The 288,358-nt window shown below is 48.4% G+C and overlaps 3 protein-coding genes across 9 annotated transcripts in view; 2 read left to right on the forward strand and 1 right to left on the reverse strand.

The window, feature by feature from the left end:
• Window positions 1-276: 276 nt before the first annotated feature.
• On the forward strand, window positions 277-184,320 carry rilpl1 (Rab interacting lysosomal protein-like 1). Of its 4 annotated transcripts, none has more exons than XM_072513565.1 (9): window positions 277-725; window positions 71,867-72,017; window positions 92,279-92,400; window positions 157,652-157,873; window positions 161,401-161,457; window positions 170,804-170,973; window positions 171,262-171,360; window positions 177,958-178,045; window positions 182,385-184,320. In XM_072513565.1, exons 1-9 carry the CDS (start codon window positions 438-440, stop codon window positions 182,388-182,390), a joined length of 1,203 nt encoding a protein of 400 aa, XP_072369666.1. In that variant the 5' UTR covers window positions 277-437; the 3' UTR covers window positions 182,391-184,320. The 4 variants fall into 4 exon arrangements, with proteins under 4 accessions (XP_072369666.1, XP_072369574.1, XP_072369839.1 ...); XM_072513473.1 differs by lacking the exon at window positions 177,958-178,045 and having other exon boundaries at window positions 280-725; window positions 182,385-182,494; window positions 182,766-184,320; XM_072513738.1 differs by lacking the exon at window positions 161,401-161,457 and having other exon boundaries at window positions 287-725.
• A 57,417-nt stretch (window positions 184,321-241,737) lies between these two features.
• kmt5aa (lysine methyltransferase 5Aa) lies at window positions 241,738-263,514 on the reverse strand. 3 transcript variants are annotated; one of them, XM_072513948.1, is made up of 8 exons: window positions 263,364-263,514; window positions 263,054-263,145; window positions 258,095-258,254; window positions 255,737-255,977; window positions 254,931-255,018; window positions 254,697-254,756; window positions 244,745-244,935; window positions 241,738-242,537 (listed from the first exon to the last, which is right to left on the reverse strand). In XM_072513948.1, exons 1-8 carry the CDS (start codon window positions 263,365-263,367, stop codon window positions 242,327-242,329), a joined length of 1,047 nt encoding a protein of 348 aa, XP_072370049.1. In that variant the 5' UTR covers window positions 263,368-263,514; the 3' UTR covers window positions 241,738-242,326. The 3 variants fall into 3 exon arrangements, with proteins under 3 accessions (XP_072370049.1, XP_072370220.1, XP_072370136.1); XM_072514119.1 differs by lacking the exon at window positions 263,054-263,145 and having other exon boundaries at window positions 263,364-263,477; XM_072514035.1 differs by lacking the exons at window positions 258,095-258,254; window positions 263,054-263,145; window positions 263,364-263,514 and adding an exon at window positions 257,930-258,065 and having other exon boundaries at window positions 255,737-255,994.
• Window positions 263,515-264,030: 516 nt separating this feature from the next.
• The window catches only part of sbno1 (strawberry notch homolog 1 (Drosophila)), a 274,172-nt gene continuing 249,844 nt past the window's right edge, over window positions 264,031-288,358 (forward strand). The window contains exons 1-2 of one of the 2 annotated variants that reach the window (XM_072514240.1): window positions 264,031-264,213; window positions 284,267-284,398. In XM_072514240.1, the coding sequence (XP_072370341.1) occupies window positions 284,267-284,398 (132 nt within the window). In that variant the 5' untranslated portion in view covers window positions 264,031-264,213. Of the gene's footprint in view, window positions 264,214-284,266; window positions 284,399-288,358 lie in introns of those variants that run through there. The other variant, XM_072514325.1, reaches the window with a different exon arrangement.

Below are 288,358 nucleotides of genomic sequence, written 5' to 3' on the forward strand. Positions count from 1 at the left end.
CAGGCAGACAGAGGGAGGGAGGGACAGGCAGACAGAGGGAGGGAGGGACAGGCAGACAGAGGGAGGGAGGGACAGGCGGAGGGAGTGAGGGACAGGCGGAGGGAGTGAGGGACAGGCAGACAGGGAGGGAGGGACAGGCAGAGGGAGGGACAGGCGGAGGGAGTGAGCGACAGGCAGAGGGAGGGAGTGAGGGACAGGCAGAGGGAGGGAGGGACAGACAGAGGGAGGGACAGGCAGACAGAGGGAGGGAGTGAGGGACAGGCAGACAGAGGGAGGGAGTGAGGGACAGGCCGAGTTAGGGAAGGAGTGAGGGACAGGCAGAGGGAGGGAGTGAGGGACAGGCAGTCAGAGGGAGGGACAGGCAGACGGAGTGAGAGGCAGGCAGAGGGAGGGAAGGACAGGCAGAGGGAGTGAGTGAGGGACAGGCAGGCAGAGGGATGGAGGTCGCCATGCCAGCCCTGGACAAGGCAGCCTCCGAGCTCTCGGTGACCGATGTTTATGACATTGCGGCGGTTGTGGGTCAGGAATTTGAGAGAATCATCGACGTTTTCGGCTGCGACGCCATCGCCAAGTTGATGCCCAAAGTGGTGCGGCTGCTGGAGCTGCTGGAGGTGCTGGTCAGCCGCAACCAGCTGGACCCCGAGATGGAGGAACTCCGCCTGGAGCTGGACCGACTGCGGCTGGAGAGGATAGACCGCATCGACAGGGAGAGGAAACACCAGCAGGTCAGCTGGACGGGGAAACACCAGCAGGTCAGCTGGAGGGGGAGAAAACACCAGCAGGTCAGCTGGAGGGGGAGAAAACACCAGCAGGTCAGCTGGAGGGGGAGAGGAAACACCAGCAGGTCAGCTGGAGGGGGAAACACCAGCAGGTCAGCTGGAGGGGGAAACACCAGCAGGTCAGCTGGAGGGAGAGGAAACACCAGGTCAGCTGGAGGGGGAGAGGGGGACTCCAGGTCAGCTGGAGTGGGGGAGGAAACACCAGCAGCTCAGCTGGGGGGGGACACCAGCAGGTCAGCTGGAGTCAGGGAGAAAACACCAGCAGGTCAGCTGGAGTGGGGGAGAAAACACCAGCAGGTCAGCTGGAGTGGGGGAGAAAACACCAGCATGTCAGCTGGAGTGGAGGGGGAAACACCAGGTCAGCTGGAGGGGAGGGTTGACTCCAGCAGGTCAGCTGGAGGAGGAGAGGGGGACTCCAGCAGGTCTGCTGGAGGGGGAGAAAACACCAGGTCAGCTGGAGGGGGAGAGGAAACACCAGCAGGTCAGCTGGAGGGGAGGGGGAAACACCAGCAGGTCAGCTGGAGGGGGAAACACCAGCAGGTCAGCGGGAGGGGGGGGGCGGGGGGGGGAGACACCAGCAGGTCAGCAGGAGGGGGGGGGGGGCGGTGAGGAAGCACCAGCAGGTCAGCGGGGGGGGTAGGGGCTGCGAGTCGAGTCAGCAACTATAGCTTTGCTAAAACTCTTCTGTGAATATTTCCGACTAACAGTCTGGTGGAAATGTTCATTGAAAACATTCTGTTGTGTAAATTAAAACAATAACAGGAATTGTGGCCATTAAGTCAGTGTTACACAGTCTAACCGAACTTCTGATATCCTTTATCGTCCCACCCAACCTAATCCCACTCACCAGGTCCTTTAATAAACATAGAAAGTAGGAGCAGGAGGCCATTGACCTTCATGACTGCTCCGCCATTCAGTATGATTGTGGCTAATCCTCAAATTCCACACTGTGGGAAGGATGTGATTGCACTGGAGAGGCTGCGGAGGAGATTCACCAGGATGTTGCCTGGGATGGAGCGTTTTAGCAATGAAGAGAGGCTGGGGTTGTTTTCCTTGGAGCAGAGAAGGCTGAGGGGGGACCTGATAGAGGTGTATAAAATTATAAAGGACATAGAGTAGATGGGAAGAAAGTTTACCCCTTCGTACAGGGGGCATAGATTTAAGGTAAGGGGCAGGAGGTTTGGAGGGGATGCGAGGAAAAACCTTTTCACCCAGAGGGGGGTGGAAGTCTGGCACTCGCTGCCTGAAAGGGAGGTCGAGGCAGGAACCCTCACAACATTTAGGAAGCTCTTGAAAATGCCATAGTACAAGGCTATGGGCAAGTGCTGAGAAATGAGAGTACTATAGATCGGTGCTTGATGGCTGGCACACGCACGGTGGGTCAAAGGGCCTCTTTCGGTGCTTTAAAACTCTATATCCCATCTAATCCCATTCACAGATCCTTGAATATCCCAACCTTCTGTTCACTCCTTATAACCTTTAATATTCCACTTCCTCAGAACGGGCAGCACGGTAGCATTGTGGTTAGCACAATTGCTTCACAGCTCCAGGGTCCCAGGTTCGATTCCGGCTTGGGTCACTGTCTGTGCGGAGTCTGCACATCCTCCCCGTGTGTGCGTGGGTTTCCTCCGGGTGCTCCGGTTTCCTCCCACAGTCCAAAGATGTGCGGGTTAGGTGGATTGGCCAATGATAAATTGTCCTTAGTGTCCAAAATTGTCCTTAGTGTTGGGTGGGGTCTTTGGGTTATGGGGATAGGGTGTGGGCTTGGGTAGGGTGCTCTTTCCAAGGACCGGTGCAGACTAAATGGGCCGAATGGCCTCCTTCTGCACTGTAAATTCTATGATAACTGCCCTTTAAAAGAATTTGTGAACTCTTCTTTGGCAACAGTTTGTGGCTGAGATTTGCACATTCTACCCACCCGGCCACATTACTGTGCATCTGGAGACAGACCAGGTAAAGATTTCTGTCCTCAAAAAGACATGAGTGAACCAATTGGGTTTTTACAACAATCGCTGATAGTTTCATGGTCACCATTACTGAGACTAACTTTCAATTCAAGATGTATGAACGGAATTTAAATACTGTGATAGTATTTTATCCCATGTCTGCAATGCCTGGGCCTCTGGGTGCCTAACCCAGTGATATCACCACTATAAACCGCCCCCCCCCCTCCCCCTCCTCCAATTCACAGGAGCAATATGATACCACGTCACATAATCTTTATTATTGTCACAAGTAGGTTTACATTAACACTGCAATGAAGTTAATGTGAGAATCCCCTAGTCGCCACATTCCGGCGCCTGTTCGGGTACACAGAGGGAGAATTCAGAATGTCCAAATCACCCAACGGCACGTCTTTCGGGACTTGTGGGAGGAAACCGGAGCACCCGGAGGAAACCCACGCAGGCACGGGAAGAGGTGTGGGCGGGAATTCCAAAGCTTTAGGGCCTTGGAAACTGGATATGCAGCCACCAATGGTGTAGCGATAAAGGTTGAAAATTCTGTCAGAGGTCAGAATTAGAGGAGTGCATAGATCTCGGGAGGTGTGTGTGGCTGGAGGAGATTACAGAGATGGGGACGAACGAGGCATAGGAGTATTTTGAAGGATGAGAATTCTAAAATTGAGATGTTTCTTGTCTGGGACCCAATGTAGGTTAGTGAGCGTGGGTGACAGCTGACTGGGCCTTTGTGCAAGTCAAGACATGGGCAGCAGAATTCTGGATTACCTCAAACATACAAGGGTGGAATGTGGTCGGTCAGTCAGGAGTGTATTGTAATAGGTCCTCCGGGAGAAAGGATTTGGTAACCGCTGCTGCAGTTTGTATGAACGTTGTGTTTAAAACTCAGTTGTTGAATTGAAATATTCTTGGGCAAAGCAAAATACTCAAGGCCAGTCGTGGTGAAAACAAAATTCTTCTGTTGCATTTGGTATTTCCGGGAACATTAGTTTTGCAGCATTAACAGGAGGATAAATGTGGGTGTTAGCAGCTAATTCCACTGATTGTGATGTTTGCTGGATTATTTAAAAAAACAGTTGTAAAGTTTTGCTGATACAGATTTTGTCCTTTTGAACTTGTCTGGTTGAGACTCAATTTGAGTTCTAATGCTGGTCACTCAGTATTGACAGGAAAAGTTTGGCCTGATGGATAACCACGCGTGACGGGACTCGCGCGGCGCCCCGGCGATTCTCCCACCCGGCGTGGGGGGGGGGTGGGAGAATTCCGCCCGTGCTGTTAAGTGAATTGGACATTCTGAATTCTCCCTCCGTGTACCCGAACAGGTGCCGGAATGTGGCGACTCGGGGCTTTTCACAGTAACTTCATTGCAGCGTAATGTAAGCCTACTTGTGACAATAATAAAGATTATTATTATTTACCCTGTCTGCTGTTGTGGCTATGGTTACCTAGGAAACCATGTCAGAGTTGAAGATGAGTGGGAATATGCTCTTGAAATCTGTTCAACCATTGCAAAAAGACGTTCCCAAGAGAAAAATGAGGAGGTCAGAGATCTGCAGGGTCTGTAGAGATTGTCCAGGACAAATGCAAACTAATGTAAAGTTGTTCATTGGGCAGCAGGGCTGGTCTTGTAGGTGGGTCATTGCAAAAGGAACCATGGTCAAGAAAGCAGGGGAGGGGAGAGGTCTGGAATGAGGAGAAATTACTTCACTCAAAGAGTTGTGAATCGTTGGAGTTTCTACCCCAGAGGGTTGTTGTGGATGCTCCATCGTTGGATATATTTAAGGTTGGGATGGACAGATTTTTGTCCTCTCGAGATTTAGGGAGCGAGGGAAAGTGGGGTTGAAGAGCAGGATCAGCTCTGATTGTATTGAATGGTGGAGCAGGTTCGATGGTCCGCATGGTCTACTCTTTCTATTTCTTGTGTCGAAAGCTCCAATTGAGTCCCAACCTCAACAGTCTTTTAGAGTTGAGAATTGCAGATATCCACTGCTCTTTGTGCCCTGTCAGCACCACCTGAATGCCCTGGCCCGAATTTTAAGGTTCTATCCCTTTGTTCTGGTTTCCTCCCAAAGAGGAAATAGGGCAGAGAGAGAGAAATTATCAAATAAATCATTTATAACGCCTCGATCAGATTACTTCCAATCTTGTAACTCTTGCCGTTTTTATGCAGTCTAAGGCTCTGTACAACAATATCGTGACTATAACACTGATTGTAACTATAATATCACTTCCTTGTTTTTCTATTGTAGTCCCCTTGAGATAATGGTAAAGATTCCATTAGCCTTTTAAATTTGTGTTTGATGTGTCTGCTGGCTTTAAATGATTTCTATAAATTATTTTTGGGGCGGTACGGTGGCACAGTGGCTAGCACTGCTGCCTCACAGCTCTAGGGACCCGGATTAAATTCTGACCTCGGGTGACTGTCCATGTGGAGTTTGCACGTTCTCCCAATGTCTGTGTGGGTTTCCTCCCGGGTGCTCCGGTTTCCTCCCACAGTTCAAAGATGTGCAGGTTAGGTGGATTGACCGTGATAAATTGCCCCTTAGTGTCCAAAAGGTTAGGTTGGGTTACGGGGATAGGGTGGAGGTGTGGGGTTGGGCAAGGTGCTCTTTCCAAGGGCCAGTACAGACTCAATGGGCCGAAAGACCTCCTTCTGCACTGTAAAATCTTTGATTCTGTACTTGGATCACTAAATCTCTCTGCACCTGTACTGTCCCTGGATAATCATCATTTCAAAATACCTTGATTTATTGTTCTAAAGGCCAAAGAGAATGACCTCACAGTTTCACACACTGGCTTCCACCTGTCACGATATTGCCCACTCGGTGAAACTATCAATTTCCCTTTACCCATCTGCACAACTTACTGTGCCACCTAACTTGGTGTCATTGACAAAATTAGATAAACAAATTCCCATTCCTTCATCCACATTGTTATGGGCGAGGCGTTTTCAGAACCCCAAAATGTATCATGGAATTCAACCAACCTCTCCCTTTAATGGATTTGTTGCTTTTCCGAGCACACGGCTTGTTCCCTAGATGTGGGATTACAATTATGGACACGTGGGTTTTTAAACACTAAACACTGTTTATTCCATGAACTCAACTTAACATCTTAAATAAACATTGGATCTCTTAACACCCCTTACTTCAAAGATAACTCAGAAAATATTGCAACAGTAAATAATTCCTTAAAATGTTACTTCAAACTTCCAAGAGACTTAACACCTTTAAACAAAATCACATCAGGTTAAAGGCTTTACTATTATGAGTTTAAATCACCCAAATGATCCAGAGATAGTCTTTCATGGCAGAGATCCAGCTCACTGCAAACACAGACACTCCCAAGCTCTTTTCAAACTGCAAAACTAAACTGTAAAATGGCTGACCTGACCTCAGCTCCACCCACTCTCTGACATCACTGTTTTCTTAAAGGTACATTGCTTAAACATCCATGTCTTAAAGGTACTCTCATATGACAACATCATTCATAAGCATGCTAAAACGTTGAAGCCCCAGATCGCTGGCTGACCACTTGTCTTAACCCCACCGGAATATGTATCTTTATCCTCACTGTCTCTTATTTGGGAGGTGCAACTGCAGTCTGTTTTAGCAAACTTAGCGTAACCAATTCACCTACCCTGCACATCCTTTTGGGTTGTGGGGGTGAGACCCATGCAAATTCTTGATTTAAACTTGATATTTGATATCGAGAGCGAATCAGACAACTCTACCAGCAACAGAACCCAGTGAACAAATGGTAATTATTCACAGAACCGTCTTCACAGGGAGAGCGATTGAGCCTGAAATTGAACTTGGATCAGGCAGTACCTAGACTATTCCACATGTAATTAGCACCTTAAGAGAGAACACAAGTTATTTTCATAGATTATCATAGAATTTACAGTGCAGAAGGAGGCCATTCGGCCCATCGAGTCTGCACCGGCTCTTGGAAAGAGCACCCTACCTAAGTCCACACCTCCACCCTATCCCCATAACCCAGTAACCCCACCCAACACTAAGGACAATTTTGGACACTAGGGGCAATTTATCATGGCCAATCCACCTAACCTGCACATCTTTGGACTGTGGGAGGAAACCGGAGCCCCCGGAGGAAACCCACGCACACACACGGAGAATGTGCAGACTCCACACAGACTGTGACCCAAGCCGGGAATCGAACCTGGGACCCTGGAGCTGTGAAGCAATTGTGCTAACCACCATGCTACCGTGAGCTTTATCACAGTCTCAGAAGCATCTCATAGTGACTCTCAATGAATTGCTTTGAGCTGCTGTGATCATCACCAAGGCAGCTTCCAAGGTGACACAATGTACAAAAACTCAGGAGGTTTGGCAGCATCTGTGGAGAGAGAAAAGCTGAGTTTTTCTCTTTTCATTCATGGGGTGTGGGGGTTACTGGCTCGGCCAACATTTATTGCCCATCCCTAATTGTCCACGAGAAGATGGTGGTGAGCTGCCTTCCCGAACCGCTGCAGTCCATGCGGTGCAGTTAACCGAGTGTGCTATTAGAGAGGGAGTTCCTGGGAATTAACCTAACAACAGTGAAGGAAGGACGATATACTCCCAAGTTGGGATGGTGAGTGGCTTGGAGGAGAACTTCCTGGCGGTGGTGTTCCTAAGTATCTGCTGCTCTTGTAGAGGCCGTGGGTTTGGAAGATGCCTCCTAAGGAGCGTTGGTGAGTTCCTTGTAGACAGTACGCACGGCTGCCACTGTTCGTCGGTGGTGGAGGGATTGAATGTTTGTGGATAGGGTGCCAATCAAGCAGGCTTTGCCCTGCATGGGGTCGAGCATATCATAGAATTTGCAGTGCAGAAGGAGGCCATTCGGCCCATCGAGTCTGCACCGACTCTTGGAAAGAGCACCCTACCCAAGGTCCACACCTCCACCCTATCCCCACAACCCAGTAACCCCACCCAACACTAAGGGCAATTTTGGACACTAAGGGCAATTTATCATGGCCAATCCACCTAACCTGCACATATTGCATTCTGAGATATTGCAACCTGAGATATTGCATTCTGGCCTTTGCGTCCCTAGTAGCCCGGCGAAGGATCTTGCTAATGTGGAATGAGGCGAAGCCCCCCAGCCTGGAGGCCTGGATGAATGATATGGCTGGGTTCATAAAGTTGGAGAGGATTAAGTTCACCTTGAGAGGGTCTGCGCAGGGGTTCTACAGGTGGTGGCAACCGTTCCTAGACTATCTCGCGGAGCGTTAGAGGATGGTCGGTCAGCAGCAGCAGCAACCTTGGGGGGGGGAGGGGGAAGGGGGGACTGCCTGGGAGGGTGGATGAGCAAGAGATAACATGAAGGGTTGGGGAAGCTGGCACGTACGGGTGAGAGCCAGTGTACAAAGCTGTGTAAATATATCATTTTGCCATGTATATATCTTGCTCTGCGCGATTTCTCGGGTTTTTTTGTTACGAGGGGGGGGGGGGGTTATTGTTTGTAAGGGAGAAAAATTGTGTTAAAAAACTTTAATAAATATATATTTTTTAAAAGAAGTGAGAATGTTCACTGATGTTCAGCACCATTCGCAATTCCTCAGATACTGAAGCAGTCCGTGTCCAAATGCAGCAAAACCTGGACAATATCCAGGTTTGGGCTGACAAGTGGCAAGTTACATTCACACCACACAAGTGCCAGGCAATAACCATCTCCTACAAGAGAGAATTTAACCCTCATCCCTTGACATTCAATGGCATAACCATCGCTGAATCCCCCACAATTAACATCCTGGGGGTTACCATTGATCAGAAACTGAACTGGACCCAGCCACATTAATACTGTGGCTACCAGAGCCCCAAAGCCTGTCCACCATCTACAAGTCAGGAGTGTAATGGAATACTCTCCACTTGCCTGGATGAGTGCAGCTCCAACAACTTGCCTGGATGAGGGCAGCAAGGTAGCATTGTGGTTAGCACAATAGCTTCACAGCTCCAGGGTCCCAGGTTTAATTTCCGGCTTGGGTCACTGTCTTTGCGGAGTCTGCACGTTCTCCCTGTGTGCGCGTGGGTTTCCTCCGGGTGCTCCGGTTTCCTCCCACAGTCCAAAGATGTGCAGGTTAGGTGGATTGGCCATGATAAATTGCCCTTAGTGTCCAAAATTGCCCTTAGTGTTGGGTGGGGTTACTGGGTTGTGGGGATAGGGTGGAGGTGTGGACCTTGGGTAGGGTGCTCTTTCCAAGAGTCGGTGCAGACTCGATGGGCCGAATGGCCTCCTTCTGCACTGCAAATTCTATGATATGCTCGACCCCATGCAGGGCAAAGCCTGCTTGATTGGCACCCTATCCACAAACATTCAATCCCTCCACCACCGACGAACAGTGGCAGCCGTGCGTACTGTCTACAAGGAACTCACCAACGCTCCTTAGGAGGCATCTTCCAAACCCACGGCCTCTACAAGAGCAGCAGATACTTAGGAACACCACCGCCAGGAAGTTCTTCTCCAAGCCACACACCATCCCAACTTGGGAGTATATCTCTTTCGCCTCCTGTAATCCCGGTTCGTCCACTACTCCAAATATTGCTAGCCCCCAGCTTGGCTTGACCCAGACTTTCACCACCTGAGATATTGCTCCCGCCACTCCTCTCCAGAACCCTTCCAGTGCCGGGCATGACCAAAACATATGGACATGGTTTGCCGGGCTCCCTGAGCACCTTCCACATCTGTCCTCCACCCCAAAGAACCTACTCAACCTCGCCCCCGTCAAGTGCGCTCTATGGACCACCTTAAATTGTATCAGGCTGAGCCTGGCACACGAGGAGGAGGAATTAACCCTACCTAGGGCAACAGCCCACAGACCTTCCTTGATCTCCTCTCCCAGCTCCTCCTCCCATTTACCCTTCAACTCTTCTACCAGCGCTTCCCCCTCTTCTTTCAACTCCTGGTGTATTTCCGACACCTTGCCCTCCCCGACCCATACACCCGAGATCACCCTATCTTGAACTTCTTGTGCCGGGAGCAATGGGAATTCCCTCACCTGTCGCCTCACAAAAGCCCTCACCTGCATATATCTAAAGGCATTTCCCGGGGGTAACTCGAACATCTCCTCCAGTGCCCCTAGGCTCGCAAACGTCCCGTCGATGAACAGGTCCCCCATTCTTCCAATCCCCGCCCGATGCCAGCTCTGGAACCCCGTGTCCATCTTCCCCGGGACAAACCGGTGGTTACCCCTGATCGGGGACCACACTGATGCTCCCATTGCACCTCGGTGCCGTCTCCACTGGCCCCAGATCCTTAGCGTTGCCGCCACCACCGGGCTCGTGGTATACTTTGTCGGCGAGAGCGGCAGCGGTACCCGTCACCAACGCCCCCAGGCTCGTTCCTTTACAGGACGCCATCTCCATCCTCTTCCATGCCGCCCCCTCTCCCTCCATAACCCACTTGCGGATCATCGCCACATTTGCTACCCAGTAGTAGCTCCCCAGGTTTGGCAGCGCCAACCCTCCTCAGTCCCTACTGCGTTCCAGGAACCCTCTCCTTACTCTCGGGGTCTTATTCGCCCACACAAACCCCATAATACTCCTGCCTACTCTCTTAAAAAAGGCCTTAGTGATCACGATGGGGAGGCACTGAAACACAAACAGAAACCTCGGAAGGACCACCATTTTGACTGACTGCACTCTACCCGCCAGCGAGAGCGGTAACATGTCCCATCTTTTGAAATCCTCCTCCATTTGCTCCACCAACCTCGTCAGATTCAGTTTATGTAGGGTCCCCCAACTCCTGGCTATCTGGATCCCCAGATACCGAAAGCTCCCCTCCGCCCTCCCCAGTGGTAGGTCCCCTATCCCTCTTTCTTGGTCCCCCGCCTGTAATACAAAGAGCTCACTCTTCCCTACATTGAGCTTGTAGCCCGAAAACTCCCCAAACTCCCTTAGAGTCTGCATGACCTCCACCATCCCCTCCATTGGATCCGCCACGTATAGCAACAGGTCATCCGCGTAGAGCGATACCCAATGCTCTTCTCCCCCTCGGACCACCCCCTTCCATTTATTAGACTCCCTCAATGACATGGCCAATGGTTCGATCGCCAATGCGAACAACAGGGGGGAGACAGCACCCCTGCCTCGTCCCTCGGTACAGTCGAAAGTACTCCGACCTCCGCCGGTTCGTCACTACACTCGCCATCGGGGCTCTGTAAAGGAGCTTAACCCAATTGATAAACCCTACCCTGAACCCAAACCTACGCAGCACCTCCCAGAGGTACTCCCACTCTACTCGGTCAAAGGCCTTCTCCACGTCCATAGCTGCCACTATCTCCGCCTCTCCCTCCTCCGATGGCATCATTATCACGTTTAAGAGCCGCCGCACATTGGTGTTTAGTTGCCTGCCCTTTACAAATCCCGTCTGGTCCTCGTGGATTACCCCTGGGACACAGTCCTCGATCCTCGTGGCCAGCACTTCTGCCAGCAACTTTGCATCCACATTGAGGAGCGAGATCGGCCTGTACGATCCACATTGCAGTGGGTCCTTGTCCCGCTTTAGGATCAAAGAAATTGTCGCTTCCAACATTGTTGGGGGCAGGGTCCCCTCCTCTCTTGCCTCATTAAAGGTCCTCACCAGTAGCGGGGCCAACAGGTCTGCGTACTTCCTGTAGAACTCCACCGGGAATCTGTCCGGTCCCGGGGCCTTCCCCGCCTGCATGCTCCCCAAACCCTTGCTCAGCTCCTCCAACCCAATTGGTGCCCCCAAACCAGCTACCTCTTGCTCCTCCACCCTCGGGAATCTCAGCTGATCTAGGAATCGTCTCATCCCCTCTTCCCCCGCTGGGTGCTGGGATCTGTACAGCTCTTCATAAAAGCCTTAAATACCTTGTTTATTTTTGTCGCACTCCGAACCGTGGCTCCCCTTCCATCTTTGACTCCCCCTATTTCCCTCGCTGCCATCCTCTTACGGAGCTGGTGTGCCAGCATCCGACTAGCCTTTTCCCCATACTCGTAGGTCGCCCCCTGCGCTTTCCTCCACTGTGCCTCCGCCTTCCCTGTGGTCAACAGGTCAAACTCCGTCTGGAGCCGTCGTCTTTCCCCAAGTAATCTTTCCTCCGGGGCCTCTGCGTATCTCCTGTCCACTCTCAAAATCTCCCCCACTAACCCTTTCCATACCCTCTGTCTTCTCCCTATGAGCCCTAATGGAAATTAGCTCTCCCCTGATCACCGCCTTCAACGCCTCCCCTCCCATACCACCCCCACCCGCACCTCCCCGTTGTCGTTGGCCTCCAAGTACCTTTCGATACACCCCCTCACCTTCCCACACACCACCTCGTCCGCCAGCAGTCCCACATCCAGCCACCACAACGGGCGTTGGTCCCTCTCCTCTCCCAGCTTCAGTTCCACCCAGTGCGGGGCATGGTCCAAAACGGCTATAGCCGAATACTCCGTCCCCTTCACCCTCGGGATGAGCGCCCTACCCAGAACAAAGAAATCTATCCGGGAGTAGGCTTTGTGTACATGGGAGAAGAAAGAAAATTCCCTGGCCTGCGGCCTTGCAAACCGCCATGGGTCCACTCCCCCCATCTGATCCATAAACCCCCCCCAAGTACCTTGGCCGCCGCCGGCCTCTTTCCAGTCCTTGATTTGGAGCGGTCCAGTGCTGGATCCAACACTGTATTGAAGTCTCCTCCCATTATCAGGCCTCCTATCTCCAGGTCCGGAATGCGCCCCAACATGCGCTTCATGAATCCTGCATCATCCCAGTTCGGGGCGTATACGTTTACCAACACCACCCACGTCCCTTGCAGCCTACCGCTCACCATTACATATCGCCCTCCATTGTCCGCTACAATAGTCTTGGCCTCAAATGACACCCGCTTTCCCAACAATATTGCCACCCCTCTATTCTTCGCGTCCAGTCCCGAGTGGAATACCTGTCCTACCCATCCCTTTCTTAGCCTGACCTGGTCCGCCACCTTCAGGTGTGTCTCTTGGAGCATGGCCACGTCCGCCTTCAGTCCCTTTAAGTGCGTGAACACTCGAGCCCTCTTCACCGGCCCATTCAGGCGCCTTTACCCTCCAGTCCCCCAGAGGGGGGACCCCCGTCCCGACCACCTCTTCTGTGTCCCATTCCCTTTCGGCCAGTGCAGCAGCAACCCTTTTTACATTCTCACTTCTGACCTTTTGATGGACAGAAGGTTATTAATGAAGCAGCTGAAGGTGGTTGGGCCTAGGACACTACCTTGAAGAACTCCTGCAGTGATGTCCTGGAGCTGAGAAGACTTGACTTGTAACAGCCAGAAGCATCTTCCTTTGTGCCGCGTATGACTCTAACCAGTGGAGAGTTTCCCCTGATTCCCATTGACTCCAGTTTAGCTCGGGCTCCTTGATGCCACACTCGGTCAAATGCTGCCTTGATGTCGAGGGCAGTCACTCTCACCTCACCTCTGGCATTCAGCTCTTTTGTCCATATTTGACCCAAGGCTGTAGTGAGGTCAGGAGCTGATGACCCTTGCGGAACCCAAACTGAGCGTCCGTGAGCAGGATATTGCTCAGCAAGTGAGCCGTTTTGCAATGTTAATGGACCCTTCATTTTTTTGCTGATGATGGAGAGTAGGCTAATGGGGCTGTAATTGACCGGGTTAGATGTCTTGCTTTTTGTGTGCAGGACACACCTGGGTAATTTTCCACATTGCCGGGGAGATGCCAGTGTTGTAGCTGACCTGGAACAGCTTGGCGGGGGGTGCAGGAAGTTCTGGAGCACAAGTCTTCAGTACTGTTGTCAGGGTCCACCGCCTTTGCCGTATCCAATGCCGTCAACCGTTTCCTGATACCACATGGAGTGAACCGAATTGGCTGACGACTGGCATCTGTGATGCTGGGACCTCCGGAGGAGACCGAGATGGATCATCCACTCGGCTCTTCTGGCTGAAGATTGTTGCAAATGCTCCAGCTTTATCGGCACGGTGGCACTGTGGTTAGCACGGCCTCCTCACAGAGCTGGGGACCCAGGTTCAATTCCGACCTCAGCTGACTGTGTGGAGTTAGCTCATTCTCCCCGTGTGTGTGTGGGATTCCTCCGGGTGCTCCGGTTTCCTCCCACAGTCCAAAGATGTACAGGTTAGGTGGATTGGCCATGCTAAATTGCCCCTTGGTGGGGTTACGGGGTAGGGTGGGGGATTGGGCCTCAGTAGGGTGCTCTTTCAGAGGGCTGGTGCAAGCCCAATGGGCTGAATGGCCTCCTGCACTGTAGGGATTCTGTGATATCTTTTTGCACCAATGTACTGGGTCCCTTCATCATTGAGGATGGGATATTTGTGGAGCCTCCTCCTCCAGTGAGTTTAATTGTCCACCACCATTCACGGCTGGGTGTGACAGGACTACAGAGCTTAGATCTGATCTGTTGGTTGTGGGACTGCTTAACTTTGTTTATCGCCTGCTGTTTACACAGTTTGACATGCAAGTAACCCTTTGTTATAGAGTAAACGCTCCAGGTTAACTGCTTTGGAAACCAGACTTCAGATTTCCAGCATTTGCAATATTTTGCTTTTATGAGATGATGCTGTACAATGAGGAAATTGGTCCTCCCAAAGAGTACACCTCCAGCATTGCACTGGCCCCTCAGTTACCCCTCAGACCAGGCATGCTGTCTCTTGCTATTGCTTCTCTGACAGAGTGGCACCCCTTAAGTACTGGACCGAGAGAGTCAACCTAGTTTTTATCTTCAATTCTCTGTGGAGTGGGGCTTGAATCGGCAATTTCTGACTCACAGGTAAGAATGCTACGCATTGAGCCATGGGTGACACGAAGCCATCTTGCGCTGAAAGTTACCTGATGAGAAAACGGCCTAAGTTCTGGAACGGTAGACTGAAAAGCAGACCGAGTTCATTTGAAAGACTGGAGCTTCTGCTGTAATTTTAGCAGAACAGTCATAGACCCATCTTAACATGATTGCATGTTTAGTCTTGAGCTGTTATTATGGGATGATGTTTGCAGCAATAGCTCCTGCACATGCCAGCTCCCAAAATAAACTCTGGCTGTGAGGAACATACTTGCCATGGTTGCTAATAAATAACCGAATAAGCATTCGAATACACCCAGACACTTGCATCGCAGGTGATATTTTTTTTGTAGCACAGCTGAGTTGGACATTAGAAACACCAAAGTTTGACACTTGTGATGCAAACATAAAATACCCTCTCTGAACTTTCCTGACTGAGAAACTTCCTGAAGGGTCTGATTGGATAACTGACTGTCGTCTTGGGTGAGGTCAGTCTCGAGAATCTGATGATCACTCGCAGCAGCTCCTGTTGATTACTCTCCTGTTTGGACTCTATTGACATCAACTCAGTGACAAATACAACTTTACCAGGCGGCTGTTTTCAGTGTGTTGACCAGGAGTGGCAGTCAGTCAAATTGCTGATTAATTGACAATTGATGGGGAGCTTGAGGATTTTGGAAAATATCTTGTATTTGTGGGCATTAATCTCATTTGTGGAACTGGAGAATTGGTGGTGGTAGACATTGGAATCAGAAATTGCAACTCCTGCCGTATAATAATAAGAATAATCTTTATTGTCACAAGTAGGCGAACATTAACACTGCAATGAAGTTACTGTGATGGTGCCTGTTCGGGTACACAGCGGGAGAATTCAGAATATCCAAATTACCTAACAGGACGTCATTCGGGACATGTGGGAGGAAACCAGAGCGCCCGGAGGAAACCCACACAGACACTGAGAACGTGCAGACTCCGCACAGACAGTGACCCAAGTCGGGAATCGAACCTGGGACCCTGGAGCTGTGAAGCCACAGTGCTAACCACTGTGCTACCATGCCACCCATACTTTCTTGCCTTCTTTGAACATCGACGTTCTCTGCATTATTGTTGCCATTTTATTCAATTTTTTCACTCTTTTATTCCTGCACCTGTCTAAAGTTGCTGATTTGTGAGTGGAGCGATCTCTTGGACTGTCACCCTTTTGCTCGACCCCCTCCCCGCCCGTTTGCCAGCTCTCATTCAGGTTTTCACTATTCGGCAGACCCTCCATTCCATCCAGTCTGTCCTCAACAGCTGAGATCCCTTGTGAATCACAATTTACACCCCAGCCAAAATCACGTCCCAAATGTAGGGAGCAAAGGCATGGTCGCTAAATTTGCAGACGACACAGAGATATGTTGTGAAGAAGGCATAAGGAATTTGCAGGTGGATATAAATAGGTTGGGTGATTGGGCAGTAATCTGGCGGATGGAGTATAACATGGCGGAATGTAAAGTTTGTTTGCTTTGGCAGGAAGAGTAAAAAGAGCAGAGGATTATGTAAATGGGGAACATTGCATAATTCTGGGGTGCAGAGTGTTACGACACCCTGGACTAGTACACGGTGAATTCCCACAACACTTTTTTTGACTTCTTTATTGATTTGCATTTTATGATTATGTTGCAGAGGACATTTAAGCAGTAACATAGAAATCATTACAAATTGTAAGTACAAGTCCAGGAGGGGAACAAAACAATGGGTGTAAAGGTATTATGAGGGCTGGTTTAGCTCAGTGGGCTAGACAGCTGGTTTGTGATGCAGAACAAGGCCAGCAATGTGGGTTCAAGACCCGTACCAGCCTCCCCACCAGGTGCCGGAATGTGGCGACTAGGGGCTTTTCACAGTAACTTCATACTTGTGACAATAAAAGATTATTATTGTTGTTGGGGCACTGGTTGGGGACCCCGACCTTGGTCACTCCCTCTGTGCCGTTCCTGTGCTGTGTGCGTCGCCGCCTGGTATCAGAACATACCAAGGATGCTTTGGTGCTTGTGGCGAGGTCATCCCTGCCTACTTCACTGCTGTTTGTTGTCTCTGGTTGCATTGCATTCTGGTTGATATTCCCCCCCCCCCCTTTCTTTTTGATCCGTTGACCGTACTGGCTCTAGTTTCCTCCCCCTGCCCCCAGATTTTGGAACATGCCGGTGAATTGCTTCCACGTTTTGGGGCAGCCTTCCTCCCATCCTCGTATTGTGAATTTAAATTTTTCCAATTCAAGGAATTCTGCTAAGTCGGACAGCCAGCCTGCGGCCTGGGGTGGCGTTGTTGATCTCCAGCCGAGCAGGAGTCTCCGGCGTGCGATCAGGGTGACAAAGGCTAGGATGTCTGCCCCTCACTGTGAACATTCCTGGCTGTTCCAAGACTCCGAAGACCACCACTGGTGGGCATGGCTCCACAACCAGTGGGGATGGCCTCAAAGAAAGCGGTCCAGTACCCGGTCAGTCTGGGGCAGGCCAAGAACCTGTGGGTATGGTTGGCCGGGCCTCCTTGGCACCGTTCACATTTATCCTCCACCTCCGTAAAGAACCCAATCCTGCGTGTTGTCGTCAAGTGCGCCTTGTGAGATTCTTAATGAGTACTTTGCATCGGTATTCTCCAAGGAGAATGTTGAGGCTAAGGATGGATGTTTAAATAAAATAGGTCAAGTCTGCATAAGGAAGGGTATTTCTAAATTCTAAAAGGCATTAAGGTGGACAAGTCCCCAGGTCCGGATGGAATCTATCCCAGGTTACTGAGGGAAGCGAGGGAAGAAATAGCTGGGGCCTTAACAGATACCTTTGCAGCATCCTTGAGCACGTGTGAGGTCCTGGAGGACTGGAGAATTGCTAATGTTGTCCCTTTGTTTAAGAAGGGTAGCAGGGATAATCCAGAGAATTATAGACCTGTGAGCTTGACGTCAGTGGTAGGCAAACTGTTGGAGAAGATACTGAGAGATAGGATCTAGTCACATTTGGAAGAAAATAGACTTATCAGTGATAGCATGGTTTTGTGCAGGGAAGGTCATGTCTTACAAACCGAATAGAATTCTTTGAGGAAGTGACAAAGTTAATTGATGAGGGAAGGGCTGTAGATGTCATATACGTGGACTTCAGTAAGGCGTTTGATAAAATTTCCCATGGCAGGTTGATGGAAAAAGTGAAGTCGTATGGGGTTCAGGGTGTACTAGCTAGATGGATAAAGAACTGGCTGGGCAACAGGAGACCGAGAGTAGTGGTGGAAGGGAGTGTCTCAAAATGGAGAAAGGTGACTAGTGGTGTTCCACAGGGATCCGTGCTCGGACCACTGTTGTTTGTGATATACATAAATGATCTGGACGAAGGTATAGGTGGTTTGATTAGCAAGTTTGCAGATGATACTAAGATTGGTGAAGTTGCAGATAGCGAGGAGGACTGTCAGAGAATACAGCAAAATATAGATAGATTGGAGAGTTGGGCAGAGAAATGGCAGATGGAGTTTAATCCAGGCAAATGCGAGGTGATGCATTTTGGAAGATCTAATTCAAGAGCGGACTATATGGTCAATGGAAGAGTCCTGGGGAAAATTGATGTACAGAGCGATCTGGGAGTTCAGGTCCATTGTACCCTGAAGGTGGCAACGCAGGTCGATAGAGTGGTCAAGAAGGCATACAACATGCTTGCCTTCATCGGACGGGGTATTGAATACTAGAGTCGGCAGGTCATGTTACAGTTGTATAGGACTTTGGTTAGGCCACATTTGGAATACTGCGTGCAGTTCTGGTCGCCACATTACCAGAAGGATGTGGATGCTTTAGAGAGGGTGCAGAGGAGGTTCACCAGGATGTTGCCTGGTATGGAGGGTGCTAGCTGTGAAGAAAGGTTGAGTAGATTAGGATTGTTTTCGTTGGAAAGACGGAGGTTGAAGGGGGACCTGATTGAGGTCTACAAAATTATGAGAGGTATGGACAGGGTGGATAGCAACAAGCTTTTTCCAAGAGTGGGGGTGTCAATTACAAGGGGTCACGATTTCAAGGTGAGAGGGGGAAAGTTTAAGGGAGATGTGCGTGGAAACTTTTTTACGCAGAGGGTGGTGGGTGCCTGGAACGCTTTGCCAGCGGAGGTGGTAGAGGCGGGCACAATAGCATCATTTAAGATGCATCTAGACAGATATATGAACGGGCGGGGAACAGTGGGAAGTAGATCCTTGGAAAATAGAAGACAGGTTGAGATAAAGGATCTGGATCGGCGCAGGCTGGGAGGGCCGAAGGGCCTGTTCCTGTGCTGTAATTTTCTTTGTTCTTTGTTTGTGCACTACTTTCAGCTGCATTGGGCTCAGCCCTGTGCATGAGGAAGTGGAGTTCGCCTTGTGCAGTGCTTCGCTCCAGTCTTCCACGAGAAGCATGGAAGCGGCATGGTGGCACAGTGGTTAGCACTGTTGCTTCACTGCTCCAGGGTCCCAGGTTCGATTCCCGGCTTGGGGCACTGTCTGTGCGGAGTCTGCACGTTCTCCCCGTGTCTGCGTGGGTTTCCTCCGGGTGCTCCGGATTCCTCCCACAGTCCAAAGATGTGCAGGTTAGTTGGATTGGCCATGCTAAATTGTCCTTGGTGTCCTAAAAGGTTGGGTGGGGTTACTGGGTTATGAGGATAGGGTGGAGATATGGACTTAACTAGGGTGCTCTTTCTAAGGGATGGTGCAGACTCGATGGGCCGAACGACCTCCTTCTGTACTGTAAATTCCATTCAATGATTCTCTGATTTCACCTGTGTCTCATCCAGTGGTGGCTGTTCTTCTTGCAGTAGTGTCCCCCCCTTCCCCCACCTCACCACCGCCACTTTGCCTAGTTTAGTGAAGAAGGCCTTGAGGATGAAGATCCAGAGGGATCTGAATAGGAAGAGGAATCTGGGCAGCATGTTCATCTTGATCGTCTGCACCCTCCCCACCACGCAGAGTGGGAGAGAGTAAGTCTCTTGTTACCACCTCCTTCAGACTTAATGGGTTCCATTTGTGGATCCGAGTCCAGTAGTGGGCTATTTGGATGCGCACGTATAGGAATTTGGTTTGGGCCAGTTTGAACGGCATCTCAGCTCTGATTTCCCCCCTTGTGGGTTCACGGAGAATATCTCGCTCTTCCTCAGGCTAAGTTTGTAACTCCCCCTAGGAGTCCCACTATTTCTCCCATGCCAGCTAGGGGTTCGAGGAGCAGGTCATCCACGTAATGTGAGACTGTGCTCCCTGTCTCCTCTCTGGATGCTTCTTCACCCCTTTGCTGATCTGACCGCAATGGACAGTGGCTCAATTGCCAGAGCAAATAGAAGCAGGGACAACGGGCATCCCTGCCTCGTGCCTCTGTGCAGCCGGATATAACCAGATGGTGTATGTCCGTAAGCTCGCTGTGGGAACGCTGTACCGTAGTTTCACCCACGAGGTGAACCCTGGCCCAAACCCAAACCGTTTTGGTACCTGAGGTACCTCCAATCCAGTCTGTCAAAGGCCTTTTTTGTGTCCAGGGAGATAATCACTTCTGGTGTCTTCACCATGGGTGGGGTTTCGATCACGTTCAGCAGGCGTCTGATGTTCGCCGTTAATTGTCTGCCCTTGACAAAGCCCGTCTGATCTTCCGTGACTACCTCCGGCCCACAACTCTCCAGTCACCTCGCCAGGGCTATGCCAGGACTTTGGCATCTGTATTCAGGAGTGGGATGCATCTATATGACCCACGCTCCGCGGGTCTTTGTCTTTCTTCGGGATCAGTGATATGGATGACCTTGCCAGTGTGGGCGGCAGAGTCCGCCCCCTGTGTAGGAGGGAGGGCTTTAGATATATCGATCACTGGGATGTCTTCTGGGGAAGGTGAGTCCTGTGCAAGAAGGACGGGTTGCACCTGAACTGGAGGGGCACCAATTTTCTGGGCGGGAGGTTTGCGAGTGCTGTTCAGGAGGGTTTTAACTAGTGTGTCGGTGGGGTGGGAGCTGCACCTGCAGCCTGTGGGTGTAGAGACTGGGGGAAAAGTGAGACTGAGATAAACATGGCGCAGAGTAAGAGCAGGCGGAGGGAGGCCACAGAGCTCAGCGAGACTGCAGGTCTGGAGTGCCTTTGCTTCAATGCAAGAAGTATAGCAGGTCAGACAGATGACCTGTGAGCCTGGATTACTACATGGAACTGTGATGTAATTGCACTTACGGAGACATGGTTAAAGGGCAGACAGGACTGGCAGCTTAACGGGCTGGGATATCGTTGTTTTAGACGGGACAGAAGGGGAAACAAAAGAGGTGGGGGAGTGGCATTGCTGACCAGGGAGCAGATCACAGCTGTGTTGAGGGAGGACACATTGGAGGGATCTTGCAGTGAGGCATTATGGGTGGAGCTCAGGAATAAGAAGGGTGGGCTTCCGGGTGCGGCGATGACCAGCTGAGTTGCACGTTTCGGCAGCTCCCGTTGGAACGGACTTTTGGGCTCTTAATCGGAGCCCCAACTGCAATTTAAACGGCCAAAAACACTGTGCGGTAAACCAGAAGGGAATCCCCCCGGACACGCATGGAAAAGGGAGAGGATAGCGGCCGGATTGCGGAGGATCCTCTGGAGCAGCGGCAAGGAAGGCAAGCTCAAAGCAAGATGGCGTCGGAAGGTGGCCGTTTGTTATGGGGCCCGGACCAACAAGAGTTCCTGCGGCGCTGTGTGGAAAAGCTGAAAAAGGAGTTGAAGAAGGAGCTGTTGGCCCCGATATTACAGGCGATTGAAGGGCTAAAGGAGGAGCAGAGGACCCAAGAGCAGGAGCTTCGGGTTGTGAAGGCAAAGGCTGCTGAAAATGAAGACGAAATACAGGGCCTGGCGGTGAAGGCAGAGACGCACGAGACACAGCACAAAAGGTGTGTGGAAAGGCTGGAAGTACTGGAGAATAATTCGAGGAGGAAGAATTTAAGGGTTCTGGGTCTTCCCGAAGGCGCAGAAGGGGCGTAGGTCGGGACATATGTGAGCATGATGCTTCACTCGCTAATGGGATCGGAGGCCCCGACGGGCCCTTTGGAGGTGGAGGGAGCTTATCGAGTTATGACGTGAAGACCGAGGGCTGGAGAAATACCTCGAGCTATAGTGGTGAGGTTTCTCCGCTATAATGACAGAGAGACGGTCCTCAGATGGGCGAAGAAAACTTGGAGCTGTAGGTGGGAGAACGCGGTGATCCGCGTATACCAGGATTGGAGTGCGGAGGTGGCGAGAAGGAGGGCAAGTTTTAATCGGGCTAAGACGGTGCTTCACAAAAAGAAGGTCCAGTTTGGAATGTTACAACCGGCGAGATTGTGGGTCACATACCAAGGGAAGCACCACTACTTTGAGACGGCAGAAGAGGCGTGGACATTCATTGTGGACGAGAAGCTGGAATAGTCTGGCGAGAGAAAGAACTTTTGGGACAAAGTGGTGGGGTGATTATGTGGGGCGAGGGGGAAAAAGCGGGGTGGGGATGATTTTTCAATTTGTTAATCTTGCGATCCTGTAACGTTTCTCTCTTCCCCATGTTGGGGGGGGGGGGGGGGGGGGGCGGGGCGGCGGAGTATGAGGAACTGTGGGCGCTGGCCATTAGGGGCGGGGCCGAGTGGGAAACACGGGCTTTGATCCCGCGCTATGGTAATTGGCGGGAACAGGGACACAGGAAGGAGGGGGCCTCGCACAGTGGGGGCCGAGGACAAGGGGGGAAGCCGAGGTCAGCCAGAGTTCGCTGACTTCTGGGAGCAATATGGGGGGTGCAACTACGCTAGGAAGGGATCTAGCGGAGGGGGGGGGGGTTAACTGGGTTGCTGCTGCTAAGGAGAAGGGGGAGCTGTTATGGGATGGGGTGGTCGAGGCGGGAGGGCGCCGTCGGGGGGATACACGGGTACGTGGGAACCGGGTGAGGAGCTGGGTTAAAAAAGGGGATGGCTAGTCGACAAGGGAGGGGGGGGGTTAAAGAGCCCCCCAACCCGGCTGATCACGTGGAACGTGAGAGGGCTCAACGGGCCGATTAAAAGGGCACGGGTACTCGCACGCCTAAAGAAATTAAAGGCAGATGTGGTTATGTTGCAGGAGATGCATCTGAAACTGATAGACCAGGTCAGACTACGTAAAGGATGGGTGGGGCAGGTGTTTCATTCGGGTTTGTATGCGAAGAACAGGGGGGTGGCTATCTCAGTGGGGAAACGGGTACTGTTTGAGGCAAAAACCATAGTGGCGGATAGTGGGGGTAGATATGTGATGGTGAGTGGCAGATTGCAAGGGGAGGCGGTGGTTCTGGTGAACGTATATGCCCCGAACTGGGACGATGCAAATTTTATGAGGCGTATGTTGGGACGTATCCCGGACCTGGAGGCGGGAAAGTTGGTAATGGGGGGAGACTTCAATACGGTGCTTGATCCAGGGCTGGACCGATCGAGGTCCAGGACCGGGAGGAGGCCGGCAGCGGCCAGGGTGCTCAAGGACTTCATGGAGCAGATGGGAGTAGACCCCTGGAGATTTAGTAGGCCTAGGAGTAAGGAGTTCTCATTTTTCTCCCATGTCCATAAAGTATCCTCATGGATAGACTTTTTTGTCTTGGGAAGGGCACTGATTCCGAAGGTGACAGGGACTGAATATACGGCCATAGCTATTTCGGACCACGCTCCACATTGGGTAGACCTGGAGGTAGGAGAGGATAAAGAACAGCACCCACTCTGGAGAATGGATATGGGCTTATTGGCGGATGAGGGGGTATGTTTAAGGGTGAGGGGGTGCATCAAAAGGTACTTGGAGCTTAATGACAATGGAGAGGTTCAGATGGGAGTGGTCTGGGAGGCGTTGAAGGCGGTGGTTAGAGGGGAACTGATATCCATAAGGGCACATAAAGGGAAGCAAGAGGGTAAAGAAAGGGAGCGGTTGTTGAAAGAACTTCTGAGGGTGGACAGGCAATATGCAGAGGCACCGGAGGAGGGACTGTACAGGGAAAGACAAAGGCTCCATGTGGAATTTGACCTGCTGACCACGGGTAAGGCAGAGGCACAGTGGAGGAGGGCACAGGGTGTACAGTATGAGTATGGAGAGAAGGCGAGTCGGCTACTGGCCTACCAATTGAGGAAGAGGGGAGCAGCGAGGGAGATAGGTGGGGTGAGAGATGAGGAGGGAGAGATGGAACGGGGAGCGGAGAGAGTGAGCGGGGTGTTCAAGGCATTTTATGAGAGGTTATATAAGGCTCAGCCCCCGGAAGGGAAGGAGGGAATGATGTGTTTCTTGGATCAGCTGGAATTACCCAAGGTGGAGGAGCAGGAGAGGGCGGGACTGGGAGCACAGATTGAGATGGAGGAGGTGGTAAAACGGATTGGGAGCATGCAGGCGGGGAAGGCCCCGGGACCGGACGGATTCCCGGTGGAATTTTACAGCAAGTATATGGACTTACTGGCCCCGCTTTTGACAAGAACCTTTAATGAGGCTAGGGAAAGGGGACAGCTGCCCCCGACTATGTCAGAGGCAACGATATCGCTCCTTTTGAAGAAGGAAAAAGACCCACTGCAGTGTGGGTCCTACAGGCCCATTTCCCTTTTAAATGTAGATGCTAAGCTCCTGGCCAAGGTGATGGCGACGAGGATAGAGGACTGTGTCCCGGGGGTGGTCCACGAGGATCAAACTGGGTTCGTTAAGGGGAGACAGCTGAACACGAACATACGGAGGTTGCTAGGGGTAATGATGATGCCCCCACCAGAGGGGGAGGCGGAGATAGTGGTGGCGATGGACGCCAAGAAAGCATTTGACAGAGTGGAGTGGGATTATCTGTGGGAGGTGCTGAGGAGATTTGGTTTTGGAGAAGGGTATATTGGATGGGTACAGCTGCTGTATAGGGCCCCGGTGGCGAGCGTGGTCACGAACAGACAGAGGTCTGACTACTTCCGTCTTCATAGAGGGACGAGGCAGGGGTGTCCCCTGTCTCCGTTACTGTTTGCATTGGCGATTGAGCCCCTGGCCATAGCACTGAGGGGCTCCAGGAAGTGGAGGGGAGTGCTCAGGGGAGGAGAAGAACACCGGGTATCCTTGTATGCAGATGATTTATTGCTGTATGTTGCGGACCCAGTGGAGGGGATGCCTGAGATAATGCAGACACTCGGAGTTTGGGGAATTTTCAGGGTACAAATTGAATATGGGTAAGAGTGAGTTGTTTGTGGTGCATCCGGGGGAATAGAGCAGGGGAATAGATGACTTACCGCTGAGGAAGGTAACAAGAGATTTCCGGTACTTAGGGATTCAGATAGCCAGGAGTTGGGGAACCTTACACTGGCTTAATTTAACAAGATTGGTGGAACAGATGGAGGATGATTTTAAGAGATGGGACATGGTGCCCCTGTCACTGGTGGGTAGGGTGCAGGCGATCAAAATGGTAGTCCTCCCGAGATTCCTCTTTGTGTTTCAGTGCCTTCCGGTGATGGTCACGAAGGCTTTTTTCAAGAGAATTGAGAAAAGTGTCATGAGCTTTGTGTGGGCCGGAAAGACCCCGTGAGTGAGGAGGGGGTTCTTGCAGCGAAGCAGGGATAGGGGGGTGGCTGGCACTACCGAGCCTAAGTGAATACTACTGGGCCGCAAATATCTCAATGGTGTGTAAGTGGATGGGAGAAGGGGAGGGAGCGGCGTGGAAGAGATTGGAGACGGCGTCCTGCAAGGGTACCAGCCTACAAGCAATGGTGATGGCGCCGTTGCCGCTCTCCCCGTAGAAATACACCACAAGTCCAGTGGTGGTGGCAACACTAAAAATGTGGGGGCAGTGGAGACGACATAGGGGAAGGACGGGAGCCTCGGTGCGGTCCCCGATAAGAAATAACCATAGGTTTGTCCCGGGGAGAATTGATGGGGCATTTGGAGCATGGCAAAGAGAGCGGGGGTTGTGCAATTGAGAGATCTGTTCGTAGACGGGACGTTTGCGAGTCTGGGAGCGCTGACGGAAAAATATGGGTTGCCCCAAGGGAATGCATTTCGGTACATGCAACTGAGGGCTTTTGCGAGGCAACAGGTGAGGGAATTCCCGCAGCTCCCGACGCAGGAGGTTCAGGATAGAGTGATCTCAGGGACATGGGTGGGGGATGGTAGGGTGTCAGATATATACAGGGAAATGAGGGACGAGGGGGAGATCATGGTGGATGAGCTGAAGGGAAAATGGGAAGAAGAGCTGGGGGAAGAGATTGAAGAGGGGCTGTGGGCAGATGCCCTACGTAGGGTAAACTCTTCGTCCTCGTGTGCCAGGCTAAACCTGATACAATTCAAGGTTTTGCACAGGGCGCATATGACCGGAGCAAGGCTCAGTAAATTTTTCGGGGTAGAGGATAGGTGTGGGAGATGCTCGAGAAGCCCAACAAACCACACCCACATGTTTTGGTCGTGTCCGGCACTGCAGGGGTTCTGGGTGGGGGTGGCAAAGGTGCTTTCGAAGGTGGTGGGGGTCTGGGTCGAGCCAGGCTGGGGGTTGGCTATATTCGGGGTTGCAGAAGAGCCGGGAGTGCAGGAGGCGAAAGAGGCTGATGTCTTGGCCTTTGCGTCCCTAGTAGCCCGGCGAAGGATATTGCTTATGTGGAAGGAAGCCAAACCCTCGGGCGTGGAGACCTGGATAAACAACATGGCAGGGTTTATAAAACTAGAACGGATAAAGTTCTCACTAAGGGGTTCGGCTCAAGGGTTCACCAGGCGGTGGCAACCGTTCATTGACGACCTCGCAGAACGATAAAGGAACTGGGAAAGTAGCAGCAGCAACCCAGGGGGGAGGGGGGGGGGGGGGCCCAGGCGGGTCCTCAGGGATGTTTGTGTATAGATATTTGTATCCGGTTATGTATACTGCATTGCTCAATTTTATTTTTGGAGAGTTATTATTTTTGATATGGCAGTTGCCATTTAGTTTACATATTATTTATTTATTTGTTAAAATGGCCACTGTTATTTATACTGTTTCATTGTCAAAAAAGGAAAACCTTTGTATTGTTTTGTTTGGCCCAAAAATTTTGAATAAAATATATTTTTTTAAAAAAAGGAATCAGAAGGGTGAAATCACAATGTTGGGAGTATACTATAGATCTCCCAGCTGCCCGCAGGAGACAGAGGAGCTGTTGTGTAGTCAGATACTGACAAGGTGTGAAAAAAGCAGGGTAGCTGTGATGGGCGACTTTAACTCTCCCCATATTGACTGGGAATCCCTTACAGCCAGGGGCTCGGATGGAGAGCAATTTGTTAGATGTGTCCAGGAGGCCTTTTTGATCCAGTATGTCGACAATCCAACCAGGGAGGGGGCCAGACTTGGTATTGGGGAATGAGCCAGGGCAGGTGACTGATGTTTCAGTGGGGGAGCATTGTGGGCTTAACGACCATAATTTCATAAGATTTTGAGTAGTCATGGATAAGGACAAGAGTGGCCCGCGGGTGAGGGAGCTGAATTGGGCGAGGGCCAATTACATCCAAATTAGACAGGAACTGGGGAATGTGGATTGGGAGCGGCTATTTGAGGGCAAATCCACGACTGACATGTGGGAGGCTTTTAAAGGCCAGTTGATTGAAGTGCAGCACAGGCATGTCCCCACAGAAATGAAGGATAGAAATGGCAGGATTGGGGAACCGTGGATGACAAAGGAAATTGTAAACTTCGTCAAAAGGAAGCATACAATAGGTCCAGGCATTTAAAACCGGACAAAGCCCTTGAGGAGTGCAGTGAAAGTAGGAATTAAATTAAACGTGGAATTAGGAGGGCTAAAAGGGGCCATGAAATGTCTTTAGCAAACATGGTCAAGGAGAATCCCAATATATTAGGAGCAGAAGGGTAGCAAGGGAAAGAGTAGGCCCACTCAAAGATAATGGAGGGAAGTTATGTGTGGAACCACAGGAAGTGGGTGAAATCCTTAATGACTACTTTGTATTGGCATTCACCAGGGAGAAGGACGTGGCGGGTGTTGAGGTCAGGGATAGGTATGTGAACGCTCTTGAGAACGCCAATATATCAAAGAAGGAAGTGTTGAGTATCCCAAACTGCATTAAGGTAGACAAGTCCCCAGGGCCGGATGGCATCTATCCCAGGTCACTGCGGGAGTCGAGGGGAGAAATAGCTGGGGCCTTAACAGATATCTTCACATCCTCTTTCACCACAGGCGAGGTTCCAGAGGACTGGAGAACAGCCAATGTTATTCCCTTGTTTAAGAAAGGACGCAGGGATAATCCAGCAAATTATAGGCCGGTGAGCCTGACATCAGTGGTGGGGAAGCTTTTGGAAATGATACTGAGGGACGTGATATAGACACATTTGGAAGAAAATGGACTAGTTCGTGACGGACAGCATGGTTTTGTACAGGAAAGGTCATGTCTCACCAACTTGATTGAGTTTTTTGAAGAGATGACAAAGAAAATTGATGAGGGAAAGGCTGTGGATGTAGTTTATGTGGACTTTAGTTATAGAACAGTAAGAAGTCTTACAACACCAGGATTTCGCAAGCCAAAGGCCAGATGGTGGGGGTATGAATGTCGGACTACACCCTTCAACCAGACAAAATCAAAGTCCTTAGCAGAGGGCTCAATTTCTGCACCACCACCAAAATGGACCCCATCAGTCTTGCGGCAGACACGGAGGAATTCATCAGGCGAATGAGGCTCCAGGAGTTCTTCCACAGACCGCAAGAAGCCGACAGGGAACCCAATGAGTCAACCAATGAACCAGAACCGAGAGATCTGCGGTGCGGCAACTGAAGAGCAAAGAGTCGAATTGGACCTCTCCGGAAGGCCGCTACCCTAGACTCGACATGTATGCTCAAGCCGTCAGGAGTCGCGTCAATGCCAGATTCATCAGTCGCATTCACAAGACAGCCCCAAACGTCACCCAAGCACAACGCAACGCTATCTGCGCTCTCAAGACCAACCGCAACATCGTCATCAAACCAGCAGACAAAGGAAGGGCCACCGTCATACTGAACAGAACGGACTACTGCAAAGAAGTATACCGACAATCCAACAACCAGGAACACTACAGACAGTTACCCGCAGATCCGACCAAGGATCACATCCGCCAACTCAACAGACTCATCATGACTTTGGATCCAGACCTTCAGAGCAGCCTATGACCTCTCATCTCACGTACTCCCCGTGTTGGAGATCTCTACTGCCTCCCGAAAATACACAAGGCCAACACACCAGGCCGTCCTATCGTATCAAGCAATGAGACCCTGTGTGAGAACCTCTCTGGTTACATCTTGAAACCCATCGTACAAGGAACTGCCAGCTTCTGTCGCGACACGACGGACTTCTTACAGAAACTCAGCACCCATGGACCAGTTGAACCAGGAGCATTCCTCATCACAATGGATTCCCCAGCTCAACACCAGCATCCCCCATGACGACGGCATTGCTGCAACAGCCTCCGTACTCAACACCGACAACTGCCAATCTCCAGACGCAATTCTGCAACTCATCCGCTTCATTCTGGATCACAACGTCTTCACCTTCAACAACAAGTTCTTCATCCAGACGCACGGAACAGCCATGGGGACCAAATTCGCACCTCAATATGCCAACATCTTCATGCACAAGTTTGAACATGACCTTCTCACCGCACAGGACCTTCAACCGACGTTATACACCAGATACATCGATGACATTTTTTTCCTTTGGACCCACGGCGAAGAATCACTGAAACGACTACACGATGACATCAATAAGTTCCATCCTACCATCAGATTCACCATGGACTACTCTCCAAAATCAGTTGCATTCTTGGACACACTCATCTCCATCAAGGACGGTCACCTCAGCACTTCGCTTTACCGCAAGCCCACGGATAACCTCACGATGCTCCACTTCTCCAGCTTCCACCCTAGACACATTAAAGAAGCCACCCCCTATGGACAAGCCCTCTATATACACAGGATCTGCTCAGACGAGGAGGAGCGTAACAGACATCTACAGACGTTGAAAGATGCCCTTGTACAAACGGGATATGGCGCTCGACTCATCGATCGACAGTTCCAGCGCGCCACAGCAAAAAACCGCACTGACCTCCTCAGAAGACAAACATGGGCCACAACCGACAGAATACCCTTCGTCGTCCAGTACTTTCCCGGAGGGGAGAAACTACGACATCTTCTTCACAGCCTTCAACACGTCATCGATGAAGATGAACATCTTGCCAAGGTCATCCCCACACCCCCACTACTTGCCTTCAAACAACCGCGCAACCTCAAACAAACCATTGTTTGCAGCAAACTACCCAGAACAGCGACCATGACACCACACAACCCTGCCATGGCAATCTCTGCAAGACGTGCCAGATCATTGACATGAGTACCACCATTACACGTGAGAACACCACCCACCAGGTACGCGGTACATACTCGTGCAACTCGGCCAACGCTGTCTACCTCATACGCTGCAGGAAAGGATGTCCCGAAGCGTGGTACATTGGCGAGACCATGCAGACGCTGCGACAACGGATGAGTGGACATCGCGCGACAATCTCCAGGCAGGAATGTTCCCTTCCAATCGGCAGTCAAGGGCATTCAGCCTCTGATCTTCAGGGTAAACGTTCTCCAAGGCGACCTTCAGGACGCGCGACAACGCAAAATCGCCGAGCAGAAACTTATACCCACGTTTCGTACACATGAGTGCGGCCTCAACCGGGACCTTGGATTCATGTCGCATTACATTCATCCCCCACCATCTGGCCTGGGTTTGCGAAATCCTACCAACTGTCCTGGCTTGAGACAATTCACACCTCTTCAACCTGGGGTTACCCCTATCTCTGCATCTGTAAGGACTTAATTACCTGCAAATGCTCGCATTCAAAGTATCGTCTTGCATCTTTGACTTTGTTGATGTATATGTTTCTGGAACCAACCTCTTCATTCACCTGAGGAAGGAGCAGCGCTCTGACAGCTAGTGACATCGAAACAAACCTGTTGGGCTTTAACCTGGCGTTGTATGACTTCTTACTGTGCCCACCCCAATCCGCCAGCATCTCCACATCTTAGTTATAGAAGACAGAGAGTAGTGGTGGAAGGGTATTTTCTGAATGGAGATCTGTAGCTGGTGGTGTTCCGCAGGGATCGGTGCTGGGACCTCTTGTTTGTAGTAAATATAAATTATCTGGAGGAAAATGTTGATGGTCTGATTAGTAAATTTGCGGATGACACAAAGATTGGTGGAGTTGCTGATAGTGCCGAGGATTGTCCGAGGATATAGATAGATTGGAGATTTGGGCACAGGTGGAGTTTAATCTGGACAAGAGCGAGGTGATGCATTTTGGAAGATTAAATCTAGGTATGAATTATTCTGTAAATGGCAGAACCCTTCGGAACATTAACATACAGAGGGACCTGGGCGTGCAGGTCCACAGTTCCCCAAATGTGGCAATACAGATGGGCAAGATGATTAAGAAGTCACATGACATGTTTGCCTTCATCAGCCAGGAGTACAGGAGTTGGGAAATCATGTTGCAGCTGTATAAAACCTTGGTTAGGCCGCATTTGGTGTATTGTGTGCAGTTCTGGTCACCATATTATCAGAAGGATGTGGAAGCTTTGGAGAGAGTGCAAAGAAGGTTCACCAGGACGTTGCCTGGTCTCGATGGTGTTGGATATGAGGAGAGGTTGAATAAACTAGGATTGTGTTCACTGGAAAGATGGAGGCTGAGGGGATCCTGATAGAGGTCTCTCAACTGATGAGAGGCACAGACAGGGTGGATAGTCAGAGGCTTTTTCCAAGGGGTCGGGGTGGGGGGGGGTGGAGAGAGTGTCAATTACAAGGGGGCATAGGTTCAGTGAGAGGGAGATGTGCGGGGTAGATTTTCACACAGAGTGTGGTGGGTGCCTGGAACGCACTGCCAGAGGCATCTGGATAGATACATGAACAGGGAGGAAATAGAGGGATACGGACAGAGTAAGGACACAAGGTTTTGTTTTGTTGGGGCATCGTAGCACAGGTTTGGAGGGCCGAAGGACCTGTTCCTGTGCTATACGTGTCTTTGTTCTTTGATAGCGAGTCATTGAACATCTCCCACTGTGTGGGGCCAGTGCTGCCGCAAACCTTTTGTAGAAATCCGAACACGGAGCCTTCTCCGCCTCCATGGAGTTAATGCTCTCAGTGACTTTCCCCAGTTCTTTTTAAAAATATATATATATTATTCAAATTTTTTTTCGGTCAAACAAGAACAGTACAGGTTTTCCCCTTTTGACAACTTTAAAACAATATAAATAATAATGACCGTTTTTCTTTTAACAAATGAATAATATATTAACTAAACAGCAACTGCCAACAACAAAATAATAACAAAAAGTCCCACATGCCAGTATAAATAACTGATATACAAACAACTATAGGAAACCCCTGAGGGCCCCCCCCCCCCCCCCGGGTTGCTGCTGCTACCTTCTCCATTTCCCTTATCGTTCTGCGAGGTAGTCAAGGAACGGTTGCCACCGGCTGGTGAACCCCTGAGCCGAACCTCTTAGTGCGTACTTTATCCGCTCCAATTTCATGAACCCTGCCATGTCGTTTATCCAGGCCTCCACGCCCGGGGGTTTAGCTTCTTTCCACATAAGTAGAATCCTTCGCCGGGCTACTAGGGACGCAAAGGCCAAAACATCGGCCTTTCTCGCCTCCTGCACTCCCGGCTCATCTGCAACCCCAAATATAGCCAACCCCCAGCCTGGTTCGACCCGGACCCCCACCACCTTTGAAATCACTTTTGCCACACCCACCCAGAACCCATGCAATACCGGACATGACCAAAACATGTGGGTGTGGTTCGCCGGGCTTCCCGCGCATCTCCCGCACCTATCTTCCACTCCAAAAAATCTACTCAGCCTTGCTCCCGTCATATGCGCCCTGTGTAGAACCTTGAATTGTATCAGGCTGAGCCTGGCACACGAGGACGAAGAGTTTACCCTACTTAGGGCATCTGCCCACAGCCCCTCCTCAATCTCTTCCCCCAGCTCCTCCTCCCATTTTCCCTTCAGCTCATCTACCATCGTCTCCCCCTCCTCTCTCATTTCCCTATATATATCTGACACCCTACCATCACCCACCCATGCCCCCGAAATCACTCTGTCCTGGATCTCTTGCGCCGGGAGCTGCGGAAATTCCCTCACCTGTTGCCTCGCAAATGCCCTCACTTGCATATAGCGAAATGCATTCCCAGGTGGCAACCCATATTTTTCTGTCAGTGCTCCCAGACTCGCGAACGTCCCGTCTAAGAACAAGTCCTTCAATTTCGCAATTCCTGCTCGCTGCCAAGATTTAAATCCCCCATCTATCCTTCCCGGGACGAACCTATGGTTGTTCCTTATCGGGGACCACACTGAGGCACCCGTCACTCCCTTATGTCGTCTCCACTGCCCCCAAATTTTCAGTGTTGCCACCACCACTGGACTTGTGGTGTACTTTTTCGGGGAGAACGGTAAAGGCGCCATCGCTAATGCTTGCAGGCAGGTTCCCCTACAGGACGCCATCTCTAGTCTTTTCCACGCCGCTCCCTCCCCTTCCCCCATCCACTTGCATACCATTGATATATTGGCGGCCCAATAATAGTCACTTAAGCTCGGCAGTGCCAGTCCCCCCCTATCCCTGCTACGCTGCAGAAACCCCCTCTTCACTCTTGGGGTCTTCCCAGCCCACACAAAGCTCATAACGCTCTTGTCCACTTTTTTGAAAAAAGTCTTGGTAATCATCACAGGGAGGCACTGGAACACAAAAAGAAATCGCGGAAGGACCACCATTTTGACCGCCTGCACCCTGCCCGCCAGTGACGGGCACCATGTCCCATCTCCTAAAATCCTCTTCCATCTGCTCCACCAATCTTCCTAAATTAAGCTTATGCAAGGTTCCCCAGTTCCTGGCTATCTGGATCCCTAGGTACCGAAAATCCCTTGTTACTCTCCTCAGCGGCAAATCATCTATTCCCCTGCTCTGTTCCCCAGGGTGCATCACAAACAGCTCACTCTTCCCCATATTCAGTTTATATCCCGAAAATTCCCCAAACTCCCTGAGTGTCTGCATTATCTCGGGCATCCCCTCCACTGGGTCCACGACATACAACAACAAATCATCCGCGTATAGTGACACCCGGTGCTCTTCTCCTCCCCTAAGTACTCCCCTCCACTTCCTAGAGCCCCTCAGCGCTATGGCCAGTGGCTCAATTGCCAACGCAAACAGTATCGGGGACAGGGGACAACCCTGTCTTGTCCCGCTATATAGACGGAAGTAGTCAGATCTCTGCCTGTTTGTGATCACACTTGCCACCGGGACTCTCTATAAAAGCTGAACCCACCCAATAAACCCCTCTCCAAATCCAAATCTCCTCAACACTTCCCACAGGTAATCCCCACTCCACTCTATCAAATGCTTTCTCAGCGTCCATCGCCACCACTATCTCCGCCTCTCCCTCCGGCGGGGACATCATCATCACACCTAGCAGCCTCCGTATATTAGTGTTCAACTGTCTCCCCTTAACAAACCCAGTTTGATCCTCGTGAACCACCCCTGGAACATAATCCTCGATCCTCGTCGCCATCACCTTGGCCAAGAGCTTGGCATCTACATTCAGAAGGGAAATAGGCCTGTAAGACCCGCACTGCAGCGGGTCTTTGTCCCTCTTCAGGAGCAACGATATCGTCGCCTCCGACATCGTCGGGGGCAACGTCCCCCCTTCCCTGGCCTCGTTAAAGGTTCTCGTCAGAAGCGGGGCTAGTAGGTCCATGTATTTCCTATAAAATTCCACCGGGAACCCATCTGGTCCCAGGGCCTTCCCTGCCTGCTCCCAATCCCTTTTACCACCTCCTCCACCTCAATCTGTGCTCCCAATCCTGTCCTCCTGCTCCTCCACCTTCGGGAATTCCAGCTGATCCAGGAAGTGCATCATTCCCTCCTTCCCTTCCGGGGGTTGAGCCTTATACAGCCTCTCATAAAATGCCTTAAACACCCCGTTCACCCTCTCTGCTCCCTGTTCCATCTCACCCTCCTCGTCCCTCACCCAACCTATCTCCCTCGCCGCCCCTCTCTTCCTCAATTGTTGGGCCAGTAACCGACTCGCCTTCTCTCCGTACTCATACTGTACTCCCTGTGCCTTCCTCCATTGTGCCTCTGCCCTGCCCGTGGTCAGCAAGTCAAATTCCGAATGCAACCTTCGTCTTTCCCTGTACAGTCCCTCATCCGGAGCCTCTGCATATTGCCTGTCTACCCTCAAAATTTCTCTCAACAATCGCTCCCTCTCTTTACTCTCTTGTTTCCCCTTATGGGCCTTTATGGAAATCAGTTCCCCTCTGACCACTGCCTTCAGTGCCTCCCAGACCACTCCCACCTGAACCTCTCCATCATCGTTAATCTCCAGGTACCTTTCGATACATCCCCTCACCCTTACACACACACCCTCATCCGCCAACAGTCCCATATCTAATCTCCAGAGTGGGTTCCTCTCCTGCTACCAGATCTACCCAATGTGGGGCATGGTCCGAGATAGCTATGGCCGAATACTCCGTCCCTGGCACCTTCGGGATCAGTGCCCTTCCCAGGACAAAGAAGTCTATCTGAGAATACACCTTGTGGACATGGGAGAAGAAGGAAAACTCCCTACTCCTGGGCCTAGTGAATCTCCAGGGGTCTACTCCTCCCATCTGCTCCATGAAGTCCTTAAGCACCTTGGCCGCTGCCGGCCTCCTCCCGGTCCTAGACCTGGACCGGTCCAGCCCTGGATCCTGCACCGTGTTGAAATCTCCCCCATTACCAACTTTCCCGCCTCCAGGTCCGGGATACGCCCCAGCATACGCTTCATGAAGTTTGCATCATCCCGGTTCGGGGCATATACGTTCACCAGAACCACCGCTTCCCTTTGTAATCTGCCACTCACCATCACGTATCTACCCCCACTGTCCGCTACTATGGTCCTCGCCTCAAACACTACCCGTTTCCCCACTAATATAGCCACCCCTCTATTTTTCACATCCAAGCCCGAATGAAATACCTGTCCCACCCATCCTTTACGTAATCTGACCTGATCCGCCAGTTTCAGATGCGTCTCCTGTAGCATGACCACATCTGCCTTTAATTTCTTTAGGTGCGCGAGTACCCTTGCCCTCTTAATCGGCCCATTCAGCCCTCTCACATTCCATGTGATCGACCGGGTCGGGGGGCTCTTTCCCCCCCCCCCCCCCCCCCCCATGTCGACTAGCCAGCTCCTCACCCGGTTCCCACGCTCCCGTTTGTCCCCCCGACGGTGTCCTCCCGTCCCGACCACCCCGCCCCATAACAGCTCCCCCTTTCCCTTAGCAGCAGCAACCCAGTTAACCCCCCCCCCCCTGCTAGATCCCTTTCTAGCGTAATTGCTCCCCCCATGTTACTCCCAGAAGTCAGCAAACTCTGACTGACTTCGGCTTCCCCCGTTTATCCTTGATCCTTGGCCCCCCATTGTGTAAGGCCCCCTCCTTCCTGCGCTCCCTTTCCCGCCGCAATTACCATAGCGCGGGAGCAAAGCCCGCGTTTCCCACTCGGCCCCGCCCCTGATGGCGCAGCTCCCTCTCCTTCCCCCTCTCCTTCCCCACCGGCACCCACAGTTCACCATACCACCCCCCCCCCCCAACGAGGGGAATAGAGAAAATTCCCCCCCCTTCCCCGTCCCATACAGTCCCCCCACTACTTTATTACAGAAACTCTTTCTCTCTCCAGTCTAGTCCAACTTCTCCTCTACAATAAATGTCCACGCCTCTTCTGCCGTCTCGAAGTAGTGATGTTTCCCTTGGTGTGTAACCCACAGTCTCGCTGGCTGCAGCATTCCAAATTTAACTTTCTTTCTATGTAGCACCGCCTTGGCCCGATTGAAACTCGCCCTCCTTCTCGCCACCTCCGCACTCCAATCCTGGTACACGCGGATCACCACATTCTCCCACCTACAGCTCCGTGTCTTTTTCACCCATCTCAGGACCATCTCCCTGTCCTTATAGCGGTGAAACCTCACCACTATGGCTCGAGGTATTTCTCCTGCCTTTGGTCTTCGCGCAAGGACTCGATATGCTCCCTCCACTTCCAAGGGGCCCGTCGGAGCCTCCGGTCCCATTAACGAGTGAAGCAATGTGCTCACATATGCCCCGACGTCCGCCCCCTCTGCACCTTCGGGAAGACCCAAAACTCTTAAGTTCTTCCTCCTCGAGTTATTCTCCAGGGCTTCCAGCCTCTCTACACACCTTTTACGCTGTGCCTCGTGTGTCTCTGTCTTCACCACCAGGCCCTGTATTTCATCCTCATTCTCAGCAGCCTTTGCCTTCACATCACGAAGCTCCAACTCCTGGGTCTTCTGCGCCTCCTTTAGCCCTTCAATCGCCTGTAGCATCGTGGCCAACACCTCCTTCTTCAGCTCCTCCACACAGCGCCGCAGGAACTCTTGTTGCTCCGGGCCCCACACCGAACGGCCTCCTTCCGCCGCCATCTTGCTTCGTGCTTCCCTTCCTTGCCGCTGCTCCTGAGGATCCTCTGCAATCCAGCCACTACTCTCTTCTTTCTCCATATATATCCGGGGGGATTCCCTTCTATTTCACCGCACAATGGTTTTAGCCGTCAAAAATTGCCGTTGGGGCTCCTAATAAGAGTCCAAAAGTCCGTTCCAACGGGAGGTGCCGAAACGTGCGACTCAGCTGGTCATCGCCGCACCCGGAAGTCACTTTCCCCAGTTCTAATGGTGCTTCCAGGCCCTACCTCTTTTCCACCCCCACAACTGGCATGTCCAGTCCATCAAGAAACGGTCTCATCTTCGAGTCCCCCTCAGGGTCTCAGTGGTGTTCGGCTCCCGGTAGAAATAATCATCTTTTTAGAATCTTCATTATTGTCACAAGTAGGCTAACATTACTCACACTGCAATGAAGTTACTGTGTAAAGCCCCTAGTCGCCACATTCCAGCGCCTGTTCGGGTACACAGAGAGAGAATTCAGACTGTCCAATTCACCTAACAGCACGTCTTGTGGGAGGAAACCGGAGCACCCGGAGGAAACCCACGCAGACACGGGGAGAATATGCAGACTCTGCACAGACTCGCAAAGGCCTCACTGATCTTATCTGGAGAGCAGCATGGTGGCGCAGTGGTTAGCACTGCTGCCTACGGCGCTGAGGACCCGGGTTCGATCCCGGCTCAGGGTCACGGTCAATGTGGAGTTTGCACATTCTCCCCGTGTTTGCGTGGGTTTCATCCCCACAACCCAAAGATGTGCAGGGTAGGTGGTTTGGACACGTTAATTGCCCCTTAATTGGAAGAAAAAATTGGGTACTCAAAATTTATTTAAAAAAGAGGAAAAGAGAAATTTAGAAAAAATTGATCTCGTCCGGCTCCGTGACTAGTTTGCTGTTCCTATGTTTCACAGAGTCAAGGAGATTTACAGGACAGACAGAGGACCTTCAGCCCATCACCTCTGTGCCGATCATCAAGTAACTAACTATTCCCGTTTTCCAGCACTTGGTCTGTAGCCTTGTGTGCAATGGCATTTCAAATGCTGATCGAAATACTTCTTAAAAGTTGTGAGGATTAAAAAAAACAGTTGTGAGGGTTCCCGTCTCTGCCACCCTTTCAGGCAGTGAGTTCCAGATTCTAACCACCGTCTGGGTGAAAATGTTTTTCACATCTCCTCTAACCTCCTGCCCATTCCCTTAAATCTGTGCCCCCTGGTTATTTTATTTATTTATTATTGATTTACGGGATGTGGGCATTGCTGGCGAGGCCAGCATTTGTTGCCCATCCCTACTTGTCCCCCGGAAGGTGGTGGTGAGTTCCCTTCCTGATCCGCTGCAGTCCTTCCACTGTGCTGTTAGGGAGGGAGTTCCAGGATGTTGCCCCAGCGACAGTGAAGGAACGGCCGATATATTTCCCAGTCAGGGTGGTGAGTGACTTGGAGGGGACCCTCCAGGTGGTGGGGTTCCCAAGTATCTGCTGCTCTCGTCCATCTAGATAGTAGTGGCCGTGGGTTTGGAAGGTGCTGCCTAAGGAACCTTGGTGAGTTCCTGCAGTGCATCTTGTAGATGGTACACATGGCTGCCACTGTGCGTCGGTGGTGGAGGGTTTGAATATCTGTGGAAGGAGGAGCAATCAAGCGGGGCTGCTTTGTCCTGGATGGTGTCGAGCTTCTTGAGTGTTGTTGGAGCTGCACTCATCCAGGCAAGTGGAGTGTATTCCCTCACACTCCTGACTTGCGCCGTGTAGATGGTGGACAGGCTTTGGGAGGTCAGGTGGTGAGTTACTCCCTACAGGATTCCTAGCCCTGGTAGCCACAGTATTAATGTAGCTAGTCCAGTTCAGTTTCTGACCAATGGTAACCCCCAGGATGTTGATCCCTCTACTCAGGGGAAAAGTGCCTTCCTGTCCACCCTATCTATATCCCTCATTGTTTTATACACTCAGTCAGGTTCCCCCTCAGCCTTCTCTGCTCCAGTGAAAACAACCCCAGCCTACCCAGTCTCTCTTGATAGCTGAAACGCTCCAGCCCAGGCAGCATCCTGGTGAATCTCCTCTGCACCCTCTCCAGAGCAATCACTTCCTTTCTATAGTGTGGTGACCACAACTGTACGCAGTACTCCAGCTGGGGCCTGACAGCTCCAGCATACCCTCCCTGCTCTTATATTCAATGCCTCGGTTAATAAAAGGCAAAAATCCATTGACCTTTTTAAAAAAAGAAAAAAAAAATTTTTTTTTTAATTCTCCTTTTTCACATTTTCTCCCACATTTACACCCATCAACAATAAACAACAAGATATGTCAATCCCCATAATAACAACGATCCCATCTACCCACCAACCCCCAAACCTCAACACGCATGTTTACATAAACAAATGACAAAAAGGAATCAGGGATTACCCGTAGTCACCCTTAATGTACACGGCTCTCCGTGTACAGGCCGGTAGCTGAGACTAGCAGAGACCAGCAGAGTGTTCCCCCCTGTAGCTGACCCAAACCCCAGACCGGTAGCTGAGACTAGCAGAGACCAGCAGAGTGTTCCCCCTGCAGCTGACCCAAACCCCAGGCCAGTAGCTGAGACCAGCAGAGTGTTCCCTCCTGTAGCTGATCCAAACCCCAGGCCAGTAGCTGAGACCAGCAGAGTGTTCCCTCCTGTAGCTGACCCAAACCGTAGGCCAGTAGCTGAGACTAGCAGAGATCAGCAGAGTGTCCCCCCCTGTAGCTGACCCAAACCCCAGGCCAGTAGCTGAGACCAGCAGAGTGTTCCCTTCTGTAGCTGACCCAAACCCCAGGCCAGTAGCTGAGACCAGCAGTGTGTTCCCCCCTGTAGCTGACCCAAACCCCAGGCCAGTAGCTGAGACTAGCAGAGACCAGCAGAGTATTCCCTCCTGTAGCTGATCCAAACCCCAGGCCAGGAGCTGAGACCAGCAGAGTGTTCCCTCCTATAACTGACCCAAACCCCAGGCCAATAGCTGAGACCAGCAGAGTGTTCCCTCCTGTAGCTGACCCAAACCCCACGCCGGTAGCTGAGACGAGCAGAGTGTTCCCCCCTGTAGCTGACCCAAACCCCAGGCCAGTAGCTGACACTAGAAGAGACCAGCAGAGTATTCCCTCCTGTAGCTGACCCAAACCCCAGGCCAGGAGCTGAGACCAGCAGAGTGTTCCCTCCTATAACTGACCCAAACCCCAGGCCAGTAGCTGACACTAGAGGAGACCAGCAGAGTGTTCCCCCCTGTAGCTGACCCAAACCCCTGGCATGTCGCTGAGACTAGCAGACTGTTCCCCCCTGTAGCTGACCCAAACCCCAGGCCAGTTGCTGAGACTAGCAGAGACCAGGAGAGTGTTCCTTCCTGTAGCTGACCCAAACACCAGGCCAGTAGCTGAGACTAGCAGAGTGTTGCCCCCTGTCGCTGATCCAAACCCCAGGCCAGTAGCTGACACTAGAAGAGACCAGCAGAGTGTTCCCCCCTGTAGCTGACCCAAACCCCTGGCATGTCGCTGAGACTAGCAGACTGTTCCCCCCTGTAGCTGACCCAAACCCCTGGCATGTTGCTGAGACTAGCAGAGACCAGCAGAGTGTTCCCCCCTGTAGCTGACCCAAATCCCAGGCCGGTAGCTGAGACCAGCAGAGTGTTCCCCCCTGTAGCTGACCCAAACCCCAGGCCGGTAGCTGAGACTAGCAGAGTGTTCCAAGCAGCCCCAAGTCGTGGTCCACATTGGCACTAACGACATAGGTAGGAAAGCGGACAAGGATGTCAGGCAGGCTTTCAGGGAGCTAGGATGGAAGCTCAGAACTAGAACAAACAGAGTTGTTATCTCTGGGTTGTTGCCCGTGCCACGTGATAGTGAGATGAGGAATGGGGAGAGAGAGCAATTAAACACGTGGCTACAGGGATGGTGCAGGCGGGAGGGATTCAGATTTCTGGATAACTGGGGCTCTTTCTGGGGAAGGTGGGACCTCTACAGACAGGATGGTCTACATCTGAACCTGAGGAGCACAAATATCCTGGGGGGGAGATTTGTTAGTGCTCTTTGGGGGGGTTTAAACTAATGCAGCAGGGGCATGGGAACCTGGATTGTAGTTTTAGGGTAAGGGAGAATGAGAGTATAGAGGTCAGGAGCACAGATTTGACGTCGCAGGAAGGGGCCAGTGTTCAGGTAGGTGGTTTGAAGTGTGTCTACTTCAATGCCAGGAGTATACGAAATAAGGTAGGGGAACTGGCAGCATGGGTTGGTACCTGGGACTTCTATGTTGTGGCCATTTCGGAGACATGGATAGAGCAGGGACAGGAATGGATGTTGCAGGTTCCGGGGTTTAGGCGTTTTAGTAAGCTGAGAGAAGGAGGCAAAAGAGGGGGAGGTGTGGCGCTGCTAGTCAAGAGCAGTATTACGGTGGCGGAGAGGATGCTAGATGGGGACTCATCTTCCGAGGTAGTATGGGCTGAGGTTAGAAACAGGAAAGGAGAGGTCACCCTGTTGGGAGTTTTCTATAGGCCTCCAAATAGTTCTAGGGATGTAGAGGAAAGGATGGCGAGGATGATCCTGGATAAGAGCAAAAGTAACAGGGTAGTTATTATGGGAGACTTTAACTTTCCAAATATTGACTGGAAAAGATATAGTTCGAGTACATTAGATGGGTCGTTTTTTGTACAGTGTGTGCAGGAGGGTTTCCTGACACAATATGTTGACAGGCCAACAAGAGGCAAGGCCACGTTGGATTTGGTTTTGGGTAATGAACCAGGCCAGGTGTTGGATTTGGAGGTAGGAGAGCACTTTGGGGACAGTGACCACAATTCGGTGACGTTTACGTTAATGATGGAAAGGGATAAGTATACACCGCAGGGCAAGAGTTATAGCTGGGGGAAGGGCAATTATGATGCCATTAGACGTGACTTGGGGGGGATAAGGTGGAGAAGTAGGCTGCAAGTGTTGGGCACACTGGATAAGTGGAGCTTGTTCAAGGATCAGCTACTGCGTGTTCTTGATAAGTATGTACCGGTCAGGCAGGGAGGAAGGAGTCAAGCGAGGGAACCGTGGTTTACCAAAGAAGTGGAATCTCTTGTTAAGAGGAAGAAGGAGGCCTATGTGAAGATGAGGTGTGAAGTTTCAGTTGGGGCGATGGATAGTTACAAGGTAGCGAGGAAGGATCTAAAGAGAGCTAAGACGAGCAAGGAGGGGACATGAGAAGTATTTGGCAGGTAGGATCAAGGAAAACCCAAAAGCTTTCTATAGGTATGTCAGGAATAAGCGAATGACTAGGGAAAGAGTAGGACCAGTCAAGGACAGGGATGGGAAGTTGTGTGTGGAGTCTGAAGAGATAGGCGAGATACTAAATGAATATTTTTCGTCAGTATTCACTCAGGAAAAAGATAATGTTGTGGAGGAGAATGCTGAGACCCAGACTAATAGAATAGATGGCATTGAGGTACGTAGGGAAGAGGTGTTGGCAATTCTGGACAGGCTGAAAATAGATAAGTCCCCGGGTCCTGATGGGATTTAACCTAGGATTCTCTGGGAGGCCAGGGAAGAGATTGCTGGACCTTTGGCTTTGATTTTTATGTCATCATTGGCTACAGGAATAGTGCCAGAGGACTGGAGGATAGCAAATGTGGTCCCTTTGTTCAAAAAGGGGAGCAGAGACAACCCCGGCAACTATAGACCGGTGAGCCTCACGTCTGTAGTGGGTAAAGTCTTGGAGGGGATTATAAGAGACAAGATTTATAATCATCTAGATAGGAATAATATGATCAGGGATAGTCAGCATGGCTTTGTGAAGGGTAGGTCATGCCTCACAAACCTTATCGAGTTCTTTGAGAAGGTGACTGAACAGGTAGACGAGGGTAGAGCAGTTGATGTGTATATGGATTTCAGCAAAGCGTTTGATAAGGTTCCCCACGGTAGGCTATTGCAGAAAATACGGAGGCTGGGGATTGAGGGTGATTTAGAGATGTGGATCAGAAATTGGCTAGCTGAAAGAAGACAGAGGGTGGTGGTTGATGGGAAATGTTCAGAATGGAGTACAGTCACAAGTGGAGTACCACAAGGATCTGTTCTGGGGCCGTTGCTGTTTGTCATTTTTATCAATGACCTAGAGGAAGGCGCAGAAGGGTGGGTGAGTAAATTTGCAGACGATACTAAAGTCGGTGGTGTTGTCGATAGTGTGGAAGGATGTAGCAGGTTACAGAGGGATATAGATAAGCTGCAGAGCTGGGCTGAGAGGTGGCAAATGGAGTTTAATGTAGAGAAGTGTGAGGTGATTCACTTTGGAAGGAATAACAGGAATGCGGAATATTTGGCTAATGGTAAAGTTCTTGGAAGTGTGGATGAGCAGAGGGATCTAGGTGTCCATGTACATAGATCCCTGAAAGTTGCCACCCAGGTTGATAGGGTTGTGAAGAAGGCCTATGGAATGTTGGCCTTTATTGGTAGAGGGATTGAGTTCCGGAGTCAGGAGGTCATGTTGCAGCTGTACAGAACTCTGGTACGGCCGCATTTGGAGTATTGCGTACAGTTCTGGTCACCGCATTATAGGAAGGACGTGGAGGCTTTGGAGCGGGTGCAGAGGAGATTTACCAGGATGTTGCCTGGTATGGAGGGAAAATCTTATGAGGAAAGGCTGATGGACTTGAGGTTGTTTTCGTTGGAGAGAAGAAGGTTAAGAGGAGACTTAATAGAGGCATACAAAATGATCAGGGGGTTAGATAGGGTGGACAGTGAGAGCCTTCTCCCGCGAATGGAAATGGCTGGCACGGGGGGACATAGCTTTAAACTGAGGGGTAATAGATATAGGACAGAGGTCAGAGGTAGGTTCTTTATGCAAAGAGTAGTGAGGCCGTGGAATGCCCTACCTGCAACAGTAGTGAACTCGCCAACATTGAGGGCATTTAAAAGTTTATTGGATAAACATATGGATGATAATAGCACAGTGTAGGTTAGATGGCTTTTGTTTCGGTGCAACATCGTGGGCCGAAGGGCCTGTACTGCGCTGTATTGTTCTATGTTCTATGTCGCTGAGACTAGCAGACTGTTCCCCCCCTGTAGCTGACCCAAACCCCAGGCCAGTAGCTGAGACGAGCAGAGACCAGCAGAGTGTTCCCCCCTGCAGCTGACCCAAACCCCTGGCATGTCGCTGAGACCAGCAGACTGTTCCCCCCTGTAGCTGACACAAACCCCAGGCCGGTAGCTGAGACCAGCAGACTGTTCCCCCCTGTAGCTGACCCAAATCCCAGGCCGGTAGCTGAGACCAGCAGAGTGTTATCTCCTGTAGCTGACCCAAACCCCAGGCCAGTAGCTGAGACCAGCAGAGTGTTTCCCCCCTGTAGCTGACCCAAACCCCAGGCCTGTGGCTGAGACTAGCAGAGTGTTCCCTCCTGTAGCTGACCCAAATCCTAGGCCTGTGGCTGAGACTAGCAGAGTGTTCCCCCCTGTAGCTGACCCAAACCCGAGGCCAGTAGCTGAGACCAGCAGAGTGTTCCCCCCTGTAACTGACCCACACCCCAGGCCAGTAGCTGAGACTAGCAGAGACCAGGAGAGTGTTCCTTCCTGTAGCTGACCCAAACACCAGGCCAGTAGCTGAGACTAGCAGAGTGTTGCCCCCTGTCGCTGATCCAAACCCCAGGCCAGTAGCTGAGACTAGCAGAGTGTTCCCTCCTGTAGCTGACCCAAACCCCAGGCCAGTAGCTGAGACTAGCAGAGTGTTCCCCCCTGTAGCGGACCCAAACCCCAGGCCAGTAGCTGAGACCAGCAGAGTGTTCCCTCCTGTAGCTGACCCAAACCCCAGGCCAGTAGCTGAGACCAGCAGAGTGTTCCCCCCTGTAGCTGACCCAAACCCCAGGCCAGTAGCTGAGACCAGCAGAGTGTTCCCCCCTGCAACTGACCCAAACCCCAGGCTAGTGGCTGAGACCAGCAGAGTGTTCCCCCCTGTAGCTGACCCACACCCCAGGCCGGTAGCTGAGACTAGCAGAGTGTTCCCTCCTGTAGCTGACCCAAACCCCAGGCCAGTAGCTGAGACCAGCAGAGTGTTCCCCCCTGTAGCTGACCCAAACCCCAGGCCAGTGGCTGAGACTAGCAGCGTGTTCCCCCCTGTAGCTGACCCAAACCCCAGGCCGGTAGCTGAGACTAGAACAAAGAAATGTACAGCACAGGAACAGGCCCTTCGGCCCTCCAAGCCCGTGCCGACCATGCTGCCCGACTAAACTACAATCTTCTACACCTCCTGGGTCCGTATCCCTCTATTCCCATCCTATTCATGTATTTGTCAAGATGCCCCTTAAACATCACTATCGTCCGTGCTTCCACCACCTCCTCCGGTAGCGAGTTCTAGGCACTCACTACCCTCTGTGTAAAAAAAAAACTTGCCTCGTACATCTACTCTAAACCTTGCCCCTCTCACCTTAAACCGATGCCCCCTCGTAATTGACCCTTCTACCCCGGGGAAAAGCCTCTGACTATCCACTCTGTCTATGCCCCTCACAATTTTGTAGACCTCTATCAGGTCGCCCCTCAACCTCCTTCGTTCCAGTGAGAACAAACCGAGTTTATTCAACCGCTCCTCATAGCTAATGCCCTCCATACCAGGCAACATCCTGGTAAATCTCTTCTGTACCCTCTCTAAAGCCTGCACATCCTTCTGGCCGTGTGGCAACCAGAATTGAACACGATACTCCAAATGTGCCCGAACTAAGGTTCTATACAGCATGCAACATGACTTGCCAATTTTTATACTCAATGCCCCGGCCAATGAAGTACGGCATGCCGTATGCCTTCTTGACTATCTTCTCCACCTGTGTTATCCCTTTCAGTGACTTGTGGACCTGTACACCTAGATCTCTTTGACTTTCAATACTCTTGAGGGTTCTACCATTCACTGTATATTCCCTACCTGCATTAGACCTTCCAAAATGCATTACCTCACATTTGTCCGGATTAAACTCCATCTGCCATCTCTCCACCCAAGTCTCCAAACAATCTAAATCCTGCTGTATCCTCTGACAGTCCTCATCGCTATCCGCAATTCCACTAAGCTTTGTGTCATCTGCAAACTTACTGATCAGACCAGTTACATTTTCCTCCAAATCATTTATATATACTACAAAGAGCAAAGGTCCCAGCACTGATCCCTGCGGAACACCACTGGTCACAGCCCTCCAATTAGAAAAGCATCCTTCCATTGCTACTCTCTGCCTTCTATGACCTAGCCAGTTCTGTATCCACCTTGCCAGCTCACCACTGATCCCGTGTGACTTCACCTTTTGTACTAGTCTACCATGAGGGACCTTGTCAAAGGCCTTACTGAAGTCCATATAGACATCATCCACTGCCCTACCTGCATCAATCATCTTTGTGACCTCCTCGAAAAACTCTATCAAGTTAGTGAGACACGACCTCCCCTTCACAAAACCATGCTGCCTCTCACGAATACGTCCATTTGCTTCCAAATGGGAGTAGATCCTGTCTCGACGAATTCCCTCCAGTAATTTCCCTACCACTGAAGTAAGGCTCACCGGCCTGTAGTTCCCTGGATTATCCTTGCTACCCTTCTTAAACAGAGGAACAACATTGGCTATTCTCCAGTCCTCCGGGACATCACCTGAAGACAGTGAGGATCCAAAGATTTCTGTCAAGGCCTCAGCAATTTCCTCTCCAGCCTCCTTCAGTATTCTGGGGTAAATCCCATCAGGCCCTGGGGACTTATCTACCTTAATATCTTTTAAGCCGCCCAACACCTCGTCTTTTTGGATCTCAATGTGACCCAGGCTATCTACACACCCTTCTCCAGACTCAACATCTACCAATTCCTTCTCTTTGGTGAATACTGATGCAAAGTATTCATTTAGTACCTCGCCCATTTCCCCCCTGTAGCTGACCCAAACCCGAGGCCAGTAACTGAGACCAGCAGAGTGTTCCGCCTGTAGCTGACCCAAACCCCAGGCCAGTCGCTGAGACTAGCAGAGTGTTCCCCCCCCCCCTGTAGCTGACCCAAACCCCAGGCCGGTAGCAGAGACCAGCAGAGTGTTCCCCCATGTAATTCAGCCAAACCCCAGGCCAGTAGCTGAGACTAGCAGAGACCAGCAGAGTGTTCCCCCCTGTAGCTGACCTAAACCCCAGGCCGGTAGCAGAGACCAGCAGAGTGTTCCCCCCTGTAACTGACCCAAACCCCAGGCCAGTAGCTGAGACCAGCATAGTGTTCCCCCCTGTAGCTGACCCAAACCACAGGCCAGTAGCTGAGACCAGCAGAGTGTTCCCCCCTGTAGCTGACCCAAACCACAGGCCTGTCGCTGAGGCCAGCAGACTGTTCCCCCATGTAATTCAGCCAAACCCCAGGCCAGTAGCAGAGACCAGCAGAGTGTACCCTCCTGTAGCTGACCCAAATCCCAGGCAGGTAGTTGGAGACTAGCAGAGACCAGCAGAGTGTTCCCTCCTGTAGCTGACCCAAACCCCAGGCCGGTAGCTGAGTCCAGCAGAGTGTTGCCCCCTGTAGCTGACCCAAACCCAGGCTGGTAGCTGAGACCAGCAGTGTTTCCCCCTGTAGTTGACCCAAACCCCAGGCCAGTAGCTGAGACTAGCAGAGACCAGCAGAGTGTTCCCCCCTGTCGCTGACCCAAACCCCATGCCAGTCGCTGAGACTAGCAGAGACCAGCAGAGTGTTCCTCCCTGTAGCTGACCCAAACCCAGGCCAGTCGCTGAGACTAGTAGAGTGTTCCCCCCTGTAACTGACCCAAACCCCAGGCCGGTAGCAGAGACCAGCAGAGTGTTCCCTCCTGTAGCTGACCCAAACCACAGGCCTGTCGCTGAGACTAGTAGAGTGTTCCCCCCTGTAACTGACCCAAACCCCAGGCCGGTAGCAGAGACCAGCAGAGTGTTCCCCCCTGTAACTGACCCAAACCCCAGGCCGGTAGCAGAGTGTTCCCTCCTGTAACTGACCCAAACCCCAGGCCGGTAGCTGAGACCAGCAGAGTGTTCCCCCCTGTAGCTGACCCACACCCCAGGCCTGTGGCTGAGACCAGCAGAGTGTTCCCCCCTGTAGCTGACCCAAACCACAGGCCTGTGGCTGAGACCAGCAGAGTGTTCCCCCCTGTAGCTGACCCAAACCCCAGACCCGTAGCTGAGACAAGCAGAGTGTTCCCCCCTGTAGCTGACCCAAACCCCAGACCCGTAGCTGAGACTAGCAGGGTGTTCCCTCCTGTAGCTGACCCAAACCCCAGACCCGTAGCTGAGACCAGCAGAGTGTTCCCCCCTGTAGCTGACCCAAACCCCAGACCCGTAGCTGAGACCAGCAGAGTGTTCCCTCCTGTAACTGATCCAAACCCCAGGCCAGTAGCTGAGACTAGCAGAGTGTTCCCTCCTGTAGCTGACCCAAACCCCAGACCCGTAGCTGAGACCAGCAGAGTGTTCCCTCCTGTAACAGACCCAAACCCCAGACCCGTAACAGAGACCAGCAGAGTGTGCCAGCCCTGTAGCTGACCCAAAGCCCAGGCCGGTAGCTGAGACCAGCAGAGTGTTCCCCCCTGTAGCTGACCCAAACCCCAGGCCGGTAACTGAGACTAGCAGAGACCAGCAGAGTGTTCCCCCCTGTAGCTGACCCAAACCCCAGGCCGGTAGTTGGAGACTAGCAGAGACCAGCAGAGTGTTCCCCCCTGTAGCTGACCCAAACCCCAGGCCGGTAGCTGAGACCAGCAGAGTGTTCCCCCCTGTAGCTGACCCAAACCCCAGACCCGTAGCTGAGACAAGCAGAGTGTTCCCCCCTGTAGCTGACCCAAACCCCAGGCCAATAGCTGAGACTAGCAGAGTGTTCCCCCCTGTAGCTGACCCAAACCCCAGGCCAATAGCTGAGACTAGCAGAGTGTTCCCCCCTGTAGCTGACCCAAACCCCAGGCCTGTCACTGAGACTAGCAGAGTGTTCCCTCCTGTAGCTGACCCAAACCCCAGGCCTGTCGCTGAGACTAGCAGAGACCAGCAGAGTGTTCCCCCCTGTCGCTGACCCAAACCCCAGGCCTGTCACTGAGACTAGCAGAGTGTTCCCTCCTGTAGCTGACCCAAACCCCAGGCCTGTCGCTGAGACTAGCAGAGACCAGCAGAGTGTGCCAGCCCTGTAGCTGACCCAAACCCCAGGCCGGTAGCTGAGTCTAGCAGAGACCAGCAGAGTGTTCCCCCCTGTAGCTGACCCAAACCCCAGGCCGGTAGCTGAGTCTAGCAGAGACCAGCAGAGTGTTCCCCCCTGTAGCTGACCCAAACCCCAGGCCGGTAGCTGAGTCTAGCAGAGACCAGCAGAGTGTTCCCCCCTGTAGCTGACCCAAACCCCAGGCCAGGAGCTGAGACCAGCAGAGTGTTCCCTCCTGTAGCTGACCCAAACGCCAGGCCGGTAGTTGAGACTAGCAGAGTCGAGTAGAGTGTTCCCTCCTGTAACTTCTGAATTTCTCATTCTCTCTGCTGCTGGACTTAAAGACACATGTCCATTAATCAGCCATGGATCAAAAACGATAACAACAAAATAAAAGTAAGGGAGAACAAGGGAATAAAGTGGCGGGACCCTGACAAGATGGATCGAGGAGTTCTCATGAGTCACAAAAAGTTATTATGCATCTACAGCCAGTGATGAAGAAAGCTAACCTAATGCTGCCCTTTGACACGAGATAACTTAAAAAAATTAAAAAATTCCAATTAAGGGGCGATTTAGCGTGGCAACTTCACCTACCCTGCACATCTTTGTGTTGTGGGAGTGAGACCCACGCAGACATGGGAGAACGTGCAAACTCCACACAGACAGTGACCCGGGCCTGCGATCGAACCCGGGACCTGAGCACCATGAGGCAGCAGTGTTAACCACAGCGTCACCGTGAGGCAGCAGTGTTAACCACTGTCACCGTGAGGCAGCGGTGTTAACCACAGCATCACCGTGAGGCAGCAGTGTTAACCACTGCATCACCGTGAGGCAGCAGTGTTAACCACAGCGTCACCGTGAGGCAGCAGTGTTAACCACAGCATCACCGTGAGGCAGCAGTGTTAACCACAGTCACCGTGAAGCAGCAGTGTTAACCACAGCATCACCGTGAGGCAGCAGTGTTAACCACCGCATCACCGTCAGGCAGCAGTGTTAACCACAGCACCACCGTGAGGCAGCAGTGTTAACCACTGCATCACCGTGAGGCAGCAGTGTTAACCACTGTCACCGTGAGGCAGCGGTGTTAACCACAGCATCACCGTGAGGCAACAGTGTTAACCACTGCATCACCGTGAGGCAGCAGTGTTAACCACAGAGTCACCGTGAGGCAGCAGTGTTAACCACAGCGTCACCGTGAGGCAGCAGTGTTAACCACAGTCACCGTGAGGCAGCAGTGTTAACCACAGCATCACCGTGAGGCAGCAGTGTTAACCACAGCATCACCGTGAGGCAGCAGTGTTAACCACCACATCACCGTCAGGCAGCAGTGTTAACCACAGCATCACCGTGAGGCAGCAGTGTTAACCACTGTCACGGTGAGGCAGCAGCGTTAACCACAGCGTCACCGTGAGGCAGCAGTGTTAACCACAGCATCACCGTGAGGCTGCAGTGTTAACCACTGTCACGGTGAGGCAGCAGTGTTAACTACTGCGTCACCGTGAGGCAGCAGTGTTAACCACTGCGTCACCGTGAGGCAGCAGTGTTAACCACAGCGTCACCGTGAGGCAGCAGTGTTAACCACTGTCACCCTGAGGCAGCAGTGTTAACCACTGTCACCGTGAGGCAGCAGTGTTAACCACAGCGTCACCGTGAGTCAGCAGTGTTAACCACTGTCACCCTGAGGCAGCAGTGTTAACCACTGTCACCGTGAGGCAGCAGTGTTAACCACTGTCACCCTGAGGCAGCAGTGTTAACCACTGTCACCGTGAGGCAGCAGTGTTAACCACAGCGTCACCGTGAGGCAGCAGTGTTAACCACTGTCACCCTGAGGCAGCAGTGTTAACCACTGTCACCGTGAGGCAGCAGTGTTAACCACTGTCACTGTGAGGCAGCAGTGTTAACCACTGCGTCACCGTGAGGCAGCAGTGTTAACCACAGCGTCACCGTGAGGCAGCAGAGTTGACCACAGCGTCACCGTGAGGCAGCAGTGTTAACCACTGTCACCGTGAGGCAGCAGTGTTAACCACTGTCACCGTGAGGCAGCAGTGTTAACCACTGTCACCGTGAGGCAGCAGTGTTAACCACTGTCATGGTGAGGCAGCAGTGTTAACCACAGCGTCACCGTGAGGCAGCAGAGTTGACCACAGCGTCACCGTGAGGCAGCAGTGTTAACCACTGTCACCGTGAGGCAGCAGTGTTAACCACTGCGTCACCGTGAGGCAGCAGTGTTAACCACTACGTCACCGTGAGGCAGCAGTGTTAACCACTGTCACTGTGAGGCAGCAGTGTTAACCACTGTCACCGTGAGGCAGCAGTGTTAACCACTGTCACCGTGAGGCAGCAGTGTTAACCACAGCGTCACCGTGAGGCAGCAGTGTTAACCACAGCGTCACCGTGAGGCAGCAGTGTTAACCACAGCGTCACCGTGAGGCAGCAGTGTTAACCACAGCGTCACCGTGAGGCAGCAGTGTTAACCACTGTCACCGTGAGGCAGCAGTGTTAACCACTGTCATGGTGAGGCAGCAGTGTTAACCACAGCGTCACCGTGAGGCAGCAGAGTTGACCACAGCGTCACCGTGAGGCAGCAGTGTTAACCACTGTCACCGTGAGGCAGCAGTGTTAACCACTGTCACCGTGAGGCAGCAGTGTTAACCACTGTCATGGTGAGGCAGCAGTGTTAACCACAGTGTCACCGTGAGGCAGCAGAGTTGACCACAGCGTCACCGTGAGGCAGCAGTGTTACCACTGTCACCGTGAGGCAGCAGTGTTAACCACTGCGTCACCGTGAGGCAGCAGTGTTAACCACTACGTCACCGTGAGGCAGCAGTGTTAACCACTGTCACTGTGAGGCAGCAGTGTTAACCACTGTCACCGTGAGGCAGCAGTGTTAACCACTGTCACCGTGAGGCAGCAGTGTTAACCACAGCGTCACCGTGAGGCAGCAGTGTTAACCACTGCGTCACCGTGAGGCAGCAGTGTTAACCACTGCATCACCGTGAGGCAGCAGTGTTAACCACAGCGTCACCGTGAGGCAGCAGTGTTAACCACAGCGTCACCGTGAGGCAGCAGTGTTAACCACAGCGTCACCGTGAGGCAGCAGTGTTAACCACTGTCACCGCGAGGCAACAATGTTAACCACTGTCACCGTGAGGCAGCAGTGTTAACCACTGCGTCACCCTGAGGCAGCAGTGTTAACCACTGTCACCGTGAGGCAGCAGTGTTAACCACTGTCACCGTGAGGCAGCAGAGTTGACCACTGCATCACCGTGAGGCAGCCGTGTTAACCACTGCGTCACCGTGAGGCAGCAGAGTTGACCACTGCATCACCGTGAGTCAGCAGTGTTAACCACAGCGTCACCGTGAGGCAGCAGTGTTAACCACTGTCACGGTGAGGCAGCAGTGTTAACCACAGCGTCACCGTGAGGCAGCAGTGTTAACCACAGCATCACCGTGAGGCAGCAGTGTTAACCACAGCGTCACCGTGAGGCAGCAGTGTTAACCACTCACCGTGAGGCAGCAGTGTTAACCACTGTCACCGTGAGGCAGCAGTGTTAACCACTGTGTCACCGTGAGGCAGCAGTGTTAACCACAGCGTCACCGTGAGGCAGCAGTGTTAACCACAGCGTCACCGTGAGACAGCAGTGTTAACCACTGTCACCGTGAGGCAGCAGTGTTAACCACTGTCACCGTGAGGCAGCAGTGTTAACCACTGCGTCACCGTGAGGCAGCAGTGTTAACCACTGTCACGGTGAGGCAGCAGTGTTAACCACAGCGTCACCGTGAGGCAGCAGTGTTAACCACAGCACCACCGTGAGGCAGCAGTGTTAACCACAGCATCACCGTGAGGCAGCAGTGTTAACCACTGTCACCGTGAGGCAGCAGTGTTGACCACAGCGTCACCGTGAGGCAGCAGAGTTGACCACAGCGTCACCGTGAGGCAGCAGTGTGAACCACTGTCACGGTGAGGCAGCAGTGTTAACCACAGCGTCACCGTGAGGCAGCAGTGTTAACCACTGTCACCGTGAGGCAGCAGTGTTAACCACAGCGTCACCGTGAGGCAGCAGTGTTAACCACAGCGTCACCGTGAGGCAGCAGTGTTAACCACAGCATCACCGTGAGGCAGCAGTGTTAACCACTGCATCACCGTGAGGCAGCAGAGTTAACCACTGCGTCACCGTGAGGCAGCAGTGTTAACCACTGTCACCATGAGGCAGCAGTGTTAACCACTGTCACCATGAGGCAGCAGTGTTAACCACTGTCACCATGAGGCAACAGTGTTAACCACTGCGTCACCGTGAGGCAACAGTGTTAACCACAGCGTCACCGTGAGGCAGCAGTGTTAACCACAGCATCACCGTGAGGCAGCAGTGTTAACCACTGCATCACCGTGAGGCAGCAGAGTTAACCACTGCGTCACCGTGAGGCAGCAGTGTTAACCACTGTCACCATGAGGCAGCAGTGTTAACCACTGTCACCGTGAGGCAGCAGTGTTAACCACTGCATCACCGTGAGGCAGCAATGTTAACCACTGCATCACCGTGAGGCAGCAGTGTTAACCACTGCATCACCGTGAGGCAGCAGTGTTAACCACAGCGTCACCGTGAGGCAGCAGTGTTAACCACAGCGTCACCGTGAGGCAGCAGTGTTAACCACTGCGTCACCGTGAGGCAGCAGTGTTAAGCACAGCATCACCGTGAGGCAGCAGTGTTAACCACTGTGTCACCGTGAGGCAGCAGTGTTAACCACTGTCACCGTGAGGCAGCAGTGTTAACCACTGTCACCGTGAGGCAGCAGTGTTAACCACAGCGTCACCGTGAGGCAGCAGTGTTAACCACTGTCACCCTGAGGCAGCAGTGTTAACCACTGTCACCGTGAGGCAGCAGTGTTAACCACTGTCACTGTGAGGCAGCAGTGTTAACCACTGCGTCACCGTGAGGCAGCAATGTTAACCACAGCGTCACCGTGAGGCAGCAGTGTTAACCACTGTCATGGTGAGGCAGCAGTGTTAACCACAGCATCACCGTGAGGCAGCAGAGTTGACCACAGCGTCACCGTGAGGCAGCAGTGTTAACCACTGTCACCGTGAGGCAGCAGTGTTAACCACTGTCACCGTGAGGCAGCAGTGTTAACCACTGTCATGGTGAGGCAGCAGTGTTAACCACAGCGTCACCGTGAGGCAGCAGAGTTGACCACAGCGTCACCGTGAGGCAGCAGTGTTAACCACTGTCACCGTGAGGCAGCAGTGTTAACCACTGCGTCACCGTGAGGCAGCAGTGTTAACCACAGCGTCACCGTGAGGCAGCAGTGTTAACCACTGTCACTGTGAGGCAGCAGTGTTAACCACTGTCACCGTGAGGCAGCAGTGTTAACCACTGTCACCGTGAGGCAGCAGTGTTAACCACAGCGTCACCGTGAGGCAGCAGTGTTAACCACAGCGTCACCGTGAGGCAGCAGTGTTAACCACTGCGTCACCGTGAGGCAGCAGTGTTAACCACAGCATCACCGTGAGGCAGCAGTGTTAACCACAGCGTCACCGTGAGGCAGCAGTGTTAACCACAGCGTCACCGTGAGGCAGCAGTGTTAACCACAGCGTCACCGTGAGGCAGCAGTGTTAACCACTGTCACCGCGAGGCAGCAATGTTAACCACTGTCACCGTGAGGCAGCAGTGTTAACCACTGCGTCACCCTGAGGCAGCAGTGTTAACCACTGTCACCGTGAGGCAGCAGTGTTAACCACTGTCACCGTGAGGCAGCAGAGTTGACCACTGCATCACCGTGAGGCAGCCGTGTTAACCACTGCGTCACCGTGAGGCAGCAGAGTTGACTACTGCATCACCGTGAGTCAGCAGTGTTAACCACAGCGTCACCGTGAGGCAGCAGTGTTAACCACTGTCACAGTGAGGCAGCAGTGTTAACCACAGCGTCACCGTGAGGCAGCAGTGTTAACCACAGCATCACCGTGAGGCAGCAGTGTTAACCACAGCGTCACCTAGAGGCAGCAGTGTTAACCACTCACCGTGAGGCAGCAGTGTTCACCACTGTCACCGTGAGGCAGCAGTGTTAACCACTGTGTCACCGTGAGGCAGCAGTGTTAACCACAGCGTCACCGTGAGGCAGCAGTGTTAACCACAGCGTCACCGTGAGACAGCAGTGTTAACCACTGTCACCGTGAGGCAGCAGTGTTAACCACTGTCACCGTGAGGCAGCAGTGTTAACCACTGCGTCACCGTGAGGCAGCAGTGTTAACCACTGTCACGGTGAGGCAGCAGTGTTAACCACAGCGTCACCGTGAGGCAGCAGTGTTAACCACAGCACCACCGTGAGGCAGCAGTGTTAACCACAGCATCACCGTGAGGCAGCAGTGTTAACCACTGTCACCGTGAGGCAGCAGTGTTGACCACAGCGTCACCGTGAGGCAGCAGAGTTGACCACAGCGTCACCGTGAGGCAGCAGTGTGAACCACTGTCACGGTGAGGCAGCAGTGTTAACCACAGCGTCACCGTGAGGCAGCAGTGTTAACCACTGTCACCGTGAGGCAGCAGTGTTAACCACAGCGTCACCGTGAGGCAGCAGTGTTAACCACAGCATCACCGTGAGGCAGCAGTGTTAACCACAGCATCACCGTGAGGCAGCAGTGTTAACCACTGCATCACCGTGAGGCAGCAGAGTTAACCACTGCGTCACCGTGAGGCAGCAGTGTTAACCACTGTCACCATGAGGCAGCAGTGTTAACCACTGTCACCATGAGGCAACAGTGTTAACCACTGCGTCACCGTGAGGCAACAGTGTTAACCACAGCGTCACCGTGAGGCAGCAGTGTTAACCACAGCATCACCGTGAGGCAGCAGTGTTAACCACTGCATCACCGTGAGGCAGCAGAGTTAACCACTGCGTCACCGTGAGGCAGCAGTGTTAACCACTGTCACCATGAGGCAGCAGTGTTAACCACTGTCACCGTGAGGCAGCAGTGTTAACCACTGCATCACCGTGAGGCAGCAGTGTTAACCACAGCATCACCGTGAGGCAGCAGTGTTAACCACAGCGTCACCGTGAGGCAGCAGTGTTAACCACTGCGTCACCGTGAGGCAGCAGTGTTAAGCACAGCATCACCGTGAGGCAGCAGTGTTAACCACTGCGTGACCGTGAGGCAGCAGTGTTAACCACTGTCATGGTGAGGCAGCAGTGTTAACCACAGCGTCACCGTGAGGCAGCAGTGTTAACCACTGTCACCGTGAGGCAGCAGTGTTAACCACTGCGTCACCGTGAGGCAGCAGTGTTAACCACTGTCACCGTGAGGCATCAGTGTTAACCACAGCGTCACCGTGCGGCAGCAGTGTTAACCACAGCGTCACCATGAGGCAGCAGTGTTAACCACTGTCATGGTGAGGCAGCAGTGTTAACCACAGCGTCACCGTGAGGCAGCAGTGTTAACCACTGTCACCCTGAGGCAGCAGTGTTAACCACTGCGTCACCGTGAGGCAGCAGTGTTAACCACTGTCACCGTGAGGCATCAGTGTTAACCACAGCGTCACCGTGAGGCAGCAGTGTTAACCACAGCGTCACCGTGAGGCAGCAGTGTTAACCACTGTCACCGTGAGGCAGCAGTGTTAACCACTGTCACCGTGAGGCAGCAGTGTTAACCACAGCGTCACCGTGAGGCAGCAGTGTTAACCACTGTCACCGTGAGGCAGCAGAGTTAACCACAGCGTCACCGTGAGGCAGCAGTGTTAACCACAGCATCACCGTGAGGCAGCAGTGTTAACCACTGCGTCACCGTGAGGCAGCAGTGTTAACCACTGTCACCGTGAGGCATCAGTGTTAACCACAGCGTCACCGTGAGGCAGCAGTGTTAACCACAGCGTCACCGTGAGGCAGCAGTGTTAACCACTGTCACCGTGAGGCATCAGTGTTAACCACTGCGTCACCGTGAGGCAGCAGTGTTAACCACTGTCACCATGAAGCAGCAGTGTTAACCACAGCGTCACCGTGAGGCAGCAGTGTTAACCACTGTCACCGTGAGGCAGCAGAGTTAACCACAGCGTCACCGTGAGGCAGCAGTGTTAACCACTGTCACCGTGAGGCAGCAGTGTTAACCACTGTCACGGTGAGGCAGCAGTGTTAACCACTGTCACCATGAGGCAGCAGTGTTAACCACTGCGTCACCGTGAGGCAGCAGTGTTAACCACTGTCACCATGAAGCAGCAGTGTTAACCACAGCGTCACCGTGAGGCAGCAGTGTTAACCACTGTCACCGTGAGGCAGCAGAGTTAACCACAGCGTCACCGTGAGGCAGCAGTGTTAACCACAGCGTCACCGTGAGGCAGCAGTGTTAACCACTGTCATGGTGAGGCAGCAGTGTTAACCACAGCGTCACGGTGAGGCAGCAGAGTTAACCACAGCGTCACCGTGAGGCAGCAGTGTTAACCACTGTCACCATGAGGCAGCAGTGTTAACCACAGCGTCACCGTGAGGCAGCAGTGTTAACCACTGTCAGCGTGAGGCAGCAGAGTTAACCACTGTCACCGTGAGGCAGCAGAGTTAACCACAGCGTCACCGTGAGGCAGCAGTGTTAACCACTGTCACCGTGAGGCAGCAGTGTTAACCACTGTCACCGTGAGGCAGCAGTGTTAACCACAGCGTCACCGTGAGGCAGCAGTGTTAACCACTGTCATGGTGAGGCAGCAGTGTTAACCACTGTCATGGTGAGGCAGCAGTGTTAACCACTGTCACCCTGAGGCAGCAGAGTTGACCACTGTCACCCTGAGGCAGCAGTGTTAACCACTATCACCGTGAGGCAGCAGTGTTAACCACTGTCACCCTGAGGCAGCAGAGTTGACCACTGCATCACCATGAGTCAGCAGTGTTAACCACTGTCACGGCGAGGCAGCAGTGTTAACCACAGCGTCACCGTGAGGCAGCAGTGTTAACCACAGCGTCACCGTGAGGCAGCAGTGTTAACCACAGCGTCACCGTGAGGCAGCAGTGTTAACCACTGTCACCGTGAGGCAGCAGTGTTAACCACTGTCACCGTGAGGCAGCAGGGTTAACCACTGTCACGGTGAGGCAGCAGTGTTAACCACTGTGTCACCGTGAGGCAGCAGTGTTAACCACTGTCACCGTGAGGCAGCAGTGTTAACCACAGCGTCACCGTGAGGCAGCAGTGTTAACCACTGGCACCGTGAGGCAGCAGTGTTAACCACTGCGTCACCGTGAGGCAGCAGTGTTAACCACTGTCACGGTGAGGCAGCATTGTTAACCACAGCATCACCGTGAGGCAGCAGTGTTAACCACAGCATCACCGTGAGGCAGCAGTGTTTTTAAAAAAATATATATTTTATTGAAATTTTTTTCAAACAACAATTTATTCCCTCTTACAAAGCAAACGTAACAGTGAAAAATTTTCCACAATACACAAATAACTAAACCCCATAATCGTTTGACATAAACTAAACTAAACCCCCCCCCCCCGCCCCTCCCCCTCCCCCCCCCCCCTTCCCCCTGGGTTGCTGCTGTTGGTCATCTGTCTTCCCTCAAACGTTCCCCTAGGTAGTCGAGAAATGGCTGCCACCGCCTGGTGAACCCTTGAGCCGATCCTCTCAGGGCAAACTTTATCTGCTCCAGTTTAATGAACCCCGCCATATCGTTTACCCAGGCCTCCAGTCCGGGGGGTTTCGCCTCCTTCCACATGAGTAGGATCCTGCGCCGGGCTACTAGGGACGCAAAGGCCACAACGTCGGCCTCTTTCGCCTCCTGCACTCCCGGCTCATCCGCAACTCCAAATAGAGCTAGCCCCCAGCCTGGTTTGACCCGGGCCTTCACCACCTTCAAAATCACTCCCGTCACTCCCTTCCAATACCCCTCCAGTGCCGGGCACGCCCAAAACATATGTGCGTGGTTTGCCGGGCTCCCGCCACACCTCCCACATTTGTCCTCCACTCCAAAGAACCTGCTCAATCTTGCTCCCGTTATGTGTGCTCTATGTAGCACCTTAAATTGAATCAGGCTAAGCCTGGCGCATGAGGAAGAGGAGTTTACCCTGCTTAGGGCATCAGCCCACGTACTTTCCTCAATCTCCTCCCCTAGCTCCTCTTCCCACTTTCATCGTTTCATAGAATTTACAGTGCAGAAGGAGGCCATTCGGCCCATCGAGTCTGCACCGGCTCTTGGAAAGAGCACCCTACCGAGGCCCACACCACCCTATCCCCATAACCCAGTAACCCCACTCAACCAAGGCCAATTTTGGACACTAAGGGCAATTTAGCATGGCCAATCCACCGAACCTGCACGTCTTTGGACTGTGGGAGGAAACCGGAGCACCTGGAGGAAACCCACGCACACACTGGGAGAACGTGCAGACTCCGCACAGACAGTGACCCAAGCCGGGAATCGAACCTGGGACCCTGGAGCTGTGAAGCAATTATGCTAACCACTATGCTACCGTGCTGCCCTTTCCTTTTAGTTCGCCCACCGACTCCTCCCCCTCTTCCCTCATCTCTCGGTATATCTCTTGACACCTTGCCCTCTCCGACCCACACTCCTGAAAGCACTCTGTCCTGAGTCCCCTGTGTCGGGAGCAGCGGAAATTCCCTCACCTGTTGTCTGGTAAACGCCCTCACCTGCATATATCTCAGGAAGTTTCCCCGGGGCAACTTATACTTTTCCTCCAATGCTCCCAAGCTCGCAAAAGTCCCATCTATAAATTAATCTCCCACCCTCCTAATTCCCAACTGGTGCCAGCTCTCAAATCCTCCATCCATTCTTCCTGGGGCGAACCTATGGTTGTTCCTGATTGGGGACCCCACCAGGGCTCCCCGCACCCCTCTCTGTCGCCTCCACTGTCCCCAGATATTCAATGTTGCCGCCACCACCGGGTTCGTGGTAAACTTTTTTGGTGAGAACGGTAGCGGCGCCGTCACCAGCGCCTCTAAACTCGGCCCTTCACAGGACTTTCTCTCCAGTCTTTTCCACGCCTCTCCCTCACCCTCCATCATCCATTTACGTATCATTTCCACATTGGCGGCCCAATAGTAATAGCCCAAGTTCGGTAGTGCCAATCCTCCTCTGTCCCTGCTACGCTGAAGGAACCCCCTCCTTACTCTCGGAACTTTCCCTGTCCACACGAAGTTCATGATGCTCCTGTCTATTTTATTGAAAAAGATCTTAGTGATTAGTATGGGGAGACATTGAAATACAAATAAGAACCTCGGGAGGACCATCATCTTAATTGCTTGCACCCTGCCCACCAGCGACAGAGGCTGCATGTCCCACCTCTTGAAGTCCTCCTCCATTTGTTCTACCAGCCGTGTCAGATTAAGTCTGTGCAAGGTTCCCCAGCTCCTGGCGATCTGAATCCCCAGGTATCGGAAGTTTCTTTCCACTTTCCTTAGAGGCAGGCCTTCTATCTCTCTACTCTGGTCCCCTGGATGTATCACAAATAATTCACTCTTCCCCATGTTTAGCCTATACCCCGAAAAATCCCCGAACTCCCTCAACATTCGCATAACCTCTATCATCCCCCCCACTGGGTCCGACACGTATAACAATAGGTCATCTGCGTATAGCGAGACTCGGTGTTCCTCTCCCCCTCTAATCACCCCTCTCCATTTCCTGGAGTCTCTCAACGCCATGGCCAGAGGTTCAATTGCCAACGCTAACAACAATGGAGACAGCGGGCATCCCTGTCTTGTTCCCCTATATAGTCGGAAATACTCCGATCTTTGTCGACCCGTAACTACGCTTGCCGTTGGGGCCCATAAAGAAGTTTGACCCAGCTAATAAACCCGTTCCTGAACCCAAACCTCCTTAACACTTCCCATAAATACTCCCACTCCACCCTATCAAATGCCTTCTCTGCATCCATTGCCGCCACTATCTCTGCCTCCCCCCTCCACTGGGGGCATCATCATCACCCCTAATAGTCGTCGCACGTTCACATTCAGTTGTCTCCCTTTTACGAACCCTGTCTGGTCTTCGTGCACCACCCCCGGGACACAGTCCTCTATCCTCGATGCCAGTACCTTTGCCAGCAATTTGGCGTCCACGTTCAATAATGAAATAGGTCTATGGGACCCGCACTGCAACGGATCTTTATCCCTCTTCAAAATTAGCGATATCGTCGCCTCCGACATTGTCGGGGGTAAAGTCCCTCCTTCCCTGGCCTCATTGAACGTCCTCACCATCAACGGGGCCAACAAGTCCACATATTTTCTGTAAAATTCCACCGGGAACCCGTCTGGTCCCGGAGCCTTCCCTGCTTGCATGCTCCCCAGTCCCTTAATAACCTCGTCCACCCCAATCGGTGCCCCCAGGCCTGCCACCTCCTGCTCCTCCACCCTCGGGAACCTCAATTGATCCAGGAACTGCCGCATCCCCTCCTCTCCCTCTGGGGGTTGAGACCTATACAGTCCCTCATAAAAGGTCTTGAACACCTCATTTATCTTTCCTGCTCTTCGCACCGTGTCTCCCTTTTCGTCTCTAATTCCTCCTATCTCCCTCGCTGCTGTCCTCTTTCGCAATTGATGAGCCAGCAGGCGACTAGCCTTTTCCCCATATTCATACCTCCTCCCCTGTGCCTTCCTCCACAGTGCCTCCGCCTTTCTGGTGGTCAGAAGGTCAAACTCCGTCTGGAGTCGTCTCCTCTCCCTGTACAGTCCCTCCTCCGGGGTCTCTGCAAATTCCCTATCCACCCTTAAAATCTCCCCCAGTAATCTTTCCCTTTCCTTGGCCTCTGTTTTCCTTTTGTGGGCCCCAATGGAGATCAGCTCTCCTCTGACCACCGCTTTTAGTGCTTCCCATACCACTCCCACAGGGACCTCACCGTCGTCATTGACCTCCAGGTATCTCTCAATACATCCCCGCACTCTTCCACATACTCCCTCATCCGCCATCAATCCCACATCTAATCGCCAGAGTGCTCTCTGCTCCCTTTCCTCTCCTAATTCCAGGTCCACCCAATGTGGGGCATGATCCGAAACCGCTATTGCTGAGTACTCAGCTTCTTCCACCCTAGAGATCAACGACCTTCCCAAAACAAAAAAATCTTTATGGACATGGGAGAAGAAGGAATACTCCCTAGCCCTAGGTCTAAGAAATCACCATGGATCCACTCCCCCCATTTGGTCCATAAACCCCTTAAGCACCTTGGCCGCTGCCGGCCTTCTTCCGGTCTTTGAGCTGGATCTATCTAGCCCCGGGTCCAGCACAGTATTAAAGTCCCCTCCTAAAATCAAGTTTCCTACCTCCAGGTCCGGTATACGCCCCAGCATCCATCTCATAAATCCCGCATCGTCCCAGTTCGGGGTATATACATTAACCAACACGACCTCCATTCCCTCCAGCCTGCCACTCACCATTACATATCTACCTCCGCTATCTGCTACAATGTTCTTTGCTTCAAATGCTACCCGTTTCCCCACCAATATGGCCATCCCTCTGTTCTTTGCGTCTAGTCCAGAGTGGAACACCTGTCCCACCCATCCTTTCCTTAACCTAACTTGGTCCGCCACCTTTAGGTGCGTCTCTTGGAGCATAACCACGTCTGCCCTTAGTCCTTTCAAATGCGCGAGCAGTCGGGCCCTTTTTATCGGTCCGTTCAGGCCTCTCTCGTTCCACGTGATCAGCCTCACTAGGGGGCTACCTGCCCCCCTCCCGTGTCGACTAGCCATTACCTTCTCTAGGCCAGTCCCATATCCTGCCTCCGCGCTCCCACTCGCTCCCCCAGCGTCGCATACCATCCCCGTCCACCCACTCTTTATCCATTTCCTTTTGGATTTCCGCAGCAGCAACCCAGTTGTGCCCCCCCCCCCCCCGCTAGATCTCTTTCTAGCGTGATTGCTCCCCCCCATATTACTTCCGTAAGTCAGCTGACTTCAACTGACCCCGGCTACTCCTGCTCACTCCTCGACCCCCCCGTGTGGGGAACTCCCATCCGCCTTGCGCCTGTCTTCCCGCCATATTCTTTCTGGCGCGGGAACATCCCTTTACCTGACCCGCCTCTTGTGGCGCAGCTCCCTTTCCCCTCCCCCTCCCCTTCCTCATTCTCCATCTATGTCCCGTCTTTCCCCCCTCACCGGCGCCCACATTTCCCAATGTCTCCCCCTTCCCAATTTACTTCTCTATTAACATCAACCATAACATTAACAATAACATTTCCTGCAGTATCAGTCCCTCAGTTCCGATCCAATTTCTCCTCTTTAATAAAGGTCCATGCTTCCTCCGCCGTCTCGAAATAATGGTGTCTCTCCTGATACCTGACCCATAGTCTTGCCGGCTGCAGCATCCTGAACTTCACCTTTTTATGCAACACCTCCTTGGCTTGGTTAAAACTCGCCCTCCTTCTCGCCACCTCCGCACTCCAATCCTGGTACACCCGTACCACTGCATTCTCCCATCTGCTACTCCGCACCTTTTTAGCCCATCTCAGGACCTCTTCTCTATCCTTCAGGCGGTGAAATCGCACGATTATCGCCCTGGGTGGTTCTCCCGCTTTTGGTCTTCTCGCCGGGATCCGATGTGCCCACTCCACCTCCAGGGGGCCCATAGGGGCCTCAGCACCCATCAGTGAGCTCAGCATCGTACTTGCATAAGCTCCACAGTCCACTCCTTCCACACCCTCAGGGAGACCCAGTATCCAAAGGGTCTTCCTTCGTGCTCCGTTTTCTAGGGCCTCGATCCTTTCAGTACACTTTTTATGAAGTGCCTCGTGAGTCTGAGTTTTGACCGCCAGACCCAGGATCTCGTCCTCATTATCCGTCACCTTCTGCTCCATCACGCGGAGCTCTGTCTCCTGGGTCTTTTGTGTCTCCTTGAGCCCCTCAATTGCCTGTAGCATCGGGGTCAGCACCTCCCTCTTTAGTAGCTCCACGCACCGTCTCAAAAATTCGTCCTGCTCGGGCCCCCATGTCGCCTGCGCTTTCTCCGCCGCCACCTTGTGCTTCTCCCTTTCTGTTTCTTTGGTCGACGATTCCTCGCGCTGCAGCCGCCGCCGCCGGTATTTTCCTCCTTCGTTGGGGGGGGGACTCCCTTCTCACTCACCCCACACCGGGTTGCGTCGCCCATAAATTTCCCGTTGGGGCTCTTAAAAGAGCCCGAAGGTCCGTCGGAGCTGGAGCCGCCGAAACGTGCGGCTAGCTAGGCATCACCGCAACCGGAAGTCTGAGGCTGCAGTGTTAACCACAGCATCACCGTGAGGCAGCAGTGTTAACCACAGCGTCACCGTGAGGCAGCAGTGTTAACCACAGCATCACCGTGAGGCAGCAGTGTTAACCACAGCGTCACCGTGAGGCAGCAGTGTTAACCACAGCGTCACCGTGAGGCAGCAGTGTTAACCACTGCATCACCGTGAGGCAGCAGTGTTAACACTGCATCACCGTGAGGCAGCAGTGTTAACCACTGCATCACCGTGAGGCAGCAGTGTTAACCACTGCATCACCGTGAGGCAGCAGTGTTAACCACTGCATCACCGTGAGGCAGCAGTGTTAACCACTCACCGTGAGGCAGCAGTGTTAACCACTGCGTCACCATGAGGCAGCAGTGTTAACCACTGCATCACCGTGAGGCAGCAGTGTTAACCACAGCGTCACCGTGAGGCAGCAGTGTTAACCACTGCATCACCGTGAGGCAGCAGTGTTAACCACTGTCACCGTGAGGCAGCAGTGTTAACCACTGCGTCACCATGAGGCAGCAGTGTTAACCACTGCATCACCGTGAGGCAGCAGTGTTAACCACTGCGTCACCATGAGGCAGCAGAGTTGACCACTGCATCACCGTGAGTCAGCAGTGTTAACCACTGCGTCACCGTGAGGCAGCGGTGTTAACCACTGCGTCAACGTGAGGCAGCAGTGTTAACCACTGCGTCACCGTGAGGCAGCAGTGTTAACCACAGCGTCACCGTGAGGCAGCAGTGTTAACCACAGCATCACCGTGAGGCAGCAGTGTTAACCACAGCGTCACCGTGAGGCAGCAGTGTTAACCACAGCGTCACCGTGAGGCAGCAGTGTTAAATACAGCGTCACCGTGAGGCAGCAGTGTTAACCACTGCGTCACCGTGAGGCAGCAGTGTTAACCACAGAGTCACCGTGAGGCAGCAGTGTTAACCACAGCGTCACCGTGAGGCAGCAGTGTTAACCACAGCGTCACCGTGAGGCAGCAGTGTTAACCACAGCATCAACGTGAGGCAGCAGTGTTAACCACTGCGTCACCCTGAGGCAGCAGTGTTAACCACTGCGTCACCGTGAGGCAGCAGTGTTAACCACTGTCACCGTGAGGCAGCAGTGTTAACCACTGTCACGGTGAGGCAGCAGTGTTAACCACTGTCACCGTGAGGCAGCAGTGTTAACCACAGCGTCACGGTGAGGCAGCAGTGTTAACCACTGCGTCAACGTGAGGCAGCAGTGTTAACCACTACGTCACCGTGAGGCAGCAGTGTTAACCACTGTCACCGTGAGGCAGCAGTGTTAACCACTGTCACCGTGAGGCAGCAGTGTTAACCACAGCGTCACGGTGAGGCAGCAGTGTTAACCACTGCGTCACCGTGAGGCAGCAGTGTTAACCACTACGTCACCGTGAGGCAGCAGTGTTAACCACTACGTCACCGTGAGGCAGCAGTGTTAACCACTGTCACCGTGAGGCACCAATGTTAACCACTGCGTCACCGTGAAGCAGCAGTGTTAACCACTGCATCACCGTGAGGCAGCAGTGTTAACCACAGCGTCACCGTGAGGCAGCAGTGTTAACCGCTGTCACCGTGAGGCAGCAGTGTTAACCACTGCGTCACCGTGAGGCAGCAGTGTTAAACACTGCGTCACCGTGAGGCAGCAGTGTTAACCACTGCGTCACCGTGCCGCCCTGTAAATGCCTCAGTTATACACGACATGGGTGAGACCACATCTCGAATCTCTGCAGTTTGCGTCTCTTTATTTATGGAAGGAGAGGGTTCAGAGCAGGTTTACTGGATTGATGCCTCGAATGAATGGGTTGTCTTATGAGGAAAGGTTGGACAGTCTGGGCCTGTCTCCATTGGAGCTTAGGTGTGGCTTGATTGAAGTATGCTAGATCCTGAGTGCTCTTGGCAAGCTGGACGTGGAAAGGAAGTTTCCTCTTGTCAGGGAGACCAGAATGAGGGGGCGCTCGTTTAAAATTAGGGACCGGCCTTTTTGGAGAGAGACAAGGAGAGTTGTTCCAGAGGGCTGAGTGTCTTTGGAACACGGCCTCTGAAGGCAGTGGAATCTGGGTCAGTGAATATTTGTAAGCCAAAGGCAGACAGATTCTTGTTAGGCAAGTGAATCAACAGTAGATGGACACATGGAATTCAACACAAACCGGTCAGCCAGGATCTTATTGAATGGGACCTGCGTAATAATTTTTTGTGACTCATGAGAACTCCTAGACACTGACTGTCTTTAAGACAGAGATAGATAGGTTCTTGATTAATAAGGGATCAGGGGTTATGGGGAGAAGGCAGGAGAATGGGGATGAGAAAATATCAGCCATGATTGAATGGTGGAGCAGACCCGATGGGCCGAGTGGCCTAATTCTGCTCCTATGTCTTATGGCCTTATGACAGAGCAAGCGCGAGAGGCCAAATGGCCTACCCCTGCTCCTTTGTCATATATGCTCGATCGATGAAAATCCTGATTAAAACCCAGGGCAATCACTGGCAAATAAAATCTGGGAAGATCCTCTCACCCCTGTCGGCGGTCAAAACTAGTTCAGATGCAACAGGTGATTAAGAAGGCAAATGGAGTTCTGTCCTTCATTTTAGAGGGATGGAGTTTAAGACTAGGGAGGTTATGCTGCAATTGTATAAGGTGTAAGTGAGGCCACACCTGGAATATTGTGTTCAATTTTGGTCTCCTTACCTGAGAAATGACGTACTGGCGCTGGAGGGGGTGCAGAGGAGATTCACTAGGTTACAACTAGGGGTTGGATTACGAGGAGAGGTTGAGTAGACTGGACTGTACTCATTGGAGTTTAGAAGGATGAGGGGGAATCTTATAGAAGCATATAAGATTATGAAGGGAATAGATAGGAAAGATGCGGGCAGGTTGTTTCCACTGGTGGGTGAAAGCAGAACTAGGGGGCATAGCCTCAAAATAAGGGGAAGTACATTTAGGATTGAGTTTAGGAGGAATTTCTTCACCCAAAGGGTTGTGAATCTATGGAATTTCCTGCCCAGTGAAGCAGTTGAGGCTCCTTCATTAAATGTTTTTAAGATAAAGATAGATAGTTTTTTGAAGAATAAAGGGATTAAGGGTTATGGTGTTCGGGCCGGAAAGTGGACCTGAGTCCACAACAGATCAGCCATGATCTCATTGAATGGTGGAGCAGGCTCGAGGGGCCAGATGGCCTACTCCTGCCCCTAGTTCTTATGTTCTTATGTAACCTACTCCCTAATGGCGGAGGATATGCGCTCGCAAAATCCTTTGTCTGCCACCACCACTGTATCCCGTAACAGCCTCCACAAAGAGGCGCCAGAATGTGGCGACTAGGGGCCTTTCACAGTAACTTCATTTGAAGCCTACTTGTGACAATGAGCGATTTTCATTTCATTTCCAATCTCCACGCCTAGTGTTGAGAAGGACCCGGTTCTAACACCAAATGCACAAAATGTAGGGGATGATGTGAGATAATTGCTGAGTGCCCTCTTCACCCCAGGAAGGAGAGACCTACTCACCACAAAAAAGTCAATCCGGAAGTAAACCTGATGAACATGGGAGAAAAAAGAAAAGCCCCTATCAGTCAGCGCAAAAACTGCCACGGATCTGCCTCCGCATCTGCTCCATAAAAACCAACTATGCTTTTGCCACCCCTGATGGAATCAGAGACTTGTATCTAGATCGGTCCAATCGAGAGTCTAAAACACAATTTAACTTGGACCTGGACCTTCTGGGCATTTCTCTTATGTGGGAACCATATCCCATCAAATTCGTTAAGTTTGAACCCAAATACCCTCCAAAAAATGGGTGAAAATGGCCAAAAACAAAGTACCACCTCGTGTGAGACTCCTCCCTACAAACCATCACCAGAGTCCCGCTAATTTGTTCAATTATATCACAGTCCATTTCCCTGATTTATATACTTATCCTTCTCCATAATAAACGCAGAGGCAAAAAACCTATTTAAAACCTTACCTACGTCTCCCAGCTCCACACACACATTTCACTTTGGTCTCTAATGGGCCCTACTCTTTTCCTGGTTACCCTCTTGCCCTTAATATATTTACAAAACACTTTGGGATTTTCCTTGTATTGCCCACCAGTGTTTTTTCATGCCCCCTCTTTGCTCTCCTAATTTCTTTATTAAGTCACCCCCACCCTTGCACTTTGCTCTGCCTCGGGGCTTCCACTGTTTTGAGCCCCTTGTATCTGCCATAAACCTCCCTTTTTTTCTTTATCCAACCCTGTATATGCTTTGACATCCAGGTTTCTCTGGAATTGTTGTCCCGCCCGTTACCTTTTATGGAAATATGTGCTCTCTATTTCCTCTTCTGATGTGGTTTCATGGGACAAGTAGTCATGCCTGGAAAAGATTGACAGACTGAGGCGCGACCTTATTGAGGTCGATGGAAGAGCAACACTGGAGGCCATCGATACAAGATAGTTACCAAGAAATCCAATGGGAAATTGAAAAAATGTGGTGAGAATGTGGAACTCGCTCCCACAAGGAGTGTTTGAAGCAAATAGTTTGTGCACATTTAAGAGGAGCTAGACGTGAATATAGGGAGAAGGGAATAGCGGATTCTAATGATTGGTTTGGATGAAGAATTATGGGCAGAACCTTGAGTAGAGCTTTAGGGCCAGGATGGACTGGTTGGACCAAATGGCCTGTTTGTGTGCTGTACATTCTACATTTGTCTATGTATTATGTTCAGTTACTGTGGCCAGGGTGTGCTTATTTTGTAATAATGAGTCTTGTTCTATTAAAAATGACCAAATTGTCTTGGGAAATGCTGGGCATGTTGTTAGACTGATCTCTGGTATTCAGTTAGTTTTTGGTTTTTTTTTACTCTTGGGATATAAGTGTCACTGGCTAGGCCACCATTTATTGCCCTCAAGTCGGTGGCGGCAAGCAGCCTTCTTGAACTGCTGCGTTGTCCATGTGGTGTAGGTACACCCACTGTGCTGTCAGGGAGGGAGTTCTGCGATTTTGACCCGGTGACAGTGGAGGAACGGCGATATATTTCCAAGTCAGGATCGTGTATGGTTCGGAGGGGAACTCCCTGGTGATGGTGTTCCCGGGTATCTGCCGCCTCTAGCTGGTAGAGGACCGGGTTTGGGAAGTGTTTTCAAAGAAGCTACTGTACTCCTTGTGAAGGAAGATTTCAAAAAATGTTTTGCCTGGATGGATGTCACCCTGATGAAGAGAAATGAAAAGTCGGCTGTGGGATTATCAGCATAGGTCAAAGGGCAGGGTTTGGAGGAGGTTTTTGAATGCTAGGAGCGGGTATGTAGCAAGGCAGAGGGACATGGGCAGGAATGGTGTGGCTGTATGAGTGACCAATACGAAAGGACAATGTGGGAAGAGTCTCCTATCAGCAAGGTGAAGAATGGTTACAATTACCTGGAATTACCCATTTGAGTAATTTTCCTGTAAAGATATTCGGGCAATATCCTGAAACCTCATCACTGTTAGTAAAATTCAGAAAGACAGGCTTGTGGGTGTGATGAAGTTTGATGGGAAGAGGCTTGTGGAGGATAAATGGTGGATTAGACTAGTTAGATGAATGGCCTTGTTTCTGAGCTGTAATTTTGACGTAATTCGCTACATTCGTGACCCTGTGCTATGACATCTGCCAATTAATGATGAAGTGTCCTATGTTGATAAAATTGTTGATCTGGTCCCAATTTAAACAAAGCTTTGAATTCTCTACTTTCTCCACAATGCAACTTGTCAGTCATTTTTCTGCTGCATAGTTGATGTTCTGTATAGAACCTTAGTTAGGCCACACTTGGAGTATGGTGTTCAATTCTGTTCACCACACTACCAGAAGGATGTGGAGGCTTTAGAGAGGGTGCAGAAGAGATTTACCAGGATGTTGCCTGGTATGGAGAGCATTAGCTATGAGGAGCGGTTGAATAAACTCGGTTTGTTCTGACTGGAACGAAGGAGGTTGAGGGGAGACCTGATAGAGGTCTACAAAATTATGAGGGGCATAGACAGAGTGGATAGTCAGAGGCTTTTTCCCAGGGTAGAAGGGTCAATTACTAGGGGGCATAGGTTTAAGGTGCGAGGGGCAAGGTTTAGAGGAGATGTACATAGAACAGTACAGCACAGAACAGGCCCTTCGGCCCTCGATGTTGTGCCGAGCATTGTCCGAAACCAAGATCAAGCTATCCCACTCCCTGTCATTCTGGTGTGCTCCATGTGCCTATCCAATAACCGCTTGAAAGTTCCTAAAGTGTCCGACTCCACTATCACAGCAGGCAGTCCATTCCACACCCTAACCACTCTCTAAGTAAAGAACCTACCTCGGACATCCCTCCTATAACTCCCACCCTGAATCTTATAGTTATGCCCCCTTGTAACAGCTACATCCACCCGAGGAAATAGTCTCTGAACGTCCACTCTATCTATCCCCCTCATTATCTTATAAACCTCTATTAAGTCGCCTCTCATCCTCTTAAACTCAAGACCCCTGTTAATAAACGCTAACACACTATAAGCCTTCTTCACGCCTCTATCCACTTGAGTGGCAACCTTCAGAGATCTGTGGACATGAACCCCAAGATCTCTCTGTTCCTCCACATTCCTCAGAACCCTGCCGTTGACCCTGTAATCCGCATTCAAATTTGTCCTACCAAAATGAATCACCTCGCACTTATCAGGGTTAAACTCCATCTGCCATTTTTCGGCCCAGCTCTGCATCCTTTCAATGTCTCTTACAACAGCCCTCCACCTCATCCACTACTCCACCAATCTTGGTGTCATCAGCAAATATACTGACCCACCCATTAGCTCCCTCCTCCAAGTCATTGATAAAAATCACAAATAGCAGAGGACCCAGCACTGATCCCTGTGGTACACCGCTGGTAACTGGTCTCCAGTCTGAACATTTTCCATTCACCACCACCCTCTGTCTTCTATATGATAGCCAATTACTTATCCAATTGGCCAAATTTCCCTCTATCCCACACCTCCTTACTTTCTTCATGAGCCGACCATGGGGAACCTTATCAAACGCCTTACTAAAAACCATGTGTACGACATCAACTGCTCTACCTTCATCTACACACTTAGTTACCTCCTCAAAGAGTTCAATCAAATTTGTGAGGCAAGACCTACCCTTCACGAATCCGTGTTGACTATCCCGGATTAAGCTGCATCTTTCCAAATGGTCATAAATCCTATCCTTCAGGACCTTTTCCATTGTCTTCCCGACAACCGAAGTAAGACTAACTGGCCTATAATTACCAGGGTCATTCCTATTCCCTTTCTTGAACAGAGGAACAACATTCGCCACTCTCCAGTCCTCTGGCACTATCCCTGTGGACAGCGAGGACCATTGTACGAGGCAAGTTTTTTTACACAGAGGGTAGTGGGTGCCTGGAACTCGCTGCCGGAGGAGGTGGTGGAAGCAGGGACGATAGTGATGTTTAAGGGGCATCTTGACAAATATATGAATAGGATGGGAATAGAGGGATACGGACCCCGAAAGTGCAGAAGATTTTAGTTTAGACGGGCAGCATGGTCGGCACAGGCTTGGAGGGCCGAAGGGCCTGTTCCTGTGCTGTACTTTTCTTTGTTCTTTGTTCCCTCAAGTGTTATGGAGCAATTAATAGTGCTGCCTGTTGTGACAGGCGGCGCGCAGGAGGCGAGTGGCAGAGTAGGGTTACATGAACAGTCTGGTGAACTTTCTAACTCTGCTGTCTTTGATCAGGAGCTCGTGTTGGTCGAGGATGTGTGGAGAGGGGAGGCTCAGGATTTACTCACTCAGATCGCTACACTTCAGGAAGAAAACAAACAGCTGGCGATGAACGTTTCCCACAAGGATGGAAACCTGACTGAGGAAGAAATCCTGAAACAGGAAGGTAAAAGCAAGAAAATTCCTCAACTCACCATTCATTGTCAGCAGCCAATTCGTGGAGAGACCAGCTTGTGGTTGGCTGAGCAGACTCCGAGCATTTTCTGAAATTCTTTCCAGGAAAGTTTGAGGTTGAACCTTTACCTGCAATGCAGGGGATGTGGCGAGCCACCTGAAATGCCATCTGCAGCCCACGGCCTGTCCTTGGACAAGCCTGGTCTAGACTGACCCTCCCCTTACAGGCAGCATGGTGGCACAGTGGTTAGCACTGCTGCCTGACAGCACCAGCGACCCGGGTTCAATTCCGGCCTTGGGCAACTGTGCGGAGTCTGCACTTCCTCCCCGTGTGTGCGTGGGTTTCCTCCGGGTGCTCCGGCTTCCTCCCACAGTCCAAAGATGTGCAGGTTAAGTGGGGTTACGGGGATAGGGCGGGGAAGTGGGCAGAGGTAGGGGGCTCTTTCAGGTGGTTGGTGTAGATTCGATGGGCCGAATGGCCTCCTTCTGCACTGGAGGAATTTTATGTTCTCTGTACTGAGAGAAGCCCGATCTACCCCCTCAGCTGGATGTCAAAATTCCCATAGTGCTCAGCAGGAGAGTTCTCCCCGGTGTCCTGGGCAAGATTTATCCGTCAATCAACATCACGGTCATAACCTAACATCCAACTTTGGGAAAAGCTTAACATCTGTCATTGGGGAGAATGTTGGAATTCTATTTATTAAGCAATTAGTAGCAAGACATTTCAAGAATAGGCAGCACGGTGGCACAGGGGTTAGCACTGCTGCCTCACAGCACCAGGGACCCAGGTTCAATTCCAGCCTCGGGTGACTGTCTGAGCAGAGTCTGCACGTTCTCCCCGTGTGTGCGTGGGTTTCCTCCGGGTGCTCCGGTTTCCTCCCAATGTCCAAAGATGTGCAGGTTAGGGAGATTGGCCGTGATACAGTGCAGGCTTGATGGGCTGAATGACCTGCACTGCAGGGATTCTATGATTCTAAGAATCACTAAATAATCAAGCAGAGTCAACATGGTTTTGTGAAAGGGAAATTATGTTGTCCAAATTCATCTGAGTTCTTTGAGGATGTGACCAGCAGGGTTGGATATAAGGAAACCAGTAGATGTAGTGTATTTAGATTTCCAGAAAGTATTTAATAACATGCCACATAAAAGGTTACTACACAAGTCAAGAGCTCATGGTGTTTGGTGTAATATAATTGCATGGATAGATGATTGGCTGACTAACAGAAACCAGAGAGTTGGGATAAATGGGACATTTTCAGATGGACAAACTGTGACTAGTGGACTGACACCGGGATCAATGCTGCGGCATCAACTGTTTACAGTTTATACTGATGACTTGGATGAGGGGCCGAATGTCTTCTAGCCAAATCTGCTGACAATACAAAGAAGTTTTACAACACCAGGTTAAAGTCCAACAGGTTTGTTTCGAGGAGCAGCGCTCCGAAAGCTAGTGACATCGAAACAAACCTGTTGGACTTTAAACTGATGTTGAAAAACTTCTTATTGTGCTCACCCCAGTCCAACGCCGGCATCTCCACATCAATACAAAGATAGGTAGGAAAGCAATTGAGTAAACGTTGTGTTATCCAGCACTCTCCTAGCCGCAGTGATTTACTGTCTGGAATTTCTGCTGTTCACCTAATACAAATCGTCACTTTACCAACCAAAGTTATCCATAACTGTAGACTGTAAGATTTTATACTTTAATTTATGTCTTAATGTACTGTTGGAAATCAGAACTACTGTGAGTATTTGCATATTAGTAGATGTCACAAGTATTGAACTGTATTCTATTGGTGAAAGGCACTCTCCATGATCCGGCATTTTAACCAGCACCTCCCATTCTCCTTGCATGCCGGATGATAAAGATTTTGCTGTATTATTTCAATGCAGAGAGGCTGCGGAATGCTATGCTACAGAGGGATCTGGGTGCCTTGGTACACAACTCACTAAAAGTTAGCATACAGGAACTTAACGTAATTAAGACAAATAGACTGTTTATTGCAAGGGGGCAGACTATAAAGTGAGAAAGTCTTGCTACAACTGTACAGGGCATTGATGAGACCACATCTAGAGAGCTACATAGAGTTTTGCTCCCTTGTGGGGTGGCACGGCAGCACAATGGTTAGCACTACTGCCTCTCAGCTCCAGGGTCCCGGGTTGAATTCCAGCCTTGTGTGACTGTCTCGAGTGGTGTTTGCACTTTCTTCCTGTGTCTGCGTGGGTTTCCTCCGAAGATGGTTCGGTGGATTGGCTGTGCTAAATCGCCTCTTCGTGTCCAAAAAAAAGGTTAGTGTGGTTACTGGGTTACGGGAGTAGGGTGGAGGTGTGGGCTCAAGTGGGCGGCACGGTAGCACAGTGGTTAGCATTGTTGTTTCACAGCGTCAGGGACCCAGGTTCGATTCCCGGCTTGGGTCTCTGTGTGGAGGCTGCACGTTCTCCCCGTGTCTGCGTGGGTTTCCTCCGGGTGCTCCGGTTCCCTCCCACTGTTAGGTGAATTGGACATTCTGAATTCTCCGTGTACCCGAACAGGCACCGGAATGTGGCGACTAGGGGATTTTCACAGTAACTTCATTGCAGTGTTAATGTAAGCCTACTTGCGACAATAAAGATTATTAAAAAGTAAGGTGCTCTTTCCAAGGGCCAGTGCAGACTCGTTGGGCCAAATGGCCGCCTTATGCACCGTAGGGATGTATGATTCTATTCTATTCCACTGAAAGCAATTCATAGAAGGTTCACTAGGTTAACTCCTGGGACGAAGGTGCTATGAGAAAAGGATGAATGTGTTGGGCCTATTCTTACTGGAGTCTGGAAAGAATGAGAGGTAATCTTATTGAAACATAAGATTCCAAGGGGGCTTGACAGGGTGGATGCTGGGAGGTTGTTTCTCCTTGTGGCTCTCCCGATTAAGGTAGAGGTGAGGAGAAATGTCTTTCTATGAGTAGTTAATCTTTGGAATTCTCTGCCTCAAAGAGCAATGGAGGCCGGCTTCATTCAATCTATTCAGGACAGGTTTTTGATCTTCATGGAAGTCGAGAGTTATCGGGAGGGTGGGGGGATTGGTGGGGGCAGGCAGGGAAGTGGAGTCACAGCCACAATCAGATCGGCCACAATCTCTGAACCGGGCTTGAGGGGCCGAATGGCCTGCTCCTGTTTTCTCTGTTTTCTGTTGTTTGTCGGAGCTCGATGTGTGAGAATTTGCTGCTGTGTTACCTACAGTAATGTCTACGCTTCAGAGATACTCTAGTGACTGTGAAGCCTGAGGTTAAGAGGAGCTTTCGAATCTGATTGTTTGCAGTACGATTGTGCGTTTGATATATCCAGACACACTTTTCTTGCGCACACAAGTCGGGCTGTTGATATGTGGACATAAAAATTTGACCCTTCTAATAATACCCCCACTTACACAGTGTGCTTTATCCTAAAGTGCCTCAAACAATGAGTGAGATTTTGAAGTGCATCTCAACCACAGGCGATATTTTTAGTACCTGGGATGTGATGTGAGTACTAAAATAGAAACAGAATTCAAAACTGCCATCAAAATATCTGAGAGACCTCTGACATTAAATTGTCAAGTTATTTTTGTTGCCTGGCTGTTTTAAGCTGAGACTCAATCTTGTGGCCCTCCCCTGCACCCTTTCCAAGGCCTGAGTAGATTAGCAGGTGTTTGGTTCTAACAGCACGGTGCATGTACCTACACCACATGGGCTGCAGTGGGTCAAGGAGGCAGCTCGCCATCTCCTCTCGAGGGCAATTAGGGAAGGGCAATAAATATCGGCCAAGCCAGCAACACCCACATGCCATGCATGAATTTAAAAAGGCCGAGAGATGAATGAGAACGTGCTGAGGAGACTCCCATGACCACCATACACCTCGTAAATCTGACAGTGTGACACCCAAAGCGTCTGCATCGAATCACAGAATCCCCATCGTGCAGAAAGAGGCCCTTCCGCCCACCTGGTCTGCACCGACCCACCGAAAGAGCACCCTACCGAGGCCCACTCCCCCTATCCCCATAACCCACCCAACCTGCTCACCTTTGGACTGCGCTGGAGGGTGAGGGCTGCGCTGGAGGGTGAGGGCTGCGCTGGAGGGTGAGGGCTGCGCTGGAGGGTGAGGGCTGCGCTGGAGGGTGAGGGCTGCGCTGGAGGGTGAGGGCTGCGCTGGAGGGTGAGGGCTGCGCTGGAGGGGAACAGCAGTGCTGGAGGGTAAGGACTGCGCTGTTCCCTGGAACCCACTGACTCCCGTTGAATGTCACACCAGATTTGCCGTATCGTAAATCACAAGCTGGTTATGTCCAGAATTAGACCATAAGACCATAAGGCATAGGAGCGGACGTAAGGCCATTCGGCCCATCGAGTCCACTCCACCATTCAATCATGGCTGATTTCAACTCCATTTACCCGCTCTCTCTCCATAGCCCTTAGTTCCTCGAGAAATCAAGAATTTATCAACTTCTAGATGCCCCCGCAATGCTCAAACGCCTCTATGTACGGCCCGTGAACGAGGTCTATGCGCGACACATCCTCACCACTCGCTGCCAGCATCCCGGGGAGTCGCTAGATGACTACCTACGTGACCTCAAAGCCCTCGCACGCAGCTGCAATTACCAGGCCGTTACGGCCACTCAGCATATGGAACTCGCCATCCGAGACGTCTACGTGGCGGGAGTCCAGTCTAATTACGTGAGACAGCGCCTACTCGAAAAGGGGGCCCTGGACCTGGATGAGACGGTAAAGTTAGCCTCCTCTCCGGAAGTGGCGTTCCAGAGCCTTACTGCGTTCCCGGCTGACCACGCGACCCCCTCGTAGACCCCCGACCACAGACTACCCCAGGCCTGTGCCGCACGGCCGCCCGCCATCATGGGGGGCTACCCTGCTATTTCTGCGGCCAGTCCCAACACTCTCGGCAGCGCTGCCCGGCCGTAACGTGAACTGCAGCAGCTGCGGGAGAAAAGGACATTTCGTCAAAGTCTGCCTGGCCAGGTCTAAAAACTAACTCACAGGCCGATCCTCAGACTCACAGGCCCGCAGACCCCGCAGCGTGGCAGCGTGTCTGCCGACTCCGCCCCCCTCATCAGACTCGTGCTATCCGTGGGAGCAGCCATCTTCCAGTCCTCACAGCACGTGCGACTCACGGGGTCGCCATCTTGGCCATCCTCCACCACGCGGCCGGCCACGTGCGATCCATGGGGGCCGCCATCTTGGACGCCATCTTCCTCCCCGCCTGCCAGGCTCGACCAACGGGGACCGCCATCTGCTACGCCGCTCGATGCATACGATCAACATGGGCAGCCATCGCGGAGCCGCCCCAGCACCTCCGACCACGCCGCCAGCTACCCGCAACTCAGCGCAGTCACCCTGGACCAGTCGTGACCCAAGCACCTCCGGAGCTCCATGATGACCGTCCGGGTTAACGGGTACGAGACACCTTGCCTCTTCGACTCCGGGAGCACAGAGAGCTTCATTCACCCGGACATGGTAAGATGCTGCTCGCTCCCTATTTTCCCAGCGCACCAAACCATCTCCCTCGCCTCTGGGTCGCACTCGGTGCAAATCCGAGGGTGACCTACTGCAACCCTAGCAATACAGGGCGCCAAGTACGCAACTTTAAATTATATGTGCTCCCAGACCTCTGGGCTCCTCTCCTATTGGGACTCGATTTCCAATGCAACCTCAGGGGCCTAACCCTGAAGTTCGGGGGGCCCCTGCCCCCACTCACCATATGCAGCCTCGCGACCCTAAAAGTCGATCCTCCCTCACTCTTCGCAAACCTCACCACCGACTGCAAACCAGTCGCCACCAGAAGCAGGCGGTATAGCGTACAGGACAGGACTTTTATTAGGTCCGAGGTCCAGCGACTCTTGCGGCAGGGAGTCATCGAGGCCAGCAATAGCCCCTGGAGAGCTCAGGTGGTGGTCGTCAAGACCGGGGAAAAGAGCCAAACCATAAACCGGTTTACGCAACTTGATGCGTACCCCCTTCCCCGGATTGCAAACATGGTAAACCGGATCGCACACTACCGGGTATTCTACATGGTGGATCTGAAGTCTGCATACCACCAGCTCCCAATCCGCACGGAGGACCGCCACTACACGGCTTTTGAGGCAGACGGCCGCCTTTTCCAATTCCTCCGGGTCCCCTTTGGCGTCACGAACGGGGCTTCGGTGTTCCAAAGAACAATGGACCGAATGGTGGGCCGGTACGGGCTGCGGGCCACATTTCCGTACTTGGACAATGTCACCATCTGCGGCCATGATCAGCAGGACCACGACGCCAACCTCCACAGATTTCTCCAAACCGCCCAAACCCTCAATCTCACCTACAACAAGGAGAAATGTGTTTTCCGCACGACCAGACTAGCCACCCTCGGCTACGTCGTGGAGAACGGGGTCCTAGGACCCGACCCTGACAATATGCGTCCCCTCCTGCAACTCCCCCTCCCCCACTGCTCCTAGGCCCTGAAGATGTGCCTAGGGTTCTTTTCATATTATGCCCAGTGGGTCCCCAACTGTGCGGACAAAGCCCGCCCACTAAGCAAGGCCACCATCTTTTCACTGGCGTTCACGCCAGGCCTTCAGCTGCATCAAGGAGGACATCGCCAAAACCGCGATGCACGCGGTGGACGAGTCCATCCCCTTTCAGGTGGAGAGCGGCGCATCAGAGGTTGCTCTCGCCGCTACCCTCAATGAAGCAGGCAGGCCGGTAGCGTTTTTTTCGCGCACCCTGACCACCTCTGAAATTCGACAATCCACGGTCGAAAAAGAAGCCCAATGGGGGCTAGCAATATTTGGAGTAGTGGACGAACCGGGAGTGCAGGAGGCGAAAGAGGCCGGCATTCTGGCCTTTGCGTCCCTAGTAGCCCGGCGAAGGATCTTGCTAATGTGGAAGGAGGCGAAGCCCCCCAGCCTGGAGGCCTGGATGAATGATATGGCTGGGTTCATAAAGTTGGAGAGGATTAAGTTCACCTTGAGAGGGTCTGCGCAGGGGTTCTACAGGCGGTGGCAACTGTTCCTAGACTATCTCGCGGAGCGTTAGAGGAAGGTCGGTCAGCGGCAGCAACCTTGAGGGGGGGGGGGGGGACGTCCTGGGAGGGGAGGGAGGGTGGAAGAGACGTCCTGGGAGGGGGGCAAGGGGGGGCTGCCTGTGGATGAGCAAGAGATAACATGAAGGGTTGGGAAAACTGGCCCGTACGGGTGAGGGCCAGTGTACAAAGCTGTGTAAATATATCATTTTGCCATGTACATATCTTGCTCTGCGCGATTTCTCGTTTTTTTTTTGTTACGAGGGGGGGAGGTTATTGTTTGTAAGGGAGAAAAATTGTGTTAAAAAACTTTAATAAATATATTTTTTTTAAAAAGAAAAAGAAGCCCAAGCCATCGTGGAAGCCGTGCAGCACTGGAGGCACTACCTCGCTGGTAGGAGGTTTACCCTCATCACTGACCAATCGGTAGCCTTCATGTTCGACAATATGCAGCGGGGCAAAATCAAGAATGATAAGATCTTGAGTTGGAGGATCGAACTCTCCACCTACAACTATGATATAGTATATCGTCCTGGGAAGCTCAACGAGCCCCTAGATGCCCTGTCCCACGGCACATGCGCCAGTGCGCAAGATGACCGACTACGGGCTATCCACGATGACCTCTGCCACCCGGGGGTCACCCGGCTTATCCACTATATCAAGGACCGCAACCTGCACTACACCACCGAGGAGGTCAGAGCCATGACTTGTGCGGAGTGTAAACCGCACTTCTATCGACCAGATAAGGCCCACTTGGTAAAGGCATCCCAGCCCTTTGAGCGCTTCGGTATCGATTTCAAAGGGCCCCTCCCCTCCAATAACCGCAATACATATTTCCTCAATATTATTGATGAGTTCTCCCGCTTCCCCTTTGCAATCCCCTGCCCTGATATGACCACGTCCACCGTCATTAAAGCCCTACATAGTGTCTTCACCCTGTTTGGTTTGCCCAATTATGTCCACAATGACCGGGGCTCGTCGTTCATGAGCGACGAACTGCGTCAGTACCTGCTCAGTAAGGGCATCGCCTCGAACAGGACTACCAGTTATAACCCCAGAGGAAACGGGCAGATGGAGAGGTAGAACGTGACAGTCTGGAAGACCGTCCTACTGACCCTGCAGTCCAGGAATCTCTGTTTCTCACTGGGAGGAGGTCCTCCCCGAGGCGCTCCACTCTATTGGGTTCCTACTTTGCACGGCCACAAACGAGACCCCTCATAGCCGCCTATTTGTTTTCCCTAGGGGATCCACCTCAGGAGCCTTGCTTCCGTCCTGGCTGAAGATGGCCGACAGGATACGGTCTCCCTCCGGGACCTGGCGCCCGCCATTTCCACCACCACTATCACCACCGCCGCCCCTCCACTATATCCCGTCCAACCTAACATGACCAGCGCTCCCGCCCCACATGGCTTCCGCGCTCCCATCATCCCCCCTTCACCGGCCTACAGGAATGAAGCTCCAGAAGAGACGCTCCCGGAGTCCACGTCTGTACCCGCACCGGTGTCCCCACTACCGATGCCAGCACGGATGAGCTCGAGACCCGGGCCAGCAGCAACGCCAGAGCTTCGGCGATCACAGCGCACGATCCGTGCGCCGGACCGGCTGAACGTATGAACCCGTCACTCCCACCAGACTTCATTTTTTTAACAGAGTGAATGTATTATACCAATAATCCACCACTGTATCAGTACCAGGCTTTACCTTTGTATTTGCATCTATGCTATGTTATTTCCCTTTTGGGCTCCACCTTGTATGGCATTGTATGGCATCATCCATAGGGGAACATGTTGGGACATGTATGGGCTCTGCCCATGGCTCCTCCCCTTAAGGGGGGTATAAAGGGCTGTAGATGTGTAGGTGGCGCACAGTATTGTTTCAGTCGCAGGCAGGCACTGTTCTAAGTTGATTAAAGCCACGGTTTACTTTTACTCTTGTCTCGAGTGAATTGATGGTCGCATCAGGAATGCACACCCAAAAATACCATTCTGGTCTGCAATATACAACCATTTCAATACTCTGCTGGTATACAACCAGATGGATTATTAAAAACAATGTCTAGTTTATATTTCCTGTCTCATACACCGCTTTTTACACAATTAAACTTCTGTGAGTGAGTTCTCCCTGTGAGTCAGAGAAGACACAGCCAGAGTGAGACACAACCAAGAGTGAGTTTGGGAATTTGAATCTAGGTGGGAATTCAAAGCTTGGGGGGAGGGAGGAAATGCTTTTTATCCCTGGTAAGTAGTTTTTCTTTTCATTGTCTAATTTATTTACTTTTTCTTTCGTTTTTTGGAATTGTAGTTGTATAAGTTTACCTGAGGTTTAAGACATGGCAGGAGATCTCAGACCGTGTCATGCTCCTCGTGTGCGATGTGGGTGCTCAGGGACACGCCCACTGTCCCTGGCTCCTTCACGTGCAAGAAGTGTGTCCAGTTGCAGCTCCTGTTAGACCGCTTGACGGCTCAGGAGCTGCGGATGGACTCCCTTCGGAGCATCCGCGATGCTGAGTACGTCATGGATTGCACATTTAGCGAGTTGGTCACACCGCAGGTGAACGTTACTGAGGGAGATAGAAAATGGGTGACCAAAAGACAGAGCTAGAGTAGGAAGGCAGTGCAGGTGTCCCCTGCGGTCATCTCCCTGCAAAACAGGTATCCCGCTTTGGATACTGTTGAGGGAGATGGCTCACCAGGGGAAGGCAGCAGCAGCCAGGTTCATGGCACCGTAGCTGGCTCTGCTGCACAGAAGGGTGGGAAGAAGAATGGCAGGGCTATAGTGATAGGGGACTCAATCGTAAGGGGAATAGACAGGCGGTTCTGCGGACACAATCGAGACTCCAGGATGGTATGTTGCCTATCTGGTACAAATGTCAAGGATGTCTCGGAGCATCTGCAGGACATTCTGAAGGGGGAGAGTGAACAGCCAGCTGTCGTGGTGCACATAGGCACCAACGATATAGGTTAAAAAAACGGGACGAGGTCCTACAAGTTGAATTCAGGGAGTTAGGAGTTAAACTAAAAAGTGGGACTTCAAAAGTAGTAATCTCAGGATTGCTACCACTGCCACGAGCTAGTCAGAGTAGGAATGTCAGGATAGATAGGATGAATGCATGGCTCGAGAGATGGTGCAAGAGGGAGGGATTCAAATTCCTGGGGCATTGGAACTGGTTCTGGGGGAGGTGGGACCAGTACAAACCGGACGGTCTGCCCCTGGGCGGGACTGGAACCGATGTCCTAGGGGGGTGTTTGCTAGAGCTGTTGGGGAGGGTTTAAACTAATATGGCAGGGGGATGGGAACCGATGCAGGAAGTTGGAAGGTAGTAAAACAGGACAGAAACAAAAGGCAGTAAGGGGGAAAGTGTCAGGCAGAGATGCCATAGTCAAAAATCAAGAAGGGCGACAGTACAAGGGACAGTGACTGAGGGGAGCTCAGTGAATAGGACCAGTAATACTAAAAGGAATAAAATGGGAAGTAAAAACATTAATGGTAATATAACTTAAGAGAGGTTACTGATCAAGGTGTTAAGATTCAAAACAGAGGTAAAAAAGCCAACATAAATGTACTTTAACTGAATGCTCGTAGTATTCGGAATAAGGTAAATTAGTTGATGGCGCAAATCATCGTGAATGACTATGATTTAGTGGCCATTACTGAAACATGGTTAAAGGGTGGTCACGACTGGGAGTTAAATATCCAAGGGTATCAAACTATTCGGAAGGATAGAGTGGATGGTAGCTCTGTTATTTAAGGATGACATCCGGGATGACATCGGTGCTATGGAGGATAAGGTTGAATCCATTTGGGTTGAAATCAGGAATAGTAAGGCGAAAAAGTCACTGATAGGAGTAGTCTATAGGCCACCATATAGTAACATTATGGTGGGGCAGGCAATAAATAAAGAAATAACGGATGCATGTAGAAATGGTACAGCAGTTATCATGGGGGATTTTAATCTACATGTCGATTGGTTTAACCAGGTCGGTCAAGGCAGCCTTGAGGAGGAGTTTATAGAATGTATCTGCGACAGTTTCCTAGAACAGAATGTAATGGAACCTACGAGAGAACAAGCGGTCCTAGATCTGGTCCTGTGTAATGAGACAGGATTGATTCATGATCTCATAGTTAGGGATCCTCCGGAAGGAGTGATCACAATATGGTGGAATTTAAAATACAGATAGAGGGTGAGAAGGTAAAATCAAACACTGGTGTTTTGTGCTTAAACAACAGAGATTACAATGGGATGAGAGAAGAACTAGCTAAGGTAGACTGGGAGCAAGGACTTGATGGTGGAACAGTGGAGAACCTTCTCAGCGATTTTTCACAGTGCTCAGCAAAGGTTTATACCAACTAAAAGGAAGGACGGTAGAAAGAGGGAAAATCGACTGTGGATATCTAAGGAAATAAGGGAGAGTATCAAATTGAAGGAAACAGCATACAAAGTGGCAAAGATTAGTGGGAGACTAGAGGACTGGGAAATCTTTGGGGGGCAACAGAAAGCTACTAAAAACGCTATAAAGAAGAGTAAGATAGATTATGAGGGTAAACTTGCTCAGAATATAAAAACAGATAGTCAAAGTTTCTACAAATATATAAAACAAAAAAGAGTGGCTAAGGTAAATATTGGTCCTTTAGAGGATGAGAAGGGAGATTTAATAATGGGAGATGAGGAAATGGCTGAGGAACTGAACAGGTTTTTTTGGGTCGGTCTTCACAGTGGAAGACACAAATAACATGCCAGTGACTGATGGAAATGCGGCTATGACAGATGAGGACCTTGAGAGGTTTGTTATCAGGAGGTAGTGATGGGCAAGCTAATGGGGCTAAAGGTAGACAAGTCTCCTGGCCCTGATGGAATGCATCCCAGAGTGCTAAAAGAGATGGCTAGGGAAATTGCAAATGCCCTAGTGATAATTTACCAAAATTCACTAGACTCTGGGGTGGTCCCGGCGGATTGGAAATTAGCAAACGTGACACCACTGTTTAAAAAAGGAGGTAGGCAGAAAGCGGGTAATTATAGGCCAGTGAGCTTAACTTCGGTAGTAGGGAAGATGCTGGAATCTATCATCAAGGAAGAAATAGCGAGGCATCTGGATGGAAATTGTCTCATTGGGCAGACGCAGCATGGGTTCATAAAGGGCAGGTCGTGCCTAACTAATTTAGTGAAATTTTTTGAGGACATTACCAGTGCGGTAGATAACGGGGAGCCAATGGATGTGGTATATCTGGATTTCCAGAAAGCTTTTGACAAGGTGCCACACAAAAGGTTGCTGCATAAGATAAAGATGCATGGCATTAAGGGGAAAGTAGTAGCATGGATAGAGGATTGGTTAATTAATAGAAAGCAAAGAGTGGGGATTAATGGGTGTTTCTCTGGTTGGCAATCAGTAGCTAGTGGTGTCCCTCAGGGATCAGTGTTGGGCCCACAATTGTTCACAATTTACATAGATTATTTGGAGTTGGGGACCAAGGGCAATGTGTCCAAGTTTGCAGACGACATTAAGATGAGTGGTAAAGCAAAAAGTAAAGAGGATACTGGAAGTCTGCAGAGGGATTTGGATAGGTTAAGTGAATGGGCTAGTGTCTGGTAGATGGAATACAATGTTGACAAATGTGAGGTTATCCATTTTGGCAGGAATAACAGCAAAAGGGATTATTATTTAAATGATAAAGTGTTAAAACATGCTGCTGTGCAGAGAGACCTGGGTGTGCTAGTGCACGAGTCGCAAAAAGTTGGTTTACAGGTGCAACAGGTGATTAAGAAGGCAAATGGAATTACTTGAGAAAGGACGTACTGGCACTGGAGGGTGTGCAGAGGAGATTCACTAGGTTAATCCCAGAGCTGAAGAGGTTGGATTACGAGGAGAGGTTGGTTAGACTGGGGCTGTACTCGTTGGAATTTAGAAGGATGAGGGGGGATCTTATAAAAACATATAAAATTATGAAGGGAATAGATAGGATAGATGCGGGCAAGTTGTTTCCACTGGTGGGTGAAAGCAGAACTAGGGGGCATAGCCTCAAAATAAGGGGAAATAGATTTAGGACTGAGTTTAGGAGGAACTTCTTCACCCAAAGGGTTGTGAATCTATGGAATTCCTTGCCCAGTGAAGCAGTACAGGCTCCTTCATTAAATGTTTTTAAGATAAAGATAGATAGTTTTTTGAAGAATAAAGGGATTAAGGGTTATGGTGTTCGGGCCGGAAAATGGAGCTGAGTCCACAAAAGATCAGCCATGATCTCATTGAATGGTGGAGCAGGCTCGAGGGTACCAGCCTCCCCGAACAGGCACCGGAATGTGGCGACTAGGTGCTTTTCACAGTAACTTAATTTGAAGCCTACTTGTGACAATAAGCGATTTTCATTTTTTCATTTTTCAGATGGCCGACTCCTGCTCCTAGTTCTTATGTTCTTATGCGTCAACCTTCCAAAAATATATTTTTTTAAACAGCAGTTAATTCTTCAGTCATTGTATAACAGAGATAGAACATAGAAAAATACAGCACAGAACAGGCCCTTCGGCCCACGATGTTGTGCCGAAACTTTGTCCTAGATTAATCATAGATTATCATAGAATTTACAGTGCAGAAGGAGGCCATTCGGCCCATCGAGTCTGCACCGGCTCTTGGAAAGAGCACCTCACCCAAGGTCAACACCTCCACCCAACACCAAGGGCAATTTTGGACACTTAAGGGCAATCTATCATGGCCAATCCACCCAACCTGCACATCTTTGGACTGTGGGAGGAAACCGGAGCACCCGGAGGAAACCCACGCAGACACGGGGAGGTCGCGCAGACTCCGCACAGACAGGGACCCAAGCCGGGAATCGAACCTGGGACCCTGGAGTTGTGAAGCAATTGTGCCATCCACAATGCTACCGTGCTGCCCTTAAGAACAAATAAATCTACACTATATCATTTTACCGTAATCCATGTACCTATCCAATAGCTGCTTGAAGGTCCCTAATGTTTCCGACTCAACTACTTCCACAGGCAGTGCATTCCATGCCCCCACTACTCTCTGGGTAAAGAACCTACCTCTGACATCCCCCCCTACATCTTCCACCATTCACCTTAAATTTATGTCCCCTTGTAATGGTTTGTTCCATCCGGGGAAAAAGTCTCTGACTGTCTACTCTATCTATTCCCCTGATCATCTTATAAACCTCTTGTCAAGTCACCACTCATCCTTCTCCGTTCTAATGAGAAAAGGCCTAGCACCCTCAACCTTTCCTCATAAGACCTACTCTCCATTCCAGGCAACATCCTGGTAAATCTCCTTTGCACCTTTTCCAAAGCTTCCACATCCTTTCTAAAATGAGGCGACCAGAACTGTACACAGTACTCCAAATGTGGCCTTACCAAAGTTTTGTACAGCTGCATCATCACCTCACGGCTCTTAAATTCAATCCCTCTGTTATTGAACGCTAGCACACCATCGGCCTTCTTCACAGCTCTATCCACTTGAGTGGCAACTTTCAAAGATGTATGAATTGAATTGAATGGCATTTTGAAAAACTTGAGGATAGACAAGTCCCCCAGGCCTGACGGGATATATCCAAGGATTCTATGGGAAGCAAGAGATGAAATTGCAGAGCCGTTAGCAATGATCTTTTCGTCCTCACTGTCAACAGGGGTGGTACCAGGGGATTGGAGAGTGGTGAATGTCGTGCCCCTGTTCAAAAAAGGAACTATGGATAACCCTGGGAATTACAGGCCAGTTAGCCTTACTTCGGTGGTAGGCAAAGTAATGGAAAGGGTACTGAAGGATAGGATTTCTGAGCGACCAGAACTGTACACAGTACTCCAAATGTGGCCTTACCAAAGTTTTGTACAGCTGCATCATCACCTCACGGATCTTAAATTCAATCCCTCTGTTAATGAACGCGAGCACACCACAGGCCTTCTTCACAGCTCTATCCACTTGAGTGGCAACTTTCAAAGATGTATGAACATAGACCCCAAGATCTCTCTGCTCCTCCACATTGCCAAGGACCCTACCGTTAACCCTGTATTCCGCATTCATATTTGTCCTTCCAAAATGGACAACCTCACACTTTTCAGGGTTAAACTCCATCTGCCACTTCTCAGCCCAGCTCTGCATCCTATCTATGTCTCTTTGCAGCCGACAACAGCCCTCCTCACTATCCACAACTCCACCAATCTTCGTATCGTCTGCAAATTTAATGACCCACCTTTCAACTCCCTCATCCAAGTCATTAATGAAAATCACAAACAGCAGAGGACCCAGAACTGATCCCTGCGATACACCACTGGTAACTGGGCTCCAGGCTGAATATTTGCCATCCACCACCACTCTCTGACTTCTATCGGTTAGCCAGTTTGTTATCCAACTGGCCAAATTTCCCACTATCCCGTGCCTCCTTACTTTCTGCATAAGCCTACAATGGGGAACCTTATCAAATGCCTTACTAAAATCCATGTACACTACATCCACTGCTTTACCTTCATCCACATGCTTGGTCACCTCTGCAAAGAATTCAATAAGACTTGTAAGGCAAGACCTACCCCTCACAAATCCGTGCTGATTATCCCTAATCAAGCAGTGTCTTTCCAAATGCTCAGAAATCCTATCCTTCAGTACCCTTTCCATGACTTTGCCTACCACCGAAGTAAGACTAACTAGCCTGTAATTCCCAGGGTTATCCCGGTTCCCTTTTTTGAACAGGGGCACGACATTCGCCACTCTCCAATCCCCTGGTACCACCCCTGTTGACAGTGAGGACGAAAAGATCATTGCCAACGGCTCTGCAATTTCATCTCTTGCTTCCCTTAGAATCCTTGGATATATCCCGTTAGGCCCGGGGGACTTGTCTATCCTCAAGTTTTTCAAAATGCCCAACACATCTTCCTTCCTAACAAGTATTTCCTCGAGCTTACCAATCTGTTTCACACTGTCCTCTCCAACAATATGGCCCCACTCATTTGTAAATACAGAAGAAAAGTACTCGTTCAAGACCTCTCCTATCTCTTCAGACTCAATACACAATCTCCCGCTACTGTCCTTGATCAGACCTACCCTCGCTCTAGTCATTCTCATATTTCTCACATATGTGTAAAAGGCCTTGGGGTTTTCCTTGATCCTACCCGCCAAAGATTGTTCATGCCCTCTCTTAGCTCTCCTAATCCCTTTCTTCAGTTCCCTGGCTATCTTGTATCCCTCCAGCGCCCTGTCTGAACCTTGTGTCCTCAGCCTTACATAAGTCTCCTTTTTCCTCTTAACAAGACATTCAACCTCACTTGTCAACCATGGTTCCCTCACTCGACCATCTCTTCCCTGCCTGACAGGGGCATACATATCAAGGACACGTAGTACCTGTTCCTTGAACAAGTTCCACATTTCACTTGTGTCCTTCCCTGACAGCCTATGTTCCCAACTTATGCACTTCAATTCTTGTCTGACAACATCGTATTTACCCTTCCCCCAATTGTAAACCTTGCCCTGTTGCACACACCTATCCCTCTCCGTTAAAGTGAAAGTCACAGAATTGTGGTCACTATCTCCAAAATGCTTCCCCACTAACAAATCTATCACTTGCCCTGGTTCATTACCAAGTACCAAATCCAATATTGCCTCCCCTCTGGTCGGACAATCTACATACTGTGTTAGAAAAGCTTCCTGGACACACTGCACAAACACCATCCCATCCAAACTATTTGATCAAAAGAGTTTCCACTCAATGTTTGGGAAGTTGACGTCACCCATGACTACTACCCTGTGACTTCTGCATCTTACCAAAATCTGTTTCCCACTCTGTTCTTCCACATCTCTGCTACTATTGGGGGGCCGATAGAAAACTCCTAACAAGGTGACTGCTCCTTTCCTATTTCTGACTTCAACCCATACTACCTCAGGAGCAGATACTCCTTGAACTGCCTTTCTGCAGCTGTTATACTATCTCTAATTAACAATGCCACCCCCCACCTCTTTTACCACCCTCCCTAATCTTATTGAAACATCTATAACCAGGGACCTCCAACAACCATTTCTGCCCCTCTTCTATCCAAGTTTCCGTGATGGCCACCACATCGTAGTCCCAAGTACCGATCCATGTCTTAAGTTCACCCACCTTATTCCTGATGCTTCTTGCGTTGAAGTATACACACTTCAACCCATCTCCGTGCCTGCAAGTACTCTCCTTTGTCAGTGTTCCCTTCCCCACTGCCTCACTGCACGCTTTGGCGTCCTGAATATCGGCTACTTTAGTTGCTGGACTACAAATCCGGTTCCCATTCCCCTGCCAAATTAGTTTAAACCCTCCCGAAGAGTACTAGAGAACCTCCCTCCCAGGATATTGGTGCCCCTCTGGTTCAGATGCAACCCGTCCTGCTTGTACAGGTCCCACCTTCCCCAGAATGCACTCCAATTATCCAAATACCTGAAGCCCTCCCTCCTACGCCATTCCTGCAGCCACGTGTTCAGCTGCACTCTCTCCCTATTCCTAGCCTCGCTATCACGTGGCACCGGCAACAAACCAGAGATGACAACTCTGTCTGTCCTGGCTTTTAACTTCCAGCCTAACTCCCTAAACTCGTTTACTATCTCCACACCCCTTTTTCTACCTACGTCGTTGGTACCAATGTGCACCACGACTTCTGGCTGCTCCCCCTCCCCCTTAAGGATCCTGAAGACACGATCCGAGACATCCCTGGCCCTGGCACCCGGGAGGCAACATACCTTCCGGGAGTCTCGCTCGCGACCACAGAATCTCCTATCTATTCCCCTAACCATTGAATCTCCTACAACTATTGCTTTCCTATTCTCCCTCCTTCCCTTCTGAGCCCCAGAGCCAGACTCAGTGCCAGAGACCTGGCCGCTAGGGCCTTCCCCCGGTAGGTCATCCCCCCCCCCCCCCCCAATAGCATCCAAAACGGTATACTTGTTTTGAAGGGGAACGGCCACGAGGGATCCCTGCACTGTCTGCCTGTTTGTTTTCTTCCCCCTGACTGTGACCCAGCTACTCTTGTCCTATACCTTGGGTGTGGTTACCTCCCTGTAACTCTTCTCTATCATCCCCTCTGCCTCTCAGATGATCCGAAGTTCATCCAGCTTCAGCTCCAGTTCCCTAACACGGTCTTTGAGGAGCTGGAGTTGGGTGCACTTCCCGCTGGTATAGTCAGCGGGGACACCGGTGGTATCCCTCACCACCCACATCCTACAGGAGGAGCATGCAACTGGCCTAGCCTCCATCCCCTCTTACCTTACAGAATATAGCTGCCCTGTGGACCAACTGGACCTCCGCCCTCCGACTCTGCTCCCAGTCAGCTGCACTCTCTGTAAACTCCTGGCTCCCTTCTCACTCTTTGCCGAAATGTAGGAAACAAAATGAAAGGAGCACCTTACTCCCTCCTCACCTAACTCCCTCAGTCACCAAACTCTCACTATAGCACTCAAATGCACCAAATTCAGCACACCCTCAGTCACCAAACTCTCACTATAGCACTCAAATGCACCAAATTCAGCACTCCCTCAGTCACCAAACTCTCACTATAACACTCAAATGCACCAAATTCAGTACTCAGTGCAAACAAAGTCTGCACTGTAGGGGATCACTTTTATACTGTGAATCTAGTCTCTGTAAACTGGCCTAATCCAATTAACTAATTAACAAGCTCCAGCTGCAAGTACCTACAAGTCGAACCTTTGTTTAAAGCTGATTGAAAATTCACCTTCTTCTCAACCAAACAGCAACGTTTAAGTTAATTAACTAAATAAAAGAAAGACTAGACTTTAGATAAAAATGAAGCCTTATACTCCCTCAGTCACCAAACTCTCACTGTAGCACTCAAAAAACACCAAATTCAGCACTCAGTGCAAAAAAATCTCTGTAGCCGAAAAGGATCTTACATATGAGGGCAGCACATTGGCGCAGTGGGTTAGCCCTGCAGCCTCAAGGCGCCGAGGTCCCAAGTTCGATCCCGGCTCTGGGTCACTGTCCATGTGGAGTTTGCACATTCACCCCGTGTTTTTGTGGGTTTCACCCCCACATGCCAAAAATGTGCAGGGTAGGTGGATTGGCCACGCTAAATTGCCCCTTAATTGGAAAAAAATGAATTGGGTACTCTAAATTTATTTTTTAAAGGATCTTACATATACATTTTTGGTGGGATTCTCCGACCCCCCGCCGGGCCGGAGAAACGCCAGGGGCGGCGTGAATCCCGCCCCGACGCCAGTTGCCGGATTCTCCGGCGCCGGTTTTTCGGCAGGGGCAGGAATAGTGCCACGCCGGTCGGAGGCAGTTGGCAGTGGCCCCCCCGGCGATTCTCCGCCCCACAATGGGCCAAGTGGTCGACCGTTTTCGGCGGGTCCCGCTGGCGTAAAATACACCAGGTCCGTACCGACGGGACCTGGCGGCGCGGGTGGCCTCCGGGGTCCTTGTGGGGTGGGGGGGGGTGGCGCGGGGGGATCTGGCCCCGGGGGGAACACCACCGTGGCCTGGCCCGCGACCGGGGCCCACCGATCTGCGGGCGGGCCTGTGCCGTGGGGGGCACTCTTTTCCTCCGCGCCAGCCGCTGTAACAGTCCGCCATAGCTGGCGCGGAGAAGAACCCTCCTGCGCATGCGCTGGGATGACGCCAGCACGCTGGCGCTCCTGTGCATGCGCCAACTCGTGCCGGCTGGTGGAGGCCCTTTGGCGCCACTGCCGCCAACCCCACTGCCGCCGGCCTAGCCCCTGAAGGTGCGGAGGATTCCGCATCTTCCAGGCGGCCCGACGCCGGGGTGGTTCACGCCACTCCTAGGCGCCGGTACGGCCCACCCCACCAGGTAGGGGGAATCCCGCCCCTGATCTCGAGTATATATTATGTTATTGAGGGCGGCGTGGTGGCACAGTGGTTAGCACTGCTGCCTCACTGCGCCACGGTCCCAGGTTCAATACCGGCTCTGAGTCACTGTCCGTGTGGAGTTTGCACATTCTCCCCGTGTCTGCGTGGGTTTCACCCCCACAACCCAAAGATGTGCAGGCTAGGTGGATTGGCCGCGCTAAATTGCCCCTTAATTGGAAAGAAAAGAATTGGATACTCTAAATTTATAAAAATAAAAGAGTATATTATGTTTTATGTGACAGTTTCCCATCTCAAAAAACACAGCTTTGAAACTTGCAAACATGCCAGTGATGTCCACATTCCTGAAAATGGATTTAAATTCCTCACAGGACAGTTGGAAAAGAATTGCCTCTCCCTTACTGTCACTAATATCACTCACTTGTCTTTCAGCTGGGATGTCAGAAAAAGAATGGCAAGTGATGAAGAAGCTAAAGGAGGTGGTTGATAAACAACGGGACGAGCTGAGAGCTAAAGACCGAGAATTAACTCTGAAAAACGAAGATGTGGAGGCAGTAAGTGTTGAGCCCTTTAGCATGGACTGTGATTAATAGTGATGAAGGGCATGTGACTTGTAATATTGTTGAACCTTCCACTCTTTCCTGCTTCCAGGGACATTGTTACAATAATTCACTGACGTTTGGATAGAAGTGTATTAATAATAATCTTTATTCGTGTCACAAGTAGGCTTACATTAACACTGCAATCAAGTTGCTGTGAAAAGCCCCTAGTCACCACATTCCACCACCTGTTCAGGTACACAGAGGGAGAATTCAGAATGTCCAGATTACCCAACAGCACGTCTTTCGGGACTTGTGGGAGGAAACCGGAGCACCCGGAGGAAACCCACGCAGACAAGGGGAGAACGTGCAGACTCTGCGCAGACAGTGACCCAAGTCGGGAATCGAACCTGGATCCCTGGCACTGTGAAGCAACAGTGCTAACCACTGTGGTACCATGCAGACCCATACTGAGGCATTGGGTGAAAAGTGTTCTCAGACTTTTGTATCTCCTGCCCAATGGAAGAAGTTGGAAGAGTGAGTAAGCCGGGTGGGAGGGGTCTTTGATTATGCTGCCCGCTTTCCCCAGGCAGCGGGAGGTGTAGATGGAGTCAATGGATGGGAGGCGGGTTTGTGTGATGGACTGGGCAGTGTTCACGATGCTCTGAAGTTTCTTGCGGTCCTGGGCCGAGCAGTTGCCATACCAGGCTGTGATGCAGCCCGATAGGATGCTTTCTATGGTGCATCTGTAAAAGTCGGTAAGAGTCAATGCGGACATGCCGAATTTCTTTAGTTTCCTGAGAATGTATAGACTCTGTTGTGCTTCCTTGGTCAAACCGTCGACGTGGGTAGAACAGGACGGATTGTTGGCGATGTGCACACCTAGGAATTTGAAACTGTCAACCATCTCGCGGGGCGGTAGCACAGTGGTTAGCACCGGTTTCCTCCCACAGTCCAAAGATGTGCAGGTTAGCTGGATTGGCCATGATAAATTGCCCTTGGTGTCCAAAGAAAAGGTGGGGTGGGGATACTGGGTTACGGGGATAGGGTGGAGGTGTGGATAGGGGTCTCTTTCCAAGGGCCAGTGCAGACTCGATGGGCCAAATGGCCTCCTTCTGCACTGTAAATTCTGTGATCTCCACCTCGGCCCCGTTGATGCTGACGGGTGTGTCCAGTACTTTGCTTCCTGAAGTCAGTGACCAGCTCTTTAGTTTTGCTGGCATTGAGGGAGAGATTGTTGTCGCTACACCGCTCCACTAGGTTCTCTATCTCCCTCCTGTTTTTGTTTTTAGAAAACATTTTATTGAGGCATTTATGATTTTAACATTTTAAACAACAGAGCGGTCCGACACATGCAAAAACGCCACAATAACATAACCAACTCCCCTCCTCCCTAACTCCTAGCTACCCATATAATACATTCCCTGATCTTATTCTTCACTTCCAGGCCTCCTCTCTCTCTTCCTCCCACTTCCTCTTCACCTCCCCGATTGGGACCCCTTCCCACTCCATCAGTTTTATATTTCCGAGACCCTCCCCTCCCCAACCCCTGTTTTAGAAACCACCTTATCCTGTAGTCCCCGTAGAGGGAGGCGAGGGAAGGATGGAACCTGCCTCCGGACAAAATCCCGTACCGGCAGGTTACGGAATCTGTTCCCACCCGTTAACTCAAGCATATCGGTGCCCACACCGACGCCCCCTCCAAACCCACGTGCTGCCGCCATTGCCCCCACACTCAGGGCTGCCACTACTACTGGGCTTGTGGAGTAACGAGCTGGCGAGAATGGCAGAGGTGCCGTTAACAGTGTCCTTGCAAGAGGCCACCTCCACTCGCTCCCACACCGACCCCTCCCCCACTACTCATTTCCTAATCATCAAAATATTGGCCGCCCAGTAATGGTTAATAAAGTTCGGAAAAGCCAAGCCCCTCTCCCCGCGCCCCCGCTCAAGAAGGACCTTCTTCACCCACGGGACTTTCCCGGTCCATATAAACCCCAGATCGCCGCGTTCATCTTCCTAAAAAATGCCTTGGAGCTGAAGATTGGGAGACACTTAAACACAAACAGCAATCTTGGGAGGGCTGTCATTTTCACAGTCTGTACCCTCCCCGCCAATGACAGCGGGAGCACGTCCCACCTTCGAAAGTCCCCTTTCATTTGCTCAATCAACCTGCCCAAATTTAGTTTGTGAAGCTGACCCCAGTCCCTTGCCACTTGAATCCCCAGGTACCTAAATCTCCCTCCTACCACTTTGAACGGCATCTCCCTCAGTCTCCTCTCCTGCCCCCTTGCCTGGATCGCAAAAACCTCGCTGTTGCCCATATTCAGTTTGTAACCTGAGAACCGGCCAAATTCCTCCAGTAATCCCATAATTCCTGCGATTCGCCCCCCACAGGTCTGTTGTATAAAGGGGTAAACCCCCCCACTAACCCCTGCCAAATGTTCGATGCTCGCAGCGCCTTTGCCAAAGGCTCTATGGCCAGGGCAAACAGTAGTGGGGAGAGTGGGCATCCTGCCTCGTCCCCCTGCACAAACTAAAATACTCTGATCGAACCCGGTCGGTCCTTGCATTCGGCACCGGTGCCTAATATCGCAGCCGGACCCAATCCGCAAATCCCTGCCCGAACTTAAACCTTCTCAGGACGTCCCACAGGTACTTCCACTCCACCCGATCAAAGGCCTTTTCTGTGTCCGTGGCCACCACCACCTTGACCTCGCGCCCCTGCGCGGCCATCTTTATTACATTTAGGAGCCGCCGAATGTTGGACGTCAGGTGTCGTCCCTTCACAAATCCCATCTGGTCCTCCCCTATTGCCCCCGGAACACAATCCTCTATGCTCATGGCCAAGATCTTTGCCAGCATCCACATTTAGCAGGCAGATTGGCCTGTACAACCCACAGCTCTCTGGATCCTTATCCCGCTTCAGAAGAAGGGAAATTGATGCCTGTGATAACGTTGGGGGGAGCATTCCCAGCTCCTTGGACTCATTTAAAGCCTTTACCAGAAGCGGCCCCAATAGCCCGGAAAACTTTTATAAAACTCAACTGGGTATCTGTCAGGTCGCGGGACCTAACCCGATTGCATCGCCCCCAATCCGTCTATAACCTCCCCCAGCCTAATTGGAGCTCCCAAACCCTCCACCAACTCCTCATCTATCCTCGGGAGCTCCAGCCTCCCCCCACCCAGAAATTGCTTCATTCCCTCCTCGCCGGCTGGGGGTTCCAATTTATCCAATCCACTATAAAATTCCCGAAACACGTCATTCACCCCCGCCAGATCTAAAACCACCTTCTCCCCCCTGTATCTCTATCTTTCCCAATCTCTCTCGCCGCCTCCTGTTTCCTCAACTGATACACCAGCATCCTGTTGGCTTTTTCCCCATATTCATACACCGCCCCCCTTACCCTCCTAAGTTGTCGCTCCGCCTTACCTGTGGATAGGATCCCAAATTCCAGCTGCAGTCCCTGACGCTCCTTCAGAAGCCCATCATCCGGAGACTCCACATACCTCCTATTCACCTGTAAAATTTTGCCTACCAGCCTGTCCAATTCCGCCCGCTCAGCCTTCTCCTTATGGGCCCGAATTGAGATGAGTTCCCCCCCCTGATAACCGCCTCCCACACCATCCCAGCCGAAACCTCACCTGTGTCATTGATCTTTATATATCCCCGAATGGCCTCCCTCACCCGCTCGCACACCTCCCCTCCGCTAACAGCCCCACATCTAATCTCCACTGCGCTGCTGGGCCTTTCTTTTGTTAACTTTCGGGTCTACCCAGTGCGGGGTGTGGGTCTGACACCATAATTGCTGAATTTTCAGCATCCACCACCTCAGCCAGCAGCGTTTTGCCCAACACAAAGAAGTCTATCCGGGAATACACCTTGAGCACATGGGAGTAGAATGAAAACTCCTTACTCCTTGGCCTCCCAATTCTCCACGGATTAACCCCCCCACCTGCTCCATAAACCCCCGCAGCTCCTTTGCCAGAGCTGATACCTTCCCAGACCTGGGACTCGACCGGTCCAGCCTCGGATCCAGGACCGTATTGAAATCTCCCCCATAGTCAGTCGATGTGAATCCATGTCTGGGATCTTCCCCAGCACCCGTCTCACAAACTCAACATCATCCCAGTTTGGGACATATATATTTACCAATACCACGGCCATTCCCTCCAGCTTCCCACTAACCATAACCTATCTACACCCCGGGTCCACCTCTGTATTCGCCACCTCGAATGCCACCCGCTTATTGACCAGGATTGCCACCCCCCTCATTTTAAAGTCTAATCCCGAATGGAACACCTGCCCAACCAGTCCCTTCCTTAACCTAACCTGGTCCCCACCGTCAGATGTGTCTCCTGCAACATGGCCACGTCCGCCTTCAGTTGCCTCAAGTGCGCGAACACACGGGCCCTTTTGACTGGCACATTCAGTCCCCGAACGTACCACGTGACCAGCCTGGTCGGGGGGAACCCCTCCCTGCCGATCAGCCATAACCTCTGCTAGGCTAGTCTGCAGCCCATGCCCCGCACCACCTCTGGCCCGCCCCCGGGCTACCGTCATCATCCCTTCTCCTCAAAGATAAAGAACAAAGAAAAGTACAGCACAGGAACAGGCCCTTCGGCCCTCCAAACCCGTGCCGACCATGCTGCCCGTCTAAACTAAAATCTTCTGCACTTCCTGGGTCCGTATCCCTCTATTCCCACCCTATTCGTGTATTTGTCAAGATGCCCCTTAAACGTCACTATCATCTCTGCTTCCACCACCTCCTCCGGCAGCGCGTTCCAGGCACCCACTACCCTCGGTGTATCAAACATTTGAAACAATCGAAGCAAAGGCAAGAACTTAAAACAAACAAACCATCCCTCCAAAGGTCCGTACCCAAAGACCCACTCCTCCTCCATTAACAAAGAACAATATAACAGCCTAACCCCAAACAGGACCAAAAAAATATAAAGAAACAAGCAAAACCCCCGAAATAAATCTCAACAACGCAAACCCAAAGTATTTACAGAACATAGTTCAGATCTCCTCAGTCAAAGTTCAAGGTTTTCCTTCTCCTGCCAGTCTATTCTCCTTCAGAAAGTCCACTGCCTCCTCCGTCCAGCCAAAGTACAACTCCCAGCCCCCATAGGCGAGCCGGGCACAGTAGACCAAACTTTATGCCCTTCTTGTATAGTGCCAACTTGACCTTATTAAAGCTCGCCCTCCTCTTCGCAAGCTCTACTCCCAGGTCCTGGTACATGCGGATCTCGACATCTTCCCAAGTGCATTGCCTCGTCTCATTAGGCCCATCTCCTAATGCATTCCTTATCCAGGAACTGATGTAATCGTGCCACCATCGCCCTCGGCGGCTCACCCCCCTGGGGCTTGCGCATCAGTGCCCTGTGGGACCGATCCACCTCCAGCGTTCATTCAAACGCACCTTCTCCAAGCAGTTTCTCCTACATGTTTCCCACATACACACCAGTATCCGATCCTTTGATTCCCTCCGGCAGACCCACGATCCGAATGTTCTGCCTCCGAGAACGATTTTCCAGGTCCTCCAATTTCTCCAGCAGCCTCTTCTGCTGGTCCTGCAGCATCCCAATCTCTGCTACCATCGAGGTGGACTGTTGCTCCTGCTCCCCCGCCTGCTCCTCCAACCTCTGGATCGCCTGTCCCTGGGCTGCCAGTCTCGTCTCCACACGGTCAACCGCCGCCCTGATCGAATCCACCGCCCCGGCCAGGTCCTCCACATTCTCCTTCCGCTGTTGGATGAACTTCTCATTTAAGAAGCTCACCAACTGGTCCATTGACGATTGAGCTGACGGAGTCTGATCCTGTTCATCTGCCATCTCCATGCGCGTTGTCCACTTTTCACCTGTCGCCACCACCTGCTTTGTTCTTTTCCGATTACCTCTGGGCCGCAATTCCATAAACTAGGGGTCAATTTCTTCTGTTCTTCTGCACCTTTCCTCTACAAAATTCCTGCAACAATCCGGCGTAAAGGCCACAAAAAGACCACCATGAGGGAGAGCTGCCAAATGTGCGATTGCTCACTCCATGGTCACCACCGGAAGTCCCCCCTCCTGTATTCTGACTCATCGTTGTTCGCGATCCGACCCACTATTGTCGTGTCATCAGCAAACTTGTAGATGGAGTTGGAACCAAATTTTGCCACGCAGTCGTGTGAGTTTAAAAACACTAATCTCAATGGTACACACGGCTGCCACTGTGTGTCGGTGGTGAAGGAAATGAAATTTTGTGGACGGGTTGTCAATCAAGTGGGCTGCTTAATCCTGGATGGTGTGGAGCAAGTGGAGAGTGTTCCATTACACTCCTGACTTATGCTTGTAGGTGGTGGACAGGCTTTTGGGATTCAGGAGGTGAGTTACTCACTGCAGAATTCCTCACCTCTGATCCGCTCTCGTAGTCACAATATTTATATGGCTCGTCCAGTTCAGTTTCTGGTCAACGTTAAGCACTCCAGGATGTTGATAATGGAGGTTTCAGCAATGGTAATGCCTTTGAATGTAAAGGGGCGATGGTTAGATTCTCTCTTATTGGCGATGGTCATTGACTGGCAGTTGTGTGGCGCGAATGTAACTTTCCCCTTGTCAGCCCAAGCCTAGATATTGTCCAGGTCTTGCTACATTTGGACATGGTCTGTTTCATTATCTGAGGAGTCGCGAATGGTGCTGAACATTGTGCAGTCATCCGCAAACATCCCCACTTCTGACCTTTTGATGGAAGGCAGGTCACTGATGAAGCATCTCAAGATGGTTGGGCCTAGGACACTACCCTGAGAAACTCCTGCAGTGATGTCCTGGCACTGAGATGACTGACCTCCAACAGCCACAACCATCTTCATTTGTGCCTCCAACCAGCAGAGAGTTTCCCCATTGACCGTAGATTTGCTGGGGCCCTTTGATGCTAAGGGTGGTCACTCTCACCTTAACTCTGGAGTTCAACTCTTTTCTGTCCACCTAACCTTCAAATCATCACCTCTTGACATTCAATGGCATTACCATCGCTGAGTCCATTACTACCAACATCCTGGGTGTTACCATTGGACTTGTCCAGCCATATAAATACTGTGGCTTCCAGGACAGGTCACAGTTGAATGGGATGGGGAAGAATTATTTGCTTCACTCTGCAACTCGGTCCCCAATCGCTCCCATCTGACAGCTGGTGAGACAGGATTGGGTTTGGCTGTGATACCCTGGGTGGTCACATAGTCACCCCAGAGATGTAACCTGCCTCGCATGGAAAATCTGAGCTTTCGCATGGATTCAATGTGTGGAAGCTTAACTACGCGAGGGTTGAGGAGGGAGATAGTGAGGGGAAAGTCATGTGAATTGTTAACACATGGTGTTGTGCTGTTACAGTGAGCTCGGGTTGTGGATGGAACTAACCTGTACAGTGGGAATGTGCTCCTCTTTGACCTGTTGGTTCCTGCAGGCTGAAAATTGCTGTTTCAAATTTGTCCTGGATTATTGCTCTGAAACATGAGCAAGTTGGCTCTGTTTAGTTCACGTCCTAACTGGTTTACACTTCCATGTGTGATATTAATATAGACAAAATTCCATTTGAACAACGTCAGCAGCCAATATCCATGGTGAATGATTTATGAGCTTTCTTTTATTAATTGCACCTCTGTCTCCAAAAGGTCTAGGTGCCTTTCCAGACAGGATTATTAAAAATATAACTGCAACAGTCACATATCAACCGTGCCTTAAACCCTAACTACACCATATACAGCCCTGCTTTAAACCCCTACCATACAATATACAGACACAATATATCTGAAATTCCTACATTCATCACAGATGGGATTTCGATGTGTCAGTGTGTTTAGGATGGGATTTTGATGTGTCAGTGTGTTTACGATGGGATTTCAAAATGTCAGTGTGTTTAGGGTGGAATTTTGATGTCACAGTGTGTTTGGAATGGGATTTCGATGTCTCAGTGTGTTTAGGATGGGATTTCGATGTCTCAGTGTGTTTAGGATGGGATTTCGATGTGTCAGTGTGTTTAGGATGGGCTTTCGATGTGTCAGTGTGTTTAGGATGGGATTTTGATGTGTCAGTGTGTTTAGGATGGGATTTCGATGTGTCAGTGTGTTTAGGATGGGATTTCAATGTCTCAGTGAGTTTAGGATGGGATTTCAATGTCTCAGTGTGTTTAGGATGGGATTTCGATGTGTCAGTGTGTTTAGGATGGGATTTCGATGTCTCAGTGTGTTTAGGATGGGATTTCAATGTCTCAGTGTGTTTAGGATGGGATTTCGATGTGTCAGTGTGTGTAGGATGGGATTTCGATGTCTCAGTGAGTTTAGGATGGGATTTCAATGTCTCAGTGAGTTTAGGATGGGATTTCAATGTCTCAGTGTGTTTAGGATGGGATTTCGATGTGTCAGTGTGTTTAGGATGGGATTTCGATGTCTCAGTGTGTTTAGGATGGGATTTCGATGTGTCTGTGTGTTTAGGATGGGATTTCGATGCCTCCGTGTGTTTAGGACGAGATTTCGATGTGTCAGTGTGTTTAGGACGGGATTTCAATGTCTCAGTTTGTTTAGGATGGGATTTCGATGTGTCTCTGTGGTTAGGATGGGATTTCGATGTGTCAAGTGTGTTTAGGATGGGATTTTTTTTTTTAAAATAATATTTTATTGAAAATTTTTGGTCAACCAACACAATACATTGTGCATCCTTTACACAACATTGTAACAATACAGATAATAATGACCTTTTTTTAAATTTAAACAAAAACAACAACAAATAAATAAATATTAAATAACAAAAACTAGCCCTAATTGGCAACTGCCTTGTCTCAGGCCCCCCCCCCATCCCCCCCCATCCCTCCTGCCCCCCCCCATCCCTCCTTCCCCCCCCCATCCCTCCTTCCCCCCCCCATCCCTCCTTCCCCCCCCCCCATCCCTCCTTCCCCCCCCTCCCCCAACCCTCCTCCCCCCCCCATCCCTCCTTCCCCCCATCCCTCCTTCCCCCCCCATCCCTCCTTCCCCCCCCCCATCCCTCCTTCCCCGCCCCCCCCCCCATCCCTCCTTCCCCCCCCCCATCCCCCCCCCCCAAGTCCTGGGCCGCTGCTGCTGCCTTCTTTGTTCTCCCCCATCTATCTTTCCGCAAGATATTCGACGAACGGTTGCCACCGCCTAGTAAACCCTTGAGCCGACCCCCTGAGGACGAACTTAATCCGCTCTAACTTTATGAACCCCGCCATATCATTTATCCAGGTCTCCACCCCCGGGGGCTTGGCTTCTTTCCACATTAGCAATATTCTGCGCCGGGCTACTAGGGACGCAAAGGCCAAAACATCGGCCTCTTTCGCCTCCTGCACTCCCGGCTCTTGTGCAACCCCAAACATAGCCAACCCCCAGCTTGGTTCGACCCGGACTCCTACTACTTTCGAAAGCACCTTTGTCACCCCCATCCAAAACCCCTGTAGTGCCGGGCATGACCAAAACATATGGGTATGATTCGCTGGGCTTCTCGAGCACCTCGCACACCTATCCTCCACCCCAAAAAATTTACTGAGCCGTGTTCCAGTCATATGTGCCCTGTGTAGTACCTTAAACTGAATCAGGCTTGGCCTGGCGCACGAGGACGACGAGTTTACCCTGTTTAGGGCATCTGCCCACATCCCCTCCTCAATCTCCTCCCCTAGCTCTTCTTCCCATTTCCCTTTTAGTTCGTCCATCATAGTCTCCCCTTCGTCTCTCATTTCCCTATATATATCCGACACCTTACCGTCCCCCACCCATTTCTTTGAGATGACTCTGTCCTGCACCTCTTGTGTCGGGAGCTGTGGGAATTCCCTCACCTGTTGCCTCGCAAAAGCCCTCAATTGCATGTACCTGAATGCATTCCCTTGGGGCAACCCATATTTCTCGGTCAGCGCTCCCAGACTCGCAAACTTCCCATCCACAAATAGATCTTTCAATTGCGTTATACCTGCTCTTTGCCACATTCCATATCCCCCATCCATTCCCCCCGGGGCAAACCTATGGTTGTTTCTTATCGGGGACCCCCCCAGTGCTCCGGTCTTTCCCCTATGTCGTCTCCACTGTCCCCAAATCTTCAGTGTAGCTACCACCACCGGACTCGTGGTATAGTTCCTTGGTGAGAACGGCAATGGGGCTGTCACCATAGCCTGCAGGCTGGTCCCCCTACAGGACGCCCTCTCTAATCTCTTCCACGCCGCTCCTTCCTCCTCTCCCATCCACTTACTCACCATTGAAATATTAGCGGCCCAATAATACTCACTTAGGCTCGGTAGTGCCAGCCCCCCCCTATCCCTACTACGCTGTAAGAATCCCTTCCTCACTCTCGGAGTCTTCCCGGCCCAAACAAAACCCATGATACTCTTTTCTATCCTTTTGAAAAAAGCCTTCATGATCACCACCGGGAGACACTGAAACACAAAGAGGAATCTCGGGAGGACCACCATCTTAACCGCCTGCACCCTCCCTGCCATTGACAATGCTACCATATCCCATCTCTTGAAATCTTCCTCCATCTGTTCCACCAACCGCGTCAAATTTAGCCTGTGCAATGTGCCCCAATTCTTAGCTATCTGGATCCCCAGGTAACGAAAGTCTCTTGTTACCTTCCTCAACGGTAGGTCTTCTATTTCTCTACTCTGCTCCCCTGGATGCACCACAAACAGCTCACTCTTCCCCATGTTCAATTTATACCCTGAAAAATCCCCAAACTCCCCAAGTATCCGCATTATTTCTGGCATCCCCTCCGCTGGATCCGCCACATATAGTAGCAGATCATCCGCATATAAAGATACCCGGTGTTCTTCTCCTCCCCTAAGTATTCCCCTCCATCTCTTGGAACCTCTCAGCGCTATCGCCAGGGGCTCAATCGCCAGTGCAAACAGTAATGGGGACAGAGGACATCCCTGCCTTGTCCCTCTATGGAGCCGAAAATATGCCGATCCCCGTCCATTCGTGACCACACTCGCCACTGGGGCCCTATACAACAGCTGCACCCATCTAACATACCCCTCTCCGAACCCAAATCTCCTCAACACCTCCCACAGATAATCCCACTCCACTCTATCAAATGCTTTCTCGGCATCCATCGCCACTACTATCTCCGTTTCACCCTCTGGTGGGGCCATCATCATTACCCCTAACAACCTCCGTATGTTCGTGTTCAGCTGTCTCCCCTTCACAAACCCAGTTTGGTCCTCATGAACCACCCCCAGGACACATTCCTCTATTCTCATTGCCATTACCTTGGCCAAGACCTTGGCATCTACATTGAGGAGGGAGAATGGTCTGTAGGACCCGCATTGTAGCGGATCCTTTTCCTTCTTTAAAAGAAGCGATATCGTTGCTTCTGACATAGTCGGGGGCAGTTGCCCCCTTTCCTTTGCCTCGTTAAAGGTCCTCGTCAGTAGCGGGGCGAGCAAGTCCAAATATTTTCTGTAAAATTCAACTGGGAATCCGTCCGGTCCCGGGGCCTTTCCCGTCTGCATGTTCCTAATTCCTTTCACCACTTCTTCTACCGTGATCTGTGCTCCCAATCCCATCCTTTCCTGCTCTTTCACCTTGGGAATTTCCAGCCGATCCAAAAACTCCATCATTCTCTCCCTCCCATCCGGGGGTTGAGCTTCATACAATTTTTTATAAAATGTCTTAAACACTTCATTCACTCTCTCCGCTCCCCGCTCCGTCTCTCCATCTTCGTCTCTCACCCCCCCTATTTCCCTCGCTGCTCCCCTTTTCCTCAATTGGTGTGCCAGCAATCTGCTCGCCTTCTCTCCATATTCATACTGTACACCCTGCGCCTTCCTCCATTGTGCCTCTGCAGTGCCTGTGGTCAACAAGTCAAATTCCACATGCAGCCTTTGCCTTTCCCTATACAGTCCCTCCTCCGGTGCTTCCGCATACTGTCTGTCCACCCTCAAAAGTTCTTGCAGCAACCGCTCCCGTTCCTTACTCTCCTGCTTCCCTTTATGTGTCCTTATTGATATCAGCTCCCCCCTAACCACCGCCTTCAACGCCTCCCAGACCACTCCCACCTGAACCTCCCCATTGTCATTGAGTTCCAAGTACTTTTCAATGCATCCCCTCACCCTTAAGCACACCCCCTCATCCGCCATTAATCCCATGTCCATTCTCCAGGGTGGACGCCCTCTTGTTTCCTCCCCTATCTCCAAGTCTACCCAGTGTGGGGCATGATCCGAAATGGCTATAGCCGTATATTCCGTTCCCCTCACCCTCGGGATCAATGCCCTACCCAACACAAAAAAGTCTATGCGTGAATAGACTTTATGGACATAGGAGAAAAACGAGAACTCCTTACTCCTAGGTCTACTGAATCTCCACGGGTCCACCCCTCCCATCTGCTCCATAAAATCCTTAAGCACCTTGGCTGCTGCCGGCCTCCTACCAGTCCTGGACTTCGACCTATCCAGCCTTGGTTCCAACACCGTGTTGAAGTCTCCCCCCATTATCAGCTTTCCGGTCTCTAGGTCTGGGATGCGTCCTAACATTCGCCTCATAAAATTGGCATCGTCCCAATTCGGGGCATACACGTTTACCAACACCACCATCTCTCCCTGTAATTTGCCACTCACCATCACGTATCTGCCCCCGTTATCCGCCACTATAGTCTTTGCCTCGAACATTACCCGCTTCCCCACTAATATAGCCACCCCCCTGTTTTTCGCATCCAGCCCCGAATGGAACACCTGCCCTACCCATCCTTTGCGCAACCTAACCTGATCTATCAGTTTCAGGTGCGTTTCCTGTAACATGACCACATCTGCTTTAAGTTTCTTAAGGTGTGCGAGTACTCGTGCCCTCTTTATCGGCCCGTTAAGCCCCCTCACGTTCCACGTGATCAGCCGGGTTGGGGGGCTTCCCACCCCCCCCCTTGCCGGTTAGCCATCATCTTTTTCCAGCTTCTCGCCCAGTTCCCACGCAGCTGTATTTCTCCCAGACGGTGCCCCCCCCGCCCATCCTTTCCCGTACCCACTCCCCCCTTTCCCCAGCAGCAGCAACCCAGTAATTCCCCCCTCCCCCCCCCCCCCCGCTAGACCCCCCGCTAGCGTAATTACTCCCCCCATGTTGCTCCCAGACGTCAGCAAACTCTGGCTGACCTCGGCTTCCCCCCGTGATCACGGCTCGCCCCGTGCGGCGCCCCCTCCTTCCTGCTTCTCTATTCCCGCCATAATTATCATAGCGCGGGAACCAAGCCCGCGCCTCTCCCTCGGCCCCGCCTCCCATGGCCAACGCCCCATCTCCTCTCCCTCCCCACCTCCCCCCATCACCACCTGTGGGAGAAAGAAAAGTTACCATACCGCAGGATTAATCATACAATCCCTCTTCGCACCCCCCCACTCGTCCCACCACTTTGTCCAAACGTTCATTTTCATAGTCCACTCATTCCAGTTTTTCTTCTACAATAAAAGTCCACGCTTCATCCGCCGTCTCAAAGTAGTGGTGCCTCCCTTGATATGTGACCCACAGTCTTGCCGGTTGCAGCATTCCAAACTTTATCTTTTTTTTGTGAAGTACCGCTTTGGCCCGATTAAAGCTCGCCCTCCTTCTCGCCACCTCCGCACTCCAATCTTGATAGACGCGGATCACCGCGTTCTCCCATTTACTACACCGAGTTTTCTTCGCCCATCTAAGGACCATTTCTCTATCCTTAAAACGGAGAAATCTCACCACTATGGCTCTGGGAGCTTCTCCTGCTCTCGATCCTCGCACCATAACTCGGTATGCTCCCTCCACCTCCAACGGACCCGTCGGGGCCTCCACTCCCATTAACGAGTGCAGCATCGTGCTCACATATGCCCCGACGTCCGCCCCCTCCACACCTTCAGGAAGGCCAAGAATCCTCAAGTTGTTCCTCCTTGCGTTATTTTCCAGTGCCTCCAACCTCTCCACAGATTGTTTCTGGTGTGCCTCCTGTATCTCCGACTTCACCACCAGGCCCTGTATATCGTTTTCATTCTCTGCTGCTTTCGCCTTCACGACCCGAAGCTCCTGCTCCTGGGTCTTTTGTTCCTCTTTCAGCCCTTCAATCGCCTGTAATATCGGGGCCAACAACTCTTTCTTCATTCCTTTTTTTATCTCCTCCACGCAGCGTTTCAAAAACTCTTGTTGTTCAGGGCCCCATATGAAACTGCCACCTTCCGACGCCATCTTGGTTTCTGCTTGCCTTCCTTGCCGTTGTTCCAAAGGATCCGCTGCAATCCGGCCACTTTCCTCTCCTTTTTCCATCCGTGTCCAGGGGGAACACCCTCCTGGTTTACCGCACGGTGTTTTCAGCCGTTAAAATTGCCGTTGGGGCTCCTATCAAGAGCCCAAAAGTCCGTTCCACCGGGAGCTGCCGAAACGTGCGACTTAGCTGGTCATCGCCGCACCCGGAAGTTAGGATGGGATTTTGATGTGTCAGTCTGTTTAGGATGGGATTTCGATGTGTCAGTGTGTTTAGGATGGGATTTCGATGTGTCAGTGTGTTTAGGATGGGATTTCGATGTCTCAGTGTGTTTAGGATGGGATTTCGATGTCAGTGTGTTTAGGATGGGATTTCGATGTGTCATTGTGTTTAGGATGGGATTTCGATGTATCAGTGTGTTTAGGATGGGATTTTGATGTGTCAGTGTGTTTAGGATGGGATTTTGATGTGTCAGTATGTTTAGGATGGGATTTCGTTGTGTCAGTGTGTTTAGGATGGGATTTCGATGTCTCAGTGTGTTTAGGATGGGATTTCGATGTATCAGTGTGTTTACGATGGGATTTCGATGTCTCAGTGTGTTTAGGATGGGATTTCGTTGTCTCCGTGTACTTAGGACGAGATTTTGATGTGTCAGTGTGTTTAGGATGGGATTTCAATGTCTCAGTTTGTTTAGGATGGGATTTCGATGTGTCAGTGTCTTGAGGATGGGACTTCGATGTGTCTCTGTGTTTAGGATGGGTTTTCGATGTGTCAGTCTGTTTAGGATGGGATTTCGATGTGTCAGTGTGTTTAGGATGGGATTTCGATGTGTCAGTGTGTTTAGGATGGGATTTCGATGTCAGTGTGTTTAGGATGGGATTTCGATGTGTCAGTGTGTTTAGGATGGGAATTCGATGTGTCAGTGTGTTTAGGATGGGATTTCGATGTGTCAGTGTGTTTAGGATGGGATTTCGATGTGTCAGTGTGTTTAGGATGGGAATTCGATGTGTCAGTGTGTTTAGGATGGGATTTCGATGTGTCAGTGTGTTTAGGATGGGAATTCGATGTGTCAGTGTGTTTAGGATGGGAATTCGATGTGTCAGTGTGTTTAGGATGGGATTTCGATGTCTCTGTGTTTAGGATGGGATTTCGATGTGACAGTGTGTTTAGGATGGGATTTTGATGTGTCAGTGTGGTTAGGATGGGATTTCGATGTATCAGTGTGTTTAGGATTGGATTTCGATGTGTCAGTGTGTTTAGGATGGGATTTTGATGTCTCAGTGCGTTTCGGGTGGGATTTCGATGTCTCAGTGTGGTTAGGATGGGATTTCAATGTCTCAGTATGTTTAGGATGGGATTTCGATGTGTCAGTGTATTTAGGATGGGATTTCGATATGTCTCTGTCTTTAGGATGGGATTTCGATGTGTCAGTGTATTTAGGATGGGATTTCGATATGTCTCTGTCTTTAGGATGGGATTTCAATGTGTCAGTGTGTTTAGGATGGGATTTCGATGTGTCAGTGTGTTTAGGATGGGATTTCAATGTCTCAGTGTGTTTAGGATGGGATTTCGATGTGTCTCTGTGTTGAGGATAGTATTTCGATGTCTGTGTGTTTAGGGTGGGATTTCGATGTGTCCGTGTGTTTACGATGGGATTTCGATGTCTCAGTGTGTTTCCGATGGGATTTCGATGTGTCAGTGTATTTCGTATGGGATTTCGATGTGTCAGTGTGTTTAGGATGGGATTTCGATGTGTCAGTGTGCTTAGGATGGGATTTTAATGTGTCAGTTTGTTGAGGATGGGATTTCGATGTCTCCGTGTGTGTAGGATGGGATTTCGATGTGTCAGTGTGTAGGATGGAATTCCGCTGTCTCAGTGAGTTTAGGATGGGATTTCAATGTCTCAGTGTGTTTAGGATGGGATTTCGATGTGTCTCTGTGTTTAGGATGGGATTTCGATGTGTCAGTGTGTTTAGGATGGGATTTCGATGTCTCAGTGTGTTGAGGATGGGATTTCGATGTGTCACTGTGGTTAGGATGAGATTTCGATGTCTCAGTATGTTGAGGATTGGATTTCGATGTGTCAGTGTGTTTAGGATGGGATTTCGATGTCTCAGTGTGTTTAGGATGGGATTTTGTTGTCTCCGTGTACTTAGGACGAGATTTTGATGTGTCAGTGTGTTTAGGATGGGATTTCAATGTCTCAGTGTGTTTAGGATGGGATTTCGATGTCTCAGTGTGTTTAGGGTGGGTTTTCGATGTGTCAGTCTGTTTAGGATGGGATTTCGATGTGTCAGTGTGTTTAGGATGGGATTTCGATGTGTCAGTGTGTTTAGGATGGGATTTCGATGTCTCAGTGTGTTTAGGATGGGATTTCGATGTGTCAGTGTGTTTAGGATGGGATTTCGATGTCAGTGTGTTTAGGATGGGATTTCGATGTGTCATTGTGTTTAGGATGGGATTTCGATGTCTCTGTGTTTAGGATGGGATTTTGATGTATCAGTGTGGTTAGGATGGGATTTTGATGTCTCAGTGTGTTTAGGATGGGATTTCGATGTGTCAGTGTATTTAGGATGGGATTTCGATATGTCTCTGTCTTTAGGATGGGATTTCGATGTGCCAGTGTGTTTAGGATGGGATTTCCATGTGTCAGTTTGTTTAGGATGGGATTTTGATGTCTCAGTGTGTTTAGGATGGGATTTCGATGTGTCTCTGTGTTTAGGATGGGATTTCGATGTGTCAGTGTGTTTAGGATGGGATTTCAATGTCTCAGTGTGTTTAGGATGGGATTTCGATGTGTCAGTGTGTTTAGGATGGGATTTCAATGTCTCAGTGTGTTTAGGATGGGATTTCGATGTGTCAGTGTGTTTAGGATGGGATTTTGATGTGTCAGTGTGTTTAGGATGGGTTTTCGATGTGTCAGTGTGTTTAGGATGGGATTTCGATGTGTCTCTGTGTTGAGGATAGTATTTCGATGTCTGTGTGTTTAGGGTGGGATTTCGATGTGTCCGTGTGTTTACGATGGGATTTCGATGTCTCAGTGTGTTTCCGATGGGATTTCGATGTGTCAGTGTATTTCGTATGGGATTTCGATGTGTCGGTGTGTTTAGGATGGGATTTCGATGTGTCAGTGTACTTAGGATGGGATTTTAATGTGTCAGTTTGTTGAGGATGGGATTTCGATGTCTCCGTGTGTGTAGGATGGGATTTCGATGTGTCAGTGTGTAGGATGGAATTCCGCTGTCTCAGTGAGTTTAGGATGGATTTCAATGTCTCAGTGTGTTTAGGATGGGATTTCGATGTGTCTCTGTGTTTAGGATGGGATTTCGATGTGTCAGTGTGCTGAGGATGGGATTTCGATGTGTCACTGTGGTTAGGATGAGATTTCGATGTCTCAGTATGTTGAGGATTGGATTTCGATGTGTCAGTGTGTTTAGGATGGGATTTCGATGTCTCAGTATGTTTAGGATGCGGTTTCGATGTGTCAGTGTACTTAGGATGGGATTTCGATGTGTCAGTGTATTTAGGATGGGATTTCGATGTGTCTCTGTGTTTAGGATGGGATTTCGATGTGTCAGTGTGTTTAGGATGGGATTTCGATGTGTCAGTGTGTTTACGATGGGATTTCGATGTGTCAGTGAGTTTAGGATGGGATTTCGATGTCTCAGTGAGTTTAGGATGGGATTTCGATGTCTCAGTGAGTTTAGGATGGGATTTCGATGTCTCAGTGTTTCTAGGATGGGATTTTGATGTGTCAGTGTGTTTAGGATGGGATTTTGATGTGTCAGAATGTTTAGGATGGGATTTCGTTGTGTCAGTGTGTTTAGGATGGGAAATCGATGTGTCAGTGTGTCTAGGATGGGATTCCGATGTCTCAGTATGTTGAGGATTGGATTTTGATGTGTCAGTGTGTTTAGGATGGGATTTCGATGTGTCAGTGTGTTTAGGATGGGATTTCGATGTGTCAGTGTGTTTAGGATGGGATTTCGATGTCTCAGTGTGTTTAGGATGGGATTTCGATGTCAGTGTGTTTAGGATGGGATTTCGATGTGTCATTGTGTTTAGGATGGGATTTCGATGTATCAGTGTGTTTAGGATGGGATTTTGATGTGTCAGTGTGTTTAGGATGGGATTTTGATGTGTCAGTATGTTTAGGATGGGATTTCGTTGTGTCAGTGTGTTTAGGATGGGATTTCGATGTCTCAGTGTGTTTAGGATGGGATTTCGATGTATCAGTGTGTTTACGATGGGATTTCGATGTCTCAGTGTGTTTAGGATGGGATTTCGTTGTCTCCGTGTACTTAGGACGAGATTTTGATGTGTCAGTGTGTTTAGGATGGGATTTCAATGTCTCAGTTTGTTTAGGATGGGATTTCGATGTGTCAGTGTCTTGAGGATGGGACTTCGATGTGTCTCTGTGTTTAGGATGGGTTTTCGATGTGTCAGTCTGTTTAGGATGGGATTTCGATGTGTCAGTGTGTTTAGGATGGGATTTCGATGTGTCAGTGTGTTTAGGATGGGATTTCGATGTCAGTGTGTTTAGGATGGGATTTCGATGTGTCAGTGTGTTTAGGATGGGAATTCGATGTGTCAGTGTGTTTAGGATGGGATTTCGATGTGTCAGTGTGTTTAGGATGGGATTTCGATGTGTCAGTGTGTTTAGGATGGGAATTCGATGTGTCAGTGTGTTTAGGATGGGATTTCGATGTGTCAGTGTGTTTAGGATGGGAATTCGATGTGTCAGTGTGTTTAGGATGGGAATTCGATGTGTCAGTGTGTTTAGGATGGGATTTCGATGTCTCTGTGTTTAGGATGGGATTTCGATGTGACAGTGTGTTTAGGATGGGATTTTGATGTGTCAGTGTGGTTAGGATGGGATTTCGATGTATCAGTGTGTTTAGGATTGGATTTCGATGTGTCAGTGTGTTTAGGATGGGATTTTGATGTCTCAGTGCGTTTCGGGTGGGATTTCGATGTCTCAGTGTGGTTAGGATGGGATTTCAATGTCTCAGTATGTTTAGGATGGGATTTCGATGTGTCAGTGTATTTAGGATGGGATTTCGATATGTCTCTGTCTTTAGGATGGGATTTCGATGTGTCAGTGTATTTAGGATGGGATTTCGATATGTCTCTGTCTTTAGGATGGGATTTCAATGTGTCAGTGTGTTTAGGATGGGATTTCGATGTGTCAGTGTGTTTAGGATGGGATTTCAATGTCTCAGTGTGTTTAGGATGGGATTTCGATGTGTCTCTGTGTTGAGGATAGTATTTCGATGTCTGTGTGTTTAGGGTGGGATTTCGATGTGTCCGTGTGTTTACGATGGGATTTCGATGTCTCAGTGTGTTTCCGATGGGATTTCGATGTGTCAGTGTATTTCGTATGGGATTTCGATGTGTCAGTGTGTTTAGGATGGGATTTCGATGTGTCAGTGTGCTTAGGATGGGATTTTAATGTGTCAGTTTGTTGAGGATGGGATTTCGATGTCTCCGTGTGTGTAGGATGGGATTTCGATGTGTCAGTGTGTAGGATGGAATTCCGCTGTCTCAGTGAGTTTAGGATGGGATTTCAATGTCTCAGTGTGTTTAGGATGGGATTTCGATGTGTCTCTGTGTTTAGGATGGGATTTCGATGTGTCAGTGTGTTTAGGATGGGATTTCGATGTCTCAGTGTGTTGAGGATGGGATTTCGATGTGTCACTGTGGTTAGGATGAGATTTCGATGTCTCAGTATGTTGAGGATTGGATTTCGATGTGTCAGTGTGTTTAGGATGGGATTTCGATGTCTCAGTGTGTTTAGGATGGGATTTTGTTGTCTCCGTGTACTTAGGACGAGATTTTGATGTGTCAGTGTGTTTAGGATGGGATTTCAATGTCTCAGTGTGTTTAGGATGGGATTTCGATGTCTCAGTGTGTTTAGGGTGGGTTTTCGATGTGTCAGTCTGTTTAGGATGGGATTTCGATGTGTCAGTGTGTTTAGGATGGGATTTCGATGTGTCAGTGTGTTTAGGATGGGATTTCGATGTCTCAGTGTGTTTAGGATGGGATTTCGATGTGTCAGTGTGTTTAGGATGGGATTTCGATGTCAGTGTGTTTAGGATGGGATTTCGATGTGTCATTGTGTTTAGGATGGGATTTCGATGTCTCTGTGTTTAGGATGGGATTTTGATGTATCAGTGTGGTTAGGATGGGATTTTGATGTCTCAGTGTGTTTAGGATGGGATTTCGATGTGTCAGTGTATTTAGGATGGGATTTCGATATGTCTCTGTCTTTAGGATGGGATTTCGATGTGCCAGTGTGTTTAGGATGGGATTTCCATGTGTCAGTTTGTTTAGGATGGGATTTTGATGTCTCAGTGTGTTTAGGATGGGATTTCGATGTGTCTCTGTGTTTAGGATGGGATTTCGATGTGTCAGTGTGTTTAGGATGGGATTTCAATGTCTCAGTGTGTTTAGGATGGGATTTCGATGTGTCAGTGTGTTTAGGATGGGATTTCAATGTCTCAGTGTGTTTAGGATGGGATTTCGATGTGTCAGTGTGTTTAGGATGGGATTTTGATGTGTCAGTGTGTTTAGGATGGGTTTTCGATGTGTCAGTGTGTTTAGGATGGGATTTCGATGTGTCTCTGTGTTGAGGATAGTATTTCGATGTCTGTGTGTTTAGGGTGGGATTTCGATGTGTCCGTGTGTTTACGATGGGATTTCGATGTCTCAGTGTGTTTCCGATGGGATTTCGATGTGTCAGTGTATTTCGTATGGGATTTCGATGTGTCGGTGTGTTTAGGATGGGATTTCGATGTGTCAGTGTACTTAGGATGGGATTTTAATGTGTCAGTTTGTTGAGGATGGGATTTCGATGTCTCCGTGTGTGTAGGATGGGATTTCGATGTGTCAGTGTGTAGGATGGAATTCCGCTGTCTCAGTGAGTTTAGGATGGATTTCAATGTCTCAGTGTGTTTAGGATGGGATTTCGATGTGTCTCTGTGTTTAGGATGGGATTTCGATGTGTCAGTGTGCTGAGGATGGGATTTCGATGTGTCACTGTGGTTAGGATGAGATTTCGATGTCTCAGTATGTTGAGGATTGGATTTCGATGTGTCAGTGTGTTTAGGATGGGATTTCGATGTCTCAGTATGTTTAGGATGCGGTTTCGATGTGTCAGTGTACTTAGGATGGGATTTCGATGTGTCAGTGTATTTAGGATGGGATTTCGATGTGTCTCTGTGTTTAGGATGGGATTTCGATGTGTCAGTGTGTTTAGGATGGGATTTCGATGTGTCAGTGTGTTTACGATGGGATTTCGATGTGTCAGTGAGTTTAGGATGGGATTTCGATGTCTCAGTGAGTTTAGGATGGGATTTCGATGTCTCAGTGAGTTTAGGATGGGATTTCGATGTCTCAGTGTTTCTAGGATGGGATTTTGATGTGTCAGTGTGTTTAGGATGGGATTTTGATGTGTCAGAATGTTTAGGATGGGATTTCGTTGTGTCAGTGTGTTTAGGATGGGAAATCGATGTGTCAGTGTGTCTAGGATGGGATTCCGATGTCTCAGTATGTTGAGGATTGGATTTTGATGTGTCAGTGTGTTTAGGATGGGATTTCGATGTGTCAGTGTGTTTAGGATGGGATTTCGATGTGTCAGTGTGTTTAGGATGGGATTTCGATGTCTCAGTGTGTTTAGGATGGGATTTCGATGTCAGTGTGTTTAGGATGGGATTTCGATGTGTCATTGTGTTTAGGATGGGATTTCGATGTATCAGTGTGTTTAGGATGGGATTTTGATGTGTCAGTGTGTTTAGGATGGGATTTTGATGTGTCAGTATGTTTAGGATGGGATTTCGTTGTGTCAGTGTGTTTAGGATGGGATTTCGATGTCTCAGTGTGTTTAGGATGGGATTTCGATGTATCAGTGTGTTTACGATGGGATTTCGATGTCTCAGTGTGTTTAGGATGGGATTTCGTTGTCTCCGTGTACTTAGGACGAGATTTTGATGTGTCAGTGTGTTTAGGATGGGATTTCAATGTCTCAGTTTGTTTAGGATGGGATTTCGATGTGTCAGTGTCTTGAGGATGGGACTTCGATGTGTCTCTGTGTTTAGGATGGGTTTTCGATGTGTCAGTCTGTTTAGGATGGGATTTCGATGTGTCAGTGTGTTTAGGATGGGATTTCGATGTGTCAGTGTGTTTAGGATGGGATTTCGATGTCAGTGTGTTTAGGATGGGATTTCGATGTGTCAGTGTGTTTAGGATGGGAATTCGATGTGTCAGTGTGTTTAGGATGGGATTTCGATGTGTCAGTGTGTTTAGGATGGGATTTCGATGTGTCAGTGTGTTTAGGATGGGAATTCGATGTGTCAGTGTGTTTAGGATGGGATTTCGATGTGTCAGTGTGTTTAGGATGGGAATTCGATGTGTCAGTGTGTTTAGGATGGGAATTCGATGTGTCAGTGTGTTTAGGATGGGATTTCGATGTCTCTGTGTTTAGGATGGGATTTCGATGTGACAGTGTGTTTAGGATGGGATTTTGATGTGTCAGTGTGGTTAGGATGGGATTTCGATGTATCAGTGTGTTTAGGATTGGATTTCGATGTGTCAGTGTGTTTAGGATGGGATTTTGATGTCTCAGTGCGTTTCGGGTGGGATTTCGATGTCTCAGTGTGGTTAGGATGGGATTTCAATGTCTCAGTATGTTTAGGATGGGATTTCGATGTGTCAGTGTATTTAGGATGGGATTTCGATATGTCTCTGTCTTTAGGATGGGATTTCGATGTGTCAGTGTATTTAGGATGGGATTTCGATATGTCTCTGTCTTTAGGATGGGATTTCAATGTGTCAGTGTGTTTAGGATGGGATTTCGATGTGTCAGTGTGTTTAGGATGGGATTTCAATGTCTCAGTGTGTTTAGGATGGGATTTCGATGTGTCTCTGTGTTGAGGATAGTATTTCGATGTCTGTGTGTTTAGGGTGGGATTTCGATGTGTCCGTGTGTTTACGATGGGATTTCGATGTCTCAGTGTGTTTCCGATGGGATTTCGATGTGTCAGTGTATTTCGTATGGGATTTCGATGTGTCAGTGTGTTTAGGATGGGATTTCGATGTGTCAGTGTGCTTAGGATGGGATTTTAATGTGTCAGTTTGTTGAGGATGGGATTTCGATGTCTCCGTGTGTGTAGGATGGGATTTCGATGTGTCAGTGTGTAGGATGGAATTCCGCTGTCTCAGTGAGTTTAGGATGGGATTTCAATGTCTCAGTGTGTTTAGGATGGGATTTCGATGTGTCTCTGTGTTTAGGATGGGATTTCGATGTGTCAGTGTGTTTAGGATGGGATTTCGATGTCTCAGTGTGTTGAGGATGGGATTTCGATGTGTCACTGTGGTTAGGATGAGATTTCGATGTCTCAGTATGTTGAGGATTGGATTTCGATGTGTCAGTGTGTTTAGGATGGGATTTCGATGTCTCAGTGTGTTTAGGATGGGATTTTGTTGTCTCCGTGTACTTAGGACGAGATTTTGATGTGTCAGTGTGTTTAGGATGGGATTTCAATGTCTCAGTGTGTTTAGGATGGGATTTCGATGTCTCAGTGTGTTTAGGGTGGGTTTTCGATGTGTCAGTCTGTTTAGGATGGGATTTCGATGTGTCAGTGTGTTTAGGATGGGATTTCGATGTGTCAGTGTGTTTAGGATGGGATTTCGATGTCTCAGTGTGTTTAGGATGGGATTTCGATGTGTCAGTGTGTTTAGGATGGGATTTCGATGTCAGTGTGTTTAGGATGGGATTTCGATGTGTCATTGTGTTTAGGATGGGATTTCGATGTCTCTGTGTTTAGGATGGGATTTTGATGTATCAGTGTGGTTAGGATGGGATTTTGATGTCTCAGTGTGTTTAGGATGGGATTTCGATGTGTCAGTGTATTTAGGATGGGATTTCGATATGTCTCTGTCTTTAGGATGGGATTTCGATGTGCCAGTGTGTTTAGGATGGGATTTCCATGTGTCAGTTTGTTTAGGATGGGATTTTGATGTCTCAGTGTGTTTAGGATGGGATTTCGATGTGTCTCTGTGTTTAGGATGGGATTTCGATGTGTCAGTGTGTTTAGGATGGGATTTCAATGTCTCAGTGTGTTTAGGATGGGATTTCGATGTGTCAGTGTGTTTAGGATGGGATTTCAATGTCTCAGTGTGTTTAGGATGGGATTTCGATGTGTCAGTGTGTTTAGGATGGGATTTTGATGTGTCAGTGTGTTTAGGATGGGTTTTCGATGTGTCAGTGTGTTTAGGATGGGATTTCGATGTGTCTCTGTGTTGAGGATAGTATTTCGATGTCTGTGTGTTTAGGGTGGGATTTCGATGTGTCCGTGTGTTTACGATGGGATTTCGATGTCTCAGTGTGTTTCCGATGGGATTTCGATGTGTCAGTGTATTTCGTATGGGATTTCGATGTGTCGGTGTGTTTAGGATGGGATTTCGATGTGTCAGTGTACTTAGGATGGGATTTTAATGTGTCAGTTTGTTGAGGATGGGATTTCGATGTCTCCGTGTGTGTAGGATGGGATTTCGATGTGTCAGTGTGTAGGATGGAATTCCGCTGTCTCAGTGAGTTTAGGATGGATTTCAATGTCTCAGTGTGTTTAGGATGGGATTTCGATGTGTCTCTGTGTTTAGGATGGGATTTCGATGTGTCAGTGTGCTGAGGATGGGATTTCGATGTGTCACTGTGGTTAGGATGAGATTTCGATGTCTCAGTATGTTGAGGATTGGATTTCGATGTGTCAGTGTGTTTAGGATGGGATTTCGATGTCTCAGTATGTTTAGGATGCGGTTTCGATGTGTCAGTGTACTTAGGATGGGATTTCGATGTGTCAGTGTATTTAGGATGGGATTTCGATGTGTCTCTGTGTTTAGGATGGGATTTCGATGTGTCAGTGTGTTTAGGATGGGATTTCGATGTGTCAGTGTGTTTACGATGGGATTTCGATGTGTCAGTGAGTTTAGGATGGGATTTCGATGTCTCAGTGAGTTTAGGATGGGATTTCGATGTCTCAGTGAGTTTAGGATGGGATTTCGATGTCTCAGTGTTTCTAGGATGGGATTTTGATGTGTCAGTGTGTTTAGGATGGGATTTTGATGTGTCAGAATGTTTAGGATGGGATTTCGTTGTGTCAGTGTGTTTAGGATGGGAAATCGATGTGTCAGTGTGTCTAGGATGGGATTCCGATGTCTCAGTATGTTGAGGATTGGATTTTGATGTGTCAGTGTGTTTAGGATGGGATTTCAATGTCTCAGTATGTTTAGGATGCGGTTTCGATGTGTCAGTGTATTTAGGATGGGATTTCGATGTGTCTCTGTGTTTAGGATGGGATTTCGATGTGTCAGTGTGTTTCGGGTGGGATTTCGATGTGTCAGTGTGTTTAGGATGGGATTTCGATGTGTCTCTGTGTTTAGGATAGTACTTTGATGTCTCTGTGTTTATAGTGGGATTTCGATCTGTCAGTGTGTTTAGGATGGGATTTCGATGTATCAGTGTGTTTAGGATGGGATTTCGATGTGTCAGTGTGTTTAGGATGGGATTTCGATGTGTCTCTGTGTTTAGGATGGGATTTCGATGTGTCAGTGTGTTTAGGGTGGGATTTCGATGTGTCTGTGTGTTTAGGATGGGATTTTGATGTGTCTGTGTGTTTAGGATGGGATTTCGATGGGTCACTGTGTTTAGGATGGGATTTCGATGTGTCAGTGTGTTTAGGACGGGCTTTCGATGTGTCTGTGTTTAGGATGGGATTTCGATGTGTCAGTGTGTTTAGGACGGGATTTCGATGTCTCAGTTTGTTTAGGATGGGATTTCGATGTGTCAGTGTGTTTAGGATGGGATTTCGATGTCTCAGTGTGTTTAGGATGGGATTTCGATGTGTCAGTGTGTTTAGGATGGGATTTCGATGTGTCTCTGTATTTAGGATAGTATTTCGATGTCTGTGTGTTTAGGGTGGGATTTCGATGTGTCCGTGTGTTTACGATGGGATTTCGATGTCTCAGTGTGTTTACGATGGGATTTCGATGTGTCAGTGTATTTAGGATGGGATTTCGATGTGTCAGTGTGTTTAGGATGGGATTTCGATGTGTCAGTGTGTTTAGGATGGGATTTCGATGTGTCAGTGTGTTTACGATGGGATTTCGATGTCTCAGTGTGTTTACGATGGGATTTCGATGTGTCAGTGTATTTAGGATGGGATTTCGACGTGTCAGTGTGTTTAGGATGGGATTTTAATGTGTCAGTTTGTTGAGGATGGGATTTCGATGTCTCCGTGTGTGTAGGATGGGATTTCGATGTGTCAGTGTGTAGGATGGAATTCCGCTGTCTCAGTGAGTTTAGGATGGGATTTCAATGTCTCAGTGTGTTTAGGATGGGATTTCGATGTGTCTCTGTGTTTAGGATGGGATTTCGATGTGTCAGTGTGTTGAGGATGGGATTTCGATGTGTCACTGTGGTTAGGATGGGATTTCGATGTCTCAGTATGTTGAGGATTGGATTTCGATGTGTCAGTGTGTTTAGGATGGGATTTCGATGTCTCAGTGTGGTTAGGATTGGATTTCAATGTCTCAGTATGTTTAGGATGCGGTTTCGATGTGTCAGTGTACTTAGGATGGGATTTTGATGTGTCAGTGTATTTAGGATGGGATTTCGATGTGTCTCTGTGTTTAGGATGGGATTTCGATGTGTCAGTGTGTTTAGGATGGGATTTCGATGTGTCTGTGTTTAGGATGGGATTTTGATGTCTCAGTGTGTTTAGGATGGGATTTTGATGTCTCAGTGTGTTTAGGATCGGATTTCGATGTGTCAGAGTGTTTAGAATGGGATTTCGATGTGTCAGTGTGTAAGATGGGATTTCGATGTCTCCGTGTGTGTAGGATGGGATTTCGATGTGTCAGTGTGTTTAGGATGGGATTTCGATGTGTCAGTGTGCTTAGGATGGGATTTTAATGTGTCAGTTTGTTGAGGATGGGATTTCGATGTCTCCGTGTGTGTAGGATGGGATTCCGCTGTCTCAGTGAGTTTAGGATGGGATTTCAATGTCTCAGTGTGTTTAGGATGGGATTTCGATGTGTCTCTGTGTTTAGGATGGGATTTTGATGTGTCAGTGTGTTGAGGATGGGATTTCGATGTGTCACTGTGGTTAGGATGGGATTTCGATGTCTCAGTATGTTGAGGATTGGATTTCGATGTGTCAGTGTGTTTAGGATGGGATTTCGATGTCTCAATGTGGTTAGGATGGGATTTCAATGTCTCAGTATGTTTAGGATGGGATTTCGATGTCTCAGTGAGTTTAGGATGGGATTTCAATGTCTCAGTGAGTTTAGATGGGATTTCAATGTCTCAGTGTGTTTATGATGGGATTTCGATGTGTCTCTGTGTTTAGGATGGGATTTCGATGTGTCAGTGTGTTTAGGATGGGATTTCGATGTGTCAGTGTGTTTAGGACGGGATTTCGATGTGTCACTGTGTTTAGGATAGTATTTCGATGTGTCAGTGTGTTTAGGATGGGATTTTGATGTGTCAGTGTGTTTAGGATGGGATTTCGATGTCTCTGTGTTTAGGGTGGGATTTCGATGTGTCTCTGTGTTTCGGATGGGATTTCGATGTGTCAAAGTGGTTAGGATGGGATTTCGATGTGTCAGTATGTTTAGGATGGGATTTCGATGTCTCAGTGCGTTTCGGGTGGGATTTCGATGTCTCACTGCGTTTCGGGTGGGATTTCGATGTCTCTGTGTTTAGGATGGGATTTCGATGTGTCAGTGTGTTTAGGATGGGATTTCGATGTGTCTGTGTGTTTTGGATGGGATTTCGATGTCTCAGTGTGTTTAGGATGGGATTTCGATGTGTCAGTGTGTTTAGGACGGACTTTCGATGTGTCTGTGTTGAGGATGGAATTTCGATGTGTCAGTGTGTTTAGGATGGGTTTCCGATGTGTCAGTGTGTTTAGGATGGGTTTCCGATGTGTCAGTGTGTTTAGGATGGGATTTCGATGTCTCAGTGTGTTTAGGACGGGATATCGACGTGTCATTGTGTTTAGGATGGGATTTCGATGTCTCAGTGAGGTTAGGATGGGATTTCGATGTGTCAGTGTGTTTAGGATGGGATTTTGATGTATCAGTGTGTTTAGGATGGGAATTCGATGTGTCAGTGTGTTTAGGATGGGATTTCGATGTGTCTCTGTGTTTGGGATGGGATTTTGATGTGTCAGTATGTTTAGGATGGGATTTCGTTGTATCAGTGTCTTTAGGATGCGATTTCGATGTCTCAGTTTGTTTAGGATGGGATTTCGATGTGTCAGTGTGTTTAGGATGGGATTTCCATGTCTCTGTGTTTAGGATTGGATTTCGATGTGTCAGTGTGTTTAGGATGGGATTTCGATGTCTCAATGTGGTTAGAATGGGATTTCAATGTCTCAGTATGTTTAGGATGCGGTTTCGATGTGTCAGTGTATTTAGGATGGGATTTCGATGTGTCTCTGTGTTTAGGATGGGATTTCGATGTGTCAGTGTGTTTAGGATGGGATTTCGATGTGTCAGTGTGTTTAGGATGGGATTTCGATGTGTCTCTGTGTTTAGGATTGGATTTCGATGTGTCAGTGTGTTTAGGATGGGATTTCGATGTCTCAATGTGGTTAGAATGGGATTTCAATGTCTCAGTATGTTTAGGATGCGGTTTCGATGTGTCAGTGTATTTAGGATGGGATTTCGATGTGTCTCTGTGTTTAGGATGGGATTTCGATGTGTCAGTGTGTTTAGGATGGGATTTCGATGTGTCAGTGTGTTTAGGATGGGATTTCGATGTGTCTCTGTGTTTAGGATAGTACTTTGATGTGTCTGTGTTTATATTGGGATTTCGATCTGTCAGTGTGTTTAGGATGGGATTTCGATGTATCAGTGTGTTTCGGATGGGATTTCGATGTGTCAGTGTGTTTAGGATGGGATTTCGATGTCTCCGTGTGTAGGATGGGATTTCGATGTGTCAGTGTGTAGGATGGGATTTCGATGTGTCAGTGTGTAGGATGGGTTTTCGATGTCTCAGTGAGTTTAGGATGGGATTTCGATGTCTCAGTGAGTTTAGGATGGGATTTCGATGTGTCAGTGTGTTTAGGATGGGATTTCGATGTCTCAGTGTGTCTAGGATGGGATTTCGATGTCTCAGTGTGTTTCGGATGGGATTTCGATGTGTCAGTGTGTTTAGGATGGGATTTCGATGTCTCCGTGTGTAGGATGGGATTTCGATGTGTCAGTGTGTAGGATGGGATTTCGATGTGTCAGTGTGTAGGATGGGATTTCGATGTGTCAGTGTGTAGGATGGGTTTTCGATGTCTCAGTGAGTTTAGGATGGGATTTCGATGTCTCAGTGAGTTTAGGATGGGAATTCGATGTGTCAGTGTGTCTTGGATGGGATTCCGATGTCTCAGTATGTTGAGGATTGGATTTCGATGTGTCAGTGTGTTTAGGATGGGATTTCGATGTATCAGTGTGTTTAGGATGGGATTTCGATGTATCAGTGTGTTTAGGATGGGATTTCAATGTCTCAGTTTGTTTAGGATTGGATTTCGATGTGTCAGTGTGTTTAGGATGGGATTTTGATGTGTCGGCTTGTTTAGGATGGGATTTTGTTGTGTCAGTGTGTTTAGGATGGGATTTTGTTGTGTCAGTGTGTTTAGGATGGGATTTCGATGTCACAGTGTGTTTAGGATGGGATTTCGATGTGTCAGTGTGTTGGGGATGGGATTTTGATGTGTTTAGGATGGGATTTCGATGTCCCAGTGTCTTTAGAATGGGATTTCGATGTATCTCTGTGTTTTGGATGGGATTTCGATGTGTCAGTGTGTTTAGGATGGGATTTCGATGTGTCAGTGTATTTAGGATGGGATTTCGATGTGTCTCTGTGTTTAGGATGGGATTTCGATGTGTCAGTATGTTTAGGATGGGATTTCGATGTGTCAGTGTGTTTAGGATGGGATTTCGATGTGTCTCTGTGTTTAGGATAGTATTTCGATGTCTCTGTGTTTAGGGTGGGATTTCGATGTGTCAGTGTGTTTAGTGTGGGATTTCGATGTGTCAGTGTGTTTAGGATGGAATTTCGATGTGTCAGTGTGTTTAGGGTGGGATTTCGATGTGTCAGTGTGTTTAGGATGGAATTTCGATGTGTCAGTGTGTTTAGGATGGGATTTCGATGTCTCAGTGTGTTTAGGATGGGATTTCGATGTGTCAGTGTGTTTAGGATGGGATTTCGATGTGTCAGTGTGTTTAAGATGGGATTTTGATGTGTCAGTGTGTTTAGGATGGGATTTCGATGTCACAGTGCGTTTAGGATGGGATTTCGATGTGTCAGTGTGTTGGGGATGGGATTTTGATGTGTTTAGGATGGGATTTCGATGTCCCAGTGTCTTTAGGATGGGATTTTGTTGTGTCAGTGTGTTTAGGATGGGATTTCGATGTGTCAGTGTGTTTAGGATGCGATTTTGATGTGTCAGAATGTTTAGGATGGGATTTTGTTGTGTCAGTGTGTTTAGGATGGGAATTCGATGTGTCAGTGTGTTTAGGATGGGATTTTGTTGTGTCAGTGACTCGTGTATGGGATTTCGATGTCTCAGTGTGTTTAGGATGGGATTTCGATGTCTCAGTGTGTTTAGGATGGGATTTCGATGTATCAGTGTGTTTAGGATGGGATTTTGATGTGTCAGAATGTTTAGGATGGGATTTTGTTGTGTCAGTGTATTTAGGATGGGAATTCGATGTGTCAGTGTGTTTAGGATGGGATTTTGTTGTGTCAGTGACTCGTGTATGGGATTTCGATGTCTCAGTGTGTTTAGGATGGGATTTCGATGTGTCAGTGTGTTTAGGATGGGATTTTGATGTGTCAGTGTGTTTAAGATGGGATTTTGATGTGTCAGTGTGTTTAGGATGGGATTTCGATGTCACAGTGTGTTTAGGATGGGATTTCGATGTGTCAGTGTGTTGGGGATGGGATTTTGATGTGTTTAGGATGGGATTTCGATGTCCCAGTGTCTTTAGAATGGGATTTCGATGTATCTCTGTGTTTTGGATGGGATTTCGATGTGTCAGTGTGTTTAGGATGGGATTTCGATGTCTCCGTGTGTAGGATGGGATTTCGATGTGTCAGTGTGTAGGATGGGATTTCGATGTGTCAGTGTGTAGGATGGGTTTTCGATGTCTCAGTGAGTTTAGGATGGGATTTCGATGTCTCAGTGAGTTTAGGATGGGATTTCGATGTGTCAGTGTGTTTAGGATGGGATTTCGATGTCTCTGTGTTTAGGATGGGATTTCGATGTCTCAGTGTGTCTCGGATGGGATTTCGATGTGTCAGTGTGTTTTGGATGGGATTTTGATGTGTCAGAATGTTTAGGATGGGATTTCGTAGTGTCACTGTGTTTAGGATGGGAATTCGATGTCTCAGTGTGTTTAGGATGGGATTTCGATGTCTCTGTGTTTAGGATGGGATTTCGATGTCTCAGTGAGTTTAGGATGGGATTTCGATGTGTCAGTGTGTTTAGGATGGGATTTCGATGTCTCTGTGTTTAGGATGGGATTTCGATGTCTCAGTGTGTCTCGGATGGGATTTCGATGTGTCAGTGTGTTTTGGATGGGATTTTGATGTGTCAGAATGTTTAGGATGGGATTTCGATGTGTCACTGTGTTTAGGATGGGATTTTGATGTGTCAGTGTGTTTAGGATGGGATTTTGTTGTGTCAGTGTGTTTAGGATGGGATTTTGTTGTGTCAGTGTGTTTAGGATGGGATTTCGATGTGTCAGTGTGTTTAGGATGGGATTTCGATGTGTCAGTGTGTTTAGGATGGGATTTCGATGTGTCAGTGTGTTTAGGATGGGATTTCGATGTGTCAGTGTGTTTAGGATGGGATTTTGTTGTGTCAGTGTGTTTAGGATGGGATTTTGTTGTGTCAGTGTGTTTAGGATGGGATTTCGATGTGTCAGTGTGTTTAGGATGGGATTTCGATGTGTCAGTGTGTTTAGGATGGGATTTCGATGTGTCAGTGTGTTTAGGATGGGATTTCGATGTGTCAGTGTGTTTAGGATGCGATTTTGATGTGTCAGAATGTTTAGGATGGGATTTTGTTGTGTCAGTGTGTTTAGGATGGGAATTCGATGTGTCAGTATGTTTAGGATGGGATTTTGTTGTGTCCGTGACTCGTGTATGGGATTTCGATGTATCTCTGTGTTTTGGATGGGATTTCGATGTGTCAGTGTGTTTAGGATGGGATTTCGATGTGTCAGTGTATTTAGGATGGGATTTCGATGTGTCTCTGTGTTTAGGATGGGATTTCGATGTGTCAGTATGTTTAGGATGGGATTTCGATGTGTCAGTGTGTTTAGGATGGGATTTCGATGTGTCTCTGTGTTTAGGATAGTATTTCGATGTCTCTGTGTTTAGGGTGGGATTTCGATGTGTCAGTGTGTTTAGGATGGAATTTCGATGTGTCAGTGTGTTTAGGGTGGGATTTCGATGTGTCAGTGTGTTTAGGATGGAATTTCGATGTGTCAGTGTGTTTAGGATGGGATTTCGATGTCTCAGTGTGTTTAGGATGGGATTTCGATGTGTCAGTGTGTTTAGGATGGGATTTCGATGTGTCAGTGTGTTTAAGATGGGATTTTGATGTGTCAGTGTGTTTAGGATGGGATTTCGATGTCACAGTGCGTTTAGGATGGGATTTCGATGTGTCAGTGTGTTGGGGATGGGATTTTGATGTGTTTAGGATGGGATTTCGATGTCCCAGTGTCTTTAGGATGGGATTTTTTTGTGTCAGTGTGTTTAGGATGGGATTTCGATGTGTCAGTGTGTTTAGGATGCGATTTTGATGTGTCAGAATGTTTAGGATGGGATTTTGATGTGTCAGTGTGTTTAGGATGGGATTTCGATGTCACAGTGCGTTTAGGATGGGATTTCGATGTGTCAGTGTGTTGGGGATGGGATTTTGATGTGTTTAGGATGGGATTTCGATGTCCCAGTGTCTTTAGGATGGGATTTTGTTGTGTCAGTGTGTTTAGGATGGGATTTCGATGTGTCAGTGTGTTTAGGATGGGATTTCGATGTGTCAGTGTGTTTAGGATGGGATTTCGATGTGTCAGTGTGTTTAGGATGGGAATTCGATGTGTCAGTGTGTTTAGGATGGGATTTTGTTGTGTCAGTGACTCGTGTATGGGATTTCGATGTCTCAGTGTGTTTAGGATGGGATTTCGATGTGTCAGTGTGTTTAGGATGGGATTTCGATGTGTCAGTGTGTTTAGGATGGGATTTCGATTGCTCAGTGTGTTTAGGATGGGATTTCGATGTGTCAGTGTGTTTAGGATGGGATTTCGATGTGTCAGTGTGTTTAAGATGGGATTTTGATGTGTCAGTGTGTTTAGGATGGGATTTCGATGTCACAGTGTGTTTAGGATGGGATTTCGATGTGTCAGTGTGTTGGGGATGGGATTTTGATGTGTTTAGGATGGGATTTCGATGTCCCAGTGTCTTTAGAATGGGATTTCGATGTATCTCTGTGTTTTGGATGGGATTTCGATGTGTCAGTGTGTTTAGGATGGGATTTTGATGTGTCAGTGTATTTAGGATGGGATTTCGATGTGTCTCTGTGTTTAGGATGGGATTTCGATGTGTCAGTATGTTTAGGATGGGATTTCGATGTGTCTCTGTGTTTAGGATAGTATTTCGATGTCTCTGTGTTTAGGGTGGGATTTCGATGTGTCAGTGTGTTTAGTGTGGGATTTCGATGTGTCAGTGTGTTTAGGATGGAATTTCGATGTGTCAGTGTGTTTAGGGTGGGAATTCGATGTGTCAGTGTGTTTAGGATGGAATTTCGATGTGTCAGTGTGTTTAGGATGGGATTTCGATGTGTCAAAGTGGTTAGGATGGGATTTCGATGTGTCAGTATGTTTAGGATGGGATTTCGATGTCTCAGTGCGTTTCGGGTGGGATTTCGATGTCTCACTGCGTTTCGGGTGGGATTTCGATGTCTCTGTGTGTTTAGGATGGGATTTCGATGTGTCAGTGTGTTTAGGATGGGATTTCGATGTGTCTGTGTGTTTTGGATGGGATTTCGATGTGTCAGTGTGTTTAGGATGGGATTTCGATGTGTCAGTGTGTTTAGTACGGACTTTCGATGTGTCTGTGTTGAGGATGGGATTTCGATGTGTCAGTGTGTTTAGGATGGGATTTCGATGTGTCAGTGTGTTTAGGATGGGATTTCGATGTGTCTCTGTGTTTCGGATGGGATTTTGATGTGTCAGTGTGTTGGGGATGGGATTTTGATGTCTCAATGTGTTTAGGATGGGATTTCGATGTGTCAACATGTTTAGGATGGGATTTTGATGTGTCAGTGTGTTTAGGATGGGATTTTGATGTGTCAGTGTGTTTAGGATGGGATTTCGATGTGTCAGTGTGTTTAGGATGGGATTTCGATGTCTCTGTGTTTAGGATGGGATTTCGATGTCTCAGTGTGTCTCGGATGGGATTTCGATGTGTCAGTGTGTTTTGGATGGGATTTTGATGTGTCAGAATGTTTAGGATGGGATTTCGTAGTGTCACTGTGTTTAGGATGGGATTTCGATGTCTCAGTGTGTTTAGGATGGGATTTCGATGTCTCTGTGTTTAGGATGGGATTTCGATGTCTCAGTGTGTTTAGGATGGGATTTCGATGTCACAGTGTGTTTAGGATGGGATTTCGATGTCTCAGTGTGTTTAGGATGGGATTTCGATGTCTCAGTGTGTTTAGGATGGGATTTCGATGTCTCAGTGTGTTTAGGATGGGATTTCGATGTCACAGTGTGTTTAGGATGGGATTTCAATGTGTCAGTGTGTTTAGGATGGGATTTCGATGTCACAGTGTGTTTAGGATGGGATTTCGATGTCTCAGTGTGTTTAGGATGGGATTTTGATGTGTCAGTGTGTTTAGGATGGGATTCCGATGTGTCAGTGTGTTTAGGATGGGATTTCGATGTGTCAGTGTGTTTAGGATGGGATTTCGATGTGTCAGTGTGTTTAGGATGGGATTTTGATGTGTCAGTGTGTTTAAGATGGGATTTCGATGTGTCAGTGTGTTTAGGATGGGATTTCAATATGTCAGTGTGTTTAGGATGGGATTTCGATGTCTCAGTGTGTTTAGGATGGGATTTTGATGTCTCAGTGTGTTTACGATGGGATTTCGATGTGTCAGTGTATTTAGGATGGGATTTCGATGTCACAGTGTGTTTAGGATGGGATTTCGATGTCTCAGTGTGTTTAGGATGGGATTTCGATGTGTCAGTATGTTTAGAATGGGATTTCGATGTGTCAGTGTGTTTAGGATGGGATTTCGATGTGTCAGCGTGTTTAGGATGGGATTTCGATGTCTCAGTGTGTTTACGATGGGATCTCGATGTGTCAGTGTATTTAGGATGGGATTTCGATGTCACAGTGTGTTTAGGATGGGATTTCGATGTCTCAGTGTGTTTAGGATGGGATTTCGATGTGTCAGTATGTTTAGAATGGGATTTTGATGTGTCAGTGTGTTTAGGATGGGATTCCGATGTGTCAGTGTGTTTAGGATGGGATTTCGATGTGTCAGTGTGTTTAGGATGGGATTTCGATGTGTCAGTGTGTTTAGGATGGGATTTTGATGTGTCAGTGTGTTTAGGATGGGATTTCAATATGTCAGTGTGTTTAGGATGGGATTTCGATGTGTCAGTGTGTTTAGGATGGGATTTCAATATGTCAGTGTGTTTAGGATGGGATTTCGATGTTTCAGTGTGTTTACGATGGGATTTTGATGTCTCAGTGTGTTTACGATGGGATTTCGATGTGTCAGTGTATTTAGGATGGGATTTCGATGTCACAGTGTGTTTAGGATGGGATTTCGATGTCTCAGTGTGTTTAGGATGGGATTTCGATGTGTCAGTGTGTAAGATGGGATTTCGATGTCTCTGTGTGTGTAGGATGGGATTTCGATGTGTCAGTGTGTTTAGGATGGGATTTCGATGTGTCAGTGTGTTTAGGATGGGATTTCGATGTGTCAGCGTGTTTAGGATGGGATTTCGATGTCTCAGTGTGTTTAGAATGGGATTTTGATGTGTCAGTCTGTAGGGGATGGGATTTTGATGTGTTTAGGATGGGATTTCGATGTCCCATTCTCTTTTGAGTGGGATTTCGATGTGTCTCTGTGTTTAGGATGGGATTTCGATGTCTCAGTGTGTTTAGGATGGGATTTCAATGTGTTAGTGTATTTAGGATGGGATTTCGATGTCACAGTGTGTTTAGGATGGGATTTCGATGTGTCAGTGTGTTTAGGATGGGATTTCAATATGTCAGTGTGTTTAGGATGGGATTTCGATGTCTCAGTGTGTTTACGATGGGATTTTGATGTCTGTGTGTTTACGATGGGATTTCGATGTGTCAGTGTATTTAGGATGGGATTTCGATGTCACAGTGTGTTTAGGATGGGATTTCGATGTCTCAGTGTGTTTAGGATGGGATTTCGAAGTGTCAGTGTGTTTAGGATGGGATTTCGATGTGTCAGTGTGTTTAGGATGGGATTTCGAAGTGTCAGTGTGTTTAGGATGGGATTTCGATGTGTCAGTGTGTAGGGGATGGGATTTTGATGTGTTTAGGATGGGATTTCCATGTCCCAGTGTGTTTAGAATGGGATTTTGATGTGTCAGTGTGTAGGGGATGGGATTTTGATGTGTTTAGGATGGGATTTCGATGTCCCATTCTCTTTTGAGTGGGATTTCGATGTGTCTCTGTGTTTAGGATGGGATTTCGATGTGTCAGTGTGTTTAGGATGGGATTTCGATGTGTCAGTGTGTTTACGATGGGATTTTGATGTCTCAGTGTGTTTACGATGGGATTTCGATGTGTCAGTGTGTTTAGGATGGGATTTCGATGTCACAGTGTGTTTAGGATGGGATTTCGATGTCTCAGTGTGTTTACGATGGGATTTCGATGTGTCAGTGTATTTAGGATGGGATTTCGATGTCACAGTGTGTTTAGGATGGGATTTCGATGTCTCAGTGTGTTTAGGATGGGATTTCGATGTGTCAGTATGTTTAGAATGGGATTTCGATGTGTCAGTGTGTTTAGGATGGGATTTCGATGTGTCAGCGTGTTTAGGATGGGATTTCGATGTCTCAGTGTGTTTAGAATGGGATTTTGATGTGTCAGTGTGTAGGGGATGGGATTTTGATGTGTTTAGGATGGGATTTCGATGTCCCATTCTCTTTTGAGTGGGATTTCGATGTGTCTCTGTGTTTAGGATGGGATTTCGATGTCTCAGTGTGTTTAGGATGGGATTTCAATGTGTTAGTGTATTTAGGATGGGATTTCGATGTCACAGTGTGTTTAGGATGGGATTTCGATGTGTCAGTGTATTTAGGATGGGATTTCGATGTCACAGTGTGTTTAGGATGGGATTTCAATGTCTCAGTGTGTTTAGGATGGGATTTCGATATGTCAGTATGTTTAGAATGGGATTTCGATGTGTCAGTGTGTTTAGTATGGGATTTCGATGTCTCAGTGTGTTTAGGATGGGATTTCGATATGTCAGTGTGTTTAGGATGGGATTTCGATGTCTCAGTGTGTTTAGGATGGGATTTCGATGTGTCAGTATGTTTAGAATGGGATTTCGATGTGTCAGTGTGTTTAGGATGGGTTTTCGATGTGTCAGTGTGTTTAGGATGGGATTTCGATGTGTCAGTGTGTTTAGGATGGGATTTTGATGTGTCAGTGTGTTTAAGATGGGATTTCGATGTGTCAGTGTGTTTAGGATGGGATTTCAATATGTCAGTGTGTTTACGATGGGATTTTGATGTCTCAGTGTGTTTACGATGGGATTTCGATGTGTCAGTGTATTTAGGATGGGATTTCGATGTCACAGTGTGTTTAGGATGGGATTTCGATGTCTCAGTGTGTTTAGGATGGGATTTCGATGTGTCAGTATGTTTAGAATGGGATTTCGATGTGTCAGTGTGTTTAGGATGGGATTTCGATGTGTCAGCGTGTTTAGGATGGGATTTCGATGTCTCAGTGTGTTTAGAATGGGATTTTGATGTGTCAGTGTGTAGGGGATGGGATTTTGATGTGTTTAGGATGGGATTTCCATGTCCCAGTGTGTTTAGAATGGGATTTTGATGTGTCAGTGTGTAGGGGATGGGATTTTGATGTGTTTAGGATGGGATTTCGATGTCCCATTCTCTTTTGAGTGGGATTTTGATGTGTCTCTGTGTTTAGGATGGGATTTCGATGTCTCAGTGTGTTTAGGATGGGATTTCAATGTGTTAGTGTATTTAGGATGGGATTTCGATGTGTCAGTGTGTTTAGGATGGGATTTCGATGTGTCAGTGTGTTTAGGATGGGATTTCGATGTCTCAGTGTGTTTAGGATGGGATTTCGATGTGTCAGTGTGTTGGGGATGGGATTTCGATGTGTCAGTGTGTTTAGGATGGGATTTCGATGTGTCAGTGTGTTTAAGATGGGATTTTGATGTGTCAGTGTGTTTAGGATGGGATTTCGATGTCACAGTGTGTTTAGGATGGGATTTCGATGTGTCAGTGTGTTGGGGATGGGATTTTGATGTGTTTAGGATGGGATTTCGATGTCCCAGTGTCTTTAGAATGGGATTTCGATGTATCTCTGTGTTTTGGATGGGATTTCGATGTGTCAGTGTGTTTAGGATGGGATTTCGATGTGTCAGTGTATTTAGGATGGGATTTCGATGTGTCTCTGTGTTTAGGATGGGATTTCGATGTGTCAGTATGTTTAGGATGGGATTTCGATGTGTCAGTGTGTTTAGGATGGGATTTCGATGTGTCTCTGTGTTTAGGATAGTATTTCGATGTCTCTGTGTTTAGGGTGGGATTTCGATGTGTCAGTGTGTTTAGGATGGAATTTCGATGTGTCAGTGTGTTTAGGGTGGGATTTCGATGTGTCAGTGTGTTTAGGATGGAATTTCGATGTGTCAGTGTGTTTAGGATGGGATTTCGATGTCTCAGTGTGTTTAGGATGGGATTTCGATGTGTCAGTGTGTTTAGGATGGGATTTCGATGTGTCAGTGTGTTTAAGATGGGATTTTGATGTGTCAGTGTGTTTAGGATGGGATTTCGATGTCACAGTGCGTTTAGGATGGGATTTCGATGTGTCAGTGTGTTAGGGATGGGATTTTGATGTGTTTAGGATGGGATTTCGATGTCCCAGTGTCTTTAGGATGGAATTTTTTTGTGTCAGTGTGTTTAGGATGGGATTTCGATGTGTCAGTGTCTTTAGGATGCGATTTTGATGTGTCAGAATGTTTAGGATGGGATTTTGTTGTGTCAGTGTGTTTAGGATGGGAATTCGATGTGTCAGTGTGTTTAGGATGGGATTTTGTTGTGTCAGTGACTCGTGTATGGGATTTCGATGTCTCAGTGTGTTTAGGATGGGATTTCGATGTGTCAGTGTGTTTAGGATGGGATTTCGATGTGTCAGTGTGTTTAGGATGGGATTTCGATTGCTCAGTGTGTTTAGGATGGGATTTCGATGTGTCAGTGTGTTTAGGATGGGATTTCGATGTGTCAGTGTGTTTAAGATGGGATTTTGATGTGTCAGTGTGTTTAGGATGGGATTTCGATGTCACAGTGTGTTTAGGATGGGATTTCGATGTGTCAGTGTGTTGGGGATGGGATTTTGATGTGTTTAGGATGGGATTTCGATGTCCCAGTGTCTTTAGAATGGGATTTCGATGTATCTCTGTGTTTTGGATGGGATTTCGATGTGTCAGTGTGTTTAGGATGGGATTTTGATGTGTCAGTGTATTTAGGATGGGATTTCGATGTGTCTCTGTGTTTAGGATGGGATTTCGATGTGTCAGTATGTTTAGGATGGGATTTCGATGTGTCTCTGTGTTTAGGATAGTATTTCGATGTCTCTGTGTTTAGGGTGGGATTTCGATGTGTCAGTGTGTTTAGTGTGGGATTTCGATGTGTCAGTGTGTTTAGGATGGAATTTCGATGTGTCAGTGTGTTTAGGGTGGGATTTCGATGTGTCAGTGTGTTTAGGATGGAATTTCGATGTGTCAGTGTGTTTAGGATGGGATTTCGATGTGTCAAAGTGGTTAGGATGGGATTTCGATGTGTCAGTATGTTTAGGATGGGATTTCGATGTCTCAGTGCGTTTCGGGTGGGATTTCGATGTCTCACTGCGTTTCGGGTGGGATTTCGATGTCTCTGTGTGTTTAGGATGGGATTTCGATGTGTCAGTGTGTTTAGGATGGGATTTCGATGTGTCTGTGTGTTTTGGATGGGATTTCGATGTGTCAGTGTGTTTAGGATGGGATTTCGATGTGTCAGTGTGTTTAGTACGGACTTTCGATGTGTCTGTGTTGAGGATGGGATTTCGATGTGTCAGTGTGTTTAGGATGGGATTTCGATGTGTCAGTGTGTTTAGGATGGGATTTCGATGTGTCTCTGTGTTTCGGATGGGATTTTGATGTGTCAGTGTGTTGGGGATGGGATTTTGATGTCTCAATGTGTTTAGGATGGGATTTCGATGTGTCAACATGTTTAGGATGGGATTTTGATGTGTCAGTGTGTTTAGGATGGGATTTTGATGTGTCAGTGTGTTTAGGATGGTATTTTGATGTGTCTCTGTGTTTAAGATGGGATTTCGATGTGTCAGTGTGTTTAGGGTGGGATTTCAATATGTCAGTGTGTTTAGGATGGGATTTCAATGTGTCATTGTGTTTAGGATGGGATTTCGATGTGTCAGTGTGTTTAGGATGGGATTTCGATGTGTCAGTGTGTTTAGGATGGGATTTCGATGTGTCAGTGTGTTTAGGATGGGATTTCGATGTGTCAGTGTGTTTAGGATGGGATTTCGATGTGTCAGTGTGTTTAGGATGGGATTTCGATGTGTCAGTGTGTTTAGCATGGGATTTCGATGTCTCAGTGTGTTTAGAATGGGATTTCGATGTGTCAGTGTGTAGGGGATGGGATTTTGATGTATTTAGGATGGGATTTCGATGTCCCAGTGTCTTTAGAATGGGATTTCGATGTGTCTCTGTGTTTAGGATGGGATTTCGATGTCTCAGTGTGTTTAGGATGGGATTTCAATGTGTTAGTGTGTTTAGGATGGGATTTCGATGTCTCCGTTTGTTTAGGATGGGATTTCGATGTCTGTGTGTTTAGGATGGGTTCTCGATGTGTCAGTGTGTTTAGGATGGGATTTCGATGTCTCAGTGTGTTTAGGATGGGATTTCGATGTGTCATTGTGTTTAGGATGGGATTTCGATGTCTCAGTGTGTTTAGGACTGGATTTCGATGTATCAGTGTGTTTAGGATGGGATTTCGATGTCTCAGTGTGTTTAGGATGGGATTTCGATGTGTCAGTGTGTTTAGGATGGGATTTCGATGTGTCATTGTGTTTAGGATGGGATTTCGATGTCTCAGTGTGTTTAGGACGGGATATCGACGTGTCATTGTGTTTAGGATGGGATTTCGATGTCTCAGTGAGGTTAGGATGGGATTTCGATGTGTCAGTGTGTTTAGGATGGGATTTTGATGTATCAGTGTGTTTAGGATGGGATTTCGATGTGTCAGTGTGTTTGGGATGGGATTTTGATGTGTCAGTATGTTTAGGATGGGATTTCGTTGTATCAGTGTCTTTAGGATGGGATTTCGATGTCTCAGTTTGTTTAGGATGCGGTTTCGATGTGTCAGTGTATTTAGGATGGGATTTCGATGTGTCAGTGTATTTAGGATGGGATTTCGATGTGTCTCTGTGTTTAGGATGGGATTTCGATGTGTCAGTGTGTTTAGGATGGGATTTCGATGTGTCAGTGTGTTTAGGATGGGATTTCGATGTATCAGTGTGTTTAGGATGGGATTTCGATGTGTCTGTGTTTAGGATGGGATTTTGATGTCTCAGTGTGTTTAGGATGGGATTTTGATGTCTCAGTGTGTTTAGGATCGGATTTCGATGTGTCAGAGTGTTTAGAATGGGATTTCGATGTGTCAGTGTGTTTAGGATGGGATTTCGATGTCTCAGTGTGTTTAGGATGGGATTTCGATGTGTCAGTGTGTTTAGGATGGGATTTCAATGTGTCTCTGTGTTTAGGATAGTACTTTGATGTCTCTGTGTTTATAGTGGGATTTCGATCTGTCAGTGTGTTTAGGATGGGATTTCGATGTATCAGTGTGTTTCGGATGGGATTTCGATGTGTCAGTGTGTTTAGGATGGGATTTCGATGTCTCCGTGTGTGTAGGATGGGATTTCGATGTGTCAGTGTGTAGGATGGGATTTCGATGTGTCAGTGAGTTTAGGATGGGATTTCGATGTCTCAGTGAGTTTAGGATGGGATTTCGATGTGTCAGTGTGTTGAGGATGGGATTTCGATGTCTCTGTGTTTAGGATGGGATTTCGATGTCTCAGTGTGTCTAGGATGGGATTTTGATGTGTCAGTGTGTTTTGGATGGGATTTTGATGTGTCAGAATGTTTAGGATGGGATTTCGTTGTGTCAGTGTGTTTAGGATGGGAATTCGATGTGTCAGTGTGTCTAGGATGGGATTCCGATGTCTCAGTATGTTGAGGATTGGAATTCGATGTGTCAGTGTGTTTAGGATGGGATTTCGATGTCTCAGTGTGTTTAGGATGGGATTTCGATGTGTCAGTGTGTTTAGGATGGGATTTTGATGTGTCAGTGTGTTTAGGATGGGATTTTGATGTGTCAGTGTGTTTAGGATGGGATTTCGATGTCTCAGTGTGTCTAGGATGGGATTTCGATGTGTCAGTGTGTTTAGGATGGGATTTCGATGTCTCAGTGTGTTTAGGATGGGATTTCGATGTATCAGTGTGTTTAGGATGGGATTTCGATGTGTCAGTGTGTTTAGGATGGGATTTCGATGTCACAGTGTGTTTAGGATGGGATTTCGATGTGTCAGTGTGTTGGGGATGGGATTTTGATGTGTTTAGGATGGGATTTCGATGTCCCAGTGTCTTTAGAATGGGATTTCGATGTATCTCTGTGTTTTGGATGGGATTTCGATGTGTCAGTGTGTTTAGGATGGGATTTCGATGTGTCAGCATGTTTAGGATGGGATTTTGATGTGTCAGTGTGTTTAGGATGGGATTTTGATGTGTCAGTGTGTTTTGGATGGGATTTCGATGTGTCAGTGTGTTTAGGATGGGATTTTGATGTGTCAGTGTGTTTAGGATGGGATTTTGATGTGTCAGTGTGTTTAGGATGGGATTTCGATGTGTCAGTGTGTTTAGGATGGGATTTCGATGTGTCAGTGTGTTGAGGATTGGAATTCGATGTGTCAGTGTGTTTAGGATGGGATTTTGATGTGTCAGTGTGTTTTGGATGGGATTTCGATGTGTCAGTGTGTTTAGGATGGGATTTCGATGTGTCAGTGTGTTTAGGATGGGATTTCGATGTCTCAGTGTGTTTAGGATGGGATTTCGATGTGTCAGTGTGTTTAAGATGGGATTTCGATGTGTCAGTGTGTTTAGGATGGGATTTTGATGTGTCAGTGTGTTTAGGATGGGATTTCGATGTGTCAGTGTGTTTAGGATGGGATTTCGATGTGTCAGTGTGTTTAGGATGGGATTTCAATGTGTTAGTGTATTTAGGATGGGATTTCGATGTCACAGTGTGTTTAGGATGGGATTTCGATGTGTCAGTGTATTTAGGATGGGATTTCGATGTCACAGTGTGTTTAGGATGGGATTTCAATGTCTCAGTGTGTTTAGGATGGGATTTCGATGTGTCAGTATGTTTAGAATGGGATTTCGATGTGTCAGTGTGTTTAGGATGGGATTTCGATGTGTCAGTGTGTTTAGGATGGGATTTCGATGTGTCAGTGTGTTTAGGATGGGATTTTGATGTGTCAGTGTGTTTACAATGGGATTTTGATGTCTCAGTGTGTTTACGATGGGATTTCGATGTGTCAGTGTGTTTAGGATGGGATTTCGAAGTGTCAGTGTGTTTAGGATGGGATTTCGATGTATCAGTGTGTTTAGGATGGAATTTCGATGTGTCTCTGTCTCGGATTGGATTTTGATGTGTCTATGTGTTTAGGATGGGATTTTGATGTGTCAGTATGTTTCGGATGGGATTTCGTTGTGTCAGTGTGTTTAGGATGGGAATTCGATGTGTCAGTGTGTTTCGGGTGGGATTTCGATGTGTTTAGGATGGGATTTCGATGTCCCAGTGTGTTTAGAATGGGATTTTGATGTGTCTCTGTGTTTAGGATGGGATTTCGATGTCTCAGTGTGTTTAGGATGGGACTTCGATGTGTCAGCATGTTTAGGATGGGATTTTGTTGTGTCAGTGTGTTTAGGATGGGATTTTGATGTGTCAGAATGTTTAGGATGGGATTTTGTTGTGTCAGTGTGTTTAGGATGGGAATTCGATGTGTCAGTGTGTTTAGGATGGGATTTTGATGTCTCCGTGTGTCTAGCATGGGATTCCGATGTGTCAGTGTGTTTAGGATGGGATTTCGATGTGTCACCGTGTTTAGGATGGGATTTTGTTGTGTCAGTGACTCGTGTATGGGATTTCGATGTCTCAGTGTGTTTAGGATGGGATTTCGATGTGTCAGTGTGTTTAGGATGGGATTTCGATGTGTCAGTGTGTTTAGGATGGGATTTCGATGTCTCAGTGTGTTTAGGATGGGATTTCGATGTGTCAGTGTGTTTAGGATGGGATTTCGATGTGTCAGTGTGTTTAAGATGGGATTTTGATGTGTCAGTGTGTTTAGGATGGGATTTCGATGTCACAGTGTGTTTAGGATGGGATTTCGATGTGTCAGTGTGTTGGGGATGGGATTTTGATGTGTTTAGGATGGGATTTCGATGTCCCAGTGTCTTTAGAATGGGATTTCGATGTATCTCTGTGTTTTTGATGGGATTTCGATGTGTCAGTGTGTTTAGGATGGGATTTCGATGTGTCAGCATGTTTAGGATGAGATTTTGATGTGTCAGTGTGTTTAGGATGAGATTTTGATGTGTCAGTGTGTTTAGGATGGGATTTTGATGTGTCAGTGTGTTTAGGATGGGATTTTGATGTGTCAGTGTGTTTAAGATGGGATTTCGATGTGTCAGTTTGTTTAGGATGGGATTTCGATGTCTCAGTGTGTTTAGGATGGGATTTCGATGTGTCAGTGTGTTTAGGATGGGATTTCGATGTGTCAGTGTGTTTAGGATGGGATTTCGATGTGTCAGTGTGTTTAGGATGGGATTTCGATGTCTCAGTGTGTTTACGATGGGATTTTGATGTCTCAGTGTGTTTACGATGGGAGCTCGATGTGTCAGTGTATTTAGGATGGGATTTCGATGTCACAGTGTGTTTAGGATGGGATTTCGATGTCTCAGTGTGTTTAGGATGGGATTTCGATGTCTCAGTGTGTTTAGGATGGGATTTCAATGTCACAGTGTGTTTAGGATGGGATTTCAATGTGTCAGTGTGTTTAGGATGGGATTTCGATGTCACAGTGTGTTTAGGATGGGATTTCGATGTCTCAGTGTGTTTAGGATGGGATTTTGATGTGTCAGTGTGTTTAGGATGGGATTCCGATGTGTCAGTGTGTTTAGGATGGGATTTCGATGTGTCAGTGTGTTTAGGATGGGATTTCGATGTGTCAGTGTGTTTAGGATGGGATTTTGATGTGTCAGTGTGTTTAAGATGGGATTTCGATGTGTCAGTGTGTTTAGGATGGGATTTCAATATGTCAGTGTGTTTAGGATGGGATTTCGATGTCTCAGTGTGTTTACGATGGGATTTTGATGTCTCAGTGTGTTTACGATGGGATTTCGATGTGTCAGTGTATTTAGGATGGGATTTCGATGTCACAGTGTGTTTAGGATGGGATTTCGATGTCTCAGTGTGTTTAGGATGGGATTTCGATGTGTCAGTATGTTTAGAATGGGATTTCGATGTGTCAGTGTGTTTAGGATGGGATTTCGATGTGTCAGCGTGTTTAGGATGGGATTTCGATGTCTCAGTGTGTTTACGATGGGATCTCGATGTGTCAGTGTATTTAGGATGGGATTTCGATGTCACAGTGTGTTTAGGATGGGATTTCGATGTCTCAGTGTGTTTAGGATGGGATTTCGATGTGTCAGTATGTTTAGAATGGGATTTTGATGTGTCAGTGTGTTTAGGATGGGATTCCGATGTGTCAGTGTGTTTAGGATGGGATTTCGATGTGTCAGTGTGTTTAGGATGGGATTTCGATGTGTCAGTGTGTTTAGGATGGGATTTTGATGTGTCAGTGTGTTTAGGATGGGATTTCAATATGTCAGTGTGTTTAGGATGGGATTTCGATGTGTCAGTGTGTTTAGGATGGGATTTCAATATGTCAGTGTGTTTAGGATGGGATTTCGATGTCTCAGTGTGTTTACGATGGGATTTTGATGTCTCAGTGTGTTTACGATGGGATTTCGATGTGTCAGTGTATTTAGGATGGGATTTCGATGTCACAGTGTGTTTAGGATGGGATTTCGATGTCTCAGTGTGTTTAGGATGGGATTTCGATGTGTCAGTGTGTAAGATGGGATTTCGATGTCTCTGTGTGTGTAGGATGGGATTTCGATGTGTCAGTGTGTTTAGGATGGGATTTCGATGTGTCAGTGTGTTTAGGATGGGATTTCGATGTGTCAGCGTGTTTAGGATGGGATTTCGATGTCTCAGTGTGTTTAGAATGGGATTTTGATGTGTCAGTGTGTAGGGGATGGGATTTTGATGTGTTTAGGATGGGATTTCGATGTCCCATTCTCTTTTGAGTGGGATTTCGATGTGTCTCTGTGTTTAGGATGGGATTTCGATGTCTCAGTGTGTTTAGGATGGGATTTCAATGTGTTAGTGTATTTAGGATGGGATTTCGATGTCACAGTGTGTTTAGGATGGGATTTCGATGTGTCAGTGTGTTTAGGATGGGATTTCAATATGTCAGTGTGTTTAGGATGGGATTTCGATGTCTCAGTGTGTTTACGATGGGATTTTGATGTCTGTGTGTTTACGATGGGATTTCGATGTGTCAGTGTATTTAGGATGGGATTTCGATGTCACAGTGTGTTTAGGATGGGATTTCGATGTCTCAGTGTGTTTAGGATGGGATTTCGAAGTGTCAGTGTGTTTAGGATGGGATTTCGATGTGTCAGTGTGTTTAGGATGGGATTTCGAAGTGTCAGTGTGTTTAGGATGGGATTTCGATGTGTCAGTGTGTTTAGGATGGGATTTCGATGTCTCAGTGTGTTTAGAATGGGATTTTGATGTGTCAGTGTGTTTAGGGTGGGATTTCGATGTGTCAGTGTGTAGGGGATGGGATTTTGATGTGTTTAGGATGGGATTTCCATGTCCCAGTGTGTTTAGAATGGGATTTTGATGTGTCAGTGTGTAGGGGATGGGATTTTGATGTGTTTAGGATGGGATTTCGATGTCCCATTCTCTTTTGAGTGGGATTTCGATGTGTCTCTGTGTTTAGGATGGGATTTCGATGTGTCAGTGTGTTTAGGATGGGATTTCGATGTGTCAGTGTGTTTACGATGGGATTTTGATGTCTCAGTGTGTTTACGATGGGATTTCGATGTGTCAGTGTGTTTAGGATGGGATTTCGATGTCACAGTGTGTTTAGGATGGGATTTCGATGTCTCAGTGTGTTTACGATGGGATTTCGATGTGTCAGTGTATTTAGGATGGGATTTCGATGTCACAGTGTGTTTAGGATGGGATTTCGATGTCTCAGTGTGTTTAGGATGGGATTTCGATGTGTCAGTATGTTTAGAATGGGATTTCGATGTGTCAGTGTGTTTAGGATGGGATTTCGATGTGTCAGCGTGTTTAGGATGGGATTTCGATGTCTCAGTGTGTTTAGAATGGGATTTTGATGTGTCAGTGTGTAGGGGATGGGATTTTGATGTGTTTAGGATGGGATTTCGATGTCCCATTCTCTTTTGAGTGGGATTTCGATGTGTCTCTGTGTTTAGGATGGGATTTCGATGTCTCAGTGTGTTTAGGATGGGATTTCAATGTGTTAGTGTATTTAGGATGGGATTTCGATGTCACAGTGTGTTTAGGATGGGATTTCGATGTGTCAGTGTATTTAGGATGGGATTTCGATGTCACAGTGTGTTTAGGATGGGATTTCAATGTCTCAGTGTGTTTAGGATGGGATTTCGATATGTCAGTATGTTTAGAATGGGATTTCGATGTGTCAGTGTGTTTAGTATGGGATTTCGATGTCTCAGTGTGTTTAGGATGGGATTTCGATATGTCAGTGTGTTTAGGATGGGATTTCGATGTCTCAGTGTGTTTAGGATGGGATTTCGATGTGTCAGTATGTTTAGAATGGGATTTCGATGTGTCAGTGTGTTTAGGATGGGTTTTCGATGTGTCAGTGTGTTTAGGATGGGATTTCGATGTGTCAGTGTGTTTAGGATGGGATTTTGATGTGTCAGTGTGTTTAAGATGGGATTTCGATGTGTCAGTGTGTTTAGGATGGGATTTCAATATGTCAGTGTGTTTACGGTGGGATTTTGATGTCTCAGTGTGTTTACGATGGGATTTCGATGTGTCAGTGTATTTAGGATGGGATTTCGATGTCACAGTGTGTTTAGGATGGGATTTCGATGTCTCAGTGTGTTTAGAATGGGATTTCGATGTGTCAGTGTGTTTAGGATGGGATTTCGATGTGTCAGCGTGTTTAGGATGGGATTTCGATGTCTCAGTGTGTTTAGAATGGGATTTTGATGTGTCAGTGTGTAGGGGATGGGATTTTGATGTGTTTAGGATGGGATTTCCATGTCCCAGTGTGTTTAGAATGGGATTTTGATGTGTCAGTGTGTAGGGGATGGGATTTTGATGTGTTTAGGATGGGATTTCGATGTCCCATTCTCTTTTGAGTGGGATTTCGATGTGTCTCTGTGTTTAGGATGGGATTTCGATGTCTCAGTGTGTTTAGGATGGGATTTCAATGTGTTAGTGTATTTAGGATGGGATTTCGATGTCACAGTGTGTTTAGGATGGGATTTCGATGTGTCAGTGTATTTAGGATGGGATTTCGATGTCACAGTGTGTTTAGGATGGGATTTCGATGTGTCAGTATGTTTAGAATGGGATTTCGATGTATCAGTGTGTTTACGATGGGTTTTCGATGTGTCAGTGTGTTTAGGATGGGATTTCGATGTGTCAGTGTGTTTAGGATGGGATTTTGATGTCTCAGTGTGTTTAAGATGGGATTTCGATGTGTCAGTGTGTTTTGGATGGGATTTCAATATGTCAGTGTGTTTAGGATGGGATTTCGATGTCTCAGTGTGTTTACGATGGGATTTTGATGTCTCAGTGTGTTTACGATGGGATTTCGATGTGTCAGTGTATTTAGGATGGGATTTCGATGTCACAGTGTGTTTAGGATGGGATTTCGATGTCTCAGTGTGTTTAGGATGGGATTTCGATGTGTCAGTGTGTTTAGGATGGGATTTCGATGTCTCAGTGTGTTTAGGATGGGATTGCGATGTGTCAGTGTGTTTAGGATGGGATTTCGATGTCTCAGTGTGTTTAGAATGGGATTTCGATGTGTCAGTGTGTTTAGGATGGGATTTCGATGTGTCAGTGTGTTTAGAATGGGATTTTGATGTGTTTAGGATGGGATTTCGATGTCCCATTCTCTTTTGAGTGGGATTTCGATGTGTCTCTGTGTTTAGGATGGGATTTCGATGTCTCAGTGTGTTTAGGATGGGATTTCAATGTGTTAGTGTATTTAGGATGGGATTTCGATGTCACAGTGTGTTTAGGATGGGATTTCGATGTGTCAGTGTATTTAGGATGGGATTTCGATGTCACAGTGTGTTTAGGATGGGATTTCAATGTCTCAGTGTGTTTAGGATGGGATTTCGATGTGTCAGTATGTTTAGAATGGGATTTCGATGTGTCAGTGTGTTTAGGATGGGATTTCGATGTGTCAGTGTGTTTAGGATGGGATTTCGATGTGTCAGTGTGTTTAGGATGGGATTTCGATGTCTCAGTGTGTTTAGGATGGGATTTCGATGTGTCAGTATGTTTAGAATGGGATTTCGATGTGTCAGTGTGTTTAGGATGGGATTTCGATGTGTCAGTGTGTTTAGGATGGGATTTCGATGTGTCAGTGTGTTTAGGATGGGATTTCAATATGTCAGTGTGTTTAGGATGGGATTTCGATGTGTCAGTGTGTTTAGGATGGGATTTCGATGTGTCAGTGTGTTTAGGATGGGATTTCGATGTCTCAGTGTGTTTAGGATGGGATTTCGATGTGTCAGTATGTTTAGAATGGGATTTTGATGTGTCAGTGTGTTTAGGATGGGATTTCGATGTGTCAGTGTGTTTAGGATGGGATTTCAATATGTCAGTGTGTTTACGATGGGATTTTGATGTCAGTGTATTTAGGATGGGATTTCGATGTCACAGTGTGTTTAGGATGGGATTCCGATGTCACAGTGTGTTTAGGATGGGATTCCGATGTCTCAGTGTGTTTAGAATGGGATTTCGATGTGTCAGTGTGTTTAGGATGGGATTTCGATGTGTCAGCGTGTTTAGGATGGGATTTCGATGTCTCAGTGTGTTTAGAATGGGATTTTGATGTGTCAGTGTGTAGGGGATGGGATTTTGATGTGTTTAGGATGGGATTTCCATGTCCCAGTGTGTTTAGAATGGGATTTTGATGTGTCAGTGTGTAGGGGATGGGATTTTGATGTGTTTAGGATGGGATTTCGATGTCCCATTCTCTTTTGAGTGGGATTTCGATGTGTCTCTGTGTTTAGGATGGGATTTCGATGTCTCAGTGTGTTTAGGATGGGATTTCAATGTGTTAGTGTATTTAGGATGGGATTTCGATGTCACAGTGTGTTTAGGATGGGATTTCGATGTCTCAGTGTGTTTAGGATGGGATTTCGATATGTCAGTATGTTTAGGATGGGATTTCGATGTGTCAGTGTGTTTAGTATGGGATTTCGATGTCTCAGTGTGTTGAGGATGGGATTTCGATGTGTCAGTATGTTTAGAATGGGTTTTCGATGTGTCAGTGTGTTTAGGATGGGATTTCGATGTGTCAGTGTGTTTAGGATGGGATTTTGATGTGTCAGTGTGTTTAGGATGGGATTTCGATGTCTCAGTGTGTTTACGATGGGATTTTGATGTCTCAGTGTGTTTACGATGGGATTTCGATGTGTCAGTGTATTTAGGATGGGATTTCGATGTCACAGTGTGTTTAGGATGGGATTTTGATGTCTCAGTGTGTTTAGGATGGGATTTCGATGTGTCAGTATGTTTAGAATGGGATTTCGATGTGTCAGTGTGTTTAGGATGGGATTTCGATGTGTCAGTGTGTTTAGGATGGGATTTCAATGTGTCTCTGTGTTTAGGATGGGATTTCGATGTGTCAGTGTGTTTAGGATGGGATTTCGATGTGTCAGCGTGTTTAGGATGGGATTTCGATGTCTCAGTGTGTTTAGAATGGGATTTCGATGTGTCAGTGTGTAGGGGATGGGATTTTGATGTGTTTAGGATGGGATTTCGATGTCCCATTCTCTTTTGAGTGGGATTTCGATGTGTCTCTGTGTTTAGGATGGGATTTCGATGTCTCAGTGTGTTTAGGATGGGATTTCAATGTGTTAGTGTATTTAGGATGGGATTTCGATGTCACAGTGTGTTTAGGATGGGATTTCGATGTGTCAGTATGTTTAGAATGGGATTTCGATGTGTCAGTGTGTTTAGGATGGGATTTCGATGTGTCAGTGTGTTTAGGATGGGATTTCGATGTGTCAGTGTGTTTAGGATGGGATTTTGATGTGTCAGTGTGTTTAAGATGGGATTTCGATGTGTCAGTGTGTTTAGGATGGGATTTCAATATGTCAGTGTGTTTAGGATGGGATTTCGATGTCTCAGTGTGTTTACGATGGGATTTCGATGTCTCAGTGTGTTTAGGATGGGATTTCGATGTGTCAGTGTGTTTAGGATGGGATTTCGATGTCTCAGTGTGTTTAGAATGGGATTTCGATGTGTCAGTGTGTAGGGGATGGGATTTTGATGTGTTTAGGATGGGATTTCGATGTCCCATTCTCTTTTGAGTGGGATTTCGATGTGTCTCTGTGTTTAGGATGGGATTTCGATGTCTCAGTGTGTTTAGGATGGGATTTCGATGTGTCAGTGTATTTAGGATGGGATTTCAATGTATTAGTGTATTTAGGATGGGATTTCGATGTCACAGTGTGTTTAGGATGGGATTTCGATGTGTCAGTGTGTTTAGGATGGGATTTCAATGTGTTAGTGTATTTAGGATGGGATTTCGATGTCACACTGTGTTTAGGATGGGATTTCAATGTCTCAGTGTGTTTAGGATGGGATTTCGATGTGTCAGTGTATTTAGGATGGGATTTCGATGTCACAGTGTGTTTAGGATGGGATTTCAATGTCTCAGTGTGTTTAGGATGGCATTTCGATGTGTCAGTATGTTTAGAATGGGATTTCGATGTGTCAGTGTGTTTAGGATGGGATTTCGATGTGTCAGTGTGTTTAGTATGGGATTTCGATGTCTCAGTGTGTTTAGGATGGGATTTCGATGTGTCAGTATGTTTAGAATGGGATTTCGATGTGTCAGTGTGTTTAGGATGGGATTTCGATGTGTCAGTGTGTTTAGGATGGGATTTCGATGTGTCAGTCTGTTTAGGATGGGATTTTGATGTGTCAGTGTGTTTAAGATGGGATTTCGATGTGTCAGTGTGTTTAGGATGGGATTTCAATATGTCAGTGTGTTTAGGATGGGATTTCGATGTCTCAGTGTGTTTACGATGGGATTTCGATGTGTCAGTGTGTAGGGGATGGGATTTTGATGTGTTTAGGATGGGATTTCGATGTCCCATTCTCTTTTGAGTGGGATTTCGATGTGTCTCTGTGTTTAGGATGGGATTTTGATGTCTCAGTGTGTTTACGATGGGATTTCGATGTGTCAGTGTATTTAGGATGGGATTTCGATGTCACAGTGTGTTTAGGATGGGATTTCAATGTCTCAGTGTGTTTAGGATGGGATTTCGATGTGTCAGTATGTTTAGAATGGGATTTCGATGTGTCAGTGTGTTTAGGATGGGATTTCGATGTGTCAGTGTGTTTAGGATGGGATTTCGATGTGTCAGTGTGTTTAGGATGGGATTTTGATGTGTCAGTGTGTTTAGGATGGGATTTTGATGTCTCAGTGTGTTTAAGATGGGATTTCGATGTGTCAGTGTGTTTAGGATGGGATTTCAATATGTCAGTGTGTTTAGGATGGGATTTCGATGTCTCGGTGTGTTTACGATGGGATTTTGATGTCTCAGTGTGTTTACGATGGGATTTCGATGTGTCAGTGTATTTAGGATGGGATTTCGATGTCACAGTGTGTTTAGGATGGGATTTCGATGTCCCAGTGTGTTTAGGATGGGATTTCGATGTCTCAGTGTGTTTAGGATGGGATTTTGATGTCTCAATGTGTTTAGGATGGGATTTCAATATCTCAGTGTGTTTAGGATGGGATTTCGATGCGTAAGCATGTTTAGGATGGGATCTTGATGTGTCAGTTAGTTTCGGATCGGATTTTGATGTGTCAGTGTGTTTAGGATGGGATTCTGATGTGTCTCTGTGTTTAAGATGGGATTTTGATGTGTCAGTGTGTTTAGGATGGGATTTCAATATGTCAGTGTGTTTAGGATGGGATCTCAATGTGTCAGTGTGTTTAGGATGGGATTTCAATGTCTCAGTGTGTTTAGGATGGGATTTCGATGTGTCAGTGTGTTTAGGACGGGATTTCGATGTGTCAGTGTGTTTAGGATGGGATTTCGATGTGTCAGTGTATTTAGGATGGGATTTCGATGTCTCAGTGTGTTTAGGATGGGATTTCCATGTGTCAGTGTGCAAGATGGGATTTCGATGTCTCCGCGTGTGTAGGATGGGATTCCGATGTGTCAGTGTGTTTAGGATGGGATTTCGATGTTTCAGTGTGTTTAGGATGTGATTTTAATGTGTCAGTTTGTTGAGGGTGGGATTTCGATGTCTCCGTATGTGTAGGATGGGATTCCGCTGTCTCAGTGAGTTTAGGATGGGATTTCAATGTCTCAGTGTGTCTAGGATGGGATTTCGATGTGTCAGTGTGTTTAGGATGGTATTTCGATCTGTCAGTCTGTTTAGGATGGGATTTCGATGTCTCAGTGTGTTTAGGATGGGATTTCGATGTGTCATTGTGTTTAGGATGGGATTTCGATGTCTGTGTGTTTTGGACGGGATTTCGATGTCACTGTGTTTAGGATGGGATTTTGATGTGTCAGTGTGTTTAGGATTGGATTTCGATGTCACTGTGTTTAGGATGGGATTTCGATGTGTCAGTGTATTTAGGGTGGGATTTCGATGTCACTGTGTTTAGGATGGGATTTTGATGTGTCAGTGGTTTAGGATGGGATTTCGATGTCACTGTGTTTAGGATGGGATTTCGATGTGTCAGGGTGTTTACGATGGGATTTCGATGTCATTGTGTTTACGATGGGATTTCGATGTCAGTGTGTTTACGATGGGATTTTGATGTGTCAGTGTGTTTAGGATGGGATTTCGATGTGTCAGTGTATTTAGGATGGGATTTCGATGTCTCAGTGTATTTAGGATGGGATTCCGATGTCTCAGTGTGTTTAGGATGGGATTTCGATGTGTCAGTGTGTTTAGAATCGGATTTTGATGTGTCTCTGTGTTTAGGATGGGATTTTGATGTGTCAGTATGTTGGGGATGGGATTTTGATGTGTTTAGGATGGGATTTCGATGTGTCTCTGTGTTTAGTGTGGGATTTCGATGTCTGTGTGTTTAGGATGGGATTTTGATGTCTCAATGTGTTTAGGATGGGATTTCAATATCTCAGTGTGTTTAGGATGGGATTTCGATGTGTCAGAGTGTTTAGAATGGGATTTTGATGTGTCAGTGTGTTTAGGATGGGATTTCGATGTCTCAGTGTGTTTAGGATGGGATTGCGATGTGTCAGTGTGTTTAGGATGGGATTTCGATGTGTCAGTGTGTTTTGGATGGGATTTCAATATGTCAGTGTGTTTAGGATGGGATTTCGATGTCTCAGTGTGTTTACGATGGGATTTTGATGTCTCAGTGTGTTTACGATGGGATTTCGATGTGTCAGTGTATTTAGGATGGGATTTCGATGTCACAGTGTGTTTAGGATGGGATTTCGATGTCTCAGTGTGTTTAGGATGGGATTTCGATGTGTCAGTGTGTTTAGGATGGGATTTCGATGTCTCAGTGTGTTTAGGATGGGATTGCGATGTGTCAGTGTGTTTAGGATGGGATTTCGATGTCTCAGTGTGTTTAGAATGGGATTTCGATGTGTCAGTGTGTTTAGGATGGGATTTCGATGTGTCAGTGTGTTTAGAATGGGATTTTGATGTGTTTAGGATGGGATTTCGATGTCCCATTCACTTTTGAGTGGGATTTCGATGTGTCTCTGTGTTTAGGATGGGATTTCGATGTCTCAGTGTGTTTAGGATGGGATTTCAATGTGTTAGTGTATTTAGGATGGGATTTCGATGTCACAGTGTGTTTAGGATGGGATTTCGATGTGTCAGTGTATTTAGGATGGGATTTCGATGTCACAGTGTGTTTAGGATGGGATTTCAATGTCTCAGTGTGTTTAGGATGGGATTTCGATGTGTCAGTATGTTTAGAATGGGATTTCGATGTGTCAGTGTGTTTAGGATGGGATTTCGATGTGTCAGTGTGTTTAGGATGGGATTTCGATGTGTCAGTGTGTTTAGGATGGGATTTCGATGTCTCAGTGTGTTTAGGATGGGATTTCGATGTGTCAGTATGTTTAGAATGGGATTTCGATGTGTCAGTGTGTTTAGGATGGGATTTCGATGTGTCAGTGTGTTTAGGATGGGATTTCGATGTGTCAGTGTGTTTAGGATGGGATTTCAATATGTCAGTGTGTTTAGGATGGGATTTCGATGTGTCAGTGTGTTTAGGATGGGATTTCGATGTCTCAGTGTGTTTAGGATGGGATTTCGATGTCTCAGTATGTTTAGAATGGGATTTCGATGTGTCAGTGTGTTTAGGATGGGATTTCGATGTGTCAGTGTGTTTAGGATGGGATTTCAATATGTCAGTGTGTTTACGATGGGATTTTGATGTCAGTGTATTTAGGATGGGATTTCGATGTCACAGTGTGTTTAGGATGGGATTCCGATGTCACAGTGTGTTTAGGATGGGATTCCGATGTCTCAGTGTGTTTAGAATGGGATTTCGATGTGTCAGTGTGTTTAGGATGGGATTTCGATGTGTCAGCGTGTTTAGGATGGGATTTCGATGTCTCAGTGTGTTTAGAATGGGATTTTGATGTGTCAGTGTGTAGGGGATGGGATTTTGATGTGTTTAGGATGGGATTTCCATGTCCCAGTGTGTTTAGAATGGGATTTTGATGTGTCAGTGTGTAGGGGATGGGATTTTGATGTGTTTAGGATGGGATTTCGATGTCCCATTCTCTTTTGAGTGGGATTTCGATGTGTCTCTGTGTTTAGGATGGGATTTCGATGTCTCAGTGTGTTTAGGATGGGATTTCAATGTGTTAGTGTATTTAGGATGGGATTTCGATGTCACAGTGTGTTTAGGATGGGATTTCGATGTCTCAGTGTGTTTAGGATGGGATTTCGATATGTCAGTATGTTTAGGATGGGATTTCGATGTGTCAGTGTGTTTAGTATGGGATTTCGATGTCTCAGTGTGTTGAGGATGGGATTTCGATGTGTCAGTATGTTTAGAATGGGTTTTCGATGTGTCAGTGTGTTTAGGATGGGATTTCGATGTGTCAGTGTGTTTAGGATGGGATTTTGATGTGTCAGTGTGTTTAGGATGGGATTTCGATGTCTCAGTGTGTTTACGATGGGATTTTGATGTCTCAGTGTGTTTACGATGGGATTTCGATGTGTCAGTGTATTTAGGATGGGATTTCGATGTCACAGTGTGTTTAGGATGGGATTTTGATGTCTCAGTGTGTTTAGGATGGGATTTCGATGTGTCAGTATGTTTAGAATGGGATTTCGATGTGTCAGTGTGTTTAGGATGGGATTTCGATGTGTCAGTGTGTTTAGGATGGGATTTCAATGTGTCTCTGTGTTTAGGATGGGATTTCGATGTGTCAGTGTGTTTAGGATGGGATTTCGATGTGTCAGCGTGTTTAGGATGGGATTTCGATGTCTCAGTGTGTTTAGAATGGGATTTCGATGTGTCAGTGTGTAGGGGATGGGATTTTGATGTGTTTAGGATGGGATTTCGATGTCCCATTCTCTTTTGAGTGGGATTTCGATGTGTCTCTGTGTTTAGGATGGGATTTCGATGTCTCAGTGTGTTTAGGATGGGATTTCAATGTGTTAGTGTATTTAGGATGGGATTTCGATGTCACAGTGTGTTTAGGATGGGATTTCGATGTGTCAGTATGTTTAGAATGGGATTTCGATGTGTCAGTGTGTTTAGGATGGGATTTCGATGTGTCAGTGTGTTTAGGATGGGATTTCGATGTGTCAGTGTGTTTAGGATGGGATTTTGATGTGTCAGTGTGTTTAAGATGGGATTTCGATGTGTCAGTGTGTTTAGGATGGGATTTCAATATGTCAGTGTGTTTAGGATGGGATTTCGATGTCTCAGTGTGTTTACGATGGGATTTCGATGTCTCAGTGTGTTTAGGATGGGATTTCGATGTGTCAGTGTGTTTAGGATGGGATTTCGATGTCTCAGTGTGTTTAGAATGGGATTTCGATGTGTCAGTGTGTAGGGGATGGGATTTTGATGTGTTTAGGATGGGATTTCGATGTCCCATTCTCTTTTGAGTGGGATTTCGATGTGTCTCTGTGTTTAGGATGGGATTTCGATGTCTCAGTGTGTTTAGGATGGGATTTCGATGTGTCAGTGTATTTAGGATGGGATTTCAATGTATTAGTGTATTTAGGATGGGATTTCGATGTCACAGTGTGTTTAGGATGGGATTTCGATGTGTCAGTGTGTTTAGGATGGGATTTCAATGTGTTAGTGTATTTAGGATGGGATTTCGATGTCACACTGTGTTTAGGATGGGATTTCAATGTCTCAGTGTGTTTAGGATGGGATTTCGATGTGTCAGTGTATTTAGGATGGGATTTCGATGTCACAGTGTGTTTAGGATGGGATTTCAATGTCTCAGTGTGTTTAGGATGGCATTTCGATGTGTCAGTATGTTTAGAATGGGATTTCGATGTGTCAGTGTGTTTAGGATGGGATTTCGATGTGTCAGTGTGTTTAGTATGGGATTTCGATGTCTCAGTGTGTTTAGGATGGGATTTCGATGTGTCAGTATGTTTAGAATGGGATTTCGATGTGTCAGTGTGTTTAGGATGGGATTTCGATGTGTCAGTGTGTTTAGGATGGGATTTCGATGTGTCAGTCTGTTTAGGATGGGATTTTGATGTGTCAGTGTGTTTAAGATGGGATTTCGATGTGTCAGTGTGTTTAGGATGGGATTTCAATATGTCAGTGTGTTTAGGATGGGATTTCGATGTCTCAGTGTGTTTACGATGGGATTTCGATGTGTCAGTGTGTAGGGGATGGGATTTTGATGTGTTTAGGATGGGATTTCGATGTCCCATTCTCTTTTGAGTGGGATTTCGATGTGTCTCTGTGTTTAGGATGGGATTTTGATGTCTCAGTGTGTTTACGATGGGATTTCGATGTGTCAGTGTATTTAGGATGGGATTTCGATGTCACAGTGTGTTTAGGATGGGATTTCAATGTCTCAGTGTGTTTAGGATGGGATTTCGATGTGTCAGTATGTTTAGAATGGGATTTCGATGTGTCAGTGTGTTTAGGATGGGATTTCGATGTGTCAGTGTGTTTAGGATGGGATTTCGATGTGTCAGTGTGTTTAGGATGGGATTTTGATGTGTCAGTGTGTTTAGGATGGGATTTTGATGTCTCAGTGTGTTTAAGATGGGATTTCGATGTGTCAGTGTGTTTAGGATGGGATTTCAATATGTCAGTGTGTTTAGGATGGGATTTCGATGTCTCGGTGTGTTTACGATGGGATTTTGATGTCTCAGTGTGTTTACGATGGGATTTCGATGTGTCAGTGTATTTAGGATGGGATTTCGATGTCACAGTGTGTTTAGGATGGGATTTCGATGTCCCAGTGTGTTTAGGATGGGATTTCGATGTCTCAGTGTGTTTAGGATGGGATTTTGATGTCTCAATGTGTTTAGGATGGGATTTCAATATCTCAGTGTGTTTAGGATGGGATTTCGATGCGTAAGCATGTTTAGGATGGGATCTTGATGTGTCAGTTAGTTTCGGATCGGATTTTGATGTGTCAGTGTGTTTAGGATGGGATTCTGATGTGTCTCTGTGTTTAAGATGGGATTTTGATGTGTCAGTGTGTTTAGGATGGGATTTCAATATGTCAGTGTGTTTAGGATGGGATCTCAATGTGTCAGTGTGTTTAGGATGGGATTTCAATGTCTCAGTGTGTTTAGGATGGGATTTCGATGTGTCAGTGTGTTTAGGACGGGATTTCGATGTGTCAGTGTGTTTAGGATGGGATTTCGATGTGTCAGTGTATTTAGGATGGGATTTCGATGTCTCAGTGTGTTTAGGATGGGATTTCCATGTGTCAGTGTGCAAGATGGGATTTCGATGTCTCCGCGTGTGTAGGATGGGATTCCGATGTGTCAGTGTGTTTAGGATGGGATTTCGATGTTTCAGTGTGTTTAGGATGTGATTTTAATGTGTCAGTTTGTTGAGGGTGGGATTTCGATGTCTCCGTATGTGTAGGATGGGATTCCGCTGTCTCAGTGAGTTTAGGATGGGATTTCAATGTCTCAGTGTGTCTAGGATGGGATTTCGATGTGTCAGTGTGTTTAGGATGGTATTTCGATCTGTCAGTCTGTTTAGGATGGGATTTCGATGTCTCAGTGTGTTTAGGATGGGATTTCGATGTGTCATTGTGTTTAGGATGGGATTTCGATGTCTGTGTGTTTTGGACGGGATTTCGATGTCACTGTGTTTAGGATGGGATTTTGATGTGTCAGTGTGTTTAGGATTGGATTTCGATGTCACTGTGTTTAGGATGGGATTTCGATGTGTCAGTGTATTTAGGGTGGGATTTCGATGTCACTGTGTTTAGGATGGGATTTTGATGTGTCAGTGGTTTAGGATGGGATTTCGATGTCACTGTGTTTAGGATGGGATTTCGATGTGTCAGGGTGTTTACGATGGGATTTCGATGTCATTGTGTTTACGATGGGATTTCGATGTCAGTGTGTTTACGATGGGATTTTGATGTGTCAGTGTGTTTAGGATGGGATTTCGATGTGTCAGTGTATTTAGGATGGGATTTCGATGTCTCAGTGTATTTAGGATGGGATTCCGATGTCTCAGTGTGTTTAGGATGGGATTTCGATGTGTCAGTGTGTTTAGAATCGGATTTTGATGTGTCTCTGTGTTTAGGATGGGATTTTGATGTGTCAGTATGTTGGGGATGGGATTTTGATGTGTTTAGGATGGGATTTCGATGTGTCTCTGTGTTTAGTGTGGGATTTCGATGTCTGTGTGTTTAGGATGGGATTTTGATGTCTCAATGTGTTTAGGATGGGATTTCAATATCTCAGTGTGTTTAGGATGGGATTTCGATGTGTCAGAGTGTTTAGAATGGGATTTTGATGTGTCAGTGTGTAAGATGGGATTTCGATGTCTCCGTGTGTGTAGGATGGGATTTCGATGTGTCAGTGTGTTGAGGATGGGATTTCGATGTGTCAGTGTATTTAGGGTGGGATTTCGATGTCTGTGTGTTTACGATGGGATTTCAATGTGTCTCTGTGTTTAGGATGGGTTTTCGATGTGTAATTGTGTTCAGGATGGGATTTCGATGTCTCAGTTTGTTTAGGATGGGATTTCGATGTCTGTGTGTTTAGGATGGGATTTCGATGTGTCAGTGTGTTTAGGATGGGATTTCGATGTCTGTGTGTTTAGGATGGGATTTTGATGTGTCAGAGTGTTTAGGATGGGATTTCGATGTGTCAGTGTGTTTAGGATGGGATTTCGATGTCTGTGTGTTTAGGATGGGATTTCGATGTGTCAGTATGTTTAGGATGGGATTTCGATGTCTGTGTGTTTAGGATGGGATTTTGATGTGTCAGTGTGTTTAGGATGGGATTTCAATGTGTCAGTATGTTTAGGATGGGATTTCGATGTCTGTGTGTTTTGGACGGGATTTCGATGTGTCAGTATGTTTAGGATGGGATTTCGATGTCTCAGTGTGTTTTGGACGGGATTTCGATGTCTCAGTGTGTTTAGGATGGGATTTCGATGTGTCAGTGTGTTTAGGATGGGATTTCAATGTGTCAGTCTGTTTAGGATGGGATTTCGATGTGTCAGTGTGTTTTGGACGGGATTTCGATGTCACTGTTTAGGATGGGATTTTGATGTATCAGTGTGTTTAGGATGGGATTTTGATGTATCAGTGTGTTTAGGATGGGATTTTGATGTCTCCGTGTGTTTAGGATGGGATTTCGATGTGTCAGTGTGTTTAGGATGGGATTTTGATGTCTCCGTGTGTTTAGGATGGGATTTCGATGTGTCAGTGTGTTTAGGATGGGATTTTGATGTCTCCGTGTGTTTAGATTGGGATTTCGATGTGTCAGTGTATTTAGGATGGGATTTTGATGTCTCCGTGTGTTTAGGATGGGATTTCGATGTGTCAGTGTATTTAGGATGGGATTTTGATGTCTCCGTGTGTTTAGGATGGGATTTCGATGTGTCAGTGTATTTAGGGTGGGATTTCGATGTGTCAGTGTGTTTAGGATGGGATTTCGATGTGTCAGTGTATTTAGGATGGGATTTTGATGTCTCCGTGTGTTTAGGATGGGATTTCGATGTGTCAGTGTGTTTAGGATGGGATTTTGATGTCTCCGTGTGTTTAGGATGGGATTTCGATGTGTCAGTGTATTTAGGGTGGGATTTCGATGTGTCAGTGTGTTTAGGATGGGATTTCGATGTGTCAGTGTATTTAGGATGGGATTTTGATGTCTCCGTGTGTTTAGGATGGGATTTCGATGTCTCAGTGTGTTTAGGATGGGATTTCGATGTCAGTGTGTTTAGGATGGGATTTCGATGTGTCAGTGTGTTTAGGATGGGATTTCGATGTCAGTGTGTTTAGGATGGGATTTCGATGTGTCAGAGTGTTTAGGATGGGATTTCGATGTCTCAGTGTGTTTAGGATGGGATTTCGATGTGTCAGTGTGTTTAGGTTGGGATTTCGATGTGTCAGAGTGTTTAGAATGGGATTTTGATGTGTCAGTGTGTAAGATGGGATTTCGATGTCTCCGTGTGTGTAGGATGGGATTTCGATGTGTCAGTGTGTTGAGGATGGGATTTTGATGTGTCAGTGTATTTAGGATGGGATTTCAATGTGTCTCTGTGTTTAGGATGGGTTTTCGATGTGTAATTGTGTTCAGGATGGGATTTCGATGTCTCAGTTTGTTTAGGATGGGATTACGATGTCTGTGTGTTTAGGATGGGATTTCGATGTGTCAGTGTGTTTAGGATGGGATTTCGATGTGTCAGTGTGTTTACGATGGGATTTCGATGTGTCAGTGTGTTTAGGATGGGATTTCGATGTGTCCCTGTGTTTAGGATGGGATAACAATGTGTCAGTGTGTTTAGAATGGGATTTCGATATGTCCCTGTGTTTAGGATGGGATTTCGATGTGTCAGTGTGTTTAGGATGGGATTTCGATATGTCCCTGTGTTTAGGATGGGATTACAATGTGTCAGTGTGTTTAGGATGGGATTTTGATATGTCCCTGTGTTTAGGATGGGATTACAATGTGTCAGTGTGTTTAGGATGGGATTTCGATATGTCCCTGTGTTTAGGATGGGATTACAATGTGTCAGTGTATTTAGGATGGGATTTCGATGTGTCAGTGTGTTTAGGATGGGATTTCGATGTCTCAGTGTGTTTAGGATGGGATTTCAATGTGTCTGTGTTTAGGATGGGTTTTCGATGTCTCTGAGTTTAGGATGGGATTTCGATGTCTCCGTGTGTAGGATGGGATTTCGATGTGTCAGTGTGTAGAATGGGTTTTCGATGTCTCAGTGAGTTTAGGATGGGATTTCGATGTCTCAGTGTGTTTAGGATGGGATTTCGATGTGTCAGTGTGTTTAGGATGGGATTTCAATGTGTCTCTGTGCTTAGGATGGGATTTCGATGTCTCAGTGTGTTTAGGATGGGATTTCGATGTGTCAGTGTGTTTAGGATGGGATTTCGACGTGTCAGTGTGTTTAGGATGGGATTTCAATGTGTCTGTGTTTAGGATGGGATTTCGATGTCTCAGTGTGTTTACGATGGGATTTCGATCTGTCAGTCTGTTTAGGATGGGATTTCGATGTGTCAGCGTGTTTAGGATGGGATTTCGATGTCTCAGTGTGTTTAGGATGGGATTTCGATGTCTGTGTGTTTTGGACGGGATTTCAATGTCACTGTGTTTAGGATGGGATTTTGATGTGTCAGTGTGTTTAGGATGGGATTTCGATGTCACTGTGTTTAGGATGGGATTTCGATGTCTCAGTGTGTTTACGATGGGATTTCGATGTCTCAGTGTGTTTGGGATGGGATTTCGATGTCTCAGTGTGTTTAGGATGGGAGTTCGATGTGTCAGTGTATTTAGGATGGGATTTCGATGTCTCAGTGTGTTTAGGATGGGATTTCGATGTATCAGTGTGTTTAGGATGGGATTTCGATGTGTCATTGTGTTTAGGATGGGATTTCGATGTCTCAGTGTGTTTAGGATGGGATTTCGATGTCTCAGTGTGTTTAGGATGGGATTTCGATGTATCAGTGTGTTTAGGATGGGATTTCAATGTGTCAGTGTGTTTAGGATGGGATTTTGATGTATCAGTGTGTTTAGGATGGGATTTTGATGTCTCAGTGTGTTTAGGATGGGATTTCGATGTGTCAGTGTGTTTAGGATGGGATTTCGATGTATCAGTGTGTTTAGGATGGGATTTCGATGTATCAGTGTGTTTAGGATGGGATTTTGATGTATCAGTGTGTTTAGGATGGGATTTCGATGTGTCATTGTGTTTAGGATGGGATTTTGATGTCTGTGTGTTTTGGACGGGATTTCGATGTCACTGTGTTTAGGATGGGATTTTGATGTGTCAGTGTGTTTAGGATGGGATTTCGATGTCACTGTGTTTAGGATGGGATTTTGATGTCTCCGTGTGTTTAGGATGGGATTTCGATGTGTCAGTGTATTTAGGGTGGGATTTCGATGTGTCAGTGTGTTTAGGGTGGGATTTCGTTGTGTCAGTGTGTTTAGGATGGGATTTCAATGTCTCAGTGTGTTTAGAATGGGATTTCGATGTGTCAGTGTGTTTAGCATGGGATTTCGACGTGTCATTGTGTTTAGGATGAGATTTTGATGTCTGTGTGTTTTGGACGGGATTTCGATGTCACTGTGTTTAGGATGGGATTTTGATGTCTCCGTGTGTTTAGGATGGGATTTCGATGTGTCAGTGTATTTAGGGTGGGATTTCGATGTGTCAGTGTGTTTAGGATGGGATTTCGATGTGTCAGTGTGTTTAGGATGGGATTTTGATGTATCAGTGTGTTTAGGATGGGATTTCGATGTATCAGTGTGTTTAGGATGGGATTTTGATGTATCAGTGTGTTTAGGACGGGATTTTGATGTATCAGTGTGTTTAGGATGGGATTTCGATGTATCAGTGTGTTTAGGATGGAATTTCGATGTGTCAGTGTGTTTAGGATGGGATTTCGATGTATCAGTGTGTTTAGGACGGGATTTTGATGTGTCAGTGTGTTTAGGATGGGATTTCGATGTGTCACTGTGTTTAGGATGGGATTTCGATGTGTCAGTGTGTTTAGGATGGGATTTCAATGTGTCAGTGTGTTTAGGATGGGATTTCGATGTGTCAGTGTGTTTTGGATGGGATTTCGATGTGTGCCTGATCTTTTCACCGAATGCTGCCCTTGTCCTTCAGTTACAACTGCAGCAGAACAGGCTGATGAAGATAAACCATGAGCTCCGACACAAGGTGACAGTGATCGATGCTCAGGGGAAAGGGCTGATCGAGCAGAAAGTGGAGCTTGAAACCACTTTGCAGACAAAGGAACAGGAAATGGGAAGCATGAGGATGGAGATTGGAAAGCTGAAGGAGAAATTCCAGGGACAACCCACAGAAAATGGAGATGAACAACTGAAGGTATTTTGTTTTTTCCGTCTGAGAATCTCTCGGGTTGTTGCTGACTCGGTGCGTTTATTCAATGAGTTAGGAGAGTTTGACCTTTTGCTGTGTCAGCTGGGGCACAACACCCTGAAGAGGTAAATGTGCATTCAGTCACCTGCTGGAGTGAAGGCAGGGTCAGCGCGGAGATGATGCCGCTGTGGTAAACAGCTCAATGTCCACACAGGAAGAATTGAGATATTAACGCCTTTCACAAGGAGCTGTTGAGGGAAGATAGTTCAACAGACTTGGCTGTGGTGCCTCGTGTCTCTTTCCCACTCATACACAAGGCTACTTTGTTCATTTGGTTGATGTGGCATCATATCTGGGTCTCCTCCTTTATTTGTGCACCAGGAATGCTTCCAGAGGGGCAGGAAGTCACAGAGACTACAGCTCTTCTTTTTCTATTATTCTGTTGGATGTTCAGAGCCAGAGTCTTCCCTCCCAGGTGGCCACCCATGGGTGGCACGGTAGCACAGTGGTTAGCACAGCTGTTTCACAGCACCAGCGTCCCAGGTTCGATTCCCGGCTTGGGTCACTGTCTGCGGAGTCTGCACATTCTCCCTGTGTCTGTGTGGATTTCCTCCAGGTGCTCCGGTTTCCTCCCACAGATGTGCAGGTTTGGTGGATTGGCTGTGCTAAATTGCCCCTTAGTGTCCCCCAAAAAAAGGTTGGGTTGGGGTTACTGGGATACGGGGATAGGGTGGAGGCGCGGGCTTAAGTAGGCTGGTCTTTCCTGGGGCCGGTGCAGACTCGATGGTCGAATGGCCTCCTGCACTGTAAATTCTCTGATTCTTTCCCTACAGGTTTGTTACGAGTGGTGCAGAAGGATCTGCAGCTTCCCGATGTGTTGCTGCCATTGTGCAAAGCTGAACCACACCAGAAAATTGGCCTTTCCATTTCATGCACTCAATTTATCCGCAGCTGTGAGAGTTAAAAAAACTTTAATTTCAGTCACAGCTTCCGCAGTCTCAGTGAATGAAGTGCTACCTGTGTGTAATTACTGTTGTAATGTCAGGAAACAAAGAAGCTACTTATGCACAGTAAGATCCCACAAACTGCAATGATATAATCCTGTTGAAGTACTTCTTCAAAGGCTGTGAAGCTGTTTGGGTGATCCTCAGATAGAAATGCAACTTTGTTCTTGATGGTTTTGAGCTAAAAGTAAAAGAATCTCTGCATCGATTCCAGAATTACATTTGGGGTAACACTGCCTCAGGTCCACAGACAAAGCTGGGGTCTGTTTGATCACACGGCCCTGTTCACATTCTGCATTCTTTCCCGAGGAGGGGAAGCAGGATTCCTTCTGTCTTCCATTCTTCCTGAAACACTTCACTTCAATCTATTCCCTTGCCATTCATTTGAATAAAAAATTACTTTATAAAAACAGTAAGAAGTTTTACAACACCAGGTTAAAGTCCAACAGGTTTGTTTTGATGTCACTAGCTTTCGGAGCGCTGCTCCTTCCTCAGGTGAATGAAGAGGTATGTTCCAGAAACATATATATAAACAGATTCAAAGATGCCAGACAATGCTTGGAATGCGAGCATTAGCGGGTGATTAAATCTTTACAGATCCAGAGATGGGGTAACCCCAGGTTAAAGAGGTGTGAATTGTATCAAGCCAGGACAGTTGGTCGGATTTCGCAGGCCAGATGGTGGGGGATGAATGTGATGCGACATGAATCCCAGGTCCCGGTTGAGGCCGCACTCATGTGTGCGGAACTTGGCTATAAGCTTCTGCTTGGCGATTCTGCGTTGTCGCGCGTCCTGAAGGCCGCCTTGGAGAATGCTTACCCAGAGATCAAGGCCGCCTTGGAGAATGATTACCCTGAATGCCCTTGACTGCTGAAGTGTTCCCCGACTGGAAGGGAACATTCCTGCCTGGTGATTGTCGCACGATGTCCGTTCATTCGTTGTCGCAGCGTCTGCATGATCTCGCCAATGTACCACGCTTCGGGACATCCCTTCCTGCAGCGTATGAGGTAGACAACGTTGGCCGAGTCGCACGAGTATGTACCGCATACCTGGTGGGTGGTGTTCTCACGTGTAATGGTGGTATCCATGTCGATGATCTGGCACGTCTTGCAGAGATTGCCATGACAGGGTTGTGTGGTGTCGTGGTCACTGTTCTGAAGACTGGGTAGTTTGCTGCAAACAATGGTTTGTTTGAGGTTGCGCGGTTGTTTGAAGGCAAGTAGTGGGGATGTGGGGATGACCTTGGCAAGATGTTCATCTTCATCGATGACGTGTTGAAGGCTGTGAAGAAGATGTCGTAGTTTCTCCCCTCTGGGAAAGTACTGGACGACGAAGGGTATTCTGTCGGTTGTGGCCCATGTTTGTCTTCTGAGGTCAGTGCGGTTTTTTGCTGTGGCGCGCTGGAACTGTCGATCGATGAGTCGAGCGCCATATCCCGTTCATACAAGGGCATCTTTCAACGTCTGTAGATGTCTGCTACGCTCCTCCTCGTCGGAGCAGATCCTGTGTGTACGGAGAGCTTGTCCATAGGGGATGGCTTCTTTAATGTGTTTAGGGTGGAAGATGGAGAAGTGGAGCATCGTGAGGTTATCCATGGGTTTGCGGTAAAGCGAAGTGCTGAGGTGACCGTCCTTGATGGAGACGAGTGTGTCCAAGAATGCAACTGATTTTGGAGAGTAGTCCATGATGAGTCTGATGGTTGGATGGAACTTATTGATGTCATCGTGTCGTCGTTTCAGTGATTCTTCGCCGTGGGTCCAAAGGAAGAAAATTTCATCGATGTATCTGGTGTATAACGTCGGTTGAAGGTCCTGTGCGGTGAGGAGGTTTTGTTCAAACTTGTGCATGAAGATGTTGGCGTATTGGGGTGCGAATTTGGTCCCCATGGCTGTTCCGTGCGTCTGGATGAAGAACTTGTTGTCGAAGGTGAAGACGTTGTGATCCAGAATGAAGCGGATGAGTTGCAGAATTGCGTCTGGTGATTGGCAGTTGTCGGTGTTGAGTACTGAGGCTATTGCAGCAATGCCGTCGTCATGGGGGATGCTGGTGTAGAGTGCCGAGACGTCCATTGTGACGAGGAATGCTCCTGGTTCAACTGGTCCATGGGTGCTGAGTTTCTGTAGGAAGTCCGTCGTGTCGCGACAGAAGCTGGGTGTACCTTATACAATGGGTTTCAAGATGCCCTCGATGTAGCCAGAGAGGTTCTCTCACAGGGTCCCATTGCCTGAAATGATAGGACGGCCTGGTGTGTTGGACTTTAACCTGGCGTTGTAAAACTTCTTACTGTGCTCACCCCAGTCCAACGCCGGCATCTCCACATCATTATAAAAACAAGTAGCATCCATTTCTTGGGTGATGATATGAAGTATATTTTTAGAGCACGATTCTGGTTTCCAAGCTGTTTCAGCATCACTCATCGTGCAACTGACGCATGCCACCAGCTTTGAACCTGATCTGTGAAAGGGGTTCTCTGGCTTGGGATAATTGACTGGTTGAGTAACCTGTTGTTGCTCTCTTCATTACCTTCAGGTACAGCAGCTGGCCTTCTTCCCGAGCTTTGAGGAATATGAAAGGGAGTATTTCATGGTAATGCTGTGGTTGAGTTGCAGTCTTTACTTCTGCTGTGTGTGCACATCAAAGATTGAGTTGCATTGCCTGTGTGCTGTGTGGGTTAGAAAGCTTGATCGCTCTCGGTGTAATCTGCAAAATATTTGAAAAGTACTATGTGAACTTTAAACACTTTAAACCTTTGAAAGCTACTCTGAAAGCAAAACAGTAAATTTGTGTTTCTTTACTGACATCCGCTGAGCCTGAATTGGACTGATGAGTTTGGAATCTACCATTGTTTTTTTGCAAGGGGCAAGGGGCATTGTTTTTGGCAAAGTGAAACAAAAAAGACCCTTGTGGAAATTGAGAAAGGTGGAATACAAACATGCACACAAGGAGCAGGAGGCCGTTCTGCCCCTCGAGCTTGCTCAATATAGTGATCTGATTGGAACGTCAATTCCTGCCGACCCCCGGTAACCTTTAACCCTTATGGGCGGCACGGCGGCAGTGGTTAGTTCTGTTGCTCCACAGCGCCAGGGTCCCAGGTTCGATTCCCGGCTCGGGTCACTGTCTGTGCGGAGTCTGCACATTCTCCCCGTGTCTGCGTGGGTTTCCTCCGGGTGCTCCGGTTTCCTCCCACAAGTCCTGTTAGGTGAATTGGACATTCTGAATTCTCCCTCCGTGTACCCGAACAGGCGCTGGAATGTGGCGACTAGGGGCTTTTCACAGTAACTTCATTGCAGTGTCAATGTAAGCCGATTTGTAACAAAGATTATTAAAAATTATTAATCGAAACCTATCCACCTCTTAAAATATTCAGAGTCTGCTTCCACTGCCTTTTCAAGAAGAGAGTTCCAGAGACCCACGCCCCTGTGAGAAAAAACTTCTCATCACTGTCGTAAAGGGGCTGTTTAGCACAGGGCTAAATCGCTGGCTTTGAAAGCAGGCCAGCAGCACGGTTCAATTCCCGTAACAGCCTCCCCGAACAGGCGCCGGAATGTGGCGACTAGGGGCTTCTCGCAGTAACTTCATTTGAAGCCTACTTGTGACAATAAGCGATTTTCATTTCATTTCATTTCAATCCCTTATTTTTAAACATTGACTCCGAGTTCCAGATTCTCTCACAAGAGGAAATATCCTCTCCACATCCACCCAGCCAATACCCCTCAGGAGCATATATGTTCCAACCCAGCCGCCTCTTACTCTTCTGGACTCCAATGGATACAAGTCTAGCCTGTCCAACCTTTCTACACAAGCCAACTTTCCTATTCCTGACATTCTGGTAAATCTTTTCTGAAATGCTTTCAACCCATTTACATCCTTAAAGGAGACCGATGCTGTACACAGTACTCCAGATGTGGTCTCACTAGTGCTCTGCATAACTGGAACATAACCTTCCTTAATCTTGGATTGAATTCACTTGCAATTAACAATAACGTTCCATTAGCTTTCCCAATTACCTGCTGTACCAGCCTTTTGCACTAAGACACCCAGGTCCCTCTGTAATCTCCGAGCTCTATAATCTCTCACCATTTAGATAACATGCATCTCTTTCATTCTTTTTATCAGAATAAGCAATGTCACATTTTCCCACATTATACCCATTTGTCAGATCTTTGCCCAATCACTTAAACCTATCTATATCCTTACGTTCTGGTCAAATCTTACTTTCCTACCTATCTTTGTGTCATCAGCAACTATCCCATCTAGTCCATCATCCAAGTCATTTGTAGAAATTGTAAAAAGTTGAGTAAAGTGTATTTGCTTCCAGCAGTTAACTTTCTTGGATTTGGATTGGTTTATTGTCAGGTGTACTGAGGTACAGTGAAAAGTATTTTTCTGCGAGCAGCTCAAACAGATCATTAAGTACATAAGACATAGGAGCGGAAGTAAGGCCATTCGGCCCATCGAGTCCACTCCACCATTCAATCATGGCTGATTTCAACTCCATTTATCCGCTCTCTCTCCATAGCCCTTAATTCCTCGAGAAATCAAGAATTTATCAACTTCTGTCTTAAAGACACTCAACGTCCCGGCCTCCACCGCCCTCTGTGGGAATGAATTCCACAGACCCACCACTCTCTGGCTGAAGAAATTTCCCTTCATCTTTGTTCTAAAGTGACTCCCTTTTATTCTAAGGCTGTGCCCCCGGGTCCTAGTCTCCCCTGCTAATGAAAACAACTTCCCTACATCCACCCTATCTAAGCCATTCATTATCTTGTAAGTTTCTATTAGATCTCCCCTCAACCTCCTAAACTCCAATGAATATAATCCCAGGATCCTCAGACGTTCATCGTATGTTAGGCCTACCATTCCTGGGCTCATCCGTGTGAATCTCCGCTGGACCCGCTCCAGTGCCTTCCTGAGGTGTGGGGCCCAAAATTGCTCACAGTATTCTAAATGGGGCCTAACTAATGCTTTATAAAGCTTCAGAAGTACATCCCTGCTTTTATATTCCAAGCCTCTTGAGATGAATGACAACATTGCATTTGCTTTCTTAATTACGGACTTAACCTGCACGTTTACCTTTAGAGAATCCTGGACTAGGACTCCCAAGTCCCTTTGCACTTCAGCATTATGAATTTTGTCACCGTTTAGAAAATAGTGCATGCCTCCATTCGTTTTTCCAAAGTGCAAGACCTCGCACTTGCCCACGTTGAATTTCATCAGCCATTTCTTGGACCACTCTCCTAAACTGTCTAAATCTTTCTGCAGCCTCCCCACCTCCTCCATACTACCTGCCCCTCCACCTATCTTTGTATCATCGGCAAACTTAGCCAGAATGCCCCCAGTCCCGTCATCTAGATCGTTAATATATAAAGAGAACAGCTGTGGCCCCAACACTGAACCCTGCGGGACACCACTCGTCACCGGTTGCCATTCCGAAAAAGAACCTTTTATCCCAACTCTCTGCCTTCTGCCTGACAGCCAATCGTCAATCCATGTTCGTACATTGCCTCGAATACCATGGGCCCTTATTTTACTCAGCAGTCTCCCGTGAGGCACCTTATCAAAGGCCTTTTGGAAGTCAAGATAGATAACATCCATTGGCTCTCCTTGGTCTAACCTATTTGTTATCTCTTCAAAGAACTCTACATGAAAATAAAATAAAAGAAAAAGAAAATACATAAGAGGACAACACAAGGTACAGTGGCTGCAATTAGCACTTCTAAAAATTCCATGTATTTCAGCTCCTTTTCTCTAAAGACAATGGACACAATTCAGCCCTTCAAACAGCCTGAGCCTAGCAGGAAAGGCTGCTTCCTGATTGGTAGATTTTGACCAATGAGGTTAATATTGCACCCCGAGACAGGAGATTCAGATTCAAGGTGGATAACCCCAGAATAGGGGATTACTCGCCCTCTTACCCTACCTCTCTGTGATTCACTGTCTGCCCATCTGTTGTATTTATTTATATTTTTTTAAATAAAAATTTTAGAGTACCCAACTCATTTTTTCCAATTAAGGGGCAATTTAGCGTGCCCAATCCACCTACCCTGCACATCTTTGGGTTGTGGGGGCGAAATTCACGCAAACACGGGGAGAATGTGAAAACTGCACACGGACAGTGACCCAGAGCCGGGATCGAACCTGGGACCTCGGCGCTGTGAGGCAGCAATGCTAACCATTGCTCCAGCATGCTGCCCCATTGATAAGTCAACTTCGACAGTCCGCAACCTCCATCACCAATCAGGATGTAGACAGTAACATCGCGGAGAAATTGTCACCAACAAGTCACATATCATCCTGACGTGGAAATATATCATCCACTCCTTCACTGTCACTGGGCCAAAATCCTGAAACTCCCTTCCTAACTTCACAGGTGTACCTACACCACATTGTCGTGGTTGACAAAGGCGGCTCACCACCACCTTCTGAAAGATCTTGGCAATGTGCCACAATGGTTAGCATTGCTGCCTCACTGCGCTGAGGACCCGCATTCGATCCCTTCTCCGAGTCACTGTCCGTGTGGAATTTCTCCCCAAAGGCCTCTGTTATTAATATTGGAATTTCCAAAAATAGGCGCAATTCATCAATGTTTGATCTTGCTTTCAAAAGCTCTGATGCAATATTAATTTGGAAAGCATAACTATATGTGGAAATAAAATCTACCAGTATTAGTAATTATGACTTCCAGCATCAATAATTGCAAATTATCTGTAACATAAACATTTAATTTGCAAGTTTTAACTTTATATAGAACGTACAGCACAGAACTAAGTGATTCAGCCCAACCTATCGGCCTCTTCCTCCTTCCAGAGGATCAGAAGAAATAGGAGCAAGAGTGGGTCAATTGGCCCTTTGACCTGCTCCAGCATTCAATAAGATCTGATTGTGGCCCTAACTCTATTTTTCTTCTTGCCTTCATACCCTTGAATCTGTAACTCAGCCACGAATCTTCCCCAGAGAGGAGTGCAGGGTGTGGGTCATTGAACTTACCTCGGGGAAGAAATTCCTCCTCATCTCTATCTTAAATGGGAGGCCCTTATTTACAAGAAATTTATTGAACATTTTTAATCAATACAGAATAATAAAATAAAACAAACCACACTTTCAACCGCAACAGCAACCCCCCCCAAACAGCTGACTAGCTCTTTAAAAATCAGAATGAAATGGCGTCATCTTTTATAAAACCCCTCAATCGCGCCCCTTACCGTATACTTAATCTTATCGTTGTAAAGACTCCATAATCATAATCTTTATTATTGTCACAAGTTGGCTTATATTAACACGGCAATGAGGTTACTTTGAAAATCCCCTCGTCGCCACACTGCGGCGCCTGTTCGGGTACACAGAGGGAGAATTCAGGATGTCCACTTCACCTAACAAGCATGTCTTTCAGGACTTGTGGGAGGAAACCGGAGCACCTGGAGGAAACCCACGCAGACACGAGGAGAACGTGCAGACTCCACACAGACAGTGACCCAAGCAGGGAATCGAACCTGGGACCCTGGCGCTGTGAAGCCACAGTGCTAACCACTGTGCTACCGTGCAGATCCCCCAACCATACCGAGGCATTGGGTAGAGACATGACCTCCACTCCAGAAGCACCCTCCTGCGAGAGATCAGCGAGACAAAGGCCACCCCACACCCATCCACAGCTCCGGCAGGTCTGACACGCCAATGGGCGTGTGGCACAGTGGTTAGCACTGCTGCCTCACAGCGCCGAGGACTCGGGTTCAATCCCGGCCCCGGGTCACTGTCCATGTGGAGTTTGCGCACTCTCCCCGTGTCTGCATGGGTCTCACCCCACAACCCAAAAAGATGCGCAGGGTAGGTGATTTGGCCACGTTAAATTGCCCCTTAATTGGAAAAAAAGAATTGGGTACTCTCAAATTTTTTTTAAAAGGTCTGACACCTCACATATGGCCACCAAGGGACTGGGCTCCAAATCCAGGTGTAAAATATCCGACGGTGCTGAAGAAGGAGACTCAAATCTCAGCAGCTCAGGACACGTTGTAATGGTTGAGGAAAGCAGCTCACCACCACCTCTGAAAGAACATGGTTTGCCGGACCCCTCCCACAACGCTCACTCTTATCTTCCACCCCCTCAAACAACCGACTCATCCTAGCCCTCGTTAAGAGTGCCCGGTGCACCACCTTCAGCTGTATTAGCCACAGTCTCGCGCACAATGAAGAAGCATTCACCCTACGCAAGGACTCACACCACACCCCCTCGAAACCTGGCATTTAATCTTGCTGGCTCAAACATGTCACAAATCGGCGCCAGCTTCGACACCCTACCTCATTTAAAATGCTACCGACATTGCCGCCATGTTTTCAACGTCGTGACCACCACTGGGTCACGTGAAAACCCCCCTGGAGAGGGGGGAAGCCCGGCCATCGCCTGCACCGTATCCCCAACCCCCCTGGAGAGGGGGGAAGCCGGGCCATCGCCTGCACCGTATCCCCAACCCCCCTGGAGAGGGGGGAGCCCGGCCATCGCCTGCCCCGTATCCCCAACCCCCCTGGAGAGGGGGGAGCCCGGCCATCACCTGCACCGTATCCCCAACCCCCCTGGAGAGGGGGGAAACCCGGCCATCGCCTGCACCGTATCCCCAACCCCCCTGGAGAGGGGGGAAGCCCGGCCATCGCCTGCACCGTATCCCCAACCCCCCTGGAGAGGGGGGAGCCCGGCCATCGCCTGCACCGTATCCCCAACCCCCCTGGAGAGGGGGGAGCCCGGCCATCGCCTGCACCGTATCCCCAACCCCCCTGGAGAGGGGGGAAGCCGGGCCACAGCCCCAACCCCCCTGGAGAGGGGGGAAGCCGGGACACAGCCCCAACCCCCCTGGAGAGGGGGGGAGCCCGGCCATCGCCTGCACCGCAGCCCCAACCCCCCTGGAGAGGGGGGAAGCCCGGCCACAGCCCCAACCCCCCTGGAGAGGGGGGAAGCCGGGACATCGCCTGCCCCGTATCCCCAACCCCCCTGGAGAGGGGGGAGCCCGGCCATCGCCTGCCCCGTATCCCCAACCCCCCTGGAGAGGGGGGAAGCCGGGACATCGCCTGCCCCGTATCCCCAACCCCCCTGGAGAGGGGGGAGCCCGGCCATCGCCTGCCCCGTATCCCCAACCCCCCTGGAGAGGGGGGAGCCCGGCCATCGCCTGCCCTGTATCCCCAACCCCCCTGGAGAGGGGGGAGCCCGGCCATCGCCTGCCCCGTATCCCCAACCCCCCTGGAGAGGGGGGAAGCCCGGCCATCGCCTGCACCGTATCCCCAACCCCCCTGGAGAGGGGGGAGCCGGGACATCGCCTGCACCGTATCCCCAACCCCCCGACATGAACCCGTTTCCATCCTCACCCAAACTGCCTCCTGGTCTTATTTGCCGCCCAATAATAAAAGATCCGGCTCAGCAATACCAAGCCTCCAGATTGTACGCCGAATCCTAGCAACCGCACCCATCCAAATAAAGGACAACATCTACCCCCACAAAAAGTGCTTTGGGCAAAAAGAGAAACAGCAAGAATTGGGACAGGAGCAGAAACCGCGGCAGAATGTTCATCTTGACGGACTGCACTCGGCCTGCTGAGGACAGAGGGAGGCTACCCCACCTCTGTGAGTCCGCCTTCATTTCTGAAGCCGAGCCCAATCCCACACTACCTGCACCCCTAGGTACCTAAAATGAGTGCCCGTCAAATGAAATGGCAACCCACCCCCCACCGATTAGCTCGCTCCTCGGTGGGGTAACTGGAAAACACTCACTTTTCTCAAAACTTAACTTCTACTTGTTCTCTCTCACTCTATCTCTCTCTCACTTGTTCTCTTTCTCTCTCTCGCTTGTTCTCTCTCGCTCTCTTGCATGTCTTGCGGTTCCAACCGTTCCAACCTCCCCGAGAACGCCTCAAACGCCCCATTCACCTTCGTGGGCGCGGCCACCAGCGCACCTCCCGTATCCCGCAACTGAACAATCTCTCGGACAGCTGCCTGCCGCCTCAACTGGCCAGCCAACAAGTGAATAATGAAAATCGCTTATTGTCACGAGTAGGCTTCAAATGAAGTTACTGTGAAAAGCCCTTAGTCGCCACATTCCGGCACCTGTTCGGGGAGGCTGGTACGGGAATTGAACTGCTGGCCTGCCTTGGTCTGCATTAAAAGCCAGCTATTTAGCCCTGTGCCAAACCAGCCCCAGCTCATTATTATAAGTGGCCAGCCTTCTCCCCATATCTTTACCCCCCCCCCCCCCCCCCCCCCCCCCCCACCCCCCCCCCACCACCACCATGGCACCTTCCGCAGTTGACACAAGAGACCCCTTATTTTTAAACTCCACCCCGGAGTTCTCTATTTCCCATTGAGGGAAAACATCTACCTTGTCATGTCCCCTCAGAAACTCCAATCTATATTACTGTCCTAAAACTGTTCCAAAATGGTGGGATAACTTGTGGGGACCGAGCCCATCGAGCATCCAAAGCATTGCTACGTTGTCCTGTTTTACCATTCACATCGTCTGCACAAACCCATGTCCCACAGCTGGCTGCTCCTCGTAACTAACTGCACAGTTTCATGCAATTGCTTTTATCATCAGACTGTCCAATGTTTTTTTTTAATTTTCCCAATTAAGGGGCAATTTAGCGTGGCCAATCCACCTGCCCTGCACATCTTTGGGTTGTGGGGGCGAGACCCACGCAGACACGGGGAGAATGTGCAAACTCCCCACGGACTGTGACCCGCGGCCGGGATCGAACCTGGGACCTCAGCGCCATTATGCAGCAGTGCTAACCTTAATTTCCTCCCTTAATACACTTCTCTCTCTGTCGTATCCCCGTGTCCTCCCTTGATTGTTTCTGTGTATTGAACTCCATTCCATCAAACTCCTGGACTGTCTTGCTCACCTGCCAATTGCAAATTGTCTGTTGCACTGCTGAATAAGATATTTTATCTTCAAACATTCGGACACCTGGGTGGAGGGAGATGGGGCCACGCGCTGCAACTTGGAGCTAAAGTCTGACTCAACTGCTGCTGCCCTTTTCCACATGGACAAGGTGACCCACCTGACAAACACTCTTGTTCTGTCGATCAGGCCGACAGTCTCCCCAAGGCATTGGCAATCTAGCTAAAGGCCTGTTGCTTATAATAATAATAACATGCAACTGAAATGGCCACTTCAGATGTCATTAAGCATCTTTCACATTGTTTGCGAATGGAGCCAGATGATAGGCCCAGGTTGGGTAAGGAGGACAGGCTCCCACCCCTGAAGGACATTGATGACAGGAAATTTCTATGATAAGCAAGGTCAGAGCGTTTGATGTGTGATTAACCTTGTGCAGTCTCTCCACGCCCCCCCACTGTGTTTCAGTTCAGTCTCTGATCGATCTTTTCTAAGCTGGAGCAATGTTATATTGCATAACTCTGATATGGCTTTGTTGGTCTGTTTGTGCTAAGTGGTCCTTTCCCTTTGTCTTTACTCCGAGGGTTGCGACAGCTCCGGGTAACATTCACAGCACTGCTTATCGATGACATCACGAGCAACATTTGGTATTCTTGTTGTCTCCACCTTGTGACATTGGCCGGCCTCTTTCTAAAGGATTCTGATTGGTTTGTCCCTATGTTTTTGTCAATGGGTGGTAACTGATGAGGTGTGGCGAGTGCAGTTTTCAAGTTTGGGATTTAGGCGGCTTGGCGGGCAGGATGGGGTCTGAGCTGAGAGGTTCATACACCAACCAGGAGACTGAAGAGATTCCCGGGAGCAAAATAGAGGCAATTCCTGCAAAACCACACTACTAGATCTCAAAAAGATTGGGTCATGTCAGCCTCTGGTGTCTCCTACGAGTTGGAGCTGCATGTTATTGAGCCAAATATTGATTAAGGTGAAGGGGGTGATTGATACTCTCACTCTCACCATTGACCATTAGTCAAAGATTGACAATTTGTTTTTGTTTTCTTGTAGACCGAACACATGAGTGACGAAGACTTTCAATCAGATAAGACACTTGTCGATTTAAATGACCCCAACCGACCACGCTTCACGTTACAAGAGCTGAGGGATGTCCTCCATGAGAGGAACGAACTGAAGGCGAAGGTTTTCCTCCTTCAGGAAGAGATGGCTTATTACAAAAGGTAAAAGGCTTGTAAATCCCAGCCAGGTTTTCATATTCACATTGTCACCGTTCAGTTCCAGCATGAGTGGCTGTTTAGGGGCTCAACCAGGGGCTGGTTTAGCACACTGGGCTAAATCGCTGGATTTGAACCAGACCAAGGCAGGTCAGCAGCACGGTTCAATTCCCGTACCAGCCTCCCCGAACAGGCGCCGGAATGTGGCGACTAGCGGCTTTTCACAGTAACTTCATTTGAAGCCTACTTGTGACAAGCAATTTTCATTCATTTCTTTTTGTCTTGTTTTCACAGCGAGGAATCAGAGGAAGAAAACGGGCCTTCAAACCCTCCCCCCACCCCACACCTGCAGCCAAGAATGGCAACCCAGCCAGAATCTGGCATCAGGCGACTGTAAGTAAAGCCCGCTGGCCTCTTTGCATAATTCTGTCCAGAGAGAGTCATTGTCTCATTCTGTTAATCATTTGATGCATGTGTCTAATTTGAATGGGGGCGGTACAGGGACCCACAGGTTGCTGGACTGACTTTGTGATAGTAAACTACTGTTGATAACTCTAATTGGCATCCATTTCCCTTCATTGGTCCACACCCAAACAGGGTGAGCCACCAGCGGCATCACAAATATCCATCAGCCGATCAACCTGTGGGTGTTTTCAGCTGGTCATGTCTGGCATGTTCGCCGATGCAGTGCAGGATTTCACAATTTACCTAGCACCAGGAAGAGGTCATTCAACCTTTAGAACCTGTTCTGTTCAGTTTGTTCGTGGGTAATGAGTATTCCAACTCCATTTACCTGCCTTAATCCCTCAACACCCGCACAACCCTTTGGAGTTGAGGAACAGGATGAGCTGTGATTTATTTTTCTCTTCTTTGATGGGATGTGAGTATCTCTGGCAAAGGCCAGCATTGTGTCTCCCACCCTCGGCTGTCCTCGAACAGAGTGGCTCTCTAGGCCACATGTGGCTCAAAATCACATGTTGACTAGACTAGGTCAGGGGAGGGGCTTAAAAAATGTGGAATGCAATAGTTACAGGGGGTTCAATTATAAGGGGAATAGATGGGTGTTTTTGTGGCCACAAACAAGACTCCAGGATGGTACGTTACCTCCCTTGCGTAAGGGTATCTCAGAGCAGCTACAGGAGGAAGAGGGTGAACAGCCTGTGGTCGTGGTACACGTCAGTACCAATGGGACAGGTTAAAAAAAAAAAGGATGAGGTCCTAGAAGCCAAATATAGGGAGATAGGAAGTAAGTTGAAAAGTCGGACCTCAAGGTAGTCAGAGTAGACACAATAGTATAAAGCAGATGAATCCATGGCCGGAAAGATGGTGCGAGAAGGAGTGTTTCAGATTGCTGAGAGAGGGGATGTCAGGGTTAACACCGACAACCCCTCTATCCTAAAGTGCCACCTCAGCTGACTGTGGACTGCACTACAGGGCTCTCCGAGTGTTTCCTTGGTGTCAGTGACAATGCCACCATCACCAAAGCTCTCAGGCTGGATCCCCCACAGGATTCTTCCTCCATCCCACCTGCCCCCTGCCCTTCCCACCACCGCCTCACCTTTTCCACGTTCGCTGCCCAACACCCCCCCCCCCCCCCCCCGCCTCTGTAACAGGGGACGAAATTCTCCAGAAACGGCGCAATGTCCGCTGACTGGCGCCCAAATCGGCGCAAATCAGTCGGGCATCGCGCCGCCCCAAAGGTGCGGAATGCTCCGCATCTTTGGGGGCCGAGCCCCAACATTGAGGGGCTAGGCCGGCGCCGGACAAATTTCCGCCCCGCCAGCTGGCGGGGAAATGATATCTCCGGGCGGCGCATGCACAGTGGAGGGAGTCTCTTCCGCCTCCGCCATGGTGGAGACCATGGCGAAGGAGGAAGGGAAAGAGTCCCCCACGGCACAGGCCCGCCCGCGGATCGATGGGCCCCGATCGCGGGCCAGGCCACCGTGGGGGCACCCCCCGGGGACAGATCGCCCCGGAGCCCGCCCGCGCCGCCTTGTCCCGCCGGTAAGGTAGGTGGTTTAATCTACGCCGGCAGGACAGGCATTTTAGCGGCGGGACTTCGGCCCATCCGGGCCGGAGAATCGCGGGGGGTGGCCCGCCAACCGGCGCGCTGCAATTCCCGCCCCCGCCGAATATCCAGTGGTGGAGAATTCGGCAACCGGCGGGGGCGAGATTCACGCCAGCCCCCGGCGATTCTCCGACCCAGCGGGGGGTCGGAGAATCTCGCCCCTGGTCCTCTTAACCCTTGGCATCTTCCCTGCCCACACAAACTCTGAGATAATCATATCGCGCTTCCGGAAAAAGGCCTTTGGTACAAAAATTGTAAGTGTCTGGAATACAAATAGAAACCTCAAAGAACAAAGAAATGTACAGCACAGGAACACTCCCTTCGGCCCTCCAAGCCTGTGCCGACCATGCTGCCCGTCTAAACTAAAATCTTCTACACTTCCGGCGTAAATATCCCTCTATTCCCATCCTAGTCATGTATTTGTCAAGATGCCCCTTAAATGTCACTATCGTCCCTGCTTCCACCACCTCCGGCAGGATGTTTATCATCTTCACTTGCTCTCTCCCTGCCAGAGTCAGATACAGTGTGCCCCACCTCTTCAGATCCTCCCTAACCTCCTCCACCAGCTTTGTTAGATTCCACTTATGCAGCATCGCCCACTCTCCCGTTACCTGAATCCCCAGGTATCTAAACCTGTCGCTGGCTACTTTGAATGGATACCCTCCCCCCAGGTTGGCTCTCCGGCCTATTTGTTCACCAGGAACACTTCACTTTTCCTGACGTTTAATTTGTATCCTGAGAAAGCCCCGGACTTCCCTAATAGGCCCATGATCTTCCCCATGCTCTCCAGCGGGTCCGACACATACAGTAACAGGTCGTCCACATGTAGAGACATCCGATGCTCCTTACTCCCCCTTGTAATCCGTTGCCACTCTGTCGACCCCCTAAGGGCCATTGCCAGAGGCCCTGTAGCTAGTGCGAACAGCAGCGGCGACAGCGGGCACCCCTGCCTCTTTTCCCTGTGTAACCCAAAGCTTCATTAGCCCATATCGTTGGTCCGTACACTCACCACCGGTGCCACAGGGGCTGGTTTAGCACAGTGGGCTAAATAGCTGGCTTGTAATGCAGAACAAGACCAGCAGCGCGGATTGAATTCCCGTACCGACCTCCCCAAACAGGCACCGGAATGTGGCGACTAGGGGCTTTTCACAGTAACTTCATTGAAGCCAACTTGTGACAATAAGCGATATTATTATTATTATCATTACATATAACAGGCTTACCCAGTGCAAAATACTTCGGCCCAAACCCGAACCTTCCCAGAACCTCAAACAGGTACCGCCACACCACCCGGTCCACGGACACCACCACCTCCAGCACCTGACCGCTCGACAGAGTCATGATCACATTTAACAGCCTCCTTGCATTACTAGAAAGCTGCCTGCCCCCCCCCCCCTTTTCCCCTTCTTTGATATCAGTGTGATCGTTGCCTGCGTCATCGTCTCCGGCAGCTCCCCCTTCTCTAACGTCTCATTAAACGCCCCAGATGGATGGATTCCTGCTCAGTAAGGGAATCAAGGGAAAGGGTGGGATAGTGGACTTAAGGAATGTCGGATCCGCCATGATCCTATTGAATGTTAGAACAGGCTCGAGGGGCCGAATGGTTAACCCCTGTCCCTATCCCTATTTCTTTTGGTCTAATGGATTTCCTTCCCCAAAAGACCACGTGGGTTTGTATAACAATCTATGGTAGTTTCCTGGTCACCATGACTGAGATTCGTTTTCAATTCCAGACTTTATTAATTGAATTTAAATTCCACTGGCCGTTGTGGAGGGATTTGAACCAGAGCATTGGCCTGTATCTCTGCATTACTGGCTCAATAACATTACCACAGGGTCATTATCTCACCCTATTGAATGGTGGTGCAGTTTTACCCCGGCTCTTATCTCTAATGTGCTGTGTGTGCCGAAGTGCTTTCTAATTTCACCTCTGAATGACCTGGCTCTATGTTTAGTGCCCTGCGTCCTGGATTCTCCCACTAAAGAAGATAGTTTCTCTGTCGAATCGTTTTTACCATTTTAAACATCTCGATCAGATCACTCCTCATTCTTCAAACCACAAGGAATACAACCAAAATTATACAAACTGTCCTCCTAATCCCCATTCAGAGACACTTAAAACGTGCTCTAATTGCTGATCTCCGTCGAATACTCACAAAGAAAATAGCTCTTATTGTTAAATGCTGAGTTTAAAACAAAATCTAATTTCATTTAGAACAGGGCAGCACGGAGGCGCAGTGGGCCCCGATCGCGGGCCAGGCCACCGTGGGGGCACCCCCCGGGGCCAGATCGCCCCGCGCCCCCCCCAGGACCCCGGATCCCGACCGCGCCGCCTTGTCCCGCCGGTAAGGTAGGGGGTTTGATCCACGCCGGCAGGACAGGCATTCTAGCAGCGGGACTTCGGCCCATCCGGGCCGGAGAATCGCGGGGAGTGGCCCGCCAACCGGCGCGGCGCGATTCCCGCCCCCGCCGAATATCCAGTGGTGGAGAATTCGGCAACCGGCGGGGGCGAGATTCACACCAGCCCCCGGCGATATCGGAGAATCTCGCCCAGATGTCTAGCTCACTGTGCGAAACCAGCACTATACTGTGTTTTCTTCCTTGAATGTCTGAAATGATTGAGATCAATTCCCATTAGAACCCGTGGGATTGTTTTTAGTAGGAAGTGAGCAGTTCATCACTTGTCCGTTTAAGAACAATAAGTTCTGCCGCACCAACAAACGGGTTTGGTGGTGTCAGCAGCTTGTACTTCCTCTCCAGTGATAAATATCAACTAAACACTACTAACCTCGGGCCTGCTCTGTATTCTCCTCCTGTAATAATGCCGGTGAAGTTGTGAGGGGCAGCACGGTAGCATAGTGGTTAGCACAATTGCTTCACAGCTCCAGGGTCCCAGGTTCGATTCCGGCTTGGGTCACTGTCTGTGCGGAGTCTGCACATCCTCCCCGTGTCTGCGTGGGTTTCCTCCGGGTGCTCCGGTTTCCTCCCAAAGTCCAAAGATGTGCAGGTTAGGTGGATTGGCCATGATAAATTGCCCTTAGTGTTGGGTGGGATTGCTGGGTTATGGAGATAGGGTGGAGGTGTGGATCTGGGTAGGGTGCTCTTTCCAAGAGCCGGTGCAGACTCGATGGGCCGAATGGCCTCCTTCTGCACTGTAAATTCTATGACTCCTTCCTGATTGCACACATACTCAGCTGACCAATCACTTTGACCTGACACCATCACTTCAAATCTTGTACATCTCGTGATAATAGCCTGGCTTGGCTTGTGGTTTTAGAATAATAATAATCTTTATTAGTGTCACAAGTAGGCTTACATTAACACTGCAATGAAGTTGCTGTGAAAATCCCCTAGTCGCCACACTCCGGTGCCTGTTCGGGTACACGGAGGGAGAATTCAGAATGTCCAATTCACCTAACAAGCACGTCTTTCGGGACTGTGTGAGGAAACCGGAGCACCACAGTGTTGCAAATTTCACTCAACAAGTACACGCCCAGTTCTCTTTCGAGACAAGTTACTGAACCTGCTGCCACTGTCTTTTCAGGCAACATATTCCAGATCGTCACAACTCACTGTCTTTTTAAAATTCTCCTTCTCTCCCCTCTGGTACTTTCACCAATTATTTTTAATCTGTGTCTTCTGGTTACCATCGAACATACAGTGCCGAAGGAGGCCATTCGGCCCATTGAGTCTGCACCGACCCACTTAAGCCCTCACTTCCAGCCTATCCCCATAACCCAATAACCCCTCCTAACCTTTTTGGCCACTAAGGGCAATTTATCATGGCCAATTCACCTAACCTGCACATCTTTGGACTGTGGGAGGAAACCGGAGCACCCGGAGGAAACCCACGCAGACACGGGGAGAACGTGCAGACTCCACACAGACAGTGACCCAGCGGGGAATCGAACCTGGGACCCTGGCGCTGTGAAGCCACAGTGCTATCCACTTGTCCTACCGTGCTGCCCTAAGATGCAACCTACCGATGTTCACAACAGCGGCAGCAGTTTCTCATTATCCACTCCAACAGAGTCCTTTATAACTTCTTCATCTTCCTTAACCACCTCCGTATACCTGGGGCTGAGAGACCAGTCAGTAAATCGCCTCTGAAACTGCTCCAAGGCAGCTGATTGTTTAAAATCGGTGATGCCCTGCTGCTTGCTCTAACTTAGTGACCGAGTTTGAATGTTGCATTGTGCCCTAAATTGTTGCAGCGTTTACTGCACTGTGTTGGGTGCCCCACAGTGTTGTCGGGTACACTTCACTGTAAAGATAATGTAATATAATGTCCTAAAGGGCAGCACGGTGGTGCAGTGGTTAGCACTGCTGCCTCACAGTGGTGAGGACCCGGGTTCGATCCCAGCTCTGGGTCACTGTCCGTGTGGAGTTTGCACATTCTCCCCTTGTTTGCGTGGGTCTCACCCCCACAACCCAAAGATGTGCAGGGTAGGTGGATTGGCCACGCTAAACTGCCCCTTAATTGGAAAAAATAAAATAATTTGTACTCTAAATATAGTTATTTAAAATATATAATGCACTAAAATGTTTGGACAATTTGAAGCTGTACCTATTCAATTTCTCTACAGTCTGAAATGTTCATGTTTGTCTAATTATGTTAATTTTCCCACATTAGTTTACAACATTTTGCTAAAATCTCACTACTGGTATGAATTTCTGTACAATGCAAGTAACTCATTCTCTCCCTCCCTCAGGATTTGATCATTCGTCACTCATTGTAGAATGTGTAGGTTTCTGGAGTGGGGTCACCACAGGAAAATGCAGAGAAGGGTTCTCTGTCTTCGTACTGGGTCTAATTTTGACAGTAGTATTTGTTCAGTCACAATCTCTTGCTGTGCTGGAATGAGCATCTGTTTGATCTGTTTTCTGCTGTTTATTCTGTGTGTCTGTTACTCTCTGACCAGGATCTTTACTGCCATAATGCCAATGGTAGCAGCTGGATTGATTCCAGATGATCCCACATTACAGCCAATCAGAAGACTTGTTTCCCTTGTACGATCATTTATTTTATTATCTTCCCATTTTTAGCTTCTTGCATGACATTGACCTCTACTGACATCATTCTGATGGGTTGATCGAAGGTTTTTTTTAAATCAGCCAATCAGAACACTGAATGCACGTTGTTTGCATAATCAGCCATATTGTCTTCAGTGTGTTAACCTCTGACCCGTGGCTTTTTCTGTGTGTTAACCTCTGACCCGTGGCTTTCTCTGTGTGCTGACCTTTATCCTGTACCTTTGGGTGTGCTAATCTTTGACCTGTGCCTTTCTCTGTGTTTTATTGCTTGCTTTTTAATGCATCTGATTTAAGAAATTGGTAAATTTGAATTCAAAAGTAGCCAAACCTGGAATGTAAATGACATTGTTGTAGAAGTAAAGTCACAGTTTTTAAGTCCTCTAGTTTCTGTGACAACTAGTCAATTGGGAAAGCGGAGAGATTGCTGCAAACCCCACTGTTCTTGCAGTCAGTCTATCTGGATCCAGGCAGCACAGCTGTCACCTCGCTGCATGTACACAGGTCCCAGTGGAGCCCTGGAAGGAGCCGCTGGCAAAGGTGTTTAAGGTGATGCCCCTCCCCCACCCCAAGTCACTGTGGTGAAGCTGCCAGATGTGAACATTCACATTCCCTGGACTTTCTAGGGCCCGTCACTCATCTGTAAGTATCTGCACCGCCTGCGATACAGCCGTGATTGGGTCAATGCGCACTGTTGCAGTGTCCCTGTTCGCCAGCAGCATGACCTTCTCAAGGCCCCGCTGCCTCTTGCTGCTCAAGCCGTTGCTCTGTGCCAACCTGCGATGAGCCCCCTATTTCCTCATCTGGATGAGAGGCAGCTGAAAGGCAGGGTGTCCGGAGCCTGCATCGTCCAGGCCTGTGGATCTGTGAACGAATTGAAGTCATAAATCTCATGAACATATTCCATTCAGGTTTGCCTCCATCTCCAAGCCCAGGACTAAGCCCTGTGTCTGGCTCCAGCTGAAGGATATCTTAGAAGAACCAAGATGAGTATTTCTCCTGATCATACCTGACTGTGCATGGAGACATTGCTCTTTGACTAAAATGATGAGAGCCATGAGCGAGAACCCTCCCTCTGACTCTATTCAGCTCGTCTCCATTAGCCTCAATTCAGCTCGAGACCATTGCTTTGGCAGCATTGAAAACCTAACCATTGAGCTCTTGGCAGCCAAGACCATTCACCCAGGAGGATGGAGGTTTGGAGTTGGGAATCTCCCACTGTCCACCAGCCGTTCTCTGGGAGGAATCTGCCTCCCTCTCTTCATCCCAACTTCAGGAACTAGCAGATGGCAAATCGCACAGATTGAAAGGCAGCTCCACACCTTGCTGGCATCTCCATGTTATAAGATGCACGAGTCTGGAACAAACCTACTGCCGTGTGAGCTTCACCCGAGAGAATAGATCACAGCTGAACATGGTCGCTACCCAGCTGCCTCATGATAATTAGGGTGTTCCTTTAGTCTGCCAATTGTGCTGACCTTTAATTCCACCCACCCAAAAAGATCATGGTTGATCTATTGGTGCCTTCAAATCTGCATCCTGCCTACCCCCGATAATTTAGCACCCCTTGCTTCTAATCTCTTGATATCTTTAATATCTGTCGATCTCTCTCTTGAATATACTCAATGACTGAGCCTACATAGCTCTCTGAGGTAGAGAATTCCAAAGATTTATCACCCTCTGAATGAAGAAATTCTTCCTCATTGCAGCCCTAAATGGTCTACCCCTGATTCTGAGCCTATCCCCTGGCTCTCAAACCGTCACACTGTGCATCCCGCCCCCCCCCCCCCCCCCCCCAAAAAAAAACCAGGGCAAATATCCTTCCTGCAAGAGCCCTGTTGAGCGAGTTCTGTGTGCTTCAATGAGGTCACCTCACATTCTTCTAAAGTCTAGAGAATATCGGCTCAGTCTCCTCAATGTCTCCCCATGGGACAATCCGACCGTCCCAGAATTCATTCTGATGGCCCTTTGTTCCAATTTGGCCCCTTGAGCCTGCTCTGGCATTCAATGAGAGCAGCTCATCTTCAACTTTGACACCTCTTTCCACGCTATTGCCTGTTATCGATTGGTTCCTTCAAGTGTGCAAAGATCTGCCCATCTCGGTCTTCAATTTACTCAATGGCTAAACACCCACAATCCCCTGGGGTAGAAAATTTCCAAGCTTCACAACTCTGAATGAAGAAATTTCTCCCCATCTCAGTTCTAACTGGCTGATACCTTACCTCAGTTTTCTGAATTCTCCAGCCAGCAGGAAATCACTCCTTACTGTGAGTGACTTCAGTTCAAAACCATTTTCACTTCAGTGGGAAATAAACAACAGGGATAGAGAGCAGGGGACTAATTGGACAGCAATATAAAGAGGTGACACAGACAAGGTGGGCTTTATTTCTCTGTTTTATGATATCTTGACTATAAAATGCTGAAATGATCCATGTGCACCTTCTGCCCATCACAGCCTGTTACAGATGCAAAACTATTTTTAAACACTGGATGCTTCTGATGCAGCCTGAAACTGACCAACACTCTTCTTCCCTACATCGCACACTTTAAGCAATTAATTTACATTTCTGCAGCTATACAAGTGGACCGAAACAGTAATTTTGAGCCAGAAGCTTTGTACCCCCTGTGTGATCTTCATCAATCACCACGTTATTTGGAAATAGAATGAATTCCAGGGTTTGCACTTTTATTCTGAATCGCAATTAAACTCTGACCTCACCTAATGTTTACTCAGTTTGGGTATATAAGATACTAAAAGGGATTGATAAAGTAAACATAGACCAAATGTTCCCCCTTGTGGGGAAATCCAGAACGAGAGGTCACGGATATGGGTTGAGCGGCGGTAGATTTAGAACTGAGATGAGGAGGAACTACTTCTCGCAGAGGGTGGTGAATTTGAGGAACTCGCTGCCCCACAGTGCGGTGGAATCTGAGTCATTAAATGGTTTCAAGAAGGAGATAAGATACATTTCTGATAAAAGACTGGTTAAAGGGATATGGGGAACAGGTGGGGAGGTGGATGTGAGACCAGGAAGAGATCAGCCAGGATCTGATTGGATGGCGGAACAGGCTCGAAGGGCTGAATGGCCAACTTCTGCTCCTAATTCCGGTGTTCCTATGTTCAACAGCAAGTGGACTTTGGCTCTTCAAAGGGTCAGAGCTCCAGTTTAGTATTAGGCAAATATATTGAGCATCACTTGGTCCTTCTAAAACTTTTGTGATCAGTTAGTTACCTTCAGACAAATTGTTGACCTGGGCCTGAAATTTACAAGCAACTTACTGATCTGTAATTAACTTGAGCAGTTTCTGTGGATTCCAAACATGGAGTACTTGAGTCAGGGCCTTAAAGGGACAGGCCATGTTAGAAACCAAAGATGACAACTATACTGACCCCTGACTACACTGAGCACTCCATGGTTGGAGCAATATAATCTTACAGCACAAGAGGAAAACCATTCCGATCATGTTCTTTTTTAAAAATAAATTTCGAGTATCCAATTATCTTTTATTCCAATGAAGGGGAAATTTAGCGTGGCCAGTCCATCTAACCTGCACATCTGTGGGTTGTGGGGGTGAAACCCACGCACACACGGGGAGAATGTGCAAACTCCACACGGACAATGACCCAGGGCCGGGATTCGAACCCGGGTCCTCAACGCCGTAGGCATCAGTGCGAACCACTGTGCCATGTGCCGCCCCGTTCAGCTCATGTTCTGACTCTTTGAGATAAATATCCAATTTGTCCAACCTCTCTTTCCTCCACCATACCCCACCCCCCCCAAGCCACACATTCTTCCCTGGAAGAATGAATCTCTCCTCCTCTATCCAATTCCCTCTGAATTATTGAATCTCCTTCCCGAATTGGATTTATAATCGAGAAGGAAAAATTTGCAGGGAGCGTGGGGAAGAGCACGGGGAGGGTGGAACTAATTCGACAGCTAATTCAAAGGACTGGCACAGACATGGTGGACCGAATGGCCTCGCTTGCTGTTTAATTCTTACGTTTTGAACATAAATTGACTTTGCTTTGAGAAACCCTTGCCGTATAAAGGAGAACAGCATTTTTGTTCTCGGGGTTTTTTTTCATGGAGTTTGAGGATATTTAAGTTTTCCAACCTTAAATTATTGTACGATTAGTGTTCTGGGATATGTAAGTTGTTTGAAAAAAATAAATCTGTGGTGACAAACATGCTGCTTTCTGCCAAATTATTTTACAGGTGATTTTTATTTAGAGTGGAACATGGAATAATAAATGTGCAGATGTTGAAATGATTCTTTGCTGTGTAATAAAAGTCATTAATTTTTGTGCCCTGCCCAGGTTTAATTTATTTTCCCGGGACAAACGAGGAGAAATGCATCGTCAACAATTTCAGGGACCTGGTGGAGTTTGGGCAATTTCCGAGCAGGAAGGGATCATCACAGAACAAGGTCAAGAAGCATTACAACATCTATAACTGCAGCGCTTGGCAGGTCCTCTGCTTTAGAAATCCAGAAAGCCCACTTTTTGCAACTGAATAATTGTAAATGGACTTTTCTCATATTTAATATTGAAAGCCCGAGAACAGGGGTGCTAGACCTGGACGGCCTACACTGGTGAACTGTTGTATTCTAATCACTAACCTTATTTTTGGAAAGGTAAATTAATGTGATGACCTCACTATCAGGATAGTAATAGTATTGGCTTTTCTTGTGTATGCAGAAGCTGCAGTGGTATACACCAAATCCTGAAGGTATTTATCTGCAGATGATACAGCTGCTGTGCTCGAATAACCGTCTCCAAAAAGTCGATTCTAACATGTGCTTACTGAAGGATTGTACAGTCTATTTCCCAAGTATATATGGTCTCAAACTACGAGCTGACGGTCAGAGTGTTTCTCTCTGGAGAAGGGGGAATGAGGAACATGTTTCTGAATTCAAAAGGAACAAGTTTTCAATGTGAAGCTTCCTCGGTTTCTGACACCCCTTTCTGTGCTGTGTATCACTCAGATCGACGTGCCAAGTCTACAGTGACCTGTGTACAGATCATTTAACATTGTGTTTAATATTTCTTTTGAAAAAAGGGACGATCATTTCAGTATATTGTACATTAGTTTGCAGGCCACCTGCTAAATTGTACAGATCTTTGACTGAGGAAAGCAAAATGGAATATGCCAAAGTTTGTTACAATTGCTCAGATAAATTCAAGTTTTGAGTGTTTGCAAAACTAACAAAATGTCTCACATCTGCAAAAAATTAAATTAATAGTTGAAACTTCCTTGGCGATAACTATCGGATACAGTCCAAGCAAAATATACCGAACCTGGCTGTGCAACACATTACACGTGATTTAAAAATGTTAACCCTCATTTCCCACTAAAGTTGCAATTTGTCTCAAACGTGGAAAAATTGAATGTTGAATAAATTCAATGCAGTATTTTGTGCTGTAATTACAACTTCCTACCCACAGAGGCACTGTAGCATCATCACTGGTGGACAAGTGTCATTACAGCATGATGTTTACATGGATAATTTTCATTCAAAATGCACGTTGAGCCTGTAATTACCGTTAGTGAGGATGAAGTAAGCGGAAGTCTAACCAATAGAGGTTGAGGACTTGTTAAACTGATGTTTAGCTTAAAGCCACATTTGCGCTAGTCTGTAAATTTAGAGCTGTCACTACAAATTTGTTATAAGTGGTTCATGGGTAAATGTTTCATTGCTAGCAAAAACTCCTTGTGAGCTTGAAGATTGTGTTGAGCAGTGAAGCAGATTCTCAGCAAGGTCCTGACGCTATTCATATTAAAACAGCCGCTACTGTGGAGGTAACAAGAAGTCATCAACTTGATCCTGCTCAACCCTTGAGCTATTCATGCAGATTGACACAAGGTGAAGCAGGACAGGTTACTGGCGAAGTTAGGACACTGCGATCAGTTCACTGTGTCCTAATTTACAGCAGGTTTCTGCTTAGTTATTGTATATTTTGAAATAGATTAAAAACAAATATCTCGCTCGATGGAAATGTATACTTCAGTGGGAAAGACTGTAGATTCACTCTTGTAAACTGTAGGTTTTAATTTTGTGCCTTTAATGTTTCTTTAAAATAATGTAGATAATAATGAAAATACTACATGGAAGATACAACTTACCATGCCTTCTGTTTTGCCAAAGTAATTGTGGAGTATTAACTGGAGTGGCTACTGACTAAAGTACAAAATAATCTTTTCAGCTGGTAGGCATCTAATGTATATTTATCTATAATAAAAGTATTGCATCTACGGGCATTTCCTTTCACTATTGTTGCCATTGTCAATTTCTATGTCCATATTTACAATGGAAACTGATGTAACTTTACCACCTCCTGGCACTGGAGGTGCTGCACTGCTGGCTGGAGGGTGTCATTACAGCGTGAAACATACACATGGGCAGTTTCCATTCTAAAAGTAGACATAGGAATTTATTGTAGAAATATGAGGAATAGGGGCTGCATGGTGATGCAGTGGTTAGCACTGCTACCTACGGCGCTGAGGATCCGGGTTCGAATCCAAGCTCTGGGTAACTGTCCGTGTGGAGTTTGCACATTCTACCCGTGTCTGCGTGGGTCTCACCCCCACAAAGAACAAACAAAGAACAAAGAAATGTACAGCACAGGAACAGGCCCTTCGGCCCTCCAAGCCCGTGCCGACCATGCTGCCTGACTAAACTACAATCTTCTACACTTCCTGGGTCCGTATCCTTCTATTCCCATCCTATTCATATATTTGTCAAGATGCCCCTATCGTCCCTGCTTCCACTACCTCCTCCGGTAGCGAGTTCCAGGTACCCACTACCCTCTGCGTAAAAAAACTTGCCTCGTACATCTACTCTAAACCTTGCCCCTCTCACCTTAAACCTATGCCCCCTAGTAATTGACCCCTCTACCCTGGGGAAAAGCCTCTGACTATCCACTCTGTCTATGCCCCTCATAATTTTGTATACCTCTATCAGGTCGCCCCTCAACCTCCTTTGTTCCAGTGAGAACAAACCAAGTTTATTCAATCGCTCCTCATAGCTTATGCCCTCCATACCAGGCAACATTCTGGTAAATCTCTTCTGCACCCTCTCTAAAGCCTCCACATCCTTCTGGTAGTGTGGCGACCAGAATTGAACACTATACTCCAAGTGTGGCCTAACTAAGGTTCTATACAGCTGCAAGATGACTTGCCAATTCTTATACTCAATGCCCCGGCCAATGAAGGCAAGCATGCCATATGCCTTCTTGACTACCTTCTCCACCTGTGTTGCCCCTTTCAATGACCTGTACTCCTAGATCTCTTTGACTTTCAATACTCTTGAGGGTTCTACCATTCACTGTATATTCCCTACCTGCATTAGTCCTTCCAAAATGCATTACCTCACATTTGTCCGGATTAAACTCCATCTGCCATCTCTCCGCCCAAGTCTCCAGACAATCTAAATCCTGCTGTATCCTCAGACAGTCCTCATCGCTATCCGCAATTCCACCAACCTTTGTGTCGTCTGCAAACTTACTAATCAGACCAGTTACATTTTCCTCCAAATCATTTATATATATATATATTACAAACAGCAAAGGTCCCAGCACTGATCCCCGTGGAACACCACTGGTCACAGCCCTCCAATTAGAAAAGCATCCCTCCATTGCTACCCTCTGCCTTCTATGGCCTAGCCAGTTCTGTATCCACCTTGCCAGTTCACCCCTGATCCCGTGTGACTTCACCTTTTGTACTAGTCTACCATGAGGGACCTTGTCAAAGGCCTTACTGAAGTCCATATAGACAACATCTACTGCCCTACCTGCATCAATCATCTTAGTGACCTCCTCGAAAAACTCTATCAAGTTAGTGAGACACGACCTCCCCTTCACAAAACCGTGCTGCCTCTCACTAATACGTCCATTTGCTTCCAAATGGGAGTAGATCCTGTCTCTAAGAATTCTCTCCAGTAATTTCCCTACCACTGAAGTAAGGCTCACCGGCCTGTAGTTCCCGGGATTATCCTTGCTACCCTTCTTAAACAGAGGAACAACATTGGCTATTCTCCAGTCCTCCGGGACATCCCCTGAAGACAGCGAGGATCCAAAGATTTCTGTCAAGGCCTCAGCAATTTCCTCTCCAGCCTCCTTCAGTATTCTGGGGTAGATCCCATCAGGCCCTGGGGACTTATCTACCTTAATATTTTTTAAGACACCCAACACCTCGTCTTTTTGGATCACAATGTGACCCAGGCTATCTACACCCCCTTCTCCAGACTCAACATCTACCAATTCCTTCTCTTTGGTGAATACTGATGCAAAGTATTCATTTAGTACCTCGCCCATTTCCTCTGGCTCCACACATAGATTCCCTTGCCTATCCTTCAGTGGGCCAACCCTTTCCCTGGCTACCCTCTTGCTTTTTATGTACGTGTAAAAAGCCTTGGGATTTTCCTTAACCCTATTTGCTAATGACTTTTCGTGACCCCTTCTAGCCCTCCTGACTCCTTGCTTAAGTTCCTTCCTACTTTCAGTATATGCCACACAGGCTTCGTCTGTTCCCAGCCTTTTAGCCCTGACAAATGCCTCCTTTTTCTTTTTGACGAGGCCTACAATATCACTCGTCATCCAAGGTTCCCGAAAATTGCCGTATTTATCTTTCTTCCTCACAGGAACATGCCGGTCCTGTATTCCTTTCAACTGACACTTGAAAGCCTCCCACATGTCAGATGTTGATTTGCCCTCAAACATCCGCCCCCAATCTATGTTCTTCAGTTCCCGCCTAATATTGTTATAATTAGCCTTCCCCCAATTTAGCACATTCATCCTTGGACCACTCTTATCCTTGTCCACCAGTACTTTAAAACTTACTGAATTGTGGTTACTGTTACCGAAATGCTCCCCTACTGAAACATCTACCACCTGGCCGGGCTCATTCCCCAATACCAGGTCCAGTACCGCCCCTTCCCTAGTTGGACTGTTTACATATTGTTTTAAGAAGCCCTCCTGGATGCTCCTTACAAACTCCACCCCGTCTAAGCCCCTGGCACTAAGTGAGTCCCAGTCAATATTGGGGAAGTTGAAGTCTCCCATCACCACAACCCTGTTGTTTTTACTCTTTTCTAAAATCTGTCTACCTATCTGCTCCTCTATCTCCCGCTGGCTGTTGGGAGGCCTGTAGTATGCCCCCAACATTGTGACTGCACCCTTATTCCTGATCTCTACCCATATAGCCTCACTGCCCTCTGAGGTGTCCTCTCGCAGTATAGCTGTGATATTCAAACCCAAAGATGTGCAAGGTAGGTGGATTGGCTATGCTAAATTGCCTCTTAATTGGAAAAAAATTGGGTACTTTAAATTTATTTTTAAAAATAAATATGAAGAACAGGGAATTATTGATTTTTCAAATGGGGATAAAATTGTAACTATTTACCGATCCAATTACACCTGACCCTGAACCCCCACTTCATACAATATGGAAGATTAACAATTTAACATGTTTTTCGAGGAGGTCACTAAGGAGGTCACTAAGATGATTGATGCAGGTAGGGCAGTAAATGTTGTCTATATGGACTTCAGTAAGGCATTTGACAAGGTCCCTCATGGTAGACTAGTACAAAAGGTGAAGTCACACGGGATCAGGGGTGAACTGGCAAGGTGGATACAGAACTGGCTAGGCCATAGAAGGCAGAGGGTAGCAATGGAGGGATGCTTTTCTAATTGGAGGGCTGTGACCAGTGGTGTTCCACAGGGATCAGTGCTGGGACCTTTGCTCTTTGTAGTATATATAAATGATTTGGAGGAAAATGTAACTGGTCTGATTAGTAAGTTTGCAGACGACACAAAGGTTGGTGGAATTGCGGATAGCGATGAGGACTGTCTGAGGATACAGCAGGATTTAGATTGTCTGGAGACTTGGGCGGAGAGATGGCAGATGGAGTTTAACCCGGACAAATGTGAGAATGCATTTTGGAAGGTCTAATGCAGGTAGGGAATATACAGTGAATGGTAGAACCCTCAAGAGTATTGAAAGTCAAAGAGATCTAGGAGTACAGGTCCACAGGTCATTGAAAGGGGCAACACAGGTGGAGGAGGTAGTCAAGAAGGCATACGGCATGCTTGCCTTCATTGGCCGGGGCATTGAGTATAAGAATTGGCAAGTCATGTTGCAGCTGTATAGAACCTTAGTTAGGCCACACTTGGAGTATAATGTTCAATTCTGGTCGCCACACTACCAGAAGGATGTGGAGGCTTTAGAGAGGGTGCAGAAGAGATTTACCAGAATGTTGCCTGGTATGGAGGGCATAAGCTATGAGGAGCGGTTGAATAAACTCGGTTTGTTCTCACTGGAACGAAGGAGGTTGAGGGGCGACCTGATAGAGGTATACAAAATTATGAGGGGCATAGACAGAGTGGATAGTCAGAGGCTTTTCCCCAGGGTAGAGGGGTCAATTACTAGGGGGCATAGGTTTAAGGTGAGAGGGGCAAGGTTTAGAGTAGATGTACGAGGCAAGTTTTTTACGCAGAGGGTAGTGGGTACCTGGAACTCGCTACCGGAGGAGGTAGTGGAAGCAGGGACGATAGGGACATTTAAGGGGCATCTTGACAAATATATGAATAGGATGGGAATAGAAGGATACGGACCCAGGAAGTGTAGAAGATTGTAGTTTAGTCGGGCAGTATGGTCGGCACGGGCTTGGAGGGCCGAAGGGCCTGTTCCTGTGCTGTACATTTCTTTGTTCTTTTATATGGTGCCTTTTCTTTTTGATAAACAATTTTATTGAGGCATTTTGGCATCGTAAACAACAACAATACAAAACAGTGTGCAGAGAACAATCAACATAGTGCAAAAAGCAGCTCCCCTCCTACAAGGACCCACCTAGCTGCCCCCCTAATCTCATTGCCCTAATTCCCTCTCTCTCTCTTTCTCCCCCCCCCCCCCCCCCCGCCCCCTGCTGATGATTAATGGTTGCCACCTCCGGGCGAACCCTGACAGTGACCCTCTCAGAGTGAACTCCAGACCGAGAAAGTGCGCCATATCCGATAGCCAGGCCTCCGACTTCGGGGGCTTTGAGTCCCTCCATGCCAGCCGAATTCGTCGCCGGGCTACCAGGGAAGCAAAGGCCAAAACGTCGGCCTCTCTCTCCTCCTGGACTCACGGGTCCTCCGAAACCCCAAGAATTGCCACCTCTGGACTCATCACCACGCTTGTTTTCAGTACCCGGGACACAACGTCCACACATCTGGCGCACCTGTCCTCCAGTCCAAAGAATTTACTCATCTGGGCCACTGTCATGTGGGCCCGGTGGACGACCTTGAATTGAATCCGGCCGAGCCTAGCGCATGTTGCGGTCACGTTGGCCCTGCTCAACCTCCGCCCATAAGCCCTCTTCCATCTCACCCCCGAGCTCCTCTTCCCACTTAAGCTTCAGCTCCTCGGTCTGCGTCTCCTCTGCCCCCATAAGCTCTTTGTATATATCGGAGACCCTCCCCTCCCCACCCATCCACTGGTCACTACCCTGTCCTGGATCCCCCCAAGTGGCAGGCGTGGAAAGGATGGAATCCGTCTGCGTAGGAAGTCCCGCACCTACAAGTACCTAAAATCATTCCCTCTCGCCTGCCTGAATTTCTCCACTTGCTCGGGAATCTCCCTTCCAAGAACAGATCCCCCATCCTCTCAATCCCAGCCCTCCGCCATGTTCGGAACCCACCGTCCATATTCCCCGGGGCAAACCGGTGATTGTCGCAAATTAACGACCAAACTGATGCTCCCACTTCCCCCACGTGCCTTCTCCATTGGCCCCAGATCTGCAAAGTCGCCACCACCATAGGGCCGGCGGGAGTGGCAGGGGTACCTTAACCAGGGCTGCCAGACTGGTGCCCCTGCACGAAGCGGCCCCCATCCGACCCCGCGCCCACCATCCACTTCCTTATCATAGCTATGTTGGCCGCCCAGTAGTAATTACTAAAGTTTGGCAGCGCCAGCCCCCCTCCCCCCTGGTTCCTCTCGAGCATCAATCTCCTCACCCGCGGGGACTTTCCCGCCCACACATCCGATAATCATTTTATTGACCTTCTTGAAAAGGGACCGCGGAATGAAAATGGGGAGACACTGGAATACGAACAGGAATCTCGGGAGGATCATCATTTTAACCGTCTGCACTCTCCCCGCTAGTGTCAGTGGGACCACATCCCACCTCCGGAACTCGACCCTCATTTGCTCCACCAACCGGGATAAGTTCAACTTGTGCAACTGGCCCCAGTCCCGCGCCACCTGTATCCCTAAGAATCTAAAACTGTCCCCTACTAACCTAAACGGCAGCCCCCTCAGCCGACCCTCCTGACCCCTCGCCTGAACTACAAACAACTCACTTTTTGCCATGTTCAATTTATACCCCGAGAACCGGCCGAATTCCCTCAGGATTCCCATGATTTCATCCATCCCAGCCATTGGATCCGTGATGTATGAGAGCAGGTCGTCGGCGTACAACAAAACTCTGTGTTCCTCCCCCCTTCCAGGGACTCTATTGCTAGTGCAAACAGCAGTGGGGAGTGGGGACACCCCTGCCTCGTCCCTCGGTACAGTCTAAAATAGTCAGACGTCGTCCTAAAACTAGCCTCCAGAGCCTGGTAGCTGTCTAACCCAGTCGGTAAAGCCCTCCCCGAACCCAAATCGTCCCAGCACCTCCTATAAATAGTCCCACTCAACACAGTCGAAAGCCTTCTCGGCATCCATTGCCACAACTACCTCTACCTCCCTACTCTCCGGGGGCATCATGATCACATTCAGCAGCCTTCTTAGGTTGGCCACCAGCTGCCTGCCCTTGACGACCCCGGTTTGATCTTCCATAATAACGTCCGGCACACAGTCCTCGATCCTAGCAGCCAAGAGCTTGGCCAGTAATTTTGCATCTACATTGAGCAGAGGTCGGCCTATAGGACCCACATGCCTCTGGGTCTTTGTCCTGTTTCAATATCAGGGAGATGGTGGCCTGTGACGTCGTCGGGGGTAGCACCCCACTGTCTCTTGCCTCATTGAAAACCCTAACCCGGCCCCACTATCTCGGGAGAACTTTTTATAAAACTCCACCGGATACCCATCCGGCCCTGGGGCTTTACCCGATTGCAAGGCCCTCAAGCCCACCAATATTTCTTCGGTCCTAATCGGGGCCCCCAGCCCATCTACCAACCCCCTACCCACTTTTGGGAAGGTCAGTCCATCCAGAAAGCGCCTCATCCCCTCCAGCCCCGGAGGGGGTTCCGAGGTGTAAAGCTTACTATAGAAGTCCCTGAACACCTTGTTCAGCCCTGCCGGATCTCCTACCAAGTCCCCCCCCCCCCCCCCCCCCCCCCCCCCCCCGTCGACTACCTTCCCTATTTCCCTGGCCGCCTCCCTCTCCTTCAGCTGCTGCGCCAGCATTCTACTGGCTTTCTCCCCGTGCTCGCAAATCTCACCCTTCGGCTTCCTAAGTTTCTCCACAGCCTTATCGGTGGACAACACCCCAAACTCAGTCTGTAGCCTTCGTCGTTCCCTTAAAAGCTCTACCCTCGGGGTCTCCGCATATCTCCTGTCTGTAAGATCTCCTTTGCCAGTCGGTCCGTTTCTGCCCTGTCCCTATGTGTTCGAATCGAGATCAGCTCCCCTCTCACCACTGCCTTCAGCGCCTCCCAGAGCACCGCAGCTGAGACTTCCCCCATGTCATTGACCTGCAGGTAGCTTTGCGTACATTTCCTCACCCTCACACGCCGTCTCATCCGCCAATAAACCGACCATTGAGGGCACTGAAAGCTTTTTTTACAGACCTGCAGATCAACCCAGTGCGGGGCATGGTCCGAGAAAGCGATCACCGAATATTCTACGTCTGTCACCCCCGCCAGCAAATCCCTGCTCATGATGAAAAAATCAATTTGGGAATACACCTTATGAACATGTGAATAGAACGAAAACTTCTTCCCCGTCGGCCGACTAGCTCTCCATGGGTCAGTCCTCTTTCCTCCCCCCCCCCCCCCTCCATTTGCTCCATGAACCCCCTCCGTTCTCTTGCCATTGCCTGCACCTTACCCGTTTTTGAACACGACCGGTCTAGGCCGGGGTCAAGGACTGCGTTAAAATCCCCTCCCAGAATCAGCCTGTGCGAGTCCAGGTCCGGTATCGTCCCCAGCAGTCTCTTAATAAAACCCACATCGTCCCAATTTGGGGCATATACATTGACCAAAACTACCCTCATCCCTCGAGCTTGCCACTCACCATGACAAATCTGCCTCCCCCATCCGAGATTGTGCTGCCCACCTCGAATTGCACCTGTTTGTTAACCAAAATCGCGACCCCCCCCCCCCCCCTTGGTTTTAGTGTCCAGCCCCGAGTGGAAGACCTGGCTGATCCAGCCCTTCCTTAATCTGATCTGGTCAGCTACTTTCAGGTGAGTCTCCTGAAGCATTATTACGTCCGCCTTCAGCGCCGTCAGATGCGCGAACACACGTGCCCTCTTTACCGGCCCGTTTAACCCTCTAATGTTCCAGGTGATCAGCCTGGTTGAGTGGTACCATGCCCCCCCCCCCCTGCCGTTCAGCCATCTCCTTTCTTGGGGCCGCCCCTAGCCCCTGTGTGTCGCGCTTCCCCTGGCCCGCCTCCTGGCAGCCCCCACCTCCGACCTCCTCCATGTTACGGAACCCAAGTCCCTCCCTCGTCAGCAGATCAACTACCCCCCTTCCCCTCCCTAGCAACAACCTGTAACCTAACCCCTGCCATAAACTAGCTATATACACACACCCCCACCTTGCTTCCGCAGACCAGCTCACCCAGCTAGCCTGGTGACTCGACTCCGGCGCCAACAAGTCTCCCACCTATTGTTCCCTCTGACCCATCCCCCCCCCCCCCCCCCCCGCCCATCAACACCACTTCCCCAAACCAGCCATCCTCGAGCAATTGCTCTGAAAAACAAACAAGGAACAAAGAAAATCCTGATGCTAGTGCAAATCAAATAATAGACACTTCCAACCATCTGAACACAAAAGCCCCCAGCACCAAATACTTAACTTCCCTCTTTTCCAACAAAAACGCGAATACAGAAGAAAAAAAACACAACACAAAAAAAAAACGTGTACACATCGCTTAGTAACTTTTTTAACTTAAGTCCAAAAGTCCTCAGTTCGGCACCAGGCCTTCTCTCTTGGCGAAATCCATTGCGTCCTCGGGCTCCTCAAAGTAATGGTGCCGTCCCTCGTGCGTGACCCAAAGGTGCACCGGGTATAGCAGCTCAAACTTCACCTGCTTCTTGAACAGAATCTCTTTGACTTGCCTGTAGCCTGTCCTCCTTCTGGCCACCTCCACGCTCAGGTCCTGGTAGATGCACAAGACACTATTGTTCCAATTGCAGCTCCACGTGCGCTTGGCCCACTGTAGCACCTGACCACCATCGCTCGGGGGGGGGGGGGGCGGGGGGGCCTGCTCGCAGCTGCCTCGCTCTGTGCGCCCTGTCCACCTCCAACGGGCGAGGGAAGACATCATTCCCCAACTGTTTCTGGAACATGTCTGCCACATACGCTGCAGCAACCTCTCCCTCAGCCCCCTCCGGGATACCAACGATTCGTAAATTCTGCCGATGGGACCTATTTTCCAGGTCTTCCACGTTTTCCAGAATCCTTTTTTGTTGGCCTTTCAGCTGCCCATCTCCACCTCCACCACCGTTTGGTGATCCTCCTGCTCCTCCAGCGCCTTCTCCAGCTTCTGGATCGTCCGATCCTGGGCATCCAGCCTGCGCTCCAGACGCTCGATTGATTTCTGGATCGGGTCTAAACCGATTATCATCAGGTCCCATTTCAGCGCAGTGAAGCCCTCTTGGGTGACCTTCAGCAGATGCTCCGTTGTTAGCTGGGCTGACTGCACCGGGGTCCGGACATCGGCCATATTGTCCTCAGCAGCAGCTTCTACACTGCCCTTGTTTGCCCACTTAAGAACATAAGAACGAGGAACAGGAGTAGGCCATCTGGCCCCTCGAGCCTGCTCCTCCATTCAATGAGATCATGGCTGATCTTTGTGGACTCAGCTCCACTCTCCGGCCCGAACACCATAACCCTTAATCCCTTTATTCTTCAAAAAACTATCTATCTTTATCTTAAAAACATTTAATGAAGGAGCCTCAACTGCTTCACTGGGCAAGGAATTCCAGAGATTCACAATCCTTTGCAGTGTGTCCAGGAAGCCTTTCTAACACAGTATGTAGATTGTTCGACCAGAGGAGGGGCAATATTGGATTTAGTACTTGGTAATGAACCAGGGCAAGTGATAGATTTGTTAGTGGGGGAGCATTTTGGAGATAGTGACCACAATTCTGTGACTTTCACTTTAGTAATGGAGAGGGATAGGTGCGTGCAACAGGGCAAGGTTTACAATTGGGGGAAGGGTAAATACGATGTTGTCAGACAAGAATTGAAGTGCATAAGTTGGGAACATAGGCTGTCAGGGAAGGACACAAGTGAAATGTGGAACTTGTTCAAGGAACAGGTACTACGTGTCCTTGATATGTATGTCCCTGTCAGGCAGGGAAGAGATGGTCGAGTGAGGGAACCATGGTTGACAAGAGAGGTTGAATGTCTTGTTAAGAGGAAAAAGGAGACTTATGTAAGGCTGAGGAAACAAAGTTCAGACAGGGCATTGGAGGGATACAAGATAGCCAGGAGGGAACTGAAGAAAGGGATTAGGAGAGCTAAGAGAGGGCATGAACAATCTTTGGCGGGTAGGATCAAGGAAAACCCCAAGGCCTTTTACACATATGTGAGAAATATGAGAATGACTAGAGCGAGGGTAGGTCCGATCAAGGACAGTAGCGGGAGATTGTGTATTGAGTCTGAAGAGATAGGAGAGGTCTTGAACGAGTACTTTTCTTCTGTATTTACAAATGAGAGGGGTGATATTGTTGGAGAGGACAGTGTGAAACAGATTGGTAAGCTCGAGGAAATACTTGTTAGGAAGGAAGATGTGTTGGGCATTTTGAAAAACTTGAGGATAGACAAGTCCCCCGGGCCTGACGGGATATATCCAAGGATTCTATGGGAAGCAAGAGATGAAATTGCAGAGCCGTTGGCAATGATCTTTTCGTCCTCACTGTCAACAGGGGTGGTACCAGGGGATTGGAGAGTGGCGAATGTCGTGCCCCTGTTCAAAAAAGGGACTAGGGATAACCCTGGGAATTACAGGCCAGTTAGTCTTACTTCGGTCGTAGGCAAAGTAACGGAAAGGGTACTGAAGGATAGGATTTCTGAGCCTCTGGAAAGACACTGCTTGATTAGGGATAGTCAGCACGGATTTGTGAGGGGTAGGTCTTGCCTTACAAGTCTTATTGAATTCTTTGAGGAGGTGACCAAGCATGTGGATGAAGGTAAAGCAGTGGATGTAGTGTACATGGATTTTAGTAAGGCATTTGATAAGGTTCCCCATGGTAGGCTTATGCAGAAAGTAAGGAGGCATGGGATAGTGGGAAATTTGGCCAGTTGGATAACGAACTGGCTAACCGATAGAAGTCATAGAGTGGTGGTGGATGGCAAATATTCAGCCTGGATCCCAGTTACCAGCGGCGTAACGCAGGGATCAGTTCTGGGTCCTCTGCTGTTTGTGATTTTCATTAATGACTTGGATGAGGGAGTTGAAGGGTGGGTCAGTAAATTTGCAGACGATACGAAGATTGGTGAAGAAGTTCCTCCTACACTCAGTCCTAAATCTACTTCCCCTTATTTTGAGGCTATGCCCCCTAGTTCTGCTTTCCCCGACCAGTGGAAACAACCTGCCCGCATCTATCCTATCTATTCCCTTCATAATTTTATATGTTTCAATAAGATCCCCCCGCATCCTTCTAAACTCCAATGAGTACAGTCCCAGTCTACTCAACCTCTCATCATAATCTAATCCCCTCAACTCTGGGATCAACCTAGTGAATTTCCTCTGCACTCCCTCCAGTGCCAATATGTCCTTTCTCAGGTAAGGAGACCAAAACTGAACACAATACTCCAGATGTGGCCTCACCAACACCCTATACAATTGCAGCATAACCTCCCTAGTCTTGAACTCCATCCCTCTAGCAACGAAAGACAAAACTCGATTAGCCTTCTTAATCACCTGTTGCACCTGCACACCAACTTTTTGCGACTCGTGCACCAGCACACCCAGGTCCCTCTGCACAGCAGCATGTTTTAACATCTTACCGTTGAAATAATAATCCATTTTCCTGTTATTCCTCCAAAATGGATAGCCTCACACTTGGCAACATTGAATTCCATCTGCCAGACCCTAGCCCATTCACCTAACCTATCCAAATCCTTCTGCAGACTTCCGGTATCCTCGGCACATTTTGCTTTACCACTCATCTTAGTGTCGTCTGCAAACTTTGCCACATTGCACTTGGTCCCCAACTCCAAATCATCTATGTAAATTGTGAACAACTGCGGGCCCAACACTGATCCTTGAGGGATCCCACTAGTTACAGGTTGCCAACCAGAGAAACACCCATTTATCCCCACTCTCTGCTTTCTGTTAGTTAACCAATCCTCTACCCATGCTACCACTTTACCCACAATGCCATGCATCTTTAGTTTATGCAGCAACCTTTTGTGTGGCACCTTGTCAAAAGCTTTCTGGAAATCCAGATATACCACATCCATTGGCTCCCCGTTATCTACTGCACTGGTAACGTCCTCAAAAAATTCTACCAAATTAGTCAGACACAACCTACCCTTTATGAACCCATGCTGCGTCTGCCCAATGGGACAATTTCTCTCCAGGTGCCCCGCTATTTCCTCCTTAATGATAAATTCCAGCATTTTCCCTACAACCGAAGTTAAGCTTACCGGCCTATAATTACCCGCTTTCTGCCGACCTCCTTTTTTAAACAGTGGTGTCACGTTTGCTACTTTCCAATCCTCTGGGGCCACCCCAGAGTCTCGTGAATTTTGATAAATTATCACTAGTGCATTTACAATTTCCCTAGCCATCTCTTTTAACACTCTGGGATGCATCCCATCAGGGCCAGGAGACTTGTCTACCTTTAGCCCCATTAGCTTGCCCAATACTGCCTCCTTAGTGATTACAATCATCTCAAGGTCCTCACCTATCATATATTTATTTCCATCAGTCACTGGCATGTTATTTGTGTCTTCCACTGTGAAGACTGACCCAAAAAACCTGTTCAGCTCCTCAGCCATTTCCCCGTCTCCTATTATTAAATCTCCCTTCTCATCTTCCAAAGGACCAATATTTACCTTAACCACTCTTTTTTGTCTTATATATTTGTAGAAGCTTTTACTATCTGCTTTTATGTTCTGAGCAAGTTTACTTTCATAGTCTACCTTACTCTTCTTTATAGCTTTTTTTAGTAGCTTTCTGTTGTCCCCTAAAGACTTCCCGTCCTCTAGTCTCCCACTAATTTTTGCCACTTTGTATGTTTTTTCCTTCAATTTGATACTCTCCCTCACCTCCTTAGATATCCACGGTCGATTTTTCCCCTTTCTATCGTCTTTCTTTTTTGTCGGTATGAACCTTTCCTGAACACTGAAAGATCGCTCGGAAGGTTCTCCACTGTTCCTCAACTGCTTCACCATGAAGTCTTTGCTCCCAGTCTACCTTAGCTAGCCTTCTCTCATCCCATTGTAATCACCTTTGTTTAAGCACAAAACACGAGTGTTTGATTTTACCTTGTCATCCTCCAACTGTATTTTACATTCCACCATATTGTGGTCGCTCCTTCCAAGAGGATCCTGAACTATGAGATCATTAATCAATCCTGCCTCATTACACAGGACCAGATCTAGGACTGCTTGTTCCCTTGTAGGTTCCATTACATACTGTTCCAGGAAATTATCCGGGACACATTCTATAAACTCCTCCTCAAGGCTGCCTTTACCAACCTGGTTAAACCAATCGACATGCAGATTAAAATCTCCCATGATAACCGCTGTACCATTTCTACATGCATCCGTTATTTAGAATATAGAACATAGAAAATACAGCACAGAACAGGCCCTTCGGCCCACGGTGTTGTGCCGAACCTTTGTCCTAGATTAATCATAGATTATCATTGAATTTACAGTGAGAAGGAGGCCATTCGGCCCCCTGAGTCTGCACCGGCTCTTGGAAAGAGCACCCCACCCAAACTCAACACCTCCACCCAACACCAAGGGCAATTTTGGACACTAAGGGCAATTTATCATGGCCAATCCACCTACCCTGCACATCTTTGGACTGTGGGAGGAAACCGGAGCACCCGCAGGAAACCCACGCAGACACGGGGAGGACGTGCAGACTCCGCACAGACAATGACCCAAGCCGGAATCGAACCTGGGACCATGGAGCTGTGAAGCAATTGTGCTATCCACAATGCTACCGTGCTGCCCTTAAGAACAAATAAATCTACACTATATCATTTTACCGTAATCCATGTACCTATCCAATAGCTGCTTGAAGGTCCCTAATGTTTCCGACTCAACTACTTCCACAGGCAGTGCATTCCATGCCCCCACTACTCTCTGGGTAAAGAACCTACCTCTGATATCCCTCCTATATCTTCCACCTTAAATTTATGTCCCCTTGTAATGGTGTGTTCCACCCGGGGAAAAAGTCTCTGACTGTCTACTCTATCTATTCCCCTGATCATCTTATAAACCTCTATCAAGTCGCCCCTCATCCTTCTCCGCTCTAATGAGAAAAGGCCTAGCACCCTCAACCTTTCCTCGTAAGACCTACTCTCCATTCCAGGCAACATCCTGGTAAATCGTCTTTGCACCTTTTCCAGAGCTTCCACATCCTTCCTAAAATGAGGCGACCAGAACTGTACACAGTACTCCAAATGTGGCCTTACCAAAGTTTTGTACAGCTGCATCATCACCTCACGGCTCTTAAATTCAATCCCTCTGTTAATGAACGCGAGCACAACATAGGCCTTCTTCACAGCTCTATCCACTTGAGTGGCAACTTTCAAAGATGTATGAACATAGACCCCAAGATCTCTCAGCTCCTCCACATTGCCAAGAACTCTACCGTTAACCCTGTATTCCGCATTCATAGTTGTCCTTCCAAAATGGACAACCTCACACTTTTCAGGGTTAAACTCCATCTGCCACTTCTCAGCCCAGCTCTGCATCCTATTTATGTCTCTTTGCAGCCGACAACAGCCCTCCTTACTATCCACAACTCCACCAATCTTCGTATCGTCTGCAAATTTACTGACCCACCCTTCAACTCCCTCATCCAAGTCATTAATGAAAATCACAAACAACAGAGGACCCAGAACTGATCCCTGCGGTACGCCACTGGTAACTGGGATCCAGGCTGAATATTTGCCATCCACCACCACTCTATGACTTCTATCGGTTAGCCAGTTCGTTATCCAACTGGCCAAATTTCCCACTATCCCATGCCTCCTTACTTTCTGCATAAGCCTACCATGGGGAACTTTATCAAATGCCTTACTAAAATCCATGTACACTACATCCACTGCTTTACCTTCATCCACATGCTTGGTCACCTCCTCAAAGAATTCAATAAGATTTGTAAGGCAAGACCTACCCCTCACAAATCCGTGCTGACTATCCCTAATCAAGCAGTGTCTTTCCAGATGCTCAGAAATCCTATCCTTCAGTACCCTTTCCATTACTTTGCCGATCACCGAAGTAAGACTAACTGGCCTGTAATTCCCAGGGTTATCCCTAGTTCCTTTTTTGAACAGGGGCACGACATTCGCCACTCTCCAATCCCCTGGTACCACCCCTGTTGACAGTGAGGACGAAAAGATCATTGCCAACGGCTCTGCAATTTCATCTCTTGCTTCCCATAGAATCCTTGGATATATCCCGTCAGGCCCGGGGGACTTGTCTATCCTCAAGTTTTTCAAAATGCCCAACACATCTTCCTTCCTAACAAGTATTTCCTCGAGCTTATCAATCTGTTTCACACTGTCCTCTCCAACAATATCGCCCCTCTCATTTGTAAATACAGAAGAAAAGTACTCGTTCAAGACCTCTCCTATCTCTTCAGACTCAATACACAATCTCCCGCTACTGTCCTTGATCGGACCTACATTCGCTCTAGTCATTCTCATATTTCTCACATATGTGTAAAAGGCCTTGGGGTTTTCCTTGATCCTACCCGCCAAAGATTGTTCATGCCCTCTCTTAGCTCTCCTAATCCCTTTCTTCAGTTCCCTCCTGGCTATCTTGTATCCCTCCAATGCCCTGTCTGAACCTTGTTTCCTCAGCCTTACATAAGTCACCTTTTTCCTCTTAACAAGACATTCAACCTCTCTTGTCAACCATGGTGCCCTCACTCGACCATCTCTTCCCTGCCTGACAGGGACATACATATCAAGGACACGTAGCACATGTTCCTTGAACAAGTTCCACATTTCACTTGTGTTCTTTCCTACCAGCCTATGTTCCCAACTTATGCACTTCAATTCTTGTCTGACAACATCGTATTTACCCTTCCCCCAATTGTAAACCTTGCCCTGTTGCACGTACCTATCCCTCTCCATTACTAAAGTGAAAGTCACAGAATTGTGGTCACTATCTCCAAAATGCTCCCCCACTAACAAATCTATCACTTGCCCTGGTTCATTACCAAGTACTAAATCCAATATTGCCCCTCCTCTGGTCGGACAATCTACATACTGTGTTAGAAAAGCTTCCTGGACACACTGCACAAACACCACCCCATCCAAACTATTTGATCTAAAGAGTTTGCACTCAATATTTGGGAAGTTAAAGTCACCCATGACTACTACCCTGTGACTTCTGCACCTTTCCAAAATCTGTTTCCCAATCTGTTCCTCCACATCTCTGCTACTATTGGGGGGCCTATAGAAAATTCCTAACAAGGTGACTGCTCCTTTCCTATTTCTGACTTCAACCCATACTACCTCATTAGGGTGATACTCCTCAAACTGCCTTTCTGCAGCTGTTATACTATCTCTAATTAACAATGCCACGCCCCCACCTCTTTTACCACCCCCCCTAATCTTATTGAAACATCTATAACCAGGGACCTCCAACAACCATTTCTGCCCCTCTTCTACCCAAGTTTCAGTGATGGCCACCACATCGTAGTCCCAAGTACCGATCCATGCCTTAAGTTCACTCACCTTATTCCTGATGCTTCTTGCGTTGAAGTATACACACTTCAACCCATCTCCGTGCCTGCAAGTACTCTCCTTTGTCAGTGTTCCCTTCCCCACTGCCTCATTACATGCTTTGGCGTCCTGAATATCGGCTACCTTAGTTGCTGGACTACAAATCCGGTTCCCATTCCCCTGCCAAATTAGTTTGAACCCTCCCGAAGAGTACTAGAAAACCTCCCTCCCAGGATATTGGTGCCCCTCTGGTTCAGATGCAACCCGTCCTGCTTGTACAGGTCCCACCTTCCCCAGAATGCACTCCAATTATCCAAGTACCTGAAGCCCTCCCTCCTACACCATTCCTGCAGCCACGTGTTCAACTGCACTCTCTCCCTATTCCTAGCCTCGCTATCACGTGGCACCGGCAACAAACCAGAGATGACAACTCTGTCTGTCCTGGCTTTTAACTTCCAGCCTAACTCCCTAAACTTGTTTATTACCTCCACACCCCTTTTCCTACCTACGTCGTCGGTACCAATGTGCACCACGACTTCTGGCTGCTCGCCCTCCCCCTTAAGGATCCTGAAGACACGATCCGAGACATCCCTGACCCTGGCACCCGGGACGCAACATACCTTCCGGGAGTCTCGCTCGCGACCACAGAATCTCCTATCTATTCCCCTAACCATTGAATCTCCTACAACTATTGCTTTTCTATTCTCCCCCCTTCCCTTCTGAGCCCCAGAGCCAGACTCAGTGCCAGAGACCTGGCCGCTAGGGCCTTCCCCGGTAGGTCATCCCTCCCCCCAACAGCATCCAAAACGGTATTCTTGTTTTGAAGGGGAATGACCACGAGGGATCCCTGCACTGTCTGCCTGTTTGTTTTTTTCCCCCTGACTGTAACCCAGCTATTCTTGTCCTGTACCTTGGGTGTGGTTACCTCCCTGTAACTCTTCTCAATCACCCTCTCTGCCTCCCGGATGATCCGAAGTTCATCCAGCTTCAGCTCCAGTTCCCCAACACGGTCTTTGAGGAGCTGAAGTTGGGTGCACTTCCCGCAGGTATAGTCAGTGGGGACACCGGTGGTATCCCTCACCACCCACATCCTACAGGAGGAGCATGTAACTGGCCTAGCCTCCATCCCTCTTACCTTACAGAATATAGCTGCTGTGTGGACTAACTAGATCTCCGCCCTCCGACTCTGCTCCCAGTCAGCTACACTTCCTGTAAACTCCTGGCTCTCTTCGCACTCTTTGCGGAAATGTCGGAAACAAAATGAAAGGAGCACCTTACTCCCTCCTCACCTAACTCGCACTCAAATGCACCAAATTCAGCACTCCCTCGGTCACCAAACTCTCACTATCGCACCCAAAAAGCACCAAATTCAGCACTCCCTCGGTCACCAAACTCTCACTATCGCACTCAAAAAGCACCAAATTCAGCATTCAGTGCAAACAAAGTCTGCACTGTAGGGGATCACTTTTATACTGTGAATCTCGCCTCTGAAAAACTGGCCTAATCCAATTAACTAATTAACAAGCTCCAGCTGCAAGTGCCTACAAGTAGAAGACTGTTTAAAGCTGATTGAAAATTCACCTTCTTCTAAATCAAACAGCAACTTTTAAGTTAATTAACTAAATCAAAGAAAGACTAAACTTTAGATAAAAATGAAGCCTTTTACTCCCTCGGTCACCAAACTCTCACTATCGCACTCAAATGCACCAAATTCAGCACTCAGCCTATCGAGTCTGCTCCACCATTCAATCATGGCTGATATTTTCTCATCCCCATTCTCCTGCCTTCTCCCCATAACCCCTGATCCCTTATTAATCAAAACCTATCTCTCTCTGTCTTAAAGACACTCAGTGATTTGGCCTCCACAGCCTTCTGCGGCAAAGAGTTCCACAGATTCACCAGCCTCTGGCTGAAGAAATTCCTCCTCATCTCAGTTTTAAAGGATCGTCCATTTAATCTGAGATGGTGTCCTCTGCTTCTAGTTTTTCTCCAAACATCCTCTCCACGACCACTCTATCCAAGCCACGCAGTATCCTGTAAGTTTCAATAAGATCCCCCCTCATCCTTCTAAAGTCCAACGAGTACAGACCCAGAGTCCTCAACCGTTCGTCATACGACAAGCTCTTCATTCCAGAGATAATTCTTGTGAACCTCTGGACCCTTTCCAAGGCTAGCACATCCTTCCTTAGATACGGGGCCCAAAACTGCTCACAATACTCCAAATGGGATCTGACGAGAGCCTTGTACAGCCTTAAAAGTACATCCCTGGTCTTGTTATCATAGAATTTACAGTGCAGAAGGAGGCCATTCGGCCCATCGAGTCTGCACCGGCTCTTGGAAAGAGCACCCTACCCAAGGTCAACACCTCCATCCTATCCCCATAACCCAATAACCCCACCCAACACTATGGGCAATTTTGGACACGAAGGGCAATTCATCATGGTCAATCCACCTAACCTGCACATCTTTGGACTGTGGGAGGAAACCGGAGCACCCGGAGGAAACCTACGCACACACTGGGAGGATGTGCAGACTCTGCACAGACAGTGACCCAAGCCGGAATCGAACCTGCGACCCTGGAACTGTGAAGCAATTGTGCTATCCACAATGCGACCGTGTATTCTAGCCCTCTTGACATGAATGCTAACATTGCATTTGTCTTCCTACCTGCCGACTGAACCTGCTCATTAACCTTAAGAGAATCGTGAACAAGGACTCCCAAGTTTCTTTGTGCTTCTGATTTCCGAAGCATATCCCCATTTAGAAAATAGTCTATGCGTAAATTCCTCCTTCCAAAGTGCATAACCTCACACTTTTCCACATTGTTTTTCATTTTCCACTTCAGTGCCCACTCTCCTAGCCTGTCCAAGTCCTTCTGCAGCCCGCCTGCTTCCTCAATACTACCTGCCCCTCTATAGATCTTTGTATCATCTGCAAACTTAGCAACAGTGCCTTCAGTTCCTTCTTCCAGATCATTAATGTATATTGTGAAAAGTTGTGGTCCCAGCACAGCCCCCTGAGGCACACCTCTAGTCACCGGCTGCCATCCTGAAAAAGAGCCCTTTATCCCCACTCTCTGCCAGTCAGCCAATCCTCTATCCATGCCAGGATCTTATCCTTAATACCATGGGCTTTTAACTTATTTAACAGTCCCCTATGTGGCATCTTGTCAAAGGCCTTTTGGAAATCTAAATAAATCATATCCACTGGTTCTCCTTTGTCTAACGTCCTTGTTACCTCCTCAAAGAACTCAATGTGTATCTTCCTTTCCAAAATCACAATAGTTACAGTGCAGAAGGAGACCATTTATGACAGCACGATAGCGCAGTGGTTAGCACTGCTGCCTCACCTAACAAGCACGTCTTTCGGGACTTGTGGGAGGAAACCGGAGCACCCGGAGGAAACCCACGCAGACACAGGAAGAACGCACAGACTCCGCACAGACAGTGACCCAGCGGGGAATCAAACCCGGGACACTGGTGCTGTGGTGAAACAATTCTTTTTTTAAAAAATATATTTATTCAAATTTTTTGGCCAAACAAAACAATACAAAGGTTTTCCTTTTTACAACAATAAAACAGTATAAATAACAGTGGCCGTTTTAACAAATAAATAAATAATATATAAACTAAATGGCAACTGCCATATCAAAAATAATAACTCTCCAAAAATAAAATCAAACAATCCAATATACATAGCCTAATACAAATATCTATACAAAAACACCCCTGAAGACCCGCCCGGGTCCTCCCCTCCACCCCCGCTCCCCCCCCTCTCCCCTGGGTTGCTGCTGTTACCTTCCCATTTCCTTTATCGTTCTGCGAGGTAGTTAATCAACGGTTGCCACCGCCTGGTGAACCCTTGAGCCGAACCCCTTCGTGCAAACTTTATCCGTTCCAGTTTTATAAACCCTGCCATGTTGTTTATCCAGGCCTCCACGCCCGGGGGTTTGGCTTCCTTCCACATTAACAATATCCTTCGCCGGGCTACTAGGGATGCAAAGGCCAAAACATCAGCCTCTTTCGCCTCCTGCACTCCCGGCTCTTCTGCAACCCCGAATATAGCCAACCCCCAGCCTGGCTCGACCCGGACCCCCACCACCTTCGAAAGCACCTTTGCCACCCCCACCCAGAACCCCTGCAGTGCCGGACACGACCAAAACATGTGGGTGAGGTTCGCTGGGCTTCTCGAGCATCTCCCACACCTATCCTCTACCCCGAAAAATTTACTGAGCCTTGCTCCGGTCATATGCGCCCTGTGTAAAACCTTGAATTGTATCAGGCCTGGCGCACGAGGACGACGAGTTTACCCTACGTAGGGCATCAGCCCACAGCCCCTCCTCAATCTCTTCCCCCAGCTCCTCTTCCCATTTCCCCTTCAGCTCATCCACCATGATCTCCCCCTCGTCCCTCATTTCCCTATATATGTCCGATACCTTACCACCCCCCACCCATGTCCCTGAGATCACTCTATCCTGAATCTCCTGCATCAGGAGCTGCGGGAATTCCCTCACCTGCTGCCTCGTAAAAGCCCTCAGTTGCATGTATCGAAATTCATTCCCTTGGGGCAACCCATATTTTTCCGTCAGCGCTCCCAGACTCGCAAACGTCCCGTCTACGAACAGATCTCTCAGTTGCGCAACCCCAGCTCTCTGCCATGCTCCAAATCCCCCATCCATTCTCCCCAGGACAAACCTATGGTTATTTCTTATCGGGGACCGCACCGAGGCTCCCGTCCTTCCCCTATGTCGTCTCCACTGCCCCCACATTTTTAGTGTTGCCACCACCACTGGACTTGTGGTGTATTTCTTCGGGGAGAACGGCAACGGCGCCGTCACCAGTGCTTGTAGGCTGGTTCCTTTGCAGGACGCCATCTCCAGTCTCTTCCACGCCGCTCCCTCCCCTTCTCCCATCCACTTACACACCATTGAGATATTTGCGGCCCAGTAGTATTCACTTAGGCTCGGTAGTGCCAGCCCCCCCTATCCCTGCTACGCTGCAAGAACCCCCTCCTCACTCACGGGGTCTTTCCGGCCCACACAAAACTCATGACACTTTTCTCAATTCTCTTGAAAAAAGCCTTCGTGACCATCACCGGAACGCACTGAAACACAAAAAGGAATCTCGGGAGGACTACCATTTTGATCGCCTGCACCCTACCCACCAGTGACAGGGGCACCATGTCCCATCTCTTAAAATCCTCCTCCATCTGTTCCACCAATCTTGTTAAATTAAGCCTATTTAAGGTTCCCCAACTCCTGGCTATCTGAATCCCTAAGTACCGGAAATCTCTTGTTACCTTCCTCAGCGGTAAGTCATCTATTCCCCTGCTCTGCTCCCCCGGATGCACCACAAACAACTCACTCTTCCCCATATTCAATTTGTACCCCGAAAATTCCCCAAACTCCCTGAGTGTCTGCATTATCTCAGGCATCCCCTCCACTGGGTCCGCAACATACAGCAATAGATCATCTGCATACAATGATACCCGGTGTTCTTCTCCCCCCCTGAGTACTCCCCTCCATTTCCTAGAGCCCCTCAGTGCTATGGCCAGGGGCTCAATCGCCAATGCAAACAGTAACGGAGACAGGGGACACCCCTGCCTCGTCCCTCTATGAAGACGGAAGTAGTCAGACCTCTGTCTGTTCGTGACCACGCTCGCCACCGGGGCCCTATACAGCAGCTGTACCCATCCGATATACCCTTCTCCAAAACCAAATCTCCTCAGCACCTCCCACAGATAATCCCACTCCACTCTGTCGAATGCTTTCTCGGCGTCCATCGCCACCACTATCTCCGCCTCCCCCTCTGGTGGGGGCATCATCATTACCCCTAGCAACCTCCGTATGTTCGTGTTCAGCTGTCTCCCCTTAACGAACCCAATTTCATCCTCGTGGACCACCCCCGGGACACAGTCCTCTATCCTCGTCGCCATCACCTTGGCCAGGAGCTTAGCATCTGCATTTAAAAGGGAAATGGGCTTGTAGGACCCACACTGCAGCGGGTCTTTTTCCTTCTTCAAAAGGAGCGATATCGTTGCCTCTGACATAGTCGGGGGCAGCGGCCCCCTTTCCCTGGCCTCATTAAAGGTTCTCGTCAAAAGCGGGGCCAATAGGTCCATATACTTCCTATAAAATTCCACCGGGAATCCGTCCGGTCCCGGGGCCTTCCCCGCCTGCATGCTCCCAATCCCTTTTACCACCTCCTTCATCTCAATCTGTGCTCCCAGTCCCGCCCTCCCCTGCTCCTCCACCTTCAGGAATTCCAGCTGATCCAAGAAACATATCATTCCCTTCTTCCCTTCCGGGGGCTGAGCCTTATATAACCTCTCATAAAATGCCTTGAACACCCCGTTCACTCTCTCCGCTCCCCGTTCCATCTCTCCCTCCTCATCTCTCACCCCACCTATCTCCCTCGCTGCTCCCCTCTTCCTCAATTGGTGGGCCAGTAGCCGACTCGCCTTCTCTCCATACTCATACTGTACACCCTGTGCCCTCCTCCACTGTGCCTCTGCCTTACCCGTGGTCAGCAGGTCAAATTACACATGTAGCCTTTGCCTTTCCCTGTACAGTCCCTCCTCCGGTGCCTCCACATATTGCCTGTCCAACCTCAAAAGTTATTTCAGCAATCACTCCCTTTCTTTACCCTCTTGCTTCCCTTTATGTGCCCTTATGGATATCAGTTCTCCTCTAACCACCGCCTTCAACGCCTCCCAGACCACTCCCACCTGAACCTCTCCATTGTCATTAAGGTCCAAGTACCTTTCGATGCACCCCCTCACCCTTAAACATACCCCCTCATCCGCCAATAAGCCCATATCCATTCTCCAGAGTGGGTGCTGTTCTTTTTCCTCTCCTACCTCCAGGTCTACCCAATGTAGAGTGTGGTCCGAAATGGCTATGGCTGTATATTCCGTCCCTGTCACCTTCGGAATCAGTGCCCTTCCCAAGACAAAAAAGTCTACCCGTGAGTATACTTTGTGAACATGGGAGAAAAATGAGAACTCCTTACTCCTAGGCCTACTAAATCTCCAGGGGTCTACCCCTCCCATCTGCTCCATGAAGTCCTTGAGCACCCTGGCCGCTGCCGGCCTCCTCCCGGTCCTGGACCTCGACCGGTCCAACCCTGGATCAAGCACCGCATTGAAGTCTCCCCCATTACCAACTTTCCCGCCTCCAGGTCCGAGATACGTCCCAATATACGCCTCATAAAATTTGCATATCGGGGCGTATACGTTCACCAGAACCACCGCCTCCCCTTGCAATCTGCCACTCACCATCACATATCTACCCCCACTATCCGCCACTATGGTCTTTGCCTCAAACAGTACCCGTTTCCCCACTAAGATAGCCACCCCCCTGTTCTTCGCATCTAAACCCGAATGAAACACTTGCCCCACCCATCCTTTACGTAGTCTGACCTGGTCTATCAGTTTCAGATGCGTCTCCTGCAAAATAACCACATCTGCCTTTAATTTCTTTAGGTGTGCGAGTACCCGTGCCCTTTTGATCGGCCCGTTCAGCCCTCTCACGTTCCACGTGATCAGCCGGGTTGGGGGGCTCTTTACCTCCCCCCCCCCCCCCCCCCCCCCCTTGTCGACTAGCCATCCTCTGTTTTAACCCAGCTACTCACCCTGTTCCCATGTACCCGTATATCCCCCCGACGGCGCCCTCCCGCCTCGACCATCCCATCCCATAACAGCTCCCCCTTCTCCTTAGCAGCAGCAACCCAGATAACCCCCCCCCCTCCGCTAGATCCCCCTCTAGCGTAGTTGCACCCCCCATGTTGCTCCCAGAAGTAAGCGAACTCTGGCTGACCTCGGCTTCCGCCCTTATCCTCGGCCCCCCCCTTATCCTCGGCCCCCACTGTGCGGGGCCCCCTCCTTCCTGCGTCCCTGTTCCCGCCATAATTACCATAGCGCGGGAACAAAGCCCGCGTTTCCCACTCGGCCCCGCCCCTAATGGCCTGCGCCCGCAGTTCCTCATACATGGGGAAGAGAGAAAAGTTACAGAGTCTGTGGGGAAGGGAGCACTGACAAAGGAGAGTACTTGCAGGCACGGAGATGGGTTGAAGTGTGTATACTTCAACGCAAGAAGCATCAGGAATAAGGTGGGTGAACTTAAGGCATGGATCGGTACTTGGGACTACGATGTGGTGGCCATCACGGAAACTTGGATAGAAGAGGGGCAGAAATGGTTGTTGGAGGTCCCTGGTTATAGATGTTTCAATAAGATTAGGGAGGGTGGTAAAAGAGGTGGGGGGTGGCATTGTTAATTAGAGATAGTATAACAGCTGCAGAAAGGCAGTTCGAGGAGTATCACCCTAATGAGGTAGTATGGGTTGAAGTCAGAAATAGGAATGGAGCAGTCACCTTGTTAGGAGTTTTCTATAGGCCCCCCAATAGTAGCAGAGATGTGGAGGAACAGATTGGGAAACAGATTTTGGAAAGAACAAAGAACAAACAAAGAACAAAGAAATGTACAGCACAGGAACAGGCCCTTCGGCCCTCCAAGCCCGCGCCGACCATACTGCCCGACTAAACTACAATCTTCTACACTTCCTGGGTCCGTATCCTTCTATTCCCATCCTATTCATATATTTGTCAAGATGCCCCTTAAATGTCCCTATCGTCCCTGCTTCCACTACCTCCTCCGGTAGCGAGTTCCAGGCACCCACTACCCTCTGCGTAAAAAACTTGCCTCGTACATCTACTCTAAACCTTGCCCCTCTCACCTTAAACCTATGCCCCCTAGTAATTGACCCCTCTACCCTGGGGAAAAGCCTCTGACTATCCAAGGTGCAGAAGTCACAGGGTAGTAGTCATGGGTGACTTTAACTTCCCAAATATTGAGTGGAAACTCTTTAGATCAAATAGTTTGGATGGGATGGTGTTTGTGCAGTGTGTCCAGGAAGCCTTTCTAACACAGTATGTAGATTGTTCGACCAGAGGAGGGGCAATATTGGATTTAGTACTTGGTAATGAACCAGGGCAAGTGATAGATTTGTTAGTGGGGGAGCATTTTGGAGATAGTGACCACAATTCTGTGACTTTCACTTTAGTAATGGAGAGGGATAGGTGCGTGCAACAGGGCAAGGTTTACAATTGGGGGAAGGGTAAATACGATGTTGTCAGACAAGAATTGAAGTGCATAAGTTGGGAACATAGGCTGTCAGGGAAGGACACAAGTGAAATGTGGAACTTGTTCAAGGAACAGGTACTACGTGTCCTTGATATGTATGTCCCTGTCAGGCAGGGAAGAGATGGTCGAGTGAGGGAACCATGGTTGACAAGAGAGGTTGAATGTCTTGTTAAGAGGAAAAAGGAGACTTATGTAAGGCTGAGGAAACAAAGTTCAGACAGGGCATTGGAGGGATACAAGATAGCCAGGAGGGAACTGAAGAAAGGGATTAGGAGAGCTAAGAGAGGGCATGAACAATCTTTGGCGGGTAGGATCAAGGAAAACCCCAAGGCCTTTTACACATATGTGAGAAATATGAGAATGACTAGAGCGAGGGTAGGTCCGATCAAGGACAGTAGCGGGAGATTGTGTATTGAGTCTGAAGAGATAGGAGAGGTCTTGAACGAGTACTTTTCTTCTGTATTTACAAATGAGAGGGGTGATATTGTTGGAGAGGACAGTGTGAAACAGATTGGTAAGCTCGAGGAAATACTTGTTAGGAAGGAAGATGTGTTGGGCATTTTGAAAAACTTGAGGATAGACAAGTCCCCCGGGCCTGACGGGATATATCCAAGGATTCTATGGGAAGCAAGAGATGAAATTGCAGAGCCGTTGGCAATGATCTTTTCGTCCTCACTGTCAACAGGGGTGGTACCAGGGGATTGGAGAGTGGCGAATGTCGTGCCCCTGTTCAAAAAAGGGACTAGGGATAACCCTGGGAATTACAGGCCAGTTAGTCTTACTTCGGTCGTAGGCAAAGTAACGGAAAGGGTACTGAAGGATAGGATTTCTGAGCCTCTGGAAAGACACTGCTTGATTAGGGATAGTCAGCACGGATTTGTGAGGGGTAGGTCTTGCCTTACAAGTCTTATTGAATTCTTTGAGGAGGTGACCAAGCATGTGGATGAAGGTAAAGCAGTGGATGTAGTGTACATGGATTTTAGTAAGGCATTTGATAAGGTTCCCCATGGTAGGCTTATGCAGAAAGTAAGGAGGCATGGGATAGTGGGAAATTTGGCCAGTTGGATAACGAACTGGCTAACCGATAGAAGTCATAGAGTGGTGGTGGATGGCAAATATTCAGCCTGGATCCCAGTTACCAGCGGCGTAACGCAGGGATCAGTTCTGGGTCCTCTGCTGTTTGTGATTTTCATTAATGACTTGGATGAGGGAGTTGAAGGGTGGGTCAGTAAATTTGCAGACGATACGAAGATTGGTGGAGTTGTGGATAGTAAGGAGGGCTGTTGTCAGCTCAAAGAGACATAGATAGGATGCAGAGCTGGGCTGAGAAGTGGCAGATGGAGTTTAACCCTGAAAAGTGTGAGGTTGTCCATTTTGGTAGGAAAAATATGAATGCGGAATACAGGGTTAACGGTAGAGTTCTTGGCAATGTGGAGGAGCTGAGAGATCTTGGGGTCTATGTTCATACATCTTCGAAAGTTGCCACTCAAGTGGATAGAGCTGTGAAGAAGGCCTATGGTGTGCTCGCGTTCATTAACAGAGGGATTGAATTTCAGAGCCATGAGGTGATGATGCAGCTGTACAAAACTTTGGTAAGGCCACATTTGGAGTACTGTGTACAGTTCTGGTCACCTCATTTTAGGAAGGATGTGGAAGCTTTGGAAAAGGTGCAAAGAAGATTTACCAGGATGTTGCCTGGAATGGAGAGTACGTCTTACGAGGAAAGGTTGAGGGTGCTAGGCCTTTTCTCATTAGAACGGAGAAGGATGAGGGGCGACTTGATAGAGGTTTATAAGATGACCGGGGAATAGATAGAGTAGACAGTCAGAGACTTTTTCCCCGGGTGGAACAAACCATTACAAGGGGACATAAATTTAAGGTGAAAGGTGGAAGATATAGGAGGGATACCAGAGGTAGGTTCTTTACCCAGAGAGTAGTGGGGGCATGGAACGCACTGCCTGTGGAAGTAGTTGAGTCGGAAACATTAGGGACCTTCAAGCAGCTATTGGATAGGTACATGGATTACAGTAAAATTATATCGTGTAGATTTATTTGTTCTTAAGGGCAGCACGGTAGCATTGTGGATAGCACAATTGCTTCACAGCTCCAGGGTCCCAGGTTCGATTCCGGCTTGGGTCACTGTCTGTGCGGAGTCTGCACATGCTCCCCGTGTGTGCGTGGGTTTCCTCCGGGTGCTCCGGTTTCCTCCCACAGTCCAAAGATGTGCGGGTTAGGTGGATTGGCCATGATAAATTGCCCATAGTGTCCAAAATTGCCCTTAGTGTTGGGTGGAGGTGTTGAGTTTGGGTAGGGTGCTCTTTCCAGGAGCCGGTGCAGACTCAAAGGGCCGAATGGCCTCCTTCTGCACTGTAAATTCAATGATAATCTATGATTAATCTAGGACAAAGGTTCGGCACAACATCGTGGGCCGAAGGGCCTGTTCTGTGCTGTATTTTCTATGTTCTATATGTTCTATGTATGTCGCAAAATTAACAAATTGAAAAATCATCTCCCCCCCCCCCCTTTTTCTCGCCCCACATAATCACCCCACCACTTTGTCCCAAAAGTTCTTTCTCTCGCCAGACTATTCCAGCCTCTCGTCCACAATGAATGTCCACGCCTCTTCTGCCGTCTCAAAGTAGTGGTGCTTCCCTTGGTGTGTGACCCACAATCTCACCGGTTGCAACATTCCAAACTGGATCTTCTTTTTGTGAAGCACCGCCTTAGCCCGATTAAAACTTGCCCTCCTTCTCGCCACCTCCACACTCCAATCCTGGTATACGCGGATCACCGCGTTCTCCCACCTACAGCTCCGAGTTTTCTTCGCCCATCTGAGGACCGTCTCTCTGTCATTGTAGCGGAGAAACCTCACCATTATAGCTCGGGGTATTTCTCCAGCCTTCGGTCTTCGCGCCAGAACTCGATAAGCTCCCTCCACCTCCAAAGGGCCCGTCGAGGCCTCCGATCCCATTAGCGAGTGAAGCATCGTGCTCACATATGTCCCGACGTCCGCCCCTTCTGCGCCTTCGGGAAGACCCAGAACTCTTAAATTCTTCCTCCTCTAATTATTCTCCAGTACTTCCAGCCTTTCCACACACCTTTTGTGCTGTGTCTCGTGCGTCTCTGCCTTCACCACCAGGCCCTGTATTTCGTCTTCATTTTCAGCAGCCTTTGCCTTCACGACCCAAAGCTCCAGCTCTTGGGTCCTCTGCTCCTCCTTTAGCCCTTCAATCGCCTGTAATATCGGGGCCAACAGCTCCTTCTTCAGCTCTTCCACACAGCGCCGCAGGAACTCTTGTTGCTCCGGGCCCCATAACAAACGGCCACCTTCCGACGCCATCTTGCATTGAGCTTCCCTTCCTTGCCGCTGCTCCTGAGGATCCTCCGCAATCCGGCTGCTATCCTCTCCTTTATCCATGCGTGTCCGGGGGGATTCCCTTCTAGTTTACCGCACAGTGTTTTTGGCCGTTTAAATTGCCGTTGGGGCTCCTATTAAGAGCCCAAAAGTCCGTTCCAACGGGAGCTGCCGAAACGTGTGACTTAGCTGGTCATCGCCGCGCCCGGAAGTCTGATGAAACAATTCTAACCACTGTGCTACCGCGCTGTCCAAAATATTCAACTCGGGAGTACACCCTGTGCCCATGCGAGAAAAATGAAAATTCCTTTGCCTTGGCCTCCCAAACCTCCATGTGGGGATCTACCCCCACCCCTAATGTGCTTCATAAACTCCCTCAACTCCTTCGCTACTGCCGACACCCTCTCCAACCTTGAACTCGACATGTCCAGCATTGTGTCTAAAACCGTATTAAACTCCACCTCCCCCCTTCATTATCAACCGATGCGAATCTAATCGGGATCTTCCCTCCCCGCCGCAGAACTCCACATCATCCCAATGTGGAACATAAATATTCACCAGCACCACCGGAATCCCTTCCAATTTCCCGCTCACCATCGCATATCCCCCCTCCAGAGTCAGCCGCTATACTACCCACTCGGAACCCATTTATTAATCAAAATCGCCCCCCCCATGTTTTGGCTCAACTTAGTCTGATCCATCAGGTGTGCCTCCTGCAACATACTTACCTCCCACTCATCCCCACTGCGCTTCCGTGAACTCGCCTGCCCAGCTAGCCTGGTAGCCCCCACCCATGGCGCCTAGCATCCTACCCCCCACTGAATCCCCCCCCCCCCCCTGCTCAAACATTATCCTGCCACAAACTTAACGCCCACCCAACACAAAGAAAAGAGCAACCCCCCACCCCCCACTAAGAACAAACCCAGAGCAATGGCCCCAAACACAACACAACAATAACCCAAACAAACCTCAAAGGAACAGAAAGGGAACATCTCCTCCAAAGTTCCATGTCCTCCTTCTCCTGCCATTGTCCTGACAAATTCCATGGCCTTCTCGGGCATCGCGAAGTACAGCTCCCGCTCCCTAGAGGTCACCCACAGGTGAGCTGGGTACAACATGCCAACCTTCACCCCTTCTTAAAGAGGGCAGCTTTCACTTTGTTCAAGCCTGTTCTCCTCTTGGCCAACTTCACACCCAGGTCCTGGTATACCCGCAGCTCATTGCTCTCCGTACAACACCCCGTCTGCCTGGCCGACCTCCGAATCCGTTCCTTGTCCAAGAACCGCTGCACCACCATCGCCCTCGGCGGCTCATTCCCCTGTGGCTTCCTCATCAGTGCCCTGTGCGCCCGGTCCACCTCTGAGGGCCACACAAATGCCCCTTACCCATCAGCTTCTCGAACCCGCTCCCTCCCTCGCTGACCTCCGGCAGTCCCACGATCCTCAGATTTTGCCTGCGAGACCGATTCTCCAGGTCCTCCACTTTCTCCTGCAGCCGCCTCTGTTGATTCCACATCATCCCCGGGTCCGCTGCCATAGGGGTGAGCTGCCCCTCGTGCTTCCCCACCGTCTCCTCCACCTTCTGGATCGCCTGGCTCTGGGCCTCCATCCTCGTCTCCAGGCTTTCGATCCTCGCCTTTATCGGATCCATCACCCTGGCCAGGTCCTCCAAATTCTCCTTCTTCTGCTGGGCGAACCTCTCATTAAGGAAGCCCAACAGCTGCTCTGTTGACTATTGAGAGGGTAGCGCCGATCCCTGATCCTCCGCCATCTTCTCCTGTGTCGCAGGCACCACTCCAGCTTTCACCAACGGTTCCTTTCTTTTTCGACCACTTCTGGTCCACGAATCCATCCACCGGTGGGACACTCGCTCCTACAACCTCTCCTGCACCTTTTTTAATCCACCCGTTAGCCGGGGGAAAGGTCCGGAAATTCCACCATGAGTTCGAGCCACCAAATGTGTGACACCGTGGCCGCCACCGGAAGTCCTGCACATTGTTTCTCTTCAATAAATATCTAATCTCATAATAATCTTTATTATTGTCACAAGTAGGCTTACATTAACACTGCAATGAAGTTACTGTGGAAAGCCCCTAGTCTCCACATTCCGGCACCTGTTCGGGTACACTGAGGGAGAATTCAGAATGTCCGATTCACCGAACAGCACGTCTTTCGGGACTTGTGGGAGGAAACCGGAGCACCCGGAGGAAACCCACGCAGACACAGGGAGAACGTGCAGACTCCGCACAGACAGTGACCCAAGCCGGGAATCGAACCTGGGGCCCTGGAGCTGTGAAGCAACAGTGCTAACCACTGTACCACCCACGATTAATATTAAACCTGAGATTGAGAGATTTTTTATACATCAAAGCTTTTAACAAATACAGAGCAAAGACAGATATAACCTAGTTCTTTGACCAAACTTTAATCATAGAAAATAAAAACAGGAGGAGGCCATTCGGCCCTTCGAGCCTGCTCCATTCATTATGATCATGGCTGATCATTGAGTTCAAAACCCTGATCCCACCTTCCCTTCATATCCCTTTAGCCCCAGGAGCTGTATCTAATTCCTTCTTGAAATTACCCAACGTTTTGGCCTCAACTACTTTCTGTGGTAGCGAATTCCACAGATTAGCTATGTTGTGTTTGTCCAATTCAGATACTTCAACCGGCTCTTTAATTAAAGTTTACCCAGGTCAAGAAGCTGGTTTAGCACAGGGCTAAATCGCTGGCTTTTAAAGCAGACCAAGGCAGGCCAGCAGCACGGTTCAATTCCCGTACCAGCCTCCCCGAACAGGCGCCAGAATGTGGCAACTAGGGGCTTTTCACAGTAACTTCATTTTGAAGCCTACTTGTGACAATAAGCGATTTTCATTTCATTTCATTTCAGGTGTCTTTATTTATTAGTAGAACAAAGTAGGGCTCAGATAGAATGCAGATTACCCACTATACAGTTGGGGACCAAGGGTGATGTGTCCAAGTTTGCAGATGACACTAAGATAAGTGGTAAAGCAAAAAATGCAGAGGATACTGGAAGTCTGCAGAGGGATTTGGATAGGCTAGGTGAATGGGCTAGGGTCTGGCAGATGGAATACAATGTTGACAAATGTGAGGTTATCCATTTTGGTAGGAATAACAGCAAAAGGAATTATTATTTAAATGATAAAATATTAAAACATGCTGCTGTGCAGAGAGACCTGGGTGTGCTAGTGCATGAGTCGCAAAAAGTTGGTTTACAGGTGCAACAGGTGATTAAGAAGGCAAATGGAATTTGCAAATGCAACTCCACCACCTTTTCCTTTCTGTCTGTCCTTCCTAAAAACTGAATAGCTTCAATGTTTAGTTCCCATCCTTGGTCATCTTGGAGCCATGTCTCCGTAATCTCAACTATATCATATCCCTTTACATCTATCTGCGCAACTAATTCATCCATTTTATTTTGAATGTTCCACGCGTTCAGGTACAAATCCTTAAGGCCTTTTAATGGTCCTTGTCCCTCCCTACTATTTTTTTCAGTGTTGTTATCTGATACAGGCCCTTGATTTCTCTGCCTATCACTTTTCTTATTCTCCTTTCTGTCTTTTTCTCTTGTTCTTGATTCCCCGCTCTGAATCCTTACATAGGTTCCCATCTCCAAACGCTCCAGCAAATACCCCCCGCCCCCTCCCCCAGGACCTCTGTCCCAGTCCTGCCAGGTGAAACCCGTCCAGTTTGTACAGATCCCACCTCCTCCAGAACGGGCCCCAATGCCCCAGGAATCTGAAACCCTCCCCCTCACACAATCCCTTGTATTTATCCAATACATCCGACTATTTCTATACTGACTAGCACGTGGCACTGGTAGTAATCCTGAGATTACTACCTTTGAAGTCCAACTCCTCAACTTTCCTCGTAATTCCCTCCATTCTGCTTCCAGGACCTCATCCTTTTTTTGCCAATGTTGTTTGTACCGATGTGTACCACGACCACTGGCTGTTCACCCTCCCCCTCCAGAATGTCCTGTACCCGCTCCGAGACATCCTTGACCCTAACAGCAGGGAGGCAACATACCATCCTGGAGTCTTATTTGCGGCCACAGAAACGCCTGTCTATTCCCCTTACAATTGAATCCCCGATAACTATTGCACTGTCACACTTATCCCCCCTCCCCTCTGCAGCAGAACCAACCGTGCAACAGATTTGGCTGTTGCTGTTTTCCCCTGAGAGGCCATTCCCCTCAACAATATCCAAAACGGTATATCTGTTCTGCAGGGGAATGGCCACAGGAGACTCCTGCACTCCCTGCCTCGCTCTCTTGCTCTGTCTGGTAGTCACCCATTCCCTTCCTGCCTGCGGGGTCTGAGCCTGCGGTGTGACCACCTCTCGATACGTGCTATCCACGATACTCTCCGCCTCACGGATGCTCCACAGTGTCCCCAGACGCCACTCCAGCTCCGAAACCCCAGCTTCCAGGAACTGCAGCTGGAGACACTTCCTGCACATATGGGGGCCCTGGGCACTGGAAATGTTGCAGCCGCCCACATGGAGCAAGAGGAGCAAACCTTTGAGTTCACCTGCCATTACTTACCTTTATAAATGAAAGCTTTGGAAGATGCTTGATATTAGATTAAATCCAGTTCTCTACGGCCCTTCTTTGCATGTCCTTACTACTACCAATTATAGCCCTTCAGATTATAATCCACAAAATTTATTTTCAAATGATAATTGCTGAAAGTTGGAAAGACTCTCCAACGTTGCCCAGCACTTGCCAATCAGCTCTCTCCCTTGTAGCCTCAGCTGCAGCAAGGCAAGACCCTTCTCTGAAGATGTCTCCACTTGTCAGTCAGCGGGAAAGTCTGTCTTGATTATGCTCCAGTGAAGCGGTTTCTATAATGCAAGTTGTTTGAGGAATGGAGACGGGATGGATGCAGGAATGTATTCTGGCTCTGCCAGCCAGAGCAAGGCTGCCACCTACTGTACAGGATGTGGAGATGCGGCGTTGGACTGGGGTGAGCACAGTACGAAGCCTTACAACACCAGGTTAAAGTCCAACAGGTTTGTTTCGATGTCACTAGCTTTCGGAGCGCTGCTCCTTCCTCAGGTGAATGAAGAGGTCTGTTCCAGAAACACATATATAGACAAATTCAAAGATGCCTAACAATGCTTGTGACATCGAAACAAACCTGTTGGACTTTAACCTGATGTTGTAAGACTACCTACTGTACAAACAGTGGAATTGTAGTCAGATCAGGGGATGCGCAATTCTCAGGCACGTCCTGGTGCTACAACTGATTTAGTCAGATTCTGTGAGCGAGGTATGGAACTCTCGAGCGTTACACCTACTGGGTGGGAGGGGGTCAGGTGTATCACAGCCAAATAAAGAATTATGGTTCATCGTTATGTGGGGATTTTTTTTTTTTTTAATATTTTTATTAAGGTTTTTTAACAACACAATTTTTCCCCCTTACAAACAATCCCCCCCCCCTGTAACAAAATAACGCAAATTCTCCCTGAGCAAGATATATACAAGGCAAGATGGTATATTTACATAGCTTTATACACTGGCTCTTGGCCACGCGTACCGTTTCCCCCCACCCTCCATGCTATCTCCCGCTCGTCCATCCCCTCAAACAGTCTCTCGTCCCGTCCCCCCCCCCCCCCCCCCCCCCCCGTCCCCGGGTTGCTGCTGCTGCTGACCGACCTTCCTCTAACGCACCGCGAGATAGTCTAGGAACAGTTGCCACCGCCTGTAGAACCCCTGCGCAGACCCTCTCAAAGCAAACTTGATTCTCTCCAATTTTATGAACCCCGCCATGTCTTTAATCCAGGCCTCCAGGCTGGGGGGGCTTCGCCTCCTTCCACAATAGCAAGACCCTTCGCCGGGCTACGAGGGACGCAAAGGCCAGAATGCCGGCCTCTTTCGCCTCCTGCACTCCCGGCTCGTCCACTACTCCAAATATTGCTAGTCCCCAGCTTGGCTTGACCCGGACTTTCACCACCTGGGATATTACTCCCGCCACTCCTCTCCAGAACCCGTCCAATGCCTTATGTGGGGAAATTTGACAGCTAATTAGTGAAAATCAATTCCCACAAACAACAATCCAGACCAGCGGCTCATACTTGGTGAAGATGTTTTTAAAAATTCTTTCACAGGACGTAGGTGTCGCTGGCTGCGCTTGCTCTGGAACTGAATGTCTCGCGAAGCTATTTCAGAGGATATATAAGAGTCAGCCACATTGCTGTGGGTCTGGATATACACGTGGGGCACAATAATAATAATAATCTTTATTAGTGTCACTACTAGGCTTACATTAACACTGCAGTGAAGTTACTGTGAAAAGCCCCTAGTCGCCACATTCCGGCGCCTGTTCGGGTACACAGAGGGAGAATTCAGAATGTCCAATTCACCGAACAGCACGTCTTTCGGGACTTGTGGCAGAAAACCGGAGCACCCGGAGGAAACCCACGCAGACACGGGGAGAACGTGCAGACTCCGCACAGACAGTGACCCAGCGGGGAATCGAACCTGGGACCCTGGAGCTGTGGAGCAGCAGTGCTAACCACTGTGCTATTGTGCCGCCCAATAAGATTAAGGTCAACAAATTTTCTTCCCTGAGAACATCGGTGAACCAGGTGGACTTTATGACAATCGGTGATAGTTTAATGGTCGCCATTAATGAGACCAGTTTATATTCCAGATTTATTAATCTAAATTTCACCAGCTGCTTTGGTGGATTTGAACCTATGTCACCTGAGTACTAGCCTGGGATTCTGGAGTACTAGTTGTGGTGATATGCATCACTGTAAATACACAAGGGGTTAATGTAAATGCACTATGACTAAGTAAACACTAGAGGGAGCACTAGAGACATCATGACATGCAGACATACAGCTAATGAACATATAGAATAGGACACAACCAATGAGCAGTCAAGACACCCAGAGGTGGCATTACCACAAGGGGGCATTACACAGCCCATATAAAAGGACAGGGCACACATGCTCTGTCTCTTTCCACAGGCGACACTTAGAGAGTATGACAGGGGCAGATCAGAAGCATCACACCCACCATGTGGCTTGGAGCAGACTGGTTAGTTAGACTGAGTTACTATAGCAAGATTAGCAGGAGCGTCAAACTCATGTAGAACTGTGCTAATGGTTCAATAAATCACATTGAACTTACTTCAAAGTCTGGAGTATCTTTTGGTCAAAGCTGCATCGAGTTGCAGCCTGTGTTATCCCAGAGTACATATCACATCACTAGTCTAGTAACATTACCACTGCATCTCCCCCAGGAAAATATCCAATGCCTCGTCCAACATTCACCTCCCACCCAACTCTACAGAAATGGCAGCTTAGACCAGGGCTGGAGAATGTTTTTTTTTAAATATATTTTATTCAAATTTTGTTTCGGCCAAACAAAACAGTACAAAGATTTTTCCCTTTTACAACAATAAAACAATAAAAATAATAGTGACCGTTTTTTACAAATAAATAAATAATATATAAACTAAATGGCAACTGCCATAACAAAATATTAACTCTCCCAAATAATAAAGTCAAACAAGCCAATATACATATCCAAGTAAAAATATCCATACAAAAACACCCCTGAGGACCCACCCGAGCCCCCCCCCCCCCCCGGGTTGCTGCTGCTGCTACTTTCCCAGTTCCTTTATCGTTCTGCGAGATAGTCAATGAACGGTTGCCACCGCCTGGTGAACCCTTGAGCCGAACCTCTTAGTGCGAACTTTATCCGTTCTAGTTTTATAACCCCTGCCATGTTGTTTATCCAGGTCTCCACGCCCGGGGGTTTAGCTTCCTTCCACATTAACAATATCCTTCGCCGGGCTACTAGGGACGCAAAGGCCAAAACATCAGCCTCTTTCGCCTCCTGCACTCCCGGCTCTTCTGCAACCCCGAATATAGCCAACCCCCAGCTTGGCTCGACCCGGACCCCCACCACCTTCGAAAGCACATTTGCCACCCCCACCCAGAAGCCCTGCAGTGCCGAGCATGACCAAAACATGAGGGTGTGGTTCGCTGGGCTTCTCGCACATCTCCCGCACCTATCCTCTACCCCGAAAAATTTACTGAGCCTTGCTCCGGTTATGTGCGCCCTGTGCAAGAGCTTGAATTGTATCAGGCTAAGCCTGGCACACGAGGACGAAGGGTTTACCCTGCGTAGAGCATCTGCCCACAGCCCCTCTTCAATCTCTTCCCCCAGCTCTTCTTCCCATTTTCCCTTCAGCTCATCCACCATGATCTCCCCCTCGTGTCTCATTTCCCTGTATATATCTGACACCCTACCATCCCCCACCCATGTCCCCGAAATCACTCCATCCTGAATCTCCTGCGTTGGGAGCTGCGGAAATTCCCTCACCTGTTGCCTCACAAAAGCCCTCAATTGCATATACCGAAATGCATTCCCCTGGGGCAACCTGTATTTTTCCGTCAGCGCTCCCAGACTCGCAAACGTCCCGTCTAGGAACAGATCCCTCAGTTGCACAATCCCTGCTCTCTGCCATGTTCTAAATCCCCCATCTATTCTCCCCGGGACAAACCTATGATTATTCCTTATCGGGGGACCGCGCCGAAACACCTGTCATTCCCTTATGCCGTCTCCACTGCCCCCAAATTTTCAGCGTTGCCACCACCACTGGACTTGTGGTGTATTTCTTTGGGGAGAACGGCAACGCCGCCGTCGCCAATGCTTGTAGGCTGGTTCCTTTACAGGACGCCATTTCCAGTCTCTTCCAAGCCGCTCCCTCCCCTTCTCCCATCCTCTTACACACCATTGAGATATTGGCGGCCCAATATTAATCACTTAAGCTCGGCAGTGCCAGTCCCCCCTATCACTGCTACGCTGCAAAAACCCCCTCCTCACTCTCGGGGTCTTCCCAGCCCACACAAAGCTCATGACACTCTTCTCAATTTTTTTGAAAAAAGCCCTCGTAACCATCACCGGGAGGCACTGGAACACAAAAAGAAATCTCGGGAGGACTACCATTTTGACCGCCTGCACCCTGCCCACCAGTGACAGGGACACCATGTCCCATCTCTTAAAATTCTTCTCCATCTGTTCCACCAATCGTGTTAAATTAAGCCTATGTAGGGTTCCCCAGTTCCTGGCTATCTGGATCCCTAAGTACCGGAAATCTCTTGTTACCCTCCTCAGCGGTAAATCATCTATTCCCCTGCTCTGCTCCTCCGGATGCACCACAAACAACTCACTCTTCCCCATATTCAATTTGTACCCCGAAAATTCCCCAAACTCCCTGAGTGTCCACATTATCTCAGGCATCCCCTCCACTGGGTCCGCAACATACAGCAATAGATCATCTGCATACAATGATACCCGGTGTTCTTCTCCTCCCCTGAGTACTCCCCTCCACTTCCTGGAGCCCCTCAGTGCTACGGCCAGCGGCTCAATTGCCAATGCAAACAGTAACGGAGACAGGGGACACCCCTGTCTTGTCCCTCTATAAAGACGGAAGTAGTCGGACCTCTGCTTGTTCGTGATCACACTTGCCACCGGGGCCCTATACAGCAGCTGTACACATCCAATAAACCCCTCTCCAAAACCAAATCTCTTCAACACTTCCCATAGGTAGTCCCACTCCACTCTGTCAAATGCTTTCTCAGCGTCCATCGCCACCACTATCTCCGCCTCCCCCTCTGGCGGGGGCATCATCATCACCCCTAGCAGCCTCCGTATATTCGTGTTCAGCTGTCTCCCCTTAACGAACCCAGTTTGATCCTCGTGGACCACCCCCGGGACACAATCCTCTATCCTTGTCGCCATCACCTTGGCCAAGAGCTTAGCATCCACGTTCAGGAGGGAAATAGGCCTGTAAGACCCGCACTGCAGCGGGTCTTTTTCCTTCTTTAAGAGTAACGATATCGTCGCCTCCGACATAGTCGGGGGCAACTTCGCCCTTTCCCTGGCCTCATTAAAGGTTGTCGTCAAAAGCGGGGCCAGTAGGTCCATGTATTTCCAATAAAATTCCACCGGGAACCCATCCGGTCCCGGGGCCTTCCCCGCCTGCATGCTCCCAATCCCCTTTACCACCTCCTCCACCTCAATCCGTGCTCCCAGTCCCACCCTCTCCTGCTCCTCCACCTTCAGGAATTCCAGCCGATCTAGGAAATGCATCATTCCCTCCTTCCCTTCCGGGGGCTGAGCTATATACAGCCTCTCGTAGAATGCCTTAAACACCCCGTTCACCCTCTCCGCTCCTCGTTCCATCTCACCTTCCTCATCCCTCACCCCACCTATCTCCCTCGCTGCTCCCCTCTTCCTCAGTTGTTGGGCCAGTAACCGGCTCGCCTTCTCTCCATACTCATACTGTACTCCCTGTGCCCTCCTCCACTGTGCTTCTGCCTTGCCCGTGGTCAGCAGGTCAAATTCCATATGTAGCCTTTGTCTTTCCCTGTACAGTCCTTCCTCCGGAGCCTCTGCATATTGCCTGTCTACCCTCAGATGTTCTCTCAACAGTCGCTCCCTTTCTTTACCCTCTTGCTTCCCTTTATGGGCCCTTATGGATATCAGTTCCCCTCTGTCCACCGCCTTCAGCGCCTCCCAGACCACTCCCACCTGGACCTCTCCGTTATCATTAAGCTCCAGGTACCTTTTGATACACCCCCTCACCCTTAGACATACTCCCTCATCCGCCAACAACCCCATATCCAATCTCCAGAGTGGGTGCTGCTCCTTTTCCTCTCCTACCTCCAGATCTACCCAATGTGGAGCGTGGTCCGAAATGGCTATGGCCATGTACTCCGTCCCTGTCACCTTCGGAATCAGTGCCCTTCCCAGGACAAAAAAGTCTATCCGTGAATACATCTTGTGAACATGGGAGAAAAATGAAAACGCCTTACTCCTAGGCCTAATAAATCTCCAGGGGTCTACTCCTCCCATCTGCTCCATGAAGTCCTTAAGCACCTTGGCCGCTGCCGGCCTCCTCCCGGTCCTGGACCTCGACCGGTCCAGCCCTGGATCAAGCACCGTATTGAAGTCTCCCCCATTACCAACTTTCCCGCCTCCAGATCCGGGATACGCCCCAGCATACGCTTCATGAAGTTTGCATCATCCCAGTTTGGGGCGTATACGTTCACCAGAACCACCGCCTCCCCTTGCAATCTGCCACTCACCATCACGTATCTACTCCCACTGTCCGCCACTATGGTCTTTGCCTCAAACAGTACACGTTTCCCCACTAAGATAGCCACCCCCCTATTCTTCGCATCTAAGCCCGAATGGAACACCTGCCCCACCCATCCTTTACGTAGTCTGACCTGATCTGCCAGTTTCAGGTGCGTCTCCTGCAACATGACCACATCTGCCTTTAATTTCTTTAGGTACGCGAGTACCCGTGCCCTTTTAATCGGCCCATTCAGCCCTCTCACGTTCCACGTGATCAACCGGGTTTGGGTGCTCTTTACACCCCCCCATGTCGACTAGCCATCCCCTTTTCTAACCCAGCTCCTCACCCGGTTCCCACGTACCCGTATATCCCACCGACGGTGCCCTCCCGTCCCGACCACCCCGCCCCATAACAGCTCCCCCTTCCCCTTAGCAGCAGCAACCCAGTTAACTCCCCCCCCCCCCTCCGCTAGATCCCTTTCTAGCGTAGTTGCACTCCCCCATGTTGCTCCCAGAAGTCAGCAAACTCTGGCTGACCTCGGCTTCCCCCGTTTGTCCTCGGCCCCTCATTGTGCGAGGCCCCCTCCTTCCTGCGTGCCCGTTCCCGCCACAATTACCATAGCGCGGGAGCAAAGCCCGCGTTTCCCACTTGACCCCGCCCCTGATGGCGCCGTTCCCTTCTCCTTCCCCTTTCCTTCCCACCGGCGCCCACAGTTCCCCATACTCCCCCCCCCCCTCCCCCCCCCCCACGAGGGGAAAAGAGAAAAGTTACAAAATTGAAAAATTGAAAAAATTCCCCCCCCTTCCTCGTCCCACATAATCACCCCACCACTTTATTACAAAAGCTTTTTCTCTCGCCAGACTATTCCAGCTTCTCGTCCACAATGAATGTCCACGCCTCTTCTGCCGTCTCAAAGTAGTGGTGCTTCCCTTGGTGTGTGACCCACAGTCTCGCCAGCTGCAACATTCCAAATTTAACCTTCTTTTTGTGGCGCACCGCCTTGGCCCGGTTGAAACTTGCCCTCCTTCTCGCCACCTCCGCACTCCAATCCTGGTACACGCGGATCACCGCGTTCTCCCACCTGCTGCTCCGAGTTTTCTTCGCCCATCTTAGAACCATCTCTCTGTCATTGTAGCGGTGAAACCTCACCACTATGGCTCGAGGTATTTCTCCTGCCTTTGGTCTTCGCGCCAGAACTCGATAAGCTCCCTCCACCTCCAAAGGGCCGTCGGGGCCTCCGATCCCATTAACGAGTGAAGCAATGTGCTCACATATGCCCCGACGTCCGCCCCCTCTGTGCCTTCGGGAAGACCCAAGACTCTTAAATTCTTCCTCCTCGAGTTATTCTCCAGGGCTTCCAACCTCTCCACACACCTTTTGTGCTGTGCCTCGTGCGTCTCTGTCCTTACCACCAGGCCCTGTATTTCATCCTCATTCTCCGCAGCCTTTGCCTTCACGACCCGAAGCTCCAGCTCCTGGGTCCTCTGCACCTCCTTTAGCCCTTCAATCGCCTGTAATATCGGGGCCAACAGCTCCTTCTTCAGCTCTTCCACACAGCGCCGCAGGAACTCTTGTTGCTCCGGGCCCCATACCAAATGGCCACCTTCCGTCGCCATCTTGCTTCGGGCTTCCCTTCCTTGCCGCTGCTCCAGTGGATCCACTGCAATCCGGCCGCTATCCTCTCCTTTATCCATATTTATCCGGGGGGATTCCCTCCTATTTCACCGCACAATGATTTTGGCCGTTAAAAATTGCCGTTGGGGCTCCTAATAAGAGCCCAAAAGTCCGTTTCAACGGGAGGTGCCGAAACGTGCGACTTAGCTGGTCATCGCCGCACCCGGAAGTCGGGCTGGAGAATGTTAATGGACAACGACCGCAGCCTGAGGCTTTTTGACCTTGAACATAGTAACACATCCCCAGGGTGCTTCATTGGAGCATTAGAGGGATGAAGAGATTTACAGTGGGAATTCCAGAACCTCATCCCATCAGTCTTGGATCTGGAGTGCAGTTAGTTGCTAACATGTCCTTACTCACCACCCATGTATTGAAGGTGGACCACATGGGCCCTGAGGTCAATCTGCTTTTTTAAATTTAGAGTATCCAATTCTTTATTTCTAATTAAGGGGCAACTTAGCGTGGCAAATTCGCCTATCCTGCACATCTTTTTTTTTTAATTTAGAGTACCCAATTCATTTTTTCCAATTAAGGGGCAATTTAGCGTGTTCAATCCACCTTTGGGTTGTGGGGGCGAAACCCACGCAAACACGGGGAGAATGTGCAAACTGCACACGGACAGTGACCCAGAGCCGGGATCGAACCTGGAACCTCGGCGCCGTGAGACTGCAGTGCAAACCACTGCGCCACCGTGCTGCCCTCTGCACATCGTTTTGGGTTGTGGGGGTGAGACCCAGATAAACACGGGGAGAATATGCAAACTCCACACGGACAGTGACCCGCGGCCGGGATTGAACCCGGGTCCTAGGTTGGTCATGAGGCACATCAACTCCATACTCCCAGAACGCCGAGATCCACTGCAATTCGCATACCGCTGCAACTGGGCCACAGCAGACCCCATCTCCCTGACCCTACACTCATCCCTGGAGCATCTCGACAACAAGGACTCCTACATCAGACTCCTAGTTATTGACTACAGTTCCACCTTCAAAACCATAGACATCTGGGACCTCGGCGCCGTGAGGCAGCAATGCAACACAGCAGACACCTTCAACCTCTCTTCACAACAATCTGAGGTTCCTATCTGCTTCAAGAAGACGACCATCATCCCTGTACCAAACAAAAGCCAAGCAGCATGGCCTTAATGACTATTGTCCAATGGCTCTGACATCCATCATTATGAAGTGCTTCGTAAGGTTAGTCATGGCACTGATCAACTCCAGCCTCCCGGATTGCCTTGATCCACTACAGTTCGCCTACCGCTGCAACAGGTCCACAGCAGACGCCATCTCCATCGTCCTGCACTCTACCCTGGAACACCTAGATAACAAAGACACCTATGTCAGACTCCTATTTATCGACTACAGCTCAGCCTTCAACACCATCATTCCTACGAAACTCATCTCCAAACTCCGTGGCCTTGACCTCGGCTCCTCCCTCTGCGACTGGATCCTGAACTTTCTAACCCACAGGCCACAATACGTAAGGATAGGCAACAACATCTCCACGATCATCCTCAAGACCGGTGTCCCACAAGGCTGTGTCCTCAGCCCCCTACTATACTCCTTGTACACCTATAACTGTGTGGCCAAATTCCCCTCCAACTCGATTTTCAAATTTGCTGATGACACCACCGTAGTGGGTCAGATTTCAAACAATGACGAGACCGAGTACAGGAATGAGATAGAGAATCTGGTGCGATGACAATAATCTCTCCCTCAATGTCAACAAAACGAAGGAGATTGTCATGGACTTCAGGAAGCATAGAGGAGAACATGCCCCTGTCTACATCAATGGGAACAAAGTAGAAAGGGTCGAGAGCTTCAGGTTTTTAGGTGTCCAGATCACCAACAGCCTGTCCTGGTCCCCCCAGGCCGACACCATAGTTAAGAAAGCCCACCAATGACTCTACTTTCTCAGAAGACTAAGGAAATTTGGCATGTCAGCTACGACCCTCACCAACTTCTACAGATGCACCATGGAAAGCATTCTTTCTGGTTGTATCACAGCTTGGTACGGAGCCTGCTCTGCCCAAGACCGCAGGAAACTACAAAAGGTCGTGAATATAGCCCAGTCCATCACGCAAACCAGCCTCCCATCCATTGACTCTGTCTATAATTCCCGCTGCCTCGGAAAGGCAGCCAGCATAATTCAGGACCCCACGCACCCCGGACATACTCTCTTCCACCTTCTTCCGTCAGGAAAAGGATGCCAAAGCTTGAGGTCCCGTACCAACCGACTCAAGAACAGCTTCTTCCCTACTGCCATCAGGCTTTTGAATGGATCTACCTCGTATTAAGTTGATCTTTTCTCTACACCTTGCTATAACTGTAACATTATATTCTGCAGTCTCTCCTTCCTTCCCTATGTACGGTATGCATTGTTTGTACAGCATGCAAGAAACAACACTTTTCACTGTGTACTAATACATGTGACAATAATAAATCAAATCAAATCATAATCCCAGCCAAGCTCATATCAAAGCTCCAAAACCTAGGACTTGGCTCCTCCCTCTGCAACTGGATCCTCGACGTTCTGACTCATAGACCACAATCAGTAAGAATAAACAACAACACCTCCTCCACAATAGTCCTTAATACCGGGCCCCGCAAGGCTGCGTACTTAGCCCCCTACTATACTCCCTGTACACACACGACTGCATGGCAAAACTTGGTTCCAATTCCATCTACAAGTTTGCTGACGATACGACCATAGTGGGTCGGATCTCGAATAACGATGAGTCAGAATACAGGAGGGAGATAGAGAACCTAGTGGAGTGGTGCAGCGACAACAATCTCTCCCTCAATGCCAGCAAAACTAAAGAGCTGGTCATTGACGTCAGGAAGCAAAGTACTGTACACACCCCTGGCAGCATCAACGGGGCCGAGGTGGAGATAGTTAGCAGTTTCAAATTCCTAGGGGTGCACATCTCCAAAAGTCTGTCCTGGTCCACCCACGTCGACGCTACCACCAAGAAAGCACAACAGCGCCTATACTTCCTCAGGAAACTAAGGAAATTCGGCATGTCCCCATTGACTCTTACCAACTTTTACAGATGCACCATAGAAAGCATCCTAACTGGCTGCATCACAGCCTGGTATGGCAACTGCTCGGCCCAGGACCGCAAGAAACTTCAGAGAGTCGTGAACACCGCCCAGTCCATCACACGAACCTGCCTCCCATCCATTGACTCCATCTACACCTCCCGCTGCCTTGGGAAAGCGGGTAGCATAATCAAAGACCCCTCCCACCCGGCTTACTCACTCTTCCAACTTCTTCCATCGGGCAGGAGATACAGAAGTCTGAGAACACGCACAAACAGATTATAGACTGATCTGATAAACACTACGCCCCTGTATGCTTTGTCGTGTTGGGTGCTCTGCTACACAGACGAACCAACACGGTTGCGGAAGGTACAACTCTGTTTTATTACTAACAATAACAACATCTGTAAACTTGTAACTGTGGTTCGTTCATTACCCTTTAACCTGTGGACCCAGCACTAACACTATCTTGGAGAGGCACTCAGCACTTGGTGAATGTCTGAGTGGCACGCTGTGAGCTCTGTGCCCTGAGCTGTCTCCTGCTGGAATGTGCGGGAACTGTGGTGTTCCCCGTTTTATAGTATGTGTGCCCTTGCTTGTGATTGGCTGTGATGTTGCGTGTGTGTTGATTGGTCCGTTGATCTGTCCATCAGTATGTGTGTGATTGCACCATGATGTTTATCTGAATATCATGACATGCTTCATCCGATGTCGGTGTCCATGTATTTACATTGTGTATTTTATGTTTGCCCTATAATGTATTTTATTTTCATGTCATGAATGATCTGTTTGAGCTGCACGCAGAACAATACTTTTCACTGTACCCCAATAAACAAATCCAACATCCGTGAGGCAGCAGTGCTAACCACTGCACCACCATGCTGCCTGAGGCGAACCTGTTTAACTGTTGCCTGCTGAGAGAAGTTGCTCATTACCAGGTGGTGGAAGTGGATTCAACAGCAACTTTCAAAAGGGTAAATATAGACAAGGAGTAGGGGGAGTGGGGTTCGATCCCGGCCCTGGAACACTGTCTGTGTGGCGTTTGCACATTCTCACAGTGTCTGCGTGGGTCTCGCCCCCACAACCCAAAAAGATGTGCAGGAGGTGAACTGGCCAAGCTAAATTGCACCTTAACAAAAAATTGGGTACTCTAACTTTATTTTTAAAAAGGAATAGGGGGAATGGGACATCGCTTTCACAGAAATGGCACACGCCGGGTGGACTGAATGGCTTCATTCCCTCTGTATGATTCCTTGATATATAGTCTGATTTATTATATCTCTCACACATGAGATGTTTGAAGTAAATTTTGCCGTTTGAAGCATTTGATAACCTGGTCTAGCCCAAGGTAAGTAGGTCAACACAAAATTACTTTTTTATTGTTTAAAAAATATTTCTGACACTTGACCTCGGAGGTGTAATAGGAACTGTGCCACCCATGGATAGTCAGTCTTTTAAAAAATATTAATTTAGGGTACCCAATTCATTTTTTCCAATTAAGGGGCAATTTAGCGTGGCCAATCCACCTACCCTGCACATCTTTGGGTTGTGGGGGTGAGACCCACACAAACACGGGGAGAATGTGCAAACGCCACACGGACAGTGACCCAGAGCCGGGATCGAACCTGGGACCTCGGCACCGTGAGGCAGCCGTGCTAACCACTGCACCACCGTGCTGACGGTATGGATAGTCAGTGTTAAAATGAAGGAAAATATTCCGATGTGAAGTAATAAAAACAAAATGCTGGTTTGCTCCATCACCGTTTCTCCTGGCCCTGCATAACTAACATTTCTGTCATTCAGTCACTTCTCTTCCACCCTATCACAGACCGTTCTGTTGGCCTTGTCCCTCCCTCTCTTGTTCAAAACCAACTTTTCCCATTTCTAATGATTGGTGACAGACCTGAAACATTAACACTGTTTTACTCTCTCCCCACACAGCTTAACCTCCTGAGGTTTTGTCCAGCATTTTATGTTTTTATTTTCAGATTTCTCACATCCACCATATTCTGCATTTTGATTTCGGAGTGCAGTGCAGGAAAGTACTTTGTACCCAATTGTGTATCAGGTTTGTACCTTTCATCCTAATCCCTCTCCAATTGCTGTTAATAAGCAACTCGCATCAACAGGGCGGCACGGTCGCACAGTGGTTAGCATTGTTGCTTCACAGCTCCAGGGTCCCAGGTTCGATTCCCGCTTGGGTCAGTGTGTGTGTGGAGTCTGCACGTTCTCCCCGTGTCTGCGTGGGTTACCTCCGGGTGCTCCGGTTTCCTCCCACAAGTCCCGAAAGACGTGCTGTTAGGTGAATTGGACATTCTGAATTCTCCCTCTGTGTACCTGAACAAGTGCTGAAATGTGGCAACTAGGGGATTTTCTGGTGCGTCACGGCGCCAAGGTTCACGCTAAATTGCCCCTTAATTGGAAAAAATTAATTGGGTACTCTAAATTTATAAAAAGAAACTAGGGGAATTTCACAGTAACTTCATTGCAGTGTTAATGTAAGCCTACTTGTGACAATAATAAAGATTATTATTATTATTAAATTTAGGGTACCCAATTCATTTTTTCCAATTAAGGGGCAATTTAGCGTGGCCAATCCACCTACCCTGCACATCTTTCGGTTGTGGGGGCGAAACTCACGCAAACACGGGGAGAATGTGCAAATTCCACACGGCAGTGACCCAGAGCCAGCATCGAACCTGGGACCTCGGCGCCATGAGGCAGCAGTGCTAACCACCGTGCTGCCCTATAAAGAGAATTATTAAACACACAGCCTCAAACGGAATAAGTCAAGAAAAGTTGTCCCCCAACTACTTCCAGTCAGTTGAAATATCTGTGGAGATTAGGAATTGAAGAGGAAAAAAATGATCTCTCAGATGATTTTTTTAATAGATATAAGAATGTGTTGCTTCTCCAAATTATACATTTTTTTAGATGTTTAACACCGATCAGTGCTTTGGTTTTGCTTGAGTCACACTCTGTAAATCGAGATTGGGGGAATTGTGGAAAATGTGGTGACTTTGACAACTTTTGGGTTATGGTGTGTTCCTCCAAACTCATTCCCCCGGTGGAAGGACGCTACGTTGGCTAAACGTGGGTTTTACAGTTTGGAAGCCAAATTCCTGCCTCCTAACCGTGTGGCTGGACCAGGTTATCGAAAGATTAAAACGAGATTGAAGAATTTGCCTAGTTTCCTTACTTTGTTTCTGCACTTTAACACTTCATGTGAGGTGGAGTCCCAAGAGTCTGTACATCAAGAGAATGATACATCAAGGAGGTCATTTGGTCCATCATGTGTGTTCCACCTCAGTACAGTGGGTTAGTCTCACTCCCCCTGCTTTTTGCCCAGAGCTCTATAATTTGTAGTTTCTTACACAGATTTAACAAATTCCCTTTCAGAACATTACTACTGAATTTGCTCCCAGCATACACTCCTTCCAAATCACAATTCCCAAGCACCTGTATTTGTCTAGCACCTTAATAAATCCCTAAGAAAGCTCCAAGGCACCTCAATAAAAACCAGGATTTAACACCGGACCATATTTGGAAACATTCAGGCAGATGATCAAAAGTTTGGTCAAAGAGATAGAAAGGTACAATGATGGAGAAATTCAGGGAGGAAATTCCAGAGATTAGGCCAAGGCAGCTGAAGGCATGGCCGCCTTGGAGTGATTGAAATCAATAATGCACAAGGGAGCAGAATTCAATGAGCACAGATACCACCAAGGATTGGGGTTTAGGTGTGATCACAGTGATAGAGAAGGGCTAAGTTATAGAGGGATTTGAAAACAATAAGAATTTTTAAAATGGGACTTTGTTTAACCAGGAACAAGTGTCGGTTCAGTGAGCACAGGGGGTAATGAGTGACTGCGACTTGGTATAAGTAAAGGTCACAAGTTTTGGATGAGCGAAACTTGCAGAGGGTAGAGTTTAGGTCAGCCAAGAGTGGATTGGAACAGTCGAGTATGGAGGTGACAGACATGGACAATAGTTATAACAGCAGAAGAGCTGAGTCAGAGGAGGAATCAAGTGACGTTACAGAAGTGGAATTAGATAGTCTCAGTGGTGGTTTGTTTGTGGAAGTTGTGGACAGTCTGGTTCAGCCTACATAAAGACACAACATCCTGGGGGCTACCATTGACCAGAAACTGAACTGGACTAGTTATATAAATACTGTGGCTACAAGAGCAAGTCAGAAGCTAGGGATCCTGCAGTAAGTAACTTGTCTCCTGACTCCCCAAAGCCTGTCCACCATCTACAAAGCATGAGTCAGGAGTGTAATGGAATACTCACCACCTACCTGGATGAGTGCAGCTCCAACAACACTCAAGAGATTCGACATCATCCAGGATAAAACAGCCCACTCGATTGTCATTCCTTCAACAAACATTCAAACCCTGCACCACCAACGAACAGTGGCAGCCGTGTGTCCCATCTACAAGATGCACTGCAGGAACTCAACAAGGTTCCTTAGACCAGGCATTGTCAAACTCGGGGGCGCGACCCGCAGGTGAGTCGCAGACGGGTGTCGGGAGGGTCGCGGAGCCGTCCGTTGCGGCGCTCCCGAACGCACAAATCTGCAGGCAACAGCCGCCGCAGTCGGCTGTTAAAAACGCCGGCCTTCAAAATGGCCACGAACATGTAAACAAAACGTGGTCGCACTGTGCATGCGTGCCAGATCATTGGCGCGTATGCGCAAAACTATGTGGCTGCTTTTTTTTTTCAACTGTCGCAGCTTTTTTTTTACAAGTTCGGGGGGGGTTTCATTTGATAAAATTTTACAGGAAAAAAATTCAGAACTTTGGACAGATGGAGACTCCATACTTTCCGACACCGGAAGGCTTCACCTTCATCCAACAGGTTCCATTGGAGGAGTGAGTACGAGGGCCAAAGGGACTCAGAACCATTTCCTCCATTTTTGTCAGCAGCAAACAAGGTAAGAGAAAATGGTGGGTCGCGCAGGTCGGCCGGTGTGGGTCGCGAAGGTCGGCCGGCGTGGGTCGTGCAGGTCGGCCGGCGTGGGTCGTGAAGGTCGGCCGGTGTGGGTCGCGAAGGTCGGCCCCTCGTGCTAGACATCACCATCCGAGGAAAAAGGCTCTCACTGTCCACCCTATCCAATCCTCTGATCATCTTGTATGCCTCAATTAAGTCACCTCTGAACCTTCTTCTCTCTAACAAAAACAGCCTCAAGTCCCTCAGCCTTTCCTCATAAGATCTTCCCTCCATACCAGGCAACATTCTGGTAAATCTCCTCTGCACCCTTTCCAATGCTTCCACATCCTTCCTATAATGCGGTGACCAGAATTGCACACAATACTCTAAATGCGGCCGCACCAGATTTTTGTACAGCTGCAACATGACCTCCTCATGGCTCCGAAACTCAATCCCTCTACCAATAAAAGCTAACACACCGTACGCCTTCTTAACAACCCTCTCAACCTGAGTGGCAACTTTCAGGGATCTATGTACATGGACACCGAGATCTCTCTGCTCATCCACACTGCCAAGAATCTTACCATTAGCGTAGTACTCTGTCTTCCTGTTATTCCTTCCAAAATGAATCACCTCACACTTTTCTGCATTAAACTCCATTTGCCACCTCTCAGCCCAGCGCTGCAGCTTATCTATGTCCCTCTGTAACTTGTAACATCCTTCCGCACTGTCCACAACTCCACCGACTTTAGTGTCATCTGCAAATTTACTCACCCATCCTTCTACGCCCTCCTCCAGGTCATTTATAAAAATGACAAACAGCAGTGGCCCCAAAACAGATCCTTGTGGTACACCACTTGTAACTGGACTCCAGTCTGAACACTTCCCATCAACCACCACCCTTTGTCTTCTTCCAGCTAGCCAATTTCTGATCCAGACTGCTAAATCTCCCTGAATCCCATGCTTCCGTATTTTCTGCAGTAGCCTACCGTGGGGAACCTTATCAAACGCTTTACTGAAATCCATAGACACCACATCAACTGCTTTACCCTCATCCACCTGTTTGGTCACCTTCTCAAAGAACTCTATAAGGTTTGTGAGGCACGACCTACCCTTCACGAAACCGTGTTGACTATGTCTAATCAAATTATTCCTTTCCAGATGATTATACACCCTATCACTTATAAACCTTTCCAAGATTTTGCCCACAACAGAAGTAAGGCTCACTGGTCTATAGTTACCGGGGTTGTCTCTACTCCCCTTCTTGAACAAGGGGACAACATTTGCTATCCTCCAGTCTTCTGGCACTATTCCTGTTGACAAAGATGACTTTAAGATCAAAGCCAAAGGCTCAGCAATCTCCTCCCTAACTTCCCAAAGAATCGTAGGATAAATCCCATCTGGCCCAGGGGACTTATCTATTTTCACCCTTTCCAGAATTGTTAACACCTCCTCCTTATGAACCTCAAGCCCTTCTAGTCTAGTAGCCTGAATCTCAGTATTCTCCTCGATAACATTGTCTTTTTCCTGTGTGAATACTGACAAAAAATATTCATTTAGCACCTCTCCTATCTCCTCGGACTCCAAGCACAGCTTCCCACTACTGTCCTTGACTGGCCCTACTCTTACCCTAGTCATTCTTTTATTCCTGACATATCTATAGAAAGCTTTAGGGTTATCCTTGATCCTACCTGCCAAAGACTTCTCATGTCCCCTCCAGGTTCTTCTTAGCTCTCTCTTTAGGTCCTTCCTAGCTAACTTGTAACTCTCGAGTGCCCTAACTAAACCTTCATGTTTCATCTTTACATAAGCCTCCTTCTTCCTCTTGACAAGTGTTTTGACTGCCTTAGTAAACCACGGTTCCCTTGCTTGACCACTTCCTCCCTGCCTGACAGGCACATACTTAAATTACTCTTGACTCCACCACCTCTGCTGGCAGTGCATTCCACACACCCACCACTCTCTGTGTAAAGAACCTACCTCTGACATCTCCCCTATACCTTCCTCTAATCACCTTAAAATTATGTCCCCTCGTGACAGCCATTTCCACGCTGGGGGAAAGTCTCTGGCTATCCACTCTATCCATGCCTCTCATCACCTTGTACACCTCTATCAAGTCACCTCTCTGCCTTTTTCGCTCATGTGAGAAAAGCCCTAGCTCCCTCAACCTTTCTTCATAAAACATGTCTTCCAGTCCAGGCAGCATCCTGGTAAATCTCCTCTGTACCCTCTCCAAAGCATCCACATCCTTCCTAGGATGAGGTGACCAGAACTGGACACAATATTCCAAGTGTGGTCCAACTAGGGTTTTATAAAGCTGCAACAAACCTCGCGGCTTTTAAACTCAATCCCCCTGATAATGAAAGCCAACAGACCATACACCTTCTTAACAATCCTATCAACCTGGATGGCAGCTTTGAGGGATCTATGTACGTGGACCCCAAGATCCCTCCGTTCCTCCACACTTCCAAGAATCCTGCCTTTAACCCTGTATTCAGCATTCAAATTCAACCTTGCAAAATGAATCACTTCACATTTATCTAGGTTGAACTCCATCTGCCACTTCTCAGCCCAGCTCTGCATCCTATCAATGTCCTGTTGTAACCTGCAACAACCCTCAATACTACCTACAACTCCCCCAACCTTCGTGTCATCGGCAAACTTACTGACCCACCCTTCCACTTCCTCATCCAAGTCATTTATAAAAAACACAAAGAGCAGAGGTCCCAGAACAGATCCCTGCGGGACACCACTTGTCACCGACCTCCAGGCAGAATACTTTCCATCCACTACCACTCGCTGTCTTCTTTTCGGCCAGTCAATTCTGTATCCAGACAGCCACATTTCCCTGTATCCCATGCCCACTAACTTTCTGATTGGTCAAGGATTAACCATAGAGAATGCACCAGGGAACTGTTGCCTCCATGTTTTTGTTTAATTCAAATAAGGTGGAATGCCTGAACATGTTCCGTTTACCTGCAGGTGACAGGCCCCCCCTGGCAAGTACTTTCTCTAAAATGGCAGGTAATGTTGTAGAGTGACAAATGTCTGATCATGATCCAGTGATGACTGCTGCTGACACAAACAGGGACAGGGATATGTGGACAAAGAACAGCACAGGAACAAGACCTTTCAGCACTCCAACCTGCGCTGATCTGTATCCCTCTATTCATGTATTCGTCAAGATGCCTCTTAAACGTCACTATCGTCCCTGCTTCCACCACCTCCTCCGGCAGCGCGTTCCAGGCACCCACTACCCTCTGTGTAAAAAACTTGCCTTGCACATCTCCTCTAAACTTCCCCCCTTGCACCTTAAACTGTGTAATTGACTTTTCTACCCTGGGAAATAGCATCTGACTATCCACTCTGTCCATGCATGGACAGGGCAGCACGGTAGCATTGCAGGGCAGCGCGGTAGCATTGTGGATAGCACAATTGCTTCACAGCTCCAGGGTCCCAGGTTCGATTCTGGCTTGGGTCACTGTCTGTGCGGAGTCTGCACATCCTCCCTGTGTGTGCGTGGGTTTCCTCCGGGTGCTCCGGTTTCCTCCCACAGTCCAAAGATGTGCAGGTTAGGTGGATTGGCCATGATAAATTGCCCTTAATGTCCAAAATTGCCCTTAGTGTTGGGTGGGGTTAGTGGGTTATGGGGATAGGGTGGAGGTGTGGACCTTGGGTAGGGTGCTCTTTCCAAGAGTCGGTGCAGACCCGATGGGCCGAATGGCCTCCTTCTGCACTGTAAATTCTATGAAATGCCACTCATAATTTTGTAAACTTCTTTCAGGTTGCCCTTTTATCTCCGTCATTCCAGTGAAAACAATCCGAGTTCCTCCAACCTCTCATCATAGCTAATACCCTTCAGTCCAGGCAACATTTTGGTCAACCTCTTCTGTACCCTCTCCAAAGCCTCCTGGTAGTGTGGTGACGATAATTGTACGCAATATTCCAAATGAGGCCTAACTAAGATTCTATACAGCTGCAACATGACGTGTCAATTTTTATACTCAATGCCCCAATCAATGAAGTCAAACATGTCATCTGCCTTCATGACTACTGGAGGAAACCCACAGACAAGGGAGAATGTGAAAACTCTACAGACAGTTACCCGGCTGGAATTGAACCCAGGTTCCTGGAGTTGTGAAGCAGCGGTGCTAACCACTGTGCCAGCTTGCCACCCAACCGATATATATCCTGCTGTATCCTCTAACAATCCTCTTCACTATCTGCAACTCCACCAATCATGGTGTCGTCCGCAAACCTAATAACCAGACCAGCTATAATTTCCTCCAAATCATTCTATTTATTTCCAATTAAGGGGCAAGTCATCATGGCCAATACACCTACCCTGCACATCTCTGGGTTGTGGGGGTGAGACCCACAAAGGCATGGGGAGAATTTGCAAACTCCATATGGACAGTGACCTGGGGCCAGGAACCAACCCAGGTCCTCGGTATCGTGAGGCAGCAGTGCTAACCACTGCACCACCCTGCCGCTCCTCCAAATCATTTATGTATACTGCAAACAAGAGGCCCCAGCACTGATCCCTGTGGAACACTAGTCACAGCCCTCCATTCAGAAACACACCCTTCCACTGCTACCTTGTCTTCTATGACCAAGCCAGTTCTGTATCTATCTTGCCAGCTCACCTCTGACCCCATGTGATTTCACCTTTTGTACCAGTCTGCCACAATGCACCTTATCAAGGGTTTTACTGAAGTCTATGGACATACGGCTGGCAAACCGCAAATTACCAAGGACACTACTTTAAGTATTTGCAATCAGGATTAATACAAATAGAAATTTTTTATTTTTATGTCTCAGTCACTTTGTACAGTAAATGTATCATAATTCAATTATGTTGAGGTGTTGTTTATGTCCTCGTCTCAGCTGTTCAAAAAAAGCCTCAGGTTTGGGGGATTGACAATGAACCAAGTGCGGGTGATGAAAATGGCAAAACACTTGCTGCTACAATGAGTAGATAATATAATTGTTACAAATCAGTGTTTGATATGGCAGCTGTTCGCAAACTGGAGTCCATGAAATAATGTGATTGGGGACCAGTTGCTGCAGATTAAGCAGACGCTGTCATTTGCTATCTTAATTTCTTGAATCACAACTAAAATTATGGTTCCAGTTCCTGGTGGTGTCCTGATGGTAAAAATGCTGCATATTAAGACAGCATGCCAGGAATATTCCAGTGCAGACAGATTAGTAAACAGCAGAGGAGAAGCAATACAGGCCTGAAACATAGCAGCTGTGCAGCGAGTAGTGATGCTCTTATTAGCCTTAGTTTTATCAGCTCTAATTCTGTCACCTTTGCTCACGAGTCGCCAGGTATCTTTCTGATACCGCCACGTGGTTCAAGCAATGATTAATAATGCAACACACCGCTTAGTAAATGTTAAATCAACGATCATTTATTATATACAGCAATAAATACTTATACAGTAATCCTACTTCTACACTATTACCTACCACTAAAGGCCAATACTTAACTTTGGTGATGGCCCACCAGGTCAGGGAAACGAATGGCTTATCGAATTGGGTCTGGCCTGCGGGATTCAAAAAGGCTGGTACGGGTCGATAGTCTGGAACACCTATCTGGTAGCGATCGCTGGAGTAAGACTTACTTGTTCTTTCGTCGAAGGGTCTCGAAGGGTGCGAGCAGAAGGGTCGATCTGAACTTGGCCCCTATTTTATAGTTCCCAGGGGCTTCCCGCCTCTCGGGGAGGACCTTGACCCTGGTCCCAAGTGATTGGACTTGGTCCCAATCACTGGGTTCGATATGCTCCAATAATGGGGCGATTCCTTGATCGGGGGTGGTTGTCTACCTTTTTGTCTCAGCCACTGCTGGCGCCGAGGGGTCTGGATCGGCTTTCAATTGCTAATTTGTAGCAATTGTGCCCGGGGATGGCCGATTAAACTGCAGATGGCTGGGTTGATGTGCTGCTAATGGTCGCTGGTATCGGTCTGGGCCGACTTCCCCAGAGCCGAATACACTGCTCTGTTTGCAGCTGTCCGTTTGAGTCCTGTTGGCTGATTTTCCCATCAGCCTTTTTAGTTTGCCATTTTACAACGGGGTTTGGCCAAATTAATCGGGAATCAGCCATTTTAGGTGGCTACAGTAGGCAGGTCGTGGAGAATTATGCCTGAAATATTCTGACAACGTCCCGAACAGGAGCCACTGGGCTTAATCCCACCCCAGGAAGAGGAGGAAGTTGTGGCATTGTATTAAAACAGATATATTGCTGAACCTGTTGGGTTAACTTTCTGCTGAGAGGAGATTAATGTTTTCACATCACCAATCACATCAATGTTGACCAATCAGAAAGTCCTGAAAGTCTGTTTGTCGAGACACTGATGAGCTTTACATTGGAACAGCAGAGGAGCAAGGAATTTATAGCACTATAATTCAGACTCAGTGTTAGTTACAGGTCTATTGGCAACATTCATAATGTACCCTCAGCCAATAGAAAATGTTATATAATATATTTTATATTCTGTTGAAGTAATGTTATTAAAAACCCTGGTTAAAATACATACAGGCAGTATGTCTGCCAAAGCTCCAATTAAGGAGTCGTAAAAGGTAAGGTTGTGATTCACTCCAACCACAGAATTGATTTCAGATAAATGTTGTTAGATTTCCTGGAGTAGATAATTCATGAAGGATTGTATTTAGTCCAAGCTAAGCAAATCATGTGACCTTAGTGGGATACAGATTATGTAATTAATGGGAGGAGCCAGGTCTGTCTTTAGTCTTGCAGTCTAATGTAGGATTTTAAGTTGAACAGCAGCTCTGAAATGCAGTTAGTGTGCTGAATCTCCTATTGAAAGGAACTCTCTCCAAAGGTCTGCATAGCTAAGTAAACCTGCTTTGTTAAATGTTATTTATAAGTGACATTTGAACTGTATTGGGTTGCTTAAATGGACTTAGTAAAATGTATAGATAGCAAGTTTAAGAACTGTTTAACTGATCATTGTAAAGCTATTTCTTTGATGTTAATTTGGTGTTTAAATTAAAGTTTGTTTTAATGTTCCCGTACCAACCTCCCCGAACAGGCGCCAGAATGTGGCGACTAGTGGCTTTTCACAGTAACTTCATTTGAAGCCTACTTGTGACAATAAGCGATTTTCATTTCATGTAAAAGAGGCCCATCGCTCAAGGTGATCACTCTTGGGGTGAAGTATTCTTTCCTCAGTTTCACAAATTGTTTGAGGTTCTTAGTCTGGTAACCTCGGAGGCTACTTTCAAACAAGAATCTTCACAATAGAAAGTATCTACACACAATCGCCAGTAAAGATCAAAACACTCCCACAATGCAATTAAGTCACAGAGTTTATTTAAATATTCTTCAACATGAAGCTTCTGTATACAAACTTTTAATAGCTGTTTACAACAGACGCACAGGCCTACGATGTGAAGCCCTGCTTTAAAAATCGAATCTAAGCTAATGTGAATAAATGCTAATACTCGGTATTCTGAATCATCCAATTACAGCTTCCGGTTGGAAGTGACACCAAATTCATTATCCTGAATGCAGAGGCTTTCTAAAAATGGTTTATTACTTTATAAATGACACCATTTGATCTCTTAAAGATGCAGAAGTAGATTTATGATTCAGAGCACAAGCGCAGACCTAGGTTACTAATACTGTACAACAGCTCGACATTCTGGAATAGCTTATATTAAAAAAAAAAACACAATCTGCCTCATGACTGCAAACTCCTAAAGCACACCCATGTACAAAATATACAAAAGCATTAAGATATAAAAGTTCTAAAGATGCAAGATCACCTCCTCAGCATTGCACAGAATCCAACTATTGGCGATCTTGAATAAGTGCTACATCACAAATCAGAGCAAGCATCAAACCAAATACTTGAAATAGTTATGCTCTTTTAAAACACTGGCTCACTGCATCAGCCAGGGATGTGCAGCAATTGATGCTTTGCTTCGGTCTCCATAATCATAAAGCAGTTCCTCGCCCTTTGCGATGTCCCGAGATGCAACAAGAATAAGGTGTGGCTTCCCACCAACATTGTGTAACTTAGTCTGACAGTTCCCGTTCTTGCTGTGGTTGATTAGACGACCAAGGCGTGTGGTTTCCTTCGTTGCATCCACACTAAAAACATTTAAACATATAACATTTAGAAAAAAATTCCCCAAAAGATGATAAACATTAGGATAATACAGAACAGCAGCTGCATAGAATCAAGCCATTCAGCCCAATTGGTTTATGTTGATGCACAGACCTTCTCACCCTATACCCACCTCATCAGCATATTCTTCTAGGCCCCTCTTAAATGCATCTATAGGGGCAGCATGGTTAGCACTGCTGCCTATGGCACTGAAGAGCCAGGTTCGATCCCGGCTCTGGGTCACTGTCTGTGTGGAGTTTGCACATTCTCCCAGTACCCGTGTGGGTTTCACCTGCACAACCCAAAGGTGTGCAGGTTCGGTGGATTGACCATTTCATTGGAAAAAAAAATTGGGCACTTGGATGCGGTCACAGTGACTGCTGATGTGGACGGTTTAGAAGGTCCATCTTGGTTCTCTCGGATTTGGTCCAGTTTGTCTTTTTAAAAGAGCCGGTGCAGACTCGATGGGCTGAATGGCCTCCTTCTGCACTGTAAATTCTATGAAATCTCTGAAAACATTAGACCTTTAAAGACCTCACCCCTTAGAGCTTCCCCAGAGCCCCATGCCCATACATGCCACTTCATGATCCTTCACCCACTCCCAACAGTTCTTCAAACCCTTGGACAACCCATACCCCCAAACCAGCCACATGCTAACTTGGTGGCAACTCATTCCCCCCACTTACCACCCTCCATGCCAACTCATCCAGTATCCATCATGGAGCAGACCACCCTCCATGCCAACTCATCCAGTATCCATCATGGAGCAGACCTTAGGAGTCATGCTGAGATTCTTTTTTGATTTTTTAATAAATTTAGATTACCCAATTATTTTTTCCAATTAAGGGGCAATTTAGCATGGCCAATCCACCTACACGGGCAGCATGGTAGCATTGTGGATAGCACCAGGGTCCCAGGTTCGATTCCGGCTTGGGTCACTGTCTGTGCGGAGTCTGTACATCCTCCCCGTGTGTGCGTGGGTTTCCTCCGGGTGCTCTGGTTTCCTCCCACAGTACAAAGATGTGCAGGTTAGGTGGATTGGCCATGATAAATTGCCCTATGTCCAAAAAGTGCCCTTAGTGTTGGGTAGGGTTGTTGGGTTATGGGGATAGGGTGGAGGTGTTGACCTTGGGTGGGGTGCTCTTCCCAAGAGCCGGTGCAGACTCGATGGGCCGAATGGCCTCCTTCTGCACTGTAAATTTTATGATATCTATGACGACTACTCTGCACATTTTTGGGCTGTGGTGGCGAAACCCATGCAAACACGGGGAGAATGTGCAAACTCCACACAAACAGTGACCCAGAGCCGGGATCGAACCTGGGACCTCAGCGCCATGAGGCAGCTGTGCTAACCACTAGGCCACCATGCTGCCCTAGGAGCCATGCTGAGATGAAAGTAAAATATTTATTACAGACTTCACCATATAAAGAAACCTTCCATTTACAAAAGTCGATTCAATAGATACAAATCCCCTCAAGTACTTAATCCTTTATACAAATCTGTACTCATAACCCCACATCAATGAGTTATCTTTTAATAACCTTTAACCTGAAAATGAAAGAATGAGTTTACAACCCATCCCCCATTGTGACAATGACACAAGTTATGGAAAGCAACCAAGCAGCAATAATAATAGCACTTAGGGGTATGTTAACAACAGATATTGAGACCAAACTCAACTCACAGATAAAAGCCAACAGCCTTTTTTTTTTAATTAAAAGGGATGGCCATTTAAATTAATTGACAACTTGGTAGTTTAAACTTAAGCCACCCTTCAAGAGTATATACAAATCTCCTTAAAGATTTGTAACTCCCACATGGCAGGACAAAACTATTACTCCAGTGAAAATGGGGTCTGCTTGAACTCAGCGCTGAATTAAAATATCCTTGCTGCATTCAGGTTTCCCCACACGTGGGAGTTATGGTGAGACTCCATTTCCCTACCTTCCCAAACCCCTGCCAGAAATGGGGAGAGAATGTGGAGTGTGCACATTCTCCCAGCATCTTCGTGGGTCTCAACTCCACAACCTCAGGTTAGGTGCACTGGCCACACTAAATTGCCACCCAATTGAAAAGATAATTGGGTAAATTAACAAAACAACAACTAGAAACAATGCTGATGGCGAATTCAGCAAGTGTGGCGTAACAAGAGGGAAGGAAAACAGGCCACCAAATAGACAGAGGACTCACCAGTACGTTTTACTGAGGTGTTGAAAGTAGTACATGTAGCAGCCAGCGGAGGGATCCTGTGCGTACTTAGTCTCTCGACTCTTGGCATCTGTAAACTCAATGAGGTCGCCACTGTATTCCACCACAAACTCTCCACGTTGAAAAGGTTTTGTGGCCATCACCCCACGACCTTTCCCATCAATAATACCAACCTGAGAGAATGAAGGCAACAGTTAGAAGACGGTTTGTCCAATAAGGGTGTTGACTCACCACTGGTGAAGCTACCACCGGTATTTTAGCCTCAATTTCAGTAGATAATACTTCACACACGACACAGGCAAATATAAATACAGTTGCTTGCATGTGAACATATGAATTAGGGTTAGGCCACTCGGCCCCTCAAACCAGTTCTGCCACTCAATATGATGGCTGATTGGATTGTAACCTCAACCCCACAATCCTGCCGACCCTCATAGGCTGAGAATCGATGGACCAGAGGAAGTAAAAAAAAAACGAATAGGAAAAGGAGAGATCATGAACAGACACTGGCAGCTAACAAGAAAAAGGAATCCCAAGGTATTCTACAAGCATATAAATAATAAAAGAAAGGTGGCAAAAGAAAGAGTAGGACCGATTAGGAAAAGGGGACTGGCACATGGGCGCAGGAGGTATTAGTACAGGTTGAATATCCCTTATTCTAAAAGCTTGGGGCCGAGTGTGTGTCAGATTCCGGAATTTTTTGAATACCAAACTGCAAAGACCCTCGGACACGGTTTGGAGTCACCAATCAGTGCTGGGGGGCGGGGCAGGCTTCCCTCCCGACAGGGAATCAGGTACTGGGCTCAAATCCTTTTGTACCGTCAATGGGAAGGATACACACGCGTGTTCAGCCACAGGAACGGGACACAGTTGATACGGAGGACTTGGGAGTTGTAAAATGTCGCATAACTCGCGGATCTCGGGTGAGCACCATGTTATTTTTTTACTAGAAACAGGATTTCAACGCTCAAAATGTGCAGATTTCAGACCTTTTTGAATTTCGAATAAGGGATACTCAACTTGTACTTTGTGGCTTCGCCAAGCAGAACCAGGACTACTTGCACCCAATTAAAGAGGCAATTGTGCGGCTGGGACTTAGATTGGATGCCCAGGATCGGGCGATCCCGAAAGTAGAGTAGGCGCTGGCTGACCGAGGAACATCAAACAGCAGTGGAGTTGGTGGTGGGGATGCTGAGAGACCAGCAGAAAAGGTTCTTGGAGAAGGTGGAGGACCGAGAGAACAGGTCCCGCCGGCAGAGCATGAGAATCGCTGGGCTCCCGGAGGGATCCGAAGGAGCAGACGCTGGGGCATACATAGCGCCATGTTCAAGAAGCTGCTGGGGGATGGGGCATTCCCCCGACCCTTGGAGGTGGACAGGGCTCACAGAGCGCTCGGGAGGAAGCCGCGAATGGGAGACCCCCCTCCCCGAGGGCAATGGTGGCAAAATTCCACAGGTATTTGGATAAGGAGCGTATTTTACAGTGGACCATGCAGTCACGGAGCTGTAAATGGAACAACAGTATCCTGCGGATCTATCAGGACCCGAGTGTGGAGGTGGCCAGGAGAAGAGCGGGGTTTAACCAGATCAGGTCGACCCTTTTCAAGAAAAAGGTGAAGTTCGAGCTGTTGTATCCAGCCCGCCTCTGGGTCACATACGAGGAGCAGCATTTCTATTTCGAGTCGCCTGAGGAAGTGCTGGACTTCGCGAAAAGGAAAGGCCGGGGCATTGAGTATAAGAATTGGCAAGTCATGTTGCAGCTGTATAGAACCTTAGTTAGGCCACACTTGGAGTATAGTGTTCAATTCTGGTCGCCACACTACCAGAAGGATGTGGAGGCTTTAAAGAGGGCGCAGAAGAGATTTACCAGAATGTTGCCTGGTATGGAGGGCATTAGCTATGAGGAACGGTTGAATAAACTCGGTTTGTTCTCACTGGAACGAAGGAGGTTGAGGGGAGACCTGATAGAGGTCTACAAAATTATGAGGGGCATAGACAGAATGGATAGTCAGAGGCTTTTCCCCAGGGTAGAGGGGTCAATTACTAGGGGGCATAGGTTTAAGGTGAGAGGGGCAAGGTTTAGAGTAGATGTACGAGGCAAGTTTTTTTTTTTTTTTTACGCAGAGGGTAATGGGTGCCAGGAACTCGCTGCCGGAGGAGGTGGTGGAAGCAGGGACGATAGTGACATTTAAGGGGCATCTTGACAAATACATGAATAGGATGGGAATAGAGGGATACGGACCCAGGAAGTGTAGAAGATTGTAGTTTAGTCAGGCAGCATGGTTGGCACGGGCTTGGAGGGCCGAAGGGCCTGTTCCTGTGCTGTACATTTCTTTGTTCTTTGTTGACTGGTGTCGGACTGAGAACTCTGATGCAACATTTATGTTTTTAAAAAGTTTCTTGTTTTTCATTTTGCGGATGTTATTTGTCATAACTTCTGTATTGATCTGGGGCCAGTTGCAGAGCTGAGTGAGTTACAGTTTGCATTTGCATTGTTGGGGGATGGAGGTGTGTTTGTTCAGATGCTGGATCTTTTCTTTGTTCAACTTGGGTGGTTTTTTTCCCTGTCGGGCAATTGTGTTGGGATTGTTTTTCATTTGAATATGTATGTACGAGCGGGAGGAGGAAACAATAGGTGGGAGAATGTCTGGCACCAGGGACGAGGGCCACCAAGCTAGCTGGGCAGGCTAGCTCACGGAAGCGTAGTGGGGGGTAAGCAGGTGTTAGGCTTATCAAGGGGGTTGATTTATTTTGTGCTGTTACTGGGGGGGCGGGGGAAAAGAGGGAGGAATGTTCTGCTGATGAGGGAGGGACAGAGAGGAGGTCGGGGGCAGAGGCTGCCTGGGGGCGGGCCGGTAGAGGCGTGGGACACGGGCTGGTGACTGGCCCAAGAGAGGGGATGACTGATCGGCGAAGGGGGGGGGGGGGGGGGAGAATGAGCCCCCCCCCCCCCCCCCACTAGACTGATCATCTGGAATGTAAGAGGGCTCAATGGGCCAGTCAAGAGGGCACACGTATTCATGCATTGGAGAGGACTGAAGGTGGACGTGGTAATGCTCCAGGAGACACACCTTAGAGTGGCTGACCAGATTAGATTAAGGAAAGGTTGGGTCGGACAGGTTTTTCAACTCGGGACTGGACTCGAAGACTAGAGGGGTCGCGATCCTGATCAACAAGCGAGTGGCGAGGCGGGGAGAACAGTTTTGGATGTGGGAGGCCGGTACATTATGGTCAGTAGGAAATTGGAGGGTGTGCAGGTGGTACTAGTAAAGGTGTATGCGTCAAACTGGGATAATGTGGAGTTTATAAAGAGGATGCTGGGGAAGATACCAGACTTGGATTCACATAAGCTGCTCATGGGAGGAGACTTCAAGACAGTTACTGACCTTGGTTTAGACCAGTCAAGCTCAAAAACGGGCAGGGTGCCAGCAATGGCTAAGGAGCTAAAAGGGTTCATGGAGCAGATGGGGGGGGGGGGGGGCCCATGGAGATTTGGGCAACAGAAACACGTGCATAAAGTGCACTCCCGGATTGATTTCTTTATTCCGAGCAGGGCTCTACTGACGGGGGTGGTGGACACGGGGTACTTGCCGATCACAATCTCAGACCATGCCCTGCACTGGGTTGACCTACAGGTTAGTAAAGACAGTAATCAGCACCCGCACTGGAGGCTAGGCGTGGGACTTTTAGCAGACAAGGTGGTGTGTGGGCGGTTGAGGAAATGTATTCAGAACTACCTGGAGGTCAATGACACGGGGGAAATTTCAGCAGCGGTGGTCTGGGAGGCATTGAAAGCGGTGGTTAGAGGGGAGCTGATCTCGATACGGGCCCACAGGGCAGTGACGGACTGACTGGTAAAGGAGATACCACAGGTCGACAGGAGGTATGCGGAGAACCCAGAGGCAGGGCTTTTAAGGGAACGGCGGAGGCTACAGGCAGAGTTTGGCTTGTTAACCACAGGAAGGGCGGTAGAGCAGCTGAGAAATGCGAGGAGGCGATTTAGGAGCATGGAGAGAAGGCCAGCAGAATGCTTGCACAGCAGCTTAGAAAGAGAGAGGCAGCCAGGGAGTTAGGGAAAGTAAAGGATGGAGACGAGAACCTGGTGGGAGACTCAGCAGGGGTGAACAAGGCGTTTAAGGAGTTTTATAGTAGGCTGTATGGGTCGGAACTCCCACCTGGGCCGGAGGGAATGAGGCACTTCCTAGGGGAGCTGGTAGAAGGGCCCCGATCGGGATCGAAGAAATGGCGGAGGAGCTGAAGGCCATGCAGTCAGGTAAAGCCCCGGGGCCGGATGGGTACCCCGTGGAGTTCTATAAAAAGGTTCTCTGGGATATTGGGGCTGCTGTTGATTGGGACATTCAATGATGCAAGGGAGAGAGGGGTGCTTCCCCCAATGATGTCAAGGATGTCACACCCCTGTGTGGGTCCTACAGGCCGATATCCCTATTTAATGTGGACACCAAACTGCTGGCCAAAATTTTGTCCTCTCGGATTAAAGACTGCGTTCCGGACATGATTGGGGAGGACCAGACTGGGTTCGTTAAGGGGAGGCAGTTGGTGGCCAATGTAAGAAGGTTGCCAAATGCGATCACGATGTCCCCAGAAGATAGGGAGGTGGAGGTAGTGGTCGCAATGGACGCAGAGAAGGCTTCTGATCGAGTAGAATGGGAATATCTGTCGGAGGTACTGGGACGGTTTGGATTTGGGCGGGGCTTTATTGACTGGGTCAGGTTGCTGTATCAGGCTCCTGTGGCGAGCGTATGGACGAATAGGATATCGGACTATTTTAGGCTACATCGGAGGACGAGACGGATGCCTCCTCTCCCCGCTGTTGTTCGCGTTAGCTATAGAGCCGTTGGCAATTGCACGAAGAGCCTCAAGGGGCTGGTCCGGGGGGGGGGGGGGGGAAAGAGAGAGAGGAGGCCACAAGAGTCTAGCTTTATGCAGACAACCTGCTCCTGCATGTATCGGACCCAGTAGAGGGGATAGAGGAAACCATGAGGATTCTGGGGGAATTTGGACGGTTTTCGGGGTACAAACTAAATATGGGGAAAAGCGAGATGATTGCGATCCAGGCAAGGGGACAGGAGAGGTGGCTGGGAGAACTGCCGTTTAGAGTGGTAGGCATTTAGGTATCTAGGCATCCAAGTGACGTGGGAATGGGAACGGTTGCACAAACTTAATTTGGCCCGACTAGTCGAACAAATGAAGGACGATTTCCGAAGGTGGGAAGCAGTCCCGTTGTCACTAGCTGGGAGGGTGCAGACGGTGAAGATGACGGTCCTTCTGAGATTCCAGTTTGAGTTCCAGTGTCTCCCCATCTTTATTCCGCAGTCCTTTTTTAAACGGTGAATAAAGTTATCAATGGCTTTATAGGCCGGGCAAGACCCCGCTTGAGCGAGCCGAGGAGAGGGCGGGCTGGCGCTGCCAAACTTCAGTAACTATTATTGGGCGGCGAATATAGCCATGATTAGAAAGTGGGTGGTGGTGGGAGGGTTGGCATGGGAATGTATGGAGGCGGCCTCATGCAAGGGCCGGCTTGGGGTCGTTGATAATGGCACCCCTGCCATTCCCCGCCAGCACAGTACTCCACCAGCCCCGTGGTGGTGGCGGCCCTGAGAGTCTGGGGGCAATGGAGGAAGCATGTGGGAGCATCGGTCTGGTCTCCAATTTGTAATAATCACCGGTTTGCCCCGGGAAGGATGGGGGGGGGGGGGGTTTCGGAGATGGGAGAGGGCAGGAACTTGAGGGAGCTGGAGGAGAAATTTGGATTGGCGAGGGGAAACAAATTCAGGTACTTGCAGGTATGGGACTTCCTACATAGGCGTATCTCAACCTTCCCGCTCCTACGACCAAGGGGGATACAGGATAGAACATGTTGCGCCGACCTGTGAAACCAATCTAAAGCCCATCCACACTATTCCATTATCATCCATATGTTTATCCAATGACTATTTAAACGCCCTTAATGTTGGCAAGTCCACTACTGTTGCAGGCAGGGCATTCCACGCCCTTACTACTCTGAGTAAGAACCTACCTTTGACATCTGTCCTATATCTATCTCCCCTCAATTTAAAGCTATGTCCCCTCGTGCTAGTCATCACCATCCGACGAAAAAGGCTCTCACCCGATCCAATCCTCTGATCATCTTGTATGCCTCAATTAAGTCACCTCTGAACCTTCTTCTCTCTAACAAAAACAGCCTCAAGTCCCTCAGCCTTTCCTCATAAGATCTTCCCTCCATACCAGGCAACATCCTGGTAAATCTACTCTGCACCCTTTCCAATGCTTCCGCATCCTTCCTATAATGCGGCGACCAGAACGCAATACTCCAAAATGCGGCCGCACCAGAGTTTTGTACAGCTGCAACATGACCTCATGGCTCCGAAACTCAATCCCTCTACTAATAAAAGCTAACACACCGTACGCCTTCTTAACAACCCTCTCAACCGGAGTGGCAACTTTCAGGGATCTATGTATGAGATCTCTCTGCTCATCCACACTGCCAGGAATCTTACCATTAGCCCAGTACTCTGTATTCCTGTTACTCCTTCCAAAATGAATCACCTCACTTTTCTGCATTAAACTCCATTTGCCACTTCTCAACCCAGTTCTGCAGCTTATCTATGTCCCTCTGTAACCTGCAACATCCTTCTGCACTGTCCACAACTCCACCGACTTTAGTGTCATCGGCAAATTTACTCACCTATCCTCCTACGCCCTCCTCCAGGTCATTTATAAAAATGACAAACAGCAGTGGCCCCAAACCAGATCCTTGTGGTACACCACTTGTAACTGAACTCCAGGCTGAACATTTCCCATCAACCACCACCCTCTGTCTTCTTACAGCTAGTCAATTTCTGATCCAAACCGCTAAATCACCCTCAATCCCATGCCTCCGTATTTTCTGCAATAGCCTATCGTGGGGAACCTTATCAAACACTTTACTGAAATCCATACACACCACATGAACTGCTTTACCCTCATCCACCTGTTTGGTCACCTTCTCCCTTCACAAAACCGTGTTGACTATCCCATATCAAATTATTCCTTTCTAGATGATTATAAATCCCATCTCTTATAATCCTTTCCAAGACTTTGCCCACAACAGAAGTAAGGCTCACTGGTCTATAGTTACCAGGGTTGTCTCTACTCCCCTTCTTGAACACGGGGACAACATTTGCTATCCTCCAATCTTCTGGCACTATTCCTGTGGACAATGACGACATAAAGATCAAAACCAAAGGCTCTGCAATCTCCTCCTTAGCTTCCCAGAGAATCCAAGGATAAATCCCATCCGGCCCAGGGGACTTATTTATTTTCACACTTTCCAGAATTGCTAACACCTCCTCCTCATGAACGTCAATCCCGTTTAGTCTTGTAGCCTGTATCTCAGTATTCTCCTCGACAACATTGTCTTTTTCCTGTGTGAATACGGACGAAAAATATTCATTTAGCGCCTCTCCTATCTCCTCGGACTCCACGCACAACTTCCCACTATTGTCCTTGACTGGCCCTACCCTAGTCATTCTTTTATTCCTGACATACCTATAGAAAGCTTTAGGGTTTTCCTTGATCCTACCTGCCAAGGACTTCGCATGTCCCTTCCTGGCTCCTCTTAGCTCTCTCTTTAGGTCCTTCCTAGCTACAGTCTAACTCTCAAGCACCCTAACTGAATCTTCACGTCTCATCTTTACACAAGCCTCCTCCTTCCTCTTGACAAGTGATTCAACTACTTTAGTAAACCACGGTTCCCTCGCTCGACCACTTCCTCCCTGCCTGACAGGTACATACTTATCAAGGACACGCAGTAGCTGTCCTTGAACAAGCTCCACATTTCAATTGTGCCCATCCCCTGCAGTTTCCTTCCCCATCCTATGCACCCCAAGTCTTGCCTAATCGCATCATGATTGCCTTTCCCCCAGCTATTACTCTTGCCCTGCGGTATATATCAATTCCTTTCCATCGCTAAAGTAAACATAACCAAATTGTGGTCACTATCACCAAAGTGCTCACCTACCTCCAAATCTAACACCTGGCCTGGTTCATTACCCAGTACCAAATCCAATGTGGCATCGCCTCTTGTTGACATAGCTACATACGGTGTCAGGAAATCCTCCTGCACACATTGGACAAAAACTGACCCATCTAAAGTACTCAAACTATAGCTTTTCCAGTCAATATTTGGAAAGTTAAAGTTCCCCCATAACAACTACCCTGTTACTTTCGTTCCCATCCAGAATCATCTTTGCAATCCTTTCCTCTACATCTCTGGAACTTTTCGGAGGCCTATAGAAAACTCCCAACAGGGTGACCTCTCCTTTCCTGTTTCTAACCTCAGCCCATACTACCTCAGTAGACGAGTCCTCATCAAACGTCCTTTCTGCCACCGTAATACTGTCCTTGACTAACAATGCCACACCTCCCCCTCTTTTACCACCTTCCGAGCTCACTGAAACATCTAAACCCCGGAACCTGCAACAACCATTCCTGTCCCTGCTCTATCCATATCTCCGAAATGGCCACAACATCGAAGTCCCAGGTACCAACCCATGCCGCAAGTTCACCCACCTTATTCCGGATGCTCCTGGCATTGAAGACACACTTTAAACCACCTTCCTGCCTGCCGGTACACTCCTGCAACTTTAAAACCTTACTCATGACCTCACTACTCTCAACCTCCTGTATACTGGAGCTACAATTCAGGTTCCCAAGCCCCTGCTGAACTAGTTTAAACCCTCTCGAAGAGCATTAGCAAATTTTCCCCTCAGGATATTGGTACCCCTCTGGTTCAGGTGTAGACCATCCCATTTGTAGAGGTCCCACCTGCCCCAGAATGAGCCCCAATTATCCAGGTATCTGAATCCCTCCCTCCTGCACCATCCCTGTATACCACCATTGATAGGGTAGTTTCCAGAGAGTGTGGGAGATGGTTCGATACTAGCCCCAGGTCACAGTGTGTGGAGTTTCCACATTCTCCCTGTGTCCACATGGGTGTGGAGTTTCCACATTCTCCCTGTGTCAACATGGGTCTCGCCCCACAACCCAAAAGATGTGCAGGTGGCCACGCTAAACTGCCCCTTAACTGGAAAAAAATATTTTAAAAATAAATAAATAAATAAAGGAAGAAACTCTAGACATGGTACAGGAATAAATATAGAGACAAGTCATTGAAGATGGCAGGGCATGTTGAGAGAGCAGTTAATAAAGCATACAGTATTTTAGGATGTATTAATAGGAGTATTGAGTGCAAGAGTAAGTAGGTCATGTTGACCTTGTACAAGACACTAGTTTAATCTCATCTGGAGACGGTGTCCAGTTCTGGGATCCATACCCTAGGAAAGATGTGACGGCATTGGAGATGGTAGAGGGGAAATTCACAAGAATGACTCCAGGAATAAAAGAACTGTAACAACGAGGATAGATTGGAGGGGGTCGGTCTGTTCCCTTTGGAGAAAAGGCGGCTGAGAGGAGACTTGATGGAGGTATTCAAAGTCCTGAGGGATACGGACAGGATAAATAGCAAATTAATGTTCCCACTCAAGAGCATGAAGAACACAGATTCAAAATAATTGGTAAAAGTAGAAGTGGTGTGAGGAAACATTTTCTTCACCCAGAGGGTGGTTGAGAGTCTGGAAGAAACTTCCTGATGGTGGTAGAGGGAGAAAGAGGGGAAAAAAAAAGGGAGTGGGAGCGGAGGAGAGAAAGATTGATCTCCTAAATCATGCGTGCCCCAGAATGCCAATTTAGTACAGGTCCAAATCCACTATGCACTGGATTATTGGTCAAGTTACTTCTCACATCATAACCGTACAGTTCATAGATGGCAACATCCTACAAGCCTGGGCTGGCTTTGAAGCCACGTCTTAGTGAAGTCACTGCACCACCCAGACCAGCTAACCTTTCAGATCACACTTTCCGTATTTCAATGGTACCTTCATTCCTTCTTCCATCCCACTGTGAATCAGATCATCGATTATTTTCCTTTCTTCGGACTAGAAGAAAAACAGATCAAGTTGATGGGTCTTTGGAATTTCCAATGCCATTATGGAGCAATAGACGCAAACCACTCTGACTCCCAGAAAAATAAGGCAGTACAGGGAGAAACTCAGGTGACTAGGTTAAGGCTTGACTCCGTGTTATACAAAGAGTTGTTATTCACAATATACCTTCAGCTGCCCTTCGCACTTCCTGCAACTCCTGCGAACAGGATAATAATCAGTGACCTTACGATTCCGGCCTGCTGAGTTTTTCACACTGATGGGAGATGGGAAAAAAGAAAGAACTTGCTTAGAAAGGGCAAAACAATCAATCAGAAGCTGCACATACACATTGCAGGATCAAAACCAGAAAGAGTGAAAACACATCAATGGGTTACTTCCCCACCCCATGGCCCAGCTAAGTTAAACATGCCAGCAAGGAGATCCCACCCAGGTGCTTCAAACATTTGAAGGTGGAGAATTTAGAATTCCAATCCCTCATTGTTCAGTTCACATGACCCTGAGCACAGAGGCTCTTTTGTGTCCCTGACTCGAGAGAGCGGGTGAGGGACAACCCACCCGGTGTGGCGAGGGACAACCTGCAGCCCAGAGGCACCTGATCCATCATAAACATGAGTTGACAGAAATACAGAATTACACAGCATAAGACCATTCACCCATTGTGCATATGCTAGTCCTTTGATAGGTGTGTCCAATTAATCCCACTTCCCTGCTAATGTTTCCTTTTTTGAAAAAAAAAGTATTTATCCTATTCTCTTGAAAATGATTGAATCTGCATCCACCACCCGTTCAGGCAGCACGTGCCAGAGTAAAAGAGATTCTCTCCATGTTCCATTATTATTTTAAATCCTTGTCCTGTGATTACCATCATTGGAAACAGTTTCTTCTTTCCTACGCTATTGAAAGGAGAGGTGAAAGCCTTTGGCAGAACAGGGTAAGCTCAATGCAGATGATGAGCAAAGTGTTTAACCTACCTTCTGTGTTTCGGAGACTTCCCTTTACCTTTCCGCTGAGCAGATTTTGCGTTTGTTTTTGTGCCATTCTTGCCCACAGAAAGCAGAGCAGGAGACCCGACCTTTCTGACAGTCTCACAGGTGGTGTGAGTGATGGTTGCTGTCGTCTCGGATCCTTCCTCAATGACGACATTTCTTTCACTGTTCAGCTCCTTGCTGGACTTGGTGGAACTGTCAGCACACACACAACCTTTTGGCTCATCTGCAGGTATAACAGATCTGAAAATTAAAAGCCTAAATTATTTAAAAAAGAATCAATTCAAAATCAGCCATTCTGCTCACAGAGTAAGCAGCCTATGTTTCTGTCTCTATGGAATGACGATAATCACATCTCTCATCGAGACCAGAACCAAAACGGGAAATAAAAAGACTAAACTAACAATAAGGGAATTGAAAAGGAGAATTTAGCAGGACTGAGTTAAGAACTGGGTGTGGAACTAATTGGATAGTTCTTCCAAGGAGCCAACACAGGCATTGTGGCTGATTGTTCTATAAAATTAATATTTTTTGAACTGGTTAATGGTTTCAACGGTTGGAAATGGAATTACACAAGTAGTTTCAATTGTTATTCAAAGGCTACCTCGAGCCCCTCCCCTCCCCCAGACCAGGCTGTGCCAGGAGTCATTGCTCCACTCATTTCTACATCACAGACTAGTGGAGTAGAAACATAGAAAGCAAAAGAGCAGGAGGAGGCCAATCGAGCCTGCACCACAATTTAATATCAGGGCTGATCATTCAAATTCAGTATCCCACACCCACTTTCTCTCCATATCCCTCGATCCCTTTAGCCTCGAGGGCCATGTCCAGCTCCCTCTTGAATATAATATCCAACGAACTGGCCCGAGCAGCTTTCTGTGGCAGAGAATTCCACAAGCTCACAACTCTCTGAGAGAAGTTCTTCCTCATCTCAATCCTGAAAGGCTGACCCCTTATTCTCAGGCTGTGAGCCCTAGTTCTTCACGCCCCCAACATGGGGAACATTCTTCCCGCATCTAGTCTGTCCAATCCCATCAGGATTTTATATGTTTCTATGAGATTCCCTCTCATTCTTCTAAACTCCAGTGAGTACAAACCCAGTCGATCCAGTCTTTCTTCATATGTCAGTCCTGCCATCCCGGGAATTAGCCTGGTGAACCTTCACTGGACACCCTCAATGCAAGGATGTCCTTCCTCAAACTAGGAGACCAAAACTGCACAAGATGTGGCCTCACCAAGGCCCTGTATAACTGCAGCAAGACATCCCTACTCCTATACTCAAGTCCTCTCGTTATGAAGGCCAGAATGTCATTAGCTTTCCTCACCGCCTGCTGTACCTGCACGCCAACCTTCAGAGACTGTTCCACCATCACACCCAGGTCTCATTGCACTTCCTTTTCCTAAACTGCCACCATTCAGATAATAATCTGCCTTCCTGTTTTTGCACCAAAGTGGATAACCTCACATTTAGCCACAATATATTGCATTTGTCAAGTATTTTCCCACTCAGCCAGCCTGTCCAAGTCACCCTGCAGCCTCCTCACAGCACACACTGCCATCCAGCTTAGTGTCATGTGCAAATTTGGCAATATTGTATGCAATTCCTTCATCCAAATCATTAATGTATATTTTGAACAGCTGGGGTCCCAGCACTGAACCCTGCGGTACCCCACTAGTCACTGTCTACCACTCGAACCCGTTTATTCCCAGTCTCTGCTTCCTGTCTGCCAACCAGTTCTCTATCCACGTCAATATATCACCCCCAATATCATCAGCTTCAATTTCTCCCCCCCTCCCAAGTCTCACTCCCACAACCCAAAGATGTGCAGGGTAGGTGGACTGGCCACGCTAAATTGCCCCTTAATTTGGAAGAAAATGAATTGGGTACTTTAAATTTATATTTTTAAAAAAGAGATGCTGCTGAGCACTTTGTTCAAGGCACTGCTATAATGTAATTGGAATAGATTTATTTATATTGGTAGATATCAGGCAGTCACCATGTGGGTGTTTGCACAGGGTACAGTTTTTGCCTGCTGTAAGCCATTCAACTCAAAATAAACCAGCTAACAGTTACATGGCATCTACACACTGCCACGGAGTATTCTGGCCTTAAGGATTACCTGGATGCCAATGTACAATGTTTTTTCTGTAATTATATAGCATATATGCAATTCTTACCCTACGAAGCAACACTGGGTTTGATGTCCTGCACCAACCATTCTAGTGATACACTAAGTAAAAATAGAGGCCTTCTGAAACAACTGCGTTTGCTTCTGAAACAACTGCGTTTGCTTGCTTTACAGAAATGCTCCTGAAACATCTGCAGCTGTTAACCTCGCATACCTCCTTCCTCTTTCTGCATTTCACGTTTTACAGTACATTTGACTTGGAACTTCATTTGTTTATTTGAAGCAGAGTTTTCATCTTGCAATGGGGCACGAAGAGCAGGGTTTTTTTCAGAGCTCCAACGATGATGAACCTTTGATTTTACATGGACAGTCTCCTGGTGGAACATAGGCATTGTTTAGGAAGAAAGAAAGAACATATTCATACAGCACATTGCGTCCACAGATGTCCCAAAGTGTTTCACGGCTAATGAATTGCATCTTAAATGTTTTAAATCTAACAGAATTTTCATGCAAGATCTTCGAAACAGCATGATGATAAATGCCCAGTTAGACCAAAGTGAGCATCTCAATCAATTAGATATATTAGACAGTCAGCAACAACTGGCATTGCTGTTACTGCAGTAGGGTGCCATTAGCTAGGGCATTCCACTTTAAAAACATCCCACATTTTAAAATTAATTTATTTTAACAAGCATTCTATATATATATATATATATATATATTACTTTAACCAGGACCTGAGCATTGATGGCTGGACCAGCAATTATTGCCCGACTCCAACTGCCGCATTTGAGAGCCAACCACATTGCTGTGGGTCTGGAGTCATATGGAGGCCTGACCAGGTCAGGGTGGCAGATTCTTTCCTAAAGTGAACCAGATGAGCCACAACAATATGGTTTCATGGTCATCGTTAGGCTTTTAATTACAGATTTTTATTGAACTTGTTTAATCTGTCCTGCGATTTGAACCTGGGTCCCTAGATTTTGCAATGGTTCTCTGGATTACTAGCCCAGTGACAGTACCACCACATCACTGCCTCCCCTAAATTTTTCTGCGAGCAGCTCAACAGATCATTAAGTACATGGGAAGAAAAGGAAATAAAAGGAAATACATAATGGGGCAACTCAAGGTACACAATGTAACTACATAAACACCGGCATTGGGCGAAGCATACAGGGTGTAGTGTTAATGAGGTCATCCATAAGAGGGTCATTTAGGAGTCTGGTACCAGCGGGGAAGCGGTTTTGTTTTAAATCAAAGTTATTTCAATATAAAACATTGAGCAATATTTTCAATTTACTTCTGAAGCACAAAGTTAACAAAAAGACAATTTTAAAAAAAATTATTCTTGGGATGTGGGTGTCACTGGCTGGGTCAGCATTTGTTGCCCATCCCTAATTGCCGCCTGAACTGAGTGGCTTGCTCGGCCATTTCAGAGGTGGAACAATTAAGAGTCACATATTCGGCCAAACCAAGTAAGGGCGACTAATGTCCTTCAGGGAAGGAAATCTGTGAGCAAGTACAAAGCTAAATTAAATTTTAGGTATCAAGTAACATCTATGAGCTCTGAACAAACACTCTAGACCAATAACCTAGCTGAGTGTTTAGAGTAACACTATCAACACTAAACTGCAATACTAAATATTTTCCCTGTGGTCAGTGGAACTGGGTTTATCTCAGTGGAAAGCCAGCATGCATATTGGAGCTTCTGCGTTTAAAAAACCTCCATGCAAAGAATCCCAAATATATCCCAACTTCACAACTGGGAGGATAGCAATTTATCAGTTCAAATTACGGATTTATTTTTTTCAATGAAAAATGTGGCCTTTGTAAACTGAACAAATGTCAAGTATCAAACCAAAAATTTACCACAACAGTTCATTAAAATACAAATGCATAACTTCACTGGGAAAAATGGAAAACATTACAGATATTGCAAGCCGACTCTGTGCTGTGACATGCAAGCCAAGCCTCCACTTACTGTTAAGAAAACTGGCATTTCCCCATTGGCCAAACTAGCGCAAGTGAGCAGATAGTTTTGTTTCTACTTTTTGTTGGAAAGGGCAGATGGAGATGCACAACAGATTGATTTCCAAGGTTGACTAGATGGATTTCAAGCCACATGTACAACATTTATGTTTATTGAAGCTGTTTACTGGTGCACCTTTTTCAGATTATATTCCAAAACTCCATCCATAAATAACTACAGTGCGAAGTCTTACAACACCAGGTTAAAGTCCAACAGGTTTGTTTCGATGTCACTAGCTTTCGTAGCGCTGCTCCTTCCTCAGGTGAATGAAGAGGTATGTTCCAGAAACACATAGACAAATTCAAAGATGCCAAACAATGCTTGGAATGCGACCATTCCAAGCATTATAAAATACAGGGAAATCTATTGTCAACTTGTCAGACTACACCCTTCAACCAGACGAAATCGAAGTCCTCAGCAGAGGGCTCAATTTCTGCACCACCACCAAAATGGACCCCATCAGTCTCGCGGCAGACACGGAGGAATTCATCAGGCGAATGAGGCTCCGGGAATTCTTCCACAGACCCCAAGAGGCCAACAGCAAACCCAAGCAGACTATCAATGAACCGGAAGAGCAGACAGAGAGAGATCGGTGGTGCGGCAACCAAAGAGGAAAGAGTCGAATTGGACCCCTCCGGAAGGCCGCTGCCTTAGACTCGACATGTATGCTCAAGCAGTCAGGAGTCACGTCAATGCCAGATTCATCAGTCGCATTCACAAGACAGCCCCGAACATCACCCAAGCACAACGCAATGCCATCCGCGCTCTCAAGACCAACCGCAGCATCGTCATCAAACCAGCAGACAAAGGAGGGGCCACTGTCGTACTGAACAGAACGGACTACTGCAAAGAAGTATACCGACAACTGAACAACCAAGAACACTACAGACAGTTACCCCCAGATCCGACCAAGGAACACATCCGCCAACTGAACAGACTGATCAAGACCTTGGATCCAGATCTTCAGAGCACCCTACATGCTCTCATCCCACGCACTCCCCGCATTGGAGATCTCTACTGCCTCCCAAAAATACATAAGGCCAACACACCAGGCCGCCCTATCGTTTCAGGCAATGGGACCTTGTGTGAGAACCTCTCTGGCTACATCGAGGGCATCTTGAAACCCATCGTACAAGGTACGCCCAGCTTCTGTCGCGACACGACGGACTTCCTACAGAAACTCAGCGCCCATGGACCAGTTGAACCAGGAACATTCCTCGTCACAATGGATATCTCGGCACTCTACACCAGCATCCCCCATGACGACGGCATTGCTGCCTCAGTACTCAACACCGTGGGTAGTGGAAATACCACTTTCTGCAATTTAGCCATGATTGTTTTTTGTTCTAAAAGTTACAAAGCCAGTGTGTGTAGTGGACAGCCCTTAATCCATCTCATTGCTTGCTCCAAAAAACAATTCAAATTGAATCCAATTCACGGTGTCCACGAGACAGGCATATGAAGCTTTTTTAAAAAAAAAATCTATGGTACCCAATTCATTTTCCAATTAAGGGGCAATTTAGCATGGCCAATCCACCTACCCTGCACATCTTTGGGTTGTGGGGGCGAAACCCACGCAAACACGGAGTATGTGCAAACTCCACACGGACAGTGACCCAGAGACGGGATCGAACCAGAGACCTCAGCGCCTTGAGGAAGCAGTGCTAACCACTTCTCTATCATGCTGCCCTCAGACATGCAAATCTGACAAGAAAAGGCATTGCACCTCATCTTGGGCTTGATCTTAGCCAAAAGGCTGGGAAATCACTGAACTGGGACGTCACCTGAACTTGGGGAGTGAGGGGTGAAGATGCAGCATATTTAGGTTCCTCCGAGGAAGGGGCGAAGGCAGTGGATGCAGAATGTTCCCCCTTCCCCAGGACAGTCAGAGCTCCCCCCCCCCCTGCCCCCGGATCAGTTTCTCGGTTCACCCCAACCCTCAGGGATCCTCTCCTCCCCCCCCCCCCCCCCCAAGGATTGGTTTCTCGGTTCCCCCCAACCATCAGGGATCGGCTTCTCGGTCCCCCCCAACCCGCAGGGATCCTCGCTCTCGCTCTTCCCCCCCCCCCCCAAAGGATCGGTTTCTCGGTTCCTATCACCCCCCCCCCCCCAGATCGGTTTCTCGGTTCCCCCCAACCCTCAGGGATCGGTTTCTGGGTTCCTCTCCTCGCCCCCACCCCACCAGATCGGTTTCTCGGTTCCCCCCCAACCCTCAGGGATCCTCTCCCCGCCCCCCCCCCCCCCCCGATCAGTTTCTCGGTTCCCCCCAACCCTCAGGGATCCTCTCTCTCCCCCCTCCCCGATCAGTTTCTCGGTTCCCCCCAACCCTCAGGAATCCTCTCCCCCCCCCCCCCCCCCCCCGGATCAGTTTCTCGGTTCCCCCCAACCCTCAGGGATCCTCTCTCTCTCTCCCCCCCCCCCCCCGATCAGTTTCTCGGTTCCCCCCAACCCTCAGGGATCCTCTCTTTCCCCCCCCCCCCCCCCCCGGATCGGTTTGTCGGTTCCCCCCAACCCTCAGGGATCGGTTTCTGGGTTCCTCACCTCCCCCCCCTCCGGATCGGTTTCTCGGTTCCCCCCCAACCCTCAGGGATCCTCTCCCCGCCCCCCCGATCAGTTTCTCGGTTCCCCCCAACCCTCAGGGATCCTCTCCGCCCCCCCCCCCCGATCAGTTTCTCGGTTCCCCCCAACCCTCAGGGATCCTCTCCCCCCCCCCCCGATCAGTTTCTCGGTTCCCCCCAACCCTCAGGGATCCTCTCTCCCCCCCCCCCATATCAGTTTCTCGGTTCCCCCCAACTCTCAGGGATACTCTTCCCTTCCCTTCCCCCCCCCCACGGATCAGTTTCTCGGTCCCCCCCCCCAGATCGGTTTCTCGGTTCCCCCCAACCCTCGGGGATCCTCTCTCCCCCCCCCGATCAGTTTCTCGGTTCCCCCCAACCCGCAGGGATCCTCTTTCCCCCCCTCCCTCCTCCTCCCCCTCCAAGGATCGGTTTCTCGGTTCCCCCAACCCCCCGGGACCGGTTTCTCGGTTCCCCCCAACCCTCAGGAATCGGTTTCTCGGTTCCCCCCCAACCCTCAGGGACCCTCTCTCTCTCTCCCCCCCCCCCCCCCCGGATCGGTTTCTCGGTACCCCCACCCCACACCTACCTCGCTCATGGCGAGCAGCTGGTTCTCCTTGGCGGCCAGGGCCTTGCCACCTCCGCTCTTCCCCGCCCTGCGAGCCACAGCCTTGGTTTTTCCTGAAGGATTAAAACATGATGAGAGATCGGGGGTTCCGGAGGGGGCCGGGGAGCTAGCAGCACGGCCGCTCCGCCATCTTAACCAATACCGTAATCACCCGAAACGGCGGCCGGGCCCCCGCCGCAGCGCCGCCCGCGGCCACCAGGGGCGCCGCTCACACACTGACCGCATCAACCCCATATTCCACCAAAATAACCAACAGGAATGCAAACTGTACCCATTTCACTGCAAACACACTGACTGATAGGAGCAGAGAGTGAGGAGCTGGCCGCGGGTTCGGAGCTGCAGCGTCTCGCGCCTCTTCCGGAATTTAAAGCCCAGCTTCACGCGCCAACCCAGCTTTGCTATGGGTCCGCGCAGCCCGCCTCTGATTGGACGGAGCGCGCGCGCGTCTCCCGCCGCCACACCGCATCCTCGATGGCCATTGGACAGGCCGGCCGTCAATCAGCTTCAGGCCCCGCCCCCGCGAACACGCACTTCCGACCAGCAGGTGAGGATGACTGCCGTGCGTTTTGAATAGCGCGCTGGCTTCCCATTGGCCGCGCTGACGTCAAGGCGGGCGGCGATTGGCCACGGGGAGGGCGCGCGGTCACGGGGAGGGCGCGCGGTCACGTGACCGGGAATTGGCGCCGGTGAATTGGGGGAAGAGAAAAAAACCGACGTAAATTCGACAAAATTATGCCCCATCTTCGAACTTGTTTACGGGTCTGTCTGATTGCGGCGAGGCGGCGCGCGGGTGTGAGGCGGCGGGGGCGCGCTGCGCGCTCCGCAGCCCCAGCCGGCGGTTGGCCGGGGGTCACGTGATGGAGGATGGCGGCGCGCGGGTGTGAGGCGGCGGGGGCGCGCGGGGGCCTGGTGTGAGGCGGCGCGCGCTCCGCAGCCCCAGCCGGCGGTTGGCCGTGGGGGGGGTCACGTGATGGAGGATGGCGGCGGCGGCGGCGGCGCCTGACATGGCGGCGAGTGGTTAGCGGGCCGTGCGCGCAGCGTCTCCTCAGCTCAGCCGGGACTCACTCCGCTGCCCACATCTCCTGGGAAACCTTCCGACGTGGATCCGGCGTGAATTTGAGGTAACTCCCCGGGAGAGGGAAAGGCCACTTTGTTTTTGAGCAGCCCCGGCCGGGCGCTCGGTCGGTAAATTTTTATTGGGCCGCCGTGTTGCCGGGCCCGGGTGGCGGCCCCGCTCCCCCCCGATTCTCCCGTGTCAGTGAGTGAAAGACAAAGGGGGGAAGGGGTGTTGATTTTCGGGCAGTAACTGGGCGTCAGGCGCCTGGGCCTTGGCTGTGGCCTCCCAGCTCCTGGCTCTGTGTGAGGAGGGGGGGCTGGGGGGTTATTTGCTTTCACTTTCTATTCCACTCGGTTGTTTAAAGTGTTCAGGATTCGGCCACGTTTGTCTCCAGTCACCATTATTGCAGAGTTATAAAACAACCCGGAAGTTTGCTGTCTATCCCGAGCACGTGTTACAGGCAGAAAGCTAAAGGTTTCTCACTCTGAATGATCACCTCCCCTCTCCGTCTCCTTTTGTTTTTATTTATTTATTGTCTCCATCGCCCCCCCCCCCCCCCCCCCCGGCCCGGACGGTGATCTCGTGTCCAATAGTTTAACCGTCCTGAGAATGTCTATCTTTGTATGAACGGCCAGGGTTCCAGAGTTGGCCTGTAAACAAAGTTGTCCCAGCCCCCACCCCAGGGTGCTGCTGCTGAGCTTGCCCCTGAGAGTGAGGGGGACAAAGGTGGCTGGGAAACTACTTTTCTTCTGTTTAGTTTTAGTTGAACAGAAGGTTTCCCAGAGAAGGTGTCTCTGTCTTCCACCCCCCCCCCCCCCCAAAGTTCCCTCAAAAAGAAACGTTGTGTTGACACTTTTCATTTTGCTGTTTTACGGGAGCTTGTGAGCTCCACTTTGATTTCCCTCGTGTGTAATTCACCCCTACGGCAGGGACAAATACACGCTCTGGTTTAATATATTGCGTCCTGCCTATTTTGAAAGTACAACACGGACTCTCAGTTTTGTGCTCTTCATTACTTTGAAGAGAAAATAACAAAGGTGTGTAGGCATGTGATGAATCGGGTGTTTTTCACTGCAAATCCCTGGGCTTTCAGTGCAGGGGGTAAGAGGGGGAGGAATACAAACATCAATTGCTGATGGCCTTGTGCTCAACACGTGGACAAAATGTTTTTCTTGATTCATAACCATTTTCGAGGAGTACACATAATGAAGCATTGGTTTGACTTTGCTATTTCACTGCTTGGAGTGTTTACAGATTTAAATATCTTGGCTCATTCCAGTTATGTCATGTTTAAGGTCCTTGAATATCGCTGGCTACAGTGTAGATGTTTTTCCTCAACAGGATGCATTTTGCTATTCCATCATATAGATTATTCGTTCAATTATTTAAAAATAGTGCCCGTTTTGCACACAAGTTAATGCTTCAACTATGATCAGCTTCATTACTTTATTAATTTGGCTATCTGGAGGGCTGTGTTTTTGCTCTCTAGACTCTGTCAGTCCTGTATTTCCCCATCCTTAGCTGTTCTGTGGATATTCAGTTTGCCACATATGAGACTGGTGTCAGATGTAGACTGAACTAGGAAAGAGTGGCAAGTCTTCGCATCCCACTTCGGTTTTCGGACAATGTGACAGTTTCATAGTCATGTGAAATCGCAGGCATTGGGTTGCCAGTAAACCAAGTATTACCCCCTGTGGTAATTGTTCATAGGGCGACCAACCCTCGGAATGAGGGTGGGTGAAAGACAAGACCCCATGGAGTCCTGTATTGCGAATGGCTTTTGGCGTTTGTCATTTTAACACGGGTTGGTTTAGCACAGTGGACTAAACAGCTGGCTTGCATTGCAGAACAAGGCGAGCAGTGCGGGTTCAAATCCCGTGTTGGCCTCCCCGAACAGGCGCCGGAATGTGGCGAATGAAGCCTACTTGTGACAAGCGATTGTTATTTTATCCCCTTCCTGTCTCAAATTTATTAATCAAAATATGTTTCATTCTGGACAAAGCAGTTTAGTTCAACTTTGCTTATCAGATATAGACTTTTGGGGTCTACTGTATCATGTAATTCGAGGAAACACTTAACTGGAGTGAATTTTTTCTCCCTGATGTTTTTGTTTATAAATTTAGAGTACCCAATTCATTTTTCCCAATTAAGGGGCAATTTAGCGTGGCCGATCCTCCAAGCCTGCACATCTTTGGTTTGTGGGACGAAACCCATGCAAACGCAGGGATAATGTGCAAACTCTACACGGACAGTGACCCAGAGCCGGGATCGAACCTGGGACCTTGGTGCCGTGAGGCAGCAATGCTAACCACTGTGCCACCGTGCTGCCCTTTCCCTGATGTTTTTATCTCACAGATTCAAGTGTTCCCTTGATCTTGGAATTGTTTACATTTGGAACTCAACATTAATGGTAGAGACTGACCATTGCTTTGAGAAATGTACAGATGAGTTTTCCCTTCAACTGGAGCTTTTTGCAATATATTCCGTTGGTATGGTTTACTGTCGCATTTATTGAGAAGTATCTGCCACAGCTGTTTTTATTTGAAATAATCTATAATATGACTAGCATTTGACTGGTCATTTCTTACGTGACTATTAGATATTTTCACAGTTGTGATCCTGGATTAATTTTAATTGGATTTGTCTGGATGTGTTTTACTGAACATGATTTAAATCAAAGAAAATTGTGTCTCCTCTCTTCACAAATTCTGGTTAAATTTAAACATTTACATTTCCATCTTATAAGCAGTGCTGCAGATTCAATGAACTGTAATGTCATGTGCCATTTTAATTTTACAAGCTATCAACCATCCCTTTCTGTCCAGTTGTGGATTGATGACTTGCTCATCTGTCTTTAGTTTATGAATCTGAAATTGAGCTCAATATTTTGGGAACCGTTTCATTGCAAGATGGTTGAGTTTGATAGCAAAGCAGTCACTAAGTTTAAAATAAAGGGCACACATGGTGGAAGGAAGTTGTAGCAGTTGCTAATGGACAGGCCAGGCATGGTCATTTATGTTGATGTGAGAGCTGTATTTATTGCCCATCCCTGATTGCCCTTGAAGGTGATGGACGGCACCTTGAACCCCTGCAGTCCCTGGTGTGAAGGTACTCCACTATACTGTGTGGAATTCCATGAATTTGACCCGATGATCGTGAATGAATGGCAATATAGTCAGGATTGTATGTGACTTAAAGAAGAATTTGGATGGTGATGTTCCCATGTGCCTGCTCCCATGCCTTTCTAGGTGGTAGAAGCGGTGGTTTTGGGAGCTGCTGTCAAAGGAGTCTTGGTGAGTTGATGGAGTGCACCTTATACACGGCACGGTCGTTAGCACTGCTGCCTCACAGCTCCAGGGACCCGGGTTCAATTTCGGCCTCGGGCGACTGTGTGTGGAGATTACACGTTCTCCCCATGTCTGCGTGGGTTTCTTCCGGGTGCTCCGGTTTCCTCTCTCAGTCCAAAGATGTGCAGGTTAGGTGGATTGGCCATGCTAAATAACCCCTTAGTGTTCAAAAGGTTAGGTTGGGTTACGGGGACCGGGTGGAGGCCTGGGCCTAATAGAGTGCTCTTTCCACAGGCCGGTGCAGACTTGATGGGCTGAATGGCCTCCTTCTGCACTGTAAATTCTATGATTCTATACATACTGCTGCCACTGCATAGGTGGAGCCAGGTTTTACAGCACAGAAGGGCAGAGCGATGGTTAGCACTGCTGCCTCAGCTTCAGGGCCCAGGTTTGATTCTGACCGTGGGTGACTATGGAGCTTGCATGTCCAGGCAACATCCTGTTGAATCTCCTCTACCTTATCTAGCGTAATCCATAACCTCCCTGCTCTTATATTCTGTGCCTCGGCTAATAAAGGCAAGTATCCCGTATGCCTTTTCTTAACCGCCTTATCTACCTGTCCTTCTGCCTTAAGGGATCTTTGGGCATGCACCCCTTGGTCTCTCTGGTCCTCTGTGCTTCCTCGTGTTCATTGTGTATTTCCTTGCCCTGTTTGCAAGGAACAGGGCAAGTGCAGTTGAACACGTGGCTGAGGGCTTCAGGTATTTGGATAATTGGAGCACATTCTGGGGAAGGTGGGACCTGTACAAGCAGGACGGGTTGCATCTGAACCAGAGGGGCACCAATATCCTGGGAGGGAGGTTTGCTAGTACTCTTCGGGAGGGTTTAAACTAATTTGGCAGGGGAATGGGAACCGGATTTGTAGTCCAGCAACTAAGGTAGCCGATATTCAGGACGCCAAAGTGTGTAATGAGGCAGTGGGGAAGGGAACACTGACAAAGGAGAGTATTTGCAGGCACGGAGATGGGTTGAAGTGTGTATACTTCAACGCAAGAAGCATCAGGAATAAGGTGGGTGAACTTAAGGCATGGATCGGCACTTGGGACTACGATGTGGTGGCCATCACGGAAACTTGGATAGAAGAGGGGCAGAAATGGTTGTTGGCGGTCCCTGGTTATAGATGTTTCAATAAGATTAGGGAGGGCGGTAAAAGAGGTGGGGGGGTGGCATTATTAATTAGAGATAGTATAACAGCTGCAGAAAGGCAGTTCGAGGAGTATCAGCCTACTGAGGTAGTATGGGTTGAAGTCAGAAATAGGAAAGGAGCAGTCACCTTGTTAGGAGTTTTCTATAGGCCCCCCAATAGTAGCAGAGATGTGGAGGAACAAATTGGGAAACAGATTTTGGAAAGGTGCAGAAGTCACAGGGTAGTAGTCATGGGTGACTTTAACTTCCCAAATATTGAGTGGAAACTCTTTAGATCAAATAGTTTGGATGGGGTGGTGTTTGTGCAGTGTGTCCAGGAAGCTTTTCTAACACAGTATGTAGATTGTCCGACCAGAGGAGGGGCAATATTGGATTCAGTACTTGGTAATGAATCAGGGCAAGTGATAGATTTGTTAGTGGGGGAGCATTTTGGAGATAGTGACCACAATTCTGTGACTTTGACTTTAGTAATGGAGAGGGATAGGTACGTGCAACAGGGCAAGGTTTACAATTGGGGGAAGGGTAAATACGATGTTGTCAGACAAGAATTAGACATAGACATAGAACATACAGTGCAGAAGGAGGCCATTCAGCCCATCGAGTCTGCACCGACCCACTTAAGCCCTCACTTCCACCCTGTCCCCGTAACCCAATAATCCCTCCTAACCTTTTTGGACACTAAGGGCAATTTATCATGGCCAATCCACCTAACCTGCACGTCTTTGGACTGTGGGAGGAAACCGGAGCACCCGGAGGAAACCCACGCAGACACGGGGAGGATGTGCAGACTCCGCACAGACAGTGACCCAGCGAGGAATTGAACCTGGGACCCTGGCGCTGTGAAGCCACAATGCTATCCACTGTGCTACCGTGCTGCCCTTGAAGTGCATAAGTTGGGAACATAGGCTGTCAGGGAAGGACACAAGTGAAATGTGGAACTTGTTCAAGGAACAGGTGCTACGTGTCCTTGATATGTATGTCCCTGTCAGGCAGGGAAGAGATGGTCGAGTGAGGGAACCATGGTTGACAAGAGAGGTTGAATGTCTTGTTAAGAGGAAAAAGGTGACTTATGTAAGGCTGAGGAAACAAGGTTCAGACAGGGCATTGGAGGGATACAAGATAGCCAGGAGGGAACTGAAGAAAGGGATTAGGAGAGCTAAGAGAGGGCATGAACAATCTTTGGCGGGTAGGATCAAGGAAAACCCCAAGGCCTTTTACACATATGTGAGAAATATGAGAATGACTAGAGCGAGGGTAGGTCCAATCAAGGACAGTAGCGGGAGATTGTGTATTGAGTCTGAAGAGATAGGAGAGGTCTTGAATGAGTACTTTTCTTCTGTATTTACAAATGAGAGGGGCGATATTGTTGGAGAGGACAGTGTGAAACAGATTGGTAAGCTCGAGGAAATACTTGTTAGGAAGGAAGATGTGTTGGGCATTTTGAAAAACTTGAGGATAGACAAGTCCCCCGGGCCTGACTGGATATATCCAAGGATTCTATGGGAAGCAAGAGATGAAATTGCAGAGCCGTTGGCAATTATCTTTTCGTCCTCACTGTCAACAGGGGTGGTACCAGGGATTGGAGAGTGGCGAATGTCGTGCCCCTGTTCAAAAAAGGAACTAGGGATAACCCTGGGAATTACAGGCCAGTTAGTCTTACTTCGATGGTAGGCAAAGTAATGGAAAGGGTACTGAAGGATAGGATTTCTGAGCATCTGGAAAGACACTGCTTGATTAGGGATAGTCAGCACGGATTTGTGAGGGGTAGGTCTTGCCTAACAAATCTTATTGAATTCTTTGAGGAGGTGACCAAGCATGTGGATGAAGGTAAAGCAGTGGATGTAGTGTACATGGATTTTAGTAAGGCATTTGATAAAGTTCCCCATGGTAGGCTTATGCAGAAAGTAAGGAGGCATGGGATAGTGGGAAATTTGGCCAGTTGGATAACAAACTGGCTAACCGATAGAAGTCAGAGAGTGGTGGTGGATGGCAAATATTCAGCCTGGATCCCAGTTACCAGTGGCGTACCGCAGGGATCAGTTCTGGGTCCTCTGCTGTTTGTGATTTTCATTAATGACTTGGATGAGGGAGTTGAAGGGTGGGTCAGTAAATTTGCAGACGATACATAGATTGGTGGAGTTGTGGATAGTAAGGAGGGCTGTTGTCGGCTGCAAAGAGACATAGATAGGATGCAGAGCTGGGCTGAGAAGTGGCAGATGGAGTTTAACCCTGAAAAGTGTGAGGTTGTCCATTTTGGAAGGACAAGTATGAATGCGGAATACAGGGTTAACGGTAGAGTTCTTGGCAATGTGGAGGAGCAGAGAGATCTTGGGATCTATGTTCATACATCTTTGAAAGTTGCCACTCAAGTGGATAGAGCTGTGAAGAAGGCCTATGGTGTGCTCGCGTTCATTAACAGAGGGATTGAATTTAAGAGCCGTGAGGTGATGATGCAGCTGTACAAAACTTTGTTAAGGCCACATTTGGAGTACTGTGTACAGTTCTGGTCGCCTCATTTTAGGAAGGATGTGGAAGCTCTGGAAAAGGTGCAAAGAAAATTTACCAGGATGTTGCCTGGAATGGAGAGTAGGTTTTACGAGGAAAGATTGAGGGTGCTAGGCCTTTTCTCATTAGAACGGAGAAGGATGAGGGACGACTTGATAGAGGTTTATAAGATGATCAGGGAATAGATACAGTAGACAGTCAGAGACTTTTTCCCCGGGTGGAACACACCATTACAAGGGGACATAAATTTAAGGTGAAAGGTGGAAGATATAGGAGGGATATCAGAGGTAGGTTCTTTACCCAGAGAGTAGTGGGGGCATGGAATGCACTGCCTGTGGAAGTAGTTGAGTCGGAAACATTAGGGACCTTCAAGCAGCTATTGGATAGGTACATGGATTACGGTAAAATGATATAGTGTAGATTTATTTGTTCTTAAGGGCAGCACGGTAGCATTGTGGATAGCACAATTGCTTCACAGCTCCATGGTCCCAGGTTCGATTCCGGCTTGGGTCATTGTCTGTGCGGAGTCTGCACGTCCTCCCCGTGTCTGCGTGGGTTTCCTCCGGGTGCTCCGGTTTCCTCCCACAGTCCAAAGATGTGCGGGTTAGGTGAATTGGCCAATGATAAATTGCCCTTCATGTCCAAATTGCCCTTGGTGTTGGGTGGAGGTGTTGTTTGGGTAGGGTGCTCTTTCCAAGAGCCGGTGCAGACTCAAAGGGCCGAATGGCCTCCTTCTGCACATTAAATTCAATGATAATCTATGATTAATCTAGGACAAAGGTTCGGCACAACATCGTGGGCCGAAGGGCCTGTTCTGTGCTGTATTTTCTATGTTCTATGTTAGTCCTCCAAAATGCATCACCTCACACTTTTCAGGGTTAATTTCTATTTGCCGCTGACCAGCTCCTCTCTTTCAACCTGGAATTTAAGGCTTTCCTCCTTGCAGTTTGCCACACCCCCAATTTGTGGCATCTGAACTTACTGATGTCTGGATCGCTAATGTACACTACAAACAGCAAGTGACCCAGCACCCATACCTGCGGTACACCACTGGACAGAGGCTTCCAGTCACAAAGAGAAAACAGTGGTGTAGTGGTATTGTCATTGGACTACGAGTAATTCAGAGACCCAAAGTAATGCTCTGGGGTCCTGGGTTTGAATCCCACCATGGCAGATGGTGAAATTTAAATTCACTAAAAATCTGGAATTAAGTCTAACGATGGCCATGAAACCTTTGTCAATTGTTGTAAAAACCCATCTGGTTCACTAATATTCTTCAGGAAAGGGAATCTGCTGCCCTTGCCCGGTCTGGCCTACATGTGACTCCAGACCCCCACAGCGATGCAGTTGACTTTTTTTTTTATAAATAAATTTTATTCAAGATTGTTTGGCCAAACATAACAGTACATAGTGTTTCTTTTAAACAACAATAAAGCAATATAAATAACAGTGGCCAGTTTTAAACTAATAAATAAATAATATATGAACAGAAACAAAAACCAAACTAAATGGCAACTGCCTTGTCAAAAATAAATACTCTCCAAAGATACAATCCAACAGTCCAATATACATTACCTAAAACAAGTGTCTATACATATACAATAACATCCCTGAGAGTCCGTCCGATTCCCCCCCCCCCCCGGTTGCTGCTGTTCTCTCCTTCTTTTCCATTCCCTCTATCTTTCTGTGAGGTAGTCGACGAACGGTTGCCACCGCCTGGTGAACCCTTGAGCCGAACCCCTTAGTACGAACTTAATCCGTTCTAACTTTATAAACCCTGCCATGTCGTTTATACAGGTCTCCACACCCGGGGGGTTGGCTTCCTTCCACATTAACAATATCCTGCGCCGGGCTACTAGGGACGCAAAGGCCAAATCATCAGCCTCTCTCGCCTCCTGCACTCTCGGCTCTTCTGCAACCCCAAATATAGCCAACCCCCAGCTTGGTTCGACCTGGACCCCCACCACCTTCGAAAGCACCTTTGCCACCCCCACCCAAAACCCCTGTAGTGCCGGACATGACCAGAACATGTGGGTGTGATTCGCTGGGCTTCTCGAGCATCTCGCACACCTATCCTCTACCCCCAAAAAATTACTGAGCCGTGCTCCAGTCATATGCGCCCTATGTAACACCTTAAATTGTATCAGGCTTAGCCTGGCACACAAGGACGATGAGTTTACCCTGCTTAGGGCATCAGCCCACAGCCCCTCCTCAATCTCCTCCCCCAGCTCTTCTTCCCATTTCCCTTTCAGCTCATCTACCATGATCTCCCCCTCGTCCCTCATTTCCCTATATATGTTCGACCCATCCCCCACCCATGTCTCTGAGATCACTCTATCCTGCACCTCCTGCGTCGGGAGCTGCGGGAATTCCCTCACCTGTTGCCTCGCAAAAGCCCTCAATTGCATATACCGAAATGCATTCCCTTGGGGTAACCCATATTTTTCCGTCAGCGCTCCCAGACACGCAAACGTCCCATCTACGAACAGATCTCTCAATTGTGCTACCCCAGCTCTTTGCCATGCTCCAAATCCCCCATCCATTCTCCCCGGAACAAACCTATGGTTATTTCTTATCGGGGACCGCACCGAGGCTCCCGTCTTACCCCCATGCCGTCTCCACTGCCCCAAATTTTCAATGTAGCCACCACCACCGGGCTTGTGGTGTATTTCTTCGGTGAGAACGGCAACAGTGCCGTCACCATATCTTGTAGGCTAGTCCCCCTGCAGGACGCCCTCTCCAATCTCTTCCACGCCGCTCCCTCCTCTTCTCCCATCCACTTACACACCATTGAAATATTGGTGGCCCAGTAGTACTCACTTAGGCTCGGTAGTGCCAGCCCCCCCCCCCCCCTGTCCATACTACGCTGCAAAAATCCCCTCCTCACTCTCGGGGTCTTCCCGACCCACACAAAACTCATAATACTCTTCTCGATTCTTTTGAAAAAAGCCATCGTGACCACCACCGGGAGGCACTGAAACACAAAAAGGAATCTCAGGAGGACCACCATTTTAACCGCCTGCACCCTACCTGCCAGTGACAGGGACACCATATCCCATCTCTTAAAGTCCTCCTCCATCTGTTCCACCAACAATAACGGGACAGAGGACATCCCTGCCTCGTCCCTCTAAGGAGCCGAAAATAATCAGACCCCCGTCCATTCGTGACCACGCTCGACATCGGGGCCCTATACAGCAACTGTACCCATCTGATATACCCATCTCCAAAGCCAAATCTCCTCAGGACCTCCCACAAATAATCCCACTCCACTCTATCAAATGCTTTCTCGGCATCCATCGCCACCACTATCTCCGCTTCCCCCTCTGGTGGGGGCATCATCATTACCCCCAGCAGCCTCCGTATACTTGTATTCAGCTGTCTCCCCTTCACAAACCCAGTTTGGTCCTCATGAACCACTCCCGGGACACAATCCTCTATCCTCGTTGCCATTACCTTGGCCAGAATCTTAGCGTCCACATTCAGGAGGGAAATAGGCCTATAGGACCCGCATTGCAGCGGGTCTTTTTCCTTCTTTAGGAGGAGCGATATCGTTGCCTCTGACATAGTCGGGGGCAGCTGCCCCCTTTCCCTCGCCTCATTAAAGGTTCTCATCAGTAGCGGGGCCAGCAAGTCCATATATTTCCTATAGAATTCAACTGGGAATCCGTCTGGTCCCGGGGCCTTCCCCGCCTGCATGCTCCCAATCCCTTTCACTACTTCCTCCGTCTCAATCTGTGCTCCCAGTCCCGCCCTCTCCTGCTCCTCCACCTCAGGAAATTCCAGCTGATCCAGAAAGCACATCATTCTCTCCTTCCCATCCGGGGGCTGAGCTTCATATAATCTTTCATAAAATGCCTTGAACACTCCATTCACTCTCTCCGCTCCCCGCTCCATCTCTCCCTCTTCATCTCTCACCCCCCCTATCTCCCTCGCTGCTCCCCTTTTCCTCAGTTAGAACATAGAACACTACAGCGCAGTACAGGCCCTTCGGCCCACGATGTTGCACCGAAACAAAAGCCATCTAACCTACACTATACCATCATCATCCATATGTTTATCCAATAAACTTTTAAATGCCCTCAATGTTGGCGAGTTCACTACTGTAGCAGGTAGGGCATTCCACGGCCTCACTATTTGCGTAAAGAACCTACCTCTGACCTCTGTCCTATATCTATTACACCTCAGTTTAAAGTTATGTCCCCTCGTGCCAGCCATTTCCATCCGCGGGAGAAGGCTCTCACTGTCCACCCTATCCAACCCCCTGATCATTTTGTATGCCTCTATTAAGTCTCCTCTTAACCTTCTCTCCAACGAAAATAACCTCAAGTCCATCAACCTTTCCTCATAAGATTTTCCCTCCATACCAGGCAACATCCTGGTAAATCTCCACTGCACCCGCTCCAAAGCCTCCACGTCCTTCCTATAATGCGGTGACCAGAACTGTACGCAATACTCCAAATGCGGCCGTACCAGAGTTCTGTACAGCTGCAACATGACCTCCCGACTCCGGAACTCAATCCCTCTACCAATAAAGGCCAACACTCCATAGGCCTTCTTCACCACCTTATCAACCTGGGTGGCAACTTTCAGGGATCTATGTACATGGACACCTAGATCCCTCTGCTCATCCACACTTTCAAGAACTTTTCCATTAGCCAAATATTCCACATTCCTGTTATTCCTTCCAAAGTGAATCACCTCACACTTCTCTACATTAAACTCCATTTGCCACCTCTCAGCCCAGCTCTGCAGCTTATCTATATCCCTCTGTAACCTGCTACTTCCTTCCACACTATCGACAACACCACCGACTTTAGTATCGTCTGGAAATTTACTCACCCACCCTTCTGCGCCTTCCTCTAGGTCATTGATAAAAATGACAAACAGCAACGGCCCCAGAACAGATCCTTGTGGTACTCCACTTGTGACTGAACTCCATTCTGAACATTTCCCATCAACCACCACCCTCTGTCTTCTTTCAGCTAGCCAATTTCTGATCCACATCTCTAAATCACCCTCAATCCCCAGCCTCCGTATTTTCTGCAATAGCCTACCGTGGGGAACCTTATCAAACGCTTTGCTGAAATCCATATACACCACATCAACTGCTCTACCCTCGTCTACCTGTTCAGTCACCTTCTCAAAGAACTCGATAAGGTTTGTGAGGCATGACCTACCCTTCACAAAGCCATGCTGACTATCCCTGATCATATTATTCCTATCTAGATGATTATAAATCTTGTCTCTTATAATCCCCTCCAAGACTTTACCCACTACAGACGTGAGGCTCACCGGTCTATAGTTGCCGGGGTTGTCTCTGCTCCCCTTTTTGAACAAAGGGACCACATTTGCTATCTTCCAGTCCTCTGGCACTATTCCTGTAGCCAATGATGACATAAAAATCAAAGCCAATGGTCCAGCAATCTCTTCCCTGGCCTCCCAGAGAATCCTAGGATAAATCCCATCAGGTCCCGGGGACTTATCTATTTTCAGCCTGTCCAGAATTGCCAACACCTCTTCCCTACGTACCTCAATGCCATCTAATCTATTTACCTGGAGCTCAGCATTCTCCTCCACAACATTATCTTTTTCCTGAGTGAATACTGACGAAAAATATTCATTTAGTATCTTGCCTATCTCTTCAGACTCTACACACAACTTCCCATCCCTGTCCTTGACTGGTCCTACTCTTTCCCTAGTCATTCGCTTATTCCTGACATACCTGTAGAAAGCTTTTGGGTTTTCCTTGATCCTTCCTGCCAAATACTTCTCATGTCCCCTCCTTGCTCGTCTTAGCTCTCTCTCTTTAGATCCTTCCTCGCTACCTTGTAACTATCCATCGCCCCAACTGAAACTTCACACCTCATCTTCACATAGGCCTCCTTCTTCCTCTTAACAAGAGATTCCGCTTCTTTGGTAAACCACGGTTCCCTCGCTCGACGCCTTCCTCCCTGCCTGACCGGTACATACTTATCAAGAACACGCAGTAGCTGTTCCTTGAACAAGCTCCACTTATCCAGTGTGCCCAACACTTGCAGCCTACTTCTCCACCTTATCCCCCCCAAGTCACGTCTAATGGCATCATAATTGCTCTTCCCCCAGCTATAACTCTTGCCCTGCGGTGTATACTTATCCCTTTCCATCCTTAACGTAAACGTCACCGAATTGTGGTCACTGTCCCCAAAGTGCTCACCTACCTCCAAATCCAACACCTGGCCTGGTTCATTACCCAAAACCAAATCCAATGTGGCCTCGCCTCTTGTTGGCCTGTCAACAAACTGTGTCAGGAAACCCTCCTGCACACACTGTACAAAAAACGACCCATCTAATGTACTTGAACTATATCTTTTCCAGTCAATATTTGGAAAGTTAAAGTCTCCCATAATAACTACCCTGTTACTTTCGCTCTTATCCAGGATCATCCTCGCCATCCTTTCCTCTACATCCCTAGAACTATTTGGAGGCCTATAGAAGACTCCCAACAGTGTGACCTCTCCTTTCATGTTTCTAACCTCAGCCCATACTACCTCGGAAGATGAGTCCCCATCTAGCATCCTCTCCGCCACTGTAATACTGCTCTTGACTAGCAGCGCCACACCTCCCCCTCGTTTGCCTCCTTCTCTGAGCTTACTAAAACACCTAAACCCCGGAACCTGCAACATCCATTCCTGTCCCTGCTCTATCCATGTCTCCGAAATGGCCACAACATCGAAGTCCCATGCTGCCAGTTCCCCTACCTTGTTTCATATACTCCTGGCAGTGAAGTAGACACATTTCAAACCACCTACCTGAACACTGGCCCCTCCTGCGACGTCAAATCTGTGCTCCTGACCTCTATACTCTCATTCTCCCTTACCCTAAAACTACAATCCAGGTTCCCATGCCCCTGCTGCATTAGTTTAAACCCCCCCAAAGAGCACTAACAAATCTCCCCCCCAGGATATTTGTGCCCCGCAGGTTCAGATGTAGACCATCCTGTCTGTAGAGGTCCCACCTTCCCCAGAAAGAGCCCCAGTTATCCAGAAATCTGAATCCCTCCCGCCTGCACCATCCCTGTAGCCACGTGTTTAATTGCTCTCTCTCCCTATTCCTCATCTCACTATCACGTGGCACGGGCAACAACCCAGTGATAACAACTCTGTTTGTTCTAGTTCTGAGCTTCCATCCTAGCTCCCTGAAAGCCTGCCTGGCATCCTTATCCCCATTCCTACCTATGTCGTTAGTGCCAATGTGGACCACGACTTGGGGCTGCTCCCCCTCCCCCTTAAGGACCCGGAAAACACGATCCGAGACATCACGTACCCTTGCACCTGGGAGGCAACATACCAAACGTGAGTCTCTCACGCTCCCACAAAATCTCCTATCTGTGCCCCTGACTATCGAGTCCCCAATTACTAATGCTCTGCTCCTCTCCCCCCTTCCCTTCTGAGCAACAGGGACAGACTCCGTGCCAGAGGCCCGTACCCCATGGCTTACCCCTGGTAAGTGTCTTCCCCCCCCCCCCCCCCAAGTATCCAAAGCGGTATACTTGTTTCTCAGGGGAACGACCGCAGGGGATCCCTGCACTGACTGTTTTTTCCCAGTCCCTCTTACAGTTACCCATCTATCTCCAATCTTTGGTGTAACTAATTCCCTGAAGCTGCCATCTATGACCCCCTCTGCCTCCCGAATGATCCGAAGTTCTTCCAACTCCAGCTCCAGTTCCCTAACTCGGTCTTGGAGGAGCTGGAGATGGCAGCACTTCCTGCAGGTAAAATCAGCAGGGACACTAACGGCATCCCTCACCTCAAACATCCTGCAGGAGGAACATTGCACTCCCTTCCCTGCCATCCCTCTAACTTTCTACCAAGATCTGGCTAACAACTAAATTAAATTTTTTATATATAAAAAAAACCAAAATATTAATAACAATAATAAAATATGGTACTTACCCCACACCAATGGGTTTTATTATTAGGTTAGAGGAGGAGGGCGGGTGGTTTCCTCTCCACCAGAATTTATTGGTGAGGGTCTTCCCAGAAGTCCGCGAGTCGACTTCCTGTTCCTGCCTTAAACACTAAAATTTAAAAAAAAATTTAAAGGAGAGACTTACCTCCCAGAAATCACTTCCGCACTGCCCCCGCTGACATGGACTAGCCTGTTCCGCTCCTGCTGAAATCGACTTGGCCTGCAAGGTAAGTAAGTTGTTAATCTGTACTTAACTCACCCCAGGCAGCGACCTTTTAAACGGTCCCCTCTGCCTCGCAGCTCCCGCGCTTTTTCAAATTCCCGCGCTGTTTCTAAGGTCCCAGCTCTCACTCCCGAACTAAACAGCTGACCTGCAAGGTAAGTAAGTTAATCTGTACTCTGTTGGTGGGCCAGCAACCCGCTCGCCTTCTCCCCATATTCGTACTGTACACCCTGTGCCTTCCTCCATTGTGCCTCTGCATTACCCGTAGTCAACAAGTCAAATTCTACATGTAGCCTTTGCCTTTCCCTGTACAGTCCCTCCTCCGGTGCCTCCGCACATTGTCTGTCCACCCTCAGAAGTTCTTTCAACAACCGCTCCCTTTCCCTACCCTCCTGCTTTCCTTTATGTGCCCTAATAGATATCAGCTCCCCTCCAACCACTACCTTCAGCGCCTCCCAGACCTCTCCCACCTGAACCTCCCCATTATCATTGAGTTCCAAGTACCTTTCAATACACCCCCTCACCCTTAAACACACCCCCTCATCTGCCAATAATCCCATGTCCATTCTCCAGGGTGGACGCTGTTCTTTTTCCTCCCCTATCTCCAGGTCCACCCAATGTGGAGCGTGATCTGAAATAGCTATAGCCGTGTACTCCGTCCCCGTCACCTTTGGGATCAGTGCCCTTCCCAAAACAAAAAAAATCTATTCGTGAAAATACTTTATGTACATAGGAGAAAAACAAAAACTCCTTACTCCTAGGTCTACTAAATCTCCAGGGGTCTACTCCTCCCATCTGCTCCATAAAGTCCTTAAGCACCCTAGCTGCAGCCGGCCTCCTTCCGGTCCTGGACCTCGATCTGTCCAGCCCTGGGTCCAGCACCGTATTAAAATCTCCACCCATTACCAACTTCCCCACCCCTAGGTCCGGGATACGTCCTAACATACGCCTCATAAAGTTGGCATCATCCCAGTTCGGGGCATATATGTTCACTAAGACCACCGCCTCCCCTTGCAATTTGCCACTCACCATCACGTATCTGCCCCCACTCTCCGCCACTATGGTCTTTGCCTCAAACATTACCAGCTTCCCCACTAGTATAGCCACCCCCCTGTTTTTTGCGTCTAGCCCCGAATGAAACACCTGCCCCACCCATCCTTTGCGTAGTCTGACCTGGTCTATCAGTTTCAGATGCGTCTCCTGCAGCATAACCACATCTGCCTTAAGTTTCTTTAGGTGTGCGAGTACCCGTGCCCTCTTTATCGGCCCGTTCAGCCCTCTCACATTCCACGTGATCAGCCGGGTTGGGGGGCTCTTTACCCCCCCCCCCCTTGTCGACTAGCCATCTCCTTTTTCAATCCAGCTCCTCACCCGGTTCCCATGTAGCCGTATCTCCCCCCAACGGCGCCCTCCCGCCCCGACCACCCCACCCCATACCAGCTCCCCCTTCTCCCCAGCAGCAGCAACCCAGTTAAACCCCCCCCCCGCGCTAGATCCCTCACTAGCGTAATTGCACCCCCCATGTTGCTCCCAGAAGTCAGCAAACTTTCGCCGACCTCGGCTTCCCCCTGTGACCTCGGCTCCCACTGTGCGAGGCCCCCTGCTTCCCTGTTCCCGCCATGATTACCATAGCGCGGGAACAAAGCCCGTGCTTCCCATTTGGCCCTGCCCCCAATGGCCGGCGCCCCCAGCTCCTCATCCTCCCCCACGACATGGGGAAGAGAGAAAAGTTACAGGGTTGCAGGATTAACAACTTGGGAAATCATCTCTTCACCCCACATAATCACCCCACCACTTTGTCCCAAACGTTCTTTTTCTAGCCTGCTTATTCCAGTTTCTCCTCGACAATAAATGTCCACGCCTCTTCTGCCGCTTCAAAGTAGTGGTGTTTCCCTTGATGTGTGACCCACAGTCTTGCCGGCTGCAGCATTCCAAATTTAACCTTTTGTGCAGCACCGCCTTGGCCCGATTAAAGCTTGCCCTCCTTCTCGCCACCTCCGCACTCCAATCTTGATATACGCGGATCACTGCGTTCACCCACCTATTGCTCCGAAGTTTCTTTGCCCATCTGAGGACCATCTCTCTGTCCTTATATCGGAGAAATCTCACCGCTATGGCTCGAGGAATTTCTCCAGCCCTCGGTCTTCGCGCCATAACTCGATAGGCTCCCTCCACCTCCAACAAGCCCGTCGGGGCCTCCGATCCCATTAACGAGTGCAGCATCGTGCTCACATATGCCCCGATGTCCGCCCCTTCTGCACCTTCAGGAAGACCAAGAATCCTTACATTCTTCCTCCTCGCATTATTCTCCAGCCTTTCCACACACCTTTTGTGTTGTGCCTCATGCATCTCTGTCTTCACCACCAGGCCCTGTATGTCGTCCTCATTCTCAGCAGCCTTTGCCTTCACGACCCGAAGCTCCTGCTCCTGGGTCTTTTGCTCCTCATTTAGTCCTTCAATCGCCTGTAATATCGGGGCCAACAGCTCCTTCTTCATCTCCTTTTTAAGTTCTTCCATGCAACGCCGCAGGAACTCTTGTTGGTCAGGGCCCCATATTAAACTGCCTCCTTCCGACGCCATCTTGCTTTGTGCCTGCCTTCCTGGCCGCTGCTCTAGAGGATCCACCGCAATCCGGCCACTTTCCCCTCCTTTTTCCATCCGTGTCCAGTGGGGGATTCCCTTCTGGTTTACCGCAGTGTTTTTAGCCGTTTAAATTGCCATTGGTGCTCCTATTAAGAGCCCAAAAGTCCTTTCCACTCAGTTCAAGGGCACTTGGGGATCGGCAACAAATGCTGCCAACATCCTACGATCGAAAAAAAATTAAACCTTCAATCAAAAACCCCTACCTTCTGCCTCTAAGCCAATTTTGGATCCAAATTGCCCTGGATGCCATGATCAGTCTCCTATGTGGGATCTTGTCAGAAGCCTTACTGAAGTCCATGTAGACTACATCAACTGCACTCACCCACGTACCTATTCACCTTTGAAAAAAATCAGTCACATTTCTTTGACATGTTCTCTCCCTGACAAAGCTGTGCTGACTGTCCTTGATTAATTCTTGCTTCTCCAAGTGGAGATTAATTCTGTCCCTCAGAATTTTCTCCAATAATTTACACCGATGTTAGATTTACTGACCTGTAATTACCTGGTTTTTCCCTGCTACCCTTCTTGAATAATGGTGCCAAAGCGGCACGGTAGCACTGTTGCTTCACAGAGCCAGGGTCCCGGGTTCGATTCCCGGCTTGGGTCACTGTCTGTGTGGAGTCTGCACGTTCTCCCCGTGTCTGCGTGGGTTTCCTCCGGGTGCTCCGGTTTCCTCCGACAATTTCCCGAAAGACGTGCCGTTAGGTGAACTGGACATTTATATCGGTAGTCCAGTTAAGTTTCTGGACAGTAATGACCCCAGGATTTTGATGGTGGGGGATGCAGTGATATTACGCTCTCTATGAATATGGTTATTGTCTTGCACATAATAATAATCGCTTATTGTCACAAGTTGGCTTCAGTGAAGTTACTGTGAAAAGCCCCTGGTCGCCACATTCCGGCGCCTGTTCGGGGAGGCCGGTACGGGAATTGAACCCGCGCTGCTGGCATTGTTCTGCATTACAAGCCAGCTGTTTAGCCCACTGTGCTAAACCGGCCCACATGTCCAAGTCATACTCCATGTGTGCATGGACTGCAACATCATCTGAGGATTAAAGCAAAATACTGCGGATGCTGGAAATCTGAAATAGAAACAGAAAATGCAGGATAAACTCAGGTCTGGAAGCAGCTGTGGAGGGAGAAACACAGTCCAAATGACTTCTCTTCATTATCTGAGGAGTTGCAAAAGGAATTAAGTGCTCTGCAATCATCAGACCAAAAGCACTGTTTGGCTTGACCTTGTTTGAGAGGTTGGTGGATTTTAATTGCCAGTTTAGATTGTTCATTGCTTTTGTGGATAAGTCTTACTTTGGCAATATCCCACTTTTCCAGTGTTGAATCTGTACTGGAGCAGCTCAATACTGTAAATCAATTCAGTGAGGATAGCTCGATTTCCTTGGGAAAGGACTTGGCTACGAACTGAAAATAATTAAGCTTGTTGACATGTATCCTTGTATTTTTGATTTCCCTAATGCCATTGAGCTTCTATTTCAGTTGAGTTAGTTAATTGTGGGTGTGGGGCTTAATTTTTGCTGATATGCACAGTTTTTGTTTGAGGGTATAATTTTTTTCTGTAATTGATCTGGTTGAGAAGGTGATTAAACTGCTTTTGGGTTAATTATAGAATCTGCAGCACCAAAACAGGCCATATGGTCCATTCAGTCCATGCTGGTGGTGGTTATGCTCCACTCGTGTCACCACCCAGTTTTACCATTGTAATCAACTACCGTTCTTTCTCAATGGCTTGTCTACTTTCCCCTGAAATTTATCTATTATATTTGCTTCACCTATCCCTGTGGCAGCAAGGTCCACATTCTTACCAATTTTTTGGGTGAAGAAGTTTTTCCTAAATTCCCAATTGAATTCTTGGTGACTAGCTTGTGCTGATGGCCACTGGTGTTGCCCCACATTGGGAAACGCTCTGTCTGTAGCTACTCACTCAAAACTTTGAACTGTGCTTAATCCAACTGCGAAGAGAGAACCCAAAACATTTAGCTGCTTTTTCAGTTTTTCCACAGCACCACAGGTTAAATCACAAATCCAAGAAGCAATGGGAAATTTTCCCATTATTGGAGATGGCTTGAATTTATGACCCTTGCTGTATTCACCTTCAGTACAAATCACTCCTATATTCTTGCGACAATGCAGTGAAACTAAATGGATGCCAAAATATGAAAAAGAAATTGCTGCTTTTAGCGAATCAGTAAATGCCCTTTTTTGGCTTGTCCTACTATTGTCTAGTGGAGGCTTTTTAAAAAAAAAAACAAAAAAACAATTTAACAAGAAACTCTGCTGTTAATCTACAGATGACAGACCCAGGTCAAGATCTTCTGCTTGCTGCTTTGAGCGAAAGTGGAATTAGCCCTAATGATCTCTTCGATGCAGATCCACTTGACACTGGCTTGATGTCACCTCTGCCATCCAGTGGCATACAACAGGTAACGTGGCTTTTTGCATTTATTTCTATCTGACATTGATTTTCGTTAACATTTTTCTTTCTTACCTTGGATTTGAGCATGTCAGTTGCCACTTTATGTTGTAACTTTATCAATAACTCGTACCTTCATTGGAAGAGGAAGCAGTCAGTTGGAGGTTTTCCGAGTTTTAGTTTGTGGCTGGAAAGCAAGATAAGAAGTTTCTGAAGAAATACAGCCAGAGATTGTGCATTGTTCTGACAAGGTTCAGGTCTATCTATTCAAACAGTCTCAAAAGACATCTATGTACAGCAAGTATTCCCAGGTGATAACTGTATTTGGAAGTGGATTTGGATCTGAGATAGTTTTGTTGTTTGAGTGGAAATAAAGATAGCAGTTAAGGATTATTGTGTCACTATTAATTAGCATTGTTTAAGGGGTCATTGTAAGCCACTTTCTTGAGCAATGTTAAAGATATTTTAGTCCTGTGTTAGTAATAAAGTTTGTTTTAATGTACAATATCCCTATTTTGCATGAAATCACTCCTGGAGCGAAGTATCCTTTCCTCACAGTCTTACAAAATTGAAATAAGATATTGGGGTTTCTGCTCCGTATCCTCGCCACTGTTGGGGCCTTGTCTGGGATTGTAATAAGGGGTTCACGTTTTCTATATCTTAAATAAGCTTGCTGCAAGTAACATTTATTTTGAGCAGAGGTCATGTGAAATTTTGTGTGTTGACGAAAACACAAGACAAAGGAACAGAAGTAGACCACGCTGCCCATCGAACCTGCTCTGCCATTCAATACAGTTATAGTTGATCTTGGTCTTCAACTCCATTTTCCTGCCCGCTCCCGTATCCCTTAATTCCTGGAGAGATAAAAAATCTATCTATTCCAGTCTTAAATGTATTCAGTGATGGTGCATACACAAACCTTGGGGTTAGAGAATTCCAAAGAGTTGGACCCCTTTGAGTGAGGTAATTTTTCATCTCAATCCTAAATGATTGGCCCCATATCCTGAGACTGCACCTGTGTTTTAAATTCCCCAAAAAGTGTTTAAAACTCTTGTTTACCTGATGGACTTATAACATTGAGTTGAGCTTCGAGGGATAGTGAAGTTGAGAGGAGAGGCTGTTTTAGATGCAAGACTCCAGGGATGAAGAATACTAGAATCAGGAGAGTTCTGATCAGAGTGGCTACAACGCCGGAGTTGAATGCCGAGTTTACAACAGTGGGGCGGTTGGAAGAGATTTGAAGGGGCAATCTTGCCAGAGCTAAATGGAAGGCCCAAAATCTCTTAGCCCTTGTATGGGTCTTTGAAACAGTGTTCTGGTGCAGTGGTTAAGCTTCCAATTTCTGCCAAGTACTTGAATTGAGCTTATTGAGGATGTAAGCCAATGCGAGCAGAGGGAAAGTTGAATTAAGAAGTTTGATTTAGAGTGCAAGCAGCTGTTAATTGTACTTTTTAACGTAACTGACTTTTTAAAGTAGTGTGGTTATTAGTATTCATGTTCTTTCATTTTATGTAGTAAAGTTCTTTTGTTTAAACCATGAACCTGAGGCTTCATTCTTTTAGTAAATAACCGGGTTTTCAAATTCTACAAATAAACACATTACTGGTCTTTACCAAAGTCATTTTCAGGGATGTGGGGAAGTAGATGGGGCATGAGACTGACCGGATTGGTCTTGCTGGCGCGGATTGTGCCACATGGCCTCCTTTTGTGTTGTGTTATTCTTCTATGAATGTTTTCTATTGAAGATGGCTCCAGGTGTGAATCCTCTGATACTGTTGCAGCACTGAAAATGAAAAGATGTTTTTTTTTAAAGCTATTACGCCAGTGAAAAAAGTACCAAACCAGCTTGAGCATTGACAAACTTGAACATGTCATAGTCAATGATAGCTCCATATCTTCACAGGAGTGTGGCATAGCATCAGTAAGTTTAAAATTAAATGAAACAAAAATTAATGTCTAATTGTACAACTAGTCAGGTGGCGCAGTGGTTAGCATTGCTGCCGATGGTGCTGAGGACCCGGGTTCGAATCCCGGCCCCAGGTCACTGTCCGTGTGGAGTTTGCACATTCTCCCCGTCTCTGTGTGGGTTTCTCCCCCACAACCCAAAGATGCGCAGGTTAGGTGGATTGGCCATGCTAAATTGCCCTTAATTGGAAAAAAAATGGGTACTCAAAATTAAAAAATAAATACATAATTGTAGAGCTCTTTTTTTTTTAAATATATTTTATTAAAGTTTTTCGATCAAACAAAAATTTCCCATTTTACAACTTTGTAATAATATATACATTGATCGTTTTTTAAATAAATAATATGCTGACTAACGGCAACTGCCAACAACAAAATAAGAAACAACAGAAATAATAACTAAGATAGTAACTTTGTGAAATCAAATATAAATAACTAATATATAAACACACATAAAACCCCTGAAGACCCAAATGAGCCCTCCCCTCCCCCCGGGCTGCTGCTGCTGCCTTTCCTATTTTCCCTTATCGCTCTGCGAGATAGTCGAGGAACGTTTGCCACCGCCCGGTGAACCCCTGAGCCGAACCTCTTAATGCATATTTTATCTGCTCCAGTTTTATAAACCCTGCCATGTCGTTGATCCATGCCTCCACACCCGGGGGCTTAGCTTCTTTCCACATAGGTAGAATCCTTCGCCGGGCTACTAGGGACGCAAAGGCCAACACGTCGGCCTCTCTCGCCTCCTGCACTCCCGGCTCATCTGCAACCCCAAATATAGCCAACCCCCAGCTTGGTTTGAACCGGACCCCCACCACCTTCGAGATCACTTTTGCCACACCCACCCAGAACCCATGCAATACCGGACATGACCAAAACATGTGGGTGTGGTTTGCCGGGCTTCCCTCTCATCTCCCGCACCTATCTTCCACTCCAAAAAATCTACTCAGCCTTGCTCCCGTCATATGCGCCCTGTGTAGAACCTTGAATTGTATCAGGCTGAGCCTGGCACACGAGGACGAAGAGTTTACCCTACTTGGGGCATCTGCCCACAGCCCCTCCTCAATCTTTTCCCCCAGCTCCTCCTCCCATTTTCCCTTCAGCTCCTCTACCATCGTCTCCCCCTCGTCTCTCATTTCCCTATATATATCTGACACCCTACCATCACCCACCCATGCCCCCAAAATCACTCTGTCCTGGATCTCTTCCGCCGGGAGCTGCGGAAATTCCCTCACCTGTTGCCTCACAAATGCCCTCACTTGCATATAGCGAAATGCATTCCCAGGTGGCAACCCATATTTTTCTGTCAGTGCTCCCAGACTCGCGAACGTCCCGTCTAAGAACAAGTCCTGCAATTTCGCAATTCCTGCTTGCTGCCAAGATTTAAATCCCCCATCTATCCTTCCCGGGACGAACCTATGGTTGTTCCTTATCGGGGACCACACTGAGGCACCCGTCACTCCCTTATGTCGTCTTCACTGCCCCCAAATTTTCAGAGTTGCCACCACCACTGGGTTTGTGGTGTATTTTTTCGGGGAGAACGGTAACGGCGCCATCGCCAGTGCTTTTAAGCTAGTTCCCCTGCAGGACGCCATCTCCAGTCTTTTCCACGCTGCTCCTTCCCCTTCCCTCATCCACTTACATATCATTGACACGTTGGCGGCCCAATAATAATCACTTAGATTTGGCAGTGCCAGTCCCCCTCTGTCCCTACTGCGCTGCAGGAACCCCCTCTTTACTCTTGGGGTCTTTCCAGCCCACACAAAGCTCATAATACTCTTGTCCACCTTCTTAAAAAAGGCCTTTGTAATCAGTACAGGGAGGCACTGGAACACAAAAAGAAACCTCGGAAGGACCACCATTTTAACCGCCTGCACCCTGCCCGCCAATGACAGGGGCGCCATGTCCCACCTCCTAAAGTCCTCTTCCATCTGCTCTACCAGACTTGCCAAGTTAAGCTTATGCAAGGTTCCCCAGTTCCTGGCCACCTGGATCCCTAAATACCGGA

This window comes from Scyliorhinus torazame, chromosome 1, assembly GCF_047496885.1.
Source record: "Scyliorhinus torazame isolate Kashiwa2021f chromosome 1, sScyTor2.1, whole genome shotgun sequence".
Taxonomy (NCBI): domain Eukaryota; kingdom Metazoa; phylum Chordata; class Chondrichthyes; order Carcharhiniformes; family Scyliorhinidae; genus Scyliorhinus; species Scyliorhinus torazame.

What these genes read in the sequence shown, in the direction of transcription:
- rilpl1 (XM_072513473.1), top strand. Translation starts at nt 438, where the DNA reads ATGGAGGTCGCCATGCCAGCCCTGGACAAGGCAGCCTCCGAGCTCTCG. An exon ending in GGGAGAGGAAACACCAGCAG is followed by an intron (nt 726 to 71,866) that starts GTCAGCTGGACG and finishes GTCTTTGATCAG; the next exon opens with GAGCTCGTGTTGGTCGAGGA. An exon ending in GAGATGGCTTATTACAAAAG is followed by an intron (nt 170,974 to 171,261) that starts GTAAAAGGCTTG and finishes TTGTTTTCACAG; the next exon opens with CGAGGAATCAGAGGAAGAAA.
- kmt5aa (XM_072513948.1), bottom strand. An exon ending in AAGTCTCCGAAACACAGAAG is followed by an intron (nt 255,019 to 255,736) that starts GTAGGTTAAACA and finishes ATCTCCCATCAG; the next exon opens with TGTGAAAAACTCAGCAGGCC. An exon ending in CACCTCAGTAAAACGTACTG is followed by an intron (nt 242,538 to 244,744) that starts GTGAGTCCTCTG and finishes AAATGTTTTTAG; the next exon opens with TGTGGATGCAACGAAGGAAA.